General features: G+C 46.0%; 7 protein-coding genes and 1 pseudogene across 7 annotated transcripts; 4 read left to right on the top strand and 4 right to left on the bottom strand.

Annotated features, from left to right (window-relative positions):
- Nucleotides 1–11,179: 11,179 nt before the first annotated feature.
- Nucleotides 11,180–12,368, top strand: LOC121834552. Its single transcript, XM_042288260.1, has 2 exons — nucleotides 11,180–11,529; nucleotides 12,248–12,368. The coding sequence occupies exons 1-2, from the start codon at nucleotides 11,216–11,218 to the stop codon at nucleotides 12,264–12,266; spliced, it is 333 nt and encodes a 110-aa protein (XP_042144194.1). The 5' UTR covers nucleotides 11,180–11,215; the 3' UTR covers nucleotides 12,267–12,368.
- A 981-nt stretch (nucleotides 12,369–13,349) lies between these two features.
- Nucleotides 13,350–14,302, top strand: LOC120847684 (uncharacterized protein K02A2.6-like). The gene has a single exon (XM_040219541.3). The coding sequence runs from the start codon at nucleotides 13,445–13,447 to the stop codon at nucleotides 14,300–14,302; it is 858 nt and encodes a 285-aa protein (XP_040075475.1). The 5' UTR covers nucleotides 13,350–13,444.
- A 38,951-nt stretch (nucleotides 14,303–53,253) lies between these two features.
- On the bottom strand, nucleotides 53,254–54,035 carry LOC115318975. Its single transcript, XM_029978764.2, has one exon. The coding sequence runs from the start codon at nucleotides 54,033–54,035 to the stop codon at nucleotides 53,328–53,330; it is 708 nt and encodes a 235-aa protein (XP_029834624.2). The 3' UTR covers nucleotides 53,254–53,327.
- A 182-nt stretch (nucleotides 54,036–54,217) lies between these two features.
- Nucleotides 54,218–73,913, bottom strand: LOC120847682 (the record flags this gene model as incomplete). The annotated part of the gene is made up of 3 exons (XM_040219540.3): nucleotides 54,218–54,221; nucleotides 54,292–54,530; nucleotides 73,269–73,913. Coding segments are annotated over 3 exons (888 nt in total), but the record flags the coding sequence as incomplete, so codon positions are not given.
- Nucleotides 73,914–74,934: 1,021 nt separating this feature from the next.
- Nucleotides 74,935–104,876, bottom strand: LOC115310034 (annotated as a pseudogene).
- A 7,641-nt stretch (nucleotides 104,877–112,517) lies between these two features.
- Nucleotides 112,518–182,892, top strand: LOC115322451 (ficolin-1-like). The gene is made up of 5 exons (XM_029982805.2): nucleotides 112,518–112,746; nucleotides 115,908–116,041; nucleotides 119,877–119,982; nucleotides 128,644–128,820; nucleotides 182,585–182,892. The coding sequence occupies exons 1-5, from the start codon at nucleotides 112,518–112,520 to the stop codon at nucleotides 182,890–182,892; spliced, it is 954 nt and encodes a 317-aa protein (XP_029838665.2).
- LOC115313782 (tigger transposable element-derived protein 6) lies at nucleotides 143,826–145,828 on the top strand. Its single transcript, XM_040219546.1, has 2 exons — nucleotides 143,826–144,371; nucleotides 144,612–145,828. Exons 1-2 carry the CDS (start codon nucleotides 144,207–144,209, stop codon nucleotides 145,767–145,769), a joined length of 1,323 nt encoding a protein of 440 aa, XP_040075480.1. The 5' UTR covers nucleotides 143,826–144,206; the 3' UTR covers nucleotides 145,770–145,828.
- Nucleotides 182,893–205,581: 22,689 nt separating the features above from the next.
- On the bottom strand, nucleotides 205,582–235,090 carry LOC115319767. Its single transcript, XM_040219536.1, has 5 exons — nucleotides 235,016–235,090; nucleotides 232,717–232,732; nucleotides 214,624–214,765; nucleotides 211,399–211,780; nucleotides 205,582–205,866 (listed from the first exon to the last, which is right to left on the bottom strand). Exons 1-5 carry the CDS (start codon nucleotides 235,088–235,090, stop codon nucleotides 205,582–205,584), a joined length of 900 nt encoding a protein of 299 aa, XP_040075470.1.
- Nucleotides 235,091–246,121: the final 11,031 nt, after the last annotated feature.

The raw sequence follows: 246,121 nt of genomic DNA, 5'->3' as shown, positions 1-246,121 counted from the left end.
CAACAAATAGAAGCATAATATTCACGAGGATTGAATGGCGTATTACTCAAATTGAAAATTTACTATTGCCAGTAATATTGTTTGTACCTCGAGACCTTCACCGGTATTACCTCATTGTTTGGACGTACGAGCATTCTTCCTGCCCAAATGCTAAAACCCTGACTAGTGTCGAACCCGAGTAAGAAGTTTGTACCTCCCCTGTACGATGTCATACTGATGAAAGCAACTGTCTATATCGCGCAATTTCTCATGCGTCACGTCATTAAAGAGGAGCCAAATCGTTAAAAATGCAAAATTACGTTCTCCAAGCTCAATTTCGGACAAACAAGAATGCTTCCTGCCCGAAAGCGAAAACCCCGACTAGTCAAACTCAATTTGAAGGATACTACCGTACCTGTAAAAGAGCATGCCGCTGAGAGCAATCGTCTATATTGCTTAATTACTGACGTGTGACGTTAATAAAAAGAAGCCAAATAGTTAAAATTGCGAAAGTCCGTTCGCATGCTTCCTGCACAAAAACTAAAACCCCGACTATTGTCAAGCCCGATTTAGTAGATAGTACCGCCCACGTTAAATAGCATGCCACTGAGAGAGCATACGTCTACATTGCCTAATTACTCATGTGTCACGTCATTAAAGAGGAGCCAAATCGTTAAAATTGCGAAATCAGGTTCTCCAAGCTAAATTTTCGGACAAACGCGAATTACAAGGGGATGGGACGGGAGTTGAGAGGTAACTCCATTTATTTAAAAGATACTTCTCTTTGAAATCCTTCTTCTGTAATGTAATCTTTTTCGAGACGCTGCTGGAGGAAGCTACTTGACGCACCCTCTCATAGCTCTCAGTGGCATGCTCATAGCTCAATTTTTGGAAAAACGCAGATGCTTCGTGCCCAAAAACTAGAACACCGACTAATGTCAAACCCAAGTTAGAGGAGAGTACCATGCCCGTAAAATACCATACTGCTGAGAAGTATGTCTGTATCGTCTTTCGGTCTTGAACGCCAGGGGTGAAGATCATGGTAGTAGGGGTGAAGATCTTGGTAGTAGGTGGGCTCTGTGCGAGAAATGGTGACTTTGAAAGACTAGGCCTTGCAGAAGGTTGGCACTGCAGTGAAAATAAGGTTGGAGAAATGGTGGTTGTTGAATTTCTAGTTAGAGTGAAAGGAGCCATGCGACGGCAAATAAACTTCCAGGAGTTTTCGGTTGTGATTTCCATTGGAAGTTTCGCAGGTTTTTATTTCAACGCGAGGTGACGCTCAACGGTAAGGTTTTCACCGGCGTCTAAAGCGCTTCTGTGTCTTTACACCACCCCTCGTTAGTCGGTGACAAGATAAGAAATCAGTAGAAGCTGCACCTCCACTGCGAGCTCTCTGCCTTTGATAAGATTTCTCGTAAAGACAGTTAAATCCCCGAGGGTGGCTGAGGGCGCGTGCTGGAGGTGTACCTTATACTCTTATACTGAATTTGTTGCCTTTCACAAGTCAAAGCCTGTCGAAATTATTTGCGCCAAATGGAATCAAATATATTTCGTTTTGCGTGGTACAAGTGCGAAGCTGAGATTGCTTAAAAATTACGACCGATGGGTCAGGCCTTTGCTTTGATTGGGATTATAATTATCAACTACTTCGTTTATTTTCTCTCTATGCAAATGCTATATGGTCGCTTCGTTTTTTTTTAACATTTCTGTGGTTTTTGGCGATGTTCAGCGATAATAATTTTCGTGCTTTCAGTAAAAAAAGACAATTTCGACTGACGACGTTTGTATTGACATTGCGGTTATCAAAAGTCGTCTTGCCTTGCACATACTCTTAAATTCATCTGACTATTTTTCAAGAATTAGCATTGGTTGGTTGCAGAAGGACGGTAAGCTGAGGTAGTTTGTAAGCATTTTGCATAGTTAAAGCCAGCGAACAACTTGAGGAAACTATAGAAGAATACAAGAGACGGGATAGACGCTATTTGCTTTTAAGTTTAATCTAAACAAACGGTTAATGCTTTAAGTTCGTACCTCCTCTAGAACATCATGATTGATTTCTATTAAATAGCGACCTGAGTAAATTATTATTAAAAAGAAAAAAAAAACACCCAAACGTACTGGCCGCGCATTATAGAATGAAAACAATTTGTTTTGTCTTATTGCCCGCAGAAAATTGGTCACCCAACCAACCCGCCGCTCCCGAAGGAGCTGCTGGAATCGCGAGCGCATCGGCTCCTCGCGGATTGCGGGCTACAGCCCAAATTGCAAGCGCGAGGTATCCCGCGCTACTGGCTTGGAGCGCGTGCGCTCGTTCTCCAGAAGAACTTTTCAAAGCTGCGGACTCATACCCGCAGCTCAAAGGGATGCTGAACCAAACATTTCAGTGTCCACAATAAGTGGCGCACGATCTGTCCACGAGCCACCAGCCGCCGGTGTGCGGGAGCAGACGCAACGAAATTGACATCATCATATCCTGCATTCACGCTTAAAGGGGCGGTGTAACGATATTCAATTGGAATGTTTTTCACTTTGCACGAGCTTACTGGCACTAGTGGGAGTCAAGGATACTCGCACGCAACGCCACTGACCAAGAAACTGCTTTGTTGCGCTGTAATTTTGAGGACAAAACCGAGTGGTTTCATTCAATCTCTCCTTCGCAAAACCTGACGACGTAGCTTGGCGGTAGCAGTACCGCCCAGTGACGATATTTGAATACTGCTCATAGATTAACCCGAGCATGGCGTGGACACTCGATTTGGGCTCGTGATTATTGATAGCTCGAGAAGCATTCGGGTAGTGTCCTGTGTCCTATCGCTGCAATGACGACAACAGCCGAACCATGACAATGTCTGGAATTCAGCGCGTGTCCTGTGCCTTGCCAACCCCAGCATATGGCTATGATCAACATTGGCGGCATATAATCGGCTCCAGATCACGTGGCCGCTTGTTCTGGCTGCGAGTTGAGAGGGTGAACTCTGCTCGTTTTTCTTTATTTTTTTCTGCGACTTCGATTGCGTGTGGTGAAAAACTAGCGGGCATTTCACAGGTCAATAACGTTAGGGATCCGTTCTAAGCGGTATTTGCGCAAACTACAAAAATCGTTGCATCACCCATTTAGTAGTAGTAGTAAGCGTTTTATTGAAAGGAAAACCTGAACAGTTGGCCACTCCTAAAAATGGGGGCGAGTCAGTTCAGGGTTGAGGAATGGGTTAGAGGAGAGACGGATTAAAAGAAAAGAGAGAGAGAGAGAGATAAAAACAAAGGGAAGGGGTGGATGACTGTCACTTGTTGGCACTCTGCACTTAAGGTCGGATACTTGTGGTTTATAGGCGATCGAATAATTCAGTGTCTTCTAAAAATGTGAGGAGACGTGCGAATGTTTTAGAAGCGGTCCCGGCCGGACCCGGAGGAAAAAGAATTTCCTCTGTAGTGGCATGTGCGACGCCGGCGCACTGCAGGCCGTCGATGAGGGATCTTCTCTCTTTCGTTAACGCCGCGCAGTCCCAGAGGAGGTGGTCGAAGTCCTCAGGAACATTGCAGGTTGGGCAGAGGGGGTCGACGGCAGAGTTCATGCGGTGGAGGGCTTTCGCCGTGAAGGCACATCCGGTGCGTAGCCTATGCAGCAGTGTTGCGGAATGGGCACCCCCATTCCATTCCAATTCATTCCGGGGAATTAGAGCTTTCGATAATTCCATTCCTTTCAACTCCTAGGAATGGAGACACTGGGCCCATTCCCACTCCTGGAATGGCTGAATCGTTCCATTTCATTCCTCTAATTCGTCGTAAAAAGTGACACTTCACAGCTGCATTACGTTGCAGGGTTGGGCAGATATATTCAAAAATGTATTTGGAAATACAAATACTGGGATAGATGAAAATAGTTGCTAAGATACTGATACTCAAGTCTCAAATATATCTGTAAAATGTATCGCGATACGTATCGGAAATGCATCTTAAATAGAGGCAAAAAGTCTTTGGAAATACAAATACAAGAATACATTTTAGGGGGGGGGGCAGAAATATAAATACTGATAATGCAATACATTTTTCAAATTTCTTTGAGACGCCAAGTGAGATGAAGCTTGAAGTTTGAAGTGGAAGTTTTTTGTTTTTTTTTGATCCCAAAATTACTTTCTCGCGGGCTTGGCACTTCGTCTTGAAGGTAGTGGTTCCAGACGAAGAGTCCTCAAGTCAATGGGTTTAAAAAACGTTCCATCAAGGATTGACCGCGGTCCCTTCCCTGGCATCCTGTCTGGCTGACCAGTGATGCGAAAAGACTTTGACCCCTAAATAAATTCCATCAAAACTTCCCTGTCCAATAACGGTGCCCCTGTCAGCACTGATCACATTACGTCATGGTGGGATGAACTAATATTCTTGAATCTGTAGGTGTTGCCTTGAACATGAAACTTTATCCACGCTGCTGTATGAAAGGACAATACGTACTTTTGTTGTAGGCGACCTCGCTGAAGACCATGCAGGCAGTTGCATTTGGAATTTTCGAGAAAAGTGGACTACCTGAAGCACATGTCTTATCTTCTGTTACGGTTGTAAAATCGATACGGTGGTATCCCTGTTGTGACGGTCCTTCCTGCCGACTCTCCACCTCCAACGCATGAATGGCAGTCTTCAAGTTTGGCCTAGCATCATTCAAACAGAGACCTCGTGGATGGCGACCTGAGATGACCGGCACAGGTGCGAGCTCTCCAAGAAAGAGCGCGCTCAAGACGAGTCGCAGGTATACGAAGTCTGGGTCCGCAGAGCGAGGCCATGTCTGGCTTCCTTCCTGGTTATCGGATCACCAGAGCAGCGGGTCACGTTCACGTCGGCTGATGACGTACCCTTGAGCGGTACAATATTACAGGTGCAGACGCATTCGGATGTGTTGAACTTCACTGGTGAAAGGCGCCACCGCCGCCCCCCCCCCCCCCCCCCCCCATTTGTTCTTTGTTTTGACGCTTGTTTTTTGTATTCCATCTTTTTGCATATAAGTCTGTTAGGGCCTTACGCGGGTTTGCAGCTCCTAGCTCATTTTATTTCTGAAGAACCGACTCCCTGACTGGCTCGGTAGAGCTAAACGTAAAAACGAGAGAATATATATATAAAGAACTTGGCCCGATCCATTCCCATTCCATTCCGGGCAAAAGGCATCTAATTCCATTCCAATTCCATTCCCATTCCATTCCGGCGTCGCGAAAATGTGGAATGATTCCGGAATCATTCCAACTCCGGAGTGGCAACTCCGCAACACTGCTATGCAGCAAGGAGGCGCTGGATCGTTGTAGCTTCGGTGGGACACGTACAGGAGGTTTTCCGCAAGAAACCCGTGGGTCCGGGTGATGAACGATTATATCTTGATGTATAAGTAGTTTAGCTTCGTGTATTTTAGGTATTGTTACCACTGGGACATCAAGGTGATGAGCCGCTGCAGCGAGTTGGTCAGCGGCCTCATTGCCCGAAATGCCAGTGTGCGAAGGCAACCACTGAAAGGTTAATTGCCAGCCCTTTGCTTGTAAGCTTCTCGCTACGTGCGCGACAAATCGAGCGTATTGCGGTGCGTCTTCAAGACGATCCAGCTGTTGCAGCGCCACCCTAGAGTCTGTAAGGATTAACGCTTTGCCACATTGAGGGAGGTTGTTAAGTGAGTCAAGGGCAAGCCAAAGTGCCACAAGTTCGGCAGTTGTCGACGTAGTATAAAAAGGTAGCTTCCTCATGTTGAGCGCTGGGATACACTAGGCAGCAGTAGACGACTATCGGCTATGAAGCACAGAGCCATCGGTGTATACCCGCAGCCAACCAGCGAAGGACGTTTTCATGTGGTCTTCAACAAGGCTCCGGACTACAGGTTGGGCTGTGCTCCGTTTACTTTTGAGAGCGGGAACAGACTCATTGATGTTTAGTGGTGGAGCGTATGGTGGTGGAGTCATGTAGATGATGTCTGGGTCACCAACGAGTGCTCTGAATTGCGCTGCCAGTTGTCCGAGGTGCGAGAGTGGACGCTGATGAAAACGCTTTAGGAGTGGACCTGTTGATTGACAAGATGACTGTCTTGCAATGTGTCGAAGTGTCAGCTCCCTGCCGTGATTTTCAACGAGATTGACCCTGGCTTCCACTAACGTTGGGGTATTTGGGGAGTATCTTGGTAGGCCCAAGCATAAACGAATTGCGACTCGTTGAAGTGTCTCTATAGCCGAGGATTGGGTGCTGCTGGTGCGGACCAGCGGCAAGGCGTATTGTAGACGTGAGAGGATGAGCCCTCTATAGAGCTGCATCATCATGGCCTGGGGTGTTCCCTCCGACTGCCCATAATCATTCTGATGGCGTTGAGATGCCGGCGACACCTTATGATGGTTGTCTTCACCGCGGGGCGCCAGGAGACGCGGTCGTCTAAGAGGAACCCCAGATAGGCGTATGTTCGGACTCGTGCCACATCCGACCCGTTGGTGGTATAGACCCTGTTGATAGATGATCTGGCCGTCGGATGATATTGAAGGACTGCGGTTTTGGAGGCGGAAAGCGTAAGCCCTAGTCTTGATATTTCGTTTGCTACTGCTGTTAAGCCTTGCTGGAGCGTTCTCTGCATAATGCTATATGTGTTAGTAGGAGCTGTAGCCCAAAGGGCTACATCGTCAGCGTAAATTGCCATGTTGATAATCTGCGAATGGCTTTTTATGCGTCGTAAGACGTCTGGGAGAGCTGCCATGACTATATTGAACAGAAATGGGCTTATGACGCTGCCCTGGGGAACGCCTTGAGCAACGTTACGTAGAGAACTGAGCGTTCCGTTTAGGCGAACGCGCATTGTGCGCCCACTTAGGAATGCACGTATGAATGCCAGCGCCCGGCCAGATACTCCAAGCTTAAGAAGTTGAGCAATGATGGTTGTATGAGGAACAGCGTCGAACGCTTTCTTGATGTCAAGAAAGATGGCCGAGGTGGCTTGGCGCATCGCCTTAGCTTGCTCCATATCTGACACGAGGTCGCCAATCGCATCTGTTGTAGATCGATGTCTTCGGAAACCACAGAGCTGGTGAGGTAGGGCACCAGAGGTCTCAAGTTGCCAGTCAAGGCGTCTCAAAATCATTCGCTCCAGAATCTTTTCGAGGCAGCAAGTGAGGGAGATTGGTCTGTATGAGCTCGTTTCACATGTGGGTTTTCCTGATTTGTGTATTGGAACGACCACAGATGTCAGCCAGGCGGGAGGGAGTACCGACGTTCTCCAGATGTTGTTTAGGTACGCAAGGAGTCCTGGGAGGGCCATAGAGTCGAGGTTCCGCAGTGCTTGAAAAGTAATTCCATCAGGGCCTGGTGCGCTTCGTTTGCGAGAGGTGCAGCGAAGAACATTTTTAAGCTCCCGCAGCGTGAAATCGGGGTCGCTGGAGGACGAAGGTGGTGACCGGAGCTGGGGGGAGGTCGTGCTGCCTGTGACAAATCCAGGAAGAGTTATAGCAGCAGAAGTGAATTCATCGGCGAGCAGCTCTGCCGCTTGAGCCACGGTGATGTTCTTGGCGATGGCAATGCCGAGGGCAGGTGAGCGGGGAATGGCATGCCCAGCTAGGACACGAGCCATCCGCCACGCTCGTCGTCCACCACCAGGAGTATGAAGCGTTCCACACCGCTGTCGCCACTGTCTTCGTTGCAAGCGATTGGTGTGTCTACGGAATGCAGCGTCGACCCGCCGGTAGTGTTGAATGTCCTCCTGTCGCGATGTTTTGAGTGCGCGTCGCTGTAGCTGTCGGCGCAAAGCACGGAGCTTGATGTATATCAGGTCTGGGTTTGGTCGATATATTGGAATGGTTACAGTTCGGGTTGATTTGGAGAAGGCCTGAGCTATTGCTGTCATGTAATCGGCATTGTCAAGAGACATTAGTTGCTCAAAGTACATCCGGTAGTTGTCCCAATTCGTCACCGTGCAAGCCTTGTGTGTGACGGGTGCGCTCGATAGGGAAATGATCTTTATAGGAATATGATCACTGCCCCAGCTATCGGGTTCCGCTGACCATATTGCGCGTATCGAGTTGGTAGCAAAACTCAGGTCAAGTACACTACGCTCTACTCCTGGGCGTACAAACGTAGCGGTTCCGTCGTTCAAGCAGCGGAGACCAATGGCTGTGGTATATTCTTCCAGTAATCTGCCGCATGCTGACGTTGTTTGTCTCCCCAGGTCTCGTTAGGGGCGTTAAAATCCCCCAGCAGCAGCGTGGCTGGTGCACACCTAGAGAGTATTGTACCTAATATCGTAGGGTCCCAGGAAACGTTAGGCCGTACGTAGGCTGTGACGATGGTTAGGTTTGAGTTACCTTTGTTGATTGTCACAGCCACGTATTCAGCTCTGTGGTCGCAGAGATCAGAAAGATCCACTTGTACTTGAGGTAAGTTCCGGTGAATGTACAAGGACGCCTTGGGTGCATCTGCTGATGTTGAAGTTGTTCGGGGCGTGCTGTTGTATATGACGTATGGTGATAGTCGGATCTCCCCCAGCTTAATGTTAGTTTCTTGTAGCGCTAACACTTCGACCTGGTGTCTTTGTAAGTGCTGCCTTAAGTCGTTTATTCGTCTCCGGAGACCGTTAACATTCCACTGGATAATTGATGGGATGAGGTTCGTTTTGGAGGGGCACGGAAGTCTATTTCTTGTTACATGTAGTTTTCCGTTGTTTTGGGCTGATTTCTCACCGATGCAGTCTAATGACACCAGGAGCTGATGAGTGGTACAACAATGTCAATTATTGTGATTAATGATTGTGCAAATTCAGAATGTAGGGAAGCCAGGAAGGTGCGCAGCATTGTGGTAAGTGTGCAAAGCGCATTCCCGAGGCTTTGTGCCTTAGGTGCTGCGTCAGATCTTGAATTCTTGTAGGTAGGTTGTACGCTGGACTTCCTAGTTGGGTTTTGCTTATCTTTCAGAGGACCGGTCATAGTAGTTTCCTCAGCGCTTGAAGATGCTGAAGGCTCTACAGTAGTAACTGGTGTCTTTGGCGTCGTTGTGGCTGGCTGTTTCTTCAAAGATGGGAATTCATTCTCACTGTTTAATGGAATTGTGATCCCTTTGTCTTCATTTGTGCGTTGAGGACGCCTCCGAGGTGTCCAGTACCTTCCTGCGCCGCGGGTTTCTTGGTTGCTGATGATGGCTGACTTTGCTGAAGTGTAGTCCATATTGTTTGTGCTTTTGTAATTTGCAATTTGTTTTTCCACCTTGTAGATTGGACACCTTGGTGACGTGGCGTCATGGCGCTTGCTGCAGTTCGTGCACTTAGGTTGTTCTGCTCCGCACGTGCTGATGTCGTGTTCGCCTCCGCATCGGCCACAGCGCTGCGCTTTAGAGCAGGTACTTGCAATATGCCCGAAGCGGTTACACTTCGGGCATTGTCGTGGCTTTTCCAAGTATGGGAAGACTTCATATCGAGTGTGGCCTATAAGACGTGCTCGCATGTCACTCCCGAGGAGAAGGTGAGCTCTACTGCCTCCGAAGTTCCAAGTCTTCTTACTTGAATTACAGGCGCTTTTTCTCGTAAAGATGCGCAAAGTTCAGCGTCTGTGATTTCAGTGGATACGCCGCGAATGACTCCAACGTAAGCAGATGGTGGAGGCGGTTCATACGTCATAACTTGAACCGCACCTAGGCTCTTGAGTCGGAGCAGGGCTTTTGTGGATTCCACATTACGTGTGTCGAGGGCCAGCAGATTGAGACGATAGTTCGGTCTGATCTGAATGATGCCGTCAGGAGCGACGTCCTCCAGTTTCTTTTTCAGAACCAAGGGGTCGAGGTTGGTTACGAGTTTTGTTGGGTCAGTAGGCTTGACAATGACGGTGAGATATGAAAGTGGTTGACTTATGATGGTTGATTGACTCGAATTAGAGCCATGGCGTCTCTTCTTTGCCATTTGAGACGTCCATTTGTCTCCATCGTCAGGCTCATCCGTCATAGAAGCATCGTCGTCAGTAATGGCGGGCTCACCAGATTCGACGTCGGCGGATGCTGGCTTCGGTGCTTCATGGATGCTCATATCCGTTGAACCCCGAAGGGTGGAGACGGATCTTTGGAGTACCGAAGGAAGATGCTCCGAGGAGTTCCGGCCGGTACGTTGGCTGTTGATTATCTAAAATACTACTGTCATGTCTGGGCGCGCGCCGCCGATAACAGAATATCGTAGTACGGCGCATGCGCCACTAAAGATAAAAAGCGGTGCTCCGCTGGCTACCGCCTTCTTTTGCTCAGTTACACCACATCCATGAGCATGGTGGAATAAACCTGTCCTTTCGCCTTTGGAAACCTGCTTGTTCCTCGCTTCTGGCCGACATACAACAACTGGCGACGAGGATGGGATAAGGACCGTCGGCCGAGAAAAGCAGGTGTTTCCGCAGGGGCGGACATAGCATCGACAGCCATCATGAGCGAAGAAGCCGGGACGCACTTCGCCGGTCGAATGGGTTATCTGGAACCATTCGACGAGTCTTCCAGCGACTGGGCTTCTTACGACGAAAGGTTAACGTCGTTCCTGATCGTCAACGGAGTTCCAGAGAGCGACAAAGTTCACGCCTTCCTCAGCATCATCGGTCCGAAGACCTACGCGCTACTGAAGTCCCTGACTGCTCCGGAGCTGCCTTCAACGAAGAGCTTCGAGTACCTCAAGAACGCCCTCGGCGACCACCTGTCACCCAAGCCGTCCATCATCGGTGAGCGAGCCAAGTTTCACCGGAGAGCGCAACATGAAGGCGAGTCTATTTCCGAGTACGTCGCCGAACTTCGAAAACTGTCGCAAACGTGCGACTATGGAAGCGTTTTGGACGAGTCACTCCGCGACCGCTTCGTGTGCGGATTATTAAGGGAAGACATACAGCGCGTGCTGTTCACGGAAGACAGCAAGCTAACGTTCCAGAAAGCGGTGGAACGCGCCCAAGCCATGGAAGCTGCGAAGCAAAGCGCGGCTGAGGCTCGCGTCGGCAACTCAAGCGTCACTGACGTGCACAAGGTGCAAGCAGGGAATGAGAAGCAGAGGGACAGCTGCTATCGCTGCGGGTCGTCACGGCACCGCAGTCAAGAGTGCCCTCATCGGCAGAGTGTATGCCACAAGTGCGGCAAGAAAGGTCACATCCAAAGGGTTTGCCGAAGCGGGACTGACGTAGGGGGCAAGAAACGTCCGCCAGGAAAAAGGGTAAAAACGCTGGAAGTTGAAGGAAGACTAGCCGTCGTACACGGCGTGTCTTCGCCCAGCCTTACCCCAGTGACGGTGCAGATGGTGATCAACGGATCTGCGGTTGAAATGGAACTAGACACAGGAGCAGCGGTAACTGTAATGTCTGCTAAACAGTTTCACCAGTCTTTTCCGTCTGTGAAACTGACGCCAACTGTAGTCAGGCTTCGCACCTACACGGGAGCCCTGGTTCGACTTCAAGGCGTTGCGACAGTCAATGTGCAACATGGTGAGGCGTCAGTACAGCTGCCACTGTACGTCGTCGATGGAGCCGGGCCGCCACTACTGGGCCGGGAGTGGCTTCGAACGATACGACTCGACTGGAACAAGATCTGGGAGCTGAATCACATCTCAAGGTCAGACGTTTTTGCTTCTAAACGTATAAAACAGAAGCTTGACTCTTTGCTGTCAAAGTACGAGCCACTGTTCAACGATGAGCTCGGAACTATAACTGAAAAACGAGCAGAACTTTTCTTCAAACCGAACGAGAAACCGAAATTTCTAAAAGCGAGAAACGTTCCGTTCGCGTTGCAAACGGCTGTTGAGGCGGAGTTGTCGAAAATGGAAAAGATGGGCATTATCACTCCGGTGACTACAGCAGAATACGCCACGCCTGTCGTGCCGGTTATCAAAAAGGACGGGGGCATTCGTCTTTGCGGCGATTATAAGACCACTGTCAACCCTTGTCTTGATATTGACCGTTATCCACTTCCAAAAGTTGATGATCTATTCGCGGCCCTATCAGGAGGCGAACTCTTTTCGAAGATAGATCTTAACCGAGCTTATCAGCAGGTGGTGATGTCAGAATCGTCAAAACGCTACCTCACGCTGAACACGCACAAGGGGCTGTTCATTGTAAACAGACTTCCTTTTGGAATCTCGTCAGCACCCGGAATTTTTCAAAGAATAATGGACACCATGCTGAAAGGTTTGAGCGGCGTTTGTTGTTATCTAGATGACATTTTAGTCACGGGCAAGACTACGGAAGAACACATGGCCAACCTTGAAGCAGTGTTGAAGCGTCTGCTTGAACGAGGAGTTCGAGTCAAGAAAGAAAAATGTTCGTTTTTTCAGCCTGAACTTCGCTATCTAGGTCACAGGATCAGCGCTGACGGCATCTCGACGTCGTCTGACAAGGTGGAGGCGGTGCTCCAGGCTCCCGAGCCCAAGACAAAGCAGCAGCTCCAGTCTTTTTTGGGTGTCGTCAATCACTACGGCAAGTTCGTGCCCCATCTTGCAACGACAGCCCAACCGTTTTACAGATTGCTGCGCAAGGACGAGCCATGGTGTTGGGACCAGCTTTGCCAGGAAGCCTTCAACACCATCAAGGCCGAGCTGGCGTCGCCTCCCACCTTGGCCCACTACGACCCCGACAAACAGCTAAAGCTAGCGTGTGACGCCTCTCAGTACGGGGTAGGTGCTGTAATTTTTCACGTTTACGCAGATGGCAGCGCTAAACCCATCGCTTACGCTTCGCGTACGCTATCGAACGCTGAAAAAGGGTACAGTCAGCTCGAAAAAGAGGCACTAGCCATTATTTTTGGAGTTAAGAAATTCCACTGGTATCTTTATGGTCGGCTCTTCACTTTGGTCACGGACCACAAACCACTCCAGACCATTTTAGGTTCGAAAACTGGAATTCCAACCATTGCCGCTGCGCGATTGCAGCGTTGGGCAGTCGCATTGTCGGCCTACACCTACGATCTTATCTTCAAGAGATCAAGCGAGAATGCCGAAGCAGATTTTTGCTCGCGTCTTCCACTACCGACCGTTGGAAACGAGACTAAAGAAAATGAGGAATCATTCTACTCCTTGCGACTGCAATCACTGCCGGTATCTAGTAGTGATATAGCACGTGCAACAGCGCGAGATCCAGTTTTGTGCCAAGTGAAAGAATTCACAAGCGCAGGCTGGCCCGCGTCTGTCTCTGACGAGAAACTAAAGCCTTTCTTCGACAGACGCAACGAGTTGACCATTCATCAGGGCTGCATCATGCTCGGAATGCGAGTTGTCGTCCCAGGGAAACTGCAATCCCTGCTGCTGGATGAACTTCACGAGGGCCATCCGGGTATTGTGCGCAGCAAGCAGCTCGCGCGCAGTTACGTTTGGTGACCGGGCATCGAGGCGGACCTGAAGCGCAGCGTAAAAAACTGCGTAAGTTGTCAAGAGCAACGTAGTGCGCCTGCCAAGGCACCCCTCCATCCGTGGTCATGGCCCACAACGCCGTGGCAACGTGTTCACATAGACTTTGCTGGACCTTTTCTTCAGTCTATGTTCCTTGTTGTGGTAGATGCCCACTCCAAGTGGCCAGAAGTATTCATGATGCGCTCAACCACGACGGAGAGCACGATTAACACTTTGAGAGAACTTTTTTCTCGTTTTGGCAACCCTGAAACTATCGTGTCAGACAATGGTCCTCAGTTCACGTCACGGGAGTTTAAACAGTTCACACAGGAAATTGGCTCTCGTCACGTCCTGACAGCTCCCTACCATCCAAGTTCAAATGGTTTAGCCGAACGCTTTGTACAGACCCTCAAGAACGCCCTCCGTAAAAACAAGGAGAGTGCGCCTTTGCATGTGAAGTTGCAGACGTTTCTGCAGAGCTACCGCAACACGGCTCACGCCACAACGAACGAGTCACCCGCCAATTTGTTTTTGGGGCGACGTTTGCGCAGTCGCCTAGACGTTGTAAAGCCTTCTGTGGGGGAAAGGGTTGCCCGCAAGCAGTTCATGCAGACTGCAAGCCGGCGTGGGCACGATCGTGACTTTGCCGTTGGTGATCATGTGCTCATCCGTAACTACTGTGGCAAACCCAAGTGGGTGCCTGGAGTGATTCTTGCGCAGCATGGCCCTGTTTCCTACCAAGTACGCGCCACCACCTCCAGAGGCAGCTTCGCCTGGCGTCGGCACAAGGACCAGCTGCTAAGAACTCCAAGCCTTGCCGACGAGGACGCTGACCAGGAAGGCACAGAGTTCTTGTTGGTTCAACCGAGCGACAACGCACCCCAACCATCGTCCTCGTCACCTACTGGCGGAACTGTCCCAGCCGAAGCAGCACAAACGCCTGCTGCCCGACGGTATCCGGCAAGAACCCGGAAACCTCCCGAAAGATTTCAAGCCGGATCTTAACCTTTTTGAGCGTGTTCAAATAAAGAGGGAGGAAATGTCATGTCTGGGCGCGCGCCGCCGATAACAGAATATCGTAGTACGGCGCATGCGCCACTAAAGATAAAAAGCGGTGCTCCGCTGGCTACCGCCTTCTTTTGCTTAGTTACACCACATCCATGAGCATGGTGGAATAAACCTGTCCTTTCGCCTTTGGAAACCTGCTTGTTCCTCGCTTCTGGCCGACATACAACAACTACGATCTCTCGGGAGCAATGAGAACGATCGTCCTTCCGCAAGCGTCGTCGTCGTCGTTTTTCTCGCCCCTTTAAGATGCAAGTAAACTGCGTGAGCTTCGGGGAAGAGAGAATAAAGACAGGCTTTTTATGTCCCCGGTGGGATCTGGTCAAGAAGGTGGGCGAATAATTGGTCTAACAAGCACTTGGCTTTCACTTGTGGAGGTGAAAAGCCTGTCTTTATTCCCCCTTTGCCCATAGCCCATAACTGGAGAGTTTTAGTAGATCGTTCCCATGACTCCGATAACGATATCCCGATACTCCGCCACCGCCTCCCTTGCGCATGCATAGTATCGTTATCGGGGCTATCGGAGGTATCGGAACGATCTACTAAAACTCTCTACTGTCATCTTAAGCGTGAATGGAATGCTACTATAATGTCAATTTCGTTGTGTGTGCTCGCGCACACTGGCAGCTGCTGGCTCGTGTAAAGATCGTGCGCCACTTAGAATGGGCACTAAAATCTTTGGTTCAGTGCGCTCCTAAAGGTGAACAGAGTGCATGTTGAGTGTTCCGGCCATAGGCTTAAAACGACGATTTGGTACCGCCGCTATGCCCGAGTCGCACTAGAGCGACAAACAGATGCAACATGCAGACACCGACAAGCTTCAAGTCCATCCATCACGCACGCGAACGCATGTTTGGCAGGCATGCAATCCACCCTGCTTACTTCACGAGCAGCGAGACTGCAAGCCTAAGACCATCGCGTGCATGGTGCAGTGTTTGAGCTATGGTTTGAGGCTTGTCAGAGGGGCATTAAATATTAAAGTCAAAATTACTTCTCTAATATCCATAAACAATATCATAATGTGTATGCATGTATGTACGTTGTGGCTGTCACTGAGACTTTGTTACATACCAGTATAGAGGAGAGCGGGATCGCCCCACCTGATTATAAAATGTTTCGGGAAGACTGAAGATCACGTGGCGGGGGCTTGGCGATTCTCGTTAAACATCACATTGAATGTAACCCTTTGTTGTATGAAATACCTGAGCATATATTACTATTGGTGCCGTTTGTCGTCTACTTGGTGAACACATATCGTTCATAAAAAAGCTCTATGATTACGTTGAAACTAATATAAAACACAGACCAAATGTAATAATAGCAGGCGATTTTAACCTGTCAAGGATTCGCTGGGATTTATTATCACCGGGAACTAGCGACGTGTGACACTCTGGAATCCTTGTGGACTTTGCTTTCAATTTTGATTTTACTCAAGTTGTCGGTCAAAGTACTAGAAATGGCAAAACAGTTGACACTACCGTGAACCTAGTATTTGTAATTAAAGAGCTTTCGAACTATTATGTTTCTGTATGCAACGGGCTATCAGATCGTGACTTAGTCTCTTTGATATGCTATCTAAACGTTGATGAGCCATCGAAGGAACACCCGGAGAAGTTAGTAAGGATCTTTAAGGCTGCGGTCCCACGGCAGCCATCTTGAACAAGGCGTTAGTTCAACCAATAGATGGCGACACGCACCCGTGGGGTGGCCGAAACATTGGTTCACAGTGGGATGGCTCGAGCACCATCACGTTCCCCTCGTGGCCTTGCTCGCGCCGCTGCCAGCTGTGCTCAGCTATACTTCGTTTCAGCTTCGGTTCAGACGCAGCCGATGCTACAAGCGCGAGCATGTGGCCCAGAACAGTGCTTGCACTGCACGAGCGCGCGTGCTTGGCAGGGATGCTGAAAGCCCGGAGCTCGCGCTTGTAGCTTTGGCTGCGTCTGGACCGAAGCTGAAACGAAGTATAGCTCAAGTAGCGTGGCTCAGCAAACGGATGTATGCGAGAATGTCAGGCTGGGTATAAATTGTTGTCTGATATAGGGAGATGCGTTTGGCGGTTGTAACGTGCTTTCGCAATAAATCTTACCAAGGGAATCAAATGTTGATTGACGTGTCAATATTCTATCAATGAAAATTTCCTCTGCACGAATGCACGCTCAGTAGACTAAACCAGTGGAAGGGGACGTCGAGTAAACTGCTTCGCGATTTACGGTACTTACCTCACCATTTTAATGACGACTAAAATAACGTCACGAAATATTGTGTTTCACGGGGTCCGGAAGATGTTGTAAAGGTTGTTACATTATAGTTCCCGGAAAACAAACGCCGTTGCAATATTTTCGGAAGTACCGACACACATTATGTTGTAAGTACAGCTTAGGGAAACCATCAGAAGAAATAGGAAGACGTTTATTTGCAATGAAGACGCTATGAATGAACGGCGTTTAGCGACGGCAAGTTATGAGCGTTCGGGAATTTATAAGTTGACGTGATTGCTAACCATGGACATGCGGACAATGAAGACCAGTTTTGTCGAGAGATGGTGTTGTGGTGATGACCGGATATTGGACGACTCATGGCAGACGAACAAGCAAGTTTCTTCTCAGCGATTGGTAAGTGTCCAGTTTCAAGCACAACACGTGGCTACCGACGTTGTCGACGTTTCGAACACTTACCGCTTTCGACAAAAGTCCTGGCACCTGGGCTAACTTTGTGGAAAGACTCGAACAGTAACTGAAAACGATCCACTATTCAGTCGGTGAATGGCGAAACGTATCCACATCTGCGGAGTCATGTACGATGCGTACTGTAAGTGGCTGGAAGTTTACACGATGTCTGCCACGACGTCCAAACACGTCATTGACGTTCTACGGTCTCTTTTACCTACTTTTGCCCTACCGAAAATACTTTTCTCTGATAACGCGCCAAATCTTGCTTCCAATAAAAAAAGTGAAAGCCGTTTACAACTTCCTGTAACGCCGAATTGGAGCGCAGCTCTTGAGGAGGATTGGAGGGTATATTCCTCCTCCTCCCTCGTGATCATGCCTGCTAGTCCTCCTCCCCTCCTGCTCCCCCTCCCTCTCCTTTACCCCTCCCCCCGAGGTCACGTGACCCCCCCGGACCATACTAGGCAATGAGGGGAGGAGGAGGAGGGCAGAGGTCCGGGGGGTCACGTGACCTCGAGGGGATGGGATCACATGAACTAGGGCGGGCCGTCACGTGACTTCAGTGGGGGGAGGGGAGTCACCCCCCGGGGTCACGTGACCTTGGCGGGGGAGGAGGGGGGAGGAGGAGGAGCGGAGGGGGAGGAGGAGGAGGGGGAGGGGCGACGCCGACGCCGACGCCGCACAGGCTGGAAACGGGTCATGTAACCCCCTCCCTCCGAGGTCACGTGACCCGCCCGGACCATACTACACAATGAGGGGAGGAGGAGGAGAAGGAGGGGGAGGAGGAGGAGGGGGAGGAAGCGGAGGGGAGGAGGAGGAGGGGAGGAGGAGGAGAGGGAGGGGCGCGGTTACGCCGACGGCGACGCTGACGGCGACGCCAACGGCGACGGCGACGCCGACGGCGACGCCAACGGCGACGCCAACGGCGACGCCGACGCCGCTCAGGCTGGAAACGGGCCCCTAAGAGCTGCGCTCTAATAAACAAGTTTTTGAAGAAAAAAAAGAACGGCATCAGGCATCACATTAGTGCACCATACCATCCTGCAACTAACGGGCAAGCAAAACAGATGGTGTGCGAAACGAAAAAAAAAATCCCTTTTGAAGCTTACGGAAGAAGCAGTTCAGTGAAGAATCGCCAGGTTCTTGTTCCGGCAGCACGCGTCGGTCTCATCTTATGGTACGTTCACACTTGCGGATCCGCCAGCGAATCCGCCCAGCTTTTGCCGCTGGGGCGAAACGTTGGGCGGAAAACGCGGCGGCGAGGCGTGTAGGTCCGGGATCTATTTCTGCCGCCGAACAAGGCGTTTCGCTGACCGGATGTGACATTCTTGCGCAGCGCGACGCTGCCTACGTCATGAGTAGGCGTTCTTCCGGGAGCTGCAACGACCGGTAGGCCCGGTAGAGACAGCCGAGGTGGGAACTCTCGCGCCTCCTCGTCATATCTGACGAGACGTTACGGGAACCGCTACCGCAGCCGGCGCTGCCGCCACCGCCCGAAGGAAATAAATGTAAACACAACCCGCTCGTCGCCGCCGCCGCCGGGAGCGGATCCGCTCCCGCGGCAGCGGATTTCTCTTCAGGTGTAAACGTACCGTTACACAAAAAAAAACCCGCCGAAGCAATATTCGGCGGAAGAATAGCCACACCCATCGATCTCATGATACTATCGCTTACGAACAAAGATCGAGAGATACCAACATCGGGAGTAATGGCAGTTTATTCGGTCGGACAACTCGCCTACGTGAGGAATTTCAGCGGAAGTCTGGCCTTCCATTTAAAACTTGAGTAGAAAATGCTCTATGTTGGTTGACCAGGAGGTGTCATCTCTCTGAATAGGTTGGATATCAATGCCCTTAAGTGTAAATATAACTAAATCACAAACCTTTCTTTGTGTATTGTGTAACTGCTCTTGTATTTGATAGTAGAATCTACGGTGGTGATCTGGACCTTTCACACCAGACTCCTTTTTCTTATTTTTCGCCTCATACTCCTTTGCGGTTTAAGTATGCTTCAAGAATCTTTTGGAACGGGGACACTTTACGTCAACGAGGCCATTTGTTCCAAGTAGTCAATCAGGGAATGCTGCTAGAAATCTGTCCCTCATATTAACGAATAAGCCGCGCTTCTGCACAGTGCAGTTTTCCTGTTCCACGTACAGTTGTAAAGCAACATCCTCATTGATTCTACCATATACTGTTACGGGTGAAGAAAGTCTTTGGGTACACGATACTTGAAACAAGTCCGGCACTGTACGTTGTGGTTCAACACCCATTAATGTCGTCGTCCTTATAGAGCCTCATTATCTAATCATTACCTCGTCACCTCATATTGCTCTTCATCAACAGTAAGTACAATAGGCTACCGCCACATTACAATCCAAGAATTGAAAAATTAAGTCGTTCAGTCCTTCAACCAGTTTATAATTTATATAATGTTACTACGTTACATTACCTCGAGACGATCGACGTCCATTGTCGATCTTCAAATACTTATACCTGTATATAAATTAGACGCACAAGGGGGGGTTGGTAGCCGAGTGCACGGTCTAGCGCACACCAGCTCGGAGTAAAGTCCCTTGATAAAAGCGTTTTTCACAAGTACCGCCAACCATTGTTGTGGAAGCGCTCGAGACACGTGCCATGAGCGGGTGCTCCGCCGCCATTCGCTTCCAAGGCCCGCTCATTTCAGTGCTGCGCCGCCATTTGCTTCCAAGGGTCGCTCGAGACATGGGCCTCGTGCACTCGCGCATTTGACGCTACTTGCAAGACAAGCGCAAACACATCGAGGGGCTTTAGCTCGGAGCACTGGGAGCGAAAGCTCGCGCTGCAGAACCCACCCCGCCCCTGCCCGTTTCGATCTGGAAGAGCATCGTACCGGCGTGCGGTCGTGCATCACTACTGCGTGGCGCACGTTGAAGACACCAGGTTTTCGGTTTTACCACACTGGCTAAATTGCTCATCTACAGCTGAGACACCAGACGCCCACTAAGGCAGACTAACTTCCGGCTGAATAAACATACACACAACAATTTGCAATTAGACGCATAATAACAAAGAACACAGTGTGCCGCCTCTTTTCTTTGGATGCCTTTTTTTCTAAACCAGCGCAAGCTCGTGCGTTCTATCTTTTGAGACGGTTAGAACGGTCGCGTATAAAACCCGCGTTTCTCCTACCCGCCCGCTTCCTCCTCTCATTATGTGTATTTGGTTATAACTAAATAAGCTATAATAATGGTGTATTATTTATATTTACTTTCAGTTTCAGTTAGGGAAAAGGAGTTTCGCGGCAACTAGAGCCAATAAATGAGCTGCGCTTAGAGTATCGGCACTCTCTTCCCCGACAGTATTGTGAACGCCGCCATTTTGGTGCTTGTGCAGAGCAGGCGCAACTGCCGATCGTCATGATTCAAAAGTGCGACATCGTCAGCATTAGATTTGGTGTTAGGAAGCTCATGTAATGTTGCTTTGCTTTGTCGCAAACTGTTTAAAGTGGGGGACGGAAAAGCGTTTCTTGTGATTTCAGATAAAGCTTCAAATAACTGGCAACCATAATTTTAAGCCATACTAAGGCCAAGCGTGGCTACTCTGAGGCGTAGCTTATTTAATAACACTATTCATGCTCTTGTTCAAGAGGCTTGTAATACCTAGGGTGCCTCAATGTCCTTCTGTTTAGGGTGATGCCACCCTCTGTAGTACCCGATGCCGACAGCACGCGCTCACGGGGAAAATACAAAGAAATCGACGAAAACAAAATGTCGCCATAGCACAATCAGCGCCACGAGCGCGTGCAGGGACACGCTCTTTCACGCGCATCTGAACAAAAAATAAAAATAAAAGAGGGGGACAAAATGGCCAGATGTCGTGCTCCACCCTAAGCAAAGGGCACATGAAGTGCTCCACCCAGTAATACCTGGAGGGGCCATATCGTAAGCCCCGTGGATTCCACAAGCCACTACCTTTTGACACCTGCCTCTTCTTCATTGTTCCCGCTTGTGCCAGTAAATTAGCTACGGTTCAGAGTAACGACACTTGGTCATATTGTGGCTTAAAATCATGGTTGCCAGTTATATGAAGCTTTATCTAAAATCACAGGAAACGCTTTTCCCTCCCTCACAAATGTTTAAACAACCCGCGACAGAGCATTGCGATATTGCATCAGCTTCCTAGCACCGCATCTAATGCTGAGGAAGTCGTACTTTTAGATCACGATGATCGGCAGTTGCGTTTGCTCTGAGCAAGACCCAAAATGGCGGCGCCCAACACAATTTTGGGGAACGGAGTGCCTAGTGCCACTAAATAAGCTACGCTTCAGAGTAACGTCACTTGGCCATATTGTGTCTTAAAATCATGGTTGCCAGTTATCTGAAGCTTTATCTGAAATCGCAGGAAGCGCTTTTCCGCCCTCCACAAATGTTCAAACAGTTCGCGGCAGAGCAAAGCAATGTTACGTAACCTTTCTAACACCGAACCGAATGCCGAGCAAGCGTAGCTCATTTAGTGACTCTAGGAGTGCCGATACTTTAAAGCTCATTTAGTGACTCTAGGCATAAAGTGAACTCGGGTGTATTCTTTTCCTCTTCGTCTTCATTGTTTATTGATTTCAATTATATCGAATAATGAACACATTTTATCACGCTACGCTTGTGTATATATAGGTCTTAGATTTATTAGCCTAACCCAGTACTTAAACCATTCAGTTATCGATAGTAAATCTTCCAATATATTTTTTAAATGTGAGGGTAAAAAGACACGGAGATTGATGATGATACAGACGCCAACGCCGCCCTCGGAAATTTTTTGAACATTAGAAATCAGCAGTTTGTCTGCCATCCGCCAGGTAGCGCAACAAAACACCCAAACAGTTTTTAATTGTTTTTAAAATTAGCTAAGCTCTACACCTATTAAGAAACCAAAGCATTATCATTGTGAAAATTTAATACATCGCAATGTATATCTATTCCAAACTATAAATGTTATTAAATGCCAATAAATATGTTTGATGTCCAAAACAGATATGCGTCAAAAACAGGTAAGTTTGAAGGGCTCCTGGAGCGTTATGACTTTGAAAATGAAAAAAAGCCATCGTCCACCTCTTGGGCAACCATTGTAGCTCTAAATGTTATAAAAGATTTTATCATAGTTTAATTATTTCTTCAGCGGCATTTGAACTACCATGACACGAAGCACAAAAAAGTGCTACGTTTGATAAAAAATACCTAAACAAAAAAATTTACACAACATTAAATTTTTTTGTGCATATTACCAATTATAAGCACTACATCTGTAGCTAATTTCATTGCCCTAGCTCTTGTCATTAAAAACATATTTGTGCGGAAAAATGTCAATTTTAGGGCAATATTTGGAGGGATGAAAAAAACAAAGTAGTGCAAATATAAAAAAGTGGATCGTTAGATTCTGCTCCGACATCATCTTAACAAAACTGCTATATTGGAACCGTGCTATCTTTAATGGATCGTTCATAAAACATGAACTAGCGGAGCAAGTGAGGGTCCGCGCCATCATATTCGCAACGCTACAAATGCGCATGAACAGTAAAAACCAACACATACATAATATCAAATGAAAGAGGATTGCATTGCCTTTCAAATGACATTAATCCCAAAAAACAGTATTTAAGAGGAGATGAGTAATGGCCTGCCGAAAAGTACCTAAACTGCCACATTCAGTGGGACCGTGGCCTTAAGCGTCCAACTGACGTTGATATTTTAGCCCGCTTTGAGGTAGCTTTGTCCGAGTCCTAGGCCGGTGAAGGAAATGTGGGAGGATATTAAACGAATAGTAAACCATTGTATTCAGCAATACGTTCCCCTGAAACGAGTGAGAAGGAAACGCAACCCATAAATTACAAAGGACATCCTGCATTTAGAACGGCAGGTTAAGCGGAAGCACAAGAAGAAACCAGTATATAAAGAAGTTTCGGGTCTTTCTGGACTGTTGAAGGACCGCTTAGGCGCTTCGAAAAGCCATTTATTTTCTGTAACTACGAACATTTTATGAAATCAGACTAGAAACGGTTTTGACACTATCGGTCCCCTGTGATAACAACCTTTCCTAGACTTGAGGTTGATGGTCAAGCTGTTGATAACCCAGAGAGTGTAGCTAACGTGTTCAACAATTTTTCCAGTCTGTGTTTTCTGATAGTGCGATCAGTGATTTTGTTGATGACAAGGCAAGCATTGGTGCTAGACAACACGAATGTATCACGGCAGACATTTCAATTTCTGAAGCAAGTGCTTTTTCTTCTTTATTAGATGTCAAAGTTAAGAGGTCTGGAGGGCCCGATAAAATACCCAACTCATTTCTAAAACGGTACGCCGAGGGGGTCACGAAATGTTTAACGTTAATATTTCGGGCCTCCTTATCACAAAGCGAGGTTCCTTTCAATTGGCGCTGCGCTAAGGTCGCGCCTGTTTTTAAAGCTGGAAATAAATCGTTCCCTATAAACTACATACCTATAGACGCTTTGCAGCAGCTGTGCATGGACGCCACCATAACTGACCTTCAGTTTTTGTTTCTCTTATTTCGTTTATTTCACTTGATCATTACCATAGCAGGCCAGCACTGTTAGAAAAACTCCTGTCAAAATATGGGACACATACATGCTAACCTTGTTGCCACAACATGTACTGTAATACCGGACGACTGAACATGTTCCATACTTCAGTACGGGACATGTTGTTGCTGTATGGGCAGCCACAACAAGTTCCATACATCATCATCACGGAACAAGTACTGTATGCTACAGGAAATGTACCATCGTGGCACACAGCAGCACATGTTGTGTTGCAAGCCATGCCAGAACATGTACCATTTTTACGAAGTACATTACATGTTCCAATGCGTCCAAAACGACACAGGTTACATTCTTGTACGTACGGGAAAAGTTCAGTCTTGTTCGTGATAGTACTCGCCCCATTTTATGTTACTGCCGCTATTCATGAGTACATCCGGGCTTTGTATGTCACATGCCAAGCTCCTCCTTGAAAAAGTTGATATGCGACATGCAAAACAGGGATGTCCTGGCAGTTTGCAGGCGCAACTTGATGCACGTCTTTGCAACATAAAATTACCTGCAATGCGCAAATGTTCCCCAAACTTGTATGTATGGAAAATTTGAACTGTCGTATCTAATGCGAGCACTATCCTGAAAACAGAACAATGAATCTGTGACATATATACTCAATAGAACAGCCAGGAATGCCATGAGAAAGTGTTCACATGCTGCGTCAAGTTTAGAGAGCATTGTACATGTAGTGACGGGGATAAAGGCAGATAAACATTTGTAAAAAAATCGTTATCAAACTAAGTTCACGCTTGGTGCTTTTGGTTCCAACCCATAGCAACGGACCCATTGAAAAGAAGACTAAACAGTTTGCTGCTTCAAAAATATTTACATTTATTTTTCTTTTAAATGACTAGAGCAGATACACAATAAAAAAAAAACACAGTTCATGCCGCAAATATTTTGGGGGGCAGCTCAGCCATAAAAAAAAATATCAAGGTGAGCAGTCTCCTAAAAAAATCTGACCAAAAATTATGCTGACATGCTACATTTCGAAAAGAACCATCTTGGCCTATACAACAAATTGTAATATTAACAATAGAAAAGAAAGATTAATCTAAACAAGCACCGAAGTTTCTTTCCACTTCTTTTGGAACTTCGAGAACTCTTGGAGGGCTCCCTGCGCCTTCAGATGCACCAGGGCAACTTTTCTTGACGACTGCCGGGACCCCTCCTGCGGGTTCATTGCCACAAGTCGCCTGAAAAAAAAGATAACATAAATAATGGGTGGGATTTCTTAGAGGAGGATGTATAACAGAAGCTAAGGAGTTCCTGGCTTCTTCTTTAACTTCTCAATCAGTTAGTAATCCTATCCGGACAAATTCTAAACCTCGTCTATAGTATACTTTCAAGCCGAGACACGCCCTTAATTTGGACAGTTTGTGCACACACCATGAGCCTCCAAGTCTGATCCTTGCATCAAGACGAATTGTGATTGTACACAAACAAAAACAAAAAAAACGATTTAGCTTACTGGCATAAGTTCTCAGTAATAACTGGACACATTTCGGATCTTGTGTCAGCACACAACGCTAAAACATTCTACAACCCGAGACGGAGGCTACAAAGAAGGACGAACACATCCGTCTCAATTGAAACGTATGTCTTCGAAGCCTCCATCTCGGTTTGTAGAATGTCATATTAACCAGCTCGCCTGTCTAGTAAAGTTGTACCCAACGATACTTCGGTTAAAAAAAGGAATTCACAGTACCAGTAAATGCAATATTACAAAAAAACTTGCCTGAAGTGCTTAAGCAGAATATTCTGGTTATTATTAAAGGGAGGTTATCACTAGAGCCCGCTCTCGTTTCGCCCTTCTCACTTGGCCCTTCTCAAAACAGACATTCTCAAAAAGATCTCTCTTGGACCTGGCGCATTTGGTCCTTTCCCGTTTCATCCTTCGCATTTCAACCCTCCTCATTTGAGTCCGTTCTCGTTTCGCCCTTTTCACCTGGTCCTTTTCAAAACAGCCATTCTCAAGAATATCTCGCTTTGACCCGTCGCACTTGACTCGTTCTATACGAAAATCGTTTTTTTTTTTTTTTTTTTTTTTTTGGGGGGGGGGTTATATTAATAAGTACATTGATATATTCTGTGCGTGCGTGTGTGTGTGTGCCACGCTACAGGCATACTCTCTCTGCCAAGGATTTTAGCAGTGCGTCGAGATCGTCGTGAAAAGCTACTAGCTGACAATAAAACAGACCAAGTATTTATCGCAGTTAGATCATATTCCGAAATGTCACGTTTTTTGGGGTCTCTCGACCTGGGACAATGCCACCACTTCCATATTGCAGTGTTTCTCAAATGGGGGTCGCGAAGGCATCTTAGGGGTCCGCGAAGCCATGTCTTATCAGTCAAGCACGACAATATTAGTTGTCTTTCTTCACGTCGTTAAGAAACGTTCCAATTTTTGGGTGAGTACTCTCGTGCGTGTGTCAATGAGATAAGTCTACTTCACACTAGCAATTAGTTATATCCATTTATTAAATCATTATCATGATAGCCTATACCTTTCTGTTCCCCTCACCCCGAGCGGGTTCCTCCATCATCTCCGCCTTTCTACAAGGGGTCCGCGAAACATCAATGGTTGAGAACCACTGCTAATATGTATGCTATTTCTGTTCAAACAAAGTTTCCAAATTAAATGTTCATCGCTTTTTTTTTTTTCGTTTGCTTAGAGGAAGGGAAGGACGCGTCATTGCACGATTCTCAGTGCGCACCTCTACACATAACATATACCTAATGGTATGTTGGGGGCCCAAGCAAGGTAAGGCTCATCAACAAAGCCGCGAAGGCATAACAACGTTAGAAGCATGCCGAAGTAATGGCATTCGGTCGTAGGGCGAACGGGCAAAATGAGAATGGGCCCAGTTGCAAAAAACACGATTCGGATCTTATGAGAAGGTTCAAACGAGAAGGACCAAATGAGAATAGGACGAAATGTACAAGGTTCCAATGCGAATGGGACGTTTTGAGATACCGCCTTTATTAGAATGCTGAACATTCACGTCTTTTGGTTCATATTACTTATTCTAACTGATAAGCATAGCCCGGTCACAGGTATATTCGTGTGCCCCTGCAGAACAAGGGCTCATGTATTTGAAGCCGATCGATACTAAGGCGGATTAAAATATAAGTTGCATGCTCCGTAGGATGCACAAGTTCTAGTATTGGTTCTATATGACAATGTATCTGAATACCAGATTCATACTGATTCTTTCATTATATTGCAACACAATAATATGACTTACAGAGAAACGGTCCTCCCAAGCAGGTCACGCAGTTACTGCAGCACATCCAATTAATGTGAGCAACGAATATTTTCAAGCGAATTGTGAATAAGGGTGTCCAGAAAGCAGCACGTTAACATCAGGCCTTTGCATTTCTTAGTTCGAAGTTTCAACAAAAACATGGTACCACATGTTCCAGGTTGCTGTTGAACGTGCCAAACAAACAAATGCTAACGCTAATATGCTGCTCTACAGAACATATTTCTTTCCGAATTGCTGCCGAAAGTTAGACACTTTGTTTAATGTAATTGACAATGCCTCAGCAAAAGTGTGACCAAGCTGAATGAAACCCTTAATATCTACATGGGAATTCTGCAATACGTTTGAGGAATCGTTATGCGTCTGCTACACCGAGCGTTGTTGTTGTTTTTTTCTTACAGTTTTGTTTAAAAAAAAAAAAGCCATGAAAGCTACACTTATCCGATTTGTGCGAGTGAGTTATACGCCCAGGGGGGATTCGGGGGTGGCTAATCTTCGCGATAAGTCGGCTAATTAATTAAAATTCGTTAATTAACTTTTTAATTACTGAAAATAGTCAGATGGTTCCAATTAGAAATTTGCTGAGCGTCATCCAAAACCCCTAAATCAGTAATTTTTAGAAAGACTTTGAGCGCGTGAAAAGAGCAACAGTGCGCTGAAGGTACTACTCGTGGAGCAGGTACAAGGCTGGGGCTAAATAAGAGACAGAAAAATCGCACAGGCGCCTTACCGCGACAGCTAGCTTTGTATGTGCTCCACGAGTTGTAACTTAAATGCACTACTACGCTTCTCACGCGCTGAAAGTCTTTCTAAAAATGACTGATTTAGTGGTTTTCGATAACGCTCAGCAAGTTTCTAATTGAAGCCATATGCCTATTTTCACTAATTAAAAAGTTATTTAACAAATTTTAATTAATTAGTCGACTAATCGCAAAGATTAGCCACCCACATAATGTCCCCATTGGCGTATAACTCACTCGCAGAAACCGAATAAGTGTAGCTTTCATGGCTTTCTTTAAACAAATCTGTAAGAATAAAAAAATAAAAAAACGCCCTGTGTATGTACAGTACTCACCAAAGGAACACGCTACTGTATTACCTCTGGAGATTACATCAATCCATGACGTAGCGCACAAAATTGTTGCATTAAGCAACATGTTATAGTCGTCGTTCGGCCACCACAAGTTAGCACTTTTATGAGGTAATGAACAGTTGGTGTGTTCCTATAAGTTTCGAAAACATTGCACATTGCCAAATGAAAACAGAATTTGAACTTTTTTGACTTGTACCATATTATATAATGTAAACGAAATATGTTTCGAGGGCTCAATATTTCCCGATTGAGGTCAAAGTCGAAGTTTTGGAATAATTTGCGGGTTCTAATTTTCACGATGCGGTGGGATCTCAATATAGTTTCCAATGTGTTTATATTTTACCAGAATTGTTCGCGGGACCTTTTTTTTTTCAAACTGTAGGCGATTTGCGAAAATTAGGTTCTTGCGAAAAATAAGTCGATTACAGTCTTCGAAATTTCTAATTTTGAGCCAAATTGGCTTTGCCGGAAATACGTTGAAGAGCACACCATCATTCAAAAGTATGCCAAACTGCTTAGGATGTTGGCAAGGACACGATAACAGATTAGCTACATAATTTATTGGTAACGGCCTATTATGTCATTAACGCTGTTAAAAAGTATTTAGCAGTTATCGCTGCTTCCCAGACAAAAAAAATCGCCAATTTATTTCTTCATGAAATGCAATATCCACTAGACAATTCTACCACCTGAAGGAATTAGAACTGTCCATACGGTACATTTTTCCAAAGCAAATTCACAGCGCACATTTTCATAACTGAAAGGCACATCTATAGTTACCTCTAAACGAACTTCAACGCTGCTAGCAGCTCAGCAGGGTACTTTAGGTATGTGGCGTACATCAGCTCCATGGCAGAGAGGAAGCTGACTCCTTCGAAGCACCTGGTGCCATCCAGTGGCAGTCGAAGATGCTTCTGCCTGAAAAAAAGTCGATTTTTTTAGTCATAAAGGAACGCTGAACCGAACGTTTATGATTTTAACTGTGTTTGAGAGCATTAATACCTAGGACTTCGGGAGTTATAATTGTTTTCAAACATGGCACACCTTTTCAGTTTTTATCTGGGGAGGAGATTCTCAGTTTCTTCCGGTTAACATATATATCCACGAGTTTTATCGCTTTATTCCGGTGATATATACAGTATTTTCCTTTAATTCACAAGGAGAAATCGCACTCCGTTGAGGTGAATGAACTTGATAAGCGATAAAAACAAGTCAAATCCCATCCTCAAAAAAAAAAAAAAAAGTGAACTTGACATTTAAAACCCAATTACAATTCACGAGCATGCTCCTGAATGTGTGAGGCTGCATGCATAATGCGCGACTCTGGTCGCATATTCACGAGCAAGCTCGTGAATTGCGAGGTTGGTTAGGTCATGATGGGGCGAAAATATTTGTTTGAGGGGCTCTACAGTAATTTTTATTGGCAGAGCGAAGCTCTGCCACTATGGCCAGGATTCGGGTCGTCCAATCAAAGAACATCAACGCGCGTCGTGCGTACAGCCACTTCCGGTTGAGCTGCACGACGTCGTGCATGTAGCATTACTCTACATAAAAAGGGTGTCCTCAGGCCATAAGCGGGAGTTCACTCTGAGCATGCGCAGCGTTCAGAGAGCTCCGATGTAGCGTCCAGTGAATACCACCTATTACAATAAAGGTTTCAACTCGACCGGGGTAATTTCGAAGTAAATTCGTTTATCAGAAGCTCAAGTTATTTAGGAAATATCAGTCCTGAAAAAATGGCATTAATTTAGTACGCAAAACGCCCGGAGCATCCGCGGCACGCACACGAGTATTACCACGACGATGATTGATTACTGGCTCAGCGCGGATGAGTTTACTGGGCGACTCAAAATATCGCACGATAATGCGTTACTATTCATAAGATGCAAAAGCCTGCACTATTTCTCTGCATCAGGCAGGTGCCACCCTTATTTCACCGCATATTTAGCAAGCTGCCAAGATCGCTCACTCGGTCGAGTAGCAGAGGAACGCAGTGCTCCATTATGCTTTCAGACGGATTTAAAAAAGAAAGTTAAAAACAAGCTCCGTTTCTCAAACGCTGTATTGAGAATATATTACGCTTTCGACCTTATGAAAATACTTCGTTCCTTAAAACACAACTGACCAATGTTCACGCCTTCTAATCCAATCTTCCCTCATCCTCCAATTGCCCCATCCCCCTCCCCGATCAAGCGCTAAACTTTGAACCATGTGAGGTTGAACTTGGCGGCGAAACAAGTTTAATTCGACGCGCTGAAGCACGCATGTTGACAGCGGCTTGGCATTATAATGCGGGAGTACTGCGAAAACTGTGCCCTCCTAGTGCCCAACTACTAAGTAGGAATAATGAATGCTTGGAGTTGGGCTAGTTGGTTTGACATTGATGGTATGCTGCGCTGCGTAGTTACGCGGAAAAAAACTGGAGAAATGAAGTTAATGCAGAAGGACAGACAAAAACATGCATGGATCGGCGCAGACTAACAACTGTTTAATTTCTTTCTCTTTTTTCTCCCCCGACCCGTATTTCCAAAATTTCGGCTAAGAAAACGAATGGTTGATGTCTTGAATTTGTTGGCTTCTGAACTTGATGGTGTTTGCTGTAGCTGTCTCTTCGATATACGAACTGGATGGTGTGTTTTTTGTAGCGTTTACCTGGGGCCTGATGTTTGCTCCGACAAGTTTGGTATCTTATTGAGTAGATCTACTTCTTCTTGTCGGAAAGCTAGTGATGGCTCACTGACGCACGCTCCGTGTCTACCCGAGGCCATGTGAAAAGCCTCGATTATTTCACGCTTTGTTCTGTCCTTTGATCTGGCCAAGATGGAAGTAGTGTCAAGGAGAGCTTTGCAGTTGCATTTTGAACAATGCGCTGCAAGGTTGCCAGGTGCTTGCAGTTGTCCGCATGTATGGTTGTGCTCCCTTAGTCTCTCGTTAAAGCATCTTCCAGTCTGCCCGACGTAGGATCTTCCACACGACAGTGGTATTTTGGATACCACACCTTCGACACATTCAACAAATTTGCTCCTGTGTTTCACTTGACACAGTGCCTTGCTGTTAGTCTCGTCCACTTCATTGTTGACCTTCCTGCATAATCCTTTGAGCCTGAAAAGGGCAGATAGTGACACTCTGACTTCGTACCTTGCGGCGATGTTTTTTATCCTGTGTGAAAAATTGTGTATATATGGCAGTACCACCTGTACATGGCAAAAGGAAATAGTAAACTACAGGGGTTTTTCCAGAACAATGGAGTCAGCAAGTGCTTTAGATATGTAGACGATTTTTTGATGTGTTTTCCAATACACGAACTAACAGACAAGGTACGTTCAAAGATCATGGAGAAGTTTCGAGAAGCGCACAGAGGACTGGATTTTACTTTTTAGTTACCTGAGAAAAGCAGCCTTCAGTTCTTGGACATCCACATGACTTTTGATTACAGACACACATGCTGGATGTACAAAACTAGAAGAAAAAAAACGAATTCTGCCGTATGACTCTGGACACACAAAGTTAGTAAAGAGGAGTGTTGCCTCAGGATGCATGTGGCGAGCAATTCAAAAATCGTGTCACCACAAAGTCTCAGAAAGTTTACAGAGGCAGACAAGCAGACTACACGCAAGCTTTTATCCTGACCCCATACTGGTAGCTGTCGCAGAAAAATTTCTTTCCACACTCACAGGAAAGTGCAAAACCAAGGAGAAGATCTTGGACAAAAGACCAATGGTGGTACTGCCATATATACACAATTTTTCACACAGGATAAAAAACATCGCCGCAAGGTACGAAGTCAGAGTGTCACTATCTGCCCCTTTCAGGCTCAAAGGATTATGCAGGAGGGTCAACAATGAAGTGGACGAGACTAACAGCAAGGCACTGTGTCAAATGAAACACAGGAGCAAATTTGTTGAATGTGTCGAAGGTGTGGTATACAAAATACCACTGTCGTGTGGAAGATCCTCCGTCGGGCAGACTGGGAGATGCCTTAACGAGAGACTAAGGGAGCACAACCATGCATGCGGACAACTGCAAGCACCTGGCAACCTTGCAGCGCATTGTTCAAAATGCAACTGCAAAGCTCTCCTTGACACTACTTCCATCTTGGCCAGATCAAAGGGCAGAACAAAGCGTGAAATAATCGAGGCTTTTCACATGGCCTCGGGTAGACACGGAGCGTGCGTCAGTGAGCTATCACTAGCTTTGCGACAAGAAGAAATAGATCTACTCAATAAGATACCAAACTTGTCGGAGCAAACATCAGGCCCCAGGTAAACGCTACAAAAAACACACCATCCAGTTCGTATATCAAAGGGGCAGCTACAGCAAACACCATCAAGTTCAGAAGCCAACAAATTTAAGACATCAACCATTCGTTTTCTTAGCCGCAATTTTGGAAATACGGGTCGGGGGAGAAAAAAAGAGAAAGAAATTAAACAGTTGTTAGTCTGCGCCAATTCATGCATATTTTTGTGTGTCCTTCTGCATTAACTTCATTTCTCCAGTTTTTTTCCGCGTAACTACGCAGCGCAGCACACCATCAATACTAAGTAGGGTCGGGCAGTATGCCGCCCCGAATCAGGAACTATAAAAGGCCTAGCTTTATGCAGCTGGGAAGACGAGACGCTGCACGCTGAGCATCCCGAACTTGGAATATGCGACACCCTTAGAGATAGTAAAATAACACTGCGTTAGGAACAACTTAACGTATACGTACCTTGGAAAAAAAGCCGTCTACGCACCGCTGAACGCCTCTGACGACGCGATAACAACGTCGAACTCGCCTTCCGAACGGGCAGCAGCACTCCGCAGCTCGCGGGCCCACACCGGCCGGCAGCGGCTTGCGCATGCGCGGGTGAAAGTTGTCTTCCTGCGCGTGGCGTAACACGGCTCACGGGCACTGTACTTCCGCGGTCTGATAGAGTTCCATAAAAATTGCTGGATATCCGGCACTTTTGGGCGCGTTAAATCCGCTTATACCAGTTGAACCGACTATAAACTGTAGTCTTGTGAGGCTTTTTTTTATTTATACGGATAAGCTCATACTTATTGCCTAAATAGCACATTTCAATGCATATGGCACAGTTCCCGTTTTTGAAAGCAAACAGCACATTGTATGCATTTCCAGAAAACGGGACATGTTCTATTCGGTTTTTCCACGTAAATTGATGGAATTTTCTAACAGTGAGGTTATTGCCACATTAGATTCAACTGGGTCCTTTTCTAAAGCATCGGCCTTTGTAGAGGATCGTCAACTACCGTTTCAGTTGCCCGGCATCTCGGTAAGACAAGAGAAGGTCAGCAATGGCGGCTGTAGTTTGGCGCCTGTGCAAAGCGTCTATATCTCTGACAAGCACTTGTAAAATAATAGAGCAAGTGCTGTTGAAATCATTATATGCATACGACTATTTGGAGAAAAGTAACCTTCTCTACAAAAACCAGCATGGTTTTCGACAAAAACGTTCTACAGTAACTCAGCTAAGTGCATGCGTTCATGGCGTTTGCAAATCTGTCGATAAGGGGGGACAGACAGACGCACTCTTCATATGTCAAAACCTTTCGACCGAGCTTCGGACAATAGTCTCATACATCAAATTAAAAATGTTGGGGTCAGTTCACAATTGTTGACTGTTGACCAGTCAACCAATTCACAATTGGTTGACTGGATTACAGCCTATCTGGAGGAAAGAACAGAATTTGTCGAAATAAACAACTCTGCGTCTAATATTCTGCCAGCAACTTCGGGTGTCCCACAGGGCTCCGTGTTGGGCCCGGTCCTATTCTTAATGTATATAAATGACATTTCTCGAATCATTGACTGTTTTATAGCAGTGCGGTCATTTTCAGATGGTTGTGTTATTTAGGCGGATGTTAAAATCAGGGAAGAAAAAAATAAGCTGCAAATTGCGCTACAACAAATTGGGTCTTGGTGCCGAGAATGGGCAATGATGGTCAATACTGGTAAGACCTTACTATTTCAACTTACAAAAACGAAAAATAAGTTACCTTATATATACAGAGTGAATGGTTTTCCCTTGAAAGAAGTGACCTCGAGCAAATGTCTAGGTGCAACGATTGAAAATAATCTAAAATGCGGTAAGGATGTCGACATCTGCTGTTCTGCAAAACGTACGCTGGTATATTTAAAAATATATTTTAAACACGCATCAGCGAGTGCTAAGCTCTGGGTATATAAAACTGTCATTCGATTGGTACAACAATGCTAAAGTGTAATATAGGACCCACATTAAGAAGAAAAAACCTGCATTGCTTCCTGATCGGCGTAAGAGTGCTAGATTAAAAAAAACATTTTCATGCTGTACCACGTTTTTTTTTAAACATTGATTGTACCCGGTATTTAGAACCTCGATTAACTCGTTCTTTAAGAAATAGCCACGGAAAAGTGATCCAACAATTTCAAAGCCTAACTAATGTATTCATTGTTCACTTTTTCCTAAAACGATAGAAGAGTGGAACTTTCTCGCATAGAACGGTGTAAATTCGGCTTCCTTTCTTTGTTAACTGCTACCATTTATTTTGTACGATTTGCAGAGTTTTCTTTTTGAATGAATGCGTAACCACGCGACGGATTTGTTTTGTAATGGAAAGACTGATGCTTAATTTTTCACGCATTTTTGCATTTTTGCCTTCTGTAATGAACCTACGAGGGCATGAAAGTATCTTTAAATAAAAATGAAAACGCCATAGTCTGATGCAACAATGAGCGCGAATATCAAAACGCGGTGAAATTGTGGGGTCATTGTTGAGTATCAAAAGACGTAGATATTTTATTTTTGCAAAAAGATAAATCTGCTTAGATTTCTCCTCTCCTATGTCAATTTGTCCGAAGATTATTAAACTTGTGTTCTTAAACGAATATTTTTTTTAAAAACAATTAACTTACTTATTTACTAAACAGGCAAATGCTAACTGGGTAAACTGTGCAGTCTGTTCACAAATAAAATGCCGAAAAAGCTAAATTGAATTTGTAGATCGATAGCTTGTGTTCCTAAATATGTTTATCGCTTGCGGAACATTAGTATATAGACGGAATGAGATAGCTCAATCTATGTATTCTCGTGTAGTGTAAGGAGGTTCAAGTAGTTGCACACCTTTATGTGACACGGAATAAAACGTCTGGATTAACCTTGAGATTTTGTCCTCCACTCTTCTTCAAAATTTACCAACCAAATTATAAAAATAATTTTGCTGCAAGGCTTTTGGTTATCTCATTGAACGGATATATGCAAAATTTTCATTTGGAGGCTGAGTATTCGTCTCCTTTTTTTATTAATATCGTGTTTTGGGGCAATTTCCAGGTGAGCCTAAAGGCTCCGCAGTCGGGCCTGTTGCTGCACACGACGTATCTCCTGAAGAAGTCTCGATACAGGCATGGTTGTACCAACCGGGAGGGGGGGGGGGGGGGCAAGGGGAGCGCTTGCACCCCCCAGTTCTCAGAATGAGGGGGCAAGGCATGTGTTTTGCCCCCCCCCCCCCCCCTCTCCCTGAAACAGCCGCCACTGGGCAGAGCAAACACTGCACGGCGGCGCCCAAGGGATACCAACAGCATGTCACCCCGGCCCTGGGAGGGGGGGGGGGGGTCTGTTTCCCCCCCCCCCCCCCCACCAACCACTGAATACAAGATTCTTTCGTGTCAGCCACAATGAATCGAAACTTTGCTTTTCCGCCTTGCTGTAAAGAGAATTGCATGAGTTAAAAAAAAATTGGGTTGTGTGTGTGTTTATACAGCCTAGAACTTGGTCTGCCTCACAGGGGCGACGAGTCTCCCAGCTGTAGATGAGAAATTTAGCCAGTGCGGTACAGCCGCTAGCCTGGGGTCTTTAACGTGCATCACGCAGTAGTGATACACGACCGCACGCCGGCACGATACTCATCCAGATCGAAACGGGCAGGGGTGGGGCTCGAACCCAGGATCCTTGGGTTCTGCAGCGCGAGCTTTCGCTCCACGTGCTCCGAGCTGGTGTGCGCTAGACCACTCGGCCACCGATCCCCCCATCATGAGTTAGTGCTGTGTTTGTTAACTGTCATAAACCCCTCCTCGTTAAATATTTCTTCAAACCAGCTGCTAAATGCGTTCCCGACTCGTCTTTAAAGCCTTTAGAGTGCAGCTCTTTGGCGCCCGTTTTCGTGTTTCGCGGCGTTGGCGTTGGCGTCGGTGTCGGTGTCGGCGTAACCGCGCTAAATTTAGCGAGAGATTGACGTCACGTGATTTCACCACCAATTCAATTCCGTACTAAGTTTAGCGGGGATTCAGCGGGGAATTGAATTGCTGTTGACGTCACGTGTCGTCACTTTTCCCGCTAAACTTAGCGTGGTTACGCGCCGACGCCGACGGTGACAACGCCAACGCCGTGAAACACGGAAACAGGAGCCTAAGAGTTTTGCTCTAAAACACCAAAAATAAAAAGACGCGCGCGCGCGCGTGGGGAAATGTTTTTTCGCGTTGTGGTGTTTTCTTGCGTGTCTATGACTGCAACTTGCATCGTTTTAGACAACGAAAAATACGAACTTAGGCTATTTTAAGAATCAGAGACATTCTTCGTAGTTGATAGTAGTGAGTGCTATACTAAGAAACCTCAGCAATGTTTTTCCACAAAATGCACAGGAGTTTCTTTCCTTAATATGTGTATTAAATATTTCGACTGTTTAATTTTTTTTGCGTGCATGTACTTTTTTGAATGTAAGCTTAAACCAAACGCAACCATGCCAGATTTGCTGCTGTCTAAGCTTATACCGGTCAAATAATTTTAATTAAAGAGGATGATTTTTGTGTCACCCAAGTAGGAAAATTACCAACGTTTAAAGGGCCGCTTAAATTCAACAGAACATCTAGATAAGTTTTTGTAATCATTTGTTAGCATATATATATATCGAAAACACGACCACAAATAAAATTAAACCTATTAACATTCAGATGATATAAAATACTTCCAAGTAATAAAAAAGGGTGCTATAATCATACTTTTGGAAGGGGGCAATACCAAGAAGCAAGAGCCGTGTCTGGCAGTTGGTGTGGTAGAAACTGGTATACATGTATGTATGAAGTACCTGGGCTCTATTCCCATAAGATCATTTACGCGTGTCCGGGCGTATTTTATACCTTTGTTAACTTTTTTTTATATGTGACTCCTCAAAATGTGTAGGAAACGTAAAAAAAAGATTTTGCGAAAACATTTTAAAGAGAAAAAAATACTTGAGTGTGCCAAAAAGGTATATTTGATTTCTAAACTTGTCGTTCATGTCATGGTTGGTGACACCTACAGCGCAAACTACAAATATCAGAAACCGCAGATAATTTGCGCATATAATAGATTATAGGTTGATTTAGTGATATATTTACAGCATTGTAGAGGTGATATATTTCGCATCCAAAATCCGCAAAAGTGGCTCCTTTGACGCGTTGTCACTAGATTTCTGAGCCGTTATTGAAAAAAAAGTGAATAGCTACAATATTAACATTTATGTCATATATTGGTATTAAAACGTCCTTTCAATTGATATATAAATCTTTGATTTATCTCAAAGATTGAGAATTTTTGTGTCGCTTCAATCTTGTTATAAATTACAAAGTGAAGAAATGCCAACGGTGAATTAAAAACAAAACAATACCTTTTGTTTTCCTGAAATTTACAGTGATAGTTATTCAACATATTATTGTGTTTATAGATGAAGAACATGTTTATCAATTTCTTTCCTTCGAAGTCTTATCTCCCATGTTGGCACCTTCGCCCAGTGCCACGGACTGGATTAACTTTTGATTCCGTATATTTTATGACCATATATATAGATTTGTGCTGCATTCGGGTATTGGGCTCACGTTCAAGTAGTCTACTAATTATTATAATACCCTTGTTGATCTTCCATATAATGGAGAGAACACATAATCCCGTTTTCCCTCCTTTAACTGAACTATTTCCATAAAAGCGGAATGAAACATTGCAATCGCTACTACGATACTTTTTCTTACAGAAAGTAGTAAAAAACCAGGTAGAGTAGCAAAAAGCATACGCCAATATTTAAATTATACCTATATTTGCAATAAAGGGGTAATCTTCAAGCAATCAAGCTGGTTACACTGCTATTCATGGCGCTTGTAGGTCCCGCTGATCAAGGTAAACCCGCGACTGCACTGGCACTTTCAACAAGACTTCCATTAAGATTAAAAGTATTTGGGATTATTTATTGGAGTAAAATGAAGAACATGAACTGAAAAAATAGTAAAAAAAATAATAATAATAAAGAGCACACTAGTTGCCCGCGTTGCCGGGAGGGTGTATTGAGGAGTCCGTTTCTTGACCTTTTTTAAACCAGACTGACGAATTTCTTTAAGCACTCACATGTATTGCAATAATTTCAACGAGTGTGAGATCGTCGGTCAACTTGAATTTGGCAAATAGGAAGTGCACGAACTGATTGTCGCTGTCTCACGGCCGCAGCGTTCTGGGAGGAGAATTCGAGAGTTTTTGTTTGAGCAGGTTCAACTACGGCTCTCTGATCGTCTTAGTTTAAGCTCCATTGCAACGAGCTCCTCTTGAAACAACAGACAAAACTAAGCTTGAATTTGCCCAGGCGCAGCGGTCGATAATGACGTTGTCGGTGTATTCAAAAAATGGCGTTCTACCGATGCGGAAGTTCTTTTCTCGCCTTGAATCGTTTAAGTGACAAGTTGGAAAGCAAAGCAAAACCGTTGAGGCTGAAGACCCATACGACCACACATGAAACCAATTTTAAAGTCACGAGGTTTGAAGGCATCCATTGTAACCCTGTATCTACGTGCACGTAGTTTTCAAAGGCAGATGTTATCGCTTTGATCCGCTGGCGGCACCGGCGTTGACCAACACTTTTGCCAATATACTATCGTCGCCAGGAGCCAACGCCGGCGTCAGCATCGAAACGCCGAAACACAAAAAGCGACGCGAGCAATACTAGCGGCACTGACCTAATCAGCGCAAAATCAGAAACCAGAAATCAGAAAGCAAACCCCACAACCCTCGTGAACCTAAAGAGGGGGCATCGACCGCAAAGCACGCGCAGTTATCGCCTGTTTCCTCCTGGCGCACTTTTTTTTTCTTTTTCGGAGGGAGTGATTGCCACGTACTTAAAGTTACTCTATACGTTGCTCCATAGAAAAGCTAATAACGTTTTGTAGTTCCGTCTTTTTCTCTCCTCTCATGCTTTCGGGAAGTTGCGGAGTATTGTGATCGTTAGGCAAGACAATACGCGCTCTTCGGTCATATAAAACGAAGTGGTTGCCAGTCTGTGTAGTTGCGTCTTGCCGGAACGTCTTCAGCCATTGCAGTGACTTTCAGCGTCCGCATACTATTTTGTGCTATCTTAGTAAACGCCAAACGAAGATAGCAAAGCAATGTTCGCAGTGTGTAGATCTGGATGTCAATTCTCACAAGAGGATCGGGCAAAATCCTGCAGTTTGTGGGCGTTCCCTATTTGTAACCACATTCGAAGTTGACCGGTTTCCTCGCACTCGTTGGAATCATTGCAGCACAGCTGAGTGGTTCACGGAATTCGTCAGTCTAGTTTGAAGAGGGACAAAAGACGGACTTCTCAAGACGCCCACCTGCCAACGCGGGGAACTATTGCGAGCGCGATATCTTTACTCGCTATTTCTTTTTTACTTCTTTAATTTAATGTTTTTTTCTTCTTTATTTTAGTAGAATAAATAGTTACAGATATGTTTAATCTTAATGGACATCTTGCTGAATGTACAAACGAAATCGCAGGTTTACTTTGGTCAGCCGGACGTACAACCGTCATGAATAGCTGCGTGTCAAGCTTGGTGGCTCAAACATTCCCACTTCATCGCGAATATAGGTATAAACGTTCGCATATAATTTGCGCCACTGTACTTACTTTTCCGCAACTTTCTCTAAGAAAAATGCAGTAGTAAAGATTACAACTTTTCGTCCCTCTTTTGTGAAAAAAGTTACACTAAAGCTCCCAAAAACGGCCATTTTAAAGGGCAAAACAGGATTTTTCGTTAGAGTAATAAAAAGAACGATCAACGCGGGTATCGTTTCAATTAATAGAATATTTTAATTTGAGCCCAATACCCGAATAGAGCATAAAAAGTGTAAGCAGTCCTCAAATACACGGAATCAAATGATTATCTCCTCCATCATATTGGGCAAAAATTCCCGTTGTGGAAGGCACATTTTGCAGCGCTGTAACTCTGAAGGAAACAAAAAGATGCGACATGTCGTTCATCTATAGATGCAAGAGTATGTTGAAAAACTGTAACCATAAATTTCAATAAAATCAAAGGTATTGTTTTGTCTTTATTTCTCCCTTGAAATATCTTACCTTTGTAATTTAGAACAAGTTTGGAGCGACATAAACAATTTCAATAATTTACATAACGCCATTATTTATATATCATTCCAAAGAACGTTTTAATAACAATAAATGAAAAAATTTAATATTGTACCTATTCTATTTCTGTAGATAACGGCTCAGAAATTTAATGACAAAACGTGAAAGGAGTCATGTTTGCGCATTTTTGATAACATATTTATAACCTCCACGATACTGTACAAATATCAATCCATAGATCCCATAAGCTATTATAAGTGCGGAGTATTTGAAATTTCTTATATTTGTGTTTTCCGTAGTAGGTACCACAAAACATGACAGAAACGAAAACTTCAACAATCAAATATGCAGTTCTGGCGCACTCAAATTTTTTTTATTACATTTTTTACACATATTGAGGAGTAACAAATAACAGAACAAACTAAAACAAAAAGATTCATCAGGACTCCCGTGTAAGACCTCATCTGAACAGAGCCACCTGTCCTCAGCAACTTGGCCATATTTTTCCCCTTTAATATCTAATCTTGCGTCACTTTTGTTTTTACGTATTTTTAATATGAACTCACTTGATGATGAAATATGAGATGTTCGCTTTATATATAAAGTATGTATAAAGTGAAGTCACTTCCAACATTCCTGAGGCATGTTCGCAGATAATTTGATCATCATGCCTAGGGCCATGGAGGAAGGAAGCTTCAGGAAGCGACATGACGCCGCCAGAGGTGAAGCCAGAAAGTGGAGGGACACATCCCCAACGATGACGATTTCGGTTGAAAGGAGAGCTCTCCTTTTCGTCCAATAGCGTCTCTTGGTGTTGGCCATTGTTGGGGATGTGTCCCTCCACACTTCTGGACTTCCCTTTGGTGGCGTCATGTCGCCTCCAGACGCTTCCTACCTCCATGTCTACAGCACACACGGTGTCTTCTCTATTCTGTGTATACCAGTGGGGGGACTGCGGCTCTAGTTAGCTTGCTAGGGGCAGCTACGTGCGGCAGTGCTTCCTTAGCAGTGAGTCGCGACCCCGAAGGGGTCGCGACAAATTCAGCGGAGGTCCACAAAGCGGATTGGGAGCTTAAAAACGAAACAAAACAAGAAACTTGATTTCTCTGCATTGGCGTCAATGGAAATAAAGTACGTGTAGTAACTTGACATGGAAGTCGGATATAAGAATTGCAGGGTTCAAGCTCCGCCATCGACCTTAGTCATTAAGAACACCCATTCTTTCCAAAATACGTCTTTTGTTTCGTTTTGTTTTCTGATTATTTCAATCCCAGCTGATTCATTCTGAATGCATGAAATGTCAAAGAAAAGTTCAGCCTCCATTCTGTTTTACGGTACTTGCATTTAAATCCTCTTGTAGCATTGTGAAGAGCGGGAACAGGAAGGGGGGAAAGGGTAGCGACGCAACATGTGTTTTATTGTTAATGGTTCCCAATATAGTGGAGTTTGGGAATCAAACATTGACGTACGACTTTATCTTGAGGGCTTTGCTCTTCTGCTAGATTTTCACGACATCTGTGAGCTCCTTTGCCGCTTGTGTAATCTTATTTGTAACGGCGCTTTGTTTGACCTTTCGTTTGCCTGAATTTAGAATTTCTGTCTCTAACGCAAGCGTACCCAGGTAGTTGAGTCACGGATGTACTCGCTCCATGTTTTGTAGACCTTTTCGCGGCTCATGGGTTTCAAAATAACCGAGTTCATAGGGAAACGCCTTAAACTTTTCTAAGTTTGAGTTTGACTTATTGCGAAAATTGTGGACCTCGATTTCGAACAGTTCTCGAGCATCGAACCTCGCCGAGGTGAAGCGCTTGAACATACGAAGTTTTTTTTTTTAAAGCCTGGGCTCGAAGATTACTATTTCGTCCAAGAAAGGGTTTTATATACACATATTAAAATATCTAAAAATCTTTGAAGAATAAAGTTTGAAAAACTTAGAGTATTTATATTTTTTTGATCTGAGCTTAAAGTTGTAAAAGTTAGAATATTTCTGATTTGAAAATTGAACGCTTCGAATCTTACGGACGGAGATCGAATTCCACAGTTTTGAATGAAGATTTTATGAATTCATCTCCGAAGAGTTTTAAAAGTGCGACAGATTCAACTAAAAACGTTGAAAATTTCATTTTATGCCGTGAAGACTCCTTAAGACCCGTTCATATTTTACAATTTCTAACGTTAAGTTACGTTACGAACTCTTCTGACAACTTACGTTACGGCCGCTTACGATCTGGGCGTTCACGCTGTACCCTACCGTCCGTAAGAAAGAACCAATATGAATACCCTTTTGTAACGATCACGGTCATCGAATAGCGTATCATCCAACATGGCTGCCGTCCGGGGTGCCCTCTGGTACACCGCTGGCCCCGCTTCGATTGCAAAAAATGCGATTGCGCTCTCGAAGAAAGGCTAACAGGCTCGCAACATGACTGAAAAGGGGGCATACCCACAGTTTTAGCTGCAGCTTGTACATGTGCTATAGACCCTTTCCGGAATTCAATACCATCTGGTGACTCAAATGACAGTTTAACTTTTGCCGTACTAATGGCGGCAATGAACCTCTGGTCTGCAGTACTTCGTGGGGCACCGTCGCTTTTGCGAGTCAATGGTAAACGAGAATGTGCGTTTCACTGTATAGCTTATTTTCAATCTCTTTCAGTGTCAGTGACGAAAAAGAGGCAGCCAGTCAGAGCGAAGTGCCGACGCACATAGACGCATTGATGAACTTCTATACATCAAGGGGCTTTGAAGCCGAGTGTGTGCTACTAACAGATTGATCTGGCTCGAGTTAGAAATGAACGCTTACGCAGCTGTTGCATCCAACTCCTGGGGGGCTATGTTGCGCTTTTTACACTCTCAGGAGACTAGGGAGAAGGAAGTGACGTCAACAACGCAGCAAATGCAGATTGGATGTTGATTTTGTTTTCTTCTGTCAACATCCAATCTGCGTTTGCTCTAGTCGTTGACGTCACTTCGTTCTTCCAAGTCTCCTGGCAGTGCAAAAAGCGCAACATACACCCCTGCTTCACGTCGCGTTAACGTCTAGAATATATAGGCCTCGAATCATCTGCTTAGGAGCATCTTCAACTTCTTCTTTCATCAATGAAACAGAAGGCCGCCATTAGTATAGCACTTATGCCATTTTTCAGATGATGATAGTCATCAAAGTGGCCAGACTGAATTCCGGAAAGGGTCTATTGTAACATGCGCGTGTAACTACACACCCAGTATGCTCTTAATACTGGGGCAGAAGTGAACATATAAGTCGAAGGAATAGAAAAGGACAGGACGACAAGTGTTCTTGATGTTCGAATTATTTAGCGAAACTTGGTTTAGCTTCCCTACCTTTGGCTCCGGCTGCTTCTGCGTCCTGCCAATTGAGCCAGCACGATACGTTAGGATTGTTTTGGCTCGGTCGAGCTAGAAGAAGGCTTCCATCTAGGTTGTAAATACGGATAGTAGAGGAGGAAGAAGAAGGTCTTCAATACAGTTGATAGTTCAGCGGTAGAACGTATATTTTCGTATTTGTTTAGCTGGTACCATCCAAAGATATGAACCGACTAGCTCAGCTCCAACCCGTCGTAACTTACTAAAATTTGCGAGACGTAGCCATATCAACGATTACTGCGTCCCTCTAGGCTTAGGAACAGCCAGACTCAGAAGACGATCTAAAAAACGAGGTGAGATCACCGCTCATGCGTTGTGATTTAAGCGAGGTAAGGCAAAGCGAAAGCATGCTGCACCGTTGCCGCTTAACGTGCCTAATAGTGCAGTGCTATGACACATTTCCTCTGAAGCGAGTGATACAGAGCGCCGCCATGTTTGCCTTACCTTATTTTGGAGAGCAGCGCCGGGTCGCCGGGCTCCCGAGCGTAGCGCGCATGCGCGGGAGCTTCACTTCCGCGAGTCCCGATTGGTTGAACGTAGGCGGTCGTAAGAATTCTGAAGAAAAGTTGAGCCAAGCCCAACCCCTTGCATTACGTTACGACTCATGTTGCGTCGCTGGTTGCCATGGTCACAGGTGGTCGTAGGTTCTCGTAAAGGCTCATTAGAGAGTTTTAGTAGATCGCGTTTTCAGGCCACGTTATTTGTAGCGGCTCGCTCTGCCACTTCGATGCATGCTCCGAAGCGCGCGCCCGTAGCCATAGCGGGCCTTGGAAAACGATATACTAAAACTCCCTTCACACTGCCCCATTTTCTTACGTTAAGTTACGTTGCATGTAAGCAGACTTGTGCGTAGTTCAAGTACTCTACTGAACTTACTGTAGTTTAACTACTTTTCTTAGTAGTTTAGTAATTTTCAATTACATTTGTATTTTGGTAATTATTATTTTACTTTAATTACTTTTTCTAAGTAACTTCCACTCAAGTTACAAATTACTTTCGAAAGTTCCTGTTTGTTTTGCCTATCAGCAAACATTCTTGTACAAAAGAGATAAGATATTGGAAGATCAGCTGATATTTGCAAAGAGGGGGGGGGGGGGGAGAAAATGGTTTGGAGAGTCCGAAACCCCCCAAAATTTTCAGAGCCCCCCACAGCAACAACACTGCTACGAGGCGTGGGGAGGAAACAAGACACGACGCAAGAGAGGCCGAGTGACTGCGAGATTAGCGTCGAAGACTGGCGTTTCTTGGTGTCCCGACGCTCAAGGAGACTTGACCCATTTGAGGAAAGGGCTGGTCTCCGCTTCTACCGAACGTAGAAACTCTCGCCCACAACAGGAGGTGCACACACTGCATCCTCAATCAAAGCAGGCAACAAAATTCAGCACCTGCTCTGAAGCTCATCTGGTGCTCCCGTAGTTTGTGCTGTACTCGAAGAATCGAGTGCTAAAGGTCAACGCAAAGGGGACCTTTTTGCCTTGCATTCTTTCCCAAAGCTCAAAATATGCAGATCTTAAAAGATTCGAAGGTCGTTCGAGAAACCTTAGTAATTCCCCCGGCGTTTTTATATAAAAATAATAAACAAGCAGTGTTGGGATGTACTCTAAGTACATGGTACTTGAAGTACTACTGTTTAGAAAACTTGGACTTTACTTAAGTACATTCTCTGCGCATGTACTTGATTTTGCGAGTAAACTCCCGACTGCAATGTACATTCCCTCAATTTGAAAACAAAAAAAAAACAAAAAAATGCCGTATCGTCGTCTGAGATATGACCAGATGTCACCTGGGGTGCTAAGCTCGTCGAACACAAAGTTTGGGCCGAAGTTCACGGAAAGCAACGATTGGACGATCCCGACGATGACTTGGCGCTTTTTTCGGCGGCGTCCAATCGGCGCGCTCCGCTAACTATGGGCTCCAACTTTGTGTTCGACGAGTTTAGGGCCCCTGGTCATTTCTCCGAGTGAAGTTATGGCGGCTATAAGACCGACACATATAAGTGCATTATAACTTGATTGTGCCAAATAGCTCGTCAGCTAGAGTAGAACAACTACTCTGCGGCGACTTCACTTTATACAATATTTGCTGCCATTTCCGTAAAAAACTGATGCACCTCCGATTACCCCTGCAGCAATGCATACCAGTTAAAAAAACACTGTATAGGGAATGAAAGGGCACCATGAAAGATTGTGTTAAAAGTGCTTGTACGTTACCTTGAAGTATATTGTATTTATAGTAAGCTACTTCGAGTACATTTCACCTGATGTACCTACTGCTTTGCTTGAAGTACATAACCTCTCATTTACTTTGTACTTTACTTAATGTACTTTTTATGTGTCCTTTACGCAACACTGTAAACAAGCAAACACTATAAAAACAATCAAGCTCAGGCGGTGCTAAGCCTCAAAGTAGAAATGACATATTTGCAGTACATCACTGACCAAACAAACAAGAAAGTACAAAACAATTAGGCACGCAGAAGCAGAACCAGCTAAGATTGTAAATGGTATAATTGATTCCCCAGAGCTACTCAGTCTCATCTAATTGCACGTTCCTCGTAAGTCTTGTAAACCTTATACTTCGTTTTACCATACCGATTTCTACCATGCTGCACCCATGACACGCCTACAACTGAGTTATAACAATTTAGAGCATATTTGTGGGAATGCTAGTCTTGATATTTTGATGAAGAGCGTAAATTTCGAGTGTTGAGGTTATTGTTTTTTCCTAACGTTTTGCTTTTATCCTGTTTAACATTTTACTACTAATTGACTCATTGGTAAGTGCACCACTAAGGAGGTGTTAAGCTGTTGGTGGGTCACTAAAATAAGAATAAATAAATAAATAAAAGCATTTTTGGGAAAAAAACAAGCCGATACATGTTCGGGTACCACAATTTGGCTTACGGATCAAAAGTTATATACTTTATTTTTACCATAAAAAGACATATAAAAATGAACTTCAGAAGTCACTTTAAAGTAATTCACTACTTTTTTACGGTAATTAGTAATTTGCTCAATTACTTTTTATTTCAGTAATTTCTACTCTACTCAAAAGTACTTTTGAGGTCAATACTCAGTAACTTAACTCAATTACTTTTTTTGAGTAACTTGTACATGTCTGCATATAAGTCGCCGGAACATTCGAGTCTCGAATGTTGCGTGTCATGCCTTGAACTGGTAGCCTCGCTTAATATGAAGCACAGAGGTTCCGGTGACTTCAACGTAATATTTAGTAACTTAATGTAAAAAAATAGGGCAGTGTGAATAAGCCTTTAGAGTTCGTAACGCGACTTAACGTAAGAAATGGCACAATGTGAACGGGCCTTTAATCTCAGAACAATAAGGAATTTACGGTATTACCAGGACAAGTCGTTGGTTTTTCATAATTTCGTGAAGCAAGCCTGTTGAACGGCACAGCGAAATGCCTCGAGGCCAGTCCAATAAGACACCTTCCCTTCTATTTCTTTGCAAACTATCTGCAATTCGATCGAAATCCGCCTAAATGCAGATCTGGCATGAAGCAGCAACACACGTTGCGTGCACATGAAAGCACCGACACAAGGAACTTCTCTTCCCTTAAGTGGTTAGTTGCTCCGTTGCTCACACTGAACCGAAATGTGAAGTTTCAAAAATAATTCCCGAGCGAGCTTCACGAATTAGTAGGTATACAAATATGCGATTCATACAGATGGATAATGATCGGATTATTGTATTTCTTTGAACGAAGTTCTTTGCTCGCGCCGATCGGGCGAACCGTCAGCCGGAAGCAGACGGTGTGAGCGAGGCCTTCTGGGAGTAGCCGTGGAGGAGCTGACGTAATGCTATTACGGGGCGCCATATTCATGGACGTCGTTTGCAGCGCATGTTCAGAACTGGCTCCCATTTGTTGTCGTTAAAGAACAACCATTCTGATTGTGTAGAACGAACGTTGAACGTACATCTGCGCGCATTCCTCGCAGGCAGCGAAACCACATCTATGGGTACCCGTGCGCTTCCGGACCTTGAGCACCGATCAGAGCTTTGCACGGGCGGTGTTCGCTTCTCCTGAAATGCCACAGGAAGTTGCCCTCAAGCATCGTTCTGAACTTGCGCTGCGACGACGATGGCCACGACGACGATGCGGACGGGTCGCAGGTGCACGGCAGCACGTTCTGCAAACGCTTGCGCGCCTCATCAGATGGTATTTCGCTGCCGCCGCTGCCACAGCCGTTAATACTAAGAGAGTTTGGCCTTCCTAAAAAGAGGCACTGACACCCCGCAAAGGTCGTATTTTTTTATTGTCTAAAACGATGCAAGTTGTAGTCCTAGATACGCAAAAATTACCGCATCGCAAAAAAAAAAAAAAAAATAACACTTCCCCAGGCGCGCGCGCGCCTCTTTATTTTTGGCGCTTTTCTCGCCCGCCCCTCCCCTCTTCGCTTCTTTTGATTTGTGACGTCAAATATATGAAATTTAGAAGCTTTGTAGACGACATTTCTATAACATTTAATAACGGCAATCGTAAAACCTGTTTTTCTAAAGGAATTGCGAACGTATTTCGGCCCTTCTTTTTTAAATATAAAAGATCGGAGTCCGGTGTGATGTGGCCTCCTGGATTTATATTTACCCTCGGAAAACATGGCGGTGCTCGACGCATACAGCAGAGGATGATCGGATAGTCGGGGAATCGGACGAAGTGGTCTTTTTTAGGTACCGACGACCTCTCAGACTTGGAAAATGAAATCGTCAAAAGGTCAAAACAACTGGGTTTGGTGTCTGTGTATTGCAGACTGTAGCTTCGGTTGTGACTCCGCCGGGGCAGCCTTTCACGCAGAACTATTAGCCCCGAGAAGTTCGCGTGGCGCCCCCTTACGGCGAACCGGGGTGACGTCATGGCGAGGAGAGAATTTTTCCCCGACTCGCCCCGCTCTGCCTGTGGATGCTGTGACGACGCTAGCTGTCGGCGCGCTCGCTTCTATTTCATTTTTTTGGCGTGTTTTTTGTAGGAAGTGTAAATTTTTATGTGTGCCTTTATTAAGGTATGACCTGTAGCCACAGGTAAAACTTCAACCAACATTTTAAGCATGCTTGAGAGGGCAGGCAACGGATGAATCGCAGCTGGTATATGAAAATAAAAAAATATGGCCACAATTGCAGGAATATCATTATAGATTTACATCTCGCACAATAAATGCTGTTGATTGTCTGAATGAATTGGCAGGTTATGTATACTATTTTTTTTTTGTATCTCTGCTTTTAAACAAGATCGCTGAAGCAGAAAAGCTGCATGCTCCTCGAGCAACATGCTAAATACAGTCTGGGCCATGGGGAGAGAATCACAAGTAAGACAGCCCAAGTGCAGGAGCAAAGTAAAAAAACAAGGAACGTTTATTATATACATTGCTGGCATTTAACCTTTGCTGGATTCGGATTGTATTTCAAAGGACTACACGGGTGGTATTTGTGGACTTGTTTAGCGAAGATGTCTAGCTCGTTATTAGTCCCTTAAGCCCTAACATTGATACTTAAATCGAACTGCCCTGAAGCTAAAATACCAGAAGCTTTTCTCCCGCAGACTGTCGCCCTTCACAGGTTCCACATTTTCTGCTACTAGTGCTGCATCTACCGCTGGACAGACGTTCGAATGCTTGCTTATACTCCTGTTTTCCTCTGTTGTCAGAGAGTCCAGCTGAAGGGAGTTTGGAGGCCGAGGAAGCTTTTGGGGACCTGCAGCAGTCTCTTTTAAATGGAAATGACAATTCAGACTAAACGGTGTATTTTTTTTAATACCCAAGGCTGGAATAAAGAATGTCAGGGAAAAGTATAAACATTCCAAATTACGGCACCATTGCTGTGCATATTTTGGGCAGTTCAGTAGATATCATACAGGCAACTGGGGGCAATTCGGCCGTTTTTGCTGCTACCATAAAAAAAACTAATTTTCATTAATGTTGCATCTTTAAGAAATATGCCTGCATACGTGTATAAACTATATAATTAATTCACGAAGAAGCTACATTTACGTAAAACAGCCTGGTTCCACGAGCACTTCAAAGATAATCAGATGCAGGGTCTTTAAAACATCTGCGAACCAGCGCATGCAGAGTGGAAGCGCAGAGTCGGGGTCACGAGCTAATTTGCCGACCCCCCAAAGGCCCTTGATATAAATGCCACTTCAAATGTCTTGAAAAGGGATGTAATATTGTCCTAAATCATGAACAGGCAAGGAACAGAATTGCAGCATATGAAACACTTGCGCCACCGCTTCACCGACCCTTCGCAAGATTGCCTTGTGTCGTGTGGACGGACGGGGAGGTTTATCGGCGGAATTGCCTCCTCCGATACTTTCGGGATTTGTAACCCAATTTTAAAGGTAAAAAGGGCAAGCAGGCTTATAAAATGTACGAAAGCACGTCAATATCGCCCTAACTCAACGTCTTGTACACCGGGTACACGAAGTCCAGCTCCTCGAAGAGCTTCCGGGACACAACGCCAAACCGGGAAACCGGTGTTGGGAAGCGAGCCGACGCGAGGTCGCGGAGCGGAGTACTCCCCCTGACGTCACGGTACACCTCACCCAATCAGGGCGCGGCGACCGCAGCGACGCTTGTGTTCGCTCTCGGAGCGCCGTCTGCTAGCAGCGATAGGCAGGCGGCACGGCACGCACGGGGCAAACAGATTTATTTATTTATTTATTTTTTTATTTATTTACAATACTGTGAACCTTACGGTCAACACAGGAGAGAAAAATAAGTTGTACAAGCCAAGCAAAATGCATTCACACTCAAGTGAGCACTTATGCACATGCAGTGGTGCGTCACACCCTGCACATCTGAAGATGTATTCCGCACACATACATTATTCAGTTAAAAATTCGCGCAATGATAATTCAAATGACTTGAGATTAGAGCAGCTGACGACTTCGTTTGGCAGAGCGTTCCACTCTACTATTGTCCTACAAAAGAAAGAATACTTAAATACATCATTTTTGTATTGATACGGAGCAATCGCCCTGACGTTGCTAGTCCTTTGGGAACGAGACGTTGAAGGCCGCAAGTAAAGCTGCGGATCTAGCTTTGTCATTCCAGTCGTTATGGAAAAGAGTTCTTTTAACCTTGATATTTTCCGTCGCTGTGCGAGCGAGTCAAGCTGCGCCTCTTGTCTCATTGAAGAAACAGATTCTGTACGTTTATATCTGGAGAAGATAAATCGAAGAGCCAGATTTTGTATTCTTGCAATTTGTGATTCGTGGCATTTTCTATACGGGTCCCATACAGTGCATGCATATTCTAACAATGGGCGAACATAACACATGTACGCAAGTTGTCGAACATCACTATTGGCATGCCTAAGTTGTCTTCTGAGGAATAATAACTTTTTATAGGCCTTTGAACAAACGTAATCTACATGACTGTTCCATCGCATGGTAGAACTAAAAATAACACCTAAATATTTAAATTCGTCCACCTTTCGCAGTTGCACGCCACCTATGTTATAGGAATATTCTAAAATGTTTCGTTTGTTTGTAATGCTGCAGAATACTGTTTTATCAAAGTTAATTACCATACCCCACCTTTCACACCACAAGTAAAGTTTTTCTAGAGAGGCATTAAGCAAGTCTTGGTCTTCGACTGTACGCACTTTTGAAAACAACATGCAGTCATCCGCAAATAGCTTTACCTGGACAGCTGGCGGCATATCATCTGCAATATCATTTATATACAGTAAAAACAAAAGTGGACCTAATACCGACCCTTGTGGCACACCTGAAAACACTGCAAGGCGGGTAGAGCATGCATCATTGCAGTAGACATACTGTGTTCTGTTAGTTAGGTAAGACCGGACCCACGACACTATATTGCTGTTTAGACCCACAAGGTGAAGCTTTTCAATTAATTTGTTATGAGGCACGCGGTCGAACGCTTTTGAAAAATCCATGAACACGACGTCAACCTGACCCCGCTCATTTACAACAGATGAGAACTCATGCGCACACTCAATTAATTGTGTGACCGTCGATAGACCCCGTCTAAAACCGTGCTGATGTTTGTATATTAAGTTGTTTTCTTCTAAGTACTGAGTGACATGATTTGAAATAATGTGTTCCAGCAGTTTGCAGCAAGTCGACGTTAATGATATAGGACGGTAATTTTGGACTGTCATTTTGTTTCCAGATTTGTGAATGGGTATAATTTTACAACACAACCAGTCTGCTGGCAATTTGGATTGTTGGAGAGAGGCTTGAAATATTATGAAAAGATATCGGGACACCCACTCAGCATATCTTTTCAGAAATGCATTTGAAATGTCGTCTGGCCCCGACGCCTTTTTTACATCAATATTCAAAAGCAAATTAAGTATACCACTTTCCGAGACAACCAAATCTGACATACAAGGTTCATCAGAGCTGCTGACGTGGTCTACCGGCGGGTCACTCGAGACTGTAAAGACTGACTGAAAATACGTGTTAAATTCCTCTGCCACTTTAATGGGACATGATACAACCTCATCGCTTACCATCACTTCTGTTATTACTTCTTTTTTCGACGAGAAAAACCGCCAGAATTTTTGCGGAGATTCCAGCAAGAAACGAGAGAGCACATTGCCACAGTAATTTTCCCTAGCTTGGGAAATAAGATTCTTCAATTGTCGCCCCAAATTTGCAATGTCTGAGGAATTTTGTTTTGCTTTCCTTTTGCGCTTGATCTTTCGCTTTATTTGCAAAATTTCTCTTGTTACCCATGGGTGATGTCGTTGTGCTCTCACGCCCCTTGTCGGAACAAAGTGATATGTACAGTAGGAAACAATACTCTTAAATGTTTTCCATAATTCGGTAACATCACTTAACTGACTAAAATGGTCAAAATGTTCATCTAAATAATCGAGGATGGACACATCATCAGCATTTTGAAAATCTCTGACAGTACGTTCGTGACGAGCATTATCGGCAGCTGTTTTATGTAGCTCTAAGTCAAGAAACACCATTTTATGATCTGACACTCCGTCGAGCACATGTGCTTTATCCGCTTCCACTACGTTGCTAACAAAAAGTAAGTCCAGAATCGATTGGCTCGTATCTGTTACTCTTGTCGGGCTGTCCACTAACTGTTGAAGATTAAAACTGAGTGCCATATCTAACAAAAGCTCGGAGGACGCGATTTCATTTTTACCTGGTTTTTGCTTTGCCCAATCAATATCAGCAAGATTGAAGTCTCCAGTCAAAATAATTTTAGTTTTGCCATTGAAGTGCAACGCCATTTAATCATACAATTCTTCTAAAAACCTCGGGGCGGTGTTTGGTGGCCTATATACAGCACCAACAGCAAACACGTTGCCGTGAACTTTAACCTTACACCATAACACCTCCCCGTTGACAACGCAATCTAAAGGTACCAGGCCCACCGAACTTTTTGCGATAATAGCCACGCCGCCGCCCCTTAACCCTCTGTCTTTCCTAATCATTCTGTAACAAGGCGGAATAACTTCATTATCACCAATACCACTGTGAAGCCATGTTTCCGTGATGACGATCACGTGGGGGTCATGAGTTAGCAAGATTGTTTCCAAATCATCCACTTTATTCACAATACTTTGCGCATTGAAGGAAAGAAGTCGAAATGTCTTTCGATGGGGTTTCCCGGAGTGTGCTTGACGTCATTTTACACTTTTTTGTCGAGTTGGTCGATTTCTTTCTTTGCATATTTGCCCCACATTATCATCCCATTCGAAAACTTGGCCTCCTATCTTAATTTTATCGTGAATCAAGAAGACAGTTTCCCCGTTATCGCGATTGGGTTTACTGGTTTCCCACAACTGTTTGCGCTTTTGAATAGTCTGCCAAGAATAATCGTGTTCTAACGTTATTTTAGTCCCTTTCAAACACCTTCGCTTTTTTAGCACGTTTTCCTTTTCTGCGTAGTCAAGAAATTTAACTACAACTGGGCGGTTTTTGTTTGTTTTTCGCCCCACGCGATGTACACGCTCGACTGTATTAACATGAATTCCAAGTTTTTCTTCAAACACATCACCAAGTACTTTCGACCGCAATGAGTCATTTGTTTCCCCTTGAGCCTCTGGAAGACCGAAAACTATGAGGTTGTTACGGCGGTTCCGATCTTCTAAGTCGACGATTTTTTTTTGGCATTCCTTTAAGTCATCATCGATTGCCTTAACATGTTTTTCAATGCTTATGATTTGAACTTTTTGTTCTTTCATTTCTTGAACTGTTGCTTCAATTTGATTTACTTTTTTTGTTAGACCTTCAAATTTGTGTTCAAATTGCTTTTGGCTATTTTTTATTTGACTTAGATCTCTCATAATCGCGTTTTGTGTGTCCAGAATCGCCTTCACCATCTCTTCCATTGTAGGGTTACCACCCCCTTGGCAGTCATCAGGTCCCGGATTCGATTCAATGTCACCGCTTAACAATAAATCACGAGTGACACAAATGTACTCAATAAATAAGGTTAAGCACATCCGGGGGCAAGGCAGCAGGAAAAGGAAAGTATTGCTTGATCGTTTACAATGCAATGAGTGACAATTACTCACCTGCGTGAAGAAGATCAGAGGATTAGACATAGTGCACACATGAGTGCTGCCTTGCCCTCTGATGGCGAACCGTTCAGACAGCCCTTTTGTAGCTTCGTAGGCCACGGTTGATGTCGATGCCGATCTTGTGCTTTCGTCAAAGACGAGGCGCTTGTTTCTGCCGTCGTCCTCGTTGTCGGCGAGGAAGGTGATGCCGCCTACGTGTCCTTGAGTAGTCTTCAAACTTGATAGTGGCACAGTGACGGAGCGGTCCGCTGGGTCATGCTGGCGCGACAACGGACAGGCCAAAGCAGCCTGAGCGATTAGGAGCTGCGTGAAGAAGATCAGAGGATTAGACATAGTGCACACATGAGTGCTGCCTTGCCCTCTGATGGCGAACCGTTGAGACAGCCCTTTTCCCGGTGCGTCGGCGCCCTTCTCTCCCGCTCTTCACCTCCTCGCTTCGGGTCGTGGTGGCAACGGCGGTTTGGAGCGGAGGTGTAAAAAACGGGAGTTTTCTTAAGGGGTGTCCAAACAGGACACTACGAAACCCGCGACTCCGGCAAATCGTGCCGCGCTCTGCCGCGATCCGCTTCCGGCCGTCGGAGGGATATTTCCCTCAGTCAATTCTTCCCGGGGGGAAACTTCCCTCCGTCAAATCTCCCCCTCGCTTCCTCCACGGCGGCCTTGCTCTGCTTATCACGTGGGTCCGGAGAGCCACTCACACGCTCTGTTGGCTGTCGGTCAAGGCCTCCGCTCACAATACGGAACCGCATCGGACGCCATCACGACGAAAGTGAATCTCGACAAAGAAAGCAGATCCGAGGCGGGCGAAACGCACCCTTCGACGCAGGAATGTCCCAAATCCACCCAAAGCCGGATCTCCTTGGCCTTCGAGCCGAGGCGACGGCGGTACGCGAGGGCGTTGGCGAGGTGAGACAGACGCAGGTGGCGTGTGACGTCAATCTGAAGAGGAGAGCAGTCGTGATCGTAAAAAATTTCTCGACTCCTGCAAACATTTTCACGACTCCGACAGACCGTAAAAATAGAAGCGTCCGCTTCAATTTTCACGATTTGTCCGAGTCGCGTGTTTTGTAGTGTCCTGTTTGGACACCCCTTTAGACCGCGTTTTCCCCTCCGCTAAGCCCTCCACAACGAAGAAGCCTCTGCTGCGCCTGTGCGCCGATGGCCTTGACTGCAGGGTTTGGGGTCTCGTAGCGGGTTGCGGAGGGTGTTGGGGGACAGCGAAAACGATCTACAAAATCTCCCTAACGTCGACTCGCAGGGCCGCTCAATATTTGACATCACTGCACGGGCGCGGATCGCGCGGGAACTTTAAATTCGGTATTTGGAAATTGTTTTTTTTTTTTTTTTACATCACAAATACTGAATTCCCAAGTTCCGAATTGCGAGGATAATGTCCAGGCATCGTTTTCAATCGTTTCGTATAATAAAAAAATGTGCATGTTTTTGACGTGTCAGTGCCCCTTTCAAGGAGGTTCTGAAAACCTGGAAACCACAGCAGCGTAGTCTGACAGCAGGGGATGACTACTTCCATCCGCTATTTTGTGGCTATGATTCATAGGAACTCTCTGCGATTCCTCAGGAATAAACAATACAAAAAAGTAATGACATTTTTGTGCTCCGCGAAATTCGATGGTTTTAGCGGGAAACAAGCTCCGCCCATTGCCCAAGCTCTCTCGGTATAAACGGCTCTGCTGTTGTCTCACGTCGCCAAGCACAACCGAGGTCCGAGCTCGAGGTACGAGCCGGTACGAGCACGCTTGACGAGCATGGAACGGGTCGAGGTTGCCAGATACCGGATGAATGATTTGCTAGCTCCTATGCCCTTTGCAACCGGCGGCAGTTTGCGCCTGCGAAACTGCCTGCCTGGCCGTGCAACTGACCTAACATCAAAAAGCAAGCTACCAAAAATACGCACCAGGGGTTGCGTACAACACTTAAATTTCGATTTAATACATTTTAGAAACGACCTCGCACAAGGTTACGTAACTTATAACTAATTGATGTGCCATAAATGCCCTATATGACCAACAATTCTCACCGAAAATATTGGCTCAATACACATTTACTTTCTGATGGCCCGTGCGGAACGAAGAAGAAGCTGCATGCACATAGATAAAGCCGCAGAGCCTGACACAGCTCAAGGTTAAGGAGCACGCGACAGGACTAAAATAGGCGACCCTCAGACCCCCGTAGTATATCAGGTCATGACCGGTTGTGCATTAGTCTCACCAAATCGCAGCTTTGTCGTGCGTTATGGCGATAGCTGCTACTCACAGTGACACTGTTATTAATTTTGGTTTGAGCTAGTTGGTTCGTGCCAACTTAAAACATATAGAGCGCAAAATGAATGCACAAAGACGAGCAAACACAACGTTCAACAAACACCCCAGCGAAAAACGCAATCGCTTTCGAATCTGAACCTTTACCGCTTTCCTACAGTGACACCTTCTGACCTTTGCAGCTTCAAATAACAACAATATATATATTTATATTAGTAATAATATTTTTATTTATTGTGACCAGTAACAGCCGAAGCCTAAGCACTGATGCACTCGTTACTAGTAAACAAGAATAAATATAATAAAAACATAAGAAAGGTAATAAATTCCAACAAAATAAAACAAAATACTCAGCAGTGACAATGTATATACATCAACCACATACATGGCGCAAGCACTTTTTAAATCGGCACAAATCTGTATTGAAAGTGCCTTTATTAGATGAGTCTAGATGGTTTAAATAGCTTTGAATGTGACCCGATCGTGACATAAATTTTGTGGGGTCAGCGTGGACCGTGCGGTGATTTCGAACATTTCTTCCAGGTATATGCTAATGCACAGATGAGACTAATAAGCTAATATCGAAGTAACAGTATATACATTTAAACAAAAACATAAGGTCTCGCGAACACCGTCTTGTTGCAAGTTCAGATGTCTGCAATGATTTTAGTACTTCAAGGTTTACTTATGAGTCGTATGAACAACTACAATGACAAAATCCAGCAATCCTTTTATGTATAGGTTCCAGATTTCTTAAAGCAGTCATACTAAGACTGTTCCAGATCCTTGGACAAAATCATGTTTTGGGAGATATATGCTCTGGTAAAGCATAAATGAAAGATATACACTCGGACAACTTTTGATAAATACTGAGTTTACACTGAAAAGTCTAAAACAAGAGCTCACAACATGCGAAACATGCGGGTTGATGAAAGTAAGTTCGGAGTCAAGAAAAACTCCAAGGTCTTTTACACACACTACATGGTTAATGGCCGCTATTTCTGAGTGGTACACAAATTAAGTAGGATCAGTGGTAGGCGTAAAGGATATAACATTGATTTTATCAAAGTTGAGTGTAAGACCATTGTCTAGACACTACTGACACATGGCGTTAACATCTTCTTGAAGTTGTTCACTTAATGTCAATATGTTTTTGTAGATTTCGAGATCGTCTGCAAACGGCAAGAGACGTGAATGATGAACGACGTCTTGGATGTCCTTAACAATAACATGAAAACGAAGAGGTCTAAGGTTGGACCCCTGGGGTACTCCAGATGGTACAGAAAAGAAGCGTGATTTTGCGTGAGCATACCTGACCCTATTCGCTCTTCCAGAAAGATAACTGCTGAACCAAAAACAGTAATCATCACTTAGCCCGCACACAGACCGTTTATGTAACAATAGCTTATGATTTACATGATCGAATGCCTTACTACAGTCGAAATACACAGCATCCGGTTTTTCTCGCGAAAAAACAGTGGGGGCAACTTCAATTAGGAAACACAATATTCGTCTCAACAGAACGACCACTCATGAAACCGTGTTGCGTATCAGGTATTACGCGCTTGAAATAATGTGCCAAATCTTTTTGGATAATATTTTCGAGCACCTTCGAAAAAAAAAAAAAAAAAAAAAACAGTAATCAAAGATATGGGTCTATAGTTCGGAACATTTGTTCTGTTACTAGGTTTAAAAAAGCGGGAAACTGATTGCTTCAGTGACAAATTAAATATGTGTTGAAGTACCGGAGCTAGAATGTCGACGCACTCTTTAACAATAAAGTGTAGTATGCCATCAAGGCCGTATGACTTTTTAGATGGTAGCTGACGAATCGACCCTATAAAGTCGTCAAGACTCAGAAGACGAGGTGGAACGTGGTCTTGAACAGCATGTAAGACGTCTGAGCTACCAACAGTAAACAATAAGTAGGTGCAAAAAAAAAAAAAACAAAAAAAAAGGATCTGCGAAGAGATTGCACACAGTTTTAGGGTCGGTAGAATATTTTCCATCTATCTTTAGTGACGTGAGTACATGCCTATTGGACGTGCGCGTTTTAACTAGACGCCAAAAACCCCGGGGACGCTTAGAAACGTTGCCTTCAACGTGGTTTTGATAAATGTTTTATCTGAGTTACTACCTGAGTTAAAGCAGCGACGGCTTCGTCGAAGGAACCTAAGCGAAGCACGTCATCCCAAGCGTGCATTGCATAAAAACGGTACAGGTCGAGATAAGACACATTGGCATAATCGAGCCTACATATGCTTATGCTGTTGACAGGTACAACTTGCACTTTAAGGTTAATAGAAAATGGGACATGCCACACATCAACTGGAACGAATGGACTGCTGACACCAGCGACATTATAAGTTTCGAGATTTCAAAAAAAAAAAAAAAAAAAAACGTTTAAAGCATTACCGCATTTATTTAGACATGAATGCAGACATTTAGACGTGATATAGATCATCGTAATTAAGAAAAAATTAAAGCTGATTGCCTTTTGAGAGCTGACGGCTAAGGAATCGCTGCTACGCCAGTTTTCAGGCACGCTGAAATCGCCGAGAAGAACGATATTAAAGTTAGTAGGGTCAAGTTTTTCCGATAAGGCATCCAAAACTTGTCCAAATGCTTGAAAAAGGGAGAGACGGTGGTAAATATTAATTTCCAGTTAGAAGATTGTTTGGCCCTCCCGTTTTTACCTCAAGCCATACGCATTCTTCGTAACTTTCAAGATCCAAATGTCGAAGTGCCGTAATATTTTTGGGTATGGCAATCAGTACACCCCCACGGTATTTCTGCGGTCTCTACGAGCAGTAGTTGTCAGAAAAGTATTCGCATGATGAGGTATCGCACGTGAGCCAGGTTTCCCAGACACCCCAGCCTCTGAAAGCACAGCACGTTCGACACACTTTTCGGCTTTTGTACGGAGACCTAGCTCTTACATTCTGATAGTTATCCGATAATGTTTTGAGTGATTTATGTGGTCGCAGTTTCGTATTCGTCAGTTTTTAGTGTGCGCCAATATTTACCAAAAAGACAGCCTTCAGGCCGAACTAGAAGGTCGTTAATAAGATCTAACTTGTTTGCACAATGACATGAAATGATGACTATAAAGGAAATTAAAAACAGCGCGGAAAGACGAGGACCAGACAAAGAAGTGACACGGACGTAGCGCTACGTCCGTGTCACTTCTTTGTCTGGTCCTCGTCTTTCCGCGCTGTTTTTAATTTCCGAAGTATGTACTAACTCGCCCAAGCCTCAACTTTAGTATAAAGGAAACCTGCTTTTGAGCCTTGTACAGACGAGCGTTGTTGATGTACTTCTGTCATTTTTAATGAAGTGTCTTATTATCGACATCGGCCGGTAAGAAGTATATGTCATCCGTGTAAACGAACGCTATGATGTCTTGTTGTAGAAGAATGAGACAAAAACGATCCATATGGTAAACTCTCAGTTTCTGTAAAGCGACCATACTTCACCTTAGCATTACAAAAAAAAAAAAAGGTTTATTTGGCAAGCATTTCTGACTTCAAGCTTGGAAATAAGTTTGTAGATTGATGGAAGCCATATTTCTCGACAGCATAGCATATTCTACGCTTTGTTTAACAGCCTAGGTGGGCTTCAATACATCTACTGTGGCGTCTGTCCATCCTCTCGATCACGTCTTTTTTGTTGTTGTTGCCTGAGCGTGCAATTTCTCGAATTAGTCGTTTATGTCACTCCCACTATTGCGTCATAAAACTAACGCGTTCAAAGTAACGAGAGAATTACGGGTTACCTTCAAACTCACGTCACGCATTCCTCTTGAATCCCACCAACGAGCAACGTACTTAGTTATTTTTTCGAGTGAGTAACGAGTAACGGTATTTAGTTACTTCAATCCAGTAACGTGTACATCTCTAATCGAACGCTGTCTTAGCTCGCTTCGCGAGAGGCCAATTAGATCTCGCGCTCTCGCTTTCGCGGTCACCAACGTCGTACCCCAGGGGTGATTTGTAGTGTCCGAAGGTCAGAGCCGTCTGTGTCTCCTACGCCCGGCACAGTTGTGTGCCAGGGCTCCAGTGCCGTATGAGAACGTCCACCCTCACGGGGAAGCGTGACAGAGGCACAGACGGAAGCTCATAAGAGGGCCAACGAGACAGAGAAAGGGGTATTTGATTCGTTACCGCCAGATAGATACCAGCCGCCCTCTGACGGCAGCTAAGGCCCCGAATCGAGCTGCCGAAGTGTTCGTGTATTCTCCCGATCATCCGTTCTTTATTCGTACGCTTCTACTATTGAATTTATGCATTTTGAAAATTATAAGGTTCCTGTCTCATCTGTTCACTTTTTTCCAAAATCCAACGTAAACCTTTTCCTCCGGACGACCTACGTGGAAGAACATCTCCTTTAACTTAAAAGCCTTACTGAAATAATCAAGAGTATCCAAGCTTAGAGAACGCTTAACCTTCGCCTTTAAAAGTGGAACTCGATAGCTAAACATATAAAATTCCGCTCGTCCCAAGCCGTACAAGTGTCTCTGCCCGTAACTAATCTGCAATCAAAAAAAAAAAAAAAAAGAGCGTCTTTGTGTGGCATAGTCAGTTGCATAATTGGCTTGCAACCGAAGGGTCGTGGGTTCGAATCCCGCCAAAAATTTTTCAATTTGTTTTCTTCAATGCAAATTAATAAATTTAAAAAGTAAAATCATTCGAAACAAGTAACAACCTTTAATTCGCCTTACATACCGTTTTAATTTCTTTCATTCAACGCGTGACGTCTAGTTTCGCATAAGCGTTGTGGGTTGTCTGAAGTTGCCAGGCGAGGTCATGTACCTATGACGTCATGACCCTATTGACCAATCAGGATTTTCCCGTCAAAACGCCACCGATACCGGCTTTTCTGAGACACGAGCTCTTTAACACTACCGCGTGACTCTAAGAGCAAATGTTCATTGTGCTTAAGAACTACGTCCCGGTTCGGACGGCCCGTCCCGCTCAAGTCTCGCGGGTGGATTCAGCGAGGGCTTGAAGCGCGGTGGGTGCGTCGTTGCCTGAGGGTGAGCCAGCCATTCCTCAAACGAAAGGGTGTGGGGGAAATGGGAGGAAGGGTGGGTGCTTTACAGGCAAACGTGTACATAAAGCGTTTGCAAGCTTACGTCTTACTTGTATGCTATTACTTTTATAGATAACTAAGTAACCACTTAGTTACTTTTTGAGCGAAAGTACCAGTATTCCGTTGTTTAGTCACTTTTTGAGAGAGTAACGATTAACGGTATTCAGTTACTTTTGGAGGGGAACGCGTACGACACAAATTACCGAATTTGGTTAGTACCTAAGCATGAACGTTTCAACTACGGGTCTTTCTGGGCTAAAACATTAAAAAAAGGATAATTTCAGCAACCAGCTAGCACATCAAAGTGAGTAGATAATGTTTTTTTCTTAATGTCTGTGTTTTACGCACATGCATAACAAGCGCTTACAACCACGGCAACGCTAATTCCCAGTTGATTCTTCCAACCAACAGATTGCGCAATGTGGCGATTCAGTATGTAAACATCGGAAAGCGGCTACTCCTACAGTGAAACGACACATTTAGTGTCGTTTCATATTAAGATGGAACGCATTCGTTTTTAATGCGAGTAACGAGTAGTCTACCTAGTTACTACTTTTTAAACGACTAACGAGTAAGAGGACGTAGTTACTTGTTTTAGTGATTTTTTTTTACATGTCTGATTGCAAGACCAGCAAATGTGAGAAATTGAGGGGTATATAGCGCACTTGGAGCAGGAATGAGGGGTCGGCTCGTTCGTATATTTGGTGCGAAAGATGTGCTTTGATGAAAAGAAGTTGTTTGGCTTTTCGACAGGGTCTTCGGAGTGTGGGGCGAAAGGGTCAGCTGTCTCTGTCGTTCTGGAAGCCTCGACTTTCCCCGGGCCCGCTAAGAGCTTTCGCTCCGCCTGCCAAGCAGACGGTCGTCCATGGCTAGACCGGCCGTCTACCCTCCAAAAGCGCATATTTGCTCCAACGGTCCTGCTTTAAGTGGCCAAGGGCGCAAGTCACCCTTCGATTCCCTCGAAAGAGTGAGCGAAGGAAGTGCGGCGCGAGGCGTAGAAATGGTGTTCTGCGCTGTTCCAAGGACTCTGCAAGGATAAGATTTGAAAATTGGATTCACCTACGTCAAGCGAAAATGCCCGGAAGCGTGCATTACTTGCGCGCTTTGGCCACGGGGTAGCATTGACCGCCGGCACGCCCTATTAGCGAAGCGATGGGTGACAGCCTGTCACCCATCGCTTTCCGTCGGGAAAACTAGGCGCGGCAATGCCGGGAGGTGGCGTTGCCGATGACGAGCGATGCCAAGATCCTCCAAGATCGTCGGAGCTTTCCCACTCAAACGCCGCAACGCCCCGAAACGACGCTTCTGTGACGGTGTCGAATAACCTCGACGTTACCATCGACGGCCACGACGCGAAGGCACTCGTCGACACCGGAGCAGACTATTCCGTTTTAAGTGGGAGGCTCTCCCGCCGCCTTCGAAAAGTTATGACGCCGTGGGATGGACCTCCAATACGAACCGCCGAAGGACATCTCATTACACCAGTCGGGAGATGCACTGTTCGCGTCGAGATCCACGGTGAGACGTGCCCTGTGAAGTTCGTCGTTCTACAAGACTGTTTCAGAGACGTCATTCTCGGCATGGACTTCCTGTGTGCATACGGCGCCGTCATCGACCTTGGTGAGAACAGATTAACGCTGCGGAAGCCTGTTCTGCCTTCAGAGAAACCCCATACAGCGTTCACGTGGTCGCTGCCGACCACGTGAACTTGCCGCCGCGATCAAGTGTTGTCGTACCCGTCGTGACAGATGCAGCTACCCGCGGCGAAGTTGTTCAGGAAGGCAACCTCCAGTTGCTTCTAGGAAGAGGAATAGGCGTCGCACGAGGAGCAGCTGAACTTCAGGATGGCCGCACTGTGGTCCTTGTGACGAACTTCCGGAATGAATCGCAACACCTCAAAAAGGTGCAGCCGTTGGCCACGTCGAGGAACTCCGAAACTCCGCCGAAATCGCCGCCATTACTGACGAATCCTCGCCACCTCAGCAAGACGGTACGTCGCCAGCGCCGCTCGACGTCGACCCTCAGCTTCGGACCCGAAACGACGGCAGCTGATTAACCTCCTTACCGAATACCGTGACTGCTTTGCGACGTCCTCGAAGGTGCGCCAAACAGCCGTTGCGAAGCACCGCATCCTTACCGAGGACGACGCGCGCCCTGTGCAGCGATCACCGTACAGAGTCTCTGTTAAAGAAAGGGAGGTGATCCAGGAGCAAGTTCAAGAGATGCTGAACGACGACATAATCCATCCATCAAGCAGTCCGTGGGCCTCTCCAGTCGTACTGGTTAAGCAGAAGGACGGAACGCTTAGGTTCTGCGTGGACTACCGACAGCTGAACGCGGTAACGAAGAAAGACGTCTATCCACTCCCCCGCATCGACGACACTTTAGACCGGCTGCGCCACTCCCGATACTTTTCATCGATGGTCCTAAAGAGCGGTTACTGGCAGATCAAGGTCGACGAAAGGGACCGAGAAACGACAGCCTTCGTCACGCCGGATTGACTGTACGAGTTCAAGGTGATGCCCTTCGGACTGTGCACGGCGTCAGCAACTTTCCAGCGTGTAATGGACACCGTACTGGCAGGACTGAAGTGGCAGAGCTGTGTCGTCTACCTCGACGACCTCGTAGTGTTTTCCGGCGACTTTGACGAGCACTTGCGACGACTTCGAGTTGCTCTCCAAGCCATACGGACCGCCGGACTCACCCTGAAGCCGTCAAAGTGTCGGTTCGCCTATGACAAACTGAAGTTCCTCGGTCACGTGGTTAGTAACGAAGGCGCTCGCCCCGACCCAGAGAAGATTCGCGCCGTCGCAGCATTTCCAGCGCCGAGAGACAAGAAGGCCGTCCGAAGGTTCCTTGGACTATGTGCCTACTATCGGCGCTTCGTTCGAGATTTCGCAAGGATTTCCGCACCGCTAACAAACCTCACAAAGGACGCCGAGAAGTTCGAATGGGCCGAAGGGCAGCAGCAGGCATTCGACGAGCTGAAGCGACGACTGCAGACTCCTCCTGTTCTTGGACATTTCGATCAGGATGCGGAAACCGAAATTCACACGGACGCAAGTAACGCTGGGCTTGGCGCGGTACTGGATCATGTACAGGAAGGCACCGAGCAAGTTATCGCCTACGCGAGTCGGACACTGTCCAAGGCGGAGAAAAATTACTCCACGACTCAGAAAGAATGCCTTGCGGTCGTCTGCGCAATCACGAAGTTTCGTCCGTACTTGTACGGGAGCCCGTTCCGTGTTGCTACCGACCATCACCCGCTCTGCTGGCTTGCGAACCTCAAGGACCCGTCAGGACGCCTCGCTCGATGGAGTCTCCGACTACAGGAGTTCGACATGACTGTGGTCTACAAGTCAGGCCGCAAGCACAGCGACGCCGACTGCCTGTCCAGAGCCCCCGTCGAAACGCCTTCCGGCAGCAGCGACGACGATGACGACGAGTGCTTCCTAGGCGCAGTCAATACCGACATGGCACGACGTCAAAGAGACAATCCTGAGTTGCGCGCTCTAATCGAGCACCTCGAAGGACGAGGGGGGACTGTCCCCCGTGTCGTCTCGAGAGCCCCGCCGACCTTCGTCCTCCGAGAAGGTGTGCTTTACAAGGAGAACTTCGGAGACAACAGCTCGTCATGGCTGCTGGTAATCCCTACCGACCTTAGAGCGGAGATGTTCCAAGCCTGCCACGGCGACCCGACGTCCGGACACCTTGGTTACAGCCGTACGCTGGCCCGAATTCGTGAAAGGTATTACTGGCCCAAGCTGCAGAAGACCGTTCACCTCTACACACGATCGTGTCACGAGTGCCAGCGACGCAAGAAACCGCCGACGAAGCCGGCAGGTCTCCTGCAGCCAATTGCTCTCCCGACCGCACCGTTTCAGCAGATTGGAATGGATCTACTTGGTCCTTTCCCACCATCGACGCAAGGCAACCAATGGATTATCGTCGCTACAGATTATCTCACACGGTACGCCGAAACGAAAGCCCTTCCTTCAGGGACTGCTGTGGGAGTCACCAAGTTTTTTATTGAGTCCATCGTCCTGCGGCACGGCGCTCCCGAAGTCCTGATCTCAGACCGTGGATCATCATTCATGGCCCAACTGACGCAAGAAGTCCTTCGTCTCAGCCGCACCAGCCATCGTCGCACCACGGCGTACCACCCGCAGACCAACGGGCTGACGGAGCGACTCAACAAGACCATCGCCGACATGATCTCCATGTACGTCGACGTGGAGCAGAAGACATGGGTTGAGGTATTGCCGTACGTCACATTTGCCTACAGCACGGCCGCGCAAGAGACCACCGGAGTGACACCGTTTCAACTGGTTCATGGTCGCAAAGTATTGACGATACTGGACGCGATGTTGCCCCACGAACTGGCTGTCGACGGAAGCGACGACGCCTAAGTGATTTCTCAACGGGCAGAAGTCCGTCAGCTCGCCAGACTTCGTATTCAAGTCCAACAACGTGTCGACACTGGCCGCTACAACCTTCGCCGTCGGGACGTCCACTTCCAGCCCGGAGACAGGGTATGGGTGTGGACACCAATACGGCGCCGCGGTCTCAGCGAGAAGCTTCTCAAGCGCTACTTTGGACTCTACAAGGTTCTTCGCCGTCTCGGTGACTTAAACTACGAGGTGCTTCCCGACGGAACTCGACCATCAAGACGACGTCAACCGCGACCCAAAGTAGCTCACGTCGTGCGCCTCAAGCATATTATGACCGATAGAACTTCGGACTCTCGTAAAACTGTGAACTGTGGCTCGCGATTCTACTGTCCTTTTTTGCGGATGATGCGCTTTTAAGGGGGGGGGGGGGGGGTGATGCCGCGCGCAGGGTCACGGAGTTGTAGAAGATTCTTGTTTATTCTTGCTGCGGACATACCTTCTGTCGTTCATCCCTGATTTTGTTGTTCTAGAAAGTGCGTGTTCATTCTCGCCCCGAGCGCGCTACGCTCGAACCTTTTCCGCCGAATCTTCGAGATAGTGACTCACTCTAGATAAGAAGCCACCCGCAACCTTGTCGAGGCAGTTTCGCCCCAGCGTTCGACTCTGCTCTTTCGCCGACTTCGACGCCCGCGACGCTCTACTGTTATCTTTTGTTTCCTTCTTTATTTTGGGCGCAAGTTCGCCCGATTAAATGTTTAGTTCACTCAGTTATTTGACGCCTCATCACTTGTAATTCGTGATAATATTAAAAAGAAAAGAGCAAGCCGAGTGCAGCGCGTTGCCCAGGAACAGTTACGCGGGGGAGATGGTGAGGGCTTTTCCGTTCCGGGAACTGGTTTCTCCACGGGAGACGGCCGCCAAAAAGGAGTAAATAAACAGAACCATTTTGCTTTTCACCAGAGTTAGACGTCCTCTCTTTTTCGTCGTCAAAAACACGAACAGCAACAGCAACTCACACTGCGCGTCTCTCCGCCCGGCGATGGGGAGAGGGTGCAGGGCAGCCAGGCCCTTCTCCAGCGGTCGGCGGGAGGGAGTGGTGTGTGGAAGCCTATCAGCTAAGGCTGGGCAATTGATCGATGAACCTTCCGATTAATCGATTAAGGCTTTAATCGCGATCAATTTTTTTAGCCGGTTAATCAGTTTTCTAATCGGTACCCAAAAGGAGGTCGATTAGACGCACTCACGGCTCTATCTTGGAAGACCTGCCCAGACAGAAAGTTTGGACAGGTCGTCCTGCCCAAACTAAAAGTAACGACACTTGGCCATATTGTGTCTTAATATCATGGTTGCCAGTTATCTGAAGCTTTATCTGAAATCACAGGAAACGCCTTTTCCGACATCCACAAATGTTTAAACAGTTCGTGACAGAGCGAATCAAAATTGCGTGACCTTCCTAACACCGAATCTAATGCTGAGGATGTCGCACTTTTGTATCATGACGATCGGCACGAGCCTAAATGGCGGCGCCCACAACAATGCCGGGGAACGGAGTGCCGATACTCTAAGCTCAGCTCATTTAGTGGCTCTAGGTTGGAATATATGTATCATCAATTGTAAACGTCCTTTGCGGCGTGTACCAGACTGTAAAATAAGTCTTCAAAGGCAAGCCAAGTGGTTGCATTCTTCTCAATATATTATAGAAGTCAACACAACCGATTAATCGATTAATTATTCGTAGAAAGGGTGGCGATTAATCGGGTTAAAATGATTAATCGCCGCCCAGTCCTGCCATCAACCTGTCAGCGGAGAGAAAATGGCCGGCGTAGCCATTTTTTCTCCACTCGGGGGCCGTTTGCTTGTTACCACCGCCGCCTTCGCGGATGTCTGGAGCGGACCGGTTTCCTTCAGGAAGGTGAGCATGGCATTGAGGGCTCGCCCCTTTGGTCTGTTTTGATCCGTGCAATTTCTTCCTTGGTTCCGCAGGTGAACCCCAGTTCGGCGTTGGCCGCCTTCAGCACCGCTCGAGCGCCTTCGTGTTCAGCGCATTCAAGGAGATGGTGGCCGGTGTCAGCCTAGCCGCAAGCCCGGCTGTCGGGGTCAGTGTCCCACCGCATGTAGTTCCTGCGCACCGGGATCATGGCGCTGTGGGTCCTGAGATGGTGGATGACCGCCGCTGTCCGGGGTTGTTCCTTGTGCCTCTTCGTCCGTCCGGCTTCAGAAGCATCCAGCGAGTGAAAAATGCGCCGAAGACGCCGCCGCGACGGCATCATGAACGAAATTGCGACTGTGCTTAGGATTTCTCAACGGTGGCGGGTGCTGCTTGCGAGTTCGTGGTTTTCGCTAAACGTGCTTATTGAGACTGTGTATGTGTCCGTGAGGTGCACCTGCTCGGTTTTATTAGCCGAGCAGATTATCGGTTTATTACCGCACATCAGGAATTTACTCAGCGGCATTGTGAGTACTCTGAACGATATTTTTCTTTGTGATCAAGAAGTCAATTGTCCTTATTTAATATGGTCTCTTTTGTCTACATCTGCTTGCACCCTTGTTTGAACAAACGTTGGTTTTCATCGTCTATTTGAGTTATAATATGCAGGTAAAACTAGATGTCCGCAATTAATTTTCAATACTGTTTTGAACTGCATTTTTATCTATATTTCACAGTCATTTGTGCGTCTAAAGGGTTTATGGGCTAAGGGGTTTGGGCTGTAGGGTCTGACGGGTTGATGGGCTGAAGGGTTTTTCTGTGGGGCATCCCTGAAGGTACTCTCTGTAGGATGTTTCTGAAGGGTTTTAAAGGCCTGCGAGGTCCCATAATCCTTCAATGCCGATGGGCTCTTTAGATTTATTTTCAATAGGGCGGAGATGCGTTTGATAGGGAAACCAAAACTGAGTATGAAAGGCTTCCAAACCGAGTAAATGTTTAAAACTCTGTATATCTGCGGGTGCACGGCATTTCTTTACAAGAGTGCTGGTTTATTTGTTTTTTTACGATAGCCTGAATGCTTGGTACATGTTGGAAACATACCTCGAAGTTCGCAAACTCAAAATATTTTTCTCCTAATTATATTGTTACGACGAATATAGATATATACAATGATTTAATTTACATTAGGTGAAGACTCAAAATGACGGTTACAATCATTCAAAGCTCGTTGCCTCTGCCTCTTCTTCTTCTCTTGTCTCACCACGAAAACGTTCCTTCTTTTTCTTCTTAACATCACTTCCCCTCGGGTGGAAACGGCGTCCCGCCGTTTGAATGGGGGATGTATGGTTTGAGCCGGAGGACGTGAACTGTTTGTACATGACGATGGCGGTTATTTTGGGGAGGTTCGACGGGTTCGACTGTATAATTGACGTCACTTGTTCGGTTGAGGATCCTATAAGGACCGCGATATCGAGGTAGTAGCTTCTGAGCAAGGCCGACTTGTCGCTGGGGGGTCCAGAGCCAGGTTCGTCGCCTATTCACCAGGTCACCTGGTGAATAGGCGACGAAAGTGTGAGTGCTGTCATAACGGGCGCATTGCCGTTCCTGAGAATCAAGAGTTCGCAGGCGTGCAAGTGGTCGTGCCTCTTCAGCACGGCCTATGGCGTCCGATGCATAGTCGGAAAGTGAGGCTTCAGGGCGTAGCGGAAGCAGTGAGTCCAACATGAGGAGGGGTTCATGACCGAAAAGAAGATAGAAGGGAGAGTAGCCGGTTGTGTTATGAGGAGAGGAACTATATGCGAAAGTTACGTAAGGGAGTGCAACGTCCCAATTTTTGTGCTCGTGGGTAACGTACATTGCGAGCATGTCGGCAAGGGTCCGATTAAGGCGTTCTACGAGGCCGTTCGTCTGTGGATGGTAGGCTGTCGTTTTTTTGTGAAGAATGAAGCAGAGGTTCAAGATTTCACTTACGACGCGAGATATGAAGGGCCGTCCACGGTCGGACAAAAGTTCACGAGGTGCTCCGTGAGGATGATGTCTTCGAGCAGGAATTGGGCGACGTCAACTGCCGTTCCGGTCAGGAGGGGCCTTGTGATTGCGTAGCGTGTGGTGTGATCGATCGCGACCGCTATCCAGCGATTACCAATTGAGGAGGTAGGGAAGGGACCAAGAAGGTCAACTCCTATGCGGTGAAAAGGCTGCTCAGGAGGATTCAGAGGTTGTAGAAATCCTGGAGGACGGGAGGCGGGTGTTTTTCGGCGCTGGCAGGAGTCACACGATGTGACGTATCGCTTCACTGTTCTGTACATATTTGTCCAGTAAAATCGTTGCTTCGCTCGGGCGTAGGTTCTGACCACACCCAGGTGACCGGATGATGGTGCGTCATGCAGCTCGGCGAGAATAGACGTTTGTAAGTGCTTGGGTATGACCAGAAGCCAAGAACAACCGTCGGGTCGAAAATTTTGTCGATAGAGAACGCCATTTTGGAGAGAGTAGAGACTTGAAGAAGGCGTATTGGTGTTATCTCTCAGATCTGAAATGATAGAGTGCAGCAGTGGATCAAGGTTCTGTTCCTGGGCAATGTTCAGAAGGTTCGAGATAGGAAGAACGGGAATATCAGAGTCTCCATTGATGTGGCTAGTAGAGTCCACGGGGTAACGGGATAGGCAGTCGGCGTCTTGATGGAGCTTCCCTGATTTATAGATTATGGTGAAATCGTACTCTTGGAGTCGAAGAGCCCATCGTCCAAGGCGGCCGACAGGATCTTTCACAGACGATAGCCAGCACAGGGCGTGATGGTCAGTGATTACAGAAAACTGGCGGCCAAACAGGTATGGCCGAAATTTTGTTATTGCCCACACAACCGAGACACTCCCGCTCGGTGATCGTGTAATTTTTTTCGGCTGAAGAAAGCGTGCGGCTAGCGTAAGCAATTACTCGGTTGTGTCCACATTGAATTTGAGCCAAAATAGCACCAATCCCATGGCCACTGGCATCTGTGCGTAGCTCAGTCGGGGCGGAGTCATCAAAATGACCTAGAATGGGGCTGGTTGTTAGAGCGGTCTTTAAGCATGTAAACGCTCGTTCTTCGTCCGATTGCCATAAAAAAGGTGTGCCTTTTTTCAGAAGGTTGTTAAGTGGGCGAGCAGTATGTGCGAAATGGTGTATAAAACGGCGGAAGTATGAAGACAATCCGAGAAAGCTACGGACATCCTTAGTGCACCTCGGTCTTGGAAAGTCCTGTACAGCTGCTACTTTGTCAGGGTCTGGTTGAACGCCGGTTTTATCCACCAAATGACCCAAAATTTTTATTTGACGACTGCCGAAGTGGCACTTGGACGAGTTTAATTGAAGGCCGGCGTTACGGAAAAGTTGGAGTGCTTGGGCCAGGCGCGTCAGGTGCGAGGAAAATGTGCTTGAAAAAATAATTACATCGTCGAGGTAACATAGGCAGGTCGTCCATTTTAGACCTTTAAGCAGGCGGTCCATCATCCTCTCGAATGTCGCGGGAGCATTGCAAAGGCCGAATGGCATAACTTTAAATTCGTAGAGGCCATCTGGTTTAATAAATGCTGTTTTTTCTCGATCTGAATCGTCAACTGTAATTTGCCAATACCCCGAGCGTAGGTCGATAGTGGAAAAGTACTCGGCACCGTGCAAACAATCCAGCGTGTCATCAATACGTGGGAGTGGGTAAGCGTCCTTTTTTGTGATTTTGTTCAAGCGACGGTAGTCGACGCAGAACCTCCATGATCCATCTTTTTTCTTAATCAATACAACGGGCGATGACCCGGGGCTAGAGGAAGGTCGAACAATGTCGTTCGAAAGCATGGTGACAACTTCTTGTTGAATGACTCGGCGTTCGCTGGCTGACATTCGGTAAGGTCTGTGGTGAACGGGAGTTGCGTGGCCGGTGTTGATGCGGTGTGTAGCAAGGGTCGTTTGTCCAAGGGGTCGGTTGTCAAAATCAAAGATGTCATGGAACTCCCATAGAAGAGCTTGAAGGCGCTGTTGTTCGGAAGGGTCCAGCGTGGAGTCTACCATGGTGAGTATGTTGAAAGGGTCTAGGGGAGCTGGGCGGGTTGAATTAGAAGGGGGTGAAAGGTCTGCTGCAATAGTGGAGACTGCGGCCGTGTCTAGCGATGAGCTTGTTGCTAAGGAAGCACCTTTTGGCAATACTTGTGTACTGGAACTAAAGTTAGCTATCCATACGCGGGTGCGGCCATTGGCAATTGGAACAATGCAGTGCGGGAGGGCAAGCTGTTTCGCGAGAAATATGTCCTTGTTAGGCGTTAGAACGTAGTCTCCATTGGCAACAAAGTGATTTGAGTGAAGTTCGACGGTAATGGCGGCAAGCGGCGGGATCCGATGACTTCCAGTGGTGCATAATCTTGAAACGATTGATTCAGACGTGTGGGCTGAGGTAGGAATGTCGAGGGCAATGGTTCCTGTGGCGCAATCAATGAGGGCGGCGTGCGTCGACAAAAAATCCCATCCTAGAATCATAGCATGGGGGCGATTGGAAATCACGGTGAAGAGAACGCGAGTGGTTTCACTGTTTATGGTAATTTGAGCGCTGCACATTCCAAGAGGTGAGATAGCGCGGCCGTCTGCACCCCGGAGGAGCTTAGGATCCGGGGGCGTCAAAACCTTGTGAAGCTGGCGTCTAAGATCTTCTCTCATAATGGAGATGGCGGCACCGGTATCTACAAGCGTCAATATAGGAACGTGGTCGACTGAAACTAAAAGTTCGTTTTGTGTGTTGCTTATAGCGTCCTGTAGAGGATTAATGGGCACAAATTTTGATGCAGCCCCACTTCGCGAGGCTGCACGGTTTAGTTTCCCGAAATGCGGTGGTCGTGGGTGGGGATGTTGAGCGACGGGGCATGGGCGAGGGTGAGCGGCGAAGATAGGGGGAGGGGGAACGGCTGTATCGTGTGGGCAACCTGGGCTCGTGATCTTGATGAGGGTAGAGGTTGGCTGATGGGCTGGAGTGACGTTGAAAAGAACGACGGTAGGCAGTCGATGAGAAAATGCGCGGTCCATCGTTGAATCGGCGGCGACAATAGCGAGCAATATGCCCGATTCCATGACAGTGAAAACAGACGGGTCGGTCATCTGACGTCCTCCATGCGTTAGGATCCCTTTGTGGACTCATAGAATTGGTGGATGGCAAGTGGTTGAGAGGACGAGGAGGCAGACGTCGGCTGTCTGGTCGTTCCGGAGGGACGAGCCGCTGGATTTCTTGTTGAACCAGCGCTTGAACGGCAGATACTGGAACTGCTGCACTACTTGAATCAGCAGGGAGAGCAGAGGTCTCTGTTGGCAGCATAGCTTCCAATTCACGGCGTACTATCCGAATGATTTGGCTCTCGGATATAGGCGGATCCTCACAGGTGGATGTTGGTGTCGTGTTGGGCAGGCGTGTGAAGTTGGCTGTGATCCGGCGTTTTTTAGCCTCTTCGAAGCGCCTGCACTCTTGTATAACAGCATCCACTGTGGCACAATCTTTAAATACAATCAACTGGAATGCATTGTCGGCAATACCCTTAAGAATGTGAGTTACTTTGTCAGCGTTAGTCATGACAGGATCAGCCTTCTGACAAAGGGAAAGAATATCTTGAATGTACGTAATATAGGATTCCGTTGGCGTTTGGACACGTGAAGCAAGCTTGCGCTTCGCGGAGAGCCTTCGAGCAGTAGGATCGCCAAAGAGATGTTGCAGCTGTTCCTTACACATGTCCCAAGACGTAATAGTTTCCTCGTGGGTGAGGAACCAGGTTCGGGCTGTGTCTTGTAGATAGAAAATGACGTTTGCAAGCATGATAGTTGGGTCCCACCTGTTATGGACGCTTATTCTTTCGTATAGGTGGATCCATTGTTCTACATCTTGATCCCCGGATCCGGTGAAGTTTCCAGGGTCACGAGTGTGGGCGATGATAAGAGGGGACGTGGGTTGCGACGGTGTGCCCTGCGGTGGGGTACTGCCGGATGCCGTGCTGCCGGAGGCCATTATCATAGATGAGACGGGAAGCTGTCGGCTCCGGAGTTCCAGGTTGATGGGGACGGAGAGGTAGATGGACGGATCGCACCTCCACCAAAATGTTACGACGAAGATAGATATATACAATGATTTATTTACATTAGGTGAAGACTCAAAATGACGGTTACAATCATTCAAAGCTTGTTGCCTCTGCCTCTTCTTCTTCTCTTGTCTCACCACGAAAACGTCCCTTCTTTTTCTTCTTAACAATATAAAACGCTATTGCCCATTTCCATAAAACAATAATACATTAAAATGTTATTGTTCGATGCGTACTTTTTGTGGGAGCGAAATTGCTAGCTTACCATAACACCCTGTATACGGTCCCCTCCCCTTTACTTCCTTCATTATGAATACATCATAGTTCCACCCACGTTTATGGTCAGAGCTTGACCCTGCGAGTCCGAGTTTAAAATTTAAAAAAAAAAGTAGCGATTTTACCTTCATGCTCGTAATAATAAGATCCAAGCTTTTATGAAACTTTATAGCGATATTGTATAATAGGCTCCGTCTACGTTTCTTGAGTTTCCGCGACTATAATCAATTCCAGTTTCGGTCTAGTGTCCAATGTTTAGGACCATCTTATTGCCACCTCTTCAATCGATGTTTTTGTCGAAGAATAATTTAAAAATACATAATGAAACTTTGTCCTTTTTTATTATTCTGATTTCTATTTCGCTTTGTGCTTCGCAGTGCTTACTTTATATTATGACGAAACTATAGTCACTTAAGACAACTTAAGACTCATTCCGTTTCGTAGATTGTCAGTGAGTAAAGCGGGAATTCCTTGTCATCACTATTTTAGTGTAAGATGTAACGGTTTGAACATTTTAATTCGCCTCAAGAAACAAAAGGCCGTTTACAACGGGTCAACGAAATGTTCTTGGATTTTTTAACGTTTACTGCAAAAAACTAAAGATTAGAACCGCTCTCGCTAGTACTTTTATTATTATTTCAAAAACTTGTTTTCATCCACTCATGAGGTTTCTTGCTCAAAAGTATATCTGGCCAGGCTCGCGGTCCTCTGCGCTAATTTTTTCTGGGTGGTGGAAAGGTGGTAGCTCTGAGCTACGTTTGCTTGGAACAGCCCCAACGCCTGATAAATGACGCCTCTGTTGTGCTTTGTTAGATGTTCGTGTGTCATATCTTTCACGTTAAGGTACCTCTATGTTAGATTCTTATCGGGCGTTTCAAACAATCCTGCAACGTATTCCTCCAACAAGATGTCGGCTATCCACGGCACCATCTGTAAATATACAACGTAATGAAAACATAAATATATAGTGTGACCAAGGTTTTGATTAAATCGTCAGCGAAGTACAGCGAAATATTCGTTGTCGCTGATTTGCCTCACAATTGATTCAACACATGAATATGCACATCTAAACTAGTAATACAAATTACCTGTCGCAATAATGTTTTTTGTGAAGTTCTTGAATTTGTATGTTTCTTCCTAGAGGCTAAAGCAGAGATCACACTGCTTATACATCATACAAAGGACGTTCTGCAAACACGAGGCATCGCAATTTCAGTGCTTCAAATGCCGCGTTCCCAAGTTTCTCCTTGAACTTATTGCCATACGGCATTCGAAGCACGGATCTCGCGGTCACTGGCGTTCGACTTTGTATGCAGACTGTTTTTTGTATCATCATAGTTACGAGCCTTCTTACTGCGCGTGCGCATTCAGCCCACTATTTTGTATGAAGCTGGTTTTAAACTTGCGCTGTTTTGTTTTACATTGAGAGCTACGCGATGCTTGATTTTAGATAACCAGAAAGATTCAACTGTCTTCATAAAAATATACTTAGAGAGATTGTCCGGTAAACTTTTGTCTTTCAAAAACAATTAAATTATATTGTCATTGCTTTTAGATACATCATGGTCACAGTATCCCAATTCTTTTATATTTTGCCCCACAAGTACCTCAATTTGAAACAGTTCCCAACTGATTAGATTGAACCCGCAAATCACACAGCGTTTTTTGTAGGCCACAGCGCAAGCTCTGACGTAACATCATACAAAGTAACCCAGGACAGCTGTGGACTGCGGTCTCGGTAAAATAACTTCGTACTGAAAAAGACAAGATTTACGGTACCCTATTGGAAAATTTCGATGATGGAAAGATGATGGAAAAGGCTCATACAAGCATAACCGTAATATGGGACATCCTATACAAGCGAAACCTCGGCTCCAGTATAGTGGATTAAGGCGGAATGAAACAGGTAGGCGGAACCATACAAGCGTGTCGTATTATGGGACATCCTATACCAGCGTAGTGGATTATGGCGGAACCATGGAGGCGGACGGAACCATACATGCATAACGTAATATGGGACATCCTATACCAGCGAAAAGGCGATACCAGCATGGTGGAGCCGTATGGCTCCACCATGCTGGTTTCGCCTTGTCACTGTTGTACAGGGCGATTTAGTTTTAAGCTTTACGTATATGTTTAGAAAGGTCGTGAAAGCTAAATTAATGCGGTTTGTGCAGGCGAGTTATACGGCCAGGTGTACATAGTATAGGGACCTAATCGTAACAATCACTCAGATAATTAAATACAATTTGTCAATTAACTTTTTAATTAGTGAAAATGAAAATATGGTTTCAATTAGAAACTTGCTGAGTCATTGAAAACCACAAAATCAACTCTTTCTAGAAGGATATAATGCAGGGGTAGCATTTTACGCATTCTGTAAAAACGCTTTATTTGGACGAGTTTCTAGGTTTCAGTTTCTTATCAGAGCTCATATGTCTGCGCCCACACTCCTGTTCCCCAGGGGCTTAGACGCGCAACACATGTGCGCCTTGCTTCCCTCCATCCTACGAGGGAGGCGAGGGGTCGGCTTCGCACTGCGGCCACCGGGCAGCAGGACCGCAGGTGCAAAGATGCGCTCTGGTAAGAAACCGAAGTCTGGAAACGCGTCCAAATTAACCATTTTTTTAGAACGCCATAAAATGCTTCTCTTGTCTTAAATCTTCACATTGAAAGTTGATTTAGTGTGTTTTGATGACGCTTAGCAAGTTTCTAATTGGAACCATGAATCTATTTTCACTGATTAAAAATTTCAGGAACATACTATACTTAGAGAGAGGCTGAAGCGGTTTTGTATTTGAGAAAACACTTTTAAATCTTCTTCATATGACCTCCAGAATCTCAAATATCAAAATTATTTGGTAATTTTATGAATCGAGGCTGCATAGAGTCATTTTTAAAGCGCTGTGAAAGCACTTCCCTGGAGAGCAACGTCACAAAAGCAGCTTTCGGAATCTTTGCTCACGCATCTTCAGCACCTATCAAAGCTATGCACGCACGTGCTATTTTTTAAAAGGGCAAAAAAATGTGTCCCGACTGGTGCCAATGCGAGAGAATATACCTAGAAAACTTGCGATTGGACGCGCGGCCCTTAAGCGACAAACGCTTCGCGGCCGAAAGGTCTTCTTACGATGTCACTATTGGTAGGAGGTTTTTTTTTGTGTTTTCTCACGTTTAGTTATATCTTTGTGGAAAACGAATGGGATATTTAGGTTTGCGGGATAAAACTACGCTAGAATGAACCTCCATCTAGTTTTCTGAAAGAAGTCTGGCACATCTCTGTAATAACCCGACTGAACATTACAAATTAGTCTTTTATACTATGCCGCCCTGGCCATGCAACTCACGTGCACAGACCGCGTAAATGTAGCTTTCATGGCTTTTTTAAAGTCTGTAAAACATACAAAAAAACACTCTCTAGAATGTCCCCCAATACGATACAATTGTATGGTTCCTTTCCCGCTTGCATTGTTCAAGAAAGACTTGTGGACATCCAGCGTTTCATTGGAATGCTGGAGGTCAGCGAGTCTCTACATCAGTGAGTGGTTTCAAACAAACATGATGTTTGCACACCAGTAAGCTCTTATCCAAGGCTTACCAGGAGCACTAAGAGCAGAGGCAAAATGTTGTGACCTGGTAAATTTGGTTGCAGGTATTTATTTTTAGAAGAACTGCAAGCAGCAAAGCTTAACTTTGCTCAAAAGAAGATAATTAAAAATTCAATACTGAACAATGGTGTCCCTTGAGCTGTCAGACCAAACTCCCACTCTTGCCATTCAGGAGTTCCTAACTTGTGCGTAGAGGATCAGCACAACCCAGATTTGTGCTGCAAGCGCACCTGCAATATAAAAGTTGAATAAACATGAGATGAAATATGAGACGTTTAGAATACTCTGTAATGTGAAATTAGAGCACAGATCTTGAAGAGGAGTATGGGAGGGTATGCCCCTCCTCCCCCTCCCCTACTACTCTTCGGCCCCCTCCGATTTAGCGGGAAATTTCCCTGAATTTAGCGGGTTAAGTTTTCCACTAAATTTAGCGCGGAAACCCCTCCCAGTTTCAGCATGAATGCAAAAATATATGCAGACTAGACCTTGTCCTCAACACAAATGCAGTTTTTCTGCTAAAAGTAGCGGGGAAAATGACGTCGCATGACCGTGTCATGTCATCCATAAAAAATTCAGTTTCTCAGCTAGACTTAGCGGAAATATTAACGTCACATGACCGCAACATTAATTCAATTTCCTGCCAAGTTTAGTTGGGCGGTTACGCCGACAGCGACGCCGCAAAACGCGGAAACGGGCGCTAAGAGCTGCGCTAAAAAAACTAAATGCATCAGGTGAAATAAAGAGAAAATTAGAGAAGAAAAAGAAAAGAGAATCTAAGATCAGGTTCTCAGATCCTTTCTTTTGTCCGTTCTCAAATGTTTTGATTTCAAGAAATGTTTATATCTTTGTTCATACCCAGAGAACCCCTCCCAGTTTCAGCATGAATGCAATAAATCAATGCAGACTAGACCTTGTAAACTATAATGCACATGAAAATGAATGTTCGCCACATAGTCATGTATGAGCCGGTGGCTCAGATCTCTAAATACATTTGTATACATTTGTATTGAGGAACATTCTTGAATAAAACTTCTAGGCTTCGAATTCGACAGTTTGTATTTCCATAAGGAACACTGTATGGCACTGATTTTTTTTGTGACACATCAGAAACAGCACAGCAGTGTCATCCTTGCCAACCTAACAAGAATTTGTATTTTTTTTTTTGTTTCAGCATGGCATGTGCTATTCTAATGATTATACAGCCTCCTTTAACAAAATTTCCTTTGTAGAGCTTTCTATTGGTTCTTATTTAACTTGCACGACAGATTCGGTACGTACTCGGCATCAACAGTTTTATATATTAATGTAATAGGGAAAGACAAGATGTATGGTCTTGAGTACGGCTCAACAAGCACAGATGTTGAGAAAAGTACTGAAGAAAACTCAAATGTCAAAATAAAAATAAGCTGGAATGTGGATACAATTAAGGACATGGTCATAAATACAGTAGCAGATTCAATATGAAGAATACGTGTTAGACGCACACTCAAAGAAACCTGCTGCATCTATATTCATTCCAATTATTTCGCAGAACCCAGCGCTGCAGTCTCGGGTGCGAGTTCGCTGAATGAGTCCACTGAAAATGAGTGCAGACAGAAAAAGCAGTTTGATCTGCGAAAATGAGCACTACATAGGCAAGTGACATGTCATTGTTACTGTTACAGTGCCGAATGTTTCAAACTGCCAGTGGCATCATTCTGCGAGTTCCATCCATATATTACAGGGTTTGGCTCTCTCGAATGCTTGGCGAGAAAAATGATGAACTGGAAATGTCTAGCGTAGTTCTAGAAAAACTACTTCCAGAATCCTAACTCAGCATCGTAAAGAATATAAAAAGTTTCTAGAGAGAAGGTTAGTGCAGGAGTTGAATAAACTAAATACTTAGTTTTGCGAAACCATCTTGCCGTAGTAAACGTATAAAGTTCCCCTAGGTAGAGCTAGTCATTACGGATGATTGTGCCCATTGCATACCATAAAAATTTAATTTGCGACCTACAATATTTACAGTCTCAACCAACTCTGAATAAGTGGAACACTTGGCACTAAAGATTGGTCTCACCATGACTGTCTGCAAACATCCACATAATAATTTCCATAAACCTATGCATTTCAAGAAAATATTTGGAGCGAGCTGTTCAAACTGCCATAACACTTTTTAACACTAATAGAAAGCCTGTAGTGGGCCACAACTTAAGCAGTTTTTCCTTCATTATGAAGGGCAATAACAAATATGTGAACCTTAAAACTAGGCCTGCACTGAATTGCTTTCTTAAGTTGAACGTGCTATGCTCGGTTCAATATATTATCTTTGCAGAGCTGACAATGTGCAAGTTCCCATTTTTTTATATTTCACATCTCCCGGCTGCTGGGTGGGCTAGGTACTATCGGGGAAAAATGAAATGCGAACAGAGGAGCGCGTGGCTCGCGGTACAGGCTGCGCCGCCTGGAAGTGAACCTAGGGGCGAGGGTGCGTGGCCTACTTTGATGTGTTCACGCCCCTCGATTGGCGCTCCCCCAGCTTCGGCAGTGCGCCTCTCAGTGCGCTGAAAGCTGTCACCGCTATCTTTGCCTGCTCGGCGAGTTCTGCGAGCTTCTTTGCACCGCACGCGCTGAGCCAGCAAAGATAGCGGTGATAGTTTTCAGCGGACTAAGAGGCGCACTGCTGAATCTTGGGGATCGCAAAGGGAGGGGCGTGAACACGCCAGAGTAGGCCACGCACCCTCGCTCCTAGGCTCACTGCCAGGCGGCGCAGCCTGTACCGCGAGCCACGCGCTCCTCTGTTCGCATTTCATTTTTCCCCGATAGTACATAAGATTGATGACACCAACGTAACACAATGATTATTTTGCTGGGTGGGCTAGGTACATAAGATTGATGACACCAACGTAACACAATGATTATTTTAAGAATTTGTTTGGGTATAGCACTAGCGAAGCCATCTGCGGGAAGTTATTTCTGTGACTCCGTCGAACCTAAACCCGTGGGCTTTAAGTTCACATGTGAATCATGTCTGCAGACGCCTTTTTGTAATTGGAACTCCATCCAACCCGAGATTTGAATGCTTTTTTGCATTTTAGGCTTAGTAGTGCTTTTGCTGTTTCACTTCAAGAATAGGTAAGAATGCTTATTTCGAGTAGCATACCTAACACTTGGTGGCATAAGGACTCCCTTGTCGTGATGCTAATCGAAAGTCACAGGCAGGGAGATACTGTGATGCTCTTGTTGCTGGGATTACCTCCCCCATGGTCCTGGCCGGACCACAGAAGAAGATTGAGTCCAAGCTTGTGGCCACTAGGATCTCCAGATCTTGAGGCAACCAAGTAGCTGGAAATAAAAACAAATCACAATCAAGTACTTGGCAGAGCTACATTAGAATGGCTAGCATATTCTTTCGTGATCAGCACATAGATCCTTTTGCTTTTATACTTTGTACTTGTACCTATTAAAAAACTGCTCCTTCACAGCCACAGTCATAGGCACACCCCAGGACAAGGCCACACAGGCCTTGAAATGATGGGTACCGAATTAAGGCGAATGATCAAATGCATTCATTTAACCCTCTTTCACCCCAACCTGGGAGATTTCTGTCAAATATTCACATTTAACTCTAAAGACTATAAAAAAAAACTACTACTGCAATGCAGAGCTGTATAGTGGGAGAGTTTAGCCAGTGGGTGTGGTGACAAAGGTGCCGGAGAGGAGGAAAGGGAGGAGAGCGCCGAAGGAGGGAGAGAGAAGGCAGCAAAAAGGAGAAGACCGCTATTTTGACGCAACGCTGCTGGCGCGGAGCACTGTTGAGGCTATGTGCCGTCTGCTACTGGCTTATTTCATTTTTGCCTTTATAAAAGTTTGCGTTTAAACATGGAGAAACTTCTTTCTTTAGGTTATTAAGCCACCGAGGAATAACACTATATTATTTTATTGCCAGAGCCTGCCAAATAAAAGCAAAGGGCAGGTATCTGGATAGAAAGAGTTTAGTTGGCGCACCAAGAGGCTAACCAATAAAAATTGGTACCACCCTGCGCAAAATGCCTAAAAAGCGTGCATCTCTACTTGACACTAACAGCGGCACACACTATCTATTTTACTGACTAAAGGGTACTAGATCACTATTTTCAGCTAACTAGTCAAACTACCGTAGATATTCTTGCCAACTTGCTTTTTAGGAAAATTTTTAAATTTAAAAGAACTATTAAGACAACGGCTAAAAAAAAAGCAATGGCAAAACCAACAATCGAATTCACCTGCTCTCCAGTGGCACGACATCTATAGAAGGCAGACCTGCAGAATGAGCAAGCAGTCTAAAAAAGAGTATGTCCCATCTATAATTTGTTTTCATGCTGCCAAGCAAGTGCTGGAAAGAGGTTTCACGACATCAACAAAATTTCTTGCAATCAGTTGAGAACAAGTTAGAGCAGTGAACTTGTCCTTGCCCATGGCATAACGTTTTAATGTTGCCCATGGAAACTCAAATAAATTTGTAAATAAAAACAAAAAAGACTAACCTTCATAAAAAAATCTAACTTTCGCAAAGAAAAGTTATCTTGAACAAAATATGCGGGATACAGTTGTACAGCATCCATTTGTATGCTGAATTAATTTTGAGGCAAATCTGCGACAATGAAAAGAAAGCGCCCGAGTACAATTAAGGGAAAGACAGAAAGGATGCATACCTACAACAAAAAAATTTAGAACGACCACGGGCAGGAACCTCTGGTGAGGCTCTCGGAGTGACTCCCTGCAATGGGCCTGCGCAGACCAGAGAACAAGATCGGTCAGAGCTTGCAGCCATAAGGTGCTTCATACCATGAAGTTCCAGAAGTAGCTGCAATTGGAAGCAAAGTGCATTTCATTTCTCTGCAGAATGGAGAGTTTAATAGCTAGTATGCATTCATAAGGTGATACAGTCACGAATGCAGATTTCTCAATGCAGCACTATATCACCAAATTGTTAATTGTGCCGGGCAACACTAAAAACCGAGAGCATTATTCCAAACTATCTCAGTTTAAAGTTAACCACGGCAGAAGCTGCAAGCCATGTGACCTTCTAGTTGGATGCCATGGTACGTCGAGCTTACAATCATGTGTCACACTGTTTTCGCTGCAATGGCTTGTAGTGTCAAAAGTGGTCCAGCTTAAAGAGATGCAAAGTATAGACGTTTGTGAGTGGGGCCCTGACCTAGTCTTGAGCTACATTGCGAGGAAGGACGTTTCAACCGGGATGTTTGCTGCCTGTATCCACACGACCAGCTTGTGCACAGCGATTGCTCGAGCCGAGTACATGTCCTCGACAGTGCCATTATTTGACAAGCAGTTTTATGAATGTTAAACATGACTGACTTACAGAGAGACTGCATCTCAACGACTAATGACTTGGGATACCCAACTGAATACTGATATATTAACTAAATGCAAAACAATTACCTGGCAGGCATTAAATTTTTCAACAGGGTGGGTCGACTCCGCATTAAGTTGAAGGAGTCCATGCGTCAGGCACGTAGCCAGGATTTTGTTTCAGAGGGGGCCCACTCATGACAAAATGCTGTATGAGGAGAAGGGGGAGAGGAGGACACATGCAAAATGGAAGATTTTGGAGGGGGAGGGGGAAGGGGGGGCCCTGGCCCCATGGGCCTCCCCCTGGCTACGTGCCTGCGATGCGTAATAGGACAATACAAACAAAAATATGCCTTAGAATTCCTTTTGCACCCCCAAAATGATGTGTGTTTGAAGCTAAGGTACACAATATTCTTGATTCAGAAAGTGCCTCAGCTGTACAAATGCATATGCAGTAAGGGCACTCGCCAAGCCTATTCTCCTCAGCTCTGTGCAGGTTAAGCCAAGTTAGAGTATAGAGGTACACGCTCACTGATAGCATGAGAAAGGCAGGGAGAAGTCTCCGTTGTTCCACCACCAGCCCGTCTGCTACCTTCGATGACGTTTCAGCGCCTCATGAGCCTGGAGTAAGCACATCTGTCCAAAGTGGGGTGAAAAGCACAAGCACGTGCTGGAGGACGCCCAGCCATTCTCTTTTTGTCATCGGCTATTCTACATATTTTAGTATGACATATTTTTAAGTGAGAAAAAGTATTGCAAATATGCAGTCCAACTTTGACCATAATACAGAAGTCTGATAAAGATAACAGTTGCCATTCACCATTTTCCATATAAGTGCTCCCACCTATCGGAACATCTACACATGTGGTGCGTGAGTGAGTTCAAGACTGAGACGCTAGAAAATGAAGCGCTCACAAGGCTTGTCTGGCCCTTCCAACCATGCGGGTACATTCATCGCAAATCCGAGATTTTTAGACAAAATGATTTAGAATAAGCAAATCTTGTCTACGCCCGAGGTAGAACATTGAATTGTGATTCCCCCATATTGTGCCAACCATCCTTCAACCTGCGGTACCACCTGCAAATGAACTATGTTGTGCTGCGGCACGCGTCCATGCTGCCTGCTTGAGAAGAAAACCACTGCTCGTGTTGAAGACGACATCCCACAATGTACAGGCAACAATGTTTAACGAACTAAAACAAAATTGATATCATTCAATAGACACAGATAGGCTTACAAAGTGTCGACACCATGATTGTTGTTGTTGGTTTTACTCCTGCATACAAACATAAGTGACTTCCTCTTTCCTCCGATGTACAGTAAAACCCCCTTATCTTCGTGGCCCCTATTTCTTCTCGAATCGGTCACAGAGGACATCACAGCCACTGAATTCTGCAAAATCAAAGGCCGCGAAAATTAAAGGTTTGCCAACATTAAAGAGTTTACTGTTCTTCCGTGTGTCACATAATGTTAACATTTCAAGGAGGCTGAAGGTATTGGTTTAAGGAAAAATTGACCTATGAAAAAAAAAAATGCCCTTCTCCAGGTTAGGCACGCGAGGTTCTTTTGCACTACCTATAAGGCGGCAAGTTTGTTTCGGCAGAGCTTTTGGTAAAACGGAGTCACAAAAGTAGCTATAATTGGCATCAACTATTTTGTGCTGCATCATAAAGCTAGAGTAGATTCCACAGTGCTTCGGCACAGCGCTGTTTGTTGCGAGAGCATATGTGGTTTATTGTTGCATCCCATTTGCATGATTTAGAGAAACTAGCGCTGACACAGTTGGAGCACTCCAAAAAAAACAGCCGACTGTGGAAACATTGAGAGATGCACACATGCAAACTGTGCATTTCTTCGAAACGGATTCGAGCAAAGGTAAAAACAATATGTATACTTACGGCGGCCATACTTGCCTTTCCCAAGCATGACCACTTTTCCCTCGGTAGCACCATCCAGTAAGCACCAGCAACACGCCCATGAGACGCCGCCGACTCCTGGATTGAATGACGACCCGCCTGATGTCTTGGAAGGAGATCCGGAACACTGCTTTAGGCCAGATGTTTTATCTGGTGGGGCAGGGACTAAAAGTAAAAATAAACAAATTTATCTGAAGTGCTACATTCCTATAGCATAAACTCTAGAATAGCAGTATTTTTTTTTTTTTGAGGTCAGTGATGCATTTTAATTAAACACAAATGGTTGGTTTATAACTTTATATGATGAACCAGCAGCCCCTATTTTCCTTAAGTGTAACGGAGTGTCTAACGTTACGTCCGACGGAACCCGAAATAAAAATTAAAGTTACGCCCAACGTAACTGTCAAGCATTCGAGTTGCGTCCGACGTAACCCAAAATAAAAATTAAAGTTACCGTATTTACTCGAAAATAGGTCGAACCCTATTTATTGGATCCACCAAGAACAAAAAAAAAAAAAAATATATATATATATAATAGGTCGATTTTTTTTTTTTTTTTTTTAAGAACAGGGGAAATTTTGGGCAAAAGAAAGAAAAAAACCTTTATTTACATCACTCTCAGCTAAATCACGGGGCGATGCCAAAAACTTCATCACCGTCAGAACTTCTGGACATGTTATCATCGTCCCAAGCTTCGTCAGCTGGGTAGACATCCTCGCAAATTCGCAGCAATACTTCACTGACACCGTTGTAAAATGACGACAGGAAACGAAAGAAGGTGCGAAGCGACGGAAGACAAACTACAAAAACGCAAGCAAAGCCGCCGTGTCGCCATGAGCAACACGCGAGCCGAGCCGCCTCAAGCAACTAACAAAAATAACATTTTTTTTTTTTTTTTGTGCGCGTTTGCGAGGATGGAGGGTAAAGTGCATGGCGCATCGCGTTCCTCTCCTTACCCGTTGCCCAGCAAGGGGAACGCTAGAGGCGCGATGTCGAAATCCGTCGCCCGACCGGCCACCGCGGGCGGCGAGCCATTTCGGCAATCAAAGGCTTTTTGAAACAAGAAGCGGCGCGGCTCTACGGCAACGCCGGCTCGGTGACTCGATAGCTTCATGCCTCCGGTAGGGTCGCAAAATTTGGTCGCGAATGTAGGTGTCGAAATTCTTTATTCACAATTTCCGAGAAGAAGAAAAAAAGAAGAAGAAGAAAAAAAAAAGAAAAGGTCGACTTATATTTGAATAAACACGGCAGTCAGCCGCGCGACGAGACACACATTATGAAAGCGATTGGTGCGAGCGACCGAGGCGATGAGCGACGTTTTCTAGAAGCCCAAGAATTGAGCGGCGCAAGCAGCGAGAGTGAGAAATCTTCGGCGCTCGGCGCCGGCACTCGTAGCTTCTCGCCGTCGCTCGTCTCGTTGATCGCTATATTGCTAACATGCCGTTCAGAAAGGCGCTCTAAGTGCTTACCATTGCATTGGGACCAGCCTCGCATCCAACCGTAACCAGTCTTGACTTTGTTTTTAAAGCCGCCGAGGTAGAAGTTAACATCGTACATGCATCGTTTTCAAGCATGGCTCCTCGTTCATTGCTCGATTTATATTTTCCGTAAATGACAAACCGCAATGAAGCACAATTATTCTAGTTCAAAATTGTTACGAACACTTGGCACGCATGGCTTACACTGTAGCGCACCTAACGTAATTTAAAAGTAGAACGAAAACGGGACGAGATTCGCTTACCGCTTCACGGAGACAGACGTCTTCGGATCCTAGGCCTCACGGCCGAACTGGGAAGTCGCCTGCGGTCCGGCGGTCGGACGAGTCGAGCCGGCCTGACACAGGTTGACCACGCCTGGTTGAACTATGAGAGGCGCCGTCGAGTTGAGAGCCAGAGACGCAGTAGAAACGGACCGTAAAACATCTGTCCCCCAAAACGCAGAACGAGCCAGCGATGCCAAAACCGCCAAAACCACTACGTCGCGACGTCGCCATCTCCGCGACGACCGGAAGCGTGGAAGCCGGGAAGTCAGAAAAGGCGCGACAGCGGAAGCCACTGGGCGGAAGCTTTACGTTTCGGTTTCGGTTTCGCTTTTCTCCGACGCCGGGTTTGCGGCTGGTAGCGACGACGCGAGGGGCCACGAAAAGACGCCGAGTTGGCCGAGTACGAGTCACGGCCCACGATACGAGCAACGGGCCGTTTGCCGCTGTCGACCGGCGATGCGGTATCCGCGGCTTGGTGTCACGATCGGTTTGTTGCCGTGCACGCTGACTCAAAGCTCGAAGTTACGCATTCCGTTCCGGCACCAGCCGCACCACGTTTTCCGGTGCATCGCACGTGTAGGCCTTTCGACGCATTTAGTGACCGTAAAGATGGTGCCCGCTGTCTTCGGTGCTGTAGAAGGAGTTGCGAGACGGAAGAAGCATCGAAACCAAGGCGTTTAGGACTCCAGGCCGGGCCGCCGGTTCACTCTGAACGAGAGGCGACATGTGTGCGCACGCTTTGAGGAAGCCTCCGCGTTTCGCCGCGCCAGAACTCGCCGATCGCGACCGTACCCCGAGTCCGAGAGGCTCTTGCGCAGCCGGGAACGGCACCGAGGTAGGAGCTGCTCGTTCTGCGCTACCATGCAGTACTCAACAGTGCTCGGGGCTCTCGGTGTCGTTCGTGCTTGCACCGATGTCTTTGTGACCCCTTCGGACACGCAAGTCGTACTTCGCAAAGGTTTGGACGGGGCCGCCCACACCGAGCAGCTCCGCTATATTCTGCTTAGTTATGATCACAATAAAAGCTTGCGTTTGTTCTCGGGAAAAAAATTGCGGGACCGCTCTCCGCGCCGCCGACGAGATTGCCCGCCTCCATGTTCTCAGCTGTTCACTCGCTCCCGCAGCGAGCGCCTTCCGATAATCCTCCCCGTTCCAAAATGCGATCCGATCTCCGTTTACATGGGCTGAATGAATGCGCACTCGACATCTCGATCCACCTCTGTCTAGCGACTTTAATGCGATGCGGTTTGCGCATTATGCCGTTTACATGACCGCATATGGAATGCGGCAACTAAATTCAATACGACTAAGTCGCATTCGTGTAAACGCGGCTTATGTTCTTTTTCGACATGTATGGTGTATGTAACGATACCGGTGGTAAACGATGGACGTTATGTTGGAAGATGGCGGTCGTCTTTCTGCATGTATGATTTGGATATAACGGTGGTGGTGTGGTATAAGCGTTTTTTATTGGAAAGATGGCGGTCGCCTACGTCATCGGCAGCAAAATCATACCAGCACACCGAATCATATCGGCAAGCAAACTGGCTGCCAGTATAGACAGACCCGGAGCCATAGCGGTGCCGGTATCTCCAGTTATGCAGAAAGCCGAACCAAACTAGCTGCATAAATAATAACAAGAAAGTATGGTGGTGTCATACCCGAACTGTACAAGCAGCAGGTTTGTTTCTTGTACGTTTTTCCAATAGGGTATTGAGGGAAGCTCAGTTCTCTGACGATGATATTTGTACGTGCCATCAACCATATTGATCCAAAACCGAGACTCAACCATATTAATCCAAAGCCGTGAATCTGACGTATCCATGCCTGATGTGAAGTCACGACACGACAAGCCATGCATACTTGCGAAATTTGGCTTGAAATTTCGTATCGATGTTCATAATCGATTTAGCGACTACTTGGGGTCTTTTAATAAAATAAATATAACATCTGACTATACTTAGGCCCTCTCTACGCGACCAGCAGAAAAACTTAGTAACTTACAGATTTCACCGGACATACCCTTTAAACTTTTTGTATGCAGACTAAACATTGCGGCTCTGACTGTCGGTGTTTTTTTTATAATAGTGCTTGATAGGGGAAAAAGGTTTTGCCGGTCATTTACCATAAAATTCGAGAATATTTGCTGAAGGTGGCTTCAGTGTGGGGTCTCGACGTGCAAGTAATTATAATAATATTTTTATTGTGATCTTATATATCTTTGGGCTGACTTTATCACCGTCATTCCGCAGAAAAGTGGCTCAGGAAAACGGTGTGAGATCTTTGAGTAACTTTCAAACTAAACATTGACGCAAGAAAAAATGCCGACTCGTACGCACCACTTGTGCTTCGTTGACGTACCACTTGGCTTCGAGAGTGGCTAGAGGGGGTATCTTTATATCTTGTTTAATCAGCTGTCGCGTAGTGCGTGTTTCGACCTTGGTGGATCCAGAGCTTGTCTTCACTGCTGTCGAAAATTCAGTAGAGAACTGATAAATTAGTGGCACGTTTATACTGAACTTGGCTTTAGCGGTGAAATCTGCTCCCCTGGTGACGGACCACGAGTACTCGTCTTCGTGGTCTATCTGCTCCGATATGTACGCCTTACCCTCCTCGTCAGACTGGTTGTTGTGAAATATCTGTACGTATACAGCAGACAACTTTAGAGACTTTACTTTGGCGGCGTGGTAGACCACCGGGCCGACTTCGAACTTGACTGGTGGGTACCTGCATCGAGAAACTGTAACGTTATGCTGCGCTCACACCGCGTACAGAAGACCGTCGCCAGGCACTATCTAAGGCCTCTTTTTTTTGTAAGGCGGTACTGTGACACGGTCCTTAAACAAACTGTTGGCAGATATGTTCACATATGTACGAAACAGACATTCTTCGAGCAATTTTGAGGCGAACCCACAGATCATTCTGTGGGCACGCCTGACGACCACATGGGGAGCTTGGCATTACTTGCCCACGATCCAGTTACTTTAGGAGTTTCTACACTGGTGCTCGCAGCTGGTGCATTTATAATTTGAGAGTATGAATACATGAAACCTCCGAAGTCAAACGAAAGAAAATGAAAACTGGTTTTGTCAGTGGAATTATTATCGCTGACCCCTTGTATCTCAAAATCATCAAAAAAACGTTGTGGGCTATTCTGGTGTTTACTAGGATTGAAAACAAATTGTGAATTGGAAAGACAATAAAATTGGCTTACCTATTCTTCACTTCATGTAGCCCAAATAAGCGCCGCAGTAACACTTAATATATTTAGTGCACATGCTAACTATAAGGAAAACACAGTTTGTGATTTTTCTTGCTTTACTCAGGTAAGCCAATCTTACTATAATTTTAGCGAAAGCTTCCACCAACTTCAGGCACCTCTGAACTAAATCTCAGCGCGATAAGTTAAGAAACCTAATTATACAGTCAGTTTAAACACGTTCAATACATTTCGCCTACGCTGTATATCTATCACAACTTTTTTTATAGCGTTCCAGAAATACTTTGCATTTTTTGTGCACCCTCACCATAAAAAAAAAAGAAAAAATACAAAATACTAAAGGGAAATAGAGTCCAGAAATCCGACACACCTTTACAACACACAGAAGAAAGAGCAGCAGCAAACAAAGACAACACGAAAGGTGGAAAATTTAATAATACCAAGTTAAGAAAGCAAAAGCCATGAGGTTTGTGAAGGCTCTTTTCTCAGCACTTCTCACGAAACACAGACCGTTGTTCATATATGTACACGTTAGTGAAGTCAAGTAACTGATTACCGTTACTCGTTACTTACTAAAACAGTAACTAAGTACGTTACTCGATGCTGCGATTCAAAAGAAACGCCTTACCTTGACTTCAAACTAATGCTACATTTCCTCGTTACTCAAAATTTGTCGTTTTTGTGAAGCTGCAGCCGCTTCCAATACTTGTCGCCGTTAATAATTGCTCACCTTAAAACGCATCCGTGCAGGGATCACTTTGGCTATGCAGAAGACATGCCTTGTGCAGATCTCTGTCAAAACCTGTCTAGGGTTTTCTCGCTGCGCTAATCACAGGCGCGGGCTGGGGCGAGAACTGCGTAGGTACTCGTGTGGTGCGCGCTCCCTTTCAGAAGCAATTAGATACCGTTACGAGTTACTCCAAAGCAAAGTAACGAAAACAAGTTGAACGTTTATTCTTTTTTGAACTACGTCGTTACTTCGTTACCGAAAAAAAACATTTATCTGGATACTTCTTTTTTTAAGGTAATTAGGAACGGGTGCACCCCCCTCTACCCAAAAAAGGAGGAGAAAGGAGTGCCGAGAGGGGCTTTTCTCGTGGCCGAGCTCGGGGAAAACCGCCGGCGTGCACGATTCGCGGGTCAAAAGTAAAAAAAAGTCAAATTGGACGTTTGAGTGATTTATACAGCGTAAGGTTGGTCTGCCAGTAGGGGCGACACTGGTTTACACTGTAGATGAGCAATTTAGCCAGTGCGGTACAACCGCTAGCCTGGGGTCTTTAACGTGCACCACGCAGTAGTGATACACGACCGCACGCCGGTACGATGCTCATCCAGATCGAAACGGGCAGGGGTGGGGCTCGAACCCAGGATCCCTGGGTTCGGCAGCGCGAGCTTTCGCTTCACGCGCGTCGAGCTGGGTGTGCGCTTCAGCCCACTCGGCCACCGATCCACGTGGCCTTTTTCTGCCTGCGCTCGGAATGCTTGCGCAGAGACAGAAGAAAAATTGTTTTGAATTGCTTTGAATCGTAGATTAAGCGAGCTTTCAAATTTTTAACAAAAGTCGCCAAACAGAAGTCGCAAAGGACTCTCGCGTGATCGCCGAGAAACCGCGAACTGCTTCTCGGTGAGCCTGAACGGGAGTTCGCTGGCGGACCACATCCGCAAACCCGCAAAAGACGCTGCAGCTGCACCGTGACGATGCACTTTTTGCCGATCCTTGATTGGCCCTCTCGGATCCTTAGCGTTGGCTGCAGTCGCGTCATCGTGCATCTTGAATTGACTTAAAAAAAAAAAAAAAGATTTCCGCTTCAAGGTAACTATAGGCCTCTTCCAAAGTCGCCTCCTGCGCGCGGCCATCTTTGTCTGCTCTGCTGTGGAACGCCTTCTGAGTATGCGCTGTTGCTCTGCTGTGTGGTCGATCAGACGCTACGTCATGCCTGCAGAGCTCAGTGACTCGGCATTTTTCGCACGGGTGATGAGCCATGCCAGGGTCCATACACGGATAAAAACGGGAAGAATAGGAGACGAAAGCGCGAGAGGGGAGGGGAGGGGGGGGGGGGGGGGGACATCAGAACGGCGAGAGCTCTGATTGGAAAGACTAGTGGGTAGCCTCGAAGCTAGCCGCCTTCGTCTCTACGGCACTCGTAGAACGCGTTAAAAAGCGGAACGTCAGCGTCCGGCGTTCCAGTTCGAACGCGTCCGACGATTACGGTGGAGACAAAAGCATCAGGCCTAGCGTCCACTTTAAGAGACATCTGGTCGTAAAAATATTGCGGTGGCTTAGCTCGGCTATGCCAGGATACACGTAGCGTGAGCTTATGCGCACAAAATGAGAGGCGCTATCAAGCCGCTCCGGTGCAGGGTCAGACTTGGGTACTGCGCAACGGAGGGGCACAGCTGGGCACGCGGCGGCGCCTACGCGTCTGCCGCGGCTATGACGTCACTCCTCTGGAATGTGCAGACCGACGAGGCGCGCGCGGCGGCGGCGGCGGCGTCTCCGGCGCGCCAGCTGTGCACCGTGTGACGTCACTGCTCCTCGCGCTTCCGCAGCACGGAGCACAGCTCATTATGCGAGCCACGCGAAACTGCTCAACCTCAGCCAGTGTAGCTCACGCTACAAAAACACTTCTAGGGTTCCTTCGGCTTGTCCATATTTTGCACCATAAAAAGTTAATTTAAGCACCCCCTGAGGGGTTTTCTTTCAAAACCTATGTGTTTTTTTCTAAAGCTCCTTTTCTGATACGAAAGACTCCTTCATCGCCAAGTTGCCTTTCTAGTGTGCCAGGGGGCGATAGTGCTCGACCCAAAACCGGTCTTTACGAACTAAAAGAGTTCTTGGAGTGTCAAAAACCCTTTTTGAAAACGTTTTTTTGTTATTGTGTACTTAGAAAAAGTTTTAGCTCGGTGTTCTGACGTCCTCGCGTACTCTAGGATTTTCCTCTCCCTCGGTTTCGCCCACATGGTCGCTGACAGCTTAAAGACTGACTTCTGATGTTCTGATTGGTCCTTCGGGATTGCTTTTGGTGGGATGTCGCGATCGCATTGGCTGACGCGGGATAATGAGAACCGCGGGATTCGCCGTGGCTTGCGTGCATTAAAAGGCGACTGGGAGACTCAGGCGAGTATTTTTGAATATGGGATTGCGACAGTTTTCAGCTAAAGCAATGTCCCTCAAATATAACCGTTCATATTTTTTTTCTCGATAATGTGTGTAGTTTTATAAGTATTTCGGCTCAAAGTTTGGTTTCGGGCGTCTACGGCAAAACCGAAACTATCTGCTAGAGGGATGGCAACACTGATAATCAGCCATACGTTTGATGATCAGTTTTGCCGTACCCGAAATCCGAACCCGAAAGCTTTTATTGAGATACCTACACACTTATGAGCAGGCTTCTTCAAAGGAAATAAAGAGGTAAAGGACAGAAAGAAAAATGTGAGACGTAAGAATGCACAGAAGATCAGCTCTAACATTATATAGGACACAAAAACAGGAGAAAAGGAAGGAAAATGTGTTTGACAATTCACAGGGATGTTCTTTAATGTTTCAGGCGAGAACCGGATTTTTGATGACAATAACGTATAGGGCCAAATTTCAGGAGACAGACACATTATATGATGCCTGCCATAATGAGAGCGAGACACTTTTGAAGTGCACGGGGCTAGGCCCTGCCCTCCTTCAAGGCCTAACGGATCTGGACGGGGCCCTGGGGTTTGCTGGTGACGATGGAAGGACGGAAGAGAAGAGGATTACAGTCACAGAGAGGCGATTAGAATAATGGTGGAAATTATCTAGGGAAAATTGAATGATGCAGATCTAACTACCACTGCTGGGGACAGGCGAGACAGGAAAATTTGTTCCCCGTCCCGTGTGGCTCCGGCCCAAAGTCTCAACCCTGTCCTCCAGTGGGTCTGGTGCTGGGGTAATGCCAACAAGGTTTGATCAGAGGAAAAGTGGCAACGCCTTCACCAAGGGAAGGAGGCGGGGGTGATGTTTTTCGTTTTTCGCCCTATTCCCCGAAGGTAATCCTGGTGATATTCCACACTGCCTGGTGGTAGTTAGGAGAAAAAGATTGGCTTAGAAGGGCTGGAGGAATCATATCGTTGCCTATTTATACTCACACTAGGTGGCGCATGCTACCGCCCGTTACAAAGGGTATAGCCATTAACGTCTATCCATCCATCCGGCCGCGACGTCACGTCAAAAGGGTACTGCGGTGCGCGGTACAACTGGCACAACCAAGCGAACGCAGCTCTACTGCAACATGACGTCACAAATGTGCTGCCCCGGTGTTCTTTGACTAAAAGCTAACGCGCTTGCCGCCCGCTAAAGACCAGCTGGTCGCATCTCTAGAATAGGGTTTCGTAGGGTGCGCGGCTTCACCTTAAGGTAATATTTCGGCTGTAATCATATTCCTTGCTACTCAAGCGATACCAGTCATTTATTTTGCTTTCGTTTTCGACCAGAGTTATTCTTTCAGCCGTGGGCACACTGCTTATGCATCACACAAAAGGCAGTCTGCATACAGATTCAAACGCGAGTCATCGCAAGATTCGTGATTCGAACGCCGCATGGCGATGAGTTCGAGGATAAAACTTGGTACGCGGAATTCGAACTACGGTTATTGCTGTGACTCGGGTTTTGCAGACTGTCTCTTATATGACCTGTGACCTCGGTTTTTGTCTGTAAATTATCGTAATAATTTCTAGGATATCTTTTGGATGCACATATTGCAAGGACCGTCGAAATGAGCCGAGAGCGTCCTTAGGTAACCCACGCAATACATTCTAAAAAAAAACACTTCCGTTCTAGAAAGGTCCTTTCGACGCCCCCTGAACTCTTTCAGCTCGTGGTGAAAGTTTCGCCTCAATCACTATCGTATCCTGGGGCGCCGGAAAGGCGACTGAGCGACGAAAAACTCTTTCGTATCAAAAATGGAGCTTAAGAACCCCTTATAGGTTTCTCAGAAATAAGTCTTTTAGGGGGTTCTTAAGATAGCGTTTAGGGCGCCAAATATAGACCAGCCAAAGAATGCCTAAGAATTATTTTATGACTAGATTTTTGTTGAGTGCAGAGCCATATTTTAAATTTAGGGTTTGATCTCGTGTTTTGTAATACTGAATTGTTAAAAATGTAGAATTTTGTACAAAAAAAATTGCCGGTTTATGAACAAAAAAATGGCGAGCAAACGACGCGAATCTTAAGAATTCTGAGCAGTTGTGCTTTTTCGCGGGGTAGCCAAGCCGTGTCTCTTGCGTACCTTTTCTAACATCAACGATGTCGCCAGCGGTGAGCGTTTTCACTGTAATGCACCTTAATAAAGTGACAACATGTCTACTTACAGATGCAATGAATTAATGACTTTTTTTTTGCCTAATTCACTTATTGCTTTTTGGCAGTACGTGCACGGATAAGCAGATGACACGGTACAAAAAAACACGCGTACAAGAATATTCGAAACACATTTTTAGTAGTCATAGATACCGATCGGTGCTTTGGCATTGAAACTTATTACACCAGTAGTTTCAATTTATAACGCCTTTAGTTTTCTTTTTTATTTATATTTTCGGGACAAAGAGTAGCATAACATACTTTTCGAAGTTTTCATGGGGACCTCGGGTTTTGTTATCTCCAGTGACGTCAAAAGTTACCAGCCTTTCGTCGTAAGAGCAATTTCGCAAGAGGATTTCGTACATAACGTCATCGAGGTCAAGTAGGTTGCCGCTGCCTAGAAGAAGAAAGTGTGTTTAAATATATATATTAAACAATTAGACATACCGCCCAAAGATTGTAAAAAAGGTAAATACACGGAAAGTACTATATTCGAGAAAAAAAAGGGGTATGATAGGTAGATCAGGGTTCGAAGTTGAAAGGAGCCGCCATTACTCCTAAAGCCACGGTCGTACTGTTTAAACATGAAAACAAAGTGCGGACACTCTTGGAGGTGTGTGTTCCTGACACGATGGTGCTCTCACATTGATAGTATAAAAACACTCTCTGCAGACGTCTTCAAAACACACATACGTGTGAGGAAAACATACACCCAACCTGCTTCAGGTGTGTTGGCAAATAATTCTGTAAACAGGTCTAGAGAAAGCATCGTGTCTTTTGTTTTAACGCGATCGCGTGTAGGAGCTTGTGTCGCAGAAAAACCGGCGTCGGCGTTGGTGGGACGGGAAAAAACCTGACTGGCCAATAAATAATCTATTTGCCTTAAAGAAAAAATAATTCAAAGTATTTCAGGCGGATTGGGACTGAACCCATGACCCTTTCGATGCGAGCCAGACTCGCTTTCCACTAGGCCACGCAGACACTTTTCTTTTGTCGTTATCACAGGCGAACTAAGGTTAAACATTCAGGTTACAAGATTAAAAGGTGAAAAGATGATTATGTACAGAGTGTTAGATATGAGGTGAAAAGTTGAGAGGAATGTCTGCCTAAACCGGGCGTCTTAGACATAAACAAATGCAACGTTTCTAAGCAGGCTGTTACCTGAAAAGTCAAGAAATCTTAAACACGCATCAAATAGAGGAAACCATTCAGGTTTTGGTGGGTGAGCTGCGTGAACGCTTCTTATTTTCAAAATTCCTTCTAGAAAAATTGATATAGTGGTACATGGTGTGTCGGCGTTCTTTTATACTGGTAGGTCTCTAGGGCATCTCCAGATGCCCTAGAGACCTACCAGCATAAATGTATCATAGGGAATGTTTGTCTCACTAGGTACGTGTAAAAAACGAATACTACGGTTGGTAAAGTATTTTTTTAGAGCTCGTTGAAAGACACCCCAAAAGAAAACAGCATCTGCAGATTAGATGAAGCAGAGTTCCATTGTTTCCGATTGGTGCCATAATGGACAGTCAATTGACCACGGTACAAAAAACCCACGTTCTTGTAGCCACGATTTTACCGGAATCTTTGATGTCTGTAACTTAAAGAAAATTGTTTAGCACTTCGAGATATGCACATTCGTTTTACTCGTGTTAAAATGTATTGTCCTTCATAATCAATCAACGGTGTCCTACGATAGCGGAATAGGAAAGCGACTTTTAATCAAGAGTTGTGATAGCCGTTTTCTTGGCACTTCAAATAGGTATTCTAATACGAAGCGGACTTTTATAAACATAAATGTATCGACTACCTCTTTCCAGAAGCCTTATAGTTTTCCTCTGGTAGAATTTGTTGTTCAAAGGCCCAAGGAGGGCAAGTGATGTGACAGTTTTTTTTGAGCAGAGCTCGAAAGCGCGATCCAAACCAACGCTTCTTTTTGCGCCTGTAGGTCGTGCGGCTGCGGATGTGACGCATTTCGTGGCGTTTTTGCTGTTTCCGGGCGCGCTTTCTGAGTCAGAACCGTGCGCTTTGGTTTGGACGGGCAAAACTTCGGGCGAGCGCGCACGCGCGCACGCAGCCACGAGCGCACAAGCAAAGTGCAACAGCGACAGACTGGCCGGCCAGGCGGCGAGAGAAAGAGAAAGAGAGAGATCGCGTTGTCATGTTGGAAGAGTATAAAAGGGGTGGAGGAGAGGGCAGCGGCGAGAAACGCGGAGCCGGAACTAGCTTGACCTCCAACGATTGGCCGGGACACGGGAGCGCCCTACTACGTCACCGCGCGTTTTCGTGCGCGTTGAGAAGTTGAAATTATCCAACTTTCTTCTGCGCGCCCGGAAGGAGCGAAGAAGCGGCGCGACGTCACGAAAATACTTCACATCCGCAGCCGCACGACCTACAGGCGCAAAAAGAAGCGTTGGTTTGGATCGCGCTTAAGGCGCCCGTTTCTGGCTTGAGCGGCGTCGGCGTCGCCGTCGGCGTAACCGTGAGGCCAGGTGACCCGCCCCCCCCCCCCCCCTCCGAGAACACGTGACCCTCAGTACCCTTCCCTCCTCCTCCTCAAGAGCTGCGCTCTAATTCGGCGTTACAAAAAGTTCTAAACGGGTTTCATCTTTTCTTTTTTTTTTTTGGAACGATCCTAAGCAGATAAGGATGGGATAAATTCCTAAAAAATAGTCGCTAGACGAGTTGGTAGACTAATAAATGCGCCAGACCTAAGCCACCAGCTTTCAATGAAATGAATAAGTTATCGCGTTTTATCGGTTTCCTAGAAGAGCTCCAGATACAGGTCGCAAATGTTCTGTGGAAGGCCTATGGATAGCCACAATGTCATACTTTTAAGGCATACATTATCTCATATATTTAAAAAAAAATGTTGTACACTGCTGCATTTGCGAAGATTGAAAGCTCCAGTGCGCTCCATGCAAATTCTTTTTGCTTAATCTCAGTTACAACGGAATTCAAATATAGATTGTTGGATCTTGTCTGATGTGGAGGAGGGGTCTCCAAACGTTTTGGCTAAGGGGCCGGATTTGGTTGTTGGTCGCAGTTTCGAGGGACGGAATATAAGTATGAAAATTTAAAATGTAAGAAAAAACTGTTTGCTCTCGTCTTTTCTGCTATCTTCATGTGTGCGTTTGTTGCGCGTCGCGGCGGCGTTTGTTAACACGAGCTTATTTTTGCGTCGGTAGCAGCAGGCGATATGGATGCGGGTAGCGGGAAGGGCGTCACTGGAAAGACCGCGACAAGACTCGGGCAGGTCGACAGGTCCTTGACCTAGAGGAACGGCAATATATTTGAAGGGAAAGCAATTCCATGATAGTGAAGTCAAGTCAAGTCAAAATGTGTTTTTATTTGTACACAAGAACTCAGCAAACTACGCACCTATCCAGACGCCATTAGATTTTCCTGTGTTCATCCTCGCTCCAGTTAGGTTGCAATACTCCTGTTATTTGAAAGACGTTTTCCGCACTTTTCATATTCGAACAGAACAGAACCACGTCACAAGCATATGCCAATAACTTTAGCTCTTGGAACCCTTCGAAGGCAGGGAGGTTCAAGGCAATAACCAAAAAATAGGTGTTGATATTGGGCACCTTTGCCTTATTGAAGATTTGATAAGAGCAGATACAGAAAGGGAGTTGTTTAAAATCAGCCTTGTGCTGCTCTTCTTGTAACAGAGCTGAATGCGCTCGAATAGCGATGTTCCAGCGTTTGTATGAAAAATTTTTTTGAGTAAGAAAGAAGGAGTTATTCAATCGCACGCTTGGGACAAATCAACTAAAAATATTGCCACTTTATCTTGCTCACCGGATACAGTTTATCACAGATGTTGCTACGTGTACGCTCGTATGAATGTTTCGTTTTTGTGTACTACAAGTTTGGAGTTCTCCGATTAGATCATGCATTACGAGGTGTAAGCGTTCGTTTTAAGACTTCTGCGTATATAGTCCGCATTACAAAGTGATATAGGACGATAAGCTTCAACTTTTATTAAAGCTTTTGTGTCTTCTGTTATAGGAATTAGTACAGTCTGACCAGAATAAAAAGTTGGCGGTAGTGTTTCTTGTTGCGGCTTTTAGGACATCAAGTAGGTAGTAATAGACTCAACATAGCAGAAAATAGTTTATAGAATGTAGCGCTGAGGCCATTAGGTTCAAGTGTCTTGTTTGAAGGAAGAGCTTTAACGACATTTTGACTTTCCTGCAATGTCAGAGGGCCCTCGACTATTTTTTTTTTTCGTAATCTCATAAGAAAGGCAAAAGGTTTACAAGGTGTTTCATGTCTGAATTTTTGTTTTTAAATTGGGACGCTTTTCTCTAAAATATTGGTATAACAATTTACAAAGGCTCCTGCAATATTTGGCGTATCTGTTGAGCTACTACCATAATATTCAATTTCAACTACTTTTTTTGTTAAAGAATGCCTTCGCTCATCTTTCAAGAATCTCAGCTTGGGTGTCTTTCAAAGTAGAAATGTTTGATATCGCGATCAAATCACTGCGCCTCGATATTTCTCGGCATCGTATCGCTGGAGTTGTGTTTTAGCCATGTTTATTTTTTTTTTGTGTATTCACCGGGATTGTTACTTTCAACTTTCGCAAAGCGCTGATAACGTATTCAAGCGATTCTTCAGTTCTTGCCTTTTTCCAAACGTAGGGCCCGCGCGTTCGATTGCCCAATCTTTAACCTCTTTTTGAACATGTCTCGTATCTGTTGTTCGTGTAAACCACTGTGGGGGATACGATCGGCCAATAGTTCGTCAGCTAGATGGGTTATGTTCTGTTTTCATAGGCTCCATTCAGGACGTAATAAATGCGTTTTCTTTTCGCCAGTGGCAACTTACACAAGACAGTGGTCTGAAAAAAAATGCAGGTTTAAACCTGTAATCTGAAATAACCTTGTAAAGTTTTCCAGAGACGTATATTCGATCCAGTCGTGCGTAAGAATAGCGTTCAAAATGTGTTTAATGTACTCTGCTTCTGTTCTCCAGTGTCATCTAAGTTCTTTGCGGTAATAAAGGACTGCAACGGCTGCAGTAGAGTCAAATCTGACCATAAAATGGGAACGGTCTTTCATATTTAACACACAGTTGAAATCTCCAGCAGAAGTAATTTTCTATAAATTCTAACATATGGTTTTATGAGTAAAAAGAAGTCATTACGTGCATTCACAGCGTAAGGACCGTACACACACACATCGTGCGCCCTTCGTCGTTGCCATTAGTAAGATTAAATGCAATAACGCGCCCATCCCGATCGGTGATGAGAGCATTAGCAGTCAAACGCTTTGTCCTTTTCAGTTACAAAAAGCAACCGGCCGACGTCTCCGTTGCATGGGTGACACAGACATCGAAATCATTAATAAAACATTTGAACGCGACTTCGGTTTCTTCCTCGCCAGACAAGTTTGTTACTTCTACAGCCAATACATATACCTGCCGTAGGGATATAAGCTGAAGAAGGTGGCACTGCTTTTGTTAAGCTCTCACGTTTTGAGGTAGCTACATAAAGCTGAGGGGCGCCTTATATGCGATCGTTTATGGTTGAGCGTTACTCAGTGGCCTGTCTTCTAGAAATTTAGTGCCAGAAGATGGTTTCAAATACGGCTTGTGCCGTCTTCCAGCCTGTTTTCTGTCGGACAGTTTTGATCTAGTTAAGAAGCCATCACGCAATGTTGCATTTGTAAGTGCCTAAAGGCTCTGTTATACTCCGACGTAACGCGCGCGCAGGCGAACGCTGGCCGAAGTCGGCTACGTCACGTCAGTCACGCCGCGCACGTCAAAAATTCGCCCTCTTTACACTCCGGCGGATCTGGCGCTCCTGCGGCTGTGCGTCGGTGGGCCGCCGGCGTGGCGCATGCGCAGAGTCTAACTACGAGGGCACGTTTCCTGCGAGAGTGCGCCACTTCCGGTTCCTTTTCGTTTCAAATAGCAGACGAAAATGCTCGCGCTTCTTGAGCGCTAAGTTCGAGCGATGGCGTGGACGTACCTTGCACGACGAAAACTCGCGCTTGCACTGCTGGTGCACCGCCTGCGCCGCAAGCGTAGGCGGTCAATATACACACGGTACATCTTTGACAAGCGCGCGGTCTACGGTACTCAAGCTTCCTAGTGTGGTAGACACACGGGTGAGGACGAATTCCCTCGATGAGCTTCTCGACGACCGAGTGCGAGTCTTCAAACATAACGCAACACAGAGTGGTGCTCCTGTCTTATTCGCCGCGCTTCCCGCGCAAGGGCTGCCACGAGCCAGCGCGTGATGCATCCTGGTCCGGCGTCGCTGGCGCGGCCGGCGCGGCCGGCGCGGAATACGGCATGCTCCATTTTAGCGTCGAGGCGGTCAAGCTGCGTCGAACGCCGCCGGTCGCGTCGGTTACGCTGTGACGCCGGAGTATAGAGCGTCGGGTTTTCCCCGACGTGACGCTGCTGTGACGCGCTCGCACGCGCGCACGCGTTACGTCGGAGTAGAACAGAGCCTTAAGTTGCAAGAATGGAGTCATCTGCATCTTCGATTCCTTGTGCTGGGTCACCTTGCTCCTCAATCTCGTTGGTTGCTGTGTTTTACTGAATTTCTGTAAAAGTGCGTCCGTGTTCTGGCGTATGAGAAGTTGTCAGCATTGTTTCTTAGATGGTAGGGGTACTAGCGGGTTGATATGCACTCACATCAGGAGAGGGAAGGCAGAGGGGGTTCGGTCGGGGGTGGCTGAGGCGTTGAACCTGGAGGCTCAGTCATCATGGGGATGTTTCCACTCGATTCAACAACCTCGCTTGCATCCATCAGGTGTTTTGTGGTTGAGTCGTCTGCTGTTCCGATCCTAAGCCTGTCGGCGTAGGTAAGGACGCGATCATCAAGTTTGTGATCGTACCTTTACCACTTCGTGAACCTCGGAGTCCTACAATGGAGGCGGATGTGGCCAACGCGATTGCATCGAAGACACAAAGGAGGTCGGCGGGGATCAGTAAGACCTGGCACCCATAAATAGTCAGTAGGTGCGGAATTTTGCCCACGCTTGTGTCGTCTCTCGATGTCAGTTGCACCTCTCTGTTGAAGGTAGTGATGCCTTTCATTCCTTCGCATTTCCACTTCTCTTGTACGATAGAGCTCACGGTACCGAAGGGTTCCAGCGCTTCAACAACTTCCTGGTTTTTCATGTGCGGGTGTAGCCACACAAGTGTTGGTTTCTCTTTTTTTCAAATCTCGGTTCATGACGAGGCATTTTCGTCTTTTCACCTTTAGCTCTTCGCAGTCGTCGAGCATGCTTTTCGCGAGAGAAGTCGCAGAAACGACCATCTAAACATGCGATATTTGGCATTGTCTTATGGCGATAATGTCCTCTGGGTCCATTATGCCACTGAGAGCGTCTCAGAAGTACGGAGCTCGGTAGGGTCGCACAGCGAGATCCCCATGCAGGAATACTGAATTAGGAACGAGGTTACCAGTAGGTGGACGTGGCATCAGCACTCGGTAGTCATCTATCGGGGAAACGGTAGCAGCAGCAGCAGTGTACTTAGGCCGGAGGACGATTTGTTTTCTTGGGCGGAAAACATAAAAATTCAGCCGTTGGAAACGGCGTCTTCTTCATTCTCTGGGCCACGCAGAAACGAATAAACGGCTTGAGAACGAGCGTGGGTTTATATTTAGCCATCGCATTCCACTCTTTAAGGCGAAGCTTAAGAGACCTCTTGTAATTTTTGTACGATGCATGAGCAGTGTAACTTCCGCGTAAAAAAAGGAGAAAATTTGAGATTGCCACGTGTATAAGCAGTAACATCACACGGATCTAAGACATAGCATTGTCTTTTCTCGCCTCTTGAGCTGGCGCGATTGAGAACCTGTCTCCCACAATTCGTTGAGTCGCCACTAGGTTCCTTCCAGTCCCTTTTTGAGTGTCGCGCCTAACACAAGACATTTTTCCAGGGCCGGATCAAGAAATATAAAGGCCTCAAAACGATAAGCACCTACTCCGTCCCCGTTATTCTAAAGAAAATGAGAAAATGGCGTCGAAATGATTGTACTCCAGCAATGTTAATATTGTGACAAGGTATCTATGTTCGACACTGTTTTTATGTACCTGGATGTTTTCTTTTCCTCTCCTTTAATGAAAAAGGTCGAGCGTGGTGAAGAAAGTCGGGCAGCTCGGAATTAAAAAGGGTCTGTTCATCAAAGAGCAAACGGAGCCCCGGACTTCGAACAGATGTACAAGTGCAGCTCGAATGCATCCTCATTTACAGCTTTTCGCGCATAAAACGTTTCTCACATTCGTAGTTTCTTTCGGAAGTGAAAATGTTTCCGCCCGACTCTGAAAAAAGATTGGCCTTTTCACGATATGCATGCACTTGCCCTGAAACCTGCAGCAGTAATAAGAGCTGCATGCTTGGCGATCCAAGTTTCATTGAGGTCTCATATGTTAAGCAGGTTAGAATAAATGGTCCCCGTTCCCTCGCGCTCGGAGGTGAGGCCCTGAACTGCAACATCGTTAGCCCTCCATCTCCGTTAATATCTAGCGCTGTATTTCTCCCTAGCCCAGTGACACCGTGCTTAGAAACGAAAATTCGCCCTCTCAACAGGTAGTCGATTGAGCCAAGGCCACCTAAAAGACAAGGCCTGCTCATGACGTCATCACGAGTGGAACGCCAATCCACCCTAAGCGGCAAAGACGCTGAAGCTTTACGAGAGTCACAGCAAAGTGGCAGACGCCTCCATCTTGACGTCGCCGCGTTCCAGCGTCGCGCTCGTTGGGAGATGCAGTGAGACGCGCTGACGGTGACGCTGACGCAAGCTAGGCGGAGCTGCGTAGGGCCACTTCTGATGACGTCTGGGGAGAAGGGTCCAGGCCTTGTATTCTAAGTGGTATTGACTGAGTCAAACAGAAACAAATGACATAACAGTAACAAACGATAAAATATTTGTAAAGTGCCTTGAAGGAGCGTACTTACTTTGGTGTACGGAATACTGTAAAGAAGAAAAAAAACGCTCAAATTAATATTCGATACATGACTGGAAGATCGCGTGCATTTCAAGTTTGGCAGAGAACATTGTGTTAACTTACCCTTATACAAGCAAGACACGCGAGTTGAATGACATCGTCACAATCGTGTGGAACACACGGATGTAACAATATTTCTCAATTTAGCGAATTTGCAGAAATAAATGTTACTTCTTTCTTCTTTAAATATTTACGCGAACACATAAAGCCATCGCTATAGTATGTTCTCGCGAACGAAAAGGCTTTTCTGAGATTTTGTATAGAGCCACAGTTAAGTGGCAACAAGGATTTAATGCCCAAGATGCCTGAAGTGTCGTTTTGCCAAAGCGAATCATAACTAGTGATTCTAGTATATCCATAATTATTTGAGCAACTGGCATCTAAATTTCCGCAGTTTTACACTCACCAGGGAAAGTAAAAGGAGGAGCGAAAACTGAAAATTTTGAGCCATAGTGTCTGCTTAATGAGCTGAAAAATGAACAGGTGCCCCTTCCTTCTACGTAAATGCTCTCCCGTCACTACCTTTTATACGAAAAAAAGCTTTAAAGAGAGTGCGAGTGCGCTTATAAAAATAAAGCGAAAATTAGACGTGAAGAAAATTTTATTTTCAGGGGAATGTTCGAGCTTTTTTTGAAAGGACGAGGTTCAACAGGGGGCATTAACCGGATGCCACGTTTGAGTGCCTATGCACACCTCATACACCAGCTCACGTTCACAAACAAAGCAGAGCGCCCCAAGCGGTACGGCACTGGCGCCTCGCATGGGGGATGGGATGTCGGCAAGAAGCGCCCACAACCCGCATCAACAAACCATCAGAATCTGATTTCGTCGATGTCGGTTTGAATTTTCGTGCTCTCTTTTGCGTTGGAAGTGTTGATTCTACGTCTTCCTGGCAATGTCTTACCACTCTAGTAGCCTCAACGAAATTAACGAGGCTCGTTACATCGCAAATCTTTGTGTAAATAATGTGACGTACGTCGATTCATTCGGGGTGAACGCCGCAGAATGTACCTTAAAGCGTTATTTGCATGATGATATTCTGCTCGCAATTTTCAGTCCCGACGTCACTTGGGTTGCACCAGTGTGTAAGGTAGCTGAGATGCTAGACGTCAATGTTGAAAATCGCAAGCAGAATCGGGGCATGTGAAACATGCAGTACGAGTCGGTGATTGCCAGTGGTAAAAATGATCAACATTTTTTTTTAGATCTACTGTTTACACCGAGCCTATTTACACCAAACAACCTTCAAGTTTAAACGTATTTTGAGCCATGCACTTCTTATTGTTACATTTGGTCTACTGGCGGCTGTCGTTTGAATGAGCAGACGACAGTTTGAAGGAGTTTGAAAGAGAATACGACCGTTTAAACGATACCACGGCCGTTTCACCGTGAAGTCGCACTGAACGGGGTCTTGGAATGTTCCGGACGATTTGACGTTTTTTCGGTCTTTTGCTGGAACAAAACAAATGTATCTGACAACCAGAAGTATCCGTGAATTTCACTCTTAAGTGCTTTGCGCGCAAGCAATCGCGTTCCGACGGTGTCTGGATTTCCTTTTCACAGCACCTATCTACATTCTCGAGCGAACCTAGCATACAGAAAACACGTGGGAAATTATCTCTAAACTTTTCCCGGCTCTTCTGGTACAGGCGCATTTGAGGTATTTTGACGAGAATGCTAATTTTAGTATGGTTGCCTCCAAAACAACACAGAAATACCCGTCCGGCATGGTGATTTCCGCCCACAGCCCCAGACCAAAAGTGCGCTCGACGCTCTACACCGCGGAGTAACTTTGCAGAGTTGAGTTGGTACATACTAAAGCAGAGCTCACTCTTAAAGGCGGACCTACAGAACTGCCTTCTGTAGGGAAGAAAACCGGTTTTAAATTTCCTTTTCTCCATTCCTTCCCCATATAGTGGCGGGTCTGCACGTATATATTAACATGATTGCGGCCATAGTTGTCCCGATTTTAGAGATGTTGTTGTTGTTGAAAACTTTGTTGAACGATATATCGAATAGAAAAGGGGGGATATGGAAGTAAAGTAGTAGAGAATATAGGTGGCTGCCCTTATTCCAGGGCTCGAATTGCAGTGGTGACTACGACAGTTCTTCGTACAAGCATGTGTTCCTTGTCGGCATCCTCGCTTCGCAGTCCTGCATCCCACTCCTCTCTAAACGTTCTTCAGTTGGTTTAAGGCCTGGTATCTGCTTTCATACCCATACTAGGTGATGCACGTCGGCCCATGGTGCGTCGCAGAAGGGACATCTCGGCGTGAGAAAGCGTTCTGGATACCATGTGTGAAGTTTTGTTGACGTGATGATCGCGTCCGTTTGTAGTCATTATATCTTCTCAACATTTAATATGAAGACTTCCTGTCATCTCAACCGGTTTTGCCTTGCTAACAGACGACGAAATGGCTCCGGGAATTCAGTGGTTCTTTCTGGTGAAGCTGGCAGTTATGTTGAAATCATTTGTGACGAACGACTAAATCTCCATTATCGGGTTCAAGTTTCCGTGGGATTTTGAAAGCGAACAGTGCCCGTGTACAGCATTGATCAACCTTCGAGGTGCCCGAGCATGCGAACGTTTGTTTGTAGTAGCGAGAAGGGTGAAACGTAATGATAAGAAGACGACGACGCGGTGTGTGTCAACGTCGAAGCGCCGGCCAGCACACGTTTAAAGAAGTTATGACTGCACATATGATTCTTCAGTACATGATGAAATGAACTCTGTAGCAGACCTATATCTGATGTTTTTACCCAGTTCTGTTGCTATTTAGGGTCTTGCTGAAAATGAAAGAATCAGCACAAGTTTTTGTCACTGCCATGATTACAAGCATGTATGAAACACCCTCCCATATTGCCACCCTGCACCGCTGCACGTGACCATCTTCGTCTTTATGTCCTCCAGCTTCTCTTGGCATTATCGAGACTTTTCGGCGTTTGCGACCACCTCAGCATTTTTCTTGAATGGGCTGCCTATGGCGTGCTGCTGTGGCGTCGTTCTTCCTCAGTTCAAGAGGTCTTTGTGCAGGGCCGTAGCACAGGCTGCTGGCACTACCTATAGGGATTTGTTTGTTGTTAGGATGATTGTTTTAGCTTGATGCATTGCAAAAATCATGAATGAATTCCCTCCTTCCGTTAGTTGCACTCTTCAAAACCCGGATTCTCCCCAGCTAACCTAAACTTTAAAAACCTTTCAGCGGATCAAAATAATTAAAGAACCAGAAAAAGACTGAGAATTATCAGCTGATGGTGCGTCTCCATGGTTTCGTCTTTTATCTGGACAAAGCGTCACGGCGATACCTTTTTCATGAACGCAAGTGACATAAAACCTCTCTCCGTTTTCAGAGTCCACAAGCTTGATATTATCTTGTCTTGCAACATGAGGTTCTTGACGATCGTGTCAGACAGCATATTTGCAATGGGAGTAGCCTACTCTTTCCGACGCCACTGAAGAGCTTGGACAACGAAGGAAAGGAAGCGGTGGCGCTCACTCTCTTCGATGGTATGAATGTCTCCGAGGCCTGCCCGTTCGAGTACCGGAAGATTATTAGCTCCAGGAAGAGAGCGCTCCTCACAGCTTTCAGGTCGCAGAGACTAGCTTCCGCGGCGCTTGAACCAGACCCAAAAGCTCAGGTATGGCCGATCTCCTGTTCGCAAGATGTCTTCCCCATGAACGGCCGCCAGGTTTAGCTCAACAGCATAGCCCTCGAACAAGCAAACCTCAGACAAGTGGCGAGCCTCACGTTATGACGCCAAATGTAAACTTCGCGCTCACCGCTTGTCCGGAGAAAGGGGCCAAGTCATAGTTACGACTGTTCAGTTCTGGAGCCTGGTGTTCGGCGGCTTACGCCGCCATGGCTGCACTGTCCTGTTCGGTTTCACGCGCCTCGAGTCCCATGTCTTGCACCGAGATCACATCCCGCGAGGCCACCGGATCTTTGACCAAGGTATCTATCTACATGTCCTAATCACGACAAGTTATAGCAGAAAAAATTGGATTATAGTATTTTTCAAATAAAACCACTGATTAAAAAACAGTGTCCAGAATGGATCGAAAAGCGAGCGGACAAAGAGCACCTAAATTACCAAACTCAGTGCGTCCAACATGATGGTAAACCTGGGTTCGAACATGATGGTAAACCTGAAACCAGGGTAGGAAAACGGAAAACGCAAAGGAGGACAGAAGAGCTGGCAACGTCTTGACACATCGCCCGTTTTTTTTTTTTCGGTCTTCCTACGCATTTTCCGTTTTCCTACCCCAATCTCAGGTCTACCATTGTGTTCAGCGTACACCAGCACGCCTGCACTTGGACTATTTTTTCAGTGGGTTCATGCATGCTTGTGTCTGACATCCAGAAGGTAAGCTTGTCACAAATAAAAGCATAAACTTGACTAATAAAACATAAAAAAACGTATAATGCGGCGAATTTAAGCCTAGAAACACAGACTAACAAAGAACGAACATACTTTAACGGAAGAACTATTGTTTCAAGTAGGCATGCGAAGCTTCTTTTGAAAGCACGCGGGTATCTAGAAGTTTCTGAGGTCAAACAAACAAGATTTTTGAGTCAACAGGAAAATTCCAGTCATGCAAACAATTAAAAAAAAAGCACAAGCGCTAGCGGGGTTTAAGCCCTAGCCAGCAGCGTGGGAGTCGAGCACGCTGCTAATGTACCTATTCGCGCGCGGCATTACTCCCGTCTTGGAAAAGACGGATCGTCCCGATGCAACACGAAATGAAATTGACAATTTAAAACAAGAGAAGAGCAAAACTACAGAACCACCTAAAACACAAATTTTTAGAGTCCTATCGAGCATAGTTCAGTTCAAGTCGGACGACGTGAATCGCCTTCTGGTTGTAGAGTGTGGGGTCACAACGTTCATGTTCCGTAGTGCAAGGGCTTGCAGTTAGGTCCCTCAGATAGCGAATAACCTTGAGGCCGAAGCACCCCTTTAATAAGTTACTCGCTTCGACGATGAATTGGTGTTCAGATGCACACTTGGTTGCCGGACTGGAACTGGACGTCGTGGCAACAAAGATTGTACCGGCGATCGTCAGCAAGTTGTTCGGCTTGAATCAAAAATGCGGCCGAGATGGAGGACTTCCTCCGCTCGTTAAGTGACAAACCGAGCGTCGTCGTCCTGTTCGTCAACGTGATCGACATCACACTTTTCGTCGGTGTCGTCATAGGGTTCGATATCAAAGTCGTCGTCGAGGTTGGAGTCGAGGTTGTCGTTGAAGTCATCGTCCGGGTCGTCCTTGCGTCGCTGTCAAAGTCGTCGTCAGGGTGTCCGTCAAAGTCGTAGTCGGGATCGTCATCGATTTCGTCGTTCGAGTCGTCGCCTGTGTCATGGTAGGTGCCGTCGTAAGTCTCGTCGTCAAGGTCGAAGACAGTGTTTGTCGTCGAGGCCGTAGTCGGTTGGTTGTTGACGTCGTAGCCAGGGTTTGTCTCTCGGTTCATAATCCGTTTCGTCATCAGTGTCGTCGTCGATGTCGTCATCATGTTATAGTCGAGGTCGTAACTAGGGGCTTAGCCGAATCCATAGTCCGGGTTGTTTTCGAGGAAGCCACCTTCACGTTCGTCCTTTTCGGAGTTATCGTGTTCACAGGTGTCACGCGTCGTGGGCATTGATTTCGTTGCTCCGCACCTCCACCGCAATGTCACAAATAAAACATAAACTTGATCAATAAAACTAAAAATCATCGTTTAATGCTGCCTAATCTAGAGATCTGCTGTTCAGGGCGCAACTTCAGCCGCTGGAAACAAGGGCGAAAATATTCTTAACGGCACTATTCAAATCGAAATATCTCGCTAGTTACAACCATTATCGACAGGGTCCCGACGCCTAAACTATACTAGAGCGTTAAAACAATACAGGTTTATAAATGATTGTTTTAGATGTTCTTCCTTTACTCCCGCAATTCAGGATTGGAATGAGCTCCCAAACGATACTGTCACCTTAACACCTGCTAAAAATTTCATTACTGCTGCGGACATTTTAATTACTGCAGTTAATTCTTTTCCTGTCTCTATTTATGACTCTACTTTTTTTTGTCGTATGGTGTACCCACTCCTACTAAGGGTCCTTGAGTGGAGCCACGAAAACTTTCAAATAAATAAAAAAAAATTCAGACAGCGATTCGGAATCAGACTTAACAACAAAAGCACTTGTTCACCATGAGTTCTCGTGAAATTTATTTGGCTGCAGGAGCTAACTCGCAGCATTGCAGCTTGCTAGACGAAATCCTCAGCTGTGAGGGAAGGATACACACTGCTGAACCGGCCAATAGAGCGGGTAATCGCGGCTAATCCACACTGCTCATACATTATACAAAAGACGTTATTTGCTGCGGACATAATAACTCAATTGCTTGTGAACACGCCTCAAGAATGCTCGAAGCATGTGTGCTTCATACATATTAATCTATACCCCGTTAACACGAACACCCCGCTATATCGAAACTATTTTCAGGGACAAACTGGAAAAAAAAAAGCATGCATTTTTGTCTCGTTATTTGGGAAACCTCACGTTATGGATGACTGTTTTGGGGCTAACGGAGCTTTTCATATCAACGAGACGTCACTGTTTTGGCTTCGAGCACGTCGGCAGGCATTTTTTTTGTGTCCAATAAATGACAGGACCGTAATACAATGAAGACTCACGCTTCAGACAGCGTCTGCGGACCGCTTTTTCTATGATGTGGTGGCAGTGAGACCGCGGCTTTAGGCAGACAAACGAAGTGCTGGAGCGGAGCAGACGAGAGCTCTCTTGGCTCTCTTTACACGACGCTACGTCAGAGCTTCCGCTGTTGCCAACGCACCGGCCGTTTGTTTCGTAAACGCAATCTGACCAGTTTGCCTTTGTTTAGAATTCAAAAGACCCTTTTCAATAACCAGTCCGTCTACCCTGTTCAAAGTAAAACCAAGTCTACCTAAAAGATTCCACCGCAAGAAGGACGCGTCTGTCGCATTGCGGCGAATTCTCGTTTAGCTTTAGCCTGTTTGCGGCTTGGGGCGGGTCGAGGATCTTCTCACGATGACGTCACGGGCAGGCCCTGTCTTTTAGGTGGTAGTGGTCAAACCAGACGCTCTCATGGCGGCATCTACGCAGCTTCTTCACAGCGGAAAAAGCGGACGTATTCCAAAAGCGAAGAACTGAAAGTGGGGAATTAATAGACCAATTTCACCGGGCACAATGACTGCGCCATCGCTGCCGCAATGCATCGAGGGAACTTTAGTCTTTCTGCACGTGCTGAAACTCCGATGGAGCTCTTCGCGTGTGGTGCACGAGACGGTACGAGCCCTCGCATGCACGGCCGTCAGGCCTCCTGTAAAGAAAGGTTAGGGCGGCTGAACGCGCTGAACACTTTGTGAGATTGGTCTATAGGGAGTATTCACAGGACGCCATATTTGTGGGTGCTCTTTAGAGCGCATGCTCAGAGCGAACTCCCATGAATAGGCTGTTAAGACCGGCAATCTTGATGATGCGGAATGCACGCGGCGAAAGAACTGTGGAAGCTCGGCGTCAGCACGCGCTCAGCAGTCGCGCACACAGCTATGGCCGCCAGTGAATACTCCTTATTCAAGCACGGTGGTCGTTGACGCCGCCTTCGAATTCATGAGGTCGAGGGTCCGTGACACAGGCGAGATTGCTTCCTTATCACGACCATTACACCGTATTCACACTGGCTGTTGAACCGCGTTCGCAAAGCGGCTGCCACCGCGGTTGCTTAAGGATGCATTACAATTTCACGCTCGTGCCATGATAAAAACGAGCGGATCCGCTTCGCGGTTGCGATTCGAACGCCAGGGGTGAATGCAACCTTTAGATCGGTAGTATTGGAGCTGCTTAGATTGCCACTCGATGTCTTTGACTTTTAAGTGGGGTCAATTGCCTGTGCGGAAAAGGTTAAGAATAAATAAACAAAAAATCCACAGAAGTGTATATCTAAAAGGCAATGACGCAAAAGTGTCATTGCTTTCTTAAAGACAAAATCTCACCAGCCAACCTCTTCCCCGAGCCTACAAAAATATATTTTTTTTTTGATGCAGGTGCTGATTCGAATTATCCACGTGATGTCCTCATGCTATATAGAGCGAACGATACAGGGAGAGCAGCAGTGGTTACGACTTACGAGAACCCTCGTACCATCGACAAAGAACTCAACATGTTCGTCGCATTCCTCTTCATACCTGTTGTGGCCGGGAACGTCTTTATGGAAGGCAATATTCGGAATGTTCCGGAAATTACCGAAAGAGAGTCCACGTCGACAAAAACCTACACGATATTTGACCCCTGCAATACAAACAAACGTGAGACCACCTTTTCATCGATCCACGTAGACCGAACAATGTTCAGGGGGAATCATTAGGTCCTTGGCAGTGACACGCCCGGTACAATGTACACTAGGCGACACTATGGAGTTTTCGTAGGCCTTTTTCCTCCTGCCGCTAAGCCCTTCCGAACGAAGACGCTACTACTGCGCCTTGCATGGAAAATCTCGGATCTCGTAGCGGGTTGCGGAGAACCTTGCGGGACAGCGGAAAGGGTCCACCAAAACTCCCTACTGTTCGTGCAAAAGCAATATCTACAATTAATTTGCTTTTAGTTTTATTTCGAAAGGTTATTGCCGAGCTCGAAGTTTTACGAGCTAAGTTAAATTCCGAAGTGAGCACTTCCCATCATCATAGTAGTCTTGTATTACTTTTCTTAGGTTTTAAGAGAAATGGAGAAAAAACCGGGAATTGCTTTTTAGCGCTACGCGCATTGTGCCGTGGTGTGCATACTGTATTGGCGACGTGCGCCATCGAACGTGTCACTGTGGTCGACCTGCAGCGATTGGCCGAATGCTGACTATGACATCGGCAAAGGTTTTCTCATCGACAAAAATGAGAGTAGCCTACCAACTTCAATTTTGACGGTATCGGCAGTGTTGGTTTCAAAGCGCAATCATTTCAAGCTTCCGCCATGCTCATTACAAACACCATCGAACTTGTTGTTCGCAAGGTAATGACGTCACGAGAGGGAACCATAGGAGGGCGCCACCAAAACACTTCGCCGCCAATAACGTCCACTATCCTTTTTCAGAATATTTCAAGCTCGCCATTGTTTTTTTGTGTATCCAATGTAATTGTGCTTCCCTTCCAAAAGTGAATGAGCGCATACAGTGGGCGTCTCTAGGGACAGTGGCACTCGGTGCGGTGACCCATCGCGACCCCGCCCTTAGTGACGCCACCGAGTGAACAACGTTAGCCTTGCCTGCTAAAAACGTTTTTTTAAGTAAAGCAACAATACAAAAAAAAAGCGGACTGATTGGTGGATCTTCGCGTCCTCCTTGATTAATGGATTTGTTAGAGAGTAACTAGACACGCCTCGAACTTTTCAATCCTCCGATCTTTTGTATTTTAAAGTCAGGGCTCGTCGGGGTCGGTCGTGCTCATCCGCTCCTCCTCGGGAATCGTTTCACACCTGCCAGCGAAGGCTCGAGTACGATTAAAAACGTTTCTCCAAGATGCCCTTAGAGGCGTCGGCTGCGAGTGCTTTTACTTAATGTTCTGTGACGCCCTTTGTTTTTCTTCTTTTTGCCCCTCCTCCACTATAATGCCTTCACGGGCGCTGTGGGGTACATGTAATAAATAAATAAATAAGTAAATAAACAATTCAGGAGATAAGGAGGGGGGAGGGGGGGGCACATCCAGCGGGGAGGTTTATTGAGTTTCAGACCCCTTTTCCGAAATCCAGCCGACTGTACAATATACACATGCATTTTGATTCCCTTTCTCTTCCACCGCACACCAAGTCAGACATTCCAGCCACCACGGCCAGAAAATATCAATGATTGGGGGAGTTGGAGCGAAACGGCTGGCCAATCGGCTGCGGGTTGGGCTCAAGGCTGTCGCGCCGAGAACGTGCTGGCATAGTTGGCCTTGTCGCTATAGAGCCCCTTGCATCGTCGTAAGTTGAGCCTTTGAACGCGATCGGCTTTATTAATGGACCTGGGCCGTTTATTCTTCGGCGTTGAGAAACGCAACTCGCACCGGCAAAGAACGTTGGTCGTCGTCCACCTCGCCGCGCACCGTCAAAGAATGCAGCGTCATGTAACCAAAGCAACGGCTCAAAAAAAACAAAATCCATTGTATAAAAAAAAGTGTCGTGTAAGCTTTTGCCGGCCGGCTTCGACGGATTTGATGCGCTCGCGTTTCACAGCAGCCTTCCACGTTCCCTTACTTATAACTCCCAGGGAAGAAGCCGATGATCCCTAATTTCCGCTGTTTACGAGTTTCAAACGGCAGCGCACTCCGAATGAACATTCTGGCTTCGAACTCGTCTTCATTGCGCACCGCTTCTACATTTGGCATTCGTTGTTTCCAGCGGGTATACAGCTGCCGGTGAGGACGTGATCACAGATAGCTCATACACGAAGTCGTCCTGAATTCTATTTAACTGTAACTTTGGTTCGTCATGGCGCTTCAAGCTCTTTCTGGCCCCCCGTGAAGATAGTCCATCTTATTAAGTCTACGAAGTTTCTCAAGGTAGCGAGTAGAGCCGCCCGCGTACTTATAGACTTGCCTAATTGAGCACACGAGTGTTGTGCACACCAACACACAATTACGAAGGCACCACACTGAACGGCGAGAGCGGCACACGACACAGGGCAGATTCAAATCACAAAAATAAGCGTCGCGCACACGCTCCTATGAGCCCGACACGCCGATTCCCGATAAAGCGATGGGACGCCCGCAGCTCTCACGCATTTTAAAGATATTTTTTTCTATTTTTCATATTTCTCGCTCAATAAAAACGCTTTTTTCAAAGATTAAGGATGGTTTATGAAGTCATATACGTTATTTAGTCTGCATAAAATATGTTCTGACTGCTCTTGCCGACTGCCAATCACAAAATGCTTACAGGTGATGACACTCGTCGCTTGTTTTCAACACACTGTGTCGCCACCGGACGCTGAGCTGTTTTGCCCCATCGAATTAAGTTATGATGCGCTCATGTTTTGTGGCCCACTTCTTGTTCTCTAAGTAGCCCAAACTAATCGAGAGGTAATAACATATAGAGATAAGAAACTCAAACAGGCTGAGTGAAACTGCCTTCTGTACTTTCTCCCAAAACCTTGTACAAAAAGAAAAAAAGAAACGTGAAGTTTGAGCGTGCCCGACGGTACGAGCCGAGGACCCAGTCAAGTAGTGCCGAAAGCGCAACGTCACGGCGTCCGCCGTCTCTCTGCGAGCGCTCAGCCGCTCATTCAATCAAACGCAGAGAGAAACAATATACAAGACTGTTTTTTATGTTTGCATATCTAGCAAAGTTCTCTTGGGTCGTTTACTTTGCATCTCTGACCGTGTGTCACAAATTAACAATCGATGTTGCGCACCGCTGGCCGAACCGCCGGCGGATGTTTGAGAAGTCCCTCTTCTTTGAACCTTGATAAGTAATGTCTGCTTCACGCACCTTTATTTTTCAGCTGGAAATCGGACGAGAAACTGTTCCCAGAAAAAAAGGAGGGACCGCAGCGAGAGCGGTGAATGTGAAATTTATATTCGCAACGATCCAGTAAATGTAACATGTGACATGACGTCCGATGGCGGCGGATGGACAGTAAGTGTCTCCTCATAACGCAGCGAATACAAAAAGCATTTTTATAGATAACTTTGCCCTCTTTATTTTGTTGAAGAGGCAAGGTCGTCGAAAAGGCGTAACGCAACAATTTTAAAGGGGTGTCAGTAGCCGATTGTGTTAATGCACCACAGCACGTGGATTCGAGGCTCGATCTGCACAAGCCCGAAGATCCTGGATTTAGCCTCCACCTCAGCCTGTTCAATCTAGATTATCATCATACCTGCACGAGGCCATGTATCGCTATGTACTGCATGGTCCACTTTAAAACACCACGTAGACAATCGTACCGCACCGTAAACATTTCTGATCTACGGAGTGCAACAATTTTGCCATGCTCCGGCAGACTAATCAAAGACTGTTCATACGTCGCGACTAAAATGTTGTTTTTGCAAGGATATGGAGCGTGTCACTTTTATTTCGTTCATCTTCGAAAAATTCAAAAAAAGCAATCTCCTAGAATATCTCGATTCCACCAAGCAATCATAGCAACGAATCAGCAGTTTTTGCAATTATCTGCCGAGTTTAAAGCTTGCATGTGAGTAAATGTGCCAAGAACGTTTCCCCTCCCAAAATTCACTAAACAGGGCGTCTTTAGTGCCATCTTATTCGACATAGAAAGCCAACCCTTTTTTTTCTGTTTTCGTAAAGAACGAATTGAAGCGCGTGTTTACGCCTCTTCTCGCCAGAAGTTGACTGCCGGCGGCCAACATCAGCGATGCCGACTGGTTGTGATGTTCGAACATGATCAAACCGAAGCTTTGAAAGTGTGTGAATCCGACGCGGAAACCTTCGAACCACAGGAGAACGGAAAGAAACTTTGAGCGGGTTGGTGAAGATGATTGGAAAAACAAGAAACAATAAAACATGTAGGCACGAAGACAGTGCAGTAACAGTGAACTATAGCTCAGTGTAGAAGGGCTCTTTCAACTAGCAACCGACATTTAATGATGCCCCCGATGCCACCCTCAATGCGTCAGCCCTTATCTTCCTTCGCACTAAAAAAAGGGTGTAGCTCTTACACCCCTTGTCACATATACGACACCCCTATACTTCAGTTGGGCGTACAGCGCGCTGAAGTTCAGCCGACGCTACTAACATTCACGAGCGGCTTGATGGCTGAGTTGTACTACTTATCAAAATAGCTTACGTAAGTGTGACTGTATGTAAACAAAGTTATAGGGGTTTTCTTGGCCGTTCTGTAAAACCTCAGTGTTTTCTTTATGTGATTTTTTATGCTAATTTTAGCTGTTTAATATCTTATATATCACCGTCATCAAGCCTTTCATAAACGTTGGGGCGGTCAGCTTGATCTCAGTGCGCTGTACGGCGAACTGAAGATTGTGGGTGTCGTATATGTGACAAGGGGTGTAAGGGCTACACCCTTTATCTTAGAGCGTTGAACCAAAACTCCATCGGAAAAAAGAAAAAAAACACACCTCTGAATGAAGAAGTAAACCCGGGAGAAGGAAGCGAGAGAAGAAGAAAAAAATTTGAGGACACCTAAGCACTTCTTATGAGTTGTGAATGCGACTCCATCGATGTCATCTTCCGCTCCCTCAGTTCGTCTGCGGTGTACTGGCGTGGACGGCTGCGTTTCGCTAGTGCCGATTTGGCGGCCGCCGACGATATAGATGCATCAGGCGCCGTCATGTTCCTTGGCGCCGAGAAGAGCAGAAGGGGCCGCGGGCCACCCACCCCCCTCCTGCAACGCCTGGCACGAGAGCAGCGGCCCAGAGCGCGCGCTCTCGTGAAGCGGCCACCAATGGCTGTCTAGGAGCCGTTTTGCTCAGCCAATAGGAGAATAGGCATATATTTCGCGTTATAGAGATAAGGCAGCGCAGCCTTTTACGGCGCTCCGTAAAAAACAAACAAAAAACACTCAATTTGATGTGTATTGAAAAAGGGGGCGAGGGGTGAAGGAGGTTTTTGAAGGCAACGCAAGGAAACAAAAATATGAAGTTAAACTAGGGTCGCCACAACTTTTTACGGCGTACGATAGAGCAACACCGCTGTACAGCCTCTGTCTGTTCTAGCAAATCCCTCATTGAAGCCGACGTCTTGCGACAAAGCCTCTTTAAAGACAACAGCTAGCTCAATTTGAGTGAAGGTTTGTTGTCGTTTTTCCCTTAAAGGGTTTTGCCATCACTTGTTTGTTCAAGTCATTGTAAACTGAGTTTAAGAAAGTACAAATTTGAGGTTTGTAATATTGAAGTGGAAGTTTGACACGTTTAGCGAAATTAACAGTGTTAGCATTAACAACAAAAGCTAAGTGAACGCTAAGCATAGTTTTCTTATATAATCGTAAATGCATTTCAATGTGTTCTTTTCGATATTTTTTGCGTCGTTTTACTCGCAGTAGTTCGTTGGTAAGCAATTTGTGAGTGTTTCTCTAAAACGTTTTTTATTTGACGTGTTTCGTAACTTTTCTTGTGTGGAACTCTTTTATTTTAACTTTTAATGTTCAATGTACACGTCGTAAACCTTTCATAAAATACATTAAAAAACTTTTTACTACGTGCATGGTTCGTTGTGAAATTGAAGGCTGCGCAATGGACCATAGCGAAACCTTCGTCACGCCTCGAGCTTTTTATATCTCAGGAAGAAAATTAGCTACGCCGTCTTCACATATCTGAATGCGCCTCCCAGGAACATGGCTTTCGCATATATATATTTTTATGTAAACATAACGAATATGACCCGGACCATCATTGTACGATCTGATGTAGAAACACCCTGTTGTAAAAAAAAAGAAAAAAAAAGAAATCCGGCTTTTCCCGGAGTAGTTTTCATTGGCCCCTTTCTGTGGAGAATTAAGGCCTGTTCCCACATCCAGCGGAGCGCTACAAGCATAGCGCTTACCTCGCGCTAAGCGCGTGCTGATGGGAGCGTTCACCAGGTTTGTATCGCACCGTCAAAACTGTTGCTCATGGCAGACGATAAGTAGCTGACGGCACGTGAGGAGCGCTACATCAGCGCTTCGCTGCATGTGAGAACCGGCCTTTACGATAACGGAGGCGCATTTAAGATTATGTGTACATTTTTTTATCAAGACGTGCACGCTTCAAGCACCAAAGCGTCGCTTCTGCACTGACGATCAAATCTTGTAAGAACTTTGCGCGGCGTATGAACAAGGCACAAAAGTTTATTTTTTTTTCATTTTGAGGAGAAATCTCAACTAGTGAGATAGAACAAAGCCACGTGTCTCTCCCCAATAGGCTAATTGGATCATTGGGAGCGTAGGCTTCGCCTTTTGCCAAATTACCGTGAAACGTGTCTATACTCCCTCTAAATAAAACCGTGCAGTACAGTCAAAGCCAGAGGGGAGAGAGGGGATGTCAACCTGTTCAAGAGGAGGGAAAGGAGGAACGTTAGAGAAGGGCTGTGTCTCCTTTCCCTCCTCTTGAACAGGTCGGGATACACTCTCTCTTCTGTAGCCTTGGCTGTGCTGCTCGGTTCTATACTTCGTTTCAGCTTCGGTCCGAGGGCGGCCGATGTCATGAGCCGAAGGGTGAACCAAACAGCGAAAGAGGCAGACCGTCATGGCGTCCTCTCTGCAGTTTATAGGACCAGCCGGTATTCGCCATCTCTCTGTGCGCGCTCCTCCGCAGGCTAGTCCTATCAAGCGTAGAGAGCACGCCATGACGCTGCGCTTTTGGCGCTCTTTGATTGACCCTTCGGCTGATAACATCGGCCGCGCTCGGACCGAAGCTGAAACGAAGTATAGCGAGCCGGAGAATAGCTGTTACCCCAGCCCGGCGGAACAAATGCGGGTACATTCTGATTCCCTTCGGCTGACTCATCTATCGACTTCCAGGTGATTCAACGTCGGAGCGAAAACGAACAGGGTGACAATTTTTTTGAAAGAAACTTTACAGAATATGAGCGTGGATTTGGAACTCCCGGGGAAAGTTTCTGGATAGGCAAGTACAAATATATCAATCCTTACGTATTTGCATCTCAGAAAAGGCAGCCCCTTATATCTGGAGCACAAAACAACTGCTTTCAAATGGCGCTCTTGCAAATTACAACGGTCGCGCGATAGCTTTTTGTCGCACGAGGGACGGGGCAGTCGCTTCCGGATCGATTTTTCGGTCCGGTCGCAGGGTCACAGTCATCGGCGCCTCGGACATCCGACACTTCCTGTGGGAGTTGCAAAAAACATACCCGTCTATTCCCGACAGTTCCCGGCAACGTTACTAGATTTGCTACATGTAACGTTGGTTCGCGGTAGAGGGCATGGATAAAGAAACACGGAGGTCTCTACGGTGGCTCTGATCAGCGCTATAAAATTGTACTCATTTCTCTATAACAAGCACCATCCCTCTTTGAACAGGAGCCCAAAACTGAACTCGATCTGATAGCAAATCCACGGCTTTTGACTTCGCAGGTACGCATAGTGAACCGCAAAAACTCGAGTGAGTGAGCCCCAATGTAGCGACTGTTCTTTCATTGTACGCTTCCGAAAGACGAAGGTCAATTGCACGAGTCTTTCTCTTGTCCTAAAATTACGTACGAGGAGCTGTGCGACAACAAAAACTGGAAAGCAGCGAAACACGAACCCAACCGCACTGGAAAAGTTTATATCAATTCATTCAGAAAGTCTTACAAAAAGGCATTTCCTGTATACCTTTTTGTATCATGGCACACAGGAAGCCATTTTGTGTATGCATTTTCGTGGGAAGTCACACAAGAAGGCATTTCCTGTAAACTTTTAAACCGGACGTCCTACAGGAAGCAACTCCCCATTTGCTTTTTATATAGGAAGACTTACAAAAAATGTTTCCCCTATACGCTTCCATATAGGAATCCGATATAGGTAGCTAAATCCTGTATGGCTTCACAAGAGAAGTCAAACAGGCAATAAATTGTAGCTCCTATAACAGCCATTAGAGGCACAATCCTGGTCTCTACAAAATCGCTCTACTATATTTTACTTTTATGCATATGATGCTCCAACTCATTTAGTTTTGAGAGGGCATCGGGTACTAAAAAAAAGTATAGAGCGGGTTATTAACGCTGTGGCGGGCGATCTTTTTCAAGCATTTGGCAGCATCGACGACCGGACGTCCTACACCATCAACTCCAACATCAGCACCGACTACTAGTACAACTGTATCAATAACGGATGTCATTTCCACTAGTGGGTAGAGCCCATAACAGTCATCGCTGTTATGGGCCCTGTATTCCTATGCAGGATCCTTGAGGTGGGTATGGATCCTGTATACCTATACAGGATCCTGTATAGGTATACTAACGAGAAGATATGAAGAATAAAAAATAAATTATCTCAAATTTGCGAGTCACAAAAATATTTAAGCAAAAAAAAGTGACGGCACATCCACGTCCGCTCCCGAATTTTTTCTTTTTGTAGCGCCGTGGCCGTTGGCGATCGCTGGCGATCGTATCCCTGTAGTCGTCCTTTTCCGCTCAAAACCATCGCACCCGTCACAGATTCATGGCTAAATTGAGCTTAGAGCTGTCTCATGAATTGTTCATTTCACTAAATGCTCGCTATTTTAGCAGACGGAAATGGTGTTGCAGTGGACGTTCATGCGAAGTTGGTTGGTTTCGGAGCAGACGACTCTTGGCTTGCAGACGACAGCCTCCGGGCGTCGTGCCTCGCATTTGGCGTAGTGAAACAAATGATCCCGTGACGTCGTCTCACGGACCTCGCTCCGACGCTCTTTTTGGGTGTCGGGGCCCTAGCCTCCTCAGGTTGCCAAATTGTCGTAAAACGGAATATAGTTATAGACACCAAAAATATACAACAACGTGAAACGATATTTTTCACGCGCGCGCGCGCGCGTTTTTTTTTGAAGGACACATGCAAAGGAAAAAGCATTTTCTTTGAACAGCTTCGATGAAAAAAGGATGTCATAAAACGATTTTACAACGAAGAAAAAAAAATTAGAGTTATATTTACGGCGCTATACGAATTTGTAGATGGCGCCCGCGGGCGCCGTGGCAAAGTGACCCTTATTTATTACGTGACTGGCCCTTATTTATCACATGGTGCTTGCGCTCTTTCGGGAGCTTCCTGTGGCCTCTAAAAGTAAGTTATTCATCTTTGTTTGAAGTATAACAAAATACTAAGATTAATAGGTAACTTCAGAGCCCAAACGAAACTCCTAAAAAGCGCAAGCAGACGTGATATACCTGTCCGCCGGTCAGATGAGGGCGGCGGCGCCCCGAAGCAGACGAACTTGTGCGGCGGCGGCGACGGCGACGGCGGCGTGGAGAAACGCGTCGAAGTGGCGTCGCAGAACGCTCAGCGTGCGGCGGCGGCATGACTTTGCGGTGGCGGCGACGCAGCGTGGCGGCGCGCTGGCGTACCACGTGACCAGCGGCGGCTCCGGGGGCGCCAACTTAAATTTGTTTTGCGCCGTAAATATAGCTCTAAATATTTTGCATCTTCGTTGTAAATTCGTTTTATAATATTCTTTTCCCATCTAGCCTCTTAAAAAAAAAAAAAAAAAAGCGTTTTTTTTTCTTCTTTTGCATGTGTCCTTTAAGGCGAAAGCTTTACTTCGGGCGTTGTGCCCGAAAGATGTCACACCGATACGCCGTCAGGCACGCGCCGCTCAAGCTCAAAGTGGACGTGCCTTAGAGATAAAACACAAAGAAAGGCATGGCAACGGCAGATGCGTCTTTACGGAAGCCGTGGAGCCGGCGCGGCTCGCCGCGCCGGCGCAATGGGGGGTGCGTGATGTCACCGCTAGAGCGCCGTGTGAAGAAGGAAGACGTGGCGCGCTGCTTTTAGGAATGCGCTGTGTGTCGGAGCGCTTTCGCATTCCTACGCGTAAGCAGTCTTAAGTATCTTCGTCGTGTTTTTAGTTTTGGCGTTCTACTCTCCCTCTTCTCACCCCCTCACTTCGATTTATTTGTGACATCGAAAATTATGAAATTTAGGAGCTTCGTAAACGACATCTTTATGATGTTTAATAACGGCATGCGTAAAACATGTCTTGAGGCGAAAGCCTTACTTGTCCCATTGAGCGAAAAAGTGTCGTATAAACCGATAAATATACGATGGAACGGCGCGCGCCGCTCAATGGGCTACCATACTAGCCCCATTATCTTGGCGTCGTCCTTGCAGTCGTTCTACAAGTGGTCCTATGCCTCTGGGGCAACCTCTTTAGATACAATACGTGAAAAACAAGCGGCGTCAGCGGCGTTGTAGTTGTGCCCGAAAAACGACCACAAAAATACGTGATCGAGAGTCAGCAGCGTGATACAAAATTAATAATTTCTGAAATCCTAAAATCCAGATAGAAAGCAGATAGATTTCCAGTGTCATAATTCAGATAACGTAACGTTAATTCGGGTTCTGAGGTAGGGATTGAGTTCTAAAAAATGCGAAACTCGATGTGTGTACTGTAACATACGATTGCATTCGATTTAAAAAAAAAAAATATTCTTCACTTTTAACCCATTTAAAGGGACGTGGCTGTCAAAAACACATCTTTAAGTGCCTGACATTTTTTGTTTAACTCACTAATTACGTTGTGAGACAGATTTGGCGGTAGGAGTGAAACCGACATTAACGTCTATACCGAGGCGCTGACTCGAAAATAGAAGTTAGTTTCGGTACACACGATTCTAAACCGAAAACCAACGGTCGACAAGGGGACGAACACACGGGTCTCAATCTTTATGAGTGAAGCAAAGAGATGAGCTTAGAGACGTGTGTGTTTGTTCCCTTGTCGTCTGTTTTTCTCCGGTTTTGAATCACGCATAACCTCAACGAGCCTGACGGCTTTATAAATTTGGTCTCTGTTTTGCTCCTGACTTTAAAGAAAAAATGAAAGCAGTTTACTACTCCCTGCAACGCCAAATTAGAGCGCAGCTCTTAAGGAGGAGGAAGGAAGGGTACTGAGCCTCACGTATTCTCGGGGGGGGGGGGGGGGGGGTCACGTGACGGGGGGTGCGGTTACGTCACCTTGGTGGGGTCACATGACCCCTCCCCAAGGTCACGTGGGGGTCACGTGACTTGGGGGTGTCACGTGACCACGGGGTTACGTGACCTCGGGGGTCACGTGACCCCCCAGGGGCGTAGATTTAGTGGGGAAACTTTCCGCTAGATTTAGCGGGAAAATTTTTCTGCTAGGTGCAGCGGGGAAATGTGTCCGCTAGATTTAGCGGGGAAATTGTTCCGCAAGATTTAGCGGGGAAATTTTTGCGCTAAATCTAGCGGAAATTTTTTTGCTAAATCTAGCGGAAAAATGTCCCCGCTAAATCTAGTGGTAAAATTTCCCCGCTAAATCTAGCGGAAAAATTTTCCTGCTAAGTCTAGCGGGGAAATCTACCAAAAAATGCACAGCGCAGTTACGCCGACGACGACGGCGACGGCGACGCTGCTCAAGCCGGAAACGGGCGCCTAAGAGCTGCGCTGTAACACTATCACGGAGTCAATATAGCGCTAAACATATTTGTTTCTTCCGGGAGAAAACTTCGACCTGCCTGTGTACTATACTCCAGCCACCAGGTAAGAGCGGGAATAATTCGTGTCGCTCAGTAAAGCCAGCACACCACGAGAAAAGCCCATCCACTGCTACACCAAGGCGTATTTCCCACCCTCACTATCTCCAATCCTCGCCGCCATTTTGATAAACGAGTGGCGCCACCTATAGACCTTTGTGAAAATCGCCGGCTGAGCGCTGCCATCTTTGTCTGCTGGGCTGTGGAACGCCTTCTGAGCATGCCCTGTAGCTCTGTTGCGCCGTATATCAGACGCTGCGCATGCGTCCACAGCCCAGTGACTCAGTATTTTTCGCCCGGGTGATAAGCGATGGAAAGGCCTATAGTCAGTTGGAGCCGCAGATATCACGTGACACCTTGGCGTCACGTCACGCGGCAACGTCACGTCATTTGGTAATCTTTCCCGCAAACTTTAGTGGGCTGCATGTACCGTGCGCCATGCCAAATCTGTCAGTGACCTTAAACCTCCTTTTAAAATCTCCCCCGAGCCAAAAAAAAAGTTTCTTGCGCTGAACAGAAAACACCAGTAGTAGTTATATTAATTCGCTCCACATTTAAAACAAAACCAGACAATAAAGGTACCTTCAGGTGACGTAGCCTATATGCGTTTATTTGCTTTGCGATTAGCTTTGATTAGCCATAGAAAACAAGCTCGAACAAACAATTTTCTCTTGCCAGCATTTCAGCTTGCTCATGAATATAAACAATTATAATAATATTATGCATCACCCTTTGCTATCAAAGAATAAGACTATATGGGTGTTTTCATCTCAACTCAGGCACGGATTTAAAGTAGAATTTTTAATTTTTACGAAAAAAATATATATTTCGGGGAAAACCTTTCTGTGACAGGGAGTGCTAACCGCAAGTTCGGGCAATTTTCTGTTCTCGAGTTATGAACATTTTATGCAGCCAAGGCGGAAACTGACCTTGCTTTCGCCTGTCGGAGGTGTCATGTTTCACTCCTTTGAACTTTTTGCCTTCTTTTAGTGGTGCAATGTAACTTTTTTCGACCACTCCCAGAATATCGATTATTTATGGACAATAATTTTATTGTGATTATCTATCTTCACTTTTGTTGTAAATATTATCAAATTGTGTCCCTTTGACATTATTTACAAAATACGACCAGCTCTTCCATGTGACCTATTTGAGATATCGTAACATATTTGTATTAATAAAGCTGAAAGTTCACTTTTTCTATGGATAACAAATTGAATGTTGTGTGTGAAAGAGAAAGGGCAGTATACACACGTAAAACAATGATTATTTCAAAATATCTTACAAATTAGATGTCGATTTTCCCCCAAAAAAAAACTTTTGTTTGGCTCATTTTTTTCTCCAGCTAGCCATTGCAGTGCTTTGTAAGGTAATATAAATAGAAAATGTAATATTTTGTTTGCATGACAGCCATAAAAGCTTGAAGTCTGATTTTGTTTGACTGTTTTGTCAGTAAATCAAGTTACTCGCAAAAATATACTAATTAAAAATTGGCGTCTTTTATTTCTTTATTAGATACCTGTGAACACACTTATTTTTTTATGAACAATTTTAACATGATTATTTATATAAAATATGCTTTAGGAAATTTGCCAATATTACGTTTTTGGACTATATTTGTCAAAGTTTGCCAGCGCTTCCGGTGATCTATATGAGGTGTCTTGCCATATTTAGTATTTTCGGAAAGCTTAGAGTACACTCCTTCTAATGATAATATATTTTAAATTGTGTGAAAAAAAGAAAGGCAAGTATGTTCTCGTAAACAAGGACTATCTCAAAAATTGGAGGTCAATTTTCTCAAAAGCCAACTTGTTATTTGGCTAATTGTTTTTCTCTGGCTACATATATCGCACTACTTTATAAAGTAAAATAAGCAGAAAATGTAATATTTTATTTGTATGGGGGCTTAAAAGCTCACATTTTGGTTTTCATTCCCTTGTCGCCCAGTAATAAAAGTGGCTCACAAAACTAAGCTAACTCATAATTAACTCCTTTGAAATTTTTAGTAGCTATCTGTAAATTCCTATAATAAAAGAAAATGCAAAAGGCGAATTATGCTAAGAAAGTGTCTAGGTCATAATATCTTTAATTTTTGTTTTTAATGGTTTAACCGCCTCTCTGCAACGATATTTGACGAAGTTCAGCAAGCTGTGCTTTGTGACCTAATCAATTTATTTTATGCTATTTACATCACCGTAAAGCTCCAATTAAGCTTTTTTTTAGTATATTTTGAATGTTTTGCGCTAAACATAGAACGCAGAACATTTGCCTGAAAAACGAATATTGAGAAAAACTTGCAAGTTTGAATTCGATATTATAAAAAAGAAACTTTCATTTCTTTCATTTTTTATTCACAGTTAGGTGATATAGTTGTTTGTCAGGAATTACCAAGAGAAATTGTAATTTATTATTTTCATGGCCGCTATTAGGACTCGAATCTCGTGCTCCTAGCGTTTTGAATGGGATTTCGCATAGATGCTCAGTTGAGCAGATTTTTGACCTATATAAGGTTTTCTATTTAATGTCAGTACGTACCTCAATATTTGAGCGTAAAAGCCAGTGAAGCAAGAATATTTACTTACTTGGCACTGCGGTGATTTGCAAGGCGTGTGAGCTTCACCTAATGTATTGACGGAGAAGATACGTAACATCTAGACCCCCCACCAAACTTAAGTCAAGAGGGAAAAGTCTAAGTAACCTGGCATGAATCACTGCAAATATAAATGAAACCTAAACAGATGACTAACGCATTTGAAGCCTTACACGCTACGAGATGCTCGTTATTTTACGAAAGAGTCCGTATGTGCACAAAATAAACCGTACTTCCTAAGCGTCAGATACTAAATCGTGCATATGTATATGCCCTAAATATCTGTTTTACATAAGAAAATATGACAATTATATATCAAGTTAACTATTCCAAACTCAGAGCAGAAAGAAAAAGACCCCAGAGGAATTCTCTAACAATCTGCATTCCCCTGATTCGGAGAAGTAAGCGCTGTGCCCGCACTGGCGGATACGGACTTTTAAACTTTTTTTTAGTGCACTACTCCAAATTTTATTAATGTTTATGGTTGGATATTGAGATAACTGCTAACGGTAAATAGAAAACCTTACATAGGTCAAAATTGTCAAAATTCTGCTGTAAAGAGCGCCTGTGCGAAGTCCCATTTAAAACGCTCGTAACACGAGATTCGAGTCTTAATAGCGGCCATACAAACAATACATTACAATTTCTGTTGGTAGTTCTTGCTAGGCTATATTACCCAACTGTGAATAAAAAATAAAATAAATAAAACGTGTTTTTTTAGAAAATCGACGCCAAACTAGCTAGGTTTTCGAAATATTAGTTATTCAGGCACCATGTTGCGCATTATATACTTATCGCGAAATATTCAAATTATACTCAAAGAAGGAGCATAATTAGAGCTTTATGGTGATGTAAAGATCATAAGAATATGTGATTGGGTCACACAGCACAGCTTCCTGAACTTCGTATTACTATCGTCGCAGAGAAGCGGTTTGACAATTAAAAAAAAAAAGAAAAAAGAAGAACATTAAGGATCTTATGACCTAGACGCTTAATTAGCGTAAAAAAAGCACATGTCTAGAGTCTTCCCAAAAAGTTGTATTTATGTAGCATAAAAAGTAGGAAAATTGAATGGAGTGAATTATGGCACCCCCGATAAGCTGCAGAAACGTCAGTTTCCACCTTGGCCGCTGCAAAGGTACATGACTTGAGAACAAGAAACCCGACAAACTCGCCCTTTGAGTCTTTTTTTATTATAGGAATTGCCGAAGAGCATACTTTTTTGTTACAAAAATTAAAAATTCGACCGAAAATTTGTGCCTGAGTTTAGATGAAATCACCCATATAGTGTTGCGAAATGATAAATGTGAATCGTTACTCTTCTAGGTATTTCTTGTCTTGAATTCCCTATCGTTAGCTTGGTTTGATCTATGCTTTTAGGCCGCGCCTTGCTCATTCCTGCAGCTCGTGTTATGAGTGAGGCCCTACGTCAAGGAGGGTTTATGAGTAGCCTTACCTTTGGAAAGGGGGTGCATGATTTATTTCTAAAAGCATCTTATACCTTCCGTTGCAGGACTCGAAAACCTTCATGCACTTACGAGTTTTCCGAACAACCAACAAGCTCTCAGAATCGAACTGAAAATATCTGACGGACGACGGGATACGATAGTTGAGCGCTATAACAAATTTCACGTCGCCTGCGCAAAGGAGAGTTACAAGTTGACCATCGACGAGTACGACGGTCCTAAAGGTAGGTATCGGTCCCGACGGCTAGCCTCTCTGAACATATCACGCGACCAATGTGTGATGGCCCGTGTTATTGCGCGCTTTGCCCGCGGGGAGCAGGACCTCTGCGGCTCAACCGAGACACCAAAAACTGAAAACGAGTAGAAACTGAGTGTTTTTGAAAGGTTGTAAATGCTGCTCGTGCGTTTTATATTTTAAAGTGAGCCCATTTTGTGATTTCGGACGGTGCCCAGAAATAACTAAATAAATTTAAATATACTAATTTAAAATTCAATTACCCATATATAACAAAGGACCTAGTCATAGCAAGCGTTAATAATTGTTCTGGATATACCCTTTCAGAAGACTAGTTCGTCATCAAAATCTTCTGTGGGACGTGTAATTGCGCATGAACAATTCTGCCGATGTTCCGCGAAACACGCCGATTTATTCTACCTTTTATGAAATGCGAAAAAAAATGTGATAAAGCACGGGTGGCCAGAGTGACGTAGGGTTAGAGCTGCATAAAAAACTACAAAACTTCAGAAAGCCGCAGAAAGAAAAGTGGGGGCGGGGTTACATGGAGGCTACTTTTAACAAGAAAATATATCGAGTGAACAGTCGATTCCCAAAGGGTCAATTGCAATTGTCGACTACATGAAATAACACCAGACAGCAGCACGTTTCTTCAACCGCTAATTAATATTGCCGCGCGCGCAGCTGTCCAAGGGGGCAGTGCGCGCGTGGCCTAACGAATAGCCAGGGTTTGAATCCTGGGAGTGACGTGTCTTTTGTTTATTATTATTATGATACACGATGGAACAGGAAATAAATAAGGTTGCTGGCCCGCCGACCAATTACAGAGCCGCAGGGCGGGACCTCTTCCCTCTCTTCCATCGCAGGGACCAACGACAGGGCATGGGCATTGGCCAGAGTAGTAGTAAAAGTGTACACAATCAGCCCAGTAATCAATCAATACGAAAACATGTGTTTTCGATATCGATACGTTCCCGATATCGGGGTGTCCGGTTTCTGACATCGATACTATCTATGGAATTGATATGTGGGTGTCTTTCGGATATCTAAATGGCTGACTGTGCGTCCGCCGCTGGGTCTGACGTAGGAGTCGCGACCGGCCAATTAGCCAATCCTATCCTATCCTAACCTATTCAGATATCAGAAACGGATGTTTCAGATATCATAAGCGTTTCTGATATCTGTTTCTGAAACATATCATAAACGTTTCTGATATCCGTTTCTGAAACATCCGTTTCAGAAACAAATGTTTCTGATATCTGAAACGGATGTTTCGGACATCATAAACGTTTCTGATATCTGAAACAGATATCAGAAACGGATGTTTCTGATATCTGAAAAAAATTTGGATTTTCGATAATTGATCGATAAATTTATTATCGACCGATGATCGATCTGCACCGGTGATAGTTGTTGACCATCGGCCGATAGACGATCAGTGCCACGCAGTTGTCACGTGACAACCACGTGACAACTCCGAATTTTAAATACTCCGAAAAGGGCTCTTAAAATACTTTCAGCTTTTAAAATACTTTCGAACCAGCGACCTTTCATTCAGTAGCCCGACGCGGTACCTCTGCGCCAGAAAGGGAAGTGAATATACCATCCTTAGACTTTGTGTGCAATCGTGGGTAGTGCTAGGGTTCGCCGCTCTGTTACGCTCCGTCAAGTTCAGTTTATAGTTGGTGATGCTTCCACAAGGTGGCGCTTGAGGTCGCCGTCGCCACACCAATCAGCGTACTCCCCGCCTACATCGTTGACTTGTGGGAAAGTGGGAGGACACGCCGCTGGATGGCGCCATGTGCAATGTGGTTGGTGATATTCCCACAAGATATCGCGAGTCGCGCGGCTTATCTTATCGGCAGGGTTGCAAGGTTGGGCTATTAATAGCCAAGTTGGGCTACTTTGTCATGCACTTGGCGTCGAAATCTGGCGGTTGGCTATGTGGCTATTTTGGGGCTATTTCAAATCCTAACGCGGCACTTTCTTTCTTTTTTTTGGTTTAGAGTTGTACAAAAGACACTTCAGCGTAAACACAAAGCGACAGTCCACCCTTTCCGGATTCTCACATTCTGGACTTTTCTGCGTGAAGATTCGTGGGCATGATGCCAGAACCTATTAGCTCAAGTGAGCTACCGTGACCTAGATTCAGCTCCGACGACACCGCTTTAGTAGTAATTGTGGCTCATTTTATGCTCCCAAGTTCCTTCTGCTTCCTACTGGCATCTCTTATTTCCTCGAGTTTCCCACCATCCTCCTAAAAGGAAGCACATCGTCCGAGGAAAAATGATACTAAAGGCAACTCAAGACATCCTGCATAATTTGATGCCGCCTGATAACGCGTGCTGTAGGCTTTTCCGCAAAACATGAAAGTTTCTTAAAGCACTATGAACCATAGCAAAAGAACAAATTTGGAAAAATGAATATTCCGAACAAGGCCAAGATCAATGCGCAGGAGCAACCCTGTTTCCGTTGCTATCCGAGCTTGCCATCGCGCTCTCGATACTGCCCATGTCGAATGCCACCGTGGAGAGAGTATACAGTCACGTGTCCCTCACAAAGTCAGTCCTAAGGTAAAACATGTCCCTTCCAACTCTTCAAAACGTCCTGCATGTAAAGTTTGCTTTCCTTGGGAGAATGAGGTATATAAGGACATCAACCCTACTGAAGAAGCTTTTGCCCGTTTTAACACGGAAATCATGTATGAGGCGGGAAAGGCGGGCACAAGCGTCTGCTTCATAACAATGTGACTGCAAAAACGCGTGGGGAAAATTTTTGTACTTCTGTTTTTGAAATAAAACGTTCAATACATTCAATACATTTGATGATGCCGTAGATCTTGAAAGCTACTCCTAAACCCTACATATGCAGACGCAGTGCCTTCGAGTTGAGCTCGCACGTTCAAACGCACAATATTTTGGGCTCTGCAGAATAGGGCTACTTTTGGGCTACATAAATATCTTGCATTTGGCTACTTTTGGGCTACGCCATCTGGCTTTTGACGGTTTCAGATAGAAACTACCTGCCAACCCTGCAAGTTATCGGTGACCTTTAATCTGTTGACATGTTCGTAAGGTGTCGTATGACCCAGGCAACGAACTCTCTATGACATTCGTGTGGTGAAGATCGAACTGTCGAGATGTTTGCGAACGGACGTCTGACTAGTTGCACGGGAAAACACACTCGCTGGAGCGAGATAGAAGTCTGCACTGGAGACCGTAAGAAAAACAACGACTTCTTTGTGACTGCACTGGAACTGCTCATCGACCTGATTGTGTTTGGAAAGTTCCCTCCCTACGAAGTGGACCCAGTTGTGTTTCGTGTAGTGTCCCGCGTGTACGAGCACTACGAGGGAAAGGACAAGGAGTGGCCATCGCACGAGGGTCCTTTCACATTCTTGTCGGGATGGGTGAGCAAGGTGATGTCCAGAGTGACCGAAGCGGAAACCACGGACGCGGTTTCCGCTTCCTCTCGGACACGGTGGTATGGTACGCACCGTGTTCCTCTCGGACACGGTGCATACCATCAAGCGGTCAGTGCGGTGCAAGTATCACATCGAAGCAACCCACGTGCTTCGGCTGGCCACGGATATTCTTCAATACAGGCTGGTCACTGCGGATAGTGTGGACTCGTGGAAATAAATTATCATCTTAATTTATTTGTCTTTCATTTTGTCCGATAGAAAAGATCGGGCCTCGCTATCGGTCCGGTCAGTCTGGTGTTGACCGAGTGCACGATCGGTCTTTGGAATGAGCGATCAATTTTAGGTGAACCTTTTCTCCAATGCCTCCAGTGAAATATTTCACGATAATGCTTTAAGTAAGTTTAAGGTACAGCTGTCCCAACCTATCCTTTTAAATGAACCATGTGAGGTCGCCCTAGAGGAATTAAATTTTCCATTTAGCATCAAGAATGTGACGAGGTCATCTAACGAGATCTATTTGGTCAGACTAACGGACGCTGGTTAAGTGGAATCCAGCAAAATCATTCGAATTCCTGCAAAACAAGACGTCCTCTCGTTGTTGAGAAGTGGGTTGAGAGAATTGTTCGGTCCCAAAGCGAGCCTCGATCAGAAAGAAATGTTTTATTCCATAACCTTCCAGAGAAACAACGCTTTGCACATGTCTCTCTTAGCCAAAAAACTTGGCTTTTCAAAGCAAATATTTGGTATAGGTCAGTCTATGGAAGGCCGTCCTGTAGAGGAATTGACGTTCGATAAAGAGGTTGAGATAGAGCTGACAAGAGTTAAACACTTCATGACACAGGACCGTATTGAGATCCTCGAGGGCCTCTACGAATCGGCAGAGCACCTCATTGATGCGATAAACAGTGCGTACCAATCTACACTCAAACTCCCTCCCTCAAAAATGCTGTTTCGTCATAGCCCCTACATAAAACTCGTAGCGTTGCAGTTGCATCACAATGGATATATATTGATCAATCAGCACTTGTCACACATGCTCGGATTTGGTAAAAAGACCGTGTATACCTCCTTTACCGTGTCAGATCGTGAAGTCATATTATATCCAAATACAGTGAAACTTCACTTGAACAAACTTCAAGGGACCTCAGGAAAAAGTTTGTTAAAGTGAAAGTTCACTCAACTGAAATATGCATGTTGCAGCATGTTATCACAAACTAAAGGAAAATCGAGTGTTCAAATGATATTTCAACCCATTTGTTTGTCACTCTGCTCATTTGCAAGTGTATTTCCGCCACTTAGCACTTTGTGTAGAATGCAGTAATCTTTTGCTGCACTTGTGCGTTTTGGACTCCGCTGGTCGTGAATTGAGCCACTGTATCCAAGCTGCACAGTCTTTTGCGCGCGGGGCCGAGCTGCGCACTTTCCGATGCGCCTGCGATTGCTTGGCGTTGGCTCTTAATCGTAGACAATGACGATGCCGGGATTCCAAATGCTTTCGCAACGTCGACTTGACGCTGCCCGGAGTCCAGCCTTCGCAAAATATCCCGGTTTTCGTCTAGAGACAGGCGCTTTCGCTTGTCGCTCATGTATAACCAGCACGCGATCGCCTTTTTTTGGTGGCTGACGCTGCGGCTATGGCTATGGCTTTGAAGACAGCTAAACACGCAAAGCCAGCTATGGCTTCGGCTGGCTACGAGCTTATCTAGATAGCCAATCCAGTTCAAAGCTAAAATGGCGGCAAATTATACGTCGCGCGCTTCTCAACGTGACAATATGCAACAAAAAGTGCGGGTTGTACTTCTTGGAGTTGTTTGATAGAATGTCCAGCGCAGCGCGATGCGCGAGGCGCGTGCTCTTTAATTCCTTTTTCTTTACAAGCTGTACATATATACAACGAGACTACAGCGCTATATAAGAGTCTGTGTCTCACATCTTCCCTTTTCTAACAAGGAAGTCAGGTGGCGTAACGTTTTGGTCGAATAACACATCTTCCACTAGACGTGTGTGTGTGGCTCGTGTCGGTACATGCAGGAACGAAGAGGTACATTCGGTGTACTTTTTCGACGATAGGTGGTTTCGGCGGTCGCTTCAGGCATCGGGACTAAGTGTGTCCTGTTGCGGCGAACGGGCGTATCGCCAGTGTCCACCTCGGCTCCTCAGCTGACCTGTGGACAGTGCCGAACTTCTCGAGGTCCACTACCCAGATGTCCGTGTCGACGTTCAAGTAAGGAAGATTTCGCACCCCATGGCGGGAATCAAACCAGAGTTTCTGCTTCTTCCTGCTTTCTTCTTCGTACGCCCTTAGTTTCTCTTTGTCTGGGAGACGAGAAACAGGCTGTTTGAAGAAGTTGGAAGAGTTGTTCTGATTCTTCTACCCATTAGTAACTCCGCAGGTGAGTAACCATTCTTGAGGGGGCTCGCAGTGTAGGTAAGAAGGGTCTAGTACCGGTCTCCTGACTTTTTCAGGGATCCTTTGATTATTTTTACAGCAGCTTCTGCTAGACCGTTACTTTGTGGATAGTGGGGACTTGAAGTTGTGAGTCTAAACCTATATTCTTTTGCAAAGAATGCGAACGATGAATCGGGTCCTTTGGAAAACTGTGGTCCGTTGTCACTGATGACTACCTCCGGTATGCCGTGTCTTGCAAAGATGGACTTGCAGTGTGTGACGACAGCGTTGCCAGTCAAGCTGGTGAGCTTCACTAACTCGGGAAACCTCGAGTAGTAATCTGTGATAATCAGCCACCACGACCCTCCAAGAAAGAAAAGGTCCATGCCGACCTTTTGCCATGGTCTTTCCGGAAACTCCGTGGGCTTCAGTGGCATTTTCCTGTTTCATTTCTGTTGGAGGCAAGTCCGACATGACTTCACCAAATTCTCAATGTCAGCGTCGATTGTTGGCCACCAGACTGCGTTTCTTGCCCTCGTGCGGCATTTATCTATGCCAAAATGGCCTTCGTGGAGAATGCGAAGAGTTGCTTCCTGGAGCTTTTTCGGGATGATGATTCTGATGCCATGCATAAGGACGTCTTCGACTTCGGTGACATGGTCTTTATGCGGCCAGAACTCCTTTAGGCAAGGCTGCAGATCACGATGACTTGGCCAGCCTTTTTGTGTGAAAGAGCGGAGTTGGCGGCAGGACTCATCTTCTTCTTGTTCCCTTTTTAGCTCTTACAACGAAGGGGGAGCAACTGGCTGCGTTGAAAACAGCTGGTTTATGTAGCCTTCGATCTCTTTTTCCAGCTCGTTGTCTTCGATCTTCCCTTGCAGTGGAGACCTTGACAAAGCGTCAGCGGCGGTGATGTCTTTGCCTGGAATGTACATGATTTCAAAAGCGTACCGCATTAAGCGCATGCGCATCCTCTGCAGTCGAGGTGTCAGGTCGTCAATCGCTTTCGACCCAAACAGCGAGACAAGAGGTTTATGGTCCGTTTCCAGGCAAAACTTAGTTCCGCAGACGTAGTCGTGAAACTTCTCGCAGGCCCAGACGAGAGCAAGGCCTTCCTTTTCGATCTGAGCGTAACGGCGTTCAGTCTCGGTTAGTACTCGGGAAGCATAGGCAATGACAGCGTAGCGACCGTCGTCTTGCTGCTGACGTAGGACAGCGCCCAGGCCATACGAGAAGGCATCCGCCGTGACTTTAGTTGGTCTCTTCGGGGAGTACATCGCGAGGACTGGATCTGATGAGAGTAGTCTTTTCCAGTTTGAGAATGCTTTTTCCTGCGCGGTCTCCCAGACGAACTCTTGCTTTGACGACAACATGCTTGACAGTGGTTGTAGCAACTCTGCCATGTTAGGTACAAAACGACCTAAGAAGGTGGCCATGCCCATCAGCCGTCGGAGTTCAGTCTTGGAGGTTGGCCTCGGCATCTCAATGACTGCTTTTATCTTGTTCTCGTCAGGTCGAACGTGGTTGTTCTCGATGATGTGCCCCAAGTACTGTATCTTTGTGACGCCAAACTGGCATTTGTCTCTGTTCAGGGTCACGCCTGCGTCTCGAACTCGCTCTAGAGTAGCGCGGAGTCGTTGCTCGTGCTGTTCCTTCGATGATCCCCAGACAAGGATATCGTCCATGTGGCAAGCAACACCTTCAAGACCCTGGAGAATGTCGCTCATGCGCCGTTGGAAGTGTTCCGGGGCAGACCAGATACCAAATGGTAGGCGATTGAAGCAAAAGCGACCAAAGGGCGTGATGAAAGTGGTCAGCGCTTTACTCTTCTCGCTTAAAGGAATCTGCCAAAATCCTGACGTGGCATCCATTTTTGAGAACCAGGTGGCTCTTTGCAGCGTCCCAAGGGTGTGTTCCTCCGCCGGAATGGGATGCCATTCACGTAGGACGAACTTATTGAGCTCTGTGTAGTCTACATAGATCCTCAGTGCTCCTGACGGTTTGGGTACCACCACCATTGGAGCACACCAAGAGATGGGTTCTGTTACGGGGTTGATGACGCCGATTTCTTGCATCCGTAGAAGCTCCTCTTTTGTGTTCTCATACAGACGTAGAGGCACCCGACGAGGAGACGTGAGAGCATGTGGAGTGGCGTCAGGTCGAAGCAGTATGTCAAACTCCTGTTGTAACTTGCCAAGACCTTGGAAGACCTCAGGGAAGTCTTTGTCGACGTTCAACACCGAAACAGAGTTGAGGGAGCTGAACAGTCCCAAGCGATTGATGGCTGGCTTGCCAAGAAGAGCGGTGCGGAGTAGCGGAAGGATGTAAACGTCTTCGACGCTTTCTCGGCCGTTCAACTTGAAATGGAAATTAGCCACCCCCGAGATGCAAAGAGCTTTTCCATCAGGTCCCTGAAGACGACGCGTTGTGGGGTTTAGAGCGATATGCTTGAAATGCTGCTGGTACTGTCGTTCAGGAATGACAGTCTCGTCCGCCCCCGTGTCGATCTTGAAGGTCAGTATTTTCGCTTCTACTTGCGGAGCGACTTCCCAGGTTGACGAGGCAGTTTCACCCACCAAACCAAGGAATCCTGTCTCTTTTTCGATTGTCTGCAGCATTTGCACCGACCGGCAAACAATCGCAGAGTGGCCTTTCTTTCTGCACTTTTGGCACGTGCCACTCTTTGCTGGACAGAGAGCTCGCGCGTGCCGCTCTTTACCGCACCAGCCACATGAGCGGGCTTGATTTTTCTTGCCGCTGCCTTTTGTGGGTTGATGCTGAGTCTTAGACGGTGGCTTGGCGTCGGAGTAGTGTTTAGCAGACTTGTTCTTTCTCACGTGTAGTGCATCCACGGCTGCAGTTTCTTTGGGATGGCCTTGACGGAGTTCTCCCTGTTGCAGCTGAACAGACTCGTTCTGACGCGCAACGGTGAGTGCCTTCAACAGATTGAGGTCGGGGTCTAACTGAAGAGTTTGCGACACCTTGTGATTCTTGAGGCCTACGACTAGCCTGTCTCGGATCAGTTCCTCGCGGAGTTCTCCGAAGTTGCAGGTGTCCGCTAGGGCATGGAGAGCTGTAGCAAAATCTTCGACGGACTCACCGTCCAGCTGGACTCTGGTGTTGAATTTCGCCCGTTCGAAGATGATGTTTCTTCGAGGAATGAAGTAGTTGTCATAGCTCTTGAGCACCACGTCGAAGTTTTTCTGCTCATCGGACGTCAACTTGAACGTGATGAAAATGTCCTCTGCCTGGGGGCCCATGAGGTACACCAGCGTGTCGACTTGACTCTCCCTTGGACGGTCGCAGAGTCCCGGAGCAGCGCGGTAGCGCAGGAACCGCTTCTTCCATTGAGGCCAGTCTGACGGCGATGAAATCGTGAATGGGTCAGGCGGCGTAATCTGAAACGAAGTCACGTTCGCTGGCGTTTGGCTTGGACGTTCCATCCGGTTACGGGGAGTCAGGTCTGTCGGCAGATGAAGAGCATAGGTCCGTAGTGAAGGCCGTAGAGGTTAAAGCCAGGTTAAGGCTCCAGGGCAAGGGCCCTTAGGGTGTGCTGACGTGTCGTTCGGGAGGAGAGCAGGAGGGCTATGTTGCGCTTTTTGCACTCCCAGGAGACTAGGGAGAGGGAAGTGACGTCAACGACAAGGCAAATGCAGATTGGATGTTGACAGAAGAAAACGAAATCAACACCCAATCTGCGTTTGCTGTGTCGTTGACGTCACTTCCCTCTCCCTAGTCTCCTGGGAGTGCAAAAAGCGCAACATAGCCCCCCAGTGGTCAGCACATCCCACTTCTGACACCGTGTTTAATAGAATGTCCAGCGCAGCGCGATGCTCGAGGCGCGTGCTCTTTAATTCCTTTTCTTTTACAAGCTGTACATATATACTACGAGACTACAGCGCTATATAAGAGTCTGTCTCACAGGAGTGATCAATATGACCCGGAAGATATAGGATGGTGCCGCGGAATAGGGTCGTAGAACTGAAATACGCATTGCACTGAATTTCGTTAAATTGAAGGGCGTTTACATTGGGTTCAATGGCGCTTCGGTGGGGGATTTAAAAAAGTTCGTAAAACTGAATAGCTCGTTTAAATGACGTTTGTTCAAGTGGTATTTTACTGTAATTACATTTTTACGTATTGCGATATTATAGAAGCGGAACACGTTGGTGATGTGAAAGCCCCTCTTTTGAGAGTCGTACCTTTCGTGGTGACCAAGCGAAATGAGATGATATCGTATTCATTCAATTTGTTACAATATAAGAGGGTGGTCGTAAAGGAATTAAGCACCATTTGTCTGGAGCTCGTTGTTGAGAAAGGAACTTACATTCCATTTCTAGACGGATCCGGTCGTGTCGCAGCAACCCTGAATTTTAGAAAATGCACGTAAAGTCTGCACCGTGCTGTGTAGACCATTTTTCCGGTTCCGGAGAGAAACATCTGCCGCATTTTGTGTCCGGGCCTTTGTTCCAAGTGGGGAGCGTTCTACTGTCCGACATATATCAAAGAATATCGCCGGTGTTTACAAAGAGAGTAGCTCCGCACCTCGGTCGAAAACTCGTGGCCACCGGTAGAGACGTAGCAGAGCGCGTCGGACAAGGTTCCTCACTTCGGGATGCCCTCAAAGGAGGAATTGGCAAGACGTATCGAAACACGAGGGACGAGCTTCTGCAAAAGCTCTCCGGTGCAAGTCATAAAAGAAAGAAGACCGAGAAACCTTCCTCAGTCTGCCCACGAGAAAAGAGACGGTAGGTTCTAGACTTTTTTGGTACCTAGAGAATGTCGAGCGGTATCTTTACCCTCCACGAACGATCCTGTTTGTGTACAACCGGCGAACTAGAACTTTTCTTGCTGCCGCCTACTTCGTTTGCGCTGGAAAAATCGGAATATCTTGAGTTCTTTCCCGTCGCTAGTGCAACCTCCACGTCCGTTTCGGAATTTCACGTCTCTTCTTTGGGTCTACACTTTTACGATTTGAAATCGAGCTTCCTTCACATTCAATTTAAAATCGTTCGAGCTAATGGCGATCCTGCGAGCACTGTTGCACTCCACGGGTCGGTTACGAACGATACAGTGATTCCGGTTCAGTACTTTGGAAGTTCCCTCTTTCAATGCCTACACGTTTATCTGAATCAAACTCTTGTCAGCCAGTACGAAAACTATGCCTATCGTTCATATCTTGATATTCTGCTTAATGCAAACCAGGTAAGTAGAGATCAATCTCCTTCTGCGATGCTCTACGAAAAGAACCCAGTCAATACATCGGAAAAGCTGGAAATTACGCCGGATGCCAAGGGACTTGCCGCTCGCTTCAAGTGTACTGAGGGATCTACCCTTTGCGACCTGTTCTGTTCGATATTCAGCTACAGCTACCAGCAAGAAAAGCTCCTACTTAACGGCGTGGACATCCGCATCGTGCTGCGACAAAATACCGAAGATTTCAGACTCTTGGCTGCTTCGACGATTCAACAAAAGCACATTGTTCAGCTTCCTCGCATCGTTCTGTACATTCGACGAGTCCAAGTGGCCCCGATAGTTCTTGTCGGAATCAAAAGGCGACTGCAATCTACTCACGCATCATACCTGTTACGTGGAGTGGAGATGAAAACCAAAACCGTTTCTCCCGGTGTGTCAGATATTGCTCTCGACGACCTCTATCTTCATTGGGTTCCATCTAAGCTCGTCATCGCGTTCGTAAAGAGTGAATCGTTTCAGGGATGTCGCGAACACGACCCCTTCAAATTTGAACACTTCAATCTGAAAACGGCCGTACTAGATGTTGGTGGGTCTCAGCAGACGGAAAATTTCGATTTTAATCAGGATCTTTATATGAAGGCCTATATGAACTTCCTGCATCGACTCAATCGAAAAGACGTTCCGTTCTCTAAAGCTGCCTTCTCAAAAGACTCCTTTCTTCTCTACTACACTTTGACTCCCGACAGGAAAGAGCAGAGTTTATGTCCGACCCTCACAGCCAATATGAGACTCACCCTGACTTTCAAACAAGACCTAAATAAGGCAGTCACGGTCCTGTTCATGTCAAAAACACCACGCGTTTTAGAAATTGACAAGGAGAGACGGGTCAGGATCGCTAATTGAAAAAATGTAAGAACACGAATTTTATTCGATGTTTGCAGGCAACCAGTGTACGCAACCCTGGTTTAGCGGTACTTTTTCTTGCGACGAGATTGGCCAGGAGAGAGCAAGCCAGGGTCTTTACGTACTTAACACGGCACCGAGATCACCTTCCGGCGAACACTGGGTTCTTTTTTTCATATCTCCAAAGGACAATTCGATTAGTTATTTTGACAGTTTTGGTATGATTCCAATACACGAAGAATTTTACGACTTTATCGGAAATGTTTCCAGCTTCTTCTTCAACAAAAAAAGAATTCAAGGATTCAAGTCAAATACGTGTGGACTTTACTGTCTATACGTCGGCGCTCTCCTGTGTTTTGGTGTACCACTCCGCGAATTCACCAAGACGTTCTCGCGAACCGATCATCGATGAAACGATCGCTTGATATCTGTACTTGTGCGGAAGCAATTTCCATCTCCCAAGTTAAAGCTATCCTGCTGCAGCGTTTTGTAATCTCATTTCAGTCAAATGAAAACAAACACAAAAAGTAAACCATTTCGTCGTTTACCCTGAGACTGGGTTTTTTTTAGAAGAGCAGAAGTAACAGAAAAAACATTTGAGACCTGTCTGTTTTTTCTGTTACTTCTGCTCTTCTAAAAAAAACCCAGTCTCAGGGTAAACGACGAAATGGTTGACTTCCACAAGCTAGCCTGTACTTTGACTCTTTTCTCGTTTTACAAAAAGTAAAGCATGAATCGTTTTATTGCATGCATTCATACGCATTGAAAAAGCTATACATAAAAAACAGACATGAATACACACTTACAATATAACATATTATAAGTATACATTAACAGAATGACATTTTATCGTGGGGAAAAAAATTTCAAAATAATAAAAATTACAATGTCGGAATAACATTTTTATCGAGTATATAGGGTGGGGGGCGACATTTCCAAGATTTGAAACATATCATTACTCCCTTCCTCCCAAAAGAAAAAAAAATACACTGCCGCAATTACATTTTTACAAAATACACTGTTTGTTTGCCAGTTCCTTCGGCAAAGTGAAACTTTGACATACAACCGTCTGGGGAACGAAACGTCCAACTGTGATGCTACATTGTTGGATGGCGACGAGCGCGAAACCCGACCCACGTTCCTGATACTGCTCTAGACGGGCGTTTATCTCGCCGCAGGCAAGCTGCAGGGCGCTGGCGATGTTACCCTCGGCCCAGATTGTGTGAACGAAAGAGTGAAAGTAAAGCACGCTAAAGTCAAATTCGCCTTCGGAGTTAAGTCGTGTCATTTATGCGGTTAACGTGATAAAAAAACGCAGCGGCATTCCGTAATGTCTAAACACGTTGGACATTGCATCTGAGTGATAACGGAACAGTGTAGAGACGTCGTGAGCCTCGTCGTCGCGCTCGTACAAATGTATATCATAGCGCATCGTAAAGTTTCCAAAAGCGCAGAGGCCTTTAGAAAATGGAACGCAATCTTGATAGTTAACATAATGTACTAGAGCCAGATGAACTTGTAATGCCTCCGCGCTGAAATATTGTTGCCTCTCCCGTACGTTACACAAATGACAGGTTACCATTTCCGACAAATAAAAGAAAAGACACCTAAATGTCCAACTTCGAGAAGACAATGATGGGTGACCGTCCGTCGCCCTTGCTTTTCTGCAGAACTAATCCCGGCATGTGACGCATACTTTCAAGCTCTTCGTCACTGAGCTCTGAAACGCGTTTAGGCAAAAATACCCCCGCAGGGGGCATCTGTGAAAGCAGGTGTTTGGAGAGCGGCGTCTCCACGGACCCTGAGCCATGCGGGTTCGCCCGCCCACGTCTGGCTATGCGTGGCTTTCCCGTGTCTGGGGAAAAGGGAATCCTGGTGGTTGAGCCGAGCCCGGGGCAGGTTTGGACCCTTCGGGGCCCCCCGGGTGAGGCAATACACCACTTCGGCCCCCGCTTCTCATAGACGGGAGTCCTGGTAAGGCCCGGCCAGGATGATTCAGTCTAGTCGCCATTTCTTCTACTATCCCCTCCGATCTCTCACTTTTACCTTTCCTGTTTCCTTTACTTCTCTTTCACTTATCTCACTCCTTTTTCACCCCTCTTTGGCGGCAAGGGCTAACCTTGGGTGGCAATGGACCTCTGTCTTGACCCACACTTGGGTATAGTTTCCCGGCAGCACTGTTAGCGTAACGTCTCCAGCCAAGCCCTTCTTGTTATGGTGCGTTACCTAACCCCTTGTTGGGCTCGGTGGTGGGCGGTGCACCGCGGATTCTGAACACTCTTTGCCCTCCTATGGCGCCCCACCCCTCTAAACCCCGTTCAGGGCAAGGCTTTAAAAGGCGTTGTCTTGAACCCAAGACCACTGACAAAGATCCTGAAATCGAAACATTTACGAAGTTTTTCGTTGTTCATTCGCTCGATGAACATAAACCTGTTGCAAAGCTGTCGCCTTTTGTTGTTGCCAAGGTACTAGAAAACCTTGTCGGGTTCTCCTACAAGGCTAAAAAGCAGCACTCCGGAGACCTCTTAGTGGAGGTAACCACCAAAAAGCAAAGTGAAGCGATCCTGAAGTTGACTAGTTTTCTTGATGTCAAAGTGTCAGTTAGCCCTCACCGCACGCTCAACACCATCCGTGGGGCCCTCTCCGAGGATGACTTCTTGCACACTAGTGAGGAAGAACTCCTTGAGGGACTCCAAGGTGTTGGCGTTGTTGCTGTTAAGCGCATTATATTCCGAAAAGATGGTGAGGAAATCCCTTCCAAACACGTCATTCTTACATTTGAACGACACACACTGCCAGAAACCATCAAGGCAGGATACCCTAATTGCCACATCCGCCCCTATGTCCCCAACCCCCAGCGGTGATTCCGTTGCCAGCGCTTTGGCCACGGATTGCGCAGCTGTCGAGGGAGAGAGACTTGCGCAAAGTGTGGCAGCCACGACCATGTAGCCGACATCTGTGAAGATGCCATTTCCTGCGCCAACTGCAAGAGTCCTCACCCTGCCTACTCTCGCTCTTGCCCCTTGTGACGACAAGAGAAAGAAATCCTTACTCTAAGAGCCAAAAGGAAACATTTGTCAATTCTCCCATCGCCCCTATGTAAAAATAAACCATATATAACGATAGAATTATCGGCGACATATCGGATACAACGATAGAATTCTGGCCGCCCGGAAGGTGCTTATCACGAAAAATTTGCCTGGAAATTTGAGAAAAATTAAAATACTTGAAGCGAACGACATGAAAACTAGTAAAAATATCAAAAACCGGTCGGCGTGGAAAGATCCGCTAGGTGACGCGAGGCGCCGCCCGATTTAAAAAGTTCAGCCTCATCCTTCGGAACTAAGTGCTATCGTCATCGCAATCGCTGAAGGGAGGAGAGAAAGAGCTTGCTTGGCCGCCGCCGCGCAACGCTTCCTAGTTTTCCCCCGTTTCCGCACGTTCGTACGTTCGTGAGGTAAAAATGGCGCCGACTAAGCGCAAAGCGATATCTCTGGAGGTGAAGCAGCGAATTCACCGGGATTTCCGACAAGGATTCAAGGTTGGTAGCCTCGCAAAAAGATACGAGCTGTCTCAATCAACGATTTCTACAATCATCAAGGCTGGAGATGTCTTGAAGAAGGCTGGCACCAGCGGTCACGACGACCAGCGAAAGCGGGTTAGGGATCCTTTGTACGGCGACGTTGAAGACTCCCTGTACCAGTGGTTCTTGACCACTCGCAACCGGAACGTGCCCATAAGTGGACCTATTCTTGCCGCAAAGGCGAAGAAATTTGCTTCCCTTCTGGGACGGGAAAACTTCGAACCCGGCGGAGGATGGATTCAGCGGTTCAAGGATCGCCACGGCATCGTTTATAAAAACGTCGTCGGGGAGGCTGCCTCGCTGGACGTAAATGCGAAAGACGAATGGCTGGCGACGAAATTACCCGAGCTGTTGGAGCGCTTCCAAGAAAGTGACATTTTCAACGGCGATGAAACAGCACTCTTTTATGAGATGCTGCCTACAAAGACGCACGCGCTGAAAGGTGACCCGTGCGTTGGTGGCAAACATAGCAAGGTCCGGGTGACGGTGTTTGTGTGCGCAAACATGGACGGTACCGAGCGTCTCAAGCCCTTTGTGATCGGGAAATCGAAAAGGCCTCACTGCTTTAGGAATCAATGCATTCCAGTCCGCTATCGAAATAACAAGAAAGCGTGGATGACGCGAGATCTCTTTGAGGAATGGCTCCTCGAGTTTGACGGCGCTATGGAGAAGCAGAAGAGGAAAGTGGTGCTGCTCCTCGACAACTGCAGCGCACACAACGTCAGCCCGAAGCTAACGTCCGTTGAGGTAATGTTTCTGCCTCCGAACACCACGGCAGGTCTGCAGCCCATGGATGCCGGCGTAATCGCCAATTTCAAGGCCCTCTACAGACGTCGCATGCTGGAATGGCTCATCATGAAACTAGACTGCTCAGGATTGTCTCAATACGCCGGCGGACCTCCTGACCTGAAGGTGAGCTTGTTAGAAGCGGTGCGGTTCGTGCATGGTGCGTGGTATGAGGTGAAGCAGGTTACACTCAAGAACTGTTTTAAAAAGGCAGGCTTCGTGCGCCACAACGCCACGGTCTCGGAAGAGACAAATGACTTGCTCATCGAACCTGCCGATGTGGGTGAACTTTGGGACCACATAGCAGCTTCCGAGGAGAACATCGGCGGAGCTCTCTTGGGAGACTTTTTGAACGCGGACAACGCTGCCGCTTCATGCGAGGAGTCTACTGATGAGGCCATTGCCGAGGAACAGCAATCGCGACGAAAAATCACATCGAGCGACTGCGAAAGTAGTGACGACGACGGCGGCGACGAGAACACCCCGCCTCCAATGTCTTCACAAAATGCCCTGCTCTCCATCCAGTCGCTGGTCGGTTTTGTGCACGCAAAAGGACTGCCGCCAGCGTACGCGCAACAACTGGAAGCAATGCACACGGCAATTGTCAAACTTCAGCTCAAGCAAGCGCAAATTTCCGACTTTTTTAAGCATGCTTAAATTATTTTATAGTCATTTTCGTACCTTTTAATAAAGCCTTCGGTTTTCTTTGCCTCGGCTCGCGTTGTACGACCTGATTCACTCATCGCCCGTAAGTAACTTCTCTTTGTGTTTTTTTTTTTGTCGGTCCAGATATAACGATAATCGGCTATAACGATTGGATTTTGCGGTTTTCTCAATATCGTTATAAGTGGACTGCACTGTATATCCTGAAAACTAAAACTAGACGGGCCGTAATATTTGTGTACTCTCAAAGTGCGATTACTGCAATTTGCTCTTTAAAAGCCACTAAGAATATGCTTGTGGAACAGGTGCGAAGTAAACTTAACGGAGCTCTACGTAAAGGTCACAATATAAAATTCTGCTGGGTTCCGCGTCATGTGGGAATAAAGGGTAATGAGGAGGCAGACGGGCTCGCTGCATCTTCAGGTAACTGCTCTAAATATCAAGCAAGCTTGCCCTATCAGGATATCAAATCATTAATTAAGTCATCACTTTTTAGTTTGTGGCAGACAGAGTGGGCCATGGAGACTAATAACAAGCTCCATGTAAGCAAACCAGTCCTTGGGTGTTGGGAAAGCTCCTCACTTAAGAACCGCTTTCACGAAGTTGTATTGTGCCGGCTTCGAATTGGGCACTCCTTCCTTACACACAGATATCTCCTTTGTGGGGAGGATCCACCAGTTTGTGAGCACTGTGGAGACAATCTTACTATTCTTCATATTTTGTGGATCTGCCCGGAATTCGACACTGAACGACGCACTCATTTTCCAGAGTTTTTTAGATTTTGTGTTCCGTTTCATCCCGCTCTTTTGCTGGGAAAGCACCCCCTCGTTCCTCTTGATCGAGTTTTATCATATATTACTAGTACTGGCCTTATACACCAGAACTAGTCCCAGTTGTTTCCAGGATCGCCTTTTTGTAATGAGGTAACCATAGGAGTTTCATTAGTTAACTTAGTCTGGCGCAGTATGGCCTCCGCTGCTGTTGCGCCAAAAAACCCGCAAACAACAACAATAGGCAAAAATACCTTGACAATGTCATCTGGCAGCTGGAGGGATACGAAGACGGACGGCCCGCAACGTGTGTCCAAACGTCCAATGTCTAACACAGGCAGATTGACATCAGACGGAGTCAGATCCATCTTAACAAAGTTTGACGGCGATTCCAGGGAGTTAAGCTTGTCCAGGAGGGTCTCCATCACTGGGTCGGCGGTGGCGGCAGTGGGCTCCTGCAATAAAATGTATGTTGAAAACAAAATAAACGCGTTTATATATTTTTCCCCTCACCTCACGTGAAGTGGCACGCTCTGAAGAAACGGTGGACGTCCGTCAGTTTTATAGCAACCTGTTTACGAAACGATTGGCACCGCGAGACATGCCTGGAAGTGACAGCCAGAACAATCGCGAATTTGACACCCTGCATCGCATTAGGTTTCTGTTGTTTCCGCTCTTCGCTTTAAAGCAATCTGTTTACGATCTGACGAACGGCTGCGCGTGTTAAGTGGGAATTCGACACCAGGGTCGGTTGCTTCTTAGTTTATGGTTCTGATAAGCCAGCGCGAGGAAGCTGGCGGGTCGTCTCATCGTGTATATTTGTAAGGAAAGTGGTAAATGTATCCGGCGTATATAGAAAGGTGTAGATACACTGCCTTTCACATTTCCAAACCGGCCGTCATGACGGTCGTTCTCACTAAATTCCAATTTGAGACGCCCGCGTCAGTAAAAATGATTGGTTCTTCGAAATCAGGCAAAAGCATGTATATTCGTTAATTGTTGCATTATAGAAAGCAGTGTGTCGAACCGAAAAAAATACGGGTTCGGTTACGGTTCAGGTTCAGGTAAATTTATTTTGTTCCGGTTCAGTTCCGGTTCGATTAATTCGATCCGCGAACCAGTTCGCGAACCGGTTCGGGGCGCTGAACCGGTTCGCGAACCGGTTTGGAAATTATAAATGACAAATTGCAACATCAAAATAAATTACAAATAAAACATCTGAAATCAGCACATACGAAACGGGATACATCGTAGTGTAAGGCTCAGGGATTTCTACCAGGAATGGCTTCTTTATGTGCACTCAAAGGTTACCTCACTGACGTTTACGCATTCGGACTTCATCTAATTGGGTCCGACGCAGTAGCTGTAAAATCCGCGACCTCCTTACAAACCCACTTACAAGTAGAACTCGCTAACTATCCCGCCACTTCGGCGTGTAAGCAATTGAAGGAACAGTGGGGAGAAAATACAGCTTTCTTTATTTGAACTAGCCTTCGGTAACTCAAATTAGACCCTTAAGAGGGCGCGGTACCTCTATTCATTCGTCCGTTTCAGCCACCAGATGGCGCGCGGCTCGAAACGTGGTTGAACGCGCAACTTCTAGATGGCGCCAGTATCGAGGTGTGAAAAGGCCCGCGTTATCCGCTGCGTGAAATAGATCCCGAAATGTGCCGTGTTCTCCCGGCGGAGGAAGTTTCTCCCTCCCTCGCGCGCACTTGGTATGTACGCGCGGTGGCCGAGTCCGGCCTCTGCGCTGTGTGATGCAGTGGGTGGCGCTTGTTTCTGTTCGAAGGTAGGAATAAAAATGCCGGTCCCCTTTTTTACGACGCTCGTTTCTATAGCTTGTTTTTCTTTTTTCGTTTTTATCTCTACAGTACCGCCTGTTCGAAATCGTCCTTTGCGGTGAGCGATTGAGAGTCAGGTTAGCATTTTATTTGGGTCAGCACTACACGTTCAATAAAGACCTCGGGCGGCGATGTAAATATGCATTGCTCCCCAAAGTGTGTCCAAGGTGCGCAATGACAATTGGAAAGGTATTGAAGGCGCGCGACCATCGGTTGGTAAAATACGTGCGTTAGATTCACTTATTCAGTCTAATCATTTTTGCCAACGTCTTTTATCTGTTTCGACAAATGACATGGTCGAGTCTATTGATAACCTTAGCTAGATTGGACGTACGGAGTGTCCGGGCTTTGAATAAATTTGCTTCGTTTATGTGAATGAATAACTGTTTTCTCTTTTCCGTGCTCGGTGCTACGCAAAAATCGCTGAAATGTTATGGTAGCTCAGTGTGGTGGCGTTTTGCACGCTGACTCGCTATTGCATTCGCTGTGCACAATATGTGTTTAGATGGAATGTGCCAAATCGTGTTTCCGATCGATATGATAGATCTACTTTGCTACAGTGTTAATTATATTTCCCTGATTTAAACTGGTTCGTCCCTGATTTGAGCCTAAGTTCAAATTCGAAGGGCAGACAGACTTAGCGTCGTAACAGCCGTAATGCGCAGAAAGAAATTAGTACCATGAAAGAAAAACAAAAGGATACGAGGTGGCTCAGTGTTATAGAAGTAATGAGTGTGCAAAGGATGCCATCGTACGTGTTTTTTTGTTTTGTTTTGTTTTAACTCTCCGCATCGTTGGGAAACGCTCAAGGTACCAGCAAAGACAGCGAGCTGGCGTGAAATTTCCATCGAGCGGAAAACGAGTGTCATTTTTATTTCATCATGCGCTTTCATTTTGATATGGCTCAAAATGGGCGCGAAATAGTAACAGGTAAGGCAACAAAATTTAGATGTTAGGCCTGGAGAACCGCCATACTCAGCCGTGTTGGGGGCATCTCTCGCGAGTCAATACGGCAAAAGTATTGCGCGTCGAACTGTACGTGAGAGTTATCTATTTCAGCGAAACCTTGATTTCGCAAAACTATTGTGGCTCGAGTCGTGGCTTCCAGTACTTGGAAGCCACGAGCGAGAAATAAATGACAGTTGATTTTGAAGGACAATCGCGACGTGGAAACCCATAAAAGAGAGTTCCAATAAGACGAGAGCTTCCCCTTCTCTTCAAGTGCGTGGGTTACGCTCTCAATCCTGCACCTGTGGTAACACTGCAGGCTCCTAAAATCGCCTTGAAAACGTTCCTGCTCGCAACAACTTTTTTTTTTTTTTTTTGTCGAGGCGCTATTTCATTTTTTTTTTATTTTTGTCTACCTTGATACCCCATCAGCGCAAAAACTACCATAAACCAAAAAAAAAAAAAAAAATAGTGGGCATACAACGACAACGCACCAACTGGGACCCGAGTCAAGGCAAGAACGACCAACTACTACAAGGGGAAAAAAATCATCTTCGCATACACAGACAGAACGCCTCCATCGAAAGAAATGAATCATGCGCTTGTCCTGCCAGTCTCGTTGTGCGTCTGTCAAAAGCCACAAAGGAGGAAGACAATCAGCGCCTACACCACTCCCCTCCCCCCCCCCCCCCCCCCCCACCACCCCTAAAAAGAAGAAAAGAAAGGTTTCTTGGGCGCGCGCGCGGTCGCCCAAGCGATGACCTTGGAAGGGTATGCGATTGTAGCACGTTTGTCCCCCGGTTGTGCCCCTGTCTCAAATGCCACGGTCCGTTTCTCCCAAGTGCCCGTCTTATCTTCCCGAGTATCAACTCCGCGCTTATGGCCTGAATGTCCAACGAGACTGAATGTCCAACGAGCCTGAATGTCCAATCGGTCACGTGACAGGCGAGACGGAATGTACAACGAGACGAAAGATCCAATCGAGACGGAATGTCCATCGAGTCTAAATGTCCAAAGAGACGAAAGGTCCAATCGAGACGGAATGTCCAACGTGCCTGAATATCCATCGAGACGAAAGATCCAATCGAGACGGAATGTCCATCGAGTCTAAATGTCCAAAGAGACGAAAGGTCCAATCGAGACGGAATGTCCAACGTGCCTGAATATCCATCGAGACGAAAGATCCAATCGAGACGGAATGTCCATCGAGTCTAAATGTCCAAAGAGACGAAAAGTCCAATCGAGACGGAATGTCCAACGTGCCTGAATATCCATCGAGACGAAAGATCCAACCGAGACGGAATGTCCAACGAGCCTGAATGTCCAACGAGTCTGAATATCCAACGGATATAGTATGAACCTTGTAAAGAATTTAGAAGACATTTCTTTATTGAATTGTAGGATTACTGATATTTACGGCGGTGAAAAATGCGTTCGATGAAATGGGGAACCGGACATTTCGGTGTGGAGATGTCGGTACGCGATCATTTCGGTATGTGATCGCTTCAGCACCGGGCTTTTCAGTACCGGGATTTTTGATGCACGGCTATTTTGGTATGCCGCTGAGCTTGTCTCAATGATGTTGCCTCTGTGAAGTCCCCAAAATGAAATTAAAATTTTGCTCGTATATTTTGTAGACTTCATAAAATCCCAAAAACAATTTATTTATTGTTCGTTTTATATATCTAGATATAAAGATGATTTCTATAATTAAAAAAAAGACGTTTAAAAGGTCACACATGCCACAAGATCAAAGACCGAACTCGTTGACCATTGACAACCTGTCACGCGTTTGATTTTAGGAGGTCGTACCTCTGGAGCGGAAACAAATGTGGGACCCACGAGCGTCCTTAGCCACCGTTTTTTCCGTATTGTACGAGTTGCTGATTTTTCTTATTCGTGTTCTAGTCCCGCAAAGATGATGTCCCTCGCATGGGAGAAAAGCGCCTGTTTGAATTTCTAGTATTATAATTATTATTAGGTGAAGTCGGTGTAGTATGTGTAATTACTCTAAATTGTAGTTTTTGTTTTCTTTTTTTACAGAACGAACGTGAAAGTTTTAGACATTTCTGATTAGACTTCTCGGTCCCCAGACCAAGAAGTCTAATCAGCGTTTCTTCCATTAAGCCAATACAACGTTCCTTCCATTAAGCCTTTGTGCAGCTAATCTCCTCAATTGGTGATTGTGCGGAGGATTCGGCACATTGACGCTTATCGCGACGATTAGTTTCGCATGCTTCGGCCACCAAAGCGATTGCTGTCGCATTGAACCATGTATTAAGCAACAAGTAGGTAATATTAATAATTATTACAATACTTTTTTGGGTTGGCTTCCATCGTTTCTGCCTTTCCTGGTCACGTGGCATGCAGCAATCACCGATACGCGCCCAGGTAGCATGCCAAGGCTGCGATCGGATTTCAACTGGTTCTATCTCTGTCACAGAGCCGCTGCGACAGTGCGACCGTTATTTATTCATATGCGTACATTACAAGTGCACATATGACCACTGCATCAGGAGGTCAGCCCCTCGCTCGGTCTTCCCAAAATCCATAATGCTAAAGTTGCGAGTGAACGTATACTCACGAAGAACCCGACATTTATCATCTTGAATAACCCGGGTACGATTCACAATCGGACCCTTGCCAATTCTGAGAGCTGCATTTGTCATTCTCTCTTTTTTTAAAAGAAGGTCTAACTGTTGACCCCCACTGTCACCGGCAATCTACATACCCAACCCTAATCAACTCTTTTCGACAATTCGACAAACGCGGACTTTTGCCCCATTCTTCGAATCGGGATGAATTGTCCTTCTTTCAGTTGTCCAGAGACCAATGGAATTTCGACGAAGTGACCGGATTCGTTGTGCAATACGCTACCCCTACAAGAATAGAAAGCCACGTGGAACGATCTATTGTTATATTCACACATGATGCAGGCTATTAGTACATCCGGGTGTGAACCTTCTGCTGCACGCCGAGATAGATGCGTTCGCGTCCTTTATCAGCAGTCAAGCTCCCACCTACCAAGACGTCATGAACTACCTCGACAGAATGGCGAGTTTTGGAGTGCTTCCAGAAGGCAGTTAAATTGCATGGGCTTCTGGAAACCACTGTGCATGTCACATGCAAAAAAAAGGAAAAGAAAGTTGCGTTCTGTGTGATACTAGTATTATCGCTCTACTCACTGACATACAAACCTATTGGTAGAGAATGGATGCGTATGTAAACTACTGACGACTAAAGTGTACAGTGAGTAGTTGTCTGTTCAAACGAACAAAAATAAAAATTTCTCAAATTCACACAATTATTCCGCATTTACTCAGGAATTGTCGGGTTACACCAGCCACCACCCCCATGCATTTACAGGCGCGTTAGATGTAGATTTTATTAAAAAAAAAAGATATCTATATTTTTTTTATTAGTGGGAAATAACGCTTGTGGAAACTCTTATGCATCGCACCCACAGCTCCCAAAGCTCATTTAAAAAAATTAAATATTGACTCTTCGCATAGTCAGTGGCGCTGGCGGGCGGTCATGTGTTTGCAATGCGGATCTCCGTATGTAGCTCATCTATAGATCGAAGCGGGCAGGGATGAGGACTGAACTAGAAATTCCTGGGTTCTGAAGCGCGGCCTTTATAGACGTCCCCCAATTGCGATCCACTAGAACACCCGTAAATTGCATCCCTATTATATATTTCAAATTGGCTGACTTATGTCATCAGAATATTCCAAACATTTGAACTGTTAATATCAAAGGAGCGTTTGGCGTCGTACAATCAACACCTTTAACCGATGGGTACATAGCTGCGCATCGGCACTCAGCTAACTAACCATCAAGTCTTCCTATAGATGAATTTATAATATTTGTGTCTGCTCTGTTTTTTTTGTCGGTCCGTCAACGTCGGCTTTTGTGGCACGACATTTTAGTATGATGTCGCTACGGCAATGCCTACAGGAACGCGGCATTGCCGTAAGTCTGTAGATTTAAGAGGGCAAATTATTCTAGGACGTGACAGGCGAGACTGAATGTCCAACGTGCCTAAATGTCCAACGAGACGAAAGATCCAACCGAGACGGAATGTACAACGAGCCTGAATGTCCATCGAGACGAAAGATCCAACCGAGACGGAATGTCCAACGAGCCTGAATGTCCAACGAGACGGAAGATCCAACCGAGACGAAATGTCCAACGAGCCTGAATGTCCAACGTGCCTGAATATCCATTATTGGATCTTTCGTCTCGTTGGACATTCAGGCTCGTTGGACATTCCGTCTCGTAATCTCAACTCCGCAGTGATTCTGAATCATTCCGATGCTTTCCAACGTTGCAAAACTGTTCGACGAATATTTGCACAGCAGTATACACTGTTCGCAGAACTATCTACGGCGCTAAAATTCAAAAGCGCCGTGTTGGATTCGGGAATTCGTGTAGGTTTAGCTCATTGTTGGAACATTCTTATTCGCTCGATGAACTCCACAAAACGTGTAAATATTAGAATGAACTTTCCAGAGAACGATAGTTGTTGTCGGGGTTCCAGGCGACCGGACAGGTCGCAAGTATTGGCTGATTAAAAATTTTATTTCATAATCACAATCGTATCATCAAGGGCACGCCATTTCCTCATCACTTCTTCTACGAAAAGAGTTGCTGTATTCGTAGCACACACAGACGGAAACGGTTGAGACTGTGCCCAAATAATATCTTCTTTTGGCAGGTACTGCGCAGCGATTACACACAATGCCTCTAACATAAACATGCTGCTCCACATGTCTATTCACAAGATGCAATACATTGTTCTCCCAACTTTGTTGAAATGGGCATGAAAGCGCGTAACCGTCACTTTTTTTAAGTTCTACTTAGAGGTGAAGTGTTTACCGTAAAAAGTCGTTAATTATTTATTTTTTTTCCGTTCCACTACAAAGCTCGATTCACTTAAATTTTTGTTTTTATATCGTCTCTACAGCGCTTTCACGTCGGTACTTTCGTGTTAGAGGACATCACATAATGTGCGAAAAAAAACAAAAAAAAAAAACGGTAGGATTGATGCTGCATAGCCTTTTTTTTGTGGACATCAAGAAAAAAAAAAGATAGTAGTTGTCTTCACTTCGCACTGCATGTTTTAGCACGGAAGTTCCTTTTTGGTTATGATGTCTTTATTTTCTTAAAAATTGTATACAGTAATTTAAATTACCGAATTACAAAAACGTCGTGTTGGGACGCCATGACGACGGCGACACTCGTGTCCCCTCGTGGTTTTCGACAGCATTTCTACGATGAATTGCCAGGATCGCGAGATGCAACAGCGTGACACTCTGTCTTCTGTGACGTCATTTGTTGCACTTCGGGACCACTTTTGATGTATGGCCAGCATAAGACGCTAAACACACCGGTCGGAGACGCGCTGCAGGTGCCATAGTACTGGTCCTAAAAGTATGAGACCGGACATTTCATCGAACGCCGTTTTGTCGAACGCCGTTTCATCGAAGCCGTTTTATCGAATGCCGTGTCATCGAACGCCGTTTCATCGAACACCGCTTCATCGAAGCCGTTTCATCGAACGCCGTTTTATCGAACGCCGTCTTATCAAACGCCAGGGTGGCATTCCCGCTTCTTGAAGCTGGTCGGAGGTGCCCATCCCGGGTTATGGAAGTTTTTTACTTGCATCGCCGCAGAACATCAACTGATGGAAGACAAGCTGGAGGCGATGCTGAGTTCCCAAGAGCCTCCTCGCCAGAAGGTCATAGCGGCAAGAAAAGGGAAGGTCCGCCTTTTTTAAAAGAACCGACGGAGCATGGCTGTGGGGGACTTTTTGAGAGCAATTTTGAAACGGTGAATGGCTGTCACACGAACGTATGAGCCCCCGAAAGTTTTCAAATAACATTTGAAGTGACGTACTTACTTTTGACTTCATTGAGTCTTAGAACTAAAAAAAAAAAATGCTTCGTTGTAGTTTCATAAATAGCACCTCAGCTTTAGCTGCTGCAAGCTTCGGGCAGTAAAAAAGTATCAATATAAAGACATGAGAGGCTAGGAGGCTCACATGGCTAAAGTTGTTGCGCCTGCGCAAAACCTAAGTCGCTTCCGGCCTCCATGAGTTGGAGTGCGCTCTTACCGAGAGTGCGACTTTTTATTTATTTGTTACAATACCCTCAAGGCTCATCGGGTAGTACAGAGGGGGTGAACAGATAAGCACAATATGCGAAACAAACATAAAAATCGGTAAAAATGTCCCCATGGGTTACTTGCATGAAAATAAATTGTAACAGCTACGAGTTTGGACAATAAAAAAACCTGATGATGAAATGGGTGAATTGCACAAAAAATGCACTCGATCCGTGCATAAAAGAGTATCCCAGGCAGCGCACCAATGTTGTACCTACATTGGGCCAACAATGGCAAACGCTGGCTCCGGAGGTTGGTCCAACATTGCTATTCTGGCCGAGCGCAACTTCTTCCAATGTTGGCCCAGCCATTGGCACCAACGTTGGGCCATCGTTCAACCAATGTTCCAGCCATCATTGGCACCAACGTTGGGCCATCGTTCAACCAACCTTCCAGCCGTCATTGGCGCCAATGTTGGGCCAGCGTTCAACCAATGATCCAGCCATCATTGGCACCTTTTTTAGGCCATCGTTAAACCAATATTTCAGCCATCGTTGGCATCCACACTGTGTCATTGGCTATGCCAATTTTGGCTTTCACACTGATTCAATGGCTATGCCATCATTGCTATACAAGTTCAATCATTGAATAGGCCGTTATCGGCAGTCAAGCTGATTCATTGGCATGTCCCAGTGTTAATGCCATATCTTTAATGCTATGCAATGATGGCAATGTGTTTAAATCCTGGTTATTCCAACATTGGGTTTTAAGAACCCCTGGCCTGTTTCTTATTAGCAGCCCACTGCAAGAAAAACATTCTGGGCACAAATGGCAAGGTCCTCCTATGCTTTGTCTGTGCACTATTTTATCTCGCGAGCAAATGACTAATTCAAGATCAATTAATACTTTTTTCGGAACTTTTATTGAAAGGGGCTAGGCAGGAAGCTCAGCGGGGAGCCTGTGCCTGGTCCTGGGGAAGGTCCTGGGGCGAGTCCTGGGGCTGGGGAGCCATTACGGCTTCCGAACGCCTCTTCCTGCAGCCTTCCCTGTCGCAAGACCCTGGCAGCCACTTCAGCACCATTTTTAAGCTGCCGATTCTTCAATTGTTAGCTTCGCACTGATGGCATCTACGAAAGGATCCAAAGGTCAAAGATCACCGCTTTCAAACCCACATTGGTCTTAGTAAAGCACACTCCCAAGCAGCACTTCAACAAATGTTAAGGTTTGAGTGTCCCCTAAAAGGTTCCTCGCTCACGACTTTCCAGTCCTTGCGGCGTAGCACCCGTGGTAGCCGATGATCAGGGGTCTATGACGTCAGGGCCGAGGTCCGGACGTAGTGACGAGGCAGTTGACCGATGGCCGAAGGCTTGAATCAGGCCCCGTACGCCGGTGGCAGCCTATGACCAGGTGTCCGCCAAGGTCTGGGCCGAAGGACGTAGCGACGAGGCAGTTGGGCGTCGGCCGAAGGCTTGAGTCAGGCCCAGAACGTCTGTGGCACGGAGTGGCAGCGGGTGTTCAACTGCGCAACGCATGCAGTCTTGTCTACCTCCGGAAGGTTGGCGCCCGGACTGCGTGAGAAGTGGGTTGTGGGTCGGGCCTCTTGACGTCTGGTCACGCCGACGGAGGTCCGGCCTGGTCGCGTCTGCACCGTCCTTTGTCAACTGCCCGAATCCCCTCTCGCGCTCCTCGCATGCCCCCACCTCGTCTTCTTCTTTCTCGTCCTCTTCGGCTGGTCGCGGGATCGCTCATCACACCAGACTAACGGCCGGTTCAGACACTTGCGTTTGAGTGCGTTTGACTCCGTTGCGGCGAGAACCGAAAGCGAGTCACCGGCACATCTGTGCTTCGTATGAAGCGTGGAATCCAATTCAAGGAATCTTCTTGGCACGCGATATAAGCAGCAGGGATGTCCTGGTGTCTCGCTGCCGCAACGCAGTCAAACGTAGTCAAACGCAACTGTGTGAACCGGGCTTAAGCCAATCAATGCCAACGTTGGTAGGCCACTGGCTAAGACAGGCAATTCGTGGCCAGCTTAAACCAATCGATTGCCAACTTTGGTAACCCGTTGGCTCTATTACAGCTTATATTTCTGAGGGCGTTGTCACTACCGTAGTCAGTACTGCAGTTGCCGTATTTTGTACGCACTTTGAAGTCATTTTTGGGCAAGCAGGCATAATGCTCAGCTTCTTCTGTTATATGTTGCGTGATAACCTTTCTTTGCGGATTGAAATGCGCATCAGCTTTATGTCACCTCCTACCTCAAACATAGGGTGTTCGAGATGTTAATTCAACGCAATTTTTTATTCGTGAAGACATGTAATTGCTTAATCAGTCGCTGGATATTTGCTTAAGGTTTTATTTTTTTGCTAAAATTATTAGTGCTTTTTATTTATTTTTTAATTTTGTCCGGTTCAGTCTGAATTATAGGCCGCGTTTTGCGGCTCAGCAAAGCGGGTTGCCTTGAGATTTTCAAGATCACATACAGCTGACAATACACCCGTGTCCTAGGTTGGGGAGGCGGGTGGAAATTTCGGGGTTGAACCCTGCCTCCCCCCCCCCTCTTTGGAAAGGTTTCCCGGCTGCGGCGCTGAATGGGCATAAGAGAAGAGGCACTATGCTTGTTGCCGTATAAACATGTACACAAATCGAAGGAAGCGTACATTTTGTATTTCGTGTGGAATTTACTAAGCATGACTATCAATTTTGGGAAGACGCGTGTTAGTTATAGTCGGTGACAGATCTCTTTCCATATTTGTAGATCGAAAGATCAGGAGGAGTCGACCTCCTCCCCAGCGTTTATTTTTAACCTGTCACCGAACACGGTTTTTTTCTGCGTGGACGTTCAAACTTGCTACAGCTCGCAATGCATACAGCGTTCTAATTCAGTTGCTAACTTGCTCTGCGTGTGAAAACAAGAATCGTTCCCCCCGGAGGCATTGCTAGAGATTGTTCTCAGCGTGCGCGATCAGCACATTGAAAGAACTAAGCCAATTATATATAACATTGGTAAGCCACTGGCTAAGACAGGCCAATGTTGCCCAGCCTAAGTCGATCGATTACCAATGTCGGTAATTGATTGGCTTAAGCTGGCCAACATTGGCCTGTCTTAGCCAATCGATTACCAATGATGGCAACTCATTGGCTAACATAGACCAATGTTGGCCGGCCTAAGCCAATTGATTACCAATGTTCGTAACCAATTGGCTAAGACAGGCCAATGTTGGCCAACCTAAGCCAACCAATTGCCAACGTTGCTAAGCCGTTGGCTGAGGTTGGCCAATATTGGCCAGTCTAAACCAATCGATTGCCAACGTTGGTAAGCCATTGGCTGAGGTAGGCCAATGTTGGCCAGCCTAAGCCAATCGCATACCAACGTTGGTGAGCCGTTGGTCAAGTCAGGCCAACGTTGGACAGTATATTCCAGTGTACCACCAATATTGGCTCTACGATGGCCACATTGGCCCAATATTGGATCATTGTTCGCCAATTAAATACCAATGTTGGCCCGACGTCGTGTGTTGTCTGGGATCTTTCACACTTTTTATATAAAAAAACACTCGATGAAACGGCCGTCAGCGATTCGACGAAACGGCGTTCGATGAAACGGCATTCGATGAAACGTCCATTTTTTCGATGAAACGGCGTTCGACGAAACGGCGTTCGATGAAATGTCCGGGAACCCTAAAAGTAGCTGTCACGTGCTTTGCTCCGCGACTGTGATTCCCTCACAGCAGCTCTGACTGAGGGTTGCCAAATTATGGTGAAACGGAGTATAGACAAAACCGACCGGAAACGAGCTGCCAGCATACGATAGTCGAACTCCAACAAAAAGGATTAGTTTCTTCCCGAGCTGGACGACATTTACCGGGCATCTTTAGAGCTGCGAAGCTCAAAATCACGCGTACTCATAAGATTTTTTTTTTCTCGCGTGTTTGTGATTTTTATGATGTCCTGCAAGCAAGAAAAAAAAATATATGGTGAAGTCACTCCGAGGAGGTACCGATAACTGCGAGCCACGAACATGAAGGATTCGCTAACATCCGTCAGGGGTGTGAACGGTAAATCGTCACGCAAACATATTCTCACAAGCTGCAAATATTTATTTGGCTTAGCAAGTAGAATATACTAACGACATGTGATTATTGTATACAAGATACCATTTCTCGGTTCTTCAGAACCATTTCCCTAGTCTGAACGGTCGCGCTACGGGCCGCGGCTAGCCGTGCCCTCGATAGACTACGGAGCTGCGCTGTGTCGTCTGCTACTGTACCGCCAACAGGAGAGCGATAACTCTGTGTGCTCCACAGATGCGTGTTGCGGTATAACTCTGTACGTCTGTCCTAGAGGAAGACAAAAAGATAGGCTCTGTGACCCCCTACTAAGCTAACAAAAACAAACAAAAGTATACTCGTTTGGACTGAAAGGTTTACAAAATAGTGACCAGACATTGGAAAAGCATATGTCACAGAACTTGGTTTATGAAATGGCATCATTGTTTCGAGCAAGAAATCACCTGCTCATCACTGGGACGATGAAATCGTCACTATTTATTGCGTCAGGTATATTTGCGCTCATGAAGAAAAATCTGAACACATCCTTCTCCCAAAGTGCTATGTCGAATAATAAACACTTTTTTAAACATCTATGCACATATAACTCATTTTTTTCTACACTTGTATATACACGTTAATTAAACGACGTCAAACCGCATTTTTGATTAGATCTTGATGTCTACACCAACTACATTCATATTTTTAGGGCTTTATTGAATGATAACTTCAACTATAGTTAATGGAACACGATGGCTCGATCTCACCAAAAACCTCAACGTGCGAAGCTTCCACAGACGGTCGCTTGCGAGTATTCTCAATGTGAGACTTCAGAACAGAAGCTTTCGCTTGCCATAGGGAGCTTGATTTCGACTACAGCACTGCACGGGCCCGGAAAGCGCTGCTGTGGGGAGAGGTTGACCTACAAGATGCCGTGATACGTGGTCACGTAAGATGGCGTCATTTCGTGCAGCGTGATCACGTAAGATGACGTCATTTCGTGTAACGAGATCATGTAAGATGACGTGTTTGTGTCACGTGATCACGTAAGATGACGTCAGTTCGTATGAACTGACGTCATCTTACGACAACGCCAACAACATTAGTGCCGTCCGGAACCATTGACCTTAGAAACGCGCCTCTTCGCTTGAAGAGCTGATATGCGTTGATTGTTATTTGTTTCTTTTGCCTACTACAGACCATTCAAAAACTCGCCTTCTGGGTGACACCAACTTCGTCTACTGGGCTGTGAAGCGCGTTCGAGCGTGCGCAATACCTCTCTAGGCCGAAAGATTGTACACTGAGTATGCGTTCACAGCTCAATGACTTAGGCATTTTTCGTCAGGATGGATGCTCCCACGAGGAGAGCGTAATGGATATGTGAATAGAATTGGAAATTTGAAATGTTCTTGTCCAATCGCATTTTTCTTTGGTTATCAACGCTTTTTAGCGTCATCACAAGACGTTCAACCCATAATACACTGGTGATTAAAAAATAAGCACCGAAAAACATGCACCGATTTTCGCTCAAAAATAAACACCGGAAAAAACATACCGTAATCATTACCCATGTTACCTTTTTGGGTGATATGTGAATTTCCAGAAGAACAGCCCCTAGGAATACCCTGACTACAGAGCAGGCGACCGTTTTTCCCCGCGTTAGATCGCGGTGACCACGAATCGTACGGAGGTCACAGGATGTCCGTGAAAAATAAAAAGGACGCAAACAACGATCTACTCTGTGCACGCTTCATCCCCGATTTCCACGACCATAAGGCCTAAGGACGTTTGTGTGAAGGATAACGATAAAATAAAACTTTGCGTAAAAAAAAAAGAGCCCGTTTTTGAAAAAAAAAAAAAAAGTAGAAACAAGCACAACGCGTTGACGGACCGCGAGGTTGTGGAACACCTCGCGGTCCGCTTGCCACAGGACGGTTGTCTTCGACCCATAGCTCCAAGGTGAATTTGCCACTTGCGAAAACACGGAGACCTACCCAGCGAGAACCACGAAAGCAAGACACGCACACTGATGCCTCGGCGTGCAGAATGAAACAGGATACGGGCGCGGAATACGGCCGCGGAAGAACACCTCGCACAGTACCAATCCGGCCGATCTCCGAACGGACGATTTCGCATTTCGTGGACAGCGAGCGCCACCGCACGGGAGAGAGAGGTACCTTAAAAACGACGAAAACAAGCACCGACACCTTAGTTCTTTATATTTGCTGTAGTTACGGAACAAATCGACTTACATGAATATTTTGAATATTATTCGATTCCGTAATAAATTTAGAAGACATTAAACGCAATACTTCTTATGTTTGAATTTAGATAATTTTGTAAATTCGCTCCGAACGCAAGAGTGCCGAATTAGCCGATTTTGACCATTTTCATGATTTTTTAAAGAATATAATTAAATTTATGATGAAACATTTGTTGCGCTTAGTGACTCGATAATGACTCAATGTCTTTAAAGCCGAAATTTTCAAGAAGATCCGCGCAGCCGTTATTATCTGAGAATTTTTTTTTAATTTGGTGAAAAACCTCATGTATTCTCTATGGGGCTCTGAGGTGCGCCCCCTCTTAAAGAAGTTTTCATTAAACAAGATACGGAATATGAAAAAACACTTCACCGAACGCAACGCCAGAAGGACGTAATAGGATAAATATTAAAATAGAAGAGTTCGCTGACTCACAAATATGTTAGCTTCTAAGTGCCTATACGAAACCGGATGCATTATTATCAAACTCCACAGCCTTTTCCTTTTTCATTCCGATGGAAGCAAGCTTCAAGAACTCGCGCGTTCTATAAAAACGTGTTATGAAATGAGCACACAGCAGCATTTAGGATTTACGAGATTGTAAAAAAATAAAATCCCGTGACGCGATTTTTTTTTTTTTTTTTTTGCACAGCCTTTTAATTCTTTTTCTTCCGTGCAAGCCGCGACCAGCGCAATACTGGTTCCTATGTCAAGATTCATGTGTGCAGCGTTTGTCAAGATTCATGGATGCAGCGTTTATATTCCTAAGAATGAGTGGAGAAGAAAAATATGTATCGAGGTGTGTGTCAGTTGACGGCACTTAAAAAACAAATGGCATTGATAGCACATTCATTGTCAACAGCGCGTGGCCGAACCGTTTTGACATGAGCCGGTAACCGTTATTTTTTTTTTCGGTTCAGTTCTGGTTCGGGTTCATCGCGTTAACAATATAACGGTTCGGGTTCGGGTTCAGTTCCGGAAAAAATACCGGTTCGGTTCCGGTTCGACACCCTGATAGAAAGGAAATGTTTGTTAAGAAGTTGGACGTCATTTTCTACGTGTACGTATACGAGCAACCGTTTTTTAAAGATCACCCGGACGTAGTGTTCACTAAGGACATTCCACAAAATTTGGATCCCGAAACAAACTCGCTAATTCTTTTTGACGACTTTCTCTTGAATAGGACAAAACTGAAGGAGATATGCGAGTATTTCATAGGCGCTGCTCACCACTATAACGCCTCCGTCATTTTCATTACTCAGAACATGTTTCACCAAGATTCATACTTTCGAACAATCAGCTTAAATTCTACGGCTCTGATGATATTCCGATCGGTGAAGTTTGTCGATCAACTCCAGGTACTATCTCGACAGCTCTTTGGAGGGAAGAGAGGGCATGTCCTTCCGCGTATATATTCGGACGCGTGTAAAACACCATTCAGTTACATCCTGATCGACCTGTCGCAAACTTGCCCCGATAATTTCGGCGTGAGAACAAGGATCTTGCCGGACGAGGGACCAGAAGTCGTCTATGACACTTCCTCATGAATCGTTTGAAGGGACATGCACGGTTTTTGCACCTCTTGTCCAAAGCTAAATCGTCTGGACAAAGAGAATTTCTTCTTCGTGACGTCAAAAAGGGACATCTAAACATCATTCGCGAAATTTGCTTAAACCTTTGCACAGGAAACGTTCCACTCACACCAATTATAAAAAGGAAGGAAAAGAGGTTTGTACCCCTCATAAGATCATTGGGAAACCGAAATAAAGGTCACGAGAATATAAAAAGAATATTGATACAGAAAGGAGGCTTTTTACCTTTGATCCTTCCGGCTCTCTTGGGTCTGTTATCTACGCTCGGAGGAAGAGCTATCGCCAATGCCATCGGAGTGTGAAAATGAAGAAATACCACCTCATACCTTACAAAGAAGAGCATATTCCTGATATTTTAAGACAATACGGGAAAGCGGATGACGTCAAACTGAAAAAAATCATTCAGACGCTTCATAAAAGTTTACGTCCGTACAATCCGGATATTAACAACGTCATGCATCAGGAAACGATTCCCTTTGCTAGAGAACAAATGTCGCAGACGAATGATGTCACGAAAGATCGCGACATCGATGCAGTCGTCAATATTTTGAGCAAAACCTATAGGTCGATCACTTCTAAATTTGTTAAAACCGGTGATCGCATGGGACCCACACAGGCTAGAGATTATACTTGACTAGAAGCCTCTCCATGAGTCGAATATCATTGATATGGTTTCTTATCTAATTTCGCGAGCGAAACAGATGCCAGTTCCGACGAGCATCGTAAACTACGATCGCTTTAAAGGAAGAGTGGTCAAAGCAGGATCGACCAGTCGACCAGGATCCTCCTCTCCGAATATTTCGCCGAAGCGTTCCTCGGAGCAGCAAGAATCATCATCATCGCAGCACTCACCTTTGACCTTCGCTGTTGCTGCTCCAGATGCCTGTGCTGATCCTGCTCCACTGACACCGAAACGAGTGCTCGATAAGGCATGGAAGATTTTTTAGACGAAGATTACTTCAACGACAAGCTAATTTTTTCCTCATTTCCTCCGCGTCAAAGAAAGAAGGTTCAGGGGCTCGTGGAGAGCATTTCGTCGGTGATTGCCTACACCCCCGATGGAAAGTTGGTTGTTCACGGAAAGAGAATCGAGGAATCCGACATAATCGATCTACTACGCTACGAGCTCTACAATAGACAACCTTCCTGGGTGAGAGGTGCAGTTTCCGACGTAATTAATAACTTTCTGGACCTGTCAGCCTTTCGCGCTCAGTCTTTCCGGCGGAAGTCGAGATGCCGTCGTCAGAGAAGGAAAGCAAAGCGGTCTACTACAGAGCAGCCCATCCCGCATCCTTCGGTGGAGTCAATAGACTTGCCAGACATACGGGACGACGAACGGCGGAAAATTTTTCAGAGGGATCCGACGCTTACACCTTGTTTAGGGAAACCAAACACCCTCGTCTATACCGCAAAACGCTGTCCTTGGGACTTCGAGACGTCTATCAGGCGGACCTTGTGGAAATCCAAAAACTTGCCAAATATAATGATGGAAAAAGATACATTTTGTTTGTGATCGATACGTTTTCTCGATTTCTCTCCACCGTTCCGATCGCTCGAAAGACGGGAGAAGAGGTCGTGAGAGCGCTTAAAATTGTCTTTCGTAGGATGAAGAAAAGTAGGCTTCTATGCACGGACCCACCGCCGTGAGTTTTACGGGAAATTAGTCGTTTCATATCTAAATAAGAAGGGAGTTAAATTGTATTTAGTGTTTTCAAAGGAAAAGGCTTCCATAGTAGAACGCGTGCAAAAAACCATTATGACTCGGATCTATAAATACTTTGAGTATGCAAGAACGAGGCGGTTAATAGAGATCCTTCCCAAAATCGTAAAATCTTACAACCACAGCTAACACCAAACGCTGGGTGCTCGACCCATCGACGTCACCGAAAAGAATCAGACAGATTTCTTTCTTCATCTTTTCCCTCCTCCGTCGGGAGCACCCAAGAAACCGAAATTTCGGATCGAGGACCATGTCCGCATATCCAAAGAACGTCACCTTCTTTTAAAAAAGTACAAACAATCCTTCACAGATGAGGTATTTATCGTCGACAGAATCCGACTAGGTATTCCCAGAACATATTACCTCGTCGACATGGTGAGAAAAGAGCTCGTTCTCGGTTCCTTCTACGAAGCTGAGTTGCAACGTGTTTCCAACACCGAAAACAAGGCCGGGATCATCGAGAAGATTTTGAGAAAACGACGTGCGCCTACTCTTCAATACCTCGTGAAATGGAGAGGCTATGATTCCTCTCACAACAGTTGGGTTAGGGCAGGTGATTTTGAAAAATAAACAAAATAAAAAAACTATATGTATACGATGTTGTTCTTCACACTGCAATGAGTCTTTTTCAATAGACTCTGCAGATTTGTTTGAGACACACACACGCGTAGAGTGTTTATTAATCTTTATTCAAAAAATCCAAGAGACGCAATGTTGCCTCGTGATCTAAATTTATCCCATACATCGAGGGTTACCACCGAACACTCGTCTAATTTGATACAGATTGAATGGACATCGACGAAGATACATCGACTCACTTATAGTGCAAGTGTCTTTGCACTGTAGGTCATGTTTCCGCAAGACACGAACGTCGGCCTCGTGAAGACATTGTTTTAGGTTGCGAGTCTGCTTTTTGTCCAAGTTTACGCCAATTTTCTCGGGATAGTACACTTTCATCCAGGCACGTATTGCCAAAACAGAGTCTGAACATCGATGAACTTTGATGTCTTCCGTCAAACTTGTCTCGAGTGTGCAGTGGCCGTAAGGGTTTGGTTGAGACGTGGCAAGTCCAAAGACAATAATGTAGATTATTAGCAAGGAAAGCACGATGGCAGCTATTTGATGCATGACGATCGGTCGTGTCACTTCCATAACTAATGTGCGGGGTCTTTATGGAAAAGATATATATATATATATATATAAAGAGAGAAATGCCATAGGCTGATTGGTGTGGCAACACCGCGCAAATGACGCGATTAGCCGCACGACTCGCGACATTTCTTGTGGGAATACCACCAACCACACTGCACATGGCGCCATCCAGCGGCGTGTCCCCACACTTTCTTACGAGTCAACAAGGTAGCAACAAAATGGTGAGTTGGGCCAGTTGGTTCATAATGGAAAAAGACAAGCGCCGAAAGACCAGGACAAGGTAAGAAGACGACAACACAAGGCGCACTCGCAACTGAAGATTTATTTATGGAAAAACATAGTATTATATACACTTTTAAAAAACACCACGTCACTTTCCACGTGCCCACTCTTTATCCAAGAATAGACACTCTTTTTCTGACAGAGTCACTGAAGGCTCGCTAATGCACTTATCTGCACCCTTCCTTATTGCATACGCCTCATGAATTTCCCTTGTAATCTTTTTGCTGTATCGCCCCAGGATTGCCACGTCATTGAAAACTGGTGTGCACTCACATCGGTTGCAATGCACAGCCAGGTGCCCCGAAGGTGACTGTTTTAAGGAAGCAGCATGCTCTCTTGCGTGATCATTCACACAACGTCCAGTTTGGCCTACGTAAGACCTACCGCAAGAAAGCGGAATGTCATACACAACACCAGTGTGACATTCTACAAACTTATTCTGGTGTTTTTTCTTACACTCGTCACTCTTCCCTTCGGGATCATTGATTTTCCTGCATAACGCAGAAAGCTTTTTAGGGGCTGAAAAAACGACAGGAACGTCGTAACGTTCCGCCACCTTTTTTAAGTTATGAGACACTGCGTGAATGTAAGGCATTATAGCGGTTCTTACTTTTTGGCGTTCAAGAACGTTTCTTTCCGCACCCCTAAATTTCTTTTTGAGGCCCTCTGCAGCTTCAACAATGGACCTCAGCGGAAAACCCGCACTTGCGAGCCGATCTACCTGTAGAAGGAAACTCCTTCCCATTTCCTCAGGACAGGATTTGTTCAGAGCGGCTCCGAGGCACGAAGAAGCAATACCTCTTTTCACTAACTTGGAGTGGAAAGAATTAAAAGGGAGTACAGCTTTCTTGGAGCGAGGTTCGTAAGCCCAGCACACATGGTCAGCTAAGAATTTTAGTTTTAAACCCAAAAATTGTAACGAGCCCTCCGTGGTCCTCTCATGAGTGAATTTTAACACATGAGAGCAGGACGTGAACGTGCCGATTACGTCAGCCACCTTGTTATCAGTGAGTTTGTTCCCTGGGAGGGCGATGACCAGATAATCATCAACATACCTGTATATTTTAAAAAGGCTATCACCTCCGAGCTTCTCAAGAATAGCGCGGTCGCAGTGTTCCAAAAAAATGTCGCACAGAATAGGCGCAACCCGCGAACCGATGCAGATACCCCGTTTTTGCAAAAACACCACTCCACCAAAGGAGACATAGGTGTGGTCAAGGTAAAAAGATAAGAGTTCAACAAAACCTTCTACACTTATCCCGCAAGTGCTACGAAAGGCTGTTTCACCGCTGCTCTCGATGCAACTTCTAACAGTGTTAAAGAGGACGGCATGCGGAATTGAATAAAAGAGATCCTCAACATCAACTGAAAAAGCGTCGCACTTCCCTCTACACCCTTCTTTCAAAAATTCAATCACTTCTTCTGAATTCCGGACCAAAAATTCATCCTGCAGTTTTAGGCTTGATAGGTGGGTGCGGAGAAACGAAGATACCTGGATCTGCCACGTATCTCTTTCAGTAACGATTGCTCTAAAAGGTACATCTGCCTTGTGGGTTTTTGCCGTAAAAAACAGGTCCAAGGCAAGTTTCTTGCTGGAATTCACCCCGCCAACAAGGTAGGCGGGGAGTACGCTGATTGGTGTGGCGACGGCGACCTCAAGCGCCACCTTGTGGAAGCATCACCAACTATAAACTAAACTTGACGAAGCGTAACAGAGCGGCGAGCCCTAGCACTACCCACGATTGCACACAAAGTCTAAGTATAGAATATTCTCCCCCTTTGTGGCGCAGAGGTACCGCGTCGGGCTACTGAACGAAAGGTCGCTGGTTCGAAACCGGCCCCCCTGAAAGTATTTTAAAAGCCTTTTTCGCAGTAATTAAAATTCGTGGTTGTCACGTGACAACTGCGTGGCACTAACGACTATCGACCGATGGTCAACTATCGGCCGATGATCGATCACCGGTCCATGATTGTTCATCGGTGGACAATAAATTTATTATCGATTATCGAAAATCAAAAATTTTTAGATATCTAGTCTTGTGCGAATAGTGGATTTTGAATTCGAAGCGAATTCAAAATCGAATATTTTCGATTCGAATATCTAACAGTTTTTCCACGCCTTTCACTACCACTAAGGTAGCAATTTGGAACGGTTGGTTCATGATCACCTAAAAGCACTACAAAAACACAAGGACGAGGAAGTAGACAGACAAAAGCGATCTGTCTACTTCCTCGTCCTTGTGGGTTTTTTTTTGGCGCTTTTCTAGGTGCTTTCACTGCCATTGCATAATGCTTAGACGAAAACCCAGCTAAACCTGTGAAGGTTGTTCCACTTGTTCATTTATAAGCTAAGTTTAATCTATCTATATTTATGAACTGTGACCTCAGAAGGTCTGTTGTCTTGGGGTGGCAATTAAACGACGGATTTGGCATAAAGTGAATCCTTCAAAGATTGCCAACTATACCTGATTGAGTGAATTTACAAATCTTGCTCTATAAAATATTCTTTCTTTAATCTAGAGTCAGAAAAGAATGAATCGCGCATGATGAACACAGGTTGTAAGGGCATCTCCGCCTGACATGGTGTACTCTTGCATAATAGATTAATTTTGAAATTTTTACTACAATGTAGATATACACACTCACAAAGTTTCTATTTATTTTTAAATAGAGTCGGCACGGGTGAACCATCCCGCTTTAAATATATCCTTTTCTTTCAAGCCCGCAATAACGATATTCACTTTTTCAAGTGTTTATCGCGGCGGGTTACCCCGTTGAGTGCGCTTCTTACCGAGCGCCGATGTAATGCAGAAAAGCAACACCCGCAGAGCTTGCTTCCGCGGGAATTGCTTCCCCTCTGCGCAATGGTGCTTGGTAAGAAGCGCACTCAACGGGGCAAACCCGCCGCAATCAACACTTCGAAAAACGCGAATAGTGCAGTTCTTCTCGAAGCGAATATCGAATAGTGCATTATTCGTAACCACTATTCGAAATTTCGAATATTCGCACAACCCTACAGATATCAGAAACATCCGTTTCTGATATCTGAGTAAGTTAGGATAGGATAGGATAGGCTAATTGGCCGGTCGCGACTCCTACGTCAGACCTAGCGGTGGGCGCGCAGTTAGCCATTTAGATATCCAAATAGAAGGATCGATGTGAGAAATAGACACCCACATAACCCGCATATCGATTCCATAGATAGTATCGATGTCATAAACCGGACACCCCGATATCGGAAACATATCGGGAACATACCGTAATCGGAAACACATGTTTTAGTATTGATTGATTATTGGGCTGATCGTTTACACTTTTACTACTACTCTGGCCAATGCCCATGCCCTGTCATTGGTCCCTGCGATGGGAGAGAGAAAAGAGGCCCCGCCCTGCGGCTCTGTGATTGGTCGGGGCTGGCCCCGCCCCCTTAATAGACAAGGAGCTGGGACAGTTCCCTTGTTTATTTCCTGTTCCATCGTGTATCATAATAATACTACTTTCCTGCAATTTAGTGTTCTGGAAAATTCGAGAACCCTGTTGGGGCTCGTGCCATGTCCGAATGTTCTACACCTTGAACCTTCTACGCCGATGATTCCAGAAGCCCACGCGTGTACATAAGGGGCTTCGCATGGCGAGCCAGAGTCAGTTTCGCAGCGTTCGATCCTGCTGCTTTGCCGCCTTCGACGCCCGCGACGCTCTGTTGTTATCTTTCGTTTTCGTTTTATATTTGGGCACAAGTTCGCCCCATTAAACGTTTCAGTTTCCCCAGTTATTCTTTGTTTCATTTGTTCATTCGTGACAATATTGTCACGAATGACAGTTGATGAGGCGATGAAAACTGAAGCAAACTAAACGCGGTGAGGAGAACTTGTGACCAAATCCATTGCCTCTTGTATACTCTCAAAGCCTGAAACCTCGACGACAGAGCCATACAGTGCCCGGTCGCAGATTTGGAGCGCGAGGATCTGGTTGCACAGAGCATGAGAGATATTTCTCGGGGAACCTGGACGTCAGCGCTATGCATTTGCAGCGGCGAGGACAGGAAACACACTTTTTCGTTCGGCAGAAGTCTGTTTCGGCGTCTCGCCGCAGCGGGGTGCTACTCACGTAGGTCTCCACTTATCCGTTGTTTGCCGCTGCCCCTCTTCCATTTCGGCGGTGCTTCTCGCGGCGATTTGCCAGGCTTTGTCAGTATATAGAAATCTTCGCCAAAACAAAATATAAAAAGGCTAGATTCGTAGGCGTCGAATTGCGGCGAAACAGCAGGCTCGAACTCTGCGGCGAGACCAACTCCGCTCCCCATGTGGAGTCCCTTCTGTACCCACGTCGGTTTCTGGAATATTCGGCGTAGAAGGTTCGGCGCGTAGAACCATAACCTCTTCTATATCGACAAAGCCTGGTAGATCGCCACGAGACGCGGCCGCCGAAAGTGAAAAGGTAGAGCGGCAGACAACGAATGAGAGGAGAGTCATGTAATGGCCGCGCCGGTGCGGCGAGACGCCAAAACTCACTTGTCCCGAGCGCTGGAATGTCCGCTCTTGGTCCTCGCGTTCCTCGCGCGTCCTCACCGCTGCAAAAGCTGTGCTCTCACTATCAGCTTCCCCGTGAAATGCTCTGTGCTACCAGATTCTCGCGCTCCAAATCTGCGACCGGGTGCTCTATGGCTCCGTCGTCCAACTGCAAGGCTTTGTGAATATAGGGGAGTTTATTGTGGACCATTCGTACCTCGATCAGACGACAAGGCTCTCGAACTTACGAGGGTACTGTTGTATACTGGCAAAGACGGTATGCCAGTAGGCGGCGATGGCGCGAGCTCGGCGCGTACCACGCTGGCAGAGCTCGCGCAGTGCTCGTGATCGGCTCGGACTGATCATTAAAAATGGAGCCTTTCATCTGGAACGACCTGGTCTCGGCTCTCTCGTTTGCAATTTAACATTTGCGACGAGGATGGGATACTGGTTACCTGTCGTCGGAGGTCATCGGCATCTCACGAAGGAACGGGGACCTGGATCACGGCTACCACGGTGCTAAGCCAAGAACCCGCAGCGAGCAGCGGGAAGAGCCACTGCTGAAAGGACTTCAAGGAAATAGTATGTGCAGCAGTTCTCTCTACTTCTCAACGTAGTGAACGTCGCAGTGTACTTAAATGCCACACCTCGGGAAGGTGCTAGAATTCGACGAGGCCTGTCAGAGTTTCGAGACCTACGTTGAGCGTTTTGAGCTTTTCGTCGCTGCGAACAGCGTCAAAGAAGAGAAAAAGGCAGTAACATTCCTAACAGTCATCGGCGATCGAACATACGAAGTCCTCAAAAACCTAGCAGCCCAAGACTTGCCAGGCTCTAAGACGTACTGCGAGATAAAGACTCTATTAGAGGAGCACTGCGGCCCGCAACGGTCCGTAATATCCGAACGCTGTAGGTTCAACCAACGGAGTCGGCTAGAACATGAATGCGTGGAGGATTTCATTTTGGCCCTGAAGAGTTTGTCTCGATTTCGCAATTTTGGAACATTTTTGCAAAGTGCTCTCAGGGACAGGCTGGTAGCTGGCCTGAGGGAAGAAGAAACTCAGAAGGAACTGTTTGCGTTTGCTGAACAAAAGCTAACTTTCGCAGTCGCTTGCAAGATAGCGCGGGAAAAAGAAGCAGCAGCAAAACAAACGGCGGACATGCACAAAGAATCCAAAGCAGTGAACGCTATTCATAAAAAGGTGTCACCTCCTGAGAGCAGAGGTCATGGGAGAAGCACGTCTTGTGATCATGGGTCCAGTACTTCGCTAACAAGTTGCCATTGTTGCGGAAATGAGCTTGAACCCCGCGAATGTCGTTTTAAAACATATCGCTGCAAGATCTGCTACAAGACTGGACATCTCCGGAAGATGTGTCGCAACACGCCTGGAAAGACTCCAGAGCGCAACGTTCAAATCCTTGAGGAGTCTGATGATGAGGACGAACACCTACTGACCGTGTACACGTGTATAAAATCTTCACCGGGATTTCAAGTTTTCGTAGAGGTGGACAGAGTTCCTCTACTCATATTGATCGACACGGGAGCGGCGGTCTCTATCATACCAGAAGAAGTTTTTATTAAACACTTTCCCCAGAAAGAGCTCCTGGAAACCAAAGTAGCTCTTCGCACTTACTCCGGTGAGCGGCTGTCGGTAAAAGGGAAGATCTCAGTCAAAGTCCAATATAACAGGCAAGAGGAAACACTCGACTTGTTTGTAGTAGCTAGCGAAGGTCGAAGTCCACCAGTGCTCCTAGGTCGCGACTGGCTGCGGAAGCTGAAGCTGGACTGGACGGCTATCTGCAGCATTACTGTTCAAGACCAAGTGGAACAGCTTCGAAAGAAGTATCCGAACGTCTTTGACAGTTCCCCTGGCATGGTACGCGATTATCAGGCACAGCTTCTCATCAAGGAAAACAGCACTCCAGTCTTTTGCAAGGCACGTCCTGTTCCTCTGCACCTCAAGGAAGCGGTGACAGCACAACTGCGAAAGCTTGAAAAAGATGGCATATTGCGTCACGTTTCTCAAAGCGACTGGGCCACTCCTTTCGTTGTGGTACCGAAAAACGGAGGAGAAAGCCTTCGGTTGTGCGGTGACTATAAGGTGACCATCAACCCGGTTCTCAAGATGGATCACTACCCGTTGCCACATCCAGAGGACATCTTCAGCACGTTGGTCGGGGGGAGAGTGTTCTGCGTTCTCGACCTGTCGTCAGCGTACCAGCAAATCAAGCTCAGCGACACGTCAAAACACCGGCTGACCATCAATACACACCTGGGACTGTTTGAGCACCAGCGACTTCCTTTTGCAGTAGCAAGCGCACCTGCCATTTTTCAATCGTTGATGGACCGTGTCCTGCAAGAAATTGCACCGACGTGTTGTTACATCGATGACATCATCATCGCTGGCAGAGATATAGCAGAGTGCAGCAAAATCCTGGACTCTGTTCTACGAAGATTGTCCGAGTCTAACTTGACCCTCAGAAAGGAGAAGTGCAAGTTTTTGCGGACTCAGTGGTGTATTTGGGACACCAAATTTCCGCAAAAGGCATCCAGCCCACACAAAGCAAGGTCAAGGCAATCACAGAAGCGCCAGAACCTACCAACGTGACGGAACTTAAGGCTTATCTCGGTATGCTGACCTTCTACGGAAAGTTTGTGCGCAATCTAGTTGACACGGCGTCGCTATTGTACGAGCTCCTGAAGAAAGGACATCACTGGAAATGGGACAGCAGCTGCAAGAAAGCCTTCCAAGCAACAAAATATTTGCTAGTAAACAGCTCAGCTTTGGCATATTATGACGTAGACAAACCAATCGGGGTGGTTTGTGATGCATTAGCCTACGGCCTTGGAGCTGTTCTGTTCCACAAGACGTCAGAAGGTGCGGAAGTGCCTATTGCCTTTGCGTCGAGAACATTAACACCCGCGGAAAAAAATTACGCTCAAGGAGAAAGAGAGGCCCTGGCTATCATATTTTGCCTGAAACGATTTCACCGTTATCTCTATGGAAGATTCTTTACAATATACACAGACCACCAGCCTCTCTTGGGAATTCTGTCTCACGACAAGGCCGCTCCAACCTTGGCCGCTGCTCGAATGCAACGATGGGCGTTTCTTCTGTCAGGCTACAACTACCGACTCTGTTATCGACGTGGCAAGGACAACGAAGCAGCAGACGCGCTCTCACATCTTCCTTTGTCTAGGTTGTCGGAAGACGCAAAGAAGGAGTGTTTGGCGCTCTTCGATGCCACACCCATAACTGCCATGGAAGTAAGCAAAGCAACCTCGGTGGATAACTTGCTTAGCCGAGTTCTGCACTTCACGCTGCGAGGGTGGCCAACGTCTGAACACGCGACAGAGCTGCAGTCATTTTATATTCGTAGAAGTGAACTCTCAGTAGAGGAAGCTTGCCTGACATGGGGGCTGCGTGTCATAATGCCGACAAAAATTCAAAGTACAGTCCTCTCTTTGCTACACGAAGAACACCCCGGCATGTGCCGCATGAAGATGCTAGCACGAGGATTCGTCTGGTGGCCGAATCTCGACAAAGACATCGAAGAGTGTGTTCGAGGCTGTAAGGTTTGCCAAGTTGTTCAGGCAGCCGCTCCGGTCGTAACTCTACATCCATGGACGTATCCACAACAAATCTGGCAACGCATCCACATTGACTTCGCAACCAAGAATGACGTCAACTTCTTGATTATTGTGGATGCTTATTCTAAGTGGCTGGAAGTCTTTCCTATGCGTTCCACGACCACCGCCAAGACACTGGAAAAACTTCACATTGTCTTTGCAAACTTCGGACTGCCGGAGGAAATTGTAAGTGACAACGGGCCACAATTTTCATCTCACGAATTTGCGGAATTCATGAAACGAAATCTAATTAAACACATAAAAACGCCTCCTTACTATCCCGCTTCAAACGGAGCAGCCGAAAGGGTAGTCCAAACTACTAAAAAAGCGTTGCTGAAGCAAGTTCTTCATGATCAGTTCACCAAGTCCATGCGAAGCTTACAAGAGAAGCTCTCCGACTTCCTTATGGCTTACAGAAACACGCCATCAACGGTGACGAAACTACCTCCATCAGAACTCTTTCTGAAGAGGCAACCACGAATTCAACTCTCGTTGTTGAGGCCCAACTTTACTGGTGACATGCGCGACAAACAGTCGCGACAAAAACCAACAATCGACTTGGATCGAGCTCCAATGCGATCATTTACACAGGGCGACAACGTGTTTGTCAAGACGGTACAAGGCCAGTGTTCCTGGGAGGAAGGGGTGGTGGTGAAGGTCGTCAGCCCTTGGACCTATCTTGTACAGGTGCAAGGAAAGGTACGCTTCGTGCATGCAGACCACATGAGACGTCGGCAGACACCTCGGGAGCCACCCAGCACCTCGTCGTGCGAAGCATAAAGAGACTGTCCATTCGGCGATTCGCCGGCATCTCAAGAAGGAACGGCATCTCAAGAAATGCCTGACAATCCCACGACAAGCCAGGATAGTTCAATGGTCGATACCCCGGCTTCAAAGTTAAAGTTCAAAGTCGACCCTGCTTCAACACCCTCAGCTTCGTCATCAGAAGCATCGCCACTTCAAGGGAACCCAGAAATTCCGCTGCGACGAGGTTCTCGAGTCCGGAGGCCCCCTGCCCGGTTTACTTCGGACAACTTCTCCTGAGGGGGGAAGAATGTTGTATACTGGCAAAGACGGTATGCCAGTAGGCGGCGATGGCGCGAGCTCGGCGTGTACCACGCTGCCAGAGCTCGCGCAGTGCTCGCGATCGGCTCGGACTGATCATTAAAAATGGAGCCTTTCATCTGGAACGACCTGGTCTCGGCTCTCTCGTTCGCGATTTAACAGGTACTAAATTGAAAGAATAAATAAACGACGCGTCGCTCTCAGGAATCGAACGCGGGACCTCCGCAGGAATGCCAAGCACGGTAACCACTAGGCGACGCATGAACTCGCGCGGCGACGCGCTGGGCAATTTTGAACCATGCATTCATTTTTGCTTTGCGGTTGATGAAGTAACCAGGCGCTGCCCCTCACGCCCGTTACGCGTATACATAAGGTTCGTGATTTTTTTCTGAACAATAAAGAGACCAGGGTTCATTGGACACAAGTATGTGTTAACAATCAGTCCAGCTGTATATAGGTAGTGTAGCACAAGACTGCCAATACAATTAGCTTTCTGTTTAAATTGTAAAACTTTTTGTTTGTTTTGGGGACACAGGAGAAGAAGGGGGAAGGCTTACTAGGGAGCCTGGAGCCGCACTTGGTCCCACGAAGAGCCGCAGTTTGGCCACACCTTTGCTATGATGTTAACTCTTGGCTGCTGATTCTTTCCAGCTTTTGTTTACCATTTAGTTCAACTATAGACATCCGTAGTGACTGGTATAGTTGAAGCCCCAGCCCGATTTTGGACATAAATTATTGACACTTTAGGTACTTTTTGAACTAGCCAGACTAAGCGCCTTTTAAGAATACCCAGGCTTTAGCCTTCCCATCATGATATTCATTATCTCTCGATTTAGATTAGCAATTGAGAAAGCAGCAAATAAAAGCTGTGCAATATCCAACATTCAAATTTTCCCGCATTCTCCAGCAGTGTGATGTCCAACGAGGTAGAGGGGCTTAGAGCGATAAACCGGGGTTCCGGTCTGCACTCGAAAGTGACCCCCATAAGGCGGCTGCCATTGTACGCAAATTTGACTACTCGTCAGATGACCAAACTAAATACGTGACGTCGCAGGAAAGATGGTAGCGCCCATCCAGCGGCTGGCCCCAGTTGGGCCGGAGCTTGTCGGAATCTTTGTTGGTTGTCGTTCGTCTCGGCGAGTTGATTTCACACGCGGAAGCCGTCATATGAGGCCGGTCGAGAACGACTTCAGAGTTCAGCGTGGTGTCTGACGTAGGTATAACGTGAAAATACGGAGGAACGGCGTGCATTTCGCTGGTGGCCGACGAGGATATTGCCACGGAAGAACCTGCCCTACGTTGCTTGGACCTCGGATTGATTCGGATACCACTAGGATAAAATTTAAGCCAAAGTTCCTGTGCTCTGGATGACCATCGGAATCTTCGAGGTCTGCGGTGAAGCATGTGCAATATATCTGGACACACAGTTTAGCGACGGAAACTGCGTGAGTCGTGCTTGGCAGTTGGCAATCGTGGTGCCGCTTCGTTCAGGTAACCGAAGGCTCACTTTGGTTGGGAGGCGCACCGGAGACCTGCCTTGAAGCTGGTAGTTACCGTGCTGTGCTAAATGATGCTGTGTTGCTTTCCAAATTATTCCGGCGTAGATGTGCACTTTCACGGAGCACAGGTGCGTCGGCGTACCGAAGAGCTGCCTTCAAGCTGGTAGTTCCTGTACAATGCGTTAGGTGATGCTGTGCTGCTTCCCAAATTGCTCCGGCGTAAACGTGCACTTTCATGAACCACAAGCGTTGCGGTTGATATTGATTCCGCTGGTCTGTCGCACGCTTCGTCGACACAAAAGTTTCATCAATTGCAAGCCGTATGGACATTCCACGGCGAGTGTTACCTACCCAGTCCACCCATTCACGCCGCATTGCGACAACAGTCTGCAGCGGCTTATAACCAGAAAAGTGGTCCCACGGCAGTCGTCAAACCCCGAGAGAGAAAATTTTTTCGGACAGAATGCCACTAAAGCAATGCAGCTTCTTTAGTGGTCAGGGTAGTCTCTCTTCTGTCGGTTTTGTTATATTTTCACGGGTGCTTGCTCCAGTCCTATTTTCTATCTATATTTACTATTCTGGAAAGTTCCAGGCCATGTTCAGCTGTCATCGTATGTTCTGGTGGAGATGTTAAGTACTTTACCCATAGCCCTTCACTTTGTGCACCTGGGCGGCTCTTCAGCCAAGTTGCCCGATAACGGGACACGCGTGGCGGACTATCCCGCGTCTTAAACCCTTGGCAAGCAGTGAACCAGTAACTATCCCGAGCCCGGTGAAAAGACCGCAAGACGAGCAAGTACCACAAGGACGAACCTCGAAAATACACCACGAAGAACCTGAAATCTGAGTCGGTCACTGCTACCAGCAGGAACCACCGGAATTCGGTCGTTTCCGAGAAAAATCCGAAGCTGACTAAGCCAACAATAACAAACCTGTAGCAGTGAACCGCGTCCACTCCGACCATTGTTTGTATGCCCGTCGCACCTCACGCTCCGACGCCCTTTCACGCATGGTATATAAAGGTGTCGAGGGCTGGATTGAACAATATGACCGTGTTGCCCGCCACAGTGGGTGGACAGACAACCAGCTCCTGCAGAACCTATACTTCTTGTGGAAGAAACTGTCAGGCACTTGTTTGAGAACCACAAATCCTCCTCAACGTCATGGGAAGTTTGCAAGATCAAGCTGAAGTGCACGTTCATCGGCCAACATTGACGAGAGAGCCGAATCCCTGATTCCGTCGAGGACACGACCCCAACAACAGCGTCGCTGCCTTCGTGGAGGATGTTTTGTGCCTGATCGAGCACCCACGCCAACCCTGGTGCTACAGAAGACGAGAAGATAAGAATCCCAAGCCCCTCAGGTTAGGGACAGCCCCTTTGGCAGCCTTGTCCGCAACCCCACGACAACAGTCGAAGGGTTTGTATCACCGAGACTTCCAACATTGATTGTACGCTGCAGACAGAGCCTGTCACTATCAACAACTCCCCGACGTTTCGACACTCGAGTCATCCAGCTGCAACTTCGACGCCAGACTCCCAAGCATCCGTAACATCATCCACATTGTTGTCCGGGAGGAGATCAGGAAGCTACTTTCTGCCATCAGTTGCCTAGCTTTTATTTTGATTGCTGAGATTGTTTCGGAACAAGTTCGACAGGCATTTCAACTGAAAACTTCTTCAAGCAAAGAGGCATCTGACGAACCGAGGGCGACTTATGCCACAAAGTCACGACGTCCACATCGGCTACCAGTTAATATTCAATGGCAATTCAACGAGACACCCCAACGCCGAAGCATTCCCAACGTCGGAAAGAACCACCGTAGGTTCTTGCTGAACAAAGTACACCGAGGAAAACGGAGGTGCTGCGAATGGTCGACTGAACACCACTCTGCTGCCACTGCATGAGGCCAACCATGCCTACTGAAGGTGCCGGTACCAATGAATTGGCCTGCAAGAGTTTGTGCCGAACGACCTTAGATCACGTCTCGAGGAGCATCTGCAGGACATTGAGGATTATCTTCCGTGACTTTTGCTCCTGGCGCTGACATTACCGCGAGGCTCCTGATCCCCATCACCTCGACAGGAGGTAAGCACGACAAATCAGGTGAGCGGCAATGCAAGGACAGTTGATTTGGTCTTGGTTGTTGTCCAAGGACAATACCTAATAACTTACCGACACCATTTATCTGTGTCCATGCAATGAAGCACACAATTTCAAACTTTGATGGAGAATGCCGCTGAGTGAATTGAAGAAATAGAATGCTTGGTTGTTCTCAAAGTGGACACCAAGCATCACCCGACTTCACTTTGCCACACGAGACTTACACAAGTTGCAGTGGTCGCGGGACGCAGAAAAAAAAATCTTCATTACGAAATGGAAGTGAAATGGCTTGGATAGCAAACAAACACTGTTGCCTGTTGCCAGCCATCAAGACAAAGCTACAGCAAAAGGCTCAGCCTTTTAAGCACTACATGCCCGAGCTTGCTGCATTGACGCAGAGAACTACCAGGAAAATTTGCGGACTAGAAGCCAGCTTTGCAGCTTCAGTGCGTCAAATGTCAGTGGCCGCACACGGCGTATGATTACAAGACGGCATCTGTCGGTCAAAGCTGCCACTCGACCAAACTGAACACCGACGTGCAAGAAGCGTCATCCGACAACAAGGAGCACAGGTACTACGACTGGACGCCTGACACAGGGCTGTCGCAGAAAAAAAACTCGTTATGGAACCATTTTCTAAGAATCAATAATTATGTAATTATGTGGAAATAAACATATTTGATACACTTATCAGATCAGCATATTTCCACTCGCCTTTACGCCTTCAGAGTCTCTACACAAAGAGTTATATTCACGGCATGTTCTGGACCTTTTGAGCACCCCCGCATCTCTGACCCCTCAATATTAATTATTGGGACATAGCAGACTGGCAGACTGGTTGCATTGGGCTGCACTCGTTCCACTTCTCCAGAACATGTAGCGCATCCGAAAACCAACTCCAGTGATGTGAAAATGTTGTTTATTCATTCATTCCCTCCATGGGCCTCTGTGGGCATTGCAGAGAGGATACTTAAAGCTACACACGTGATAACATCAAAGCACACGGACATTATTGAACACAAACCAGGCCCAGCTATCGGAAGTAAATATTACACTAGTAAGAAATAATTATTGCTGCACCTTGTTGAGTTCAAAAACAAACACACCTTTGAGCATCTAGTTTAATAGTATGGATGCATTCTTGTATAGCAGGACACTTCCTATACGCATGACACACTAGACCCTTTGCAGAACCCCATCAAGCAACACAACTGTTACCATCTTTTTTCGGCGTAAAGCACACGAATGGGCCCCAGGCCACGCCGAATGCTAATGCAGCATTCCACTCCAATAGGTGCTGAGCCGAGTTCACGGTGATGGCGGACATAACATTCTTGTCGAACAAATGCCCAAAGTATGAAAGCCTGGGGTTATTAGAATAGTAGCTAGTGTAATTCGTTTCATCACAATTTAGCAAACGGCAAAGGCTACAGTCTCGGTGAGCCAATCTGCACGTTGGAGAGAGGCACATGACAACATGTCATTCAGAGTGCTCGTCTGCACAGATTTGTCACACACCTTCGCTCCGTGTCTCTGATTGGCTCGAGGGGGCTATGGCGGTTTCCTCTATAGACATAGACAGCCCACACTTTTCAAAAAAGTCTATTGAAGAGACCGAATGGAATGGTCAACATTTTTCAGCAAGACTGCTCTTCAGGCAAGGGATGAACACATATGTGAATAATCTTATCCAGGAAATTAGAACAAGTACGCTCTTGATGAAAAAAAAAAGTATTGCTGCAATAAATTTTACAAAAGAAAAAAGGAGCAGTTAATCCATGCATACACCAAAACAGTTGTTCTTATAGCAAGTCAAAAAGCTTTGAAGCAGGTATCTGCAACAATTTGTTCATCCCCTCACTCAATAAAACGTCATCCTCGTTGCTAAAAATGAGTGTGCACTTCACACTCACAAAAAAAGGAAGAAAATCGATCGAATATAGAATCGTCGATTAGCACAAAAGGTTAAAGATTGCAGGAGTTTCCTCGCTAAAAGTTGCTATGGTTATTCGCTGACGCAGGGCTGAAACAACTTCCCCTAGGCCCTAACGCGACGTATACCTTTCGCTTCGATTTTCAGACATTCCAACGTTCAAACGAAGCTAGAAAAATGCGAATATTTTATGCTTGAAGTTATATCGTAAAATTGTTAATAAGTGCAGAAACCTAACGGTCGCAGGAGCTTCCTCGCTAAAAGTTGCTGTGATTATGCAGTTACCTAGGGCTGAAACAAATTCCCGTAGGCCCTACATCCGACGCATACATTTCGCGTCGATTTTCAGACATTCCAACGTTCAAACAAAGCTAAGAGAATGCGAAAAGGTTATGCTAACTAAGCACGCAAATTTCTATCGATCCTCGAACAGATCCCGAATCCGAGCACCGGTACGGCGATACGGCTGATGCTGTCGCACAGGTGTTAATACCCAGATGATCCAGAGCGATCTTGCGCAAAAACGGCATAAAGTATCATTCCTTCATATTTTCAGATTATACCTGCGTCAGCGCGCACCAAAAAGCGCGAAGTCGTCGGAAAGCCGCTGCACATCACGGCTACCGCGCACCAAACAAGCTCGCATCCGCCAGCTCTGGGCGCTGCCATCTTACCTATGACGTCACGGCTCTTGAGAGGTCACGTGACGAGTAGTCACTTTTGCGTAAAACTTGGCGGGAACTGGGGGGGTGCCACTTCCGAACTTCCGGTTTATCACTCTAAGCCCTTCTACCTCGTTGGTGATGTCACATGCTTTATTACTTGAAAGTCGAGCAGACAGCCTAAAAAGACACAGTAATTTAAGTGTCTGTTGTTTTTCATTTGCCGATGTGAGCTTCCCCGGAATTCATTCCACAGCACCAGACAGGAAAAAACTGTGCTGCCCCCATTTAACAACAATGTATGAATGGCTGGTTGATAACGGCTGCGCCTTTGTAACGGGCGGTAGCTTGCTCCACCTAGGGTCAAGTTTTTGACGGCACGTTTTCAGTATTGCCAGTGTCACTGTGAAGCCTTTCAGCCCAAACTTTATAATTCAAGAACTCCACAAAAAGTATTGTGACATATAATTTAGGTTACTAATTCGGCTGTGTAAATTAATTTGTTGAACTAATTCTGAGGCAAATCAGTTTGGAAATGAAGAAGTGCATTTTGCCTCCACTGACACAGTAAAATGTTTCTAGATGTTTTTGTTTAAGAGAACATATTACTTTATATTTGCGGCTTGCGAGTATGTTATAGTACAAGAGCCTTCAACACCGTTGCTTGGTTCGTGCTGGTTTTTGGCAGGCAAAAAATACGACGCGTTGTCCGGCCACAACGGATCCGTCTTCACCATCAAGGAGAGCTCTAAGGCCAATCCCGACCGAGGCTCCTGCTTCACTGAAAAAGAACATCTAAGTGGTGGCTGGTGGTTCAAGGATTGCAATCGGGCAAATCTTAATGGAAGTAAATTTGGCTTTTCAACATTAAAGAAGCCCGGTATTACCTGGATGATAGATGGCGAAGCCGATTCCTACTCTTACATCTACCACAAAGTGGAGATGCAGATCAGGGACGCCGACTTTGGTTTCTGCACGGGGTCTCAAAAATCTTAACCTATCTTATTTCTGATCCCTGCTTCGGTGCAAAAAAGAAAGGCACTAAATCGCGGGGAAGTTTCCATTTACTGTATGCTCCATGAAGTTCTGAATTTTGGATTCTCTCTGCGAACTTGGGAAATAAAATATTCATAGAGCGAAGCTCCCTTGTCGTGGCTCTCCCAACTATACCGCCAAGGTCTAACTCTAAAGCGGCAGTCTCACTGCTTATACATCTTACAAAACACAGTCTGCAGTCACGGTCTGAGGCCTTCCTTGTATATGAGGGTCCCGTCACACTGGTGAAATAAAAACCGTTCTTAGACATGTTAAAAACATGCGTATGCACGAGGCAAATACGCTTGAAACATGATTGGGGCGTGACCGCAGATAATTCTGAAATCATGTCTGCAGCCCGTGTCGTTTGTATGATGCATGAGCAGTCTGAGAGCGGCTTACATTCACCAACTGCGCACCATTGGCGCCGACTTAGTCGAAGCCAAATGAGCATCGTTCCAAATTACGGAAACGACAGTTGTGTTTAGGCAGCGGCCTCTTGAGACGTATATGTCTGCGCTGTAAAAGAACGACTTGGTCGTTGCTGAACGACTTGCGAGGCGTGGCTGGTAAGTAACGCGATGCTGAACGCTCATTCGCCGCTCACATGTAACCCTAGTGGTCCGAACTAACAGACATCCGAGTTTCAGAACTCATAGTCATCTTGCTTAAAAGTTGTAAGCGATTGCGGAAATTCCCAACAGGAAAATGGCGGCCGACGGAGCTCTCGAATGCGTGGAGCTGAAAAGCGGCAGTTACCGAAAAATGGCGGCAACGGGATCCATCTTACGCCGAAAGTTTGAGGAAATCGCGTTGCTTTTTGTTTAAGAGTATAAACTTGGCCTAAGTAATAATGCATTACTAACAAAAAAAGAAGAAAAAAAAAAAAAACAGCGCGAAAACTTATGAAGCACAGAAAGGAGTAGACACGTCAAGCGTCTACTCATTCTACCTGTCCTTCCTCATCTTTTTTTTTTTTTTTTTTTTTTGCGCCGATTTTTGTTTTTAACTTTTGAATGAGAAAACGGTAAGTTCGGAAACGTTGGCATTTGGTTCGCTGTAGCTTGGACGCCTAGCGCTACATCTGGGCTTAGAATAAGCGTTCGGCGATGTAAAGTTCATTTATGCGCTTAAAAAAAAAAAGCGTCTGTATGGGGGGGGGGGGGGGGGGGCGGAGGGGATATTTTTGTTTTTCGAAACAATGATGCAAGTCAAGTATCAACGTCATCAGCAGCGCCACCGTTTCCTCTTTTGTCTCGGTCACAGTTCTTTTTTATTCTCGGCGATGTGTGAGTTTTTCATTGCATCGATCGTCTCTTTATTTCACGTCGTACTAGAACATTTCCGCCTCCTCACGTAGGATATTCTTTTCCAGCCTGTCCGGTCCAGCTGCCAGTTCTTCCATGAAATCAAAACAGTTTCCTCCCGACAGAACATGACGTTGAAAAATTAGTATAATTGTTCGCAAGGATCAGCGATTCATTTATTCATTCAGTTATGTACATCGCCCTTATCAGGGCAATACTGCAGGAGGAAGACGATACAAAAAATACATATAAAATATAAAGTATGCAATGAAAATGTGTCTATGATTCGAAAAATAGTTCAAATGACTTTCGGTATAAAAATACTGACATTACAGAAAATTCACAATAAAAGAACAAATCAACAAGCTCACCAGCAATCAAATTCACAAATTGACAGTTACCCGAAAAAGAAGCTCTGGGGAACCGACAGAAAAAAAGGCGAAGTTGGCGAGAAGACAGTTTCATCAGGCAGGCTTATCCATTCCTGTACAATTTTCCGAAAAAAAAAAAAAAAAGTCCTGTGGTGGATTTTATGAATGAGTTCAAAGCAGTTTTTAATTCATTACAAGACATCTACAACTACATCTTCATATGCGAGCTAATATTGTCATGGCTTAATTATTTAATGACCGAGTAAATATCGCCGCGCTCATCTTATTTTTCCCTCCGATACTGATATGAGAACGTTACACTGCGTAGTATGGTATTGAAATATAGAGGTGCACGATGAATTTCCTAAAATTTCATTTTAGCCCGTTTTGACAAATAAGAAATTTGTAAAAACAATTTTGAAAAATTTAAAACAAAATAATAAAAAAAAGCTTCTCGTCCACTTTTTTATTCTAATACTTAGCAGGCGGCGTAAAATTATCAGTTACTTACGCTAACATCGAATAAAACAAGTGGGATGCACCTGGCAATAATTACTCGTTATTTATGCAATAATATAATTAACCCACGACTCTAATAGCCTGCCCTAGAATCCCTATGAACGCAGATAATATTGTCCCAGACAAAATAAAAATCATATACGAATGTGAAATCGAAATTAAATTTTTGACTACGGCGTGTGCGCACGCTCAACATCGACAGCAGCGCCACCGTAGTGGCGTGACGTCACAGAGTTGAGTTAGTCTATACACGAGGTGCGCTCAGTAATGCTCCGAACCAGAACGCTCGCTCAGATGACAAGAAACCCAATGCCTACAAACGCGTCAAAATCTCACCTTTTTTTTTAGCGCCGTAAAATGCCCTGTAACTGTGTTACATCTCTCTAGAAATGAGTTGATTTAGGATTTTTTTATGATTCTCAGCAAGTTTCTAATTGAAACACTGTGTTTATTTCACTACTTAAAAAGTTTTTGAGTGAATTTTGGTCAAATATTTTGCTAATTAGTATAGGGGTATTCACTGGACGCCATATTTGAGCGCGATGCTTAGAGCTCATGCTCAAAACGAGCTCACATTAAAGGCTGCTAAGACAGGCAGTCTTGATGGTGCGGAACTGACGTTGCCGAAGGGCTGTGGGAGCTGGCCGTCAGCAGGCGCGCAGCAGTCGCAGACACAGCTGTGGCCGCCAGTGTATACGCCCGATGTTTTTTGTAATCTGTAGGCCCGTTTGTCTCGAAGCCGGTCAACTTTAACCGCGGTAAGAAGCTAACCGCACTTCTCTACGAGGGGGGATTTTAGGTCACGTGACCGGCAGAGCAAGTATGGCGGGAAAACATGACGGTGCCCCTGCGAGCGAGCGTCGCTCGCTTTGGAACTAATATGTCGTAGTAGCAGTAATATCGGGCGCGTTAGTCAGCTATGAATGGTGCAGGAGGCTTTCGCTTTTCCTTACCTCACATAAATCGCGAAGCATGAGTGATGACCTCGCCACACTTTTGAGATAGTCTTTCGATTCTGGGAAGGACGAGGAGGTGCGAGACACTGACAGATCTGGTCCCTTAAGATCCAAATGGCAAACTACCCGCCGAATAAAGCCGCAGCGACGGCGTTATCCTGCGCCAGATCAGCACCAACACGGCAGTAACGTCTGCCCGCAGGTTAAGCTGGACAGAACCAGGCGAGTCCGACACCCCGATGACCCCGGGTCGGTTTTCACCGGTGACCGCACTCGATGCAGGCGTAAGAATCCAGCAACTACAGTACATATTCTCTGGGAGTTCAGAGCCACTGACGCTCAAGGCGGGCCAACATTTAATACCTCCCTACTCGCCATAGGCCCAAAAATTTCGTAGACGGGACGCGATCATGGGGCGACACGCAGCACAGGAAGATCGTGATAGACTCTCTCCCAAAGTTCATCCGAAAAGCCGGTATCCGGCCCTATGCGTAAGCATTTAATCCTCATCGTAGTCCCCATCTCTTACCCCTCATGTTCCACCTGAGGTCAAGATGGTTGAAAAATCATTAAAATATGTCTTAAACAAAAACAAAACAATATTTTGCATTACCGAGACCTGATTATGTACCGAAACTGCGTATGAAAAGTATTTTTGTTCCGATTATGTGGCGCATCGTACTGATCGCGAATTGTCTTCAGGAAGAAAAACCGGGGGGGGGGGGGGGGGGGGGGGGGGCGGGAAGTGTTGGTTGCCTTAAATAAGTTACTTGATTCTAGCAGGCGTTCCGATCTTGATACATATTCAGAATACGTGTGGGGAGAATTGAAATGCAATGATTGAGAGCGTATGCTGATAAGCGCCTTTTATTTTTCTCAATACATTAGTCCAGATGAGTTTAATGACTGCCTTTTCCGGCTTGGAGACGCAGCTAACATGTTCATTCCTCACAAACTATTACTCAATGTCCCTTGTATTGGCTGGGAGACAAACACTATTTCTTCGATTAACTACTATGTCGCGAAGAAAGGCAGTTATATACTTAATTTTATCTCCTTCATGGGTCTGAGCCAATTTAGCCGGGAGAAAAAGTGTGGGGAAGTAAGGAGTACTCTATCTTTGACTCTCAAACTTTGACGACGTTTCGGTTTTTGAAAGGAAATTTCCTGTGGTGCTGGTAGTCAACTATCATACTCCCCTCGAACTAGCCTTAACTTTAACTGTACCTGTAAATCATAAATCGAAAGCAAGCCTCACTCAGGTAGGAAGACAGCAGTGTTACGGAATGGGCACCCCCATTCCATTCCAATTCCATTCCGGGGAATTAGAGTTTTCGATTATTCAATTCCTTTCAACTCTTAGGAATGGGGACACTGGGCCAATTCCACTCCTGGAATGGCTGAATCGTTCCATTCCATTCCTCTAATTCCTACACGTAAAAATTGACACTTGAGAGCTGCATTGCGTTGCAGGGTTGGGCAGAAATAGTAAAAAATGTACTTGACAAAAATGTAGATGAAAATAGTAGCTAAAATACTGATACTCAAATATATCTGCAAAAATGTATCGTGATACGTATCGGAAATACATATTAAAAAGAGTCAAAAAGTCTTTGGAAAATCAAATACAGGATTACATTTTAGAGAAGGCAGAAATATAAATACTGATAATGCAATACATTTTTCAAATTTCTTTGAGCCGTCAGCTGAGATTAGGCTTTAACTTTGAAGTGGAAGTTTTTTTCTTATCCCGAAATTACTTTCCCGCAGGCAATGGGTTCAAGGAACGTTACATCAAGGATTGACCGCGGTCCCTTCCCTGACATCCTGTTTGTTTGACCAGTGATGCGAAGTGCTTCGACCTTTAAATAAATTCCATCAAAACATCATCACTTCCCTGTCCAATAAGGGCGCTCCTGTGAACACTGATCACATGACGTCACGGCGGAATGAACTAGTATTCTTGTATCTGTAGGTGTTGCCTTGAACATGAATCTTTACCAACGCTGCTGTATGAAAGGACAATACGTACTTTCGTTGTAGGTGACCTCGTGCATGCAGGCAGTTGCATTTGGAATTTTCGAGAATAGGGTGGACCACCTGAAGCATCCTGGAGCACATGTCTTATTTACTGTTACGGTTGAAAAATCGATACGGTGGCATCCCTGTTGTGACGGGCCTAAATGCCGACCTTCCGCATCTGACGCATAAATGGCAGTCTTCAAGTTTCGGCTAGCATCACCCAAAGAGAGACTTCTGGATTGCGACCTGAGATGGCCGGTATAGGTGTGAGATCTCCGAAAAACAGCGCGCTCGAGACGAGTCGCAGGAGTACGAAGTCTGGGTCGGCACAGCGTGGCCACGTCCGGCCTCCTTCCTGGGTATCGGATCACCAGAGCAGCGGGTGAGGCTCTCGTCGACTAATGACGTACCCTTGAGCCGTGCAACAGACGCATTCGGATTTGGTAGGGATTTGTTCACTGTTCAAGTTCACTTCACTGGTGAAAGTCACCACAACAACCCCCCTTCCCACCCCCCTTTGTTCTTTGCTTTGACGCTTGTTTTTTTTTTTTTGCATCGCATTTTTTTTTTTTTTTTTTTTTTTTTTGTATAAGTCTGTTTGAGCTCCACGCGGGTTTGCATTTTCTCGCTCATTTCATTTCTGAACAACTGACTCGCTGACTAACTCGCTATAGCTAAACGTAAAAAAAAAAAAAAAAAAGCTCAAATGAATAAAAAAAATATAAAAAACTGGGCCCATTCCATTCCCATTCCGGGCAAAAGGCATCTCATTCCATTCCCATTCCATTCCCCTCACCGTTGCCGCCCATTCGATTCTCATTCTATTCCGGGGTCGCGAAGACGTGGAATGAATCCGGAATCATTCCAACTCCAGAGTGGCAACTCCGCAACACTGGAAGACAGCGCGACCTCGCGTCTGGTGACTATGTAGGAATTTTTATAACTTCGATTGGGCGGACGTTCTGGAATCGTCTTATATTAATCCCCAGGTTGTTCAATTCACTAAAGTTGTACAAGATGGAATGAACCACTTCATTCCTCTCAAAAGGAAAACCAATCCAAATTTCCTCATTGGTTTTCTTCCAATTTGAGGAAGCTTTTAAAGCAGAAACCTTCTGTCACAAATAATCTAAAAAGACTGGTAGAGCTAAATGGAAGAGCGAAGGTAGACGATATTGGCGCCTCTTTAAACAGCAGCAGATGATTGACTATAAGAGATATCTGGAGTCAGTGTGGGCGGATTTAAGCCGGAACCCCAAAATTGAAAGATGTTTACAATCCACTGTAACGCCGAATTAGAACGCAACCCTTGAGGAGGTGGAGGGGAAGGTACGGAGAAAAGGGTATGCCCCTCCCCCCATCCGTCCCCTCCCCTCCTCCTCTCCTACTCCCCTCCCATTTAGCGGCAAATTTTTGTTAAATTTCCCGCTAAATTTAGTGGTGAAATTTATACAGAATGCAACGCGCGGTGACGCCATGTGTGACCTCAATATGGGAAACGTCCTATAATGCAACACGCGGTAACGCCAACGGGGACGCCGAGGGCGACGCCTCTCAAGCCGGAAACTGGCGCCTGAGAGCTGCACTCCAAAACAAAAAAAAACTACTTCAACATGTTCGCTCTCGTGGTGGAGCACTGGCGCATTCGAACCTTCATTTGTTTAATGACGAGGGTAAAGCTACGACCGACGTAAGCGACGTCTTCGCATGTCACTTTAGTTCAGTTTAGGAGGACAATAGAGATGGTTACCTGCCACCAGCAACCTCTGACGTGAGGTGGCACATCTGTTTGCTTCCTCCGTCTAAAGGTATTGTTCTTGAATGCATAAAAGAAAACTACAGCTAATGATGTCTTCTGACCGTGACGAGATACCAGCAGCGCTAGTGAAAGCCTTCCACAAAGTGTTTACACCTGTCCTTCCTGCTATTTTCAAAAACTCGTCAAGGTCAAGATTATTTTCAGATAATTGGAGGAGTCCAGTCGTTGTCCCTGTGTACAAATCTGGCCGTCCTGGAGATGTAGCCAACTACCGGCCTGTTTCTCTTCTTTACTCCTTTTCTCAGCTTTTTGAAATATTTGAAGTGTAAAGAAAACACAGTCTTTCGTTTAAAAAAATGAAATCATTTCGAACTAACACGGGTTTGCCTATCGACGCTCGACAACAACAAATCTGATTTAATATATGGCTGTGGCATCCAAAGCTTTCTCGACGCCATTTACTTTGGCCTGACTAAGGGTTTTGATGTGGTTGATCATCCCTTATGTTGTGTATGAAGGTAGACGACAGCTTGAAGACTGAGTAGGCGTTTATTACTACGTGGTGCAACTTGAACAGTACCATACGTGAGAAGAACTGCAAGTAGCGAGAGCGCTTGCTTTTCTAGAAGCTGCCGGGACCACGTGAGCACACGCGGCTTTTGATAAACTGTTATCGGCAGCGCCGCTATCTATAACATTTCCTCCCGCTTAAAACAGTGCTATGTCGGGGAATAGCGGTCCGGAGGTCTTCGGGTTCTTGTGGGGTATCTGGGAGCAGGAGGCGGCAAAACGCTGGTGCCACTTGCGGACTTGCAGGAATATCAGCAGGCGTTGCTTAAGGAAAGGATGCTCGAGGACTGCCGGTCACGTGAGGGGTGCCGCTGGCTGCCGATGTAAAAGAGCACTCCCACGAGGTGTCCTCTGCCTGCTGCTCTTGGTTGACGCTGGGAACACTGCGCAGCAGCTGATCTTGATGACGATGCCACATTGCGGGGCCACGTGATGTTTGTACCTTCACTGTGTAGGAAACTGGTCCCTTGTGCTGTACCACGACGCCCGGAACCCATCTTGGCTGTCCCCTGTAATTACGAACCATAACAGCATCACCGACCGTGATAGAACGGGGCGTGGAGGGACGCTGGTAGCACTGCATGAATTGGCTATGCCCAACTCGCCCTTCTATCATCGGTTTAAGAATGTCTAGCCTAGATCGCAGGCGTCCACCGAACATCAGATTCGCCGGGGCCTCTTTTGTCGTAGCGTGGGGCGTGTTTCTGTACGTCAGTAGGAACTTGAACAGTTTCGTCTAGGCTTTCTGTGCTCTTCCCTTTTCTTAATACTTTCTTGAGCGATTGAACAAAACGTTCGGCCAGCCCGTTTGAACTGGAGTGATAAGGGGCCGTTGTGACATGGCGTGCGCCCAGCTCTCGGATGAATGCTTTAAACTCGGCAGAGGTGAACTGTGACCCGTTGTCAGAGACAATGGTGTCCTGATACCCAAATCTCGCGAACATCTCACGGAGACAAATAATTGTGTTCTGGCTAGTTGTGCTTTTCATCACACAGACTTCTGGCCATTTAGTATGGGCATCAACGACAACAAGGAACGTGCGCTGACGAAAAGGTCCGGCAAAATCAACGTGCACACGTCTCCAAGGAGCAGTCGGCCAAGACCACGGATGCAAGGGAGCACTGTTCGGAGCGTTGTGCTGCTCTTGACATTGCTTGCATTGCTTTACGTGTGTCTCGAGATCACAGTCAATAGAAGGCCACCAAACATAGCTTCTGGCCAGTTCTTTTGTCCTCACCAGACCAGGATGTCCGTCGTGAAGCTCTTGAAGAACCAGAGGCCGGAGCTTTGGGGGTACGACAACACGCATGCCGCAGAGGAGACATCCCTGATGCAGTGTGAGCTGGGTCCGCTTGTTGAAAAATGGCTTGAGTTCCGCATCCTGCACAAAGTTTGGCCAACCCGTGCTCGTCAACTCAATAACCTTGCAAAGAAGGGGATCTTGCGTGGTCGCCCGTGCGATGTCCTCGCTGGTTACAGGCATGGACTGCAGACGTAAGGAATAGAACGTTTCATCAGCTTCGTCGGAGTCAGCTACATGCAGTGGTAAGCGCGAAAAACAGTCTGCTTCTACGTTTTCACTTGTAGCTTTGAACTTCAAGGAGTACGTGTATGCGGACAACGTCACGGCCCAACGCTGAAGGCGTGCTGCTGCTATCGTCCGGATTCCAGTCTTTGGTCCCAGCATCGTCTGCAATGGCTTATGATCTGTTATCAGTATAAACTTGCGGCCGTACAGATAACAGTGAAATGTTTTTACACCAAAGATAAGCGCGAGCGCTTCTTTCTCCAGTTGACTGTACTTTTGCTCTGTCTCCAACAACGTTCTCGTTGCGTAGGCGACAGGACGAACCTTTCCATTTGGGAAGATGTGCGAAAGTACGCACCTACCCCGTACTGTGACGCGTCGCAGGCCAGCTGAATGGGCATCTTCGGATCATAGTGGGCCAGGACCTCCATGGAAGCCAGGGCGTTCCTGATGTCATCGAAGGCGTTCTGGCAGGTACGGGTCCACGACCAGGTCTGGTCCTCACGCAGGAGTCTGTACAGCGGGTGTGCCATCGTCGCTAGACGTGGGAGAAACTTGCCGTAGTAGTTGATAGCTCCGAGCAGTGAGCGAAGCTGCTGTTTGTTGGCTGGTGCGGGCGCAGCTCTGATGGCGTCGGTCTTCTCCGTCGTGGTGTGGATGCCAGCTGTACTGAGCCTATGGCCAAGGTAGTTGAGCTCTTTCTGGAAAAAGGTACATTTTTCAGCCTTGACACGGACTCCTCGTTCAGCCAACCGCTAGAGCACTGCTTCTAAATTTTGGAGATGCTCAGTCCTTGACTTCCTAGTAACCAGGATATCATCCAGATAACAAGCGACGCCCTTAAGGTCGCTTAGCATAGTGTGCATGATACGTTGAAAAATTCCTGGGGCCGACGAGACCCCGAAAGGGAGTGTGTTCATGGCAAACAAGCCTTTATGCGTGTCAATTGCAAGGACACGGCGCGCAGAATCAGTCAGCACAACTTGTTGGTAGGCCCTATTCAAATCAATTTTTGAAAATTCTTGCCCCCAGCAAGCGCAACGAAGATTTCTTCAACTCGCGGCAAAGGGTAACGGTCGGTGTCGAGCATGGAGTTTACAGTAGTCTTATAATCCCCACAAAGGCGAATGTTTCCATCTTTCTTCACAACCGGTACAACCGGTGTTGCAAATTCGCACGTCGTGATTGGGGTGATGACCCCCATAGCCTCTATTCTTTTCAGTTCTTTTTCAACCGCAGGGACAAGGGAAAATGGTACACACCGGGCTTCTAGGAACCTCGGGCGAGCGTCCTCCTTCAGAAACACCTCGGCTTTCTCTCCCTTTATGCATCCAAGCTCTTCTTTAAAGAGGTTACTATACTTGCTGAAAAGTTTGCTTACCTCGGCTTTGGCTCCCTTGTCAGTCGTTCCGAGCGCCGAGGAAAGCTTGTTACACGTGAAGATAGTGTTCCAGTCCAGACGCAAACGCTGAAGCCACTGTCGGCCCAGGAGCGGTGGCCCTCCCTGCTCGATAACATACAACGGCAGGACATGTATTTGCCCGTTGTGTTGGACTGTTACGTCCACAACACCTTTCGGTTCCACAAGTGCTCCAGTGTACGTCCGGAGGCGCAACGCCGTAGCTGTCAGCTGCAGAGAAGGAAACAATCGCTGTTGCTGCTTTGCCGATATTACAGACACCGCCGCTCCCGCGTCGAGCTCCACCTCGAGGGGCGTTTCGTTGACGATGACGCGGACGTTTATCGGTTTTTGCTCTGGACACGTGACTCCGTTTAGTGCCACGTAGAACGCTCTACTCAGAACCTTCAAGTTCTTTCTGCGGTTCGACTCGTTTGCACGCTTATCAGCTTGACATATCCGCTGGATGTGTCCTTTCTTTCCACAGCCAAAACAAGTTTCTGACGCGTGCACGCAATCTTTGCTCAGGAGCTTGGGCGATCCACGTCGGAAGCAATGCCTAGAGAGCGGCTTCCCATCTGTGCCGCTCGGTTTTGTTGAAACTTGTTTCTGGAGTGGTTTCCTTGTCGCGTTGAATTTATGCACGTCTGAAAAGTTTTCTTCTGTCCCTTGAACTTCCGCGACATTTTTCGTTGCGGCTCCCATTGCCAAGGCTCTTTCGGCAGCCTTTGCAAACGATAGTTTCTTATCTTCCGCAAACAAAACCCTTTGTATGTCTACTCGCCGTAAACCGCAGACAAACCTATCACGCAAAGCTTCGTCCAAAAATCCTTCAAAGTCGCCCGACTGCGAGAGTTCTCGTTGTTCCGCCACAAAGTCGGCAATGGATTCGGTTTCATTTTGTGAACGACGGTACAATTTAGATCGCTCACCGATCACCGACGGTCTGGGTGCCAAGTGGTCGCCAAGTATCCTCCGCAACTCGTCGAAGGTCTTGCTGGACGGCAGACTCGGTGCGGCCAGGGACTTGAGGAGGGCGTACGTTTTGGGTCCAATGAAACTGAGGAACGCCTGTACCTTGTCCTCTTCAGGGACCTTGTTGAAGCGAAGAAATGACGTCAAACGTTCGTCGTACGAGGTCCAGTCACTTGCGGAGTCGTCAAATGGCTCCATGCGACCGAGTCGCCCCACGACTTGCGTGACTGATGTCGCCATACCTTCGTCCAGCTTGGCAATGTGTACTCCAGACAGAAGAACCGCATCAGCTTCTTCTTCAGTTTTGTAGAATCACCGCCGTCTCCGCTGTTCCTCGTCGCCACTTGTTGTGTATGAAGGTAGACGACAGCTTGAAGACTGAGTGGGCGTTTATTACTACATGGTGCAACTTGACCAGTGTCAAGCGTGAGAAGAACTGCAAGGAGCGAGAGCGCTTGCTTTTCTAGAAGCTGCCGGGACCGCGTGAGCACACGCGGCTTGATAAACTGTTATCGGCAGCGCCGCTATCTATAACACCTTACTAATATGAAACTTGCTGATATTGGTTTCAGACTTAGTCAAATAGAACATGTGTTGTCCGCACCAATGCTGACTTTTATCCGTAGTACAGAGCCAAGTCCGGAGTACCTGAGGGGTCGGTTTTATGCCATCTTATTTTTTCTGTCTTCGTTAACGATGTGTACAAACGTGCAGGGAACTCTTCGTGTCTGCGGTACGCAGATGACGTTAAGGTATTCAGACGCATTGAATTCACTTCAGGTTGTGAGTTGCAACAAGCAGATATAAACTCATTTAGGAAATGGTGTTCGCTCAATGGTCTCCTTTTAAACAGTACCAAAGCAAAAGTCATCTCGTATAGCCCTAAAACACACTTCACATGTTTTGCGAATTGTGTCTCAAATGTACTGTGTTACAACACAGTACAACTCCCGAATCCCCCACACCGTTTGTACAAGTACAAACGGTGTGAGGGATTTGGGAGGGCTCTTTGACTCATCTTTACGGTTTGACGACCGTATAGCTGGCATAACTAACTTCGCTTTGCGAACACTGGGTTTGGTGTGTCGAATGACGAAATAATTTTATAATCCGCAAATTTTCGTAACTTTTTACCTCTCTTTAAGACGCTCCGAGCTAAAATATGCCTAACCTGTATGGGATGAAGTTTGTAGGACGACGCTTTTAGTGCTGTAACGAATGTAAAATCACATTTCTATCTATATATAGATATTGCTATATCTGTTCGATGAAACGCGTGCATCCAATACCAAGGTATTGAGTGATATAAATTTGCAGAGCCTTTATTAACGTCGGCAAAAGGCAGATCTTGTATTTCTTTTTATGGCACTGCATGGTATTGCCACTGTGCTAATCTTTTGTCCCAGAGATTTTTGAGAGCAACTTACACGGCAACTCGTCCGACAGCGTCCATTTATGCTCCCCGTACCTTACATAATATTGACCCCATTTGTCGCATGAGCGAGATATAAAGTAATAACGCAATTCATCTGGATTTTTTTTTGTGCGCCTCACTTTTTGAAGTCCCACAGAATGCTGTGTGTCTCACAGTGAATTTTGTTTCTTCTTAATTTGCCCGTGCCATTTGTTTTCATTCCTGCAGACTTCTTATATTTATAATGCTGCATTTGGATAATCTTGTCTTATCTGATTATCCTGCTACTGATATTAAAGCTAGAGGTAAAACATCACGGCTATTTAGCCGTGAAATGCAATTTGTTGAATGTATATGTGTGACGTGTGGGTGTGCGAGTACTGAGATTAAGAGGTTGTTCCTGGACATCAAATAAAAGCAATTCTCGATTCATGAACATTGATATGATTTTTTACTGTTATTATCATAATAATATTAATTTTTTATTGGTGTTAGTACTAGTAGTATTATCATGATAAGGCTGAAGACACGTTATGGTACACTCTAAGGAACAAAAAGGAGGAAAAAGGTAGCAACGACACGTTTTCCTCCCCTTTTCTGACCTGTCCTCAAGCGGACACGAAAAGACGGATGGAACGTTTCTTTCCTCCAGGCAGACCGGAGAGAAGTTCCGCCCTCCGGCCTCATCTTATTTCGGTTTCGTTTCTCGAGCACAAATGTATGGCGCGTTGATTAATAAACGTTGTTGAGATGATCGAGCTTCACCGGCAGCGAACACCGCCTGTAATTCTATCTCGCAGTCCAAACGTGCAGAACATCTTGGTTGCATTGACGTTTTTAACGCTAATTTTGTCAAAAAAGCGAACGAAGCCGTTATAGTCACTTACAGGTTAAGAAGGTAGCGGCAAATGCCCCTCAAAGGGAATAAGATATTGTCGCAAAGTGTTGCTCGCGCGAGTATTTAGTCTAGCTTCACTTTATGTTTTTTGCCTTCTCCGAGAGTTCTTTCCGGGGGCGGCTGTTGGATTCCACCGGAGTCGGGGGGCCCCAACTGGGGTCGAACGTGAACGCTGTAACGCTACACTTAGTTTACAGAACCCCGCGTTGGAAATGTTTTGTCTTGTGTATGTCTGCTTTTGGGATCTCTACTCGGAGGTGGTTTTGCCCTGTGTATGAATAACTTCCCTGTCTACGTACGTATGTGCTTTCTATTGTTTATGACTGCTCTTATGAGCTTCGTTTGAAATGTGTTCTGTCTCGTGTATGCGCCTGTTTTTGGAATGTTCGTATTTGCTTTGGGCTCCGAGCCTTTTGATTGGTACTAAGAAAACCCCTCTTGATTGGTCCTTCCAAAATTTTCTGATTGGTGGACTGGAGGAGCCCAGAATGCTGTTGAACTCAATACAAGCGGCCACCGAAGGGCCGTAAGGCGCTTGGCCCCCGGATACCAAGCCTTGGACATCTCCCTGCCTCTGGAAAACCAACCTGCACGTCCGATCCCCCTTCGACTGTGGAGCCGTCCGCCCGCTAGCTCGCAAACTTGATCCCCCTTACGGCTGTGGAGGAGTTCTGCTCGCCCGCCTTTGTGTGGAACCTTGTTTGTCGAGTTTGGCTGTGGTCGGGGCCCCCGCTGGGGGTGTGTGTGGTCAGGGAGGACGGCAGGGAAGGTTTCCTTAGGTTAGAATTATTTCCCCCAAAAAGTTTAATCTCAAATTATATAATGCTCAAAGTGATGTAAAAGAGTCTTTGTCTAGATCTCTTAAATAAACAGTTGTTGTTTGATAACGTCAGTATCGTTTCATCAACGGAGAATAAAGGAGTCCTTAATTTCTATGTGACAATATCCCTCCGCCACCTCCGCATCCAATAGCGTCCTACCGTTTCCGTGACGTCGTGGCCAACGCGCGAGGAGGGTCTTGTCTTTCTGTACGCACTGTATTTGCTTTATCTTTCGACTTTGACTTAGCATTATGGAAGCCACGAAAGGGAGATTAGAGTTCTCTCCCACCGACGGAAACAAATACGACTATCGCGGATTAGCTCCCCCCCCCCCCCCCCTCCCCCCCGATGGATACAAAGGCTGCTTTCAGGGCCTCGGTTCCCTCTCCGATGAATACAAAGGTCGCTTTCTTAGAAAGTGGGATCGGAGACAAGTTGGAATCCACTGAAGCGGACCAAGGAGCGTTTCCAGTGAACTCTTTCGTCTGCGGAGAGATTTGAAACCGGCGCATCACGCTTGCGGGAGGAGCTTCTCCTACCTTCTTGACTTGTAACCGACAATTAGCCCCGAGAGCGAACACAAGCGTCGCTGCGGTCGCCGCGCCCTGATTGGGTGAGGCGTACCGTGACGTCAGGGGGAGGACTCCGCTCCTCGATCTCGCATCGGCTCGCTTCCCAGCACCGGTTTCCCGGTTTGGTGTTGTGTGCCGCAAGCTCTTCGAGGACCTGGACTTCGTTTACCCGGTGTACAGGACGTTGAGTTAGGCCGATATTGACGTGCTCCCGTACATTTTATAAGCCTGCTCGTCCGTTTTACCTTTAAAATTGGGTTACAAATCGCGAAAGCTATCGGCGGAGGCAATTCCGCCGATGAACCTCCCCGTCCGTCCACACGACACAAGGCAATTTTGCGAGGGATAGGTGAAGCGGTGGCGCAAGTGTTTCAGACGCTGGAATTCTGTTCCTTGCATGTTCATGATTTAGAACGATATTATACCCCGCTTTCAAGGCATTTGAAGGGGCATTTATATCATGGGCCTTTGGGCGGTCGGCAAATTAGCTCGCGACCTTTGCGCAGCCACTCTGCATGCGCTGGTTCGCAGATGTTTTAAAGGCCTGATTATCTTTGATAATCTGTCTGATTATCTTTGAAGTGCTCGCGGAACAGGGTTGTTTTTACATAAATGTAGCTTCTTCGTGAATTAATTATATAGTTTATACACGTATGCAGGCATATTTCTTACAAGATGCACAATTACTGAAAATTAGTTTGTATGGTAGCAGCAAAGACGGCCACATTGCCCCCAGTTGCCTGTATGATATGTATTGAACTGCCCAAAATATACACAGCAATAGTGCCGTAATTTGGAATGTTTTTACCTTTTCCGAACATTTTTATTCCAGCCTTGGGCATTCGGAAAATACACCGTTTAGTCTGAATTGTCATTTCCAATTAAAAGAGACACTGCTGCATGTCTCCAAAAGCTTCCTCAGCCTCCAAACTCCCTACAGCTGGACTCTGACAACAGAGGAAAACAGGAGTAAAAGTAAGCATTCGATTGTCTTTCCAGTGGTACATTCAGCACTAGTAGCAGAAAATGTGGAATCTGTGAAGGGCGACAGCCTGCGTGAAAAAAGTTTCTGGTATTTTAGTTTTAGGACAATTCGATTTAAGTAAAATCTCAATTTTAGGGCTTAAGGGACTAATAACGAGCTAGACACCTTCGCTTACGTTTGTTGTGCATTACTTGAGGGTTGAAATAAACAAGTCCACAGGTACCACGTACCCGTGTAGTCCATTGAAATACTATCCGAATCCAGCAAAGGTCAAATGCGAGCAATGTATATATTAAATGTTTCTTGTTTTTTTTTACTTCGCCCCTGCACTTGGGCTGTCTTACTTGCGCTTCTCCCCCATGGCCCAGACTGTGTTTATCATGTTGCTCGAGCAATATGCAGCTTTCCTGCTTCGGCGATCTTGTTTAAAAACAGAGATACAAAAAATAGTATACATAACCTGCCAATTCGTTCTGACCATCAGCAGAATTTATCGTGCGAGATGTAAATCTATAGTGATGCTCCTGCAATTGTGGCCATATTTCTTTATTTTCATATACCACTCCGATTCATGCGTTGCCTGCCCTGTCAACCATGCTTAAAATGTTGGTTGAAGTTTTACCTGTAACTACAGGCCATACCTCAATAAAGGCACATATAAAAATTTATACTTCCTACGAAAAACACGCCAAAAATATTAAATAGAAACAGGCGCGCCAACAGCTAGCGTCGTCACGCCCTCCACAGAGCGAGCGGCGCCGAGTCGGGGAAAAATTCTCTCCTCGCCGTGACGTCACCCCGGTTTGCCGTAAGAAAGCGCCACGCGAACTTCTCGGGGCTAATAGAAACAGCGAAGTTTCGGAGCAGTTCTAGCAGCGCTACGTACACTCGGCTAAGATGGCCGCCTCCAGATTGTGGAACGACGTGTCGTCGTTGACGATGTAATAGAAACCCCGAAAACTGCGTCCAAGACGGGCAGGTTTTGCTGCCAGGTGCCTGTTTTTTGATGCCGAGTGTCAACCGGCAATAAAAATGGTTTTGTATTTCTGCTTGCCAGCAACATATCACTCTAATCCGCCTCAAAATTCAATTCGCGTCGGCCATGTGGGATCTTCAGAAAGCCTAGATTATAAGTAGGGCTCCGTGTTTTCAGAGAAATCTGAAAAACTCCGAAAAACAGCCGCCGGTAAACATTTATTTACCGGCGGGTGATGGGCACATAACAAACTCCGAATTGTTATGTGCCATGCCTCCCCCCCCCCCCCCCCCCCCAAAAAAAAAAAAAAGTTTTTTTTTTCTTTTACGATTTGAGCAGCGCAGGATTAATGGTTCTGGGAAAATGACACCATAATTATCTTTCAAGCCTCGGTCCGTTGTCAAAAGGGGGTCTCACGGTTTATTTCGTCAAGGTTGGTTCAGGGAAAACAGGTCATCGTAACATTCGTGTCACGACAAAAGCCACTCTTTTGGTTTCCAGTTTGGGTCATGGGATTTGGGATTTAGAGAAAGGAGAGGGTATGTTTCTGTAACAGTGAAAGTTATATGGACCATAGAGATTGCATAAAATAGGGAAGAGGGGCAGTTGAAATTTCCCTACTAGATCCTTAACCACTCCACCTGGCGGGGCCGCGGGATAGATTTATGGGATGACTACGAGCTTCCTTGCGGCTGCCTCCGGCAGTTTATTGCTTTTATGGTATCGACGTTTATCGAAGGCACGCTTGTGTGCGACTTTTTGCGTGGGACAAATTAGTATTGCCAATGACACCAACGCCAAATTCAACTGAAGAAGTGTTAATTAATACGAGCGCGTTTTATTTTTTATCTGGCATACGTTTGCATCCGGTTATTTATGATTACTTTTTAATAGGAAACACTGCGAAATTAATCTCCGAATTTCGGAGAATTGGGAATCAAAGAAATATAAATACCGATAAGCTCCGCATCCTTATTTGTGAACATCGTGCTCAAAAAGCAGTCACGCTTATTTCTTCATTCTATATTATAATGTGGGTTATACGGCGTAAAACATAGTATCTTCAAACTTTCCGCGTTTTGGGTAACTTTTGGGCTGGACAGCTTTTTTGGAAGTTCAAAAGCTGCCCTTCATGGAGCTGTCCTGTTCACTTGGTATTGACAGCAGGGTAGACGTTATGCGTGTTTTAGGCAATCCTGTCTCCGGTTAGGGTCACGTGACAGCGAATTTTGAAGCTGATGATAGGGCAGAACCCGGCACCTTCCTGAAGTCTAAGGCCACACTTATATCATCCATTGCACTATCGACCTTGCGTACAGCGACAAATCCTCCCGTTGCGTTCATTGTTGGGATGCCCTTGAAGATTAGTCTTTGTGAGTGTAGCCCCGTTCTGAACTTGAAGGCTGCTACCTTTCTACTCCTTCTCTTTTTTTTTCTCTCTCCCAAAACTGAAAGCGTGGCAGCGCACTGGACGGCCAATCAGCCGTAGACTTTTTATCGCTTGACTCCGCTCTCTGTGCACGGATAACGGCAGAAGCGTGATCGCGTGGTTTGACGTATGAAGCATTAGCCGCTGACAATCTCGGAATGTCTGCTTGCGAAACTAGTTTCGCGTGTGGTGCGGCCTGGCGGGGCTGCTGTGGATTCCGCTTCTGTAATAAATGATATCTCGTTCGAAAAGTCCTGTCCGTATGTCGGCATCAAGCGATTTCTTCAAAGCATCTTAAGAGATTCATGTGATTTGTTTAGTTCGGCAAAAGACAGCTTGTGCTACATCGTGTTAATTATTAAGGTATCTTTTCCTTCCCTTTCCTTTTTTGAGGGGTTGTTTTGCATTACCCGTGTCGACATCTATCTCGGATCACATCTTCCAAGTCCGGTATTGTCATCGTAAGTGCGCTGCAACCTACCTCGCGACAATTGACCGCTCTTCTACGACGCCGGCTCTCGGCGCTGCATGCTCGTTCGCAGGCGGCCGTTGGCGTCGCAGAGCCATCTCTTGTCTCCCGTGTGGAACGACACCGTATTGTTTGAGGACCGGTGGCTTCGCTGCGTTTTCATAGGAGTCAAGCCTTTTTCTTTCTTTACTTTTTCCTGAGGTAAGTTCGCTCTTTGCAAATTTTACAAAAAGAAGAAAAAAAAAAGCACCATCTGTGGGCAACGCTGCGCAAAGTTGTAGCGCGATAGGTTAAGAAACCAAATTTTGCGGTCGATTTAAATCGCCTGGCCACTCCTTGAATCACCCAGTATTTCTTCCCAACCCTCCCCTCTTTATAAATCTCTTTCCCCTTCCCTTCGCAGCAGGGCTTGCAATTGGCCGCGTCGTACCCTCCTATACCTAAGTAAAACGTTTTCAAAAACTACAACCCTTTCCAAGTTATTCCCCATAGCCCGGGCTTTCTTCTGAAGCAAAATAATAATCGCAATAGCGCAATAACAAACAAAGAAAACAAAGAAAAACTTTCACAAAACAATTAATTGGTTTTGAATTGGTAATTTGCATGTTTGATGTGCATGCTGCAAAGCACAGTCCATTTGTTCCTGTCCCTTGTAGTTTTTCTATCCACGGGCCTGGACTCACGTAGCGGAGATTCAGATTACAACGCCATTATTCTAATATCCAGGTTCTAGGAAACATTTATAACACTAAGATAGCCAATGGATTACCGGCCAACAGTGGCCAAATTTTAGCTGGAATTATGGTTGGTTAATGGTCCAAAATCGGTGCCAATGACGGCCAATGTTGGCTGAAACGGTGGCTGGATAATGACTCATCATTGGTACAAAATAACCGCGCCAACATCAGCTAGAACGATTCTTCAACATCGACACTAATATCCAGTCATGGGTAAGTTACTTTTAAAAAGTAATTCGTTACAGTTACAGTTACTTTCAGAAAAAAGTAGCGAAGTTAAAGTTACAGTTACCGCAACAAAAGAGTAACTCGTTACAGTTACAGTTACTTTTAAAAAGTAACGACGTTCCTTTTCAGTTACTTTTCTATAACACAAAAAAGTTTTTAGAAAAAACTAGAAAACGCCCCTCACAACATTTTACTTCCTAAAATTAAAAAAAGTACGCTTTTCACTTCATATTGTAACTTAGCAGCAGTTGCTTCTCCAAGTTAGTGTTTGAAAGTTTCCACGCCAGAGTAGTGGCGCTGATCAAAATACGAGACATGCGCAGTGCCCTTCACGTGTATTATTGTTTTATGGTTGATTCACCCGAATAAAAAGCGTTTACACAGAAAAAAGAAAAAACACAGCGTAGGTAGTGCTTCAAGACACTAAGATGTAAGTGTTTAGGCACGAAGTACAAGCGCGTGCGTAAAGATAACTAAATATTTTTTCATAAAATCTACACGTGGCTATATTCGGGTCGTGACTCGCGAGAGAGAACGTATTCACAACTTTGTGCAAGGCCAACTTGACACTCGAAATTTCGGAATAGACGATTTGGAAAGTGCAAGGAATGGCTTAATTGCACCCTCGTTCAGTGATATATTATTCATAAAACAGTGCAAAGTAACGACAAAAGTAACGTCGTTACTTTCATCGTTACCTCAGAAAAAAGTAATAGAACTACAGTTACAAGTTATATTTTTAAAAAGTAACTCGTTAAAGTTACAAGTTACCAAAAAGGTAACGAAATTACAGTAACGCGTTACTGGTAACGCGTTACTACCCAAGACTGCCAATATCAGGCAACATTGGATCGGGTAGCGCTGCCAGAATTCTCCAATATTACGCCGTTGTTTTGCCAATGCGAGACCGTCATTGGCTGATAGCATGGTTGCGCCCACGTTGGATCGGGTAGCGCTTCCAGTATTGTCCGATATTGTGGCCGATCTTTGCCAATGCTAGGCAAATGTCGGACCAACATTGGTGTGCTGCTTGGGTCTCTTCCTATTAAATAGGCCATTCCGTCTGTCTAACTAGTTGAAAAAATTCCGAGTGCGTCGATATACTACTCACAATTTAGGAGCGACAGTATGAGAGCACACGAGGCTTACTTAGCTTCGCCGCATTTTCTCAATTTTATAATACTGTCGATGTTGCCTACCAAAACGAATAGAATGCTGGGAGGCGTTTTGGGGGACTCTCGACTCGCCAGAGTTTGTCCGCATGTAAATACGGACTACGATAAATAATGGAAGAAGTATACTCGGCCGGTTACTATGTTCCATCGTCTCCTCAATGTGTTAGGCCCCTTAAACGATTCTTGAGCAGGGTGAGAGAAGCTGCACTCTGGAGGGGAAACCAGGTCGCTAGAAAGGTGTGCGAGACGGCCGCCCGTAATCCTATTCCCCCTAAGCCAAGGCATGTCCCTACGGCCGCTGGAGGTCAGTGTTTCAACGGGGGGCTCTCACAAAGATGGTTCAGTGAAATGCCAGCGAGTGCGGACTTTATTTTTATGCAGTGCTGAGATGCACTTCTTCGTCAATGTGGCAATCGAAACTGAAACTATGTCCCTCCTCCCCGTGATCAAAGACGTTCCATAATGCTACGCGCGAAGTGTTGCGTGCGGGGATTTTTTGCATGAGTCTTTTGGGTGGGGACCACGTACCTTTACGTTCGGGAGCCCGTGCTCATTGGGAACCTCATGCAGGACCCGACGGCTACCAGCAAGGGCGGTCGCCACGCCCGGTTGACCACCGCCGTGCCAACAACAATGATCCCGGTGTCCAACATACCTTATTATGCCCGAGTCCCACTAGAGCGACAGGCAGAAAAAAAATGACAGCGACAAGCCTCAAACCAGAGTATTTCGCGATCTTAGAGGCTTTGTATAACAGAGGAAGCTATGCTCAAACACGAGTATTATGCACGCGAGGGTACCTTTGGCAGGCTTGCAACCGCTCGTGTTTACTTCACGAGCACCGAACGACTAAACGGCTGCCAAAGGTACCATCGCGAGCATGCCGCATGGGTTGGAGGCTTGTTGCTGTCTTTTGTTTCTGTCTGTCGCTCTAGTGGGACACGGGCATTAGTAAGGCAGGGTAGCCAACAAGAAAGTGCTGTGAAGCAAGCCACGGATACAAGCAGCCGCCGCGCTCGCCGACCTGAGCAAGGGGAACCGCAGCCGGAGTCCTCGGAGGTCGGACGAGCTCACGCCACGACTCGACCCCTCCCAGGACCTCAATCCAAAGATCTCTACAGTCGACCGTCCACTTAGTGGAGGGAATGCCCGACAGTCCCCCGGGCCCGAAACGGGAGCCGCGTGGAGGGGTGCGACAGTAGGGCAGAAGGGGTGACGAACTCTCCCCAGCACGATGGGGAGCGCCAAGCGCCAGACTCCGGCCGTCGCGTCCGCGGTTCATGTCTGCTCGGAAGCCAGTGGCTCCCACTATTGGCATAACAAAATTCTAATTAGCTTGAGGAACATCAACCAAATGCAATTTAAGAATCGTCTTTTTTTTTTTAACCAATGTTTAAATGTCTTTTCGAGAAAAAACTGGTGTCTTTGTGCTGTTGCCATAACATCGTCGACGTTTACAACATAAAAAGCGACATAAGTTTGCTTCATTTCACCTTTAATTTGTCAAAGGAGGGGTCATTGATATCGCCAGACTCTTCTTTAAAATTCACCAGCGATCCGTGACCTTCCAGAAACTATCACCGTTTTTTTCTTCAGCGTTTCTGTCACATCATTCGTGTAGATGTCAGATTCCGGCACGGAGACCTTAGTGAACACACCAGAAGCCACGAAGCGTGCGTGTCTAGGGCCTGCTATTTCCAGCTCCTTGTTGGCCAAGGCGAGGTAATACGCTGGCATGATGAGCACGGAGGTGTCTTGAAACGGTTTCTTGAGCCCCATAGCAAAGTATCCACTGATGGTCAAATCGCAGGTCCAAGAGATATCCTAAAAAGGTCAAGAAGGAGCTCTGAGAGTCGGTAAAAACTCCGGTAAAAAATTAAATGCACCCTTTTAAAATGTCTGTATTTCTCGGCAAGCCTATCCTTTTTCTATAGGTTGCAATGATGTCACATCAACCGCCATTAAGGCGGTCTCGCTGCTAAGCGCGTACGTTTTATGGCATCATTTAGCACCACAGGAAGTGTTTTTCTTGGCAATAACAGGTACGAATGACCACCAGCACGGCGCCATGACGTCGCGTGCATGTAATATATACAGTGTGGCAGTCGCGCGCAAACAGTGCTTTTTATTTTATGCAACAGACGTAAGTCAAGTGTGTGAGTGTATTTATTTAGGTTTCAAATAATTTCTTCAATGAAGGCATTTGAAATATTGTTAAAACATATGCAGTGCACTAACAATTCACTTTTTTATGTTATGCCAACTGTATACAAATAAAATTGTATACTCGTTTAACATGGAGAGGGCTATGCGCACGCTGCTTTCGTTCATTTCAGCTTTAAACACGTCCTTGATTGCGACATCTCATTCGTCGTTTTTTTTTCAGTCAGCAAAGATTAAAAACCATTGGAACTGCGGCGAAGATGAAATGAAGCAACCGAGCGGCAAAACCAGATTTTACGTTCGTGTTTATAGAGCGTAACTTCGGTGTGTCTTTGAATTACGGAAATAGTGGTTTACACTGCACACTCCAAGAAATAGAGGGCGTACAGGGGTACTCCCCTTTTCCCATATGTAACTCCCCGAAACTACATTTCATCGTTCTGTCCACTGACGTCGAGCCGGTGATACCAACGTTTACGAGAGGCTGTCGAGCAATACAACTAGTTAAAATAGCTAATGTTTTTATGAAAGGACATTAAGACAGTCAAGGTCTTTTTGGTCCTGCTGCAAAACCTCAATAATTTTTTTTGTAGTTTTTGATACGCACATCAGCTATTTAGTACGTTATATGCAACAGCTATCAAGCCGCTTGCAAAAGTTGGTTTAGCCAGCTCGAGGTCAGTGGACAGAACGACGAAATGTAGTTTTGGGAAGTTACATATGGGACAAGGAGAGTACCCCTGTACACCACCTATTTCTTAGAGTGTAGATGATAAATTTAGCCAGCCCAGTAAGGCTGCTAGCCTCGTGTCTTTAAAGTATGTACATCACGCAGTAACGATGCACGACTACGGTGTACTAGAATACGAGAGCCGGAGCGGTTCGCGTGAGGCGTGTGGTGTAAATCGCAATAGATGTCGATACCGGCGCATCGACAGTGAGGGCAGAATGAGAATGGTGGTCGTTATGCACGTGCACTGCGTGCACGCGCACGTGCGGCGGCACGTGCGGACTGCAGCGACTTTGTGCTGCCTCGGCTGCCCTGTCGACTGCAGCGCAGCGATTATTGTCTGCACGCGCAGCCTCACATACTCCCATTGTCGAGTCCTGGCGGTCCGAACACTACCCCGTCTTCTAGTATACTGTAACACAACCGCACGCCACTACGATGCTCATGCAGATTGAAACGGTCGGGATCTCCAAGTTCTGCAGCGCGAGCTTTCGCTCCACGTGCTCCGGGCTTTAAGCATAGCGCTTTACTGGTGCCCCGTGCGAGCAAGCATGTGCAGCGTGTGCGTGAACGTAGCATTCCCAAGCCTGTAAATGCACGCACTTGACAGCACGAGCTGAGAGATGGCGGCTGCCAGATGCCCTGCTTGCAATCGTCCAGGGATGGGCAGTATTTCAAATACAAGTATTTGAAATACGTATTTCAAAACCTTTGTGTATTTTGCATTTGTTTTTGATTACAAATTGGGTAATGTGTTTGACGTGTGTATTTACATACTAAAACGTAGGTATTTCAAATACAATTGTAATTAAATACAATTTTGTGGGCAAAAATACATCCCTCAAATTTATTGTCACTGTACAGAGCAGGAAGAAAACTACGTTCTGCACCAAATGCAGTGTCTCTGAATCAAGCACAAGCATTTAGTGACTTTGTGATTACGGTGCTAGTCCAGGGCAATAATAGTGACGAAATCGACGTTCACAGGCAGACTGGCTAAATAAGTGTCTGTGACAACTTGTGATGATTTCCAGCCTGGTTTCCATCCATATTTTTGCCTGGAACGTTCTAAATGCGCGGGTCGTCCAGATTTTTGTAACTGGTGCGAGTTGCAACAATAAAAAAAATTCTCTAGCTTGTGCTGCGCGTCTTGGTCGTCTCGGTTCTTTGTTGGTCTATACCAAAATGTAATCGACAAAAAAAGCTGCTTGGAGCTCTGGACTTTTTCCACCTATTACGTCCAAGCTGATTACATCTTTTTTATTATATTTCTATCACGTTACTATACTTCATCTCATCCTGCGATGGACTAAAAGCCAAAGCCACGGGCCGCCAAGTCCAATCACGTTCCACGCTATACTATGACACGCGTAGCATTGGTTGGCTTTGGACAAATGATGCTCCGTATCCACAAACGCTGCGTCATCTTTATAGCCTCCACACTGCAAAGCGCCAGTACGGCGTGGCTTTCTTTGCAATGTAAAATCGTTGAGTCACTCATTGCTCGATCCGAATCACTGTCCGCCCGTTCCCATCAGTGATCCGAGACGCGGGCACCGATACGTGCATCGAAGCGAAATACCACGCAATGTCTAAGTGGCTCGTGATTGGATCTGGCGATTTGTAGCTTGTGCCTTTAGTCCATCGTAGGGTGAGACGAAGTACAGAGCCTCGCACACTAACTCCCTAGTGTACAATGCAAAATTAAAATGAGATACCCAGAAACCCGTTGCAGGTGCCCTGAAGTCGCTGACGCAAATATTGAGGAATGTATTTGGAAAACTATTTGGAGGAGACCAAATGCATTTGGTTGTATTTGTATCTAGTATTTAAATGCTTTTTTGGAAATGTAATTAGATTTGTAATTAAATCTAATTTTGATGAGCTATTTTGTATTTGTATTTCGATACATATTTGCATGTATTTTGCCCATCCCTGCAATCGTCTATAGGGAGTATTCACTGGACGCCATATTTGTGGGTGCTGTTTAGTGCACATGCTCGGAACGAGCTCACATTGATAGGCTCCTAAGACCGGCACTCTTGATGGTGCGGAATGCACATTGCAAAAGAACTGTGGAAGCTCGCCGTCAGCAAGCGCTCAGCAGTCGCGCACACAGCTATGGCCGCCAGTGAATACTCCCGCAGTATTCACTGGCGGCTATAGACGCTTTGCAGCAGCTGTGCATGGACGCCGCCATAACTGACCTTCCGTTTTTGTTTCCTCTTATTCCGTTTATTTCACTTCATCATTACCAAAACAGGCCAGGTTATTGTCATATTAGATTCAACTGTGTCCTTTTCTAAAGCATAGGCCTTTGTAGAAGATCGTCAACTACCGCTTCAGTTGCTCGGCATTTCGGTAAGACAAGAGAAGGTCAGCAATGGCGGCTGCAATTTGGCGCGTGTGTAAAGCGTCTATAGCTGTTTGCGCGACTGCTGAGCGCGTGCTGACGGCGGGCTTCCACAGCTCTTTCGCCACGTGCCTTCCGCACCACCAAGATTGCCGGTCTTAGCAGCCTAATAACGTGAGCTCGTTCCGAGCATGCGCTCTAAACATCGCCCTCAGATATGGCGTCTAGTGAATACTCCCTATACTCCGTTCACCCTTAAGCGGAGACTGCCGCTAAAGGTACAAGCGCGGGCTCGCCCGCACTCCTGGCTTTGAGACGTGCATTTCTTGTCCGAGTGCTCGTTCTGCGGAAGAACGCTTTAAATCCGCAACCTCGAACTCTCGTGCTTGTGGCATTGGCTGCAGTGTCAGCTCAAAGGGTGAACGGAGTAGAGCACAATCCTCTCAACCGAATGGCGTTTACGTGTGACACTCACTAACACCGGTGGGGGGTTATTCACGGCTTGCGATCGGCCAGGTGAACACAACCCATCCGCGTCCGTCCAACTGCGTTCTTTTATTTGTGTTCCAGTTATCTAAATAATTTTTCGAACGCGGCTCATATGTGGCTCTCAGAAAAATAAGTTTGTCTGGTCGATGCGTGATGTAATATAAAAAAAGTATTTATTTATTAGCTAATGAATTATATGTTAAAATAATTTTCGATTAACTGATGGATGTGGTGGTTGATCGATCGATCGAAAAGGCTGGGCGGCTTGCGCTACGTTTGAATACAGAGTGAAAATGTATCAACATCTGCACTAAGAAATTTTGCACCCTTAATGGCATAAAAAAGAAGTTCTATAGACTTGCCCCCCAATCACGGCGAAACCTTTTCAACACGATTAGTTTGAGTAATTCACCCTTTTCGGTTGTAAAATAAGGTGCTGTTGCATGGAACACCATTCAACTTTGAAGGGTATAGGAAGATAGTGGAAAAGGCTGCTAAGGTGAGGTGAGAACACACTTCATTTATTAATAAAGTTTGCTGCACTAACAATAAGCTGTTGAACAAGTCGCTAAGTTAGCGGCTTTGTCGAATACTATTCCGCTGTATCAATGATGTTTTTTTTTGGAGATATCTTCCTTGAACTTAGACATAGTATGCTCTACGTGGAAGACAGCAAAACAACACACGTGTGGCCTTCGTAATTGCGGAGACGGTCACCCGTGAATGAGTGTTTTTGAATTATCGAGTATACATAAGGAGTTAGAGCAGTAAAAAGGGTCGTGATTGCAATACCGTGCGTAATTTGTTGCATTTGCATTTGTTGTTTCTGCGTACGTGAGTACTGCATGTGGTGCTTCCTTCTCGCCAACACTCCGTCTTTAGGATGTTCGTTCACATCCCGCCCTAAAGCCGGGATCACACTGCTCATGCCCGAGTCCCACTAGAGCGACAAAGAGAAACAACCGACAGCGACACGCCTCAAACCAGATTCTTTCGAAATTTGACAAGCTTTGTAGAATAACGAAGGCCATGCTCAATCACGAGCGTCATGCACACGAGGGTATTTTGGGCAGGCTTGCAATCACTTGTGCTTACTTCACGAGCACCGAAACACTAAATGCCTGCCTACTGTCATCGCGAGCACGCTGCATGTGTTGGAGGCTTGTCGCTGTACTGGAACTCAGGCATCATATATCATACAAAAGACAGACTACAAACACAGGACACCGCAATATCTGTGGTTCGAATGCCGGGCGCCAAGTGTGTCGAACGCAGACGCGTCGTGCGAAAGGTTTTCTTTTCATTTATTTTGTTTCTGCTTGTTTCTCCTTTAACTCGTTGCCATGCGGCATTCTAAGCAAGGATCTCGCTGTAACTCGCGTTCCATTTTGTATACAGACTACCTTTTGTGTGATGCATAAGCAGTATTACCACGGCTTTAGTGTGCTAGCCCAGGGACATATTGATTTGTACCCTTAAGGGTGTAAGCGATTTGAGTGCATGATTGGATATCTATGGTAAGGATTATTTCGACAACAGCGCCCACATGGTCGATCGAATGTGCAAATCGCTCCAGTGAACACAAAGCGGACTGCTGTGCCCTGGTTAAGGAATTACGTACGCTTTGAGCGGGGGTGGCGTACCACTCCACTTGAACAGTCCTTTTGGGGGGAACGTTGACTCCTGTGGCCACCGCAAACGTCTTGAGTTTCGTCTGACTGTCGGTCGTGGTCTTGTCCGAGTTGTATTTAGCGCCGAAGGTGCCACCCAGTCCAAACACCTCTTTTAGTGACACACCTCCCGAAGTTTCAATGCCCAGGGTGAATCCGTTGCTTACTTTTAAAGATGTTTTTTCTTTGCGAATGGTGGTATGCGTGACGGTGTATGTTTGGGTAGCATTCGATTCGTTGTCATAGAGGTTAGCGTAGAGAAGGCTGCGGTTACCGGGAGCTATTTTTGGATCACTCATTGTTACCTTGCCCCCTTCGACTTGTATATAAAATCTGGCATAAAAAAGAAAAGAAGAATATATCGCCAGATTTATCTAATATACATATTAAAAACAATAAAGAAACCAATAAACCGTCTATCGATTAACGTGCAGATTTCGGAATATCGCTTGCAATATAGGGGTGGACAACCTGACACTGGTGTACTTATCGCAGCAGGAATGGCGACACGTATTAATATTTTTCATTGGTAAATCCATATTGTTAGCAGTCTGTAGCACTATGCATTCTGGGCTGCACATGTCAATTTTTAAAGGAGAGCTGCGGCGTCAATTTGAACGTTTTCAACTAGACGTGTTCTCCCAAAGAGCGCGAGATACTGAGCCTAGAGCATCAAGTAAATTTCTCCCAAAAGCATTTAAATAATTTTTAATCGTAGAACTACGTTAGAAGCGAAACCGAGACGAGCCTCCAACTTTGCTGGTCTTTCGTCTTTTCGATGTCAGATGTGAGATGTCTAACCATTAGCACATGGGCAGCTTGAGCCTGTTTTGCCCAGCGTCAGCGGGAAATAATAAACGACGATACATCAAGCAAACAATTACCAGCAAATTTTTAAAGCTTTTTAGCTCCAGATATCAGACGATTCGCCCTTCGCATTTGATCCGCCGGCATCTCCTCCAAGGACACCTCCCTTTTGGGCTGATTTCACAACCCGCCTACGTGCGGACCAATATGTCGCTTCGATTCAGAATGGCATGGAAGGTTTGATGTGCTAACAAGGTGCGAACTGTTTTCTAGCAAGACGCGTACGCCAAGAGCCAGCGTTTGCGTCGGACTGCTCGGATCCACTTGCACCACAGAGACTTGTCGGATACCAAAAACATTTCACTCCGTTGATCTCCTTCGTGGAGCTATTGCACTCCACCACCAATCACCAATCACCGCAACCCTCCATCACACGCCGCAAACAACCTAATCCAGAGGCAATTCACAAAGCCACATATGCTATCACGAGGGCCCGTTTCCTCGAAGCGCTAACCGCGGCTAAATTTAGCCGCAGTACCTAGGAGAGGGATTTTGAAATCACGTGACTGGCTCGGTAGGGATGCGGGGAAACATGGCGGTGCCCCGGTGAGTGAGCGCCGCTCGCTTTGGAACTAATATGTCGTTGTAGCTGCAATATCGGGCGCGTTGGTCCGTAAGGAATGGTGCAGGAGGCTTTCACTTTGCCTTACCTCACTTAAATCGCAAAGCATGACCTATGACCTCGCCGCATTTTTCGATAGTCTTCCGATTCTGGCTATTCTTAAGCCTAAATGAACGTGATGATTGTCGGCATGGCAACGTCTTTGGAAAGTGGATTGCCTTGACTCAATCGGCCGGGTATTGCTAGCACACAAAAGCAGACAGCGTCCCATAGACCTCTTTCTAAATTTCCCAAGCACCGAGGTGCATGCTACGAGTGTAGTTACCCGCGTTGCACGTGTTTGCGTCTGCAGTAGTAATCGTTCTAAAGCAAAAAAAAAAAAAAGGCTAAAACAAATACTGCCTTGCACTCGCGTTCGTCAAAGCCTTATTATGATTATTTACTTCGAATCTTTTATAAGAGGAAAGCCAGCGCGCGCGGTCCGTAGAATTAGACTTCCAGCGTTCTCCTCGATGACTGGGTAATTTAGAAAAAGGTCTATTGGCAATGTGCGCGATCGAAAGCGTCGCTGTGGTCGGCTTTCCACGATTGACCAAAAGCTGACTATGACGTCAGCAAAGGATTTCTCACCGATGGAAATAAGAGTAATGCAAGATATTTAATTTTAATGGTGTTGGCAGTATTTGTTTCAGATCGAAATGATTTCAAGCTTCCACCATGCTCATTACGAACACCATCGAACTTGTTGTTCGCATGGTATTGACGTCACGAGAGGGAACCGTATGAGGGCGCCACGTTGTGTGCAATCAATACCCGGCCGATTGAATCAAGGCAATCCGCTTTCCAAAGACGTTTCCATGCCGGCATTTATCACGTTCATTTAGGCTTAAGAATAGCCAGAATCGGAAGACTATCAAAAAATGCGGCGAGGTCATTGCTCATGCTTCGCGATTTAAGTGAGGTTAGGCAAAGCGAAAGCTTCCAGCACCAGTCGTTGCTGATTAACGCGCCCGATATTGCAGCTAAAACGACATATTAGTTCCAGAGCGAGCGGCGCTCACTCACCGGGGCACCGCCATGTTTCCCCGCATCCCTACCGAGCCAGTCACGTGATTTTAAAATCGCTTCCCTAGGTACTGCGGCTAACTTTAGCCGCAGTTAGCGCTTCGAGCAAACGGGCCCAGAACGCACAACGCAGCGAAGTAGCGAGCATCGCCTGCTCTCGGAGACGTTCGACGGCACGAGTGCCCCTGCTCATGGTTGACAGTAAAGCGGCAGCAATAGATTCGGTGGTGCTCGCGTAAATTTCAGAATTCATTTCCTCGAAATAAAATTATTGTCTTGAATAAATATTTCGTAGACATACTCACTGGTGGATACTTAGTAAATTGTAAACATTTTATAAAAACCAATGATCCTCACAATTTCGCCGGAGCATCCCTTTGAGCGCTGCATTTAGAATTTCTTTATTCGTGTTGATTGATTCTTTCACGTAGAATGTTATTGGGCGTCATATTAGAAAGTTTTATTAACGTTTTTTGTATTGAGCGAGGTATAAGAATTACGTGCATTAAAGCTGCAGCCAAATGCCCTCGTGTCAATATCACTGTTGCAAAACAGGGCTTGTCGAAACCCTTCAATGATAACAACACAGTGTAAGGGAAGCTTTCAACGAAACACGTACGTAGGATAAAAATGTCGCAATGTCTTTCTGAATTGTGTGAGAGTTTAGGTTAAGTTTAGTTACTTTTTTGTCTGGAACAGGTTTTTCATATCTTCACTTTCTGACTGAATATCTGTCCAGCTCACTTCTGTTTTGTACTGCTTTTCAAAAAGTTTAACGAACTTTTCCATTGCAATCGTTAGATTGAAGACCTTCGGTTCGTTTTCTGCAGAGATAGAAAGAAAGAGAAGCAAATGAAGCAAGCATGTTCAAGTGTTCCAGTTTATATACATTACAAATATCATTTTAATATACAAGATTAGTATCGGAAAACAAAATAAGGCAAAAATTAGATCGAACATTAAAGAAATACAAAATTCCTTAGGTTGATGAATGATCACGGTAAAAACAACTTGAGCAGATACGAAAACAAAATATTAAAAAAGTGGCAGAACCTTTTCCCGAAGGGCGCCACCATCTTGAACGTCGTCACTCGAAGTATGGGCGAAAACGGGTTTCGCCATCGCCACTCCCATAGAATATAAGCGCAACCGTCACCCATTCTCGTTTTGCCTCACCTATTTTTTTTTTTTTTTTTAATGCGGAAGCATTAACTGTTCCGTGGAGCGCAGCCGGCGGCGTCTGTAACCGCAAACAACGGGAAAGAAATTCCCACAAGCCGGTGGCGCCTGTAATCGCTGTAACCGCAACAAACGTAACGGAAGCCCTGATTGGCGTAAAGGAAACCGTGATTAGCTGTGCTGGTTACGCTGAGAGGGTAGGTGACAGGGGAGGAGGCGGTACGGAGGGGGCCCTGATTGGGGGCGGCGACAGGCGTCAAGCCGCATTCCGTGAAAGCGTACCCTGTGACATTCCATAATGCAAAGCGCGTAGGGCTGCTTTATGATACGTCATAGACGTACACGTCAATTCAGTTTCTACGCTAAATATAGCGGAAAAGTTGATTTGGTGTATAGGTCTGTGATGTCTCATAATGCAATGCGCGCAGGGTTGCATTATGGTACTCTAAAGCGCCCGTTCCCGCTAATAACGGTTACGCCGGCTGTGACGACGACACCGATGCCGATGCCGACGCCGCTATATGCGGGAACAGGTGCTTAAAAGCTGCGCTGCAATAAAAAAAAAAAAGAGAATAAAAATGACAACGATTCGCATATGCATAAGTTAACTTTCCATTGTTCTCCTTCAAAACGAGATTTTTAGTTTAAAGGTCGATTTACAATGGGGCATTTTTCTACGTTCTTACGCTACGACCGCTTTTGACCGTTTACGTCAAGAGTCACAGGGGCATTCGTGCTTCGAATGAAGCGTGGTGACCGGTGCAAAGAGTAGCTTTGCACGCGACATAAGAAACAGGAATGTTCCGGTGAACCCTCACGTAACGTAAGAAATCGTAAACAAATGTGTGAACCGACATTGAAGGGGCCAGGAAACGATTTTTCTACGCTCGCTAAATACTGCTTAGAATCACTCCCTAAGGCTAATAACCGAATAAGCTTGCCTTAGTTTTTCTTTTCAAGCAATGGCAGTCGGGAAATAAATTCAAATAAATAAGCATCGTTCATCCCCTGAGCCATAGGCTTCTCTATGCAGACTCAACCTGGCAGATCGCCACAAGACGCGGCCGCCGAAAGTGAAAAGGTAGAGCGGCAGACAACGAATAAGGGGAGAGGCATTTAAACGGGCACCCCGCTGCGGCGAGGCGCCGAAACACAGTCGTCCCGAGCGATGGAATGTCCGCTCGTGCTTCTCGCGTTCCCCGGGCTACCGCTTCTTTTCTCGTCGAGTTTGGAAACCATTTTTCGGTTCCTCGCCGCTGCAAAGGCTGTGCGCTCACTACAGGCTCCTCGAGAAGTGCTTTGTGCTACCAGATCCTCGCGCTCTAAATCTGCGACCGGGCAATTTATGGCTCCGTCATCGAACTGCCTGTCTTCGTGAGTATAGAGGAGGCTATGCCTTAACCCTCAGGCACAAAATGCGTTCCACGTGTCATATTGCCTATCCTACTGCCAGCGTTAATCATAGCCACGCGCTCGGGTTGGCAAAGTAGAAAACACGTGCCGAGTTCCAGGTATTTTTAGTGTTCGGCTATTCTCATGACTGCAGTGGATAGACACGAGCCACAATTAACCCCGATGTCCTCTGAGGCATTAATTGTTACGAACCGAAGTCACACTGTTCTTGAGTCTGATCCACGAGCCGCGCTCGACGGTCGTCAGACGGGTGGCTTCGATCAGCGTTATTAGATTAGCTCAGTTACAGAAACGCTCATTGGCGCTTCTTACAGAGGCGGTACCCCCCACCCTCTCCGCGGTTCGCTTCCTGTAGTTCAAAGCGCCAATCTTTTGGAGGCGGCCGTTGCAGTGAATATAGTTCGATTGGGTGTGCGCAATGCTGTGTGGTGAGGACCTGTGAAGAAAACTAGGACCGAGCGCGTTGGTAATAGATTCAAAAATACGAAAGAGTTAGACAAAGAGGACGGACAGGACAAACATCTTTGTGTCCTGTCCGTCCTCTTTGTTTAACTCTTTCGTATTTTTAAATCTGTGAAGCAATGTCGTCGGGATCGTCGTCACCTCACTCTTTCATCGAAATTTCGGAAATTATGTGGACACGCTGGATCGCTCACGACAAGAACATGGCAAGGTAAGAGAAAAATGTTAAAATTGGCTCGGGGAAATAAACTGCGCAGAAGAGGAAGCCGGATGGGCATAAGACATGTATTTTCCATCGTCAGAGAGCCAGCCCGACCACTGGCACCACCATGTCTCCAATCGGCAAGCTGATCAAGCTGCTTGGTTACAAGCTCGATCGCAAGCTCCGAGACACAAAGGCCCTTTTTCGCGCAGGCCGCCGTCCGGTCAACACCGGCGCTAATTCCTGGAGCTCCACCACGGGGTTGATGAACTCCATGCGTCACGGGAAATTCGGCCGAATCGTCTGCAAGCTGGGCACGCAGGGAGCCCTCGCCAGACGCCCAAGACTGGCCTGCTAGAAGTCAGCAACCCACGGCGGCCCGGCGAACACCACCATCGCGAGGGCTGCTGCTAGGCTTGATGCTCTTCTCACTCTTCACCATCCCAATATCATCGTGATTATTCACATATTTTATTTACAATACCATGTCATCATCATTAGATGCGGCGCCTCAAGCCTTCAAGGTATGGGCGATTTGCCCCTCTGCGGCGGCGCGGGTCTTCTGAGCTAAAATAAATAAAATAAGCTGGACTACATTATTATTTTCCCCTGTTTTGTTTTTAGTTCCTAACACGACTGCGAAAACAACGGCGCAAACGTGTAACAAGCAGCTGAAAAAAAAAGTGAAGCTCTTTTCTGTTTTAACTAGTTTTGTCGTGTTGTTTCCGGTTTGTTTGTTGTGGACTCAGCACCGATGGCGACCACCACCTGCGCGACGATGGCTGTCGTTGAAGGAGTTTCTTAACTGGGTGTTTTGTATCTTTGTGTCGACTGCTAACTTCTTTGTTTCATTCGCCGTTGTTCGCTACTGTTCCCATTTCTTTTTATTTCCGTGTTTCCTGCAAAGCTCGGAAAGTGTTTGCACGGTGATTTTCTCATCGATTTGTTTTGTTATGCTGCAGTGGCTGGTGTGCTTGCTCTGGTAATCTTTACATGTTGTTTGATTACCTATTTAGCTAAGAAATAGTGACAACTCAGTTCGTATCGGATTAACAGTAACGTCTTACGACGTATTTCGAGTAGCTAAACGCCTTTTTTGCGCTTCCCACACGCGTTTGAAACGGATTTGATCCTCTGAGTGGCGTTTGAGACCGCTAAATGAACTGCTCTATCTTTGTTTCTGTGCGCGTTGTTATTTGTTTTCTCGTTGCAGTTGCGATCAGTGAATCCCGCTTTGCAAGCGTACTGACCGTAATGCCCGTGTCCCACTAGAGCGACAGACAGAAACAAACGATAGCGACAAGCCTCAAACCAGAATCTCTCGCGATTTGAGAGGTTTGTAGAATAAAGGAGGCTAATCTCAAACACGAGCATCATGCACGCGAGGGTATCTTTGGCATTCTTGCAATCGATTATGATTACTTCACGAGCACCGAACGACTAAACGCCTGCCAAAGGTACCATCGCGAGCATGCTGCATGGGTTTGAGGCTTGTCTCTGCCTTCTGTTTCTGTCTGTCGCTCTAGTGGGACACGGGCATAAGGAGCTGTTTCAGCTGTTGGGAAGACAAAACCGGGCTCTCAAAGCTTGAGGACGTCGCGGGGCCTATACTTTTCCATTGCGTCGTCTGCCCCCATAAACTCCTAGTCCCCTAGAGGGGCTGCTGTCGCGTTCGCCACCGCTCCCATGGGTTTCCGGAGGAGTTTCCTGTATCGGCGAAGCCATATGGTATTTGATGCATCTGCGTTGCCATGCTTCTCTTTGTGTTTTATTTCTGAGGCGCGTCCGCTTTGACCTTGAGCGCCCCGCCGGCTTCCGTGATGAAGCATCCGCGTTTATGTGCTTTTGGCGAATGGAAATTTAACTGCCATTTCGCTGCTACAGACGGTTACAGACAACGCCGGCTTCGCTCCAAGGGACAGTTAATGCATTGGCATTGAAATGTAATTAGTCGCGTTATCCAACTGGGTGGCGTTAACTACATTAGTGGAGTGGCGCGAATTTGCTGGTGCCACGCTGCGCTGGGACCAGTCTTGTACACGTTACTAAAAGAAAGTAATCGATTACAATTACTATTACTCCTGGCTAAAAAGTATTCGATTAGATTACTTGATTACTCCAAGGCAAAAGTAATTGGACATTACTTCAAGAAGTAATCGTTACTTTCCTGATTACTTTATTGTGTGAAGACACATCTTTAGCGCTCATAACAATGAACTACTTCCAACCAATATCTCACATTTGCACAAGTATTGACGAAGAAAAACTGGCTCCCTCTTCGTGGTCGTTGTACCTTCACAAGGCGGACACAAGCATTGAATTCGTTTGAAGACGTTTAATGATTTGGGCGTTCGCCAGTGCGTGTGTGTGTGTGTGTGGGGGGGGGGGGGGGGGAAGCTGAGGGGGTTCTAGATCTTGTTAAACTTGAGCAAGGGTTGTCGCTCAAAGTTTGCGTCACTCATTTTATTATTCACATGGGGATGAGCCCGCATGTTATACAAACGAGCAGCAGCTCCAGGATTTGAAACGGATCATGTGAAGTATCCATTAGCGGAAGAGATCGCCCCGACCACTTCTCAACTCGAAACATTGCTTGTCACTAAGACCACGTAGGGGAAATCGGGAAATATTTCAACTGCCTTTGTTTTTTTTTTTGCATCCGCTTTAGGCATTCTTCGGTTCTGGTTCTCCTACGGGCTGCGAGTAGGTCCCTAAGCAGGATTCTTTATATTTTTATTTCTGTGTGTGTGTGCGTGAGGGGGCTAGTTTGAACGAAGGACTCAGAAAGCTACATTCTGCTTCCTCAAACTTCGTTCTGAATGGCCTTTGTAACGCACTGTGGCTTCCCTGGGGCTTCCAACTCCCCATCCCAGCTCGAAAAAAAACAAAAAAAAAACGAACATTTTACAGAAACTGTACATAGAAAGAGATTGACCTCGTTTTCTACAGCTATGAAAAAATCTTTCTTTTTTCCGATCGAAAAAAAAAAGCGAATTTTATTTTTGGCATTTCATAAAAAAAGGCGTGTGCCGGAGGGGGGGGGGGGGTCCCGTGGACAAATGGTAACGGTTACAAGTAATTTTATTACTTTAAAAAGTAATCAGATTACTCTTGTGATTACTGCCTAATAAACGTAATCCACTGATTACAAAATTACTCCAAAAAGTAATCGATTACAAGTAATTTGATTACTTGTAATGCGTACGGTACAAGTCCGGCTGGGACCCCGCGTAATGTTTCGGCCGGCGCTAAGCGACAATTCGATCTTGCGCGGCCGTGTGGGTACAGAGAACGCGAGTTGTACTGAGGTCGATCTACCGAGTTTGCCACGTTTGGCAGGGGACGTGTGAAGGGTTCGCAATTGCGTTGTTGTCGCAGCGGGCTGGTGGAAGAGAAAACAAGATGAAAACAAAATGTATCCAGCGGGCTGTTAGATCATCCGATGCAGTCCATATGCCGTCCTGATAGAGCCATCCCCTACAATTTTCAGCAGTCTCAGGTAAAATGCTTTCAAAAATGAATTCGTTACAGTTACTTCAAAATGTAGCGAAGTTAGCGTTACAGTTACTTATACGAAATGGTAATTATAATTACCGTGCCTCTTAAAACGTAGCGGCGATACATTTTAGCAACTTTACTCGATGCAAAGAATATACTGCTCACTGAGCATAATGCCGCGCGCATAGCTGGCCAAGTAAGGAGCACCGCCGTGGCCTCACGGTGATCGTGCTCGCTTCCAACGTTAAGAGCCAGGGTTCAATTCCTGGGAGCGACCCAAGCAGCACGTTGTGAATGGGCCATCGCTGGCAAGTGTACTATGGCCAACCAGATTTTCGTTGGCCCAAGCTTGGCCAAAGTGCTCGGCAATAGCAGTGTTTTCGTCCTCGTCTGGTGACTTGCCATTCACTTTATGCCAGTCGCTGGCCATTCACTTTAGGCCAGTGACTGGCCATTCACTTTAGGCCAGTGACTGGCCATTTACCTTTGTCCAGTGGCTGGCCATTCACTTTAGGCCAGAGACTGGCCATTCACCTTTGGCCATGACCGGCCATTCATATTTGGCCAGTGACTGGCCATTCACTTTAGGCCAGTGACTTGCCATTCACCTAAGGCCAGTCACTTTCGGCCAGCCACTGGCCATTCACGTTTGGCCAGCCACTAGCGATTGACTTCCGGCCAGTCACTGGCCGAAAGTGGCTGTAGTTATACACTTAATACATAATTTATCACAGACCGCCAGAAAATTTGGGTGTTGCTCAGAAGACTGTCAAGAGTTTCGGGAGGTCAAGTTTGAGAACTCAACCCCAGAAACTTTTACGTAGTAATGACACGCGAAGCTGATGCAAGGCTGCTCAATATTTATTTAACTTTTTGAGTACTAAGTCTTACGACGCTGGTTGCGACCACCATTCCAGTCGTCGTGGGTTCAGGGATGGTATGTTGTCCCACCATTAAGATCCCCCGGTAGTGCAGCAGTAAAAGAAAATAAAAAGAAGTAACTTTAGGTGAAGGGACAGTGCAACAATAGAGAGTTTTAGTAGATCGTTCCGATACCTCCGATAGCCCCGATAACGGTACTATGGATGCGCAAGGGAGGCGGTAGCGGAGTATCGGGTATCGTTATCGGAGTCATGGGAGCGATCTACTAAAACTCTCTACTGTTCGGTTACAATACTTTTCACTTTACACAAGCTTACTGGCACTAATGGGAAAGAGAAGCCTTGAGTACACAGTAAAAGTTTTTACACACTTAAGGGTGTAAATCAGTTTGTCCCTGGGCTAACACCCTTATGGCGTTCAGGCAAGCACCCTTCATGAAGGGTGCTTGCTAACACCCTTGGTAAAGGGTGCTTGGCATGAAATGAGCACCTGCTGGGGTGGCCCAGTGGATGCTGGGCCACCCCAGCCAATCTGGCACCGGGAGGGTGTCATGCGACGTTTTGGTTATGTGGAGTACAAGGTCACATAACGCTCTCTCGACGCTGGATTGGCTGGTAGCGTCCGCCGCGCTCGGACGAAGGGTGAAATGAAGTATAGACCCCAGTGAACATTTCATTGGAATGTGTCCAATACACATATCAGAACTTGTAAATTGTACAAAAATCATATATGGTATTGCATATTCTTATATTATTATTACGTGATTTACAGCTTATCATGTTTACCGAACACATTTACACTTTTTTCACTTAGAGGGATTGCCACAACACCACATACGAGGCATGCGATAAAGAAATATTGAGTCACACTAAACACAACTCACTTCATGAAGTAATACAAAAGAGCTCCTTGCAAGCCACATCATAACCCCGTGGGCAATTGGGAAGTGCTACTGCACCCCCCTTTCTCGAACTCTAAGTGAGCAAGCAATGGCCCCAAGCATCGCACTGCATGGCTGAACCATTGTGAACATCATGGTCTGCCACAAACGAAGCATGTAAAGCTTTCCTGTTTGGAGATCAAGTGACATGTTTTGTTTGTCTCAGAGGATTGCAGGCAACCCACGCTTCGCTTATCACTTGTCTCCTACGCGCATCTGGTTCAACACACAAATCGCGCATTGTACCAAACGGTCCAAGAAGACGGAAAGGAAGGACTCCCCTCATTCTCGGACCCTCGTTCGTGCAACCGGAAACAGTCATTCTCCCCCTAGAAGATTAGCCCGTCGCTCAAAACTCGAAAAGTTGCTTTCCCCACCCCGTTCAGCCCTAAGCTGACAGTGTTGTGGAAACTACGTGCTCCTTAGGCCAGCCCACGTGGGCCAGCCACACGCTCGTCACGCCACGGGTACTTCGAACGGCTCGGTTGTAACGCGCTGACGCTATTGACACCACCACAACGCTGCCAGCGCCACCAAGGGCAAAGCTGATAACCACGCCTGCCTTGCTGCTCCACGAACGCGGGGAATCTTTTCTTTCTGATTTTGTTTGCGCCGGATATCCCATGACGCATCGCGCTCTCCGTTCGCTTCTCTTCGAGCGCTTGCTCGAGTGCACCGTTTGAAACGAAAACTATAACCAGTCGTTCAAAATACAAACGTGCGATTATCATTTACGGTTATTATCCCTCATACTTGATTCACTTCCGAACGAAATTTGAATATTTCAATTTTTGTTTCCGTACCCCTTTAAAGAACACAACTGTGATGATGATTTAATGAATGATGATGATGAAATAATTTTGACTAAAGAGAGTGACCACAAGGGTATACTGAAAGAATCACTAACAATGATGAAACCGAGAAATCTGTTAGTGCCTTCCCTGTGTTTTGCCATTGAGTGGAAGAAGTTTCTTGGCCTATATTTTTGTTAGAAACAGGTGTGATGCGTCCGTCTTTTTAAATCTTGATGTTGTGCATATTTTTTATTTCCTAGGTTGAAAGCTCAAGGCATTCCCTGTTGTTTGTTCAACCACATTTACCCAAATGTTAGTAGGTTGCTTTTTTTATATTTACTGTCCTTGGGTATGTCAGGGGTTGTGAACAGTAAAACGCTGTAAGGCCCAGGAAGGAATTCCCTTTGTAAAGTGGTGGCAAGCAGAAGATAAATTGTAAAGACTGACTTTATGTCTTCCCCTACGTTTTCTTTTTTGGGTCGCCTATTCATTTTTTGCCCATTAATACTCATCTGTGTTTGATACTTCTCTGCGTTTGTGTCATCCTTCAGAGAACCCGTCTTTAATAAATTATTTGTTTGCCTGTTTGGCTAGCTTGCACCCTCGTTTTTGTTTATTAATAAATGACTGTAGGATTCTACTGTAGGATGACTGTAGGATTCAAGCACCGTGTTAATGCATACTAATAAATAGCAGCATACTTTTATTGACTAGTGCTGATGATTAGACTAGTTAGTAGCCAATTATTGAAAAGAAATCATGAAGAATATGGGAACAGAGGATATAAACACAACACAGCACTGTGTTGATCTCCTCCTTCTTGTCCGTGCCATTCACATTCCATGTTTTTAATAACACATTTATTAATAATTTTCTGCTTGGTATCATCTGTATAGGGGTTCGCTGGAACGACCCATGTGCTATTGCATTCACTTTAGGGCAGCTCTCCCTTCCTCATGGTGCAATCGTTCAACAAGTGAAAGGAGGGTGTCACTCTCACTCTTGTGGTTCAGTTCCCCAGGTTCCCATAGGTTTCAAGCTGCTAGCCAAACTGAGTCAGGCCTTCCAGCCCTGCAGGAAATGTCAATTCCACTCTTTTAGACGTAGACACCCACATTTTGCGTGTACGTGAAAGAAGCTCCAACAGAGAGGAAACAAAATGATTGGCCTTTTTTTAATGCATCCTTTTCTTTTGCTGAGAACATACATAAACGTTACACGCTATTGTACATTCAGTGGTGCGGCTTAATTTAGGAAGAGCACCTTTTTTCATATAACTTTTATATAAAGAAAAATCTCAATATAATGGGTCGGGCATAAATGGTTGCTATGAACTGCCCTATACATTTACACATTACCTGATATCACCAAAAGAGTAGAGTAGGGTAGGGCTGCACTGCACCAATTACGACTTTGTAACCAATTAATAGTTGGCATTTATTTGTTTATTACTATTGGCTATTATTCTTTGACAAAAAGAATAACCGGGCGAGTTGGTGCGGTGGTAGTCTTTGAACGCCATCAAATATTCAGGTTTGACATTAGTTAATTTTTTCCGCCTTTTTTTCATGTTTTTGCTTTTTCTAGCTCCTCTGATTTTCGTAAGGGCTTTCGCCACTACTAAAAAAACGTGACATCTAAACTCCTTTTATTTTTTTGCATCACACAATCGTAAACTTAGAAAGTGTGCCGGTTCGGTAAACGCGAAGAGACCTAATTTCCGAGGGTGAAACCTCTAAAAACAACGGACAAGTAAAAGAAACAAACAACACAGGGCGTTGTTTGTCCTTTGTTTTTAGCGTTTTTACCCTCGGAAATATGACGAAGAGACCGCGCGTCTCAACGCACAGGCATTAGCATATGCAAAAAATCATGCTGCATGCTCGCTCTTGTAACATTTTTCTCGCTCCCGCTTTATGAAACAAATCGGTGGCGAGCGGCTGTTAGGACAAGACGTCAAAACTAGCGTGACCTGTGATTAACACTTTGGGACGGCGACTGAATGCTTGAACTGCCGTCAGACGGCACTTGAACGCTCCGCACAACCGTCGTCGGACGAGCGCCGCACGACGGCGCCCAGAACATGCCCACGGTTCCGCCGCGCGGGAATCTTTCTCACACTGCGGAGCGAGCCACAGATTTTGAAGATACGCTCTTTTCAAATAACGAAATAACACAGGGCAGAAGCATAGTTAGAATCAAGCATAGCTAAGCAAGCACACGGTACACGACAAAGTTTGAAACAGCAGCCCACTTCGCAGAAACAAAAGAAAGTTGCTAACCGGCGTTTGCACGTGTCGTGCATGGGCGGTTCTGAACTTACGGGCATTGGCAAGAGGCAGCGTCTCTCAGCTCTCAGTCACCGATTGTTATTCTTGAACACGGTATTCGTAAGGAAGATATTTAAAATATCCACTAAAACGGCTAAAACGTAAAAAAAAGGAAATTTCCGAAGACTTTGGAACTTCAACAATCATTCAACCGAGCCCAACGGAAGCTGATTGCGATAGCGATGGTCTTGCGCAGCCTTTAAGAGTCTCTTTTCCTTTTTATTTATTGTTAATTTTTTTAGAACGATACTAAGCAAAATATTGTTATATTAGTAACAATAAGAATGTCACTACAATAATGATGTAAAATATTACAAAAAGTGAGTAAATCTTAGGTTTTATTTAAACTTCAGGTTGTTTCTTTTTTTGTGTAACCCGAAACCGAAGCTAACATAAGCAACGTTTCCTTCGTCGTAATTGTTTGCGTATGTGTGTGTGTGTGTGCATGCCCGTGCGTGTGTTGGTGCGCGCGCGTGTGGATACGTCCCCGTGCATGTGCGTGTGCGTTTCTGGTTGTGCGTGCGTGTGCCTCTGCGCGCGGGCGTGGGATTGCGCGTGTGCATGTGTGTGTACGTGCGTGCGCGCGTGTATGTGTGCGACTGCGAGCACGCAAGCGTCTGTTTGTGCGTTCTATTGCACTGCGCCCGCAAGAAGAACAATTGGATGTCCCTGGACACTGTTAAAACACTAACTTATTGATTATTATTATTATTATTATTATTGTTGCTGTTGTTATTGAAACATAGCCCTGAGACTTTAGACACAAGGCCCTAAACTTTTCTATAGCTGGCTGTAGCTGTATCTATAAATTTTTAAGGCCGACCATGCAAAGCTACAGGGGGTGATAGCCTCCCATTGAATTTCCCATAGACGACCATAGGCCATTTTTTATGGGATGTCTCGGACTGGTTTATTATGGGATTTGCCTCTTTATGTGTGTGAGTTTTGTGCATGTCACCATATTCTCAAATGAATATTTTACTGGGGTTGACATGGTCATGGGACAGGTTCTAGCAGCATGTCATGAATATTTGTCAAACATTTTCACAATATTTTGATTTCATGTTGCCAGATATAAACTCGAGACTAACTGATTTTCTTACTGTACACTTCCATCAATAAGTATTTGTAAAAAATGCTAGTATAGAGCATTTCACCCTACTTTCCGATTTCTGAGCATGGAGTGATTTGTAAGAAAATTAAATATAAACTCATATATAAAATTTTGTTTGCAAACATAAAAATTGTATGCAAAAGAGGCACTTTATTATCAGCTATTTGCATGAATTACAACTGACATTATAAAAAACTAGACTGCTAACAACTGTTGCTTTTCAAGCAGAAATCTTACCTGTACATTATGTACAGAGCCATGTATAAGCTTTTCAAAACCATTTCACATTATTTATTTAGCACCCTCCTCTACACCCTTCTCACATTCTTCACTAAATGTAGGGTGTAACACGAATCAGCAAATTTTCGGTAAAATATGAAGTTGTATTCCTAGTTTTTAGGGTGTTAGAAGGGTAGAGCCGAGGGTGTAAGTTGCTACAACACCCCTGTTACACCCTTAAAGGTGTAAAAACTTTTACTGTGTAGTACGGCCGAGCATCACTGGCGTCAATCACCACGATAGCGTCGATAGCGTCACGGCGTTGCCCACCACCCGCCAACAACCACGTTGTTAACAACAAAACCAGCGTCCTGCACATCTAGGTCGAGATGTTCATTTTCTTTTTCTTTTACGTGTGGTTCGATTTTGAACGTTTCCGTTGTGGTTTTAACCGAAGCTGTTAGCTTTCCTTGGATCAGAAAATCAGTATCCTAGCACCTAATTAAAACATTACTGAGACTAGCTTAAGTTTAATCAATATATGAGGGACGTCTTGTTTAGGCTCTTCCAAAACACAAAGCCTGAAATATCCAATCTTATCCGATTCAAGCACAAGCTGATCGGGGTGCGTGGCTAGCGTGGCGGTTTACTAAGCTGAGTGCATTGATACATCTATAGGTTTTTAAGGTAGAGAAGGGGGTTTATGGTCGGTATACAGGTACACTGGCTGGGTAACGGAGGGTGCGTCTTCCTGGAAAGGGGAGCATGTGCGCCCGATGCACCCGACTACAACTTTTTTTTTTCTTTGAGTGCAGTTGGGAAGTATATATGTGGAGCGCTAACCGAAAAATCGCGGATGTGGTATTCGCGCTAAGAGAGCCGCGCAGCGACAGAGGAGTATTGTTAGCGCGAAGATGACGTCGGCGCTGCTTTCGTATTTTATTCTCATAGCACAACGAGGGGCACAATATCTTCCCACTCCTAGTAATGTTCCAAATGAACATATCGCACGACAGTGCTAGTTAAGACAATAGCCTTTCAAGTCTAACGAAAAAAAACTGAATAAAACGGTGATCGTTTAGTTGCGCTAACAGTGTTCGCGCGATGCACGCACTAATATCCTGCCAACCGCTCGCTCATGATGCTTCTCTCGCTGCCCGTCGTTATGCCAAAGTTTCGTCAACGCGATGAAAGTTTAGATTATGGGTGTCCCTGCGGCGAAACTGAAAATCAGCACTTTTGGCCGAACACTTGTCGACCATGTTTATGTCCACTGCGGCCAAGCTGAGAATCAGCACTTCTGGCCAAACACTCGCCGGCCGTGCTTATGTTTCCGGCGGCCAAGCTGAAAATCAGCACTGCTGGCCAAACACTTGCCGGCCGTGTTTATGTCTCCGGCGGCCAAGCTGAAAATCAGCACTGCTGGCCAAACACTTGCCGGGCGTGTTTATGCCTCCGGCGGCCAAGCTGAAAATCAGCACCTGTGGCCAAACACTTGCCGGGCGTGTTTATGTACCCGGCGGCCAAGCTGAAAATAAGCACTTCTGGCCAAACACTTGCCGGCCGTGTTTATGTCCCCGGCGGCCAAGCTGAAAATCAGCACCTGTGGCCAAACACTTGCCGGGCGTGTTTATGTACCCGGCGGCCAAGCTGAAAATAAGCACTTCTGGCCAAACACTTGCCGGCCGTGTTTATGTCCCCGGCGGCCAAGCTGAAAATCAGCACTGCTGGCCAAACACTTGCCGGCCGTGTTTATGTCTCCGGCGGCCAAGCTGAAAATCACCACTGCTGGCCAAACACTTGCCGGGCGTGTTTATGCCTCCGGCGGCCAAGCTGAAAATCAGCACCTGTGGCCAAACACTTGCCGGGCGTGTTTATGTACCCGGCGGCCAAGCTGAAAATAAGCACTTCTGGCCAAACACTTGCCGGCCGTGTTTATGTCCCCGGCGGCCAAGCTGAAAATCACCACTGCTGGCCAAACACTTGCCGGCCGTGTTTATGTCTCCGGCGGCCAAGCTGAAAATGAGCACTTTTGGCCAGGCGCTTGCCGGCAGTGTTTATGTCTCCGGCGGACAAGCTAAAAACAGCTAGTTTGTGGCCGGACCCTTGCCGGCCTTGTTTATGCCTCCGATGGCCAAGCACTTAAAGTGGCCAAGCTGTCCAGACGCTGGCCAACCGTCGGCCGATCGAAATTCACTTTCTGGTGCTGCTTCGGGAGGCGTCTTTTATTTATTTTTGAAATTTAATGTTCTGGTAAATTCGAAACTCTGTTGCATGTTTGAAGTCAGAATGTTCGACGCGCCGAAACTTCCAAACCGATTGTTTCTAGAAGCCCACGTGTGTATAAAAGTGGCTCCGCGTGGCGAGCCGGAGTCAGGCTCGCCCCAGCGTGCGGTCCTGCTGTTACGCCGCCATCGACGCCCGCGACGCTCTACTGTTATCTTTTGTTCTTGTTTTGTTTTTGGCACAAGTTCGCCCCATGAAACGTTTAGCGTGTTTAAGTTTTCGTTGCCTTATCAATTTTCATTCGTGACATTTTGGTGGAGGTGCGGGGTATCGCTTTCTATGCCCGCTAACCTTACCCCTTCGAAGGCATCCCGGCCAAGTGAGGTGCTCAGCCTCGGAAGGCTACCCTTCGCCGAAGACGCCGAAGCCCGAACAAGACGTCGTACCAGAGGTCAGTCTCCCGAACTTGGTTTCTTGCCCGAGAACCGGAAGAAGATCCCGACCATGACCGTCGTTGTCCTACCCTTCGCTGCCCGTTTGCCCGCGTCCTTCCATGGTGAGCCTTATGAAGACGTCGAGGACTGGCTACGGCAGTACGAGCGAGTAGCCCAGCACTACAGATGGACGGAAGAACAGCGCCTGCAGAGTTTTTACTTCGCGCTCGAAGGAGCGGCCAGGCACTGGTTCCAAAATCGTGAAACTTCCTTGACCTTGTGGACCGCCTGCAAGGGTCCGCTGATGCGGACATTCACCAACCAATATCGAGGGGAGAGGGCCGAGGACCTTCTTAGAATGAGGACCAAGGGCGCAAACGAGACAGTCACCAGTTTCGTCGAGCATGTTCTGCGCCTGGTCGCTCGCGCCGACCTTCAAGCCACCGACGAAAAGAAGCTGTGGATCCTGATGCGATGTGCAAAGGATGACATCTTCGGCGGTCTTGTCCTCAACACCCCCCCCCCCCTCCCTCCACCGTCGAAGATTTCGTCGAGGAAGCCGAAAAATCAAACATGCCCTTCAAGCGCGCGCCTCCCATTACCAGCGACTTCCCGGCGTCGCTGCCCCCTCGACTTTCAGCGGCAACATCCCGGACCTCCGCAAGATCATCCGGGACGTCGTGCGGGAGGAAATCACGAAGCTTCTACTTGCTGCTGTAAGCCCGGCTTCGCCCTCAATCGCCGAGATTGTCCGAGAAGAAATTCAGCAGGCGCTGCAGCCAGAAGTCGTTGTCAGCACCGCTCCCGAACTACCGACACTGAGCTACGCCGCAGCTACCCGACGACCACCGCTCCCTGCTCACCCGTATACGCCGCCACCCCGACGTGAACCTCCAGTGCCGCAGTATTCCCGACGCCAGGAAGATCGGGCGCACGTCCGTCCAGAACAAGCTGCGCCACGAAAGACCGACGTATGGACGACGGCCGATTGACTCCCGTTGTGCTGTCACTGCGGTGAAGCCGAACACATTTACCGTCGATGCCCCTACCGACAACTGGGGCTGCGCGGGTTTCACTCGAACAGCCCGCGCCCAAAGTACGTACAGAGTAGAGAGTCTCCGTTAAAGAAAAGGAGGTGATCTAGGAGCAATTTGAAGAGATGCTGAACGACGAGATAATCCAGCCCTCAAGCAGTCCGTGGGCCTCTCCAGTCATACTGGTCAAGAAGAAGGACGGAACGCATAGGTTCTGCCTGAACTACCGGCAGCTGAACGCGGTGACGAAGAAAGACGTCTATCCACTCCCCCGTATAGACGACACGTTAGACCGGCTGCGCCACTCTCGATACTTTTCACCGATGGACATAAAGAGCAGCTACTGGCAGATCGAAGTCGACGAACGGGACCAAGAAAAGACAGCTTTGTCACGCCGAATCGACTGTACGAGTTCAAGGTGATGCCCTCCGGACTATGCACGGCGCCAGCAACTTTACAGCGTGTCGGCGTGTCCTTCCAGCTTTGGAAGGACACGGCCCCAACGATGATCAAACTCACAGGAAGCTATTAGGTGGAAAGGGCAGTTGATTTGGCGCCAACAGCTTTTTTGGCCGCCCTCCGGGTCCTTCCCACCGACCGCGGCCTCTATTTACGGCTTCAATTGGAAGTTTCTCATTTGGCTGGCTTGAGCCGGTATGTCGCCTCCCCTTCTTCCTGCCTATAGCTCTATGATCCACACAGCGCCGCTTGCCCTTCGCCAGCGTCACCGCCATCGCCTCTTGTTGCGCCGCACAACGAGACCGACGTTAGCAGGCGCCCGCGCCAAGACGGACGCGACCGCCGTCTGCTCTCATCTAGCTTCCGCGCGTTTGCCGCTTGGGGCGGGGCGGGTATCCACCAACCAGAGCCGTATATGGGGAGAGTTTGGTCAGTCTATGATCTCGCCGCCGTAACGCTCTCCTCCCGAGTGAGCCAATCAGCACGCGGCGCAGAGCGAGAGGCATGAACGCATGCGCGTGAACTCCCGGCTTGTCCCACCTGAGTGGGGAGGGCCGCCATCTTCGATCATTCTCCCCGCGGAATGCGTGGGATCGGCATCTAAATCTCGATTATTGCGTTTTATATCGCTGTCTCTGGCAAGAAAACGACATTCTGTTATTCCTCGGTGGGTTAAAAAGCTAATAAATGAAGATTTTTCGGCGTATGGCCACAAACTTTTATTCGGGCGAAAAAGAAGTCGGCTTGTAGCACACGACGCGTAGCCTCAGCAGTGCTCTTCTCCGACCAGTCCCCGACAGCGTTGCTAAAAAATGGCGGTCGTCTCCTCTCTGCTCCCTTCTTTCCCTCTCGCTCCTTTCGCGCTCTCCTCCCTTACCTTTACTTTTCTCCTCTCCCGCGCCTTCGTCGCCACACCCACTGGCCAAACTCTCCCAATATACGGCTCTGCCACCAACGATGATGTCAAGCGGCAAGGCCCTGCCTTCAAGGTGGTATTCGCTACACGCCGAATGCTGAGAAGGCAGCGTCTCGCTTCGGTGTTCCAAAAGACACTTGCCGCAAAAGACACGTGAAAAAGAAAAAAAGAATTTGTAACTTGAACAAATGGCTCGAAGAAGCAAGCGCTGTCTCCGCGCATGCGTAAACGGTATCGGTAAAGAAATAATGCGACGCCTATCGCCTGACCTCCTACCCAATGATTTTGTGAATGTGGCTGGCACCGTGGGCTTTACGCCAGCCTCTGTGGTGACACTACCCTATATTAGAGCACTGCACTATAGTATCATAAATTCCCAAGTTCTTTTTTTTTTACAGGTTCTAGAAAAGGCTTGGTTGCAGACGCAACCATTTTTAGTATTTTATTTTCTGGTAAAAAAAAATATATTGATTTTTCTACCATGCAATCATGTCCTTTTGTACAGGCTCTAAGAGCTGTAATGTGGTTTACGTTTTTTTTTTTCGTTTTTTTCTCTTAAACGTTCACTACGTCAAGAATGGATTGACACGTAGACTACTTCCACCCTTCTGTAAAAAAAAAATGTTTTTGTTTTTATTAGCGTTTGTGAGGTTTCAGAAAAGCCTTCACTCACCTTCGGGGTTAGAGGCCTGGAATTGGTAAAAAGAAATAACGTATTGTTACGGCTATTCAGTAGTATATTTTGCATGCTAAACATGTTAAAGGGACCATGAAGGCAGTTTCGAAGTTTTATTCGACGATTGAAATGGATGTCAGGCGCGTCTCAGATACTGTTGACCAAGTTCTAGCCCGGACTGAAGTTTGGGTGCCGCACCAATCGAGCAAACAGGCGCGGTAATAATAGCGCCGGGAACGATGCCTGAAACCCCACCGAGGCGGCGGCAGAAAGGTGAACCAAAGTGCGCCGTCGAAGCGTGACGACAACGGGCTCCTTGTCTGGCGATTGGTTCAAACGATAGACGCGCTCTTGGTTTCGATTTCGGTGGTGAGATGTGATGAAAAAATTTTATTTGAACGTTGGATAATCTTTTGAAGTTGTAGTTGGGAATTAATAGGTCTCATACCGTGTATAAAAGCATAATCTGAAGCAATCCCTCCGTTTGTTCTGGTTGAACGCATCCCGCATAGCTACCTCGGGCGCGTAACAAGCATCGAGCAACCATGGACAATAAAAAAAAAAAAAAAAAAAGAAAAGGGCACGAGCGCTGGGGACGGCGGACTTTTGGTTTTGGTTTCGTGCTTCGTCTCGTGTTCGCTTTGCGAACTGGTGTCTCACCAATCATGCCGCGTTTATGTGCAGTAGTAGGTTGCGCGAAAGGTCGGCTAAAGACGTGCGGTTGATCGGGCGATGTTAGTTTGCATAAACTGCCGACCGATGCAGCAATGCGCAGCATTTGGTTGCGCGCCGTCGTCTTGCGTAGATCTGTGGACAACGGTGTCAGGATTTGTTCGTTGCATTTCCGACCAGAAGACTTTGAGCAGCACCTTCACGTCAGCCGAAATCTGGGTAAAAGTGGGGCGGGGAGTCGTTCTGGGGTGGCGGCGACCGAGGAGTTGGTGGTAGGTCTGGGGCACCCTCGTAAAGCGCCAATCCAGAGTTCTGCGTCCTTAGCAGCATCTCCAGTTCAGTCGGGGTGAGGTCGCTGAACGGGAGCTCAAACTCGTTTGCGAGCGCGGCGTTGTCGTCCATTTCTTCCAGGTTTTCTTCACAGACTGCCGTGCACTAGAGCGAACCACGGGAACCACACTGAGTGTGCACTAAATCCTACCGATGCCGACAGTGCTCCCTGACGTCACTTCTCCTTCCAGAGACGAAAAAGGGAAGAAATATGAATGTTTGTTTCGGTTTCGCAAATTTATTTTCAGGTACAGAAATAACAGTCACAACGTTCTAGAAAAAATTGTGTGGCATACCAGGACCCCAATGCTTCCAAGAACACCTTTTTTTAAAAAAGAAATTAAATTTCCTTCATGGTCCCTTTAATACTTAAATGTTTCTTCCACTAGAAACGGATAGATATACGTCCTGTATCCAGGAAGTAAGTTGTTCTTTTTATAGTAAGGGACTCGTCAAACGTATATAAAATGCCTTATTTTGAATACATTTCGCATGATCGAATTAGATCGCATATCTTGCGATCTAATTCATTTTGATGTTAAGAAATTCGTCGTATTGTAGCCCATGCGTTTGGTTAACATTTTTAATGCAGTTTGTAGGAGCCCTGAGTCAAGATCTGGGGCTTCATTGTGAAAACAATGGATCTGCTGAAGTGTTTTGTGACATTTTCGTAAATATATCACAGATGATTGCCATACGACGGCGGGGCCAGAGAGCAGCTTTCCTTACGGCCTTTGGTCTCTCTTAGGGCCACTAAATAAGCTACGCTTCAGAGTAACGACACTTGGCCATATTGCGTCCTAAAATCATGGTTGCCAGTTATCTGAAGCTTTATCTGAAATCCCAGGAAACGCTTTTCCGCCCTCCACAAATGTTTAAACAGCTCGCGACGGAGCAAAGCAATATTACAACACCGAATCTAATGCTGAGGAAGTCACACTTTTGAGTCATGACGATCGGCAGTTGCGTCTGCTCTGCATACGAACCAAAATGGTGGCGCCCACGACAATGTCGGGGAACAGAGTGCCGACACTCTAAGCGCAGCTCATTTAGTGGCTCTAGTCTCTCTCAGAAGCATTACGCTTTCCTTTTTTTCAAGCCACGTTGGAACACGACCACGCTACCCCCCCAGTGCTGCCTGAATCACCCTTGAACCCTGTTCCGACGATAGTGTTTCAAATTTGTACCAATGTACTCCCCCCATCTTAAACCGAATAAAACTTGCATGTTACCATAAACCGAAGTACCAAGATTAGTTTTATAAACGGCTTTAAAAGAAATCGATTCAACTTACGAGAGCTCCAGAAAAGAGAACCAAGCAGTGGAACAGTGCTTGGACAATCATGGTTCTGCTGCGATCGTTCAGCATAACACATTTACGGCACCAACGCTGAAGGGCCAGAAGAAATCAGTCGGTGTACCCTCCGCATTTATAGAGCCTCACATCATTGCCCACTCTGCAGCTGTGAACCCGTAGGTCGATGCGCTTTGTATAAAAAAAAGCCCGCGTTGAATGAGCAGGTGTGATTATTGCTCATGCGTAGAAATCAGATCTACATCGCCAGCGCAGCAGGGCCTGCTGGTTTTTAACATTTAATGCCACCCTATGACCGGCACTTGCACCAAATGCTTCGTGCAGAGTCGTAGATTTCCATCCAACTCACTACACGCCACACCCCTGTGTAATGACTCGTGAATCGCCGAGTTATGGGTATTCATCAATGGCGTTTTAAAGAGAGTAAAGGTTTTAGAGAAGCAGAAATACTGAATTTATACGCGGATGTTTTCTATACTGAACAAACGCAGATGATTTCATGTCAAGGGCACTATTGCCATATAACTTCATCGTTATCTTTTTTTTTTTCACTTGCTACCGGAAATTATTATAGAGATTGCACTAAAATCCCCAGCTTTCTTGTCCATGAACACCTTGCGCCCCCTCTCGCCTGCTCTCCGTAAAACACTGTCAAAGATTAATTTCAGCCGAAAAGCTGTATACATCTTAATTTTCTCCGGTATATCCTTTATGTTCACTTAATCTGTCGTTGATGCATCGTGATGTCTGTCCTACATACTTAAACCCGCATTCCAGCGGTTATTCATACACAACACCATCCTCGCAACTCACCGATCTTTCTCGATGGTTATTTTTGCAGTTATTCGCACATGTTCGAAATAGCGTCAATCTACTCAGTTTAAAATCCGAGCTAAAGACCATGTCTACTCCAAACGTTTTCGTACAGGCTTTCGAGTTGTGCGAAAGTCTATGGAAACATGGGATCACAGCAAATCTGGTCCTTTCACCTTGTTCTTTTTCTCTACTTCCTTTGATAACTATCTCTAATCGCCGTTTGATAAAACTGTCTTTATACCCTACACTGGTCAACCTTTTGCACTGTCTTTCAACCGAATTCGTGATAAAATGAACACACGATCTGTCTGGCGTGTTTCTGACCAACGACTTTAAAACCCCTGCAGGTACTGAAAACCGCAGATATTTTGCGCTTATAGTACATTATAGTAACGATTTGGGGGTGATATATTTATAGCATTGTGGAGGTCATATCTTTCGCGTAAAAATGCGCAAACATCGCTACTCTAGCGTTTTGTAACTAGATTCTTGAGCCGTTATCTGCAAAAAGTGAGGCTACGATATTAACATTTATGTCATATATTGTCATTAAGGCGTTCCTTCGAATGATATATCAATAAATACTTTATCTTAAACGGGCACTCAAGTGGTTTTTGAGTTCGTGTTTTGATGATGACAGCTGAATTTAGACGCCCTAAGTATCCCTAAAAACCAAAAAATATAGTCATACGGTGATTATTTCTTTAATGAATATGTAATTGAAGGCCGCCAAACCTCGGATCCATCCGAAAACGAAACCACTCTCATTGGTCCTCGCACCCTTATCAAAAGGATCTCGGGCCAATTGAGTTGGACGACGTTCCGTCGCGCAGCAATCCCGAGGTAGCCGCACCGGCCAAACTTTTTTGTCATTCGAGCTTCGATCATGGCAGAGTTATCTACGCTTGAGGACCTGACGCCGTTAGAGGTTGAAATTCTTCGGCGGACAGCCGACCTGGGGATGGTCTCCTATGACGTCACTCCGACGTGCGATGTGGACGATAGCAGCGCTTCGGAGTCATGTTCGGGTTCCGAGGACGTCGAAACGCAGACCATTTCGGGCGTTCTTCGATTTCCGGTTGGGGCAAGTCGTAACCAAACCAACGTTTGACATCGCAGCGTTACCTCTGGTACGTGATGTCAAACGATGTCGCCACGTTGACTTTCGCCTCGGGAGGACGGGGGGAAGGCTGGTTCAGACATGTGCAACGAGCGCATACCTACGACTGCGTCTGTTGCAACCGGAGCGGCCGAAACGACCGCTCTGCGCCGCGCGTACACGCACCTGTAACCACTACAACATGCGCAGCGGCGGCTGCGGGTCGTCAGCACGGCGACCGCTTCTACGCCGCCGTCAGCTGTTTCAGCGGCCCCTCTAAAAAGGGGACGCACTGCTACTTAATGCCGTAACAGAATATAGACAGACGGTTTTCTATAGCCTAAAGCTTTATTATTACTTTTTCTTGATAGGCTTGCAGGGTACAGTGGATGAAAAAAAGGAAATAAAAAGATGCAGTCAGCCGTCTTGGACGATCAGGACTCTAATACACGACATTGCAATAGTACAAATATCGCCACATGCCTTTTCTACGATTATAAAAGACAATGTAATCTTAGCAGCGATTTAGCAACGTATAAATATGATTTCGTGATCAGATAGACGTTGCGAGCGTTCAGGATTGCTAACACTAATCACTTTTCTCCGGTGATGAAAACGCGTGAAAATTCGCATCCTTTATGTGGTTCGCGCCAGTAATACCTTGAACTTGAGCACACGCGTGAAATGCGCCAAATGCGATGTTCGATAACACAAATGCTTAGAAGGCACCACTGTAGTCGAAGTAAACAAACACGATGGCACGGGCGTTTCCGCTGTCTTGAGAGTGCCGCCACGACATCGCCGCACGCGTAGGCGGATCACAGTCAAGGATAGCGCTTTTACGCGGAACGATGAGCTTTCACAACGCCGTCACGCCGACGATCACCACCGACGCCACGTTTGCGGACAGAAGGAGTTGGCCGGCCCGCGACCGGCACGACCGACCTGCAACGCGCGGAGATACGTGCGCTTCCGCGCATCCCTGGGGAACGGGAAATTCCCCCCCCCGCGGAGGAAGGCAAGGATAAAACGTAGTCCCTTGTTTGTGAAACGATAATTGCAGTATCGCGTATTCTAAACTAGAAATATTTTACGTCTTGTGAAATTATCATGCACAACATATTTAAATGAACTGAAAATTGTTTCTTTAGCGAAACTTTACAAAGACCGCCAAAAATTTCAAACATACGATAATTTCATTGGTCCTCACAAGTACAGAAAGAATCCGCACGTATTTTATTCCTGCGTGATGAATAGGCGGTTCTGCCTTTTAAAACTGAAGATACTCATTTACTGACACTTCCTTAACACCATCGCACCAAAAAGTAGCTTCTCCAAAAACCGCTTGAGTGCCCCTTTAATGACTGAAATTTTTATGTCGCTCGAAACTTGTTCTAAATTACAAAGTAAAGAAATTTCAAGGGTAAATTTCAAACAAAACAATACCTTCGATTTCACAACTCAAAGACCGGAGACGGCCTTTCTGTCGTCTCCGGACCAGCTCGCCTGCTTACTAGCTTTACCTTTGATTTTCTTGAAATTTATAGTCGGGTGATTTCAGATAAGATCGAGCAAAAGGTGGCTGGTCGACATTTTTAAATCAACTGATATTTTAATATGCTATTGTCTAGTGTCTGGTGTAAACGAATCCACAGTTAGTTTTGACCAGAAAAAAAAAAATTTGGGGACACGAAAAGTCGTAAGGCACGAAGAGGTGGACAGTTGCATTAACGCGCACTGATGGAGGAGGCACGTTTTAAGGTAAATAACTAAAATAATAAAATTTTGAGAATTCTAGTACTTTTCAGAAAACCACTATGTGTACAGCTTGCATGTATTATATACTAATAATATTTAATAAAACATACATATTGTTTTTAAAAATTGCTTAACATGCCTGCTCGAACGACGAAAGGCAAAATCAGAAGGCCTGTATCTCATTGAATAATTTAATCATCATCATATACTTTTCAGATTGTATTCTACTTATACGTGGTTATTATTTAAAATATATGTTAGGTATCTGAATGATATGGTAGTTGTAATATACAGGGTGTTTTCTTTTTATTCTTACACATTTGTTTAAAAAAAAACGTGAAAGCTACGCTAATGCGGTTTGTGCAGGTGGGTTATACGGCGAGGCGGACATTATGTGGGTGGCTAATCTTTGCGATAAGTAGGCTAATTAATTAAAATTTGTTACATAACTTTTTAATTACTGAAAATAAACATATGGTTGCAATTAGAAACTTGCTGAGCATCATCGAAAATCCATAAATCAACTATTTTTAGCAGGATATAATGCCGGGGCAGCATTTTACGGCGTTCTGTAAATACGCTCCATTTGGACGCGTTTCTAGACTTCGGTTTCTTATCGGAGCGCATCTACGCGCCCGCGGTCCCGCTCCCCGGTGGTCGCGGCGTGAAGCCATCTCCTCGCCTCCCTCGTAGAATGGAGGGAAATACCAAGCTATATGTACATGGGTAGCGAAGCTTCCATAGAAGCCCACATGTCGAAAAAATGGCGGCCCATGGGGCTGCTTTAGCGCCATCTATGAGTCGTGGGGACACTTCCGGCGGAACAAAAAATCAACAGGAAATGACGACACTTCCGGAAAAAAACGTGACGCCATCCGTGCGTGCGGTTTGGCGCGGAAATTAAACAAAACTAATTCCAGAGACCACAGGTAAATGAACAACATGCACACTAAAAAGTCTCAAACATAGTTCCGTGTTTGAGCTTTGTTTGATACCTTTTAGTGTATATGTCGTTCTTTTTACCTGCAGTCTCGGGTTTTTCTTGGGGTGTTTACACCTTGTGTTTACTCTTTACTGGAATACTGGATCGTTTACGCCCTTATTTGCCCTTGCTCTTATATTTTGTTCGGAATGTTTTCTTCTGCAGTTGACTTTGTTAGCCGACCTGCTATGAGAGTAGTTTCATTTCGTCACACCATCGTGTCTTTGCACTGTGGTTAAACTCCAGCCACAGTGTTTTGCTTTTTGTTCCTTCAGAATCCCTCCGAAATATGAAAGAAACCTTAAAGCAAATGATGTAATGTCACAAAAAAGAGTGAATCAAATTGCTGGAGTGTGTTGGGCGTATGAAATACACAACAGTAACTCTAATGCAAGTCCAACGTCGCATTAACAGTCGCGTTTTATTTGTTCTATTCACTTACAATCATTCACTCAGATTACTCACTAGAATTATACAATCGGTATCAACTATTTTGAAACGGTCATGATGGAAAAAAAACTAGTAGATCGGTACATAAGGCACACTGTAACATAATGAGACATTGGACAATCGGCTGGATGTTGTGAGGACATTGACAGTTTATAGGAAGCCACTAATAACTCAGAGGTTCTACAGTGTTCAGAGGACAACTGAGGCCACCACTGTAATACACAGAAAAAAACTACACTTTTCTACACATTCCTTGGGCAAGGTACCATAACGCTGAAAATATCTTAACTTGTATCTGCTGGTGCTGCTACACTGCAACGCAGCGATTGTTTGGTGCAGGTCAAGGAAGCCAAGTGGAGTAAATCGTCTTAGAGCCCTCTGGTATGCTGCACTTCATAAGCCAGTGTTGCTTCACAGCTTTAAACGCTATATATGTGAATCAGTTAGAAGACTACATTACTCATCAAGAAACCGAAGAAAATGAAAGGCTCGAATAGAACATGCCTGCACTGCTTTAAAAAAGTACTCTGGGTGGTCTCACATACGTAGCCTGTGCACTTGCTGCCTAGCTTTACACTTTGCTACTGTATCAAATATTTCAGCATTTGTTTCCGCGCGAACCAGTGCAGAATGACTCTGCCAATCGGAGAAAACAAATCATCATAAACACTTTCGTCAGATACAGTCAGAGGCTTTGGAATATTCTGGTGAAAAAGGACACAAAGAGTTCGGCCTACGTTCTCCTTTGAAATTAGGTTGTTGACACGTCTCGATGACTTCCTCACAAGCTTCAACGAAAAATCTGAAAGAATGAATGAATGAATTTGGAGTTTTATGGGGCAGCAGCAACATAGGCCATAGTGCGCCAAAATCTGAAAGAAGCAGAAGGAATTGAGAGGATTCCAAAGTGGGAGTCGGCAGTGTCTTTCACACTCAAATACAAGAGCACTCTATTTCCCCCCAGAAAAACAGGCACTTTCTGTCCTCAGCTCACATTTCTGGGATGTTCCTACACAGGAATGAACCTTGAGGAATTTCGATGCCAGCCACCCAGCAAAATAAACCATGTTCTCTTCTATTGCCAAAGGTTAATTTGAAGGCGAATCGTCTGCGTGGTAAGAAAAACTGTGCTTCCTGAGGCAAGAGGAGGAGAAGGTGCCAAAAGGCCTGCCGGGAATGTAGCAAGGAGCGACATGTCGTCAGCGCAGTTTGATTTTTCCGACAGCTTGAATAGGTTGCTAATCAAAAGGTGTCTGAACGCAGCCTGAAATTGACGGAAAGTGGAGTTCGTGTTTGCACCTGATTTTGAACGTATAACAGCAAAAGTGTTTTTAAGGGTGTCCTGGTTCAAATGGCGGTTTAAAAGGAGGGAAAAACCGTAATTAACCACGAGGTGATTGCTGAAGAGCAGCAGTGACCTAACTGTCAAGCAGAAGCCCCGAATGCAGTGCGGCTGCCTTCTACACCCCAGTACTTGCAGGCTTTTAAAAACCAGAATGCACCCTTTCAGAAACTCCTCATGGATAGAGCCGTTACACATTGCAGAGGCATATGGCGTCTTCGCAAATTTCTGCGAGCTATTTAGGCTGTCAAAGAGACGGTCAATTCTTTCAACGAATCTCGCTGTGTGAACAGCTGTGGCTGACAATTGTTGAAAAGTAACAAGGGCGTACATTGCAGCTGCGCAGTGATTGCTAAACACTTGAGCTGCTAGCTTCACCGACATCGTTGACGAGAAGGTCAAATTAAAATGCTTTTCCTTCAGCTTTGGCATAGAACGGATCTCAAGTTTACGGCCCTTTTCATAAGCTTCCTTGATGTAGGAACTTTTCACTATGTAATCACCAACTTTTTAGTCGTATTTGAATAACTTGTTTCTGAGTCACGTCAAAAGGTGCGGAGCATGGAAAAGGAAAAAAAGAGGCTTGTCATTTATCTCTACGTAAGGCTTTTCGGCAGTTACGATGCTTGAAAAAGAGACACGTTCTTGCACCATTTATCGCATACAGCAGCTACCGGCTCCAGGCCAGCGTCCACAAGGGCGCTGTAGCACTGGAAAAAAAGGTATTTTAGTACATCTGAAGGTGTGCCTTTGTGAGCAAAAAAATAGCCAAGCGGCTGCTTCCACGGTGTTCCGACTCCTTTCGCCATCAACATGAAAGCCTTATTTGCCAGCTTTTTGCCTTGCTGTTCACTATGTTCTTCAAGTCTTTCAAACCTGTCAGACCAGGGGTTGTATGAAAGCTTTTTTTTGATGTGCATTTCATCAAAGACTATGCTGCAGGCCCGATCGGCTCGACAAAAAGAAGCTGCCCGCCTCTTTAGCAGCTCGAAAATGCCAGGGTAAAATCCAACATCCAGTGACACACGCTGAAGCCATAGCTGCAGTGACCTTACTGATGGCAGCCTGAGCAGTCGCCTCCAATACTTATAGTCTTTGGGGCTATGAAAGTAGAGGCCTAAAGCCAAAGCTTTGTTGTGGCTGCACTATCTCTGGCCAAACCGGCTCACATTGCTCATTCTAAGTTGGGCTTCAACGAGTGCGGCGACAGGAGGAGACACATGAACGCGGACACTCTCAACGACTTCGGCAACAGTCCTCATCTAACGTTGTCGTTGCAGCCTTCTTTGCAGCCTCTTGTTACGCTCTTGAAGTTGTCGCACCTTGGCTCTCAGGGCGTTTATCTTCTTGTTGCCGATGCTGCGGCTTTTGCAGGGTGCTGCAATTTGACAAATCACCCAGATTAGATCTCCAAGAAAAACGTGCATTCACCATCAATTTATTAAATGTGTAACCTATTCACGCTCAAGAATATTCCTCAGTGATTTGACGTGTCTTTAAACAAGAACAGCAAGTGTGACAAACTACACATATGCAATTCAACTTTAGGAAAGCAGCAGTATACCTTTATGTCGGACTAGGCGCTTCATGTTGGCCAGAGACCTAATAGTCCAAAAAGACAAGGACGCACACAGAAACATGCAAGTCAGAATAGGCATCCAAACTGTGAAATGCATTTTCTTAAAGCTTGCCCATACCTTACTTATGCCCATGGCACTGTAACAGTGAAGCGCTCGCACAACAACAGACAACTAAAGTTTGGCAGATTTGACAAGGGACCATGACAGGCTCAGCATCACACACATCAGCACGGCAGCTTTTCGATAACTTTAAAAAACACTGTCTTACGTGAGGTTTTGCGGGAAGACTTATGATTCAGTGAAACCGGTTCAGCTGTTTTGATATGACGATGTTAACACCTGCATGTAGAACATCTTTTCTGTATTTTTGTGTGCTTGACAATGACAGTACCGTGAAACAATAATGTGATGAACTTTGAACAAACTTTGACTTGTAGCTGCCAGCTAAACGGTCTTGTGTTATGTGACCCCTTCCGTCATCAGCTCTCGAGATAAAGTTTAGTATCCCTGGCGTTTTTCGAGCCTTGACTTCTTATTTCTGCGGCCTGGCTTTTATAATTTCACAAAAAAAAAGGAAGCCGCAAACGAAAAAAAGTTTGCATCATAGAAGGCACTCACATTTGTGAGAAGGCCCAGCAGCACAGCCAGAGAGATAGTGTCTAGGCGACGGTGAAGAAACCAAAATCTCCATGTCAGCCACGTCCCCGCTGGACTCTTGAGCAGGAGCAGCATCTTGACGTAGAACGTAGCTGTGATCAGCTGCAAAAAAGAAAAAAAGAAAGGAAGGCTTTTGCAAAAACTGCAAGTAAGAAAACAAGTTCAACAAAATGAAAAGTTGGGCGAGTTGGTTGTTCATTTAAGCTGGCAGCAACAGTGCCTCTCTGTGTATTTTTACAGCGCCTGTCTGTACACTCCTTGTTTCCTGTCCTTCGTTAAGTTGCGCTGTTTCTACCACGTAAGAAAGCAAGCTCACAAATAAAAGGGAATAAAAAGATAGCACAAGCAATATTCGGTCACCACTTATTATGGGCCTCTGGTCGACTGTTCTCTAGTAAGGTGCACGAGTATGTGTGGTCCAATGAAGCCACAGAAATCCGCTCTGCAAATGTAATGTGAACTTAGCAAAGGAGAAGAGGTTGAAGTTCTTCCTTATTCCCCTATTTGAACGCATAAAGTGTATATTCACCTTCGTTCATGACAGGTTTAATTCAGAAGACTGGTCGTCAGGCTGACTACAGGAACTCCACCAGTCTGAGTGGCCGGAGTACGTGCAGCTCGATGAGGCTGGCGAAATCCTCTCTGCAAATTTAGCGTGAAGTTAGCCATGGAATAGCAGTTGAGTTCCTTCCTATGTGTCTATTCTAACACCCGACAAAAAAATCACCTTGTTCCCACGAAAGTTTCATTTAGGAAGTCTGGTCGTCAGGGCGAATACAGAAGCTCCGTGAATCTGAACTGCCGAAGCATGTGTAGCTCGATGAGGGTGCTGAACTCATCTCCGCAAATTTATGGCGAATTCGCCTATTTTAACACAAAATGTATATCACTCTCTTTCATGGGCAGCTTTATTATGGCAGACTGGGTGTCGGCAACGCACAAGATGCTCTGTGGACCGATATCGACGTTGATTATGTCACCTCAAATAAGACAGGTCATTATAAACGGGCCTAAAATGAACTTCTAGCAGTGCCTCTGTCCATGTTCTACCAGCGTTTTCCAGCTAATTTCCCCTAGTTCTATTGAAAAATGCTCAAGTCATGACGACCATTAGGTAATGCAGAAGTGTTGGCAGTTGCTGCCACTTTATGTTATTTACAGTGAAAAATCTCTCCATGCACAACTGGTGAAATTGGATAGCTTTTGCTGGAAATGTCGCCATGTGTCGTCTCTGCAAATAATATAAAAATAGTATGAGCCCAAAAAAGCAATATTTCAACCCCATGTGGTAACTATTTTTCTAAGAGCGGGTTAACCATGCTTAGTCACAAAGTGCACGGAAGGGTTATTGGTCTGCCTACTTTTATGGGAAGCACGCTTGGCAACGCATTGTGACGGAGGTGTCCAGGGCGCAGGAAAGCTGACTCCTCGAAATGTAAGGAGCAAACTACCCTGCCTCGTAGCTGCCATGGAGTCTTCTTCTGTAGACTTCGGTTGTTGCAGAACCGAACCCAGGCTTCGCACCTGCAGATAAGGCATGGTGCTATGATTGTGCCGTGAATACTTACGAAAAAAAAATGTAGCCAAAATGTCCACAAACCAAAGCAAATCAGAGCAAGGACATTAACAAATGCATGACATCAACGCTCTGTGTACATCATAGAGAGTAAAAACACGAGTCTTACGCACAGATGCCCTATTATATATATGTGTTGTACCTCTGATAACCACGCCGATGATCACGATACTAGGCTTCTCAGAGCCAGGCCGGTGCAGGTAAATTTGAATATCGTGGGCACTTCTATAATGACGGCACACAACGCTGCTAAGTCAGAGTGATTTCGAAGTTAAAACATTCCTAGTATAACATATTACGCCTTCAGGTGTAGTTTCTTATGCACATCCAGACAACCCTAATAGTTTTAGGTAAAACTAACAAGAGTTAAGAGAAGACCGAACAAGGGGGCATACATCACACAGCAGGCATGTCACTCACAGTAGCGAAGTCTCACCTCCGAGAGTCGAGGGGAAACCGGTGCAGCGAGATGCCAGCCGTGCGGGTGTCGCTTTCACACATTTCCACGGAGCACAGTTTTTTTGCGTATCGCGCTGTGCTCATCGTCGCAAAAGACGTTGAGCTCCTTGGGCGCAGTAGCGTCCAAGATCCCAGCGCACGACAGTCAAGTTCCCGCGCAGGTAACTGGGCTAATCACGCCCGAGCAAGCAACAAAACTCCCCAAACGGTGTTAATTGCCACTAAAACAATCAAAAGCGAAGAGCACGTGGAGGCCCAAACACAAGCAAGCAGACGGACGTCAGCCGCCTGCCTTTCCGCGCGCCACGAGTTCTGCAAAGAACTGCAAATATCGCTATTGCTAGTCGGCCTTTTTGCTAGTGGCGT

The sequence above is a fragment of the Ixodes scapularis genome, unplaced genomic scaffold (assembly GCF_016920785.2).
Source record: "Ixodes scapularis isolate PalLabHiFi unplaced genomic scaffold, ASM1692078v2 ptg001421l_1__unscaffolded, whole genome shotgun sequence".
Classification (NCBI taxonomy): domain Eukaryota; kingdom Metazoa; phylum Arthropoda; class Arachnida; order Ixodida; family Ixodidae; genus Ixodes; species Ixodes scapularis.
This window is presented reverse-complemented; position numbering and strand designations above follow the sequence as displayed.

Coding starts and splice junctions, on each gene's coding strand:
- LOC121834552 (XM_042288260.1), top strand. CDS start 11,216: ATGGTGATCAACGGATCTGCGGTTGAAATGGAACTAGACACAGGAGCA.
- LOC120847684 (XM_040219541.3), top strand. CDS start 13,445: ATGTTCCTTGTTGTGGTAGATGCCCACTCCAAGTGGCCAGAAGTATTC.
- LOC115318975 (XM_029978764.2), bottom strand. CDS start 54,035: ATGGAAGAGATGGTGAAGGCGATTCTGGACACACAAAACGCGATTATG.
- LOC115322451 (XM_029982805.2), top strand. CDS start 112,518: ATGCTATATAGAGCGAACGATACAGGGAGAGCAGCAGTGGTTACGACT. Junction 112,747..115,907: donor CCCCTGCAATACAAACAAAC/GTGAGACCACCT, acceptor TTTATTTTTCAG/CTGGAAATCGGACGAGAAAC. Junction 116,042..119,876: donor CCGATGGCGGCGGATGGACA/GTAAGTGTCTCC, acceptor ATCGACTTCCAG/GTGATTCAACGTCGGAGCGA.
- LOC115313782 (XM_040219546.1), top strand. CDS start 144,207: ATGGCGCCGACTAAGCGCAAAGCGATATCTCTGGAGGTGAAGCAGCGA. Junction 144,372..144,611: donor ATGTCTTGAAGAAGGCTGGC/ACCAGCGGTCAC, acceptor AAAAACGTCGTC/GGGGAGGCTGCCTCGCTGGA.
- LOC115319767 (XM_040219536.1), bottom strand. CDS start 235,090: ATGCTGAACGATCGCAGCAGAACCATGATTGTCCAAGCACTGTTCCAC. Junction 211,781..214,623: donor AACCTGTTCCAGACAAAAAA/GTAACTAAACTT, acceptor TTTTTATGCCAG/ATTTTATATACAAGTCGAAG. Junction 205,867..211,398: donor ACGCCACCCCCGCTCAAAGC/GTACGTAATTCC, acceptor TGACCTTTTTAG/GATATCTCTTGGACCTGCGA.